At 43.0% G+C, this 288,358-nt stretch overlaps 2 protein-coding genes across 5 annotated transcripts; one reads left to right on the top strand and one right to left on the bottom strand.

Moving 5' to 3' along the window:
* Nucleotides 1-64,769: 64,769 nt before the first annotated feature.
* WDFY2 (WD repeat and FYVE domain containing 2) lies at nt 64,770-242,482 on the top strand. Of its 2 annotated transcripts, XR_014326909.1 has the most exons (13): nt 64,770-65,124; nt 139,123-139,190; nt 153,590-153,663; nt 188,612-188,666; nt 193,090-193,240; nt 199,936-200,048; nt 213,922-214,048; nt 226,526-226,631; nt 230,529-230,630; nt 231,483-231,613; nt 234,428-234,536; nt 235,580-240,444; nt 241,899-242,482. XR_014326909.1 is itself a non-coding variant. In XM_082859507.1 (12 exons), exons 1-12 carry the CDS (start codon nt 64,988-64,990, stop codon nt 235,607-235,609), a joined length of 1,203 nt encoding a protein of 400 aa, XP_082715633.1. In that variant the 5' UTR covers nt 64,770-64,987; the 3' UTR covers nt 235,610-242,482. The 2 variants fall into 2 exon arrangements, 1 of the variants encoding a protein (XP_082715633.1); XM_082859507.1 differs by having other exon boundaries at nt 235,580-242,482.
* Nucleotides 242,483-243,013: 531 nt separating this feature from the next.
* Nucleotides 243,014-280,484, bottom strand: DHRS12 (dehydrogenase/reductase 12). Of its 3 annotated transcripts, XM_082859509.1 has the most exons (12): nt 280,407-280,484; nt 276,215-276,348; nt 274,481-274,563; nt 266,785-266,877; nt 265,402-265,483; nt 250,617-250,678; nt 249,241-249,345; nt 247,756-247,846; nt 245,120-245,257; nt 244,083-244,243; nt 243,897-243,976; nt 243,014-243,179 (listed from the first exon to the last, which is right to left on the bottom strand). In XM_082859509.1, the coding sequence occupies exons 1-10, from the start codon at nt 280,460-280,462 to the stop codon at nt 244,134-244,136; spliced, it is 954 nt and encodes a 317-aa protein (XP_082715635.1). In that variant the 5' UTR covers nt 280,463-280,484; the 3' UTR covers nt 243,014-243,179; nt 243,897-243,976; nt 244,083-244,133. The 3 variants fall into 3 exon arrangements, with proteins under 3 accessions (XP_082715635.1, XP_082715634.1, XP_082715636.1); XM_082859508.1 differs by having other exon boundaries at nt 243,897-244,243; XM_082859510.1 differs by lacking the exons at nt 243,014-243,179; nt 244,083-244,243 and having other exon boundaries at nt 243,400-243,976.
* Between the last annotated feature and the right edge of the window lie 7,874 nt (nt 280,485-288,358).

The raw sequence follows: 288,358 nt of genomic DNA, 5'->3' as shown, positions 1-288,358 counted from the left end.
GCATTCATGATGCCAGAGTGTGAGATTTAAGGTAGGTGATTATAAAAAATATGCACATTTTAAAAAGCTAAAGGGGCTTTTATTTTGAAATAGATTATACATTGATTGCTTAGATGCAAAGGACTGAATAATCAAAACTTCCAGAGAAATGACAGCTGGTGCCTAGTGCAAGCCTTAGAGATCTAACCCTATAGGAAAAAAGTGCCTACGATACAGCACACAGAGGGCTGTGGAAACAGATGTAAGTTTGGGGGGATTGAAAAATATGCTCCAAATTTTTTGGCGTTGGCAACTGTTAAATCGACATTGATATTATATTGACTATTGTATATTTGAATTGTTAAATTAGGAATGAAAAGTAGGAAATTGTGTGCAGTAAACTGATCATGGACTATAATATCAGTTTCTTATTCTTTTTTTCTTTAACATCTTTATTGGAGTATAATTGCTTTACAATGTTGTGTTAGTTTCTACAGTGTAACAAAGTGAATCAGCTATAGGTATACATATATCCCCATATACGCTCCCTCTTGAGTCTCCCTCCCACCCTCCCTATCTAGGTGATCACAAGGCACTGAGCTGATCTCCCTGTGCTATGCGGCTTCTTCCCACTAGCTATCTATTTTACATTTGGTAGTGTATATATGTCCATGCCACTCTCTCACTTCGTCCCAGCTTAGCCTTCCACCTCCCCTTGTCCTCAAGTCCATTCTCTACATCTATGTCTTTATTCCTGTCCTGCCCCTAGGTTCATCAGAACTTTTTTTTTTTTAGACTCCATATATATGTGTTAGCATATGGTATTTGTTTTTCTCTTTCTGACTTACTTCACTCTGTATGACAGACCCTAGGTCCATCCACCTTGCTACAAATAACTCAGTTTTGTTTCTTTTTATGGCTGAGTAATATTCCCTTGTATATATATGCCACATCTTCTTTATCCATTCATCTGTTGATGGACATGTAGATTGCTTCCATGTCCTGGCTATTGTAAATATTGCTGCAATGAACATTGTGGTACATGACTCTTTTTGAATTATGGTTTTCTCAGGGTATATGCCCAGTAGTGGGATTGGTGGGTCATATGGTAGTTCTATTTTTAGTTCTTTAAGGAACCTCCATACTGTTCTCCATAGTGGCTGCATCAATATGCATTCCCACTAACGGTGCAGGAGGGTTCTCTTTTCTCTACACCCTCTCCAGCAGTTACTATTTGTAGATTTTTGATGATGGCCATTCTGATTGGTGTGAAGTGATACCTCATTGTAGTTTTCATTTGCATTTCTCTAATGATTAATGATGTTGAGCATCCTTTCATGTATTTGTTGGCCATTTGTATGTCTTCCTTGGTGAAATGTCTATTTAGGTCTTCTGCCCATTTTTTAACTGGATTGTTTGTCTGATATTGAGCTGCATGAGCTGCTTGTATATTTTGCATATTAATCCTTTGTCAGTTGCTTCGTTTGCAAATATCTTCTCCCATTCTGAGGGTTGTCTTTTTGTTTTGTTTATGGTTTCCTTTGCTGTGCAAAAGTTTTTAAGTTTCATTAGGTCCCATTTGTTTATTTTTGGTTTTATTTCCCTTTCTCTAGGAGGTGGATCAAAAAGGATCTTGCTGTGATTTATGTCAGAGTGTTCTATGTTTTCCTCTAAGAGTTTTATAGTGTCTGGCCTTACATTTAGGTCTTTAATCCATTTTGAGTTTATTTTTGTGTATGGTGTTAGGGAGTGTTCTAATTTCATTCTTTTACATGTAGCTGTCCAGTTTTCCCAGCTCCATTTATTGAAAAGGATGTCTTTTCTCCACTGTATATTCTTGCCTCCTTTATCAAAAATAAGCTGATCATATGTGCATGGGTTTATCTCTGGGCTTTCTATCCTGTTCCACTGACCTACATTTCTGTTTTTGTGCCAATACCATACTGTCTTGATTACTGTAGCTTTGTAGTATAGTCTGAAGTCAGGGAGCCTGATTCCTCCAGCTCCGGTTTTCTTTCTCAAGATTGCTTTGGCTATTGGGTTTCTTTTGTGCTTCCACACAAATTGTGAAATTTTTTGTTCTAGTTCTGTGAAAAATGCCATTGGTAGTTTGATAGGGATTGCACTGAATCTGTAGATTGTTTTGGGTAGTATAGTCATTTTCACAATATTGATTCTTCCAATCCAAGAAGATGGTATATCTCTCCATCTGTATCATCTTTAATTTTCATCAGTGTCATACAGTTTTCTGCATACAGGTCTTTTGTCTCCTTAGGTAGTTTTATTCCTAGGTATTTTATTCTTTCTGTTGAAATGATAAATGGGAGTGTTTCCTTAATTTCTCTTTCAGATTTTTCATCATTAGTGTATAGGAATGCAAGAGATTTCTGTGCATTAATTTTGTATCCTGCGACTTTACCAACTTCATTGATTAGCCCTAATACTTTTCTGGTAGCATCTTTTGGATTCTCTATGTACAGTATGATGTCATCTGTAAACAGTGACAGTTTTACTACTTCTTTCCAATTTGGATTCCTTTTATTTCTTTTTCTTCTCTGATTGCTGTGGCTAAAACTTCCAAAAATATGGTGAATAATAGTGGTGAGAGTGGGCAACCTTGTCTTGTTTCCAATCTTAGTGGAAATGGTTTCAGTTTTTCACCACTGAGAAAGATGTTGGCTGTGGGTTTGTCATATATGGCCTTTATTATGTTGAGGTAAGTTCCCTCTATGCCTACTTTCTGGAGGGTTTTTATCATAAATGGGTGTTGGATTTTGTTGAAAGCTTATTCTGCATGTATTGAGATGATCATATGGTTTTTATTCTTCAGTTTGTTAATACAGTGTTATCATACTGATTGATTTGCATATATTGAAGAATCCTTGCATTCCGAGGATAAACCCCACTTGATCATGGTGTATGATCCTTTTAATGTGCTGTTGGATTCTATTTGCTAGTATTTTGTTGAGGATTTTTGCAATTATGTTTATCAGTGATACTGGCCTGTAGTTCTATTTTTTTTGTGACATCTTTGTCTGGTTTTGGTATCAGGGTGATGGTGGCCTCGTCGAATGAGTTTGGGAATGTTCCTCCCTCTGCTATACTTTGGAAGAGTTTGAGAAGGATAGGTGTTAGCTCGTCTCTAAATGTTTGATAGAATTCACCTGTGAAGCTATCTGGTCCTGGGCTTTGGTTTGTTGGAAGATTTTTAATCTCAGTTTCAATTTCACTGCTTGTGACTGATCGTTTTATATTTTCTATTTCTTCCTGGTTCAGTCTCAGAATGTTGTGCTTTTCGAAGAATTTGTCCATTTCTTCCAGGTTGTCCATTTTGTTGGCATAGAGTTGGTTGTACTAATATCTCATGACCCTTTGTGTTTCTGCAGTGTCAGTTGTGACTTCTCTTTTTTCATTTCTAATTCTATTGATTTGGGTCTTTTCCCTTTTTTTCTTGGTGAGTCTGGCTAATGCTTCATCAATTTTGTTTATCTTCTCAAAGAACCAGCTCTTAGTTTTATTGATCTTTGCTATTGTTTCCTTCATTTCTTTTTCATTTATTTCTGATCTGATTTTTTATGATTTCTTTCCTTCTGCTAACTTTGGGGGGTTTTTTTTGTTGTTCTTCTTCTTTCTCTAATTGCTTTAGGTGTAAGGTTAGGTTGTTTATTTGAGATTCTTCTTGTTTCTTGAGGTAGGATTGTATTGCTATAAAATTCCCTCTTAGAACTGCTTTTGCTGCATCCCATAGGTTTTGGGCCATCGTGTTTTCATTGTCATTTTTTTCTAGGTATTTTTTGATTTCCTCTTTGATTTCTTCAGTGACCTCTTGGTTAGTTAGTAGTGTATGGTTTAGCCTCCATGTGTTTGTATTTTTTACTTTTTTTCTCTAATTAATATCTAGTCTCATAGCACTGTGGCTGGAAAAGATACTAGATACGATTTCAGTTTTCTTAAATTTACCAAGGCTTGATTTGTGACCCAAGATATGATCTATCCTGGAGGATGTTCCATGAGCACTTGAAAGTGTATCCTGTTGTTTTCGGATGGAATGTCCTATAAATATCAATTAAGTCCACCTTGTTTAATGCGTCATTTAAAGCTTGTGTTTCCTTATTTTTTTCATTTTGGATGATCTGTCCATTGGTGAAAGCGGGGTGTTAAAGTCCCCTACTATGATTGTGTTAATGTCGATTTCCCCTTTTATGGCTGTTAGCATTTGCCTTATGTATTGAAGTGCTCCTATTTTGGGTGCATATATATTTATAATTGTTATATCTTCTTCTTGGATTGATCTCTTGATCACTATGTAGTGTCCTTCTTTGTCTCTTGTAACAGTCTTTATTTTACAGTCTGTTTTTTCTGATATGAGACTTGCTACTCCAGCTTTCTTTTCATTTCCATTTGCATGGAATATCTTTTTCCATCCCCTCACTTTCAGTCTGCATGTGTCCCTAGGACTGAAGTGTTTCTCTTGTAGACAGCATATATATGAGTCTTGTTTTTGTATCCATTCAGCCAGTCTATGTCTTTTGGTTGAAGCATTTAATCCATTTTCATTTAAGGTAATTATCCATATGTATGTTCCTATTACCATTCCCTTAATAGTTTGGGTTTGTTTTTGTAGGTCCTTTTCTTCTCTTGTGTTTCCCACTTAGAGAAGTTCCTTTAGCATTTGTTGTAGAGCTGGTTTGGTAGTGCTGAATTCTCTTAGCTTTTGCTTGTCTGTAAAGCTTTTAATTTCTCTGTCAAATCTGAATGAGATCGTTGCTGGGTAGAGTAATCTTGGTTGTAGGTTTTTCCCTTTCATGACTTTAAATATGTCCTGTCACTCCCCTCTGGCTTGCAGAGTTTCTGTTGAAAGATCAGCTGTTAACCTTATGGGGATTCCTTTGTATGTTATTTGTTCCTTTTCCCTTGCTGCTTTTAATATTTTTTCTTTGTATTTAATTTTTGATAGTTTGATTAGTATGTGTCTTGCCATGTTTCTCCTTGGATTTATCCTGTATGGGACTCTCTGTGCTTCCTGGACTTGATTGACTATTTCCTTTCCCATATTAGGGAAGTTTTCAACAATAATCTCTTCAGATATTTTCTCAGTCCCTTTCTTTTTCTCTTCTTCTTCTGGGACCCCTATAATTCGAATGTTGGTGCGTTTAATGTTGTCCCAGAGGTCTCTGAGACTGTCCGCAATTCTTTTCATTCTTTTTTCTTTATTCTGCTCTGTGGTAGTTATTTCCACTATTTTATCTTCCAGGTCACTTATCTGTTCTTCTACCTCAGTTATTCTGCTATTGATTCCTTCTAGAGAATTTTTAATTTCATTTATTGAGTTGTTCATCATTGTTTGTTTGCTCTTTAATTCTTCTAGGTCCTCCTTGTTAAATGTTTCTTGTATTTTCTCCATTCTATTTCCAAGATTTTGGATCATCTTTACTATCATTACTCTGAATTCTTTTTCAGGTAGACTGCCTATTTCCTCTTCATTTGTTTGGTCTGGTGGGTTTTTACCTTGCTCCTTCATCTGCTGCGTACTTCTGTCTCCTCATTTTGCTTAACTTACTGCATTTCCAGTCTCCTTTTCGCAGGCTGCAGGTTCACAGTTCTTGTTGTTTCTGGTGTCTGCCCCAAGTGGGTGAGGTTGGTTCAGTGCTGTGTAGGCTTCCTGGTGGAGGTGACTGGTGCCTGTGTTCTGGTGGATGAGGCTGGATCTTGTCTTTCTGGTGGGCAAAACCACATCCAGTGGTGTGTTTTGGGGTGTCTGTGAACTTATTATGATTTTAGGCAGCCTCTCTGGTAATGGTGGGGTTGTGTTTCTGTCTTGCTAGTTGTTTGGCATGGGGTGTCCAGCACTGGAGCTTGTTGGTCGTTGAGTGGAGCTAGGTCTTAGCGTTGAGACGGAGATCTCTGGGACACCTCTTGCCGATTGGAGGTCTCTGGTGGACCAATGCTCTGAACTCAGCTCTCCCACTTCAGAGGCTCAGGCCTGACACCCAGCCGGAGCACCAAGACCTTCTCAGGCACATGGCTCAGAAGAAAATGGAGGGAAAAAAAAGAAAGAAAGAAAGAAAAATAAATAAATTAAATAAAATAAAGCTATTAAATTAAAAAATTTTTTAATATTATTAAAATAAAAAATGTAATTAAAAAAAGGAGAGGGCTTCCCTGGTGACGCAGTGGTTGAGAATCTGCCTGCTAATGCAGGGGACACGGGCTTGAGCCCTGGTCTGGGAGGATCCCACATGCCGCGGAGCAACTGGGCCCATGAGCCACAACTACTAAGCCTGCGCGTCTGGTGCCTGTGATCCACAACAAGAAAGGCCGCAATAGTGAGAGGCCCGCGCACCGCAATGAAGAGTGACCCCCGCTTGCCACAACTAGAGATAGCCCTCGCACAGAAATGAAGACCCAACACAGCAAAAATAAATGAATAAATTAATAAACTCCTACCCCCAACATCTTCTTAAATAAAAAAAGAGAGAGCAACAAAACCAATAATCAAATCCACCAATGATAAGAAGCGCTAAAAATTATACTAAGATAAACATAAAAATCAGAAACTAATGCGTCGCATACAGCAAACCCAAAGTCTACAGTTGCTCCCAAAGTCCACTGCCTCAATTTTGGGATGATTCGTTGTCTATTCAGGTATTCCACAGATGCAGGGTACATCAGGTTGATTGTGGAGTTTTAATCCGCTGCTCCTGAGGCTGCTGGAAGAGATTTCCCTTTCTCTTCTTTGTTCGCATATCTCCCAGGGTTGAGCTTTGGATTTGGTCCCACGTATGCATGTAGGTCGCCTGAGGGCATTTGTTCCTTCCCAGACAGAAGGTGGTTAAAGGAACAGCTGATTAGGGAGCTCTGGCTCACTCAAGTCAGGGGGAGGGAGGGGTACGGAATGTGGGGTGAGCCTGCAGCGGCAGAGGTCGGTGTGACGTTGCAACAGCTTGAAGTGTGCTGTGTGTTCTCCTGGGGAAGCTGCCCCTGTATCATGGGACCCTGGCAGTGCCAGGCTGCACAGGCTCCCAGGAGGTGTGGATAGTGACCTGGCCTTGCACACAGGACTCTTCGTGACTGCAGCAGCAGCCTAAGTGGTTCATGCCTGTCTCTGGTATCTGCGCTAATAGCCACAGCTCATGCCCATCCCTGAAGCTCATTTAGGCAGTGCTCTGAATCCCCTCTCCTCATGCACCTCAAAACAATGGTCTCTTGCCTCTTAGGCAGGTCCAGACTTTTTCTGGACTCCCTCCCAGCTAGCTGTGGCGCACCAGCCCCCTTCAGGCTGTGTTCACGCAGCCAACCCCAGTCCTCTCCCTGGGATCTGAACTCCGAAGCCTGAGCCTCAGCTCCCAGCCCCCACCTGCCCTGGCAGGTGAGCAGACAAGCCTCTTGGGCTGGTGAGTGCTGGTCGGCACCAATCCTCCGTGTGGGAATCTCTCCGCTTTGCCCTCTGCACCCCTGTTGCTGCACTCTCCTCCATGGCTCTGAAGCTTCCCCCCTGCCCACCCGCCATCCCTGCCGTGAAGGGGCTTCCTAGTGTGTGGAAACTTTTCCTCCTTCACAGCTCCCTCCCAGAGATGCAGGTCCCATCCCTATTCTTGGTCTCTGTTTTTTCTTTTTTCTTTTGCCCTACCCAAGAAACAGGGAGTTTCTTGCTTTTTGGGAAGTCTGAGGTCTCCTGCCAGCGTTCAGTAGGTGTTCTGTAGGAGTTGTTCCACATGTAGATGTATTTTTGATGTATTTGTGGGGAAGAAGGTGATCTCCATATCTTACTCCTCCGCCATCTTGAAGCTCTTCCTCCAGTTTTTTATTCTTAAAAGTGGTATTTCTTGTACTTCAGTTCTCCTTAATTTGATATGTAAAGCTGAAGATCTTGCACTTTTTTATTAACTTCATTAATTTGGTTTTAGATTCCAAATGACACAAAAGCAAGTAACTATTTCTCTTTTCTTAAAATAACCATGAGGAATACATTGATCCATAGTGTAGAGAATAACCATTCAAATGAATCTGCAAATTTACAGTCTTGTTTGATTAAGATGAAACAGTTGTGAGAATCCCCCAAAAGCCCTATGGAAATCAGACCATTTCCATTGACTCATATGCACAACTGACTAAAACTTTGTTGGAAGTCATACCTGCCTGTATTTGCCTTCCTACAGAGATGTCACTTATATTCCTTGTATTGGAGTGAACTCAACCCCCATCTAGCCCTTGGGAGCCTGAACCACTGTAATAAGACCAATTTGCTATGCATTAAAATATACATCCATAGTATTTTTTAAAATATTTATTTATTTAGGCTGCACTGGGTCTTAGTTGCGGCATGTAGGATCTTTGTTGTGGCATGTTTAGTTGTGGCATGTGGACTTCTTAGTTGTGCCATGCGGACTTCCTAGTTGCACCAGGCATGTGGGATATAGTTCCCCGACCAGGGATTGAACCCAGGCCCCGTGCATTGGGAGTGCGGAGTCTTACCCACTGGACCACCAGAGAAGTCCCCATCTATGGTATTTTTAAATTGCATTTCTTGCAGTATGTAGCAAGAGCCAATAAATGTTCTGTCACTTTGACCTAGCAATCCTACTCATGGGAACGTATCCAAAGAAGCTAATTCCACAGAAGGTGAAGTCTAGATGCACAAAGACATATATTGCAAGGCTATATATAACAGCCAAAATCTAGGAGCAACCTAAGTTTCTACAACAGGAAAATGATTTAGAAAAGTATAGTGCATCAACAACATGTCCTATTATGTGATCACTAAAAGCCAGAATCATGAAGACTTCAGAAATGTCAAAAATATTTTTGACAAACCTGAAATTAAAAGGCAGTATTTTTTCAAATGGTACTGTGATTATAAAGGTGTAAAAGCAGATGAGCATGTGAAAGACTAGATGATAAAATGGAAAAATGAAAACAACTGTATTGGGATGATAAAATGGAAAAATGAAAACAACTGTATTAGGAGTTTGTTTTACTTATAAAAATGTTTCAAGTTTTGTTTTACATCAACTTTTCAACTGAAGATTATGCCAGGCAGAATCAATTCATACCATGTAGATATGTCGACAAAGATGACAAATAAAAGCTGGATTTTTACAGAGTTGACCCATTTGTGTTTTCTGTGAGCTCCTTACTATAACTGTCTCTGTAGTATCATCATTTATACCATTGTTTTCAACCTTGCAGAGCTGTTTCAATATACATATGCTGGGCCCCATCTCAAATCTACCAAATCTGAAACTCTGCAAGTGGGGCCTGGGCATATGTATTTTATTTTATTATTTTTAAAAATTGAAATATAGTTTCCATGCAATATTATGTTAGTTTCAAATGTACTACATAGCAAGTTGACATTTGTATGTATTATGAAATGAGCACCATGATGAGTCTAGGAACCATCTGTCCTCATACAAGTCATTACAATATTATTGACCATATTCCTTATGCTGTGTATCACATGCCCTTGGCTTCTTCATTTTATAACTGGAAGTTGTACCCCTTATTCCCCTTCACTTATTTTGCCCACCTCCCACCCCTCTCCCCTCTGGCGAACACCCATTTGTTCTCTGCATCTGTGAGTCTGTTTTCATTTTGTTTTGTTTGTTGGTTTGCTTTGTTTTTTAGATTGTATTTTAAATCCACCCCCAGGTAATTCTAAGTTGCAGCTAGGGTCGGAACCACTGATATCACCATGCAAGAGAACCAGTGGCTTCAAAGCCAGACTTTTGGAAATTAAAAAAAAATTTTTTAACTTCATTTTAAATAAAAAACAAAAATTACAATCAATTTTCAGGTGACTATTTTCAATTTTCATTCCCTGGGATGTAGGAAAATGTGGCAAATGTGTTCATACAGCTACAACCCAAGGCACACTTTCCTGCGGTCCTCAGAACACACCAAACCAAAGAAGGAAGGTCCTAGAGCCACCGCAGACCTACCCTCAAGGCAGGGCCCCTGTGGCCATGGTGATCTTGTAAAACGGCAGGCAAGAGGTTCTTGGGAATTTCTCAGAAAGCACACATTTCTTTCTTCATTAAATTTATATGGTGCTCAAACCACTCAGAATTTTTATTTTGATTTCTAGAAATTTTCAGACACTCCACTGCTCTCTGCAGGTGCATGAAGTTCCGCTGCCTCCAGCATCCCCTACGGCAGGGTAGGTGGCAGCAGAGCCTTCCAGAGGCAGAGGAGGAACAGAGCCCACCATAAATGGTCCTCTCAGTTCTGCCCTGAGGATGAGGCCTCTCCGCCTGTTTCTTTCTCCAAAATGGGCACCTTACAATTCATTCTCTTTTTTGGCTAGTGGTTCTCTCCTTTTCTCTCTGATTTATAGGTTTTATAAATGTGCCATTTTTTTGGTCTCAGAATATTAGAGTTGGGAGGAACTTGCCCCAATTCTTATATTTTTAAATTGAGAAAACCAAGGTCTAAAGAGGATAATAATTTTCCCAAGATCACATAACTTTGATGAGGCAAAACTGCTTCCTTGGGCTTTCCTGGTGGCGCAGTGGTTAAGAATCTGCCTGCCAAGGCAGGGGACACAGGTTCGAGCCCTGGTCCGGGAAGATCCCACATGCCACAGAGCAACTAAGCCCGTGTGCCACAACTACTGAACCTGTGGTCTAGAGCTCGTGAGCCACAACTACTGAGCCTGCGTGCTACAACTACTGAAGCCCACGCGCCTAGAGCAGGTGCTCCACAATGAGAAGCCACTGCAATGAGAAGCCTGCGCACCGCAACAAAGACTACCCCCCACTCGCCGCAACTAGAGAAAGCTCGTGTACAGCAACAAAGACCCAATGCAGCCAAAAATAAATTAATTAATTAAATAAATTTATTAAAAGAAAAAAAAACTGCTTCCTTGTCTTAAAGTCCACTCTTCTCATTATTATTAGGAAACTTGTACCATCAATCCACAGACTACAGGGCATGTGCTTTAAATTGTTCTAATAGTGGGGAAGGTTGGCAGTGATTCATCCACACCCTCTTGCCCAACCGCCATGTGACAGGTGACACATATCTGAGACATCTGCTGTGACGTATTGAAAGCGTTCAGACGGGGTCATGCTGGGAAGGAAGCTCAGGAGGGTCATGCTGGGAGGGAAGCTCAGGAGAGACTGAACCTTTGACACCGGCCTTGTTAACTACACACCTCCTAAGAGCAGGTGGTCTTTGAGTAGAAAAGGAGAATCAAGATTCATTTGTAACCTTATGTACCCTAGATTGCGTGTCAACCACTCAACCACTCACCACAAAACGCCAAGCATGAGTTAAATAACACGGTACAGGGGCTCTTTGTTATCAATCATCTATATTCAGGCAGTTGCCAAAATATGAATGAGATATAGTCTATATTACTTGAAAGGATTTAGTATTTGGAATTCTTTAGCCACTTTTGTTAGACAAAAGATTATAGAATGTTACTGCACAACAACCAACTTAGCCCCGTATTGCTGGATATGGCACTGACAGGACATACTGAATTGTGTCCTCCCCAAATTCATATGTTGAGGCCAAGGGGCCCCTAGGCCCCATGTGACTGTGTTGGAGATAGGGCTTTGAGGAGGTGATTAAGGGTTAAATGAGGTCACCATCTCTGATCCCACAGAACTAGATTATAAGAAGAGGAACAGACACCAGAGCTCTCTCTCTCTGCCATGGGAGGACATAGCAGGAAGGCAGACACCTGTAAGCCGGGGTGTTTCTCACTAGAACCTGACTCTGCTTGGACTTGCAGCCTCCAGAACTATGAGAAAATAAATGTGTGCTGTATAAGCAACCCAGTCTATAGTATTTTGTTATGGCAGCCTGAGCAGACTACAACACTAACCTCCAAGAACCACGTGGACTCTCTGGGCTTGGTGTTCCCGGCTCCACAGCATGGGCCCAGGAACGCATGGTGCTCCCCGCCCTGGCTGCCAAATGTCCAGCTTTGGGGGGAAGTCCAGAATCGGTAACAGTAATGTAAGTTCTGCCAGCTTTGCCAGCCGTTCATAAGCAAGGTACTCAGAAATTAGGTGCTTTCATATATATACAAGAAAGAGCAACAACACACCAATGTATGCAACCGCTCATTCAACAAATATTCACTGAATACCAACTATGTGTTGGGCACACAGGCACAAGGGGCATGGTGGTAAACAGAACAGACAAAACTTCCTGTCCTCAGACAGCTGGTCTTCTACTGGAGGAAGACAGATGACAAATGAAATAAGTAAAATATATGATATGCTAGACAGTGATAAGGAGAAAAATAAGGCAGCAAGGGGCTAAGGAATACATGGTGATTTTCAATAGAGACATCAGGGGACGTCTCACTAAGAAGATGCCAGAGGAGGAAAGAAAGACTTGACAGAAGTAAAGGAGGGAGCCATGTGTATGTCAGCAAACCAACATCCCAGAATGACAGAAAGTACTGAGGCGTGTTGGAAAACACCAAGAACGGTGGTGTGGCAAGGAAGAGATGAACTGGGGTGAGAAAGATGCAGTACAGATCACGCAGAGCTTGTCGACCATTCCATAGACTTCACCCTCTACTCTGAGCAGAGCAGCAGTACGACCTGCTTTACACTTGACCAGAATCTCTCATGCTGCTGTACTGGCAGAGCTGCTGTGGAGTAAAAGCTTGGAACACATGCTCTATTGGCTTCCTAGGGCTGTTGTAACCAGTTACCACAAACTGGTGGCTTAAAACAAACGTAATGTATTCTCTCATGTTTCTGGAGGCTAAGGGTCTGAAATCAAGGTGTCAGCAGCGTTGGTTTCTTCTGGAACCTCTCATGGAGAATCTGTCCCATGCCCCTCTCCCCGCTTCTGGTGGTGGCAGCAATCCTTGGCGTTCCTTAGCTTGTAGCCACATCACCCAGGTCTCTGCCTCCATCTTCATGTGGTCTTTTTCCCCATGTGTGTTTTGGTGTCTCTGTATCTGAATCTCCCTCTCTTTTCTCTTATAAAGACTCTGGTCATCAGATGTAGGGCCCAGCCTAATCCAGTATGACCTCATCTTAACTAATTCAATCTGCAAAGACCCTGTTTCCAAATGAGATCACACTGACAGGTTCTGGATGGACACGAATTGGGGGAGATACTACACAACTCACTCTACATACCTGACATTAAATACTGCATTTAGGCTTATAATCTGCAAAAAAACAGCCTTTTTTAAAAAAAAATCAATGCTACATTCAGGTCCTGCAGTTTATAGGAAGGAAAACACCATGTGAAATAAGGGTAGATCCCTCAGTAAGATGGAACTGGCTGAAAACAAAGTATAAATAAAAATGCCAAAGTCTAAGGGACTAATCCTTTGGGTTTTCTTGGGTTTTTTTCCCCCCCTAAGTAATAGTGAACTTATATGAACACATACATATGAAAAGAAAACCAAAAAAGCCTTTCCACAAAATTACTTTCAGTAATGACGTGTTTAGCCCTGGCTCTGGGAGTGAATGGTCTTGACTCTGGCCAGGGGCTCAACAGGTCTGCACTTAGGTCTCCAGGATAAAGACGGGGTAAGGGTTGCCAATCCTTCCCTGGTGACTTTTAAAAAGGGGATATGTTTGTGCTCCAGGAAACAAAAATGTGGGATAAATTCAACCTCTGCAAATAATAATAATCGAACAAATTCTTAAAGTACCACATCTCTTCCCCAGGCTCATCCACTTGCCACCCCTTTCCACCGGGCCTTTGGAGCCTGGTTCACCAAAGTCCAGGAAGAAATCCCAGGAGAGAAGCTCAACAAGGGCAGCATGGTGCCCTGCCTCCTTTTCCTGCCCGGTTTGCCAGCAGCGCTCTTCAGAAGGCCTGGTCTTAGCACATTTCTATACGGCTGTGTCCACTTCAGAATAAAGTCATGGAGCACTTCTGGAGAAAATACTGAGCACAGGAAGCTGCTTCGTAGCCATAAGCTAGTGATGTCTGGTGATCACAGGAATTCTCTCTCTTTCGTGCGTGTATTTCTGTCTCTTACACACACGCACACACTTTAATGCACTGTGTCTTCCGCACGCCATCTTCTGGTCTAGCTGCTCTTTTCCGCGCCCTCTCTCCACACATGCACATTTCACACACACACACACGCACACACGCGCGCGCGCGCACACACACACACACCGGCACCTGGCCGTACGGAGCGCCTGCGCCAGCAGCCTTTCCACCCACGTGGAATGGTGTCCACCTGATAACCCCAGCACAGTCCCACGCCTTCCCATTCAGTGTGCCACATGGAGCTGTAGCTGGGTCACACATGAAATCAGATTGCCTGCAACACGGCTCCACGCACGATTCAAGGCCTCTTAGGGGAGAGTCAGCCCCCAAAGCCTCCAGCCGCGGGGAAAACGGACGCCTCTGCCTCTTCTCTCCACAGACAACCCCTGCCCCGGCGGCCCATATTTTTGGTATTTCAACACTAAGGCTACACTTAAGTACAGAATAAGTGTGAAAGCCCAACTATAAAGAGAGGTAACCACTTTCACTAAAAAACATTATTTTTGTGCACCACTGCATTAAGATTCAGCCTCTTTTGATAAAACATCAGTAAACTCCCACCTTTCTTCTAATTCTCCTGGGCCCCACCGGCGTTTTCACGTTTTCCTCAGTGCTCTCACCGGAGATGCGCGCAGCCTCCAAAAACGCCGAGGAACTGAAGGGAAATGAGAGGCGCTGGGAGAAAGGCCCTCTGCACAACCCGGAGAGGCCTGTCCCGGCCGCAGGATGGAGGCGAGGGCTGCAGAAGACACCGCGCTCCCCAGACCTCAGCTGACGGAGAAACAGGCGTCGAGAGGGGCCACGAGGACAGTGGCGCTCACTTCCTGCCCCCGGGCCAGAGGAAAATCGCCTCTGGCACCACAGGAGTTTAAAACGCGGCTAAGCGCTCCTGCGGCAGGAAAAGGACGGTTTGTACGCAAGACGCAGGCGCGAGCGCGTCACGTAGGCTGCTGTGCTTCAGGCTGATTGGTCGATTGTTGGAGGGCGGGTGGCATGGAGGCTCCGGAAGGGAAAGTGGCACCGGGGACCTCTCCGGGGATAGGACTTTGAGGGATATGAATATTTTTTTCTTTTGTATTCATCAGAATAGGGGCCCGTTATCCGGGGCTTACTTAGAATTTAGGATTAGGTCACACAGAAACTGTCTTAGTTTGCAATGAGTCCATTTCAAGAAGCAATTTATTAAGTGGTGAGGTCAGAACTGCTAAATCAAAAAGACTTAAAACAATTAATACCTGAAATATGTGTGGGTGTTAACTGGGTTCTGGTTTGCACAAATATGCTGCAAAAGACGTTTTGAAAAACATGAGGTATATTTTAACATAAACTGAAAATTAGACTGTTGGGGAATTATAATGTTTGGAATTTGTTTTAGAATTTTAAACTTTTACTAAATCAAGGATACGGGGTTAAATGGAAGGCAAGGAACTATTATGGATTAAACAAACAAAAAATACTTAAGACCATATAAACTGAATGCAATAGATGGACCTTGCTTGGATCAGGATTTCTGTCTGTTAGAAAGCGTCATCACAATCAGGGGAATTTGAACATTGACTTTTTATTATACAACATTTAAAAAATCATTTTATTAGGGGTAATCAGGGTTCTTAGCTATGTATTTTTAAGTCCTTATATATTAGGTAGATACATGGAAGAATTCATCGTTAAAAATGTTATCTGGGGGCTTCCCTGGTGGCGTAGTGGTTGAGAGTCCGCCTGCCGATGCAGGGGACACGGGTTCGTGCCCTGGTCCAGGAAGATCCCACATGCCGCGGAGCGGCTGGGCCCGTGAGCCATGGCCGCTGAGCCTGCACGTCCGGAGCCTGTGCTCTGCAACGAGAGAGGCCACAACAGTGAAAGGCCCGCGTAACGCAAAAAAATAAATAAATAAAAATGTTATCTGGGATTTGCTTTAAACTATTCCAGGAAAAATGTTGGTGGGGGAATAAATGAAACAAGATTGACAGTATTGATAATTGTTAAAACTGAGAAATAGGTACATGGGTAGGCTTATTATACTATTCTCAATTTTTTTTTTTTTTTTTTTTTGCGATACGCGGGCCTCTCACTGTTGTGGCCTCTCTCGTTGCAGAGCACAGGCTCCGGGTGCGCAGGCTCAGCAGCCATGGCTCACAGGCCCAGCCGCTCCACGGCATGTGGGATCTTCCCGGACCGGGGCACGAACCCGTGTCTCTTGCATCGGCAGGCGGACTCTCAACCACTGCGCCACCAGGGAAGCCCCCTCAAATATTTTTATATGTTTGAAATTTTCATAATGAAAGTTTGAAATGTATAATTTTCAATAGTGTAATTTAGATAGGAAACAAATGCTGTAGAGAGAACACTGTTTCAATACCTGAAGCTGTTCATGCAAATAATCAATTAACAATCTATAATAAGAAAAAAAGATTCAGCCTCTTTTGCCCTTCTTTTGTTTTCCCGCTTTTTCCTTTAAATGGTAGCATATTAAATACACGGCTGTACCTCTTGCTTTTTAATATATCTTTATTGATGCATATTTTATGTGTCATATAATTCACCCATTTCAAGTGCAAAATTCTTTTTTTCTTGATAAATTACCAAGTTGTGCAACCATAACCATAAGTCAGTTTTCAATTGTTTCCATCACTACAATAATTGAACAACTTCAATTGTTTCCATCACCCTCAGGCGCATTTACAATTACCCCTCTCCACTCACACCTCCCTCAGGCCCAGGCAACCCCTTTTGCCTCCTGATTAGAAACTATGATAAAACAGTTCTTGGTATTGTCATCAGAGTCTAAACAGACTTGGCCAGTTTCTTTCCCATCAGAGGAACCAGGCATTTCACAGTGGCTGTCTTCATGGACTAAATCCAGGGTAGTTGTAATAGTAAAATTGAAGGCTGGGGGAAGAGAGGAGGCTGTGGCTAGGCACATTGAACTGTGCTTGAACCTATAGGCCCTTTTTCCCCAAAACCACACCACAGTGACTGCCCCCTAAACCAGTTCTGCCAAGAACAACTTTTTTAAAAAAAAAAATAAAAACCAGATTCACAGGAAAAATGACTATATGCCTGAATCTTAATTTACTTTAATTTTTTTTAAAGTAATTTAAAAAGAAATCCTGGATGATTATGACCAAATAGGTTTTTCAGAGCTAAAAAGCAAAAGTTGAGATAAAATGACTGAATCACTATCTTCAGGTACAAAGGAAAATGCCTGTCACTGACCATTTGGAATGTTTTTTAAAGAAAGGAAAGAGTCAAAGCAAACACAGGAATCAAAACCCACAGAATTCTGGGCTTCCCTGGTGGCGCAGTGGTTGAGAGTCCGCCTGCTGATGCAGGGGACGTGGGTTCGTGACCCGGTCGGGGAGGATCCCACATGCCGCGGAGCGGGTAGGCCCGTGAGCCATGGCCGCTGAGCCTGCGCGTCCAGAGCCTGTTCTCCGCAACGAGAGAGGCCACAACAGTGAGAGGCCCGCGTACTGCAAAAAAAAAAAAAACCACAGAATTCAAATTAAGACTCCATCAGGGCTGTTTTGAAGAGCAATGATTGATCACAAAATGAAAAGAAAGGTGAGCAAGTCAAGTTGTAATGCAAGTTGATTTACATAACAAACAGCTCTTGCTGCTTCCACAGCTTCCAGTGAAGTCCTCTATGCTCCATGAGAGGAGGAATACAATAGGTCCTCAACTCAATTAATGTTTGCCTTAAGAATGAGTAAATGGACACTTCCCCCATAGCGAAGTTGTTAGGGACTCCGCCCTCCTGACACAGGGGACCCAGCTTCCATCCCTGGTCAGGGAACTAGACCCTACATGCATGCTTCAACTATGAGTTTGCATGCCACAACTAAGGAGCCCGCCTGCTGCAACTAAGACCTGGCGCAATCTAATTAATTAATTTTTAAAAATAGTTTAAAAAAAAAGAATGAGTAAATGAATGAAGGCCTATTATGTTCTAAGCACTATGCAAGGAATTGGGGATCGGAAATGACAAAGGTCCCGATGTCAAGAAAACCAAGTACAGTGGAGAAGCAGACATGTAAACAAATACTTTTTATGTAGTGTGGTAACCACTAGAAGTAATTTCAAGGTATATTATAGAGTTAGCTCAGAATGGGCAGTAACATGGTTGGGGTACGAGGTTACATATACTCATATTCTCTGGGAAAACAATGACAAGGAGAGTGTTCTAGGCAGAAGAAATAGCATTTGCAAAGGGAATGAGTAGTTCAGTCTAAAGCGTTAAGTGCATCAAGATAGGTTTCCCCCTGGAGCCATGGGACACAGAGCAAAGGTGAAGGAAGTCCTGGGTGAGGTCAGATGTGGGAAGCAAGAAACAGTTTGATAGTCAAGTTCAAGGAGGTCTGTGGAAAGCAAGAACTGGGCAAAAAGTAAAGGTCTTCAACAGAGGACAGACTAGATGGGTGTGAGCAACAGTGTGCAGAATAATGGAGCACATTTTTTGTCCTAGTTTATGTGCAGGAGCTCAGAGCTGAGCATGTAGGAAAGTGGCAGGAGTCGAAGCCACAGCTTTGATGGAATAAGGTGGCAGATGGAATCGTATGTGAATTTTGTGGTGGGGCAGTAGATGTACCAGATAGAAGTAAAAGAATGCTCTTCAAATATGCTATTCAATATTCTGTGAAGAAGGGATAGTATATGGGTAAATGTGGACTTGGATGAATTTCTTTTTAAGTTACTTTACTCTTTCTTTTAAAATTAATTTATTTATATATTTTTGGCTGTGTTGGGTCTTCATTGCTGTGCGTGGGCTTTCTCTACTTGCAGCAAGCGGGGGGCTACTCCTTGTTGCGGTGCGTGGGCTTCTCGTTGTGGTCCGCAGGCTTCTCATTGCGGTGGCTTCTCTTGTTGCAGAGCATGGGCTCTAGGCACATGGTCTTCAGTAGTTGTGGCTCACAGGCTCTGGAGCGCAGGCTCAGTAGTTGTGGCGCACAGGCTTAGTTGCTCCGCGGCATGTGGGATCTACCCGGACCAGGGCTTGAACCCGTGTCCCCTGCATTGGCAGGCAGATTCTTAACTACTGCGCCACCAGGGAAGTCTGGACTTGGATGAATTTAAACAGCATCCCCTAAACAGGTAGAGAAACAAATAAAATGAAATAGTAGATACCAGGATTGTTAAGGTGGGCTGGGTCAGGATAAATTAGCATCTTGTCTGATGTATTGATACATACAGAGGTCTTTGTGGATAACGGCCCCCCACCCCCCGGAGAAGTCAACGATGACTATAAGGGCAAACAGAGTAAGAAAGTACTCCCTCTTGGGACACCCTGGAAAATCTTTTATTGACTCAGTAGGGAGACAGCCTCTTCTACCCCTAAATTTATGTCACATTGCTTTGCACAGAAATCCTTTGGCTAATGGGATATGGTCCATACACTCCTCTACAGTGTTCTTAAAAAAGTTTTTTCTCAGTATTGGCCAAGCTCTAATGATATAGACAGTAGTTGAGACCCACTCAGACCAGAGCACCATGAGATATGTGAATCATAGCTTCCCACTATCAAAAGGCATGCGATACACTGGTCATTAACCCATAACCTAAGAGAATATCTTTCTTGCAAGTGGAGAATCCAGTATGACTTTGATTAGGGTATAGAGATAAAGAGCTGGGTGTGGGAGCAGGAACCTTAGCAGTGGGGGATAGAAAAAAGGAAATAAAGTCTCTGACTCAGACAATAGTGAACTTGGGGAGAAAAGGCAGTTTCAGGTATCAGATTCAAAGCAGTGCACAGAGAACAAGAACCAGGTTACAATAAAAGCAGAGACCAGGGCTTCCCTGGTGGCGCAGTGGTTGAGAGTCCGCCTGCCGATGCAGGGGGCATGGGTTCGTGCCCCCGTCCAGGAGGATCCCACATGCCGCGGAGCGGCTGGGCACGTGAGCCATGGCCGCTGAGCCTGCGCGTCCGGAGCCTGTGCTCCACGGCGGGAGAGGCCACAGCAGTAAGAGGCCCCCGTACCGCAAAAAAAAAAGTGGAGATCAGGAAGAGTCCCCAGACTGTGGTAGGCAGAGGAAGGAGGCTGGTATAGAGACCTGTGGTCAGGTCTCCGCACAGCTTGAGAGCTGTTGAAGATGCTGTTGATTGAAGGTTTTCACCACATATGTGAGGTTTGGCAAGCAAACTTAAAAAAAAAAAAAGTCATCCTAAGAGATCTCACTAAAAAGATCTGGAGAATGATATCAGAAACCTTTTAATTTGTTTTGGGGAAAAAAAGCATTGATACAAAGCAAATTATCTATTTCTATACAAAATTGTTCTAATTCCAGAGAAATAATTTCACTGTCAACAAAATTTGCTGTGCTCTTTATAAAGTTCCAAGTTAACAAACACCTCAAACCCCTCTGGTATTGTTTTATATATATACACGCTACACACATACCTGGCCAAGGTGGGCAATAAATTTGAATCAAGGTCTACGTTTCCAAAGTAGCAGAGCCAAGTAGACAGTCCCCCGGCAGCATTCTTTTTTTAAAAGGTTTCTTATTTATTTTTAAAGGATTTTGGGGAGTTTTTTGTGGGGGGCAGGGAAGGGAATCTGAGCACGCTCCATCTATCTACATGACACCATAATAACTTGTAGACAAGATAATCATGTGGGTCCTTTGACTGTGAGATAACAAATCATGAATAGTTCTGTTTTTATGTGGACAGTCTTGTGATAAAGGAAAAACATTGAGGACTAGGGTGAAGGCAACTCTCATTCAAGAGAATGGAAGCAAGAAAATTCTGAATGTGACTTCACAATGCGGGTAAAGGTGGAGGTTTGGGAACATGCGGTAAGGGTATTTATTTGCCTAATTTCAGCATTGCTAGAGCACATGCTAACAATGGTATTCCACTTCTGAAATTCCACTGGTTCTGGAATTCCAGCAAAGGTCCCTCCAGGTCATCGTGTTCTCCCCGACCTCATAGTGCTGCTTGGGAAGGCACTGCCTTTTCTTTGCATCACAAATTGTTTAGCAAACTATTCATGAAAGAAAAAATAAATTATTAAATTCTATGAAAATTGTCTTGAGCTCTGACTCAATGTATCCAAATAATTTTTTTTTCTGTATATAACATCCTTAAAAATGAAAACTCAGCTGAAGCTTCAACTAGTTGATCCTTTGGCATTTTGAGAAGTCATGATTCAAGCAGAAGAGGCAGCCCCTTGCTTTACCGCATTCACCCTGAGCCTGTAACTGAGACAAGATGTCCTGCCCTCTGGAAGAGGGGTACCACCACACTTTGTCACATCTGCCATTTTAGAATATTCCCGAACAGCTGCAGCTGGGCCTGCCAAGGGGATGCTTCCATGACACAAAAAGCCTTTCATTACAGTTTTCAATGCTATTTGAGATTGTTTGGAGTCTTCTGTTGTTACTGTTATTCTTGAAGGTTGCTTCTGGTTTGGAGCCCTATTTAAAACCTGGAGATCTCTTTTCCTTAGATCAAAGTTATCTTGTGCCCACAGACAGTGGTATATATGTACCGTAAACAGAGCTTTGGCACAAATGATCTTCCAGATGGGAGAAGAACACCTGAGCTATTCAATACAAACCCACATTTTTACTGTGACAAGCATGTCTTATATTTTCATGTTATAGCCTTCTGACTTCAAGTCTTCATCCTACTTTAAATGTGCAGATTTTCTTTAATCCTATTTCATAATGAAAAAATAAACTATTAGGGAGATAAAAAGTTTAGCGTTTTTAAGTGTATGCTTGGGGGATATTGATTTATTCATTTATCACCCTTGGTAATCCAAATGAGAAAGGATATCAGGCTAACTTAGAAATTCGCAGGGTCTTCCCTCTCAGGCTTCTGTGCAATTAATTAGAACAACAGGGAAGGCTTTCATGAAAGTTATATCTTCAGGCTCACCCTCATGTTCTTTTATCTGAACATAACATGTTGGTTTCTAATTTCTTTTCTTTTTTCCACTCCCCACCAAATCATGTAGGTTAACAGCCAATCAAAAAGCAAAGAGATTTTCTAATAATAAGATTATGATGTATTTAATATGATAAACGACTTTCCTAATTTCAAAGTATAGCTTTCATGCAGAAAAAAAAATGTCATTATGTAAGTTGCCCTCTTCAAACTGCAGTTAATATGATAATTAATTTCTTTGATTTTTGTCTATCAGAACATATTATTGAGCTCCTGATGGGGTCATAGCAGTATGATCCATGTTATGCTTCTTTTGAGCCCGATTTAAATCAGGGATCTATCTACAAGGGTCTTGTTGACCAGTGGGGGGAGTCAAGTGGACGTATGTGAAAGCATCTTTACCAAGCTAGTGTTGGTTTTTATGGTGAGGGCTGGGGTGTGCTCTTCTTCAGTGTATTCCCCAGATTCTGGGAGTGATGGTGACCCCCAGCCTTCAGTGAAGTACTCCTCCCAGAATTGCCCTCAGCCAAAGACTGCCATCCCCCCAAGGTCATGCTCCCTCCCTGAACACAGCATTTATCCAATGACTGGTTGATTAGAGAGCAAGTATTAGAGGCTCCAGGCCCTGGCCTTGAGGCAGGATAACTCAGAAGGACCATCCCAGCTCCAGACAACCTGGGGAACCACTTACCTTTGCATTTTAAGTGCATTTTAAGTCACTCCTCTCTCTGCCCTCCTCTGTGCTAGTCCCCAGGGCACTGCCCAATATATTCCCAATATATTTCTTACATGCAGATCTGTCTCAGAGCCTGTTTTTTGGGGGGACCCAGCCACAGCAGCATCAAATGTTGATATAATGAAATCAGATTGCCCAGGTTTTGGTCCTGCTCCTGCCACCACAGAGAGTCCCCTCTCTCGACTTCCTTTAAAAGGGTTGCTTTTAAAGGAAATCTCGACTAGATTTCCAAAGTAACATCTCTCTAAAAGTCTAAGATAACTATCATAGTAAGCACTCAATCTTGATTGTTCTTCTAAAAATTATAACTAATATCAACTGAAAAGAACATGGAATCAAAAATCAATGACCAGGAATCAGTTTTAATTACTAATTTGTTTGACAACACAAAATAGATTTTCCCTTAAGTATCTATTCCACAACAGAAGATACTCTTATAAATCATCCTTATTCTGAGTTTAATTCAGCAGCTTTCATTCCATTCTTCTCTCTGCCCAGGTTTCCAGGAGCACAGGTAAATCCACTCAGTCATCTCCTCTCCATCTGGAACCAGATCAATGATTGCAAGGAGGGTTTGTAGAATCCATCTGGAGTCAGATATTTCAGAATCAAGCAACAATGTGTTAGTATTCTTAAGTGGAAAAGTTTTGAAAGGAAAAGGGACTCCTTAAAAACAACTTAATATAATAGGAAAAGAATTATAACCAACTTATTAAATGAAATATATCCAACTAGTTAAAATATATGACTCCACTACTTAAAGTCCCAAGTCCTTTGTTTTTCATTTTATCCTCTTAGATTACTTATTTGACGTAGGTATCATTAAAGCCATTGCAGTACTTGCAGTAACTCTATCCTTCTTGGTTGGTGCCTTAAGAGAACGTAAACACCCACCCAGAGAGGCAGGGTGTCAGTTCCTGCCACTAGCACCAAGGTGTTCTTGACCTTAGGGTAAAGTTTTTTTACAAATTCACTTTGTTTCTTTATTCCCCCCCACCTTCCTTTCCTGTTTTATCCATCCTGCTTTTTGGTCCCTTCCTCTGGCATACACTTTGTCCTGCATCTTTTCCTATAAGGGTGTACTCTGTGCCCGCGTTTGACTGCTGTTACTGGGGTTGCTTCCATTCTCTTCCTGCCTGTTGCCTCCACAGCTTGCCTGAGTGCTGCAGAACTCACTTCCAAGTGCCCATCTCAGCATGAGGCAGCCTTCTCCTGGCGGTGTGGGGAGAGGTGAGGGTAGTGAGCTATTATGAGATGAGGTGCGGGGAGGCGTGGTGAGGTGTGGTCAGGTATGGTGAGACGTGGGGAGACATGGGGAGGTGTGGTCAGGTATGATGAGATGTGGGGAGACATGGGGAGGTGTGGTTCTATTTTTTCTAAAGTGACTCCATGCACAGTGGGAGAAACTATAACCTGCCCTGGAACACCTATCATTGGCCAAAAAGGCCTAGCTTTCTGGCAATACTGTCTGGTTACCCAGTTGACCCTGGAAAACAATCACATTCTCTGTGCATGTAATTTATCTCATCCACATAGGAAAGTGGCCTGGATTACGTACCACCTGACGTCATCAACTGTGGCAACCTACCATCCTAGAAGCACTTTGCTTTTAACCTACTACCACGTGGGAGGTGTGTGCAGACTTTTATCAAAAGCGTTGGAGAGGGCTTCCCTGGTGGTGCAGTGGTTGAGAGTCCGCCTGCCGATGCAGGGGACACGGGTTCATGCCCCGGTCCGGGAAGATCCCACATGTTGTGGAGCGGCTGGGCCCGTGAGCCATGGCCACTGAGCCTGCGCGTCCGGAGCCTGTGCTCTGCAATGGGAGAGGCCGCAGCAGTGAGAGGCCTGCATACTGAAAAAAAAAAAAAAAAAAAGACTATAACTCCACTGCCTGTATCAATCTGGTTGGAATTCCAGTCTGATCTTACGTGCCTCTGTAACTAGGCAATCAGTATTATCCATTGCAAATCAGCGCAACTATAAGTTTGTGACCTACAACCACAGACAAATCCTCTGCACTGCTGTGCAGTCATCCTATGTGTCTTTAAACAGCCACCTCAAACCTAAATTTCTAAACAGTGTTTCTAAATCTTTACCACTCTCCTCATGACCCCTCCCCAGAAATCATCATCAGATGGGAACTCCCTCAACCTCTTGCCCTTCTTCTCCCCAACTACAGATTTAGCTTCATTTACACCTGTCCTTCCCTCCTTCCATCTCATTTGAGAGAGTATTTAACCACTTACTCAAAGCTGCTCAGGATACCAACTTTTCTTATCTCCTTTAATGTTTTAGTCTTTTCATGTATCCGTTTTATGCTGTATCCTCAATCTCTCCCTCCCTACTGCTTTCTTCCCTTAGCCTATGAACAAGCCCAAGCTTTTTATCTTTAAGGAGAAAAAAAGGCCTTCTGTCTTCTACACAAACTCTCTTTCCATTCGCAGACAACCTTCGGCAAAGATCAGTCTATGGAACCATCACTGCCTCTTTACTACCCTCTGGTTCACCACTTTACCCACTTCAATCTGGCTTCCAACCCCACTTGAATTGGGAAGCTACCCCCGCAGATGGCAGATGTGACATCTGTATCACCCAATCCAATATAAAATTCTTAGTCTTTGATATACACGCTGTCTCTGTGTCATTGACCATTGACCACATTTCTTTCTGAAGTCCCCTCTTCTTTGGTAACTGGGACATCACTTTCTCCTGGTCTCCTGCTTACCTCTGATGATTTCTTCTCGGTCTACAACTCCTAACACTTTAAATGCTTACATTCTCTAGGGCTCCACCCTCACCCTTCCTCTTCAATTCATTCACACTCTCCCTTGGTGATCCTGACCAACTCATACTTCCAATTCCACCTACAATCTGATAGTTCCCTAAATTTTCTGCCTAGATATCCCAGGCATCCCAGAGCTCTTCTGGGTCCTAGGACAGTAACTCCCTAATGGACATTTCTACTTGTGGGTCACACGGACACATCAAATTCAACATGTCCCAATTCAAAGTCCTCGTCTTCCCCCCGCCCACTCCCCAGCACCTGCTCCTCCTGGGCTCTTATTTTGTCTGATGATACCATGATCCACCCAAGCACACAAGCCAGATATCTGAGTCTGATCCTCAGCTCCTTCACTCAAATCCTCTCTTTCTGTCTTCTATTCTCAGTTAGTAAAATCCTATCAAGACTTTTTAAAATCTCTTGAATTTGTCTCTTTCTCTCCAGTTCCTCAATTACTGCTCCATCATCTCCAACCTGGACTGCTCTCCTGACTCCAGCTTTGTCCCTTTCCAATCTGTCCTTCATAAGGCAGCCAGCAGTTGTCTTTCCTTGTTAGGATAACTTTCTAAATAATGTAATGCTCAGCTTAGAGTCCTTAAGTGGGAGGAATATGGCCATTGGGTAGTAAAGTTACCTAAATTTATTTTACTTTATCTATTTTTAACTGATAACTTTTATATTAAATGTATAATTATTTATTTATTTATTTATTTATTTATTTATTTATTTTTGCGGTACGCGGGCCTCTCACTGTTGTGGCCTCTCCCGTTGCGGAGCACAGACTCCGGACGCACAGGCTCAGCAGCCATGGCTCACGGGCCCAGCCGCTCCGCGGCATGTGGGATCCTCCCGGACCGGGGCATGAACCCGCGTCCCCTGCATCGGCAGGCGGACTCTCAGCCACTGTGCCACCAGGGAAGCCCTAAATTTATAAGTTTTAAATAGCAGGACAAGTTTGGTAGAGGACTATGAGGGACTTCCATTCTAGAACCTCTTTCTCAGAATCAGGAAAGTTAATATGGCATTCAAGAGGTTTTTGGGGTTTTTTTTAATATGTATTTTTATTTATTTATTTATCTATCTTTATTTTTGGCTGCGTCAGGTCTTTGTTGCAGCATGCAGGGCAGGCGGGATGGTTTTAGCTGCGGCGCGTGGGCCCCTTTCTAGTTGTGGAGAGCGGGTTTTCTTCTCTAGTTGTGGCATGTGGGCTCTGTAGTGCGTGGGCTCTGTAGCTTGCGGCACTCAGGCTCAGTAATTGTGGCGCATGGACTTAGTTGCCCTGTGGCATATGGGATCTTAGTTCCCCGACCAGGGATTGAACCCACGTCCCCTGCATTGGAAGGTGGATTCTTTACCACTGGACCACCAAGGAAGTCCCAAGAGTTTTATATTTAATACTTCTCAGTTGCCAGTTTGGTGAAATACACACTATATATCCATGAAATTTAATGTGCAAATCAAATAATTAAAAATGTATTTATTTCATTTATACAAAATTTTAAATTTTAAATTCTCACTATATTAAAAAAATCAGTTTGTCAGTAATTTTCTTAAGATGGGATCCAACTCCCTCTCAGTTCTCTGGGATCTGATGTGAGGACAGCTGGTTTATAATTGGGAAATACTGAGTGAATGCGGACAGCTGCAGACTTTGTATTTATTTGTTTATGATTCCTTTTACCTAAATGGGAATTCCTTCTCATTTTTCCTACCAATCCTTGGGTCTGGGAGAGGAGGAAAATGGCAGCAGAAGGACCCAAATCTGTGCTTACACTAAATAGATATTTTTTTCTTTCTTGTTTTTTTAAATTAGGATATAATTGACATACATTATAATCGTTTCAGGTGTAGAATCTAATGATTCAATATTTATATATATTGCAAAACAATCACCACAATAAGTTTAGTTATCCATCACCACACGTAGTTACAAATTCTTTTCCTTTTTTGTGGGCCGCGCCCCTTGACATGTGGGATCTTAGTTCCCTGACCAGGAATCGAACCCACACCCTCTGCATTGGAAGCACCAGGGAAGGCCCAAATTCTTTTTCTTGTGATGAGAACTTTTAAGATCTACTCTCTTAGCAACTTTTGAATATACAGTAGAGCATTATTAACTATAGTCACCATGCCTTATATTTTAATCACTATAATTCTAAATGCATTTTGATATCTGATATTACCGTTATCTCCTCTTTACTTTTTTTTTTAAAGATCATATTATCTTTCATTTTAACCCTACTCTCGCTTTTCAAAATGTCCACTATTCATACATGTTTATGCCAAATAATTAAGTCTTCGGTCAATAAATAGCAAAGGGATGGAAGGAGAATGGACATTTAGAATTTCTTTTTATTTCGTTTTCCAAAAGGAAGACTGAAAAGGCATTTAAAAATTCTTGAAATGCTAACTGTAGAGGTTAAGACTCACTCTGGAAGCCATGATCTCCCAGCTTTGAATTCCAGCTCCACCACCCACAAGCTGGGTAAGCTTGGACAAGTTTCTTAACTTCTCTGCGTCCTCAACAGTAACATTGGGATAATATTATTATACCTATTTAAAGTCTTTTTGTGAAGATTGCATGAGTGAATACATAAAGCTTTTGGACAGTACTTGGCAGCTGGAAATGCTTAGTAAATGTTAACTCATAGTAATGCCTGTCTAGAACATATGCACCATGAGAACAGGAACTTCTATTTTGGCCACAATCCTATTGCCAGCAATAAAGACCTTGCAGTTCAGTTCATTTAAGTTCAACAAATATTCATGAATGCTTATGACATGCCAGACAGACACCAGAGATGCAGTGATGAGTAAGAATTTGGCCTCGCCCTAGAGAGGCGAAGACACATAGGAAGGTAGAATTTTCTCTCCATTCTTTCTTTGCTATGCTGTTCCCTCTTCCTGGAACACTCTTCCGCCACTTCTTCACCTGCTTAATTCCTACCATTATTCATATCCTTAAAACTCTCAGCTCAGACGTTACATCCCCACGGAAAACTTTCCTGGCATTCCAGGATGGGCGAGGAAACTTCCCCAGCCCCTGTGCAAACTTCTGTTGTGTTCTTAGCAGATGGTGATTTGTCTGTCTCCTCTGCTGACTAGTCTAAGTAAACAGAGGTCGGGAAGGTGGATTGCAGCTCTGTGGCCTCAGCACCCAGCCCAGGATCTGCTATGTAACATGTGTGCAATGTGTGGTAAGAAACTAATGATGGGGTTTCCCTGGTGGCGCAGTGGTTGAGAGTCCGCCTGCCGATGCAGGGGACACGGGTTCGTGCCCCGGTCCGGGAAGATCCCACATGCCGCGGAGCGGCTGGGTCCGTGAGCCATGGCTGCTGAGCCTGCGCGTCTGGAGCTTGTGCTCCGCGACAGGAGAGGCCACAACAGTGAGAGGCCCGCGTACCCCAAAAAAAGAAAAAAAAAAAAAAGGAACTAATGATGATGAGGAAACCCGGTAATCTTTCCACGATGAGAGGACTCTTTCTGAACAGTCGTGCCATAGCTTTAAGAAGCAAAGACGTGTATTGCAGTACAAATTATGACTTCAAAATGGCATAATAGCAAAACAGAAACAGACTCACAGACATAGAAAACAAACTTGTGGTTACCAAAGGGAAGGAGAGGGAGAGAGGGACAAATTTGGAGTATGGGATTAACAGATAAAAACTACTGTGTATAAAACAGATAAGCAACAAGGATATATTGTATAGCACAGGGAATTATGGACATTATCTTGTAATAATTTATAATGGGGTATAATCTGCAAAAATACAGAATCACTATGCCATACACCTGAAACCAATATAACATTGTAGATGAACTCTACTTCAATAAAATGTTAATAAAAATGAAAATGACGTAATAAACCAAACTTTATAAAATCTCCTTTTGATCCTTCCTAGGTACTACATTGTTCTGAAAGTTACATGAAAAGAAATAACTAAGTTAAATGGTGAGAAATGAAAATAGAAGATCACTGTTATCTCAGTGGTGACCATGTAGCCAGTAACACTAATTGGAAAAGCCAGACAGGTGACCGCAAGCCTGGGGTCATTTTTACACAGCAGCATCTATTTTACTCCTTTAAAAAACAGTGGGAGAGGGACTTCCCTGGAGGTCCAGTGGTTAAGACTCTGCGCTTCCACTGGAGGGGGCATGGGTGCCAACCCTGGTTGAGGAACTAAGATCCCACATGCTGTGTGGCCCTACCAAAAAATAAATAAGTAAATAAATAAAATAATGAAAACAACAACAGCAAACTGTGGGAGAGGTGAATTCCCCTACGTCAGAAGTATTTTATAGAGTACCTTATAAAATTATCATTTAAGGTAAGCAAGTCGTCTGGGCTCATAACGAAGGATTAACTGCTGTGATAATCCTGGTGGTGGTGAGGTTTCCGGAGACTCAAGTGTCGCTGATTTCTTCACACCATGTCCCCATATCGACCTTCCCTTCCTCTGGTATTCAGAGAAGGAGGGATGGCTAAAAATGGTTCCCACAGAGGGAAAAGTCTCTAAATCCCTTTTCTGTGCTTCTTCACCTCTTGGTGATCTTCCATGTTTTGCTCCAAGGGAGGCGCTGCCCCCTCCCCGCCATCACACATTCAGCCTCATCTCCAAAGAGCCAGGATCCCTTTGCTTTCTCTCCACCCAGTTGGATCTGGAATCAGTGAGGACAGTATCATCAGTGTAAATAAGGCCCAGAGAATTTATCGTGTGATCCTGAGTAGGGATGTGAGTATTTTAATAGATGAAGTCTTGATCCAAGAAAATGAATTCCTGGTTTTCAAAGTTTCAGGCATCAACAAGCAAGCGGTGGGAGGGGTTTTGGGGTCTCGCCCATGGCAGCTGTCTACTCCACCTACTTAGATGTCTGATGTGTCTTCAGTCTTGGTTTCTATTTTTAAAAAAAGTCTCTTCCTTCTTCCATAAAAATTTGCCTAGGGTTCTGGCCCATAAAAACATTACAATCGCATGTAACGGTTTGAGAAAAACCACAATTATGAAAACCTCAGGGTAATCTTACATCCAAATACTTCATATTATCTGAAATTATCAAAAGTTAATACGGTTACCACCTCCCCCTCCCCAAATCAGAGCAGCGGGAAAAGGGTTTTGAATCAAACATCCTTTCCTCAGTTAAAATCATTCTGGAAAAAAAACAGCATTTGATCAAGTTTAGATAAGACTTTTTTGGTTGTTGTTGAAGATTGCTGCAATGGTTTCATATTAGGTTTTCTTGCCCCTTTCCAATTTGTTTACAATCACCCCTCCCTCCCCAGGGGTTTTGGAATGAATCATCAACTTTTCTTTTTCAAGTACACTATTAAATTAGGCTACAGCCTGGAATCAAACATTTGTTCTTACAAGCATTTCTTTCATGTCATCAGCTGTAATGGAAACCAGAAATTCAGTAGGCAGGCCTTATCTCCAGCAAAGCAGAAGCAGGGACATCCAGGCCCACACTTCTGCTGTCAGGCATCATTTGGACAAATCTAAAAATCATATTTAAGGGTTGGAGAATTGATACTAAAATTAGAAAAGGCCAACTTAAATTTATGTGAAAATTCATAATTTCTTTTAATTCAGAAGTGATACGTGTCATTCATATTGAGTAAGAAGTTAAAAATAGCTTCTTCCTCTGAATTTCAATCTTACATAAGATGCTTTTAAAGGACATCCACACTTTAAAATAAACAGTGTTTTTCAAATTCCAGCTTCAAGAGCTTAAAGATACCTTCAGTCCATTTTTAATTTCAGGAAACAGCAATTGTTGAATATAAAAATACTTAATTATAAGAATGGCTATCTTTTAGTGATATATTATTATGAAAACCAGACCTTCACCAAAAGATATAAATGAGATGACATATAAGATGACCATTTATCCATTCAGCCAATAGTGCTATCACTAAGTTAAGGATTAATGATGTAGCAATAAACAAAACATACAAAAATCCCTGTCCTGTGGAATTTATATCAAAGGGAAGGCAAGTGAGATAGATTATAAACAAAATACATCAATAAATATATAGAGAAACACTATAAAGAAAACAGAGCAGGGAAGGTGATTAGAGAGTGGTGGGGAAGGGGAAGAAGTTACAGTTTTAAGTAGGAGGGTCGGGAAAGGTGGTGTTTTTGTAATGTCGTAAAGGAAATGTGACTTTGAAGAAGAGGACTCCATGCAGAAGGAACTACCAGTGCAAAGGCCCCGAGGCAGGAGTACCTGGCATAGTTAAGGGACAGCAAAGAGTCCCATGTGGCCTGTGCAGAGTGAGTAGGCCAGAGGGTGTGAAGGGGTTAAGTCATAAGTTAACCCCTTGAGTAGGGTTAACCCTACTCGACCCTACTTAAGTTAAGTAGGGTTGGGGTGAGCAGATTATATAAGGCCTTGGAGGGCATTGTGCAGATGTTGCTTTTTACTTTGAATGAGGTGGGGAGCCTTTGGAAGATTTTGAACAGAAAGTGACATGGTCTGACTTAAGTCCTTAAAAGATTACTTTGGCTACTGTGTTGCAAATCGATTTAAGAAAGGGAAGGCTAGGGGCTTCCCTGGTGGCGCAGTGGTTGAGAGTCAGCCTGCCGATGCAGGGGACACGGGTTCGTGCCCTGGTCGGGGAGGATCCCACATGCCGCAGAGCGGCTGGGCCCGTGAGCCATGGCCGCTAAGCCTGCGCGTCCGGAGCCTGTGCTTCGCAGAGGGAGAGGCCACAGCAGTGAGAGGCCCACGTACTGGAAAAAAAAAAAAAAATGACAAGAAAGGGAAGGCTAAACAGAGGAAGACTAGCTGGGTACATACTGGACACTCCAGAAATACTTGTTTACTACACACTGCATTGTTACATTAAGTTCCCTCTTTTTTACTTATTTCACCTTTTAAAACTTTACTTCAATAACCTATAAGGGAAAAGAATCTGAAAAAAAATAGATACATATGTATGTATAACTGAAACACTTTGCCATATACCTGAAACTAACACAACATCATAAATCAGTTATACTTCGATTAAAATAAATAAATAAAAGAAAGGCAAAAAAATTTTACCTCATTTATTTCCTTATTCTCCTTGTTATTTAGGGCTGTAATTCAAACTTGAAAGCAATACAATTGCATTTCTTTGAAACACTGAATTCATCTCAGACTTTTCACCATCGAGTCAAGCTCGTCCCTCATTTAACTTCCTCTTTCCCCTTCCTTAATTTGGGCAAAGAGTTAAAAATAGTTTGTTCTCTGTGAGCAGAAACAACTACAGATCAACAGAAGTAGATAGGAGTAGCTTAATACTAATGGCTAACATTTTTGGAGTGTTCTACATGTACTAGGCACAGTGCTAAATGTTCAACATGAATTAGTTCATTTAATCTTTACAATGACTTGCTGAAGTAGGTACTGTTATCATTCCCATTTTCACAGGAAGAGAGAAGTTAAATAACCACTTGAGGTTATACGGCTGGCAAAGGGCCAGGCCTGGATTGAAACTAAGGCCATGGGACTCAGAACCTGTGCAGGTGATGGCCACAGTATATTACTATTACCTCCCAGCCGCCCACAGAAATGCCCACGCTAAGAGATGGAGAGACAGGGAAGACCTCGGGAAACTTTGACTGGAGAATGATGCTGTGAAGTAACAATGGTCCACTTGGTCTTCTTGTGGTCTATATGGTTAATGAACAGATGGTATTTCTGTTTACAAATCAGTCTTCTGTGAGTTTGGTTTGCTTGAATCAGCACCTCCCCCTCCCCTTCTGCCTCCCAGCCCCCACTGCTGCCCTCTCCATCTCCCTCCACTGCCTCAAGCTTTATCAATCCAGAGGCTGGACTACATCATGCAGGCTAGACTAAAGGTGCTGCCTGCCCCTAATAGACAGCTCTCCCTCTTTACACACCATGGTTCCAAATGACTATTCAGAGTTGTTTACAACCTAATACAAAATTATTCGAGGCTAAGTTATTTTTGTGCCATGATTTTGATTTATTTAGGCTTCTTCCATTTAAGTGAAGAGGTTTTTAGTACATTTTGGAAATCTGATTTGTCATTTTGTGCTCTGGATCTCTGTTGCCTCTTGGGAATGCATGGTTCCTATCTTATTTGCCATCCGAGGTAGGGAAAGCTGAGGTGGTGGACATTTACATTTAATGCAGTTAATGTGGCGTGGATTCTAGATTTATCCTTTGCTGTAACTAGATGTATCCTTTGCTGTAAGAAAACGGATTTGTAGTTTAAGTAAACTGGTAACTGACAATATTGGAAAAACACCAAAGAGTTTTCTCAGCTACTTCTCTCTCTTTTTTGTGAACAGACTCTTCATCAAGTCTTTACGTTCCATCTCATTCCCTAGGACTGCTCAGCACATTGTTTTTCTTGTGTAAACATTTGATATATTTTGCATATATTTTATATGTGTGTACATGTATATGTGTATGTATTATATAGGTATGTATTGCTTTTATTTAAAAAATCCTGCTTTTTTATAGAATATAGTAGTTGCTTGCAGGGAGAAGAATGTGGTAGCTAGGAAACAGGGGTGAAAAGGAGGTTTTATTCCACTCTGTATATTATTTTCTACCTTTTGAAATCTATACAGTATTAGTGAATTATCTATTCTAGTTTATTAATTGATTTACTTTTACAGTAAAACTATTTCAGATTAAAAGAAATTAATTCTCTCCTTATGTAGTTGAAAACATCATATCCGTTATGATGAACTTAGTTTTTCTAATTAGAATAATAAACTGCTCTTGATAAATATTGTTTTAGGAAAATATTTCCCCAAAATGGTTGTTAGACAAATACTGTATGATCTCACTTATATGTGGAATCTAAAAAAAAAAAAAAAAGAACTAATAGATACAGAGGACAGATTGGTTGCTGCCAGAAGTGGGTACTGGGGTGTGGGCAAAATGGGTGAAGGTGGTCAAAAGGTACAAACTTCCATTATAAAATAAATAAGTCCTGGAGAGGTAATAGATAGCATGGTGACTGCTGGTTAATAGCATGGTGACTGTATTGCATATTTGAAAGTTCCTAAGAGAATAGATCTTCAAAATTCTTGTCACAAGGAAAGAATTTCATAACTATGTGTGGTGATGGATGTTAACTAGAATTACAGTGGTGATCAGTACAATATATACATATAGCAAATCATTATGCTGTACACCTGAAACTAATATAATGTTATATGTCAACTATACCTCAATTAAGGAGAAAAAGAATGAAGACCACATGGTCAGACAGCAGATAGCCAGGTAGAAATCTCAGTTATGTTACATTCCAGCTGAGTGTCCTTGGACACACTGGGTAAGCTCTCTGGGCGTCATTTTTTTCCCATCTGCAAACAGAAGATATGATGGTCTCTACTTCACAGGGTAGTTGTGAAGGTTAAACAAGTCTTGTGTGTAAACCCATAGCACAGTGCCTGGTACACAGTCAAGTCTCAATAAATGTTACCTTCAAGACAAAAAAATACAAAATTGTTTTAACCAAAACTTATAGCAAAAAAAGAAAAATTGTTAAAGGAGACTACATCTAGTAGAAATTATAACAATATATTCTTAAAACATAATTTAAAGAGGTTTTACAGCAAAATCATATCTCCTCATCTTATATCAGTAGCAGCAAAATATAGATGCAGTAGCAGATACTGGAAAGCATTTATTACTCTAACGTGCCATACTCAGTGGTGGCAAAACTCTAGAAACATTCCCTTTAAAAAAAATTTATTAAAGTATACATGATTTACAATGTTGTGTTAATTTCTGCTGTACAGCAAAGTGGTTCAGTTATACATATATATACATTCTTTTTTCATATTCTTTTCCATTATGGTTTATCACAAGATATTGAATATAGTTCCCTGTGCTCTACAGTAGGACCTTGTTGTTTATCCATCCTATATATAATAGTTTGCATCTACTAATCCCAAACTCCCAATCCATCCCTCCCCCATCCTCCTCTTGCTTGGCAACCATAAGTCTGTTCTCTATGTCTGTGAGTCTGTTTCTGCAGAAACATTCCTTTTAAAATGAAGAAAAATATGAAGATGATGTGATCATCATGTTTAAAAAAAATATCTGAGAAGACAAAATAATAAGTACAAATACTGTCAAGGAAAAAGCAAAGTTATCATTTGAACATGGTATTATTACTTGAAAAAAAGAGAAATCTATTGACTCTACTAGAAATAATGTTAGGTGGAAAGTTACAAGATGCTTAAAATCAATAGACTAGGAACAACTAGATATCCACGTGCAAAGCAATAAAACTGGACCGCTACCTCACACAATACTCCAAAATTAACTGAAAATGGATCATAGTTCTAAAAATATGACCTAAAACTACAGAACTCTTAGAAGAAAATGTAGTAGTAAATTTTTGTGACCTTGAGTTAGGCAATGGTTTCTAAGATATGCCAAAATAAAAAATAGATAGATGAGAATTCATCAAAATTAAAAACTTCGAAGGACACCATCGAGAAAGTGAAAAGAAAACACACAGAATGGAACAAAATATTTGCAAATTATATATCTGATTCATCTGATATTTGGACTATATTATTTAATAAACTCTTAAAACTCAACAGTAAAAAAAAAATAACCCAATTAAAAATGGGCAAAAGACTTGAATAGATTTTTCTCCAAAAAAGATATGTAGTCCCCCTTTGCCCATGATTTCACTTTCTATGGTTGTAGTAAACTGTGGTCAAAAATATTAAATGGAAAATTCTAGAAATAAACAATTCATAAGTTTTAAATTACATGCCATTCAGAATAGTGTGAGATCTTGCTCTGTCCTGCTTCATCCCACCTGGGATCATCCTTGCGTCCAGTGTATCCTGCCCATTAGTCACTTAGACTTAGTAGCCTTCTCAGTTATCAGATTGACTGTAGTTTATCGAAGTGCTTGTGTTCAAGCGACTCTTATTTTACTTAATAATGGCCCCAAAGTGCAAGAGTAGTGATGCTGACAATTAGGAAATGCCAAAGAGAAGCTGTAAAGTGCTTCCTTTAAGTGAAAAGGTGAAAGTTCTTGGCTTAATAAGCAAAGAAAAAGAATTGTATGCTGAGGTTGCTAAGATCTAGGGTAAGAACAAATCTCCTGTCCTTAAAATTGTGAAGAAGGAAAAAGAAATCTGTGCTAGCTTTGCTGTTGCACCTCAAACTGCAAAAGCTGTGGTCACAGTGCATGATAAATGCTTAGTTAATACAAAAAAAGGCATTAAATTTGAGAGAGAGACCACATTCACAAAACTTTCATTACAGTATATTGTTATAATTGTTCTATTTTGTTATTATTGTTGTTAATCTCTTACAGTGCCTGATTTGTAAATGAAACTTTATCATAACTACGTATGTACAGGAAAAACACAGTATATATAGGGTTTGGTACTATCCAAGGTTTCAGGCATCCATTGGGGGTCTTGCAACAAATAGCCCAAGGAGAAGGGAGACAAATGTCTACAAATGGTCAAAAAGCACACAAAAAGAAGCTTGTTGCGTTTCAACCCCAAGTGGATATTCTGAGATTCAATCTTGGCCATCCAGGGTTAGTGCAGACCCCACAAGGTAAAGGGCACGACTCCCACAGGACTGTCCTTACTTCAGATGTCAGATCCACTTTGGAGGTCCCAGGCCACCCATACTTCTGACCAACTGGCTATAAATTCAGGGCTTTCAATAACCCCCTTAAGTCCAATAATTCACTGGAATGCCTCACAGAACTCAGGAAAGCTATACTTAAAATTTTATTAGGAAGATTACAGATTAGAAACAGCTAATGAAGAGACAGCTGGGCGGAAGAGAAAATAGGAGCGATTGCTAATGGATTTGGGCTTCTTTTGAGGGCAATAAAGATGTTCTAAAGTAGATGGTGTTGATAGTTGCACCACCTTGTGAACATACTAAAAAACCACACAAATGTACACTTTAAAAGAATGAATTTTATAGTATGTGAATAATATGTCTATAAAACTGTCAATAGGCTTGGTAAGAGTTAGGAAGTATAATGAAAAAGTATCCCATTGAACAATAAGAGCATTAAGAATTAACTTGATGGGCTTCCCTGGTGGCACAGTGGTTAAGAATCCGCCTCCCAATGCAAGGGACACGGGTTCGAGCCCTGGTCCGGGAAGATCCCACATGCCGCGGAGCAACTAAGTCCGTGCGCCACAACTACTGAGCCTGCGCTCTAGAGTCCGTGAGCCACAACTACTGAGCTCACACGTCTAGAGCCCGTGATCTGCAACAGGAGAAGCCACCGCAATGAGAAGCCTGCACACCGCAACAAAGAGTAGTCCTCGCTCACCACAACTAGAGAAAGCCTACGCACAGCAACGAAGACCCAACACAGCCAAAAATAAATAAATAAAATAAATAAATTTATTTTAAAAAAGAAAAGAATGAACTTGACATGAAATATCTTAGGCCTATGTAAGGAATCTACAAATCCTGATCTAGGGTCATAATCAAAGACCTAAATAAATGTTTAGGGTATGTTTCCGGATATTTTGAAATATTGTGAAAAGTAAATTCTTCCTAAATTAACATATAAATTTAATAGTATTCCAAAGGATTTCTTTTGAGGAGGATGTGTCAAAAGTAGTATAAAAATATATGAAAGAGGGACTTCCCTGGTGGTCCAGTGGCTAGGATGGCTAGGACTCCACGCTCCCAATGCAGGGCGCCCGGGTTCAATCCCTGGTCGGGGAACTAGATCGCACATGCCGCAACTAAGGGTCTGCATGCTGCAACTAAAAAAGATCCCGTGTGCCACAACTAAGACCCAGGGCAGCCAAATAAATAAATAAATATTTTTAAATATATGAAAGAATATATAATATAGTATAGTATAAAAATACATATGGAAGAAATAAGTCAATGTAAGTTCATCCATTGTAACAAAAGTACCACTCTTGTGGGGATGCTGATAATGTGCGGGGCCAGGGGATTTATGGGATCTCTCTGTACCTTCCTCTTAGTTTTGCTGTGAATCGAAAACTTCTCTATTAAGTATAGATCGTCCCCAACATAGGATGGTTCGACTTATAATTTTTCGACTTTATGAAATTGCGAAAGCAATAAGCATTCAGTAGAAACCATGCTTAGAATTTTGAACTTTACTCTTTTCCCAGGCTAGCGATCCTTTTTCATGATGCTGGGCAGCGAGCTGCAGCTCCCAGTCAGCCTCGTGATCACAATACACTTACAACCATTTTATACCCAGACAACCATGCTGTTTTTTACTTTCAGGACAATAGTCAATAAATTAATGCTATATTCCACACTTTATTATAAAATAGGCTTTGTATTAGATGATTTTGCCCAACTGTAGGCTAATGCAAGTGTTTTGAGCACGTGTAAGTTAGGCTAGGCTAAGCCACGATGTTCAGTGGGTAGGTGCGTTAAACGCACTTTTGACTTAACAGTATTTTCAGTTTATGTTGGGTTTTTTGGGATGTAACCCCATCGTAAGTCGAGGAAGATCTGTATATATGGAAGAATACATATATAAGAATAATGGACATTTTGAAAAAGAGAAGAAGAGGTAACATTAAAGATAATATAGTCTAAAACACATACAGAGGAGGTAAGGGTCATATCAGATACCAAAACACATTATAAAACAATACTGATTAAACGTATAGTATAGGCATAGGACTCACAGACAGAACAACCAATCAGAATGAAAAGTCCAGAAGCAGATTTAAAGTTATTTACAAATTTAGCGTGTATCAATGACAGCATTTCAGTTGAAAAGAGAAAGGATGGATTATTTTATAAGTTTGGGATAACTGCCTAAACAATAGGAAAAAAAATAGTTAGACTCCTGCCTCACAGATATAATCAAAAGTTTAGTAGGCTAAAGATGTAAATGTAACAAAAGTTTCTAGGGCTTCGCTGGTGACGCAGTGGTTGAGAGTCTGCCTGCCGATGCAGGGGACACAGGTTTGTGCCCTGGTCCGGGAAGATCCCACATGCTGCGGAGCAGCTGGGCCCGTGAGCCATGGCCGCTGAGCCTGCGCGTCCGGAGCCTGTGCTCCGCAACGGGAGAGGCCACAACGGTGAGAAGCCTGCATACCGCACCAAAAAAAAAAAAAAAAAAAAGTTTCTAATGAATCCATTAATTACTAGGAGAAAATACAGTTTCTCTTAGTTTATTTATATAATCTTGGGTACAGAATGTCCTACATTCTGTAGGACATTTAAAAAAAATCTTTATGCCCAGAAAATTAAATTTAAAGTTAAGACAAACCGGATGGAAACTTGTTAGAGTATATGTAGTTCTAAATGTAGAATACACACAGATGTACGATAAATATATAGACAGGGCTGTTAAAACTCAATAATATAAATATTCGAAGTCAATATCTTATGTTCAGAGGACATGAACAGACATTTCACAGAGGAAGCAATGTACATGGTCAATAAACATTGTTTTTAAAATTCAGTCTCACTAGAAATCAAACAAAAGCAACTAAAAACAAGATCCTATTTTTCATCATTAGATCAGCAAAGATTAAAAAGAATTATATACTCAGGGTGACAAGAGTGTGGGAAAGAGCATTCTCAGCCACTATTGGTGGGAATATAAATTGAAACAATTTAGCAATAAGCATTTTTTTTTTTGGCTACAGCCCAGCAATAAGCATTTTTAAAAATCTTAAATATGTAACTACTCTTTGATGCAGAAATCCTACTTCTAAGAATTTGTCCTAGGGAAATACAAAAAAAGAATTTGTCCTAGGGAAGTAACCAGTTATTTGTACAAAGATTTATTTGCAAGGATGTCCACTTACACATTGTTTATAAAAGTAATAAAAAAGGAAATAATATAAATGTTTCATAGCAGGATATTGATTAAAGAAGTTATGATATGCTCATACTATAAAATAGTGCATCTGTTCAGTATTTTAATGGTGTATTTATTGACATGGACAATATTTATTACATATTGGTAAGTTAAATTATAACATGGTATGAGTATATTTTATAAAAATTGTAAACGCTACTATATACACTATTTTGGCAAAAGTCTGAAAGAAAATAAACCACCAATGTTGATTCTGGTTTGTTCTGGTGACAAGATTATGGACACTTTTTCATTTATCCCATTTCCATCTTCTCTGTAATAAAATGATGATTATCAAAGAATGACAAAATTCAAAAATCTAAAAGGAAATAAATGGAGAAATAACTATTAAAAAATAAGAGTCCTGAAGACAGAGTCTCTTTGTGACTATATCTCTGAATATAAGTTAGGCTACATGGGTTCCATGAAAAAAAAAAATCCTCTGGACTTCACTAAACACTGACCTGAAAGGGAGAGAAGCGCCTGAACGTTCTTTGCGAAATCCCACCTGCACGATGCTATTTTAAAAATCGTACTAATGGTCATAAAGGATCTTGAAAGGTGAAGGCTAAATAAATTACAATGACGGAAACAAATCAGCAAAAATAATCTATGATCTGGGAATTGTTATGTGTGTGATAAATCATCTCAGCAACAAAGGCCTGCTTTTTTTTAGATGCAGCCACATAACCCCTGCTGGGGGATTCTTAAGGAGAGCTGCCGAGCTGGCTGTTTCATTTCGTGATTTACTCTTCATTTCTTCCAAGAATATTCAGACTGAAATTGGACTGCCTGTTGTTATGCATCCTTAAAAAACAAAAATAAATTCTAGCAGAATGGGAGCAAAACTTGGTTCTCTTATCTAACGCATTCAGAGGTCAGTTATAATAAGCCAAGAGACTACTCTGTGTGACAGACAAAAAGATATGGGACCAAACAGACATAAGGGAGAGTTTTTTTCCTCCCACAAATGTGTGTGTGACATGTGCAAAGTGCATAAAGCAAGCCCTGGGATGGTCCAATAGCGCACTCGCTACTCTGGGCATTTTCCACTTCATTTACCTTTTATATGCTGTGCCTTAACCTACACAAAATGTAGAGAAATTTGCATGATTTGGTTATTTATTATTTGAATATGCGGTTAATGAGGTCTCCTGGTGTCTTAGGTTGGGCACCAGGAAATAGACTCTGAGACAGAGATTTGTGGGTGGGAAATCTATTGGGAACAACACCTATAAGGGAGCCAGGGGAACAGGACAGGGGCAGAAGGTTGGGCTCAGGTGACCTCATGGGAAGTTCAGGAGGTGGGATGGCTCATCCGAGTTGTCTCATATTGAGGCAAGAAGGCTGGATCTTTGTACTCTCTTCCACTTGTACCTATCACTCACCCCTTTGGAAAGGGGCCTAAACTTAAGAAAGGCTGCTTCCTTCAGGCAAGTCCTTGAGAGGACTCAGCTGAAAGCTATCAGGAGCCAACACTTCCGGGACCTGGGGGTCTCCAACCTGAAGGGGGATCTAGGCTGGGTGCTATGCACTGAATGTTTGTGTCCCCCCTTTTCCAAATTCGTATGTCAAAACCATAATTCCCAGCGTGATGATACTTGGAGGTGGGACATCTGGGAGGTAGTTAGGGTTAGATTAGGTCATGAGGGTGAAGCCCCCATCATGGGATTAATGCCTTTAGAAGAAGAGGAGGAGACACATGAGATCTCTCTCTGCGTGAACGAACCAAGGAAAGGCCATGTGAGAACGTAACCAGGAAGAGAGCTCTCACCTGTACCTGGCCATGCTGACACCCTGATCTCAGACTTCCAGCCTCCAGAAACCTGAGAGATAAATGTTTGTTGTTTAAGCCACAGTGGTAATTAGTTTTGGCAGCCCGAAAATTTTAAGATACTGGGCATTGCAGCGAACACTATAGACAGTAATACCCTGACTTATATTAACAGTAGAACATTTCTCAACTCTGTCCTGCTCAGGTAAAACATGAGAGGCAAATTAATAGTTGAAGGTAGAGTTCTTAAGAAAGCAGTTATGCATTTTAATCAAAAAGTATTAACTTGACTTCTAGAATGGTAAAGTAGGAATAATTGTTACTCTCCACCTCTTGCCCTGTTATCAATCCAGGTCATGTAGTAAGTTGTTCTGTTAATAAAGAAGTGAACTTAGTATCCAAGAGAAAAATTTGAATTATATTTGTTTCCCTCTGTTTCTGTCACTGTCACTTTTCTATCTTATTTGGAAGACTAAAAAGGCCACTTAGGGACTTCCCTGGTGGCGCAGTGATAAGATGACACACTCCAAATGCAGGGGGCCTGGGTTAGATCCTTGATCAGGGAACTAGATCCCACATTCATGCCGAAACTAAGAGTTTGAATGCCACAACTAAGGAGCCCGAGTGCCACAACTAAGGAGTTGGCAAGCTGCAACTAAGGAGCCCACCTGCCACAACTAAGACCTGGTACAACCAAATAAATAAATAAATAAATAAATTAATTAATTAAAAATAATTTTTAAAAGGCCACTTAGGGTAGGCTGCTTACATTTCATAATAAACAGTGACAATTTTTTTGTTTGTTTTTCTTTTTTCTTTTATTGGCCAGACTGCTCAGCTTTGGAGATCTTAGTTCCCTGACCAGGAATTGAACCTGTGCCCCAGCACTGAAAGTGCCAAGTCCTAACCACTGGACCTCCAGGGAATTCCCAATAGTGAAAAAGCTTTAATTTGAGTTTTATCTTGAAAAGTGAAATAAAAATTGTGAAAGTATATTTACTTTATATTTACCAAAATATAGGCTATAATGATAACTACAGGCTTACTCTTAGAACTAAGAACAAGTCCAATGACTGACTGGATTTTTGGACATAATTTTTTCCAACAAAATCTTATAATGGCACAAGTGGCATTTTTCCTTTGTATTTTATTTGTGCAGCATGAAAATGAAGATGGATATTTAACAAAATGCTTGAGGGTTTTATTAATTTTCCCACAGTCTCTCAATCCTTCAGTTAAAACTCACGGGGAGTTGAACTCATCTTTGGAAACATCTCTGCTGTCTTCATTCTTTTGGATGTTTCTCTCTAGTTGTGGACATTTCCACTTGGACATCCAAGAGACATATCAGTCTTCACGAGTCCAAAACAGACCCTTGGTTCTCAATTTTCCCTGCCCCTTCCCCACCTCTACTCCATTTTCTCTCCTCCAGCTGCCCAAGACAAATATTAGGAATTATCCTTGATTTCTTTTTTTTCCTCCTCTCACATGTGACATCCAATCCATCAGCAAGTCCACCTAGCTCTGCACCCCCAACCTGACTCCTTCTCACCACCTCCACTGCTTCCTTCCAGAGCCAGCCACCATCTACACCTGCCCAACCAACTTCACCACCTTCCTAATGGTCTCCCAGCTTCTACTCTTTGTCCCTACAACTTCTCTCCACAAAGCAGCCAGAGTGATTTTTAAATGTATTTTTTTTATTAGGTACAACATTTACATGGTTCGAAGTTCAACACACTATAAAAAGATAGGCTCAGAGAACTCTATGACCTACTCCTGCATCCCTCACCCCAACTCTCTAATGATATTTATTTCCATTGGTATCTTTTTTTTTTTTATCCTTCTAGGATTTTTTTTTTTTTTTTTTTTTTTTTTTTCAGTACGCGGGCCTCTCACTGTTGTGGCCTCTCCCGTTGCGGAGCACAGGCTCCGGACGCGCAGGCTCAGCGGCCATGGCTCACGGGCCTAGCTGCTCCGTGGCATGTGGGATCTTCCCGGACTGGGGCACGAACCCGAGTCCCCTGCATCGGCAGGCAGATTCTCAACCACTGCGCCACCAGGGAAGCCCTATCCTTCTAGGATTTTTAAGGCAAATGCAAGCATATGCAAATATATCTCTCACCTTATTACATAAAAGGTAGCCTACTATAGAGACTATTCTACAGTGTTCTATATCTTGCTTTTTTTCACTTACCAATACATCCTAAAGCTCTTTTCATACTAGCACATAGAGATCTTCCTTATTTGTTTTTCCCGCTGCTTATCATACCATCGTTTATTTAACCAGGTACCTTTTGCTGAACAAATAATGCAACAATGAAAGACTTCATACAGGTGTCATTTCATACATGTGGAGCTGCATCTATGGGATAAAATCACAGAAATACAGTTGCAAAATCATGTATTTTAGTGTATTTGCCAGTTTCAAAATGAAAATTTTAGAGATAAATCTGATTGTCACTTGCCCTGCTTAAAGGCCTCCCCCAATTCCCCATCCCAATCAGAATAAAAACAAAAAGCACTGAGACCCACAAGGCCATCCCTAATCTTAATCCTAAACAAGGCCTTTGCCTACCTCTTCAATGTCAATGTCTTTTCCCCTCTTTCACTGTGGACTAAGCTCATTGGCCTTCTTTCATCAATCTCATAAAATTATCTTTCATGAGACGCGCAATTTCACTTTGTAGTTGATTTCCGTTGTGTTTGGACTGTATGGTCAAACATGTGTAAAAATCCAGTCATCAACTCGAGACTTGACAAAGAATTTGACCCTAGAAGGGGAGAATAGATGTTAATGTTTAATGGGGATGGGTATTTATAAGCAGTCATTTGATAATTAAACGTTTCTAAGTTACGATGACTTTTACTCTCCTTCATAACTTCAAACTTCAGGGATTCAGAGAATGAATGCTGAGATAATGAGGACTTTCTATCATTCTGTAGCTGTGTGACCACGGATCCCAGACACATAAAGGTGGAAGTCTAACCTTACACAGAAAGCCAACACGGTCGGAAAAGAACAGTGGGCTGGAAACGGCAAGCGCTGTGTTCTGCCACTAAGTAAGCTGTGGGAGCTTAGGCAGGCCATTTCATCTTTCTCTGCCTCATTTTATATGTATGAAAAGGAAGAAAATGGAATTCATCATGAGTCTAAACCTTTTCACTCCCCAGGGATTCCTTTTATTACCCCCACTCATTTTTATAATATGTTGAGAAATTTTATCTACCGAAAGTTATTTGTTATAATTTATGTTACCATGTTCATTGTTCACTGTTAGCATGTTCACTGTTAATTTATCAACACTATATATAATTTTGAATTCTGCTTAGCATTAAATAATCAGCTGCTGTTGGTTGACCCAAAGCAAAGAAATTCATATTTTCATTTGCCTGTGTAGCTCTATCTTGTTTAATTCCTAAGGCTGGGAATCTCAGGACCTACATGACTGTAAGTTTCTTTACCAGTCTGGGAGTCAATGTCATGTATATAATCATCTAGTCCAGAGGATTTTTATTTTTATTTTTAAAATTTTTATTATTTATTTATTTATATTTTCGCGGCACTGGGCGGCTTGTGGGATCTTAGTTCCCCGACCAGGGACTGAACCCGCCCCTTGGCAGTGAAAGCATGGAGTCCTAACCACTGTACTGCCAGGGAATTCCCTAGTCCAGAGGATTTTTTTTTTTTTTTTTTTTTTTTGCGGTACGCAGGCCTCTCACTGTTGTGGCCTCTCCCGCTGCGGAGCACAGGCTCCGGACGCGCAGGCTCAGCAGCTATGGCTCACGGGCCCAGCCGCTCCGCGGCATGTGTGATCTTCCCGGACCGGGGCACAAACCCGTGTCCCCTGCATTGGCAGGCGGACTCTCAACCACTGCGCCACCAGGGAAGCCCCTCCTGAGGATTTTTAGATGGTGCCTCACAGAGCCCTGGGGCTCAGAGCTGAAGTGACAGTAGGGAAGTAGGAGGTGAAGCAAGGAGTCTTAGGGCCCCCAAACCTATTTTATCTAGAGTACCTCCACTTTTTTTTCTGTCCTGTATATTGTGTTCTGCCTAGGATTTTGTTTGAAGAAAGGGTTTAAGCTATTAAAAATAATTTGAAAAATACATCAATCAAACTCGATTGTATAGATGAGGATAATGAGGCTCAGAAAAGTTCAATGAAATTTGCCCAAGGTTACAGAGCTAATTAATGGCCAAATGTTCATTCAGTCAATCAACACATACTTATTGAACACTGTGGAAATTAAAATTATAAAACTTTGATTCAGTCTTGGTCTAAAAACAATCTATGGGTCACCATGATGTTTGATCAGAAGCATTAGGATAAAAGAATCTTTTCTTTTTTTTAATTCAATTTTTTTTTTTGGCCACACCCCATGGCTGGCAGGTTCTTAATTCCTCGACCGGGGATCGACAGTGAAAGCGTGGAGTCCTAACCACTGGACCAGCAGGGAATTCCCTAAAGAATCTTATTTTCACGAACTGGTGGAGAATTGACATTAATGTGCATGCTACTCCTGTTTGGAAAGAAAAGGAAGAGAGTGCAGAAGAATATCTGCATGCTGGTGACCGCGGGAGAGCGATGAACAGAGAGTCCTGTTAGAAGACAGGCCAGGTGGGGTAAAGGTCTTATTTCAGTTTAAATTCTTAGGGGTTCTGTCTCTGACTGTCACACTATTGCTATTTTTTAGTGTCACAGAGGAGGAGCCAAGATCATCTATAAGGTTTTTTATTTCATTTCCCAAATTAAGCATGTTACCTCTGAGCTTGGAAAAACCTGTGGCTATGCGAAATGTGTTAATTTAATCTATAAGATATATTTGTAATAAAAGTCAATTTATTGAATTTGCTCAACTTAAGCTGATAATAAATTCTCTGGCCTTATGATAGTTTACCTACAACGGGGTGTTAGGTATGTTCGTTTTTTAGTCCAAAAACTACAGACTCTCTGGTTCTAGCTTTCTCCCTGCAAACTATTTGAAATAAAGCGTGTCTTTGGCAGATTCAAAGACAAATGTACCACAAAGCCTCATTCTTTCTCAGCACCAATCAAGTCAGCCATTCTTCTAGGCATTGAGGATACAGCAATGAACATGTGGAAAGAGTTTCCTGCTTCCATGGACCAGAATTGGTTCTCTTGGTTTCTGGTCCAATGCTGTTTCTGCTACACTGTGCAGACTGAAGACTCATTCTGCTCTTTTGCAAATACTTGTCATTACAGAGTGTGCTTATGTCTCCCCCATGTTATTTATTCATTTATTCCACAAATATTTATTGAGTAGCTTCTATTACCAGATTATGCTAAGTGCTAAGCATCCTGATATGAATTAGCTCTCAAGGTGCTCACAGACCTATGGAACAGAGACTTGTAAGCAAATTTCAAACCAGCATAATAAGTACGATGGAGGGAGAAGAACGAGCTACAGACATACTACACAGCTGCAACTGATTAACTCCCTCTGGCATGATATCCAAACTTGGATTTGAAAGGTTAACAGAGGTTTCCCAGGCAAACCCAATGATGGCGGGAGTAGGAATGGCATATACAAAGGTACAGAAGAAACAAGAGAGAACATGCACATTCTCAGAACTATCTGCTGTTTGGTATTGATGGAGTTTGAAGCACAAAGTGGATGGGAGACAGGAAATTGATGGAATCTCTATGTAATGGCCTCTGTTTTCTCTGTGAGTGAAGAAAGACAGCATTTTTGGAGACTAAGGGAGGCAGAGGCTGGTAGGAAGTTTGAAGAGAGGTTTAAAAGAGCTGCTGAATTGTTTATAAAATAGAAAGGATTAGGGAAAAAACAGAAGGTCCATTCATGGGAGACTGGCCTAATAGATTATAGTTCACTTGTACAATGGAATACTATGCAGCCAGGAAAAAGGATAGATACTGAAATGAAAAGATCTACACGATATCTTATTTAGTGAAAAGAAGCAAGATGCAGAACTGTGTGTACTACTTTAACTTTTGTGTAAAAGGCAGTAGGAAATTAAAAATATTTCCTTACATGCATAAAATATCTCTGGAAGAATGCATGAGAAAGAGGTAGCTTTGGTTGCTTATGGTAAGGGAAGCTTGATAGCTGGGTTACATTGTAGGGGGGAACACTTTACACTGTGTAGTTTTTATTTATTTATTTATTTGGTTGCACGGGGTCTTAGTTGTGGTAGGCAGGCTCCTTAGTTGCAGCACATGGGCTCCTTAGTTGTGGCATGTGACCTGTTAGTTGCATCATGCATGTGGGATCTAGTTCCCTGACCAGTGATCAAACCCGGGCCCCTGCATTGGGAGCGTGGAGTATTATCCACTGTGCCACCAGGGAAGTCCCCTACACTGTATAGTTTTGAATTTTGGATCACAGTAATGTGTTATCTACTCAAAAATAATTTAAAAGTGAAATCTCTAAAATTTTTTTAATAAAATGAAAAGGAATAGTTTCTTAGGACAATGGAAGATAAAACTAAATTTTGGCGTCAAGGCTATGTTCCTCTGGAACCTGGTACTTACGCCTAACTTGAGGAAATGCAAAGGGGAATCTTTATTTTCATTAGCGGAGCCTATTTGAGAAAGGTGATTTGGTTGAATCATGGGGATCAGAGCTGTAGAGAGTCTATAGAAAAACCTAACCGAGGCTTCTGGCTTGGCTTCTTGCAGCCCAGGGTCTCCAACCATGGCTTCTGCAGCTTATTTACAACATCTCTTTGGTTACATCCAAGCAGCCCCTTAAATTCCTTTACTGCCCTTCTTGGTGCAAAACCATGTTGGTACAAAGTGAATTAAAACAGAACTTTGCTCTTCAGGAGCTAGGAAGTTAAAGGACCTTGATTATTTCATAATGCGTGAACAAATAACGAACAGGACTAATTTTTGCGTGTGGATTGTTGAATCTGGTTCATTCTCTCACAAGCAAACCCTTTTATCTCTAAGCAAGTACATAAAGAAATGTTCTGGGTGTCCGACAGCGAGCCTGTGAAGTACTGTCTACGGGCCACAAAACATCAGGGAATGAGGATGCAGGGATGACCAATCTGTCATCCCTGGGGTCTGGGACCACACGGGGCAATGACAGAGACATGAAGAGAACATTGGAATAAAATGTGGTCCTTGCTATCAGGGAGGCATGGACGAAATTGCGTGGGAGCCCAGAGGTAGGAGCAAGTAACTCTGCTTGCAAAGAGTTAGGAAGGGCTTCATGGAGGAGAAAGCATGTAACCCAAGTCTCAAACAAGGAGTTGAAGTTGAGGGAGGTTGAGAAAGACATTCCAAGCAGGGAGAATACAGTGGGCAAAGGCAGTGACTATCAGAATAACATGGTTCGTTCATGGGACACCAAGCAGCTTGCTCTGACTCCACGGCAGCCGCTTTTCAGGGAGTGGCAAGCATCCGGGCTAGAAAGGAAGGTCCGGACAGGGTTATAAAATGTCTTGTGTGCCGGGCGAACAAGTTTAGACTTTGTCGTGTCAGTAAAACGCCATGCTCTCAGTCAACAGGCTCATTCGGTACTTTGCCATTACTCTCTAACCTGTTTTAAGCAGGTCGTCCTTCTGTTGGCTTTCATACTCTTGTTAGACACAGAACAGGGATGTGGAAGGCAGGTTGGTAAACAGTGTTATCTTCCCCATTCTTCCTTTTTCTTCTTCTCTCACATCTAGTTAGTCATCAAAGTCTATTCTGTCACAAATGCTTTCTTTGTTTTTGCTTTAGATCAACCATTTAGCAAGCATTTGCCTGAGGCAAGTACTGGGCTAAAGACTTTATACACACCATCTTATTCAACCTTCAAACAGCCCTGTGAGGTCACGTTTTAGTCAGTGTTCTTGGTAGCAGGCAACAGATGTCTTAAGTAGAAAAGCAATTTACTGGAAAGTTATCAGGCAACTCACAGAATTTATAGGAAGGTAGAAGACTAGGTTCAGGGAAGAGCCAAGGGAAGAAGCAGAGCACAAAGTTGGGATCCAACCTCAGCTACAATTCCCAGGACATGCCCCGCCATGCCTCTGGATGCTAATCTCACCACAGAGACTTCGAAGATTCTCAAGCTGACCACAGTGCCTTTGCATCACCACCCCCCAGCACAGAGAGGAGGGAGAGCATCAACTGGCTCTACTCAAAGCATGAGGAACAGCTTCTCTTTTGTGGCTTCCCAATCCCATTGGGATTCATTCAAATTAGGAAGGATGTCTAGATAATGCACTTGAAAAACGACAAACACCCATGAGTGCATTTTGTAGATGAGGGAATAGCCTTATAGCAGGTAGGTTAGGTAGTCAAGCAACTCAGCTAGTCAGTGGGGGAGCCAGGCTTGGAGCCCGACTCAGCTTGTTTGCAAAGCCCACGTGTGATGCAGTCCTTTGCACTGCCTTCTCTAAATGATCCCAGCTCCATTTCACAGCCCACACACCAGTCCACGCTCCCGTCACCTCGTCTGCATTATCGCCTCCTACCTGATCTCCCTGCTTTGTGCTCCCCCGTCTCAGTTCATTCTCTACACAGTTGCTAAGATAATATTTTTTGAGTACCATCCACATTACATCAACCACTTGTTTAAAAATCCGTGACTCACCCCTTCGAGAGCCTTTCCTGATTGATATCCACGCCGATCACTCAGTAATCAGTGAAATAACGTCGTTACAGTGCTATCACAGATGCATAATTTATACTACACTAGGTTATATTATGCACAGTCTCTAGCTATTCCATTGATGTGTGACTCTGCTAAGGTCGGAGAACCTGTCTTCTGCTGCTTTTGCGACTCTAATGACAGTTACTAGCATCTAACACCTTGACTGTCTTCTAACTGAATCCTGGGGCCCTCCAGGAGAGTTGTGGTACTATCATCAATGTTATTATTTGCAGAGCACTTCTCATGGGCGAATTCATTATTAGCTTCCCTGACATTTCCCAATTGCTTCCTGTGTTTCTCTGCCATATATACCGTGCCCTACCTAGATTAAGTGTGTTACAAAATTGCTAATAATGCTAACAATTTTATTTCAGCTTTTGGAAATGTTTCTTTACTCCACCCCCAGATACTGTAAGTTGAGGAAAGGTAAAAAGTGGTATATTTTTTTCTTTGAGCTGGGAGGTGAGAGGAAATATTATTTAGAGCATGCCCCTCCTTTCCAATTAGGAATAATAAAGGTTATATAAACATGGTGCACCACATGCGATTAGGGTGCCTGGCCAGGTGAACAGCTTGAGGTTCCTATAAGAAAGCCTCTTGCCTGGTTCCTGAATTGCTTTCAGATGGCAGAGGGCATCATTACAACTAATAATGCTCTGGACTCTCAAAACCCTCTAGACCCCTCTAAATCCAGATCAAGGAGGCCAAGGACCAGAGCGCTGTAGGTGTTCTACCTCCCACCTCTCTGTGCTCCAGTCTCTAGCAACGTTTTTTGAAGACTTGTCTCTTTCTTGAGTTTATGACATCAGAAGAGGTCATACCTGCACACACAGCACACAACTTGAGGATCGCTCCCACCGCTAGAATGAACAAAACTCAGAATTTATTTAAACAATACTCATATATGCTGTGGTCTCTTCATAGATGTCAAGAGGAAGGATAAAAAGGTTAGGGTTTCTGTCTTCAAGGGGTTAACCTTCTGTATGGGGAGACAAATCTATTAAACGTACAATTGATGAATAATGGGATGAGGCAATAAAGTAAGTCTATACTGGGTATAAGAATGGCACATGGAAGGGAGTAATCCACTCTGTTTGGTGGCGGGGCGGGGGTGTGGCTACCCAGAGGCCTTACAGAGGATGAAATGCTTGAGCTAAGACTGAGGAAAGAGTAAGAATTTGCCAGACAGATGAAGTGGGGAAGAACATTCTAGGAAGAGAGCAGAGAGGTGTACCATGGGACGAAAGGCTTAGGTTATTGTCAGGTACCTTGGATTCTGAAGATGCTTATTGAGCACCCATTCTTTCCTTCTCTGCAAATTTCCTAGGCAGGGGGTTGAGCGTAACTGACCTCGCTCCCGGCTCCAAGGATGGGTCTTGAGTGGCCTTAGCCAGCTGGCATAATCCATTCCCCTGTCATAGCTGGTTCCCAGAGAGGCAGGTCCTCCAGGCCTAAGAAAATCAGCCATGGCATTCCTCAGGTATATTAGTTCAGGGCTGGCTATGTCCAATCAGAAAGAAGCCCAGGACTTCGGCTTGATAGTTGGGGAAGAGGAAGCATGTAAACCCGAGAGCCGCGAGTTTCCACTTTGTTACTTCAAGGGGAGCCCACCAGAGGAGAAAGACGTCACATGGAGCTAAGGGAATTGCAGAGAAATGGAGCCAAATGACCCGAACAAACTCCGACCAGAGATTAAGTGCAGCCTTGTGTTCCCTTCATTCTCTGAAAGATCAAGTCGGATTTTTTGTTACTTGCAGCTAAAATCATTCTACCTGACGCAGTGTCACTGGATTTGAGGTTGGAGGGGGTAGAGGGTGGGGAATGAATGGACTGGAGAGGTAGGCATGGGCCAGACGATGGGTATAGTTTCAACTCTAGAGACAGGGAAAGCTGTCAAAGGTTTCAGGCCGTGTTAGGGAGTAACAGGATCTGATGTGAGTTTCAGAACGATTACTCTAGCAGCGATGAGAAGCGTGGCTTCAAGGGAACACATCTGGGGCTGTGAGAACAGGAAACCATGACACATTGCCACTTCCTTCATCATGCCATTCAAGGGTGCATGTTCTAGCTCCTTTTTGCATGAATCTCAAAAGGGAATCAGATTTTTAAAAATGCTTAATCTGTGAACATATGAAATAGGACATACATTCTTCAGGATTTTATACCTGGGAAGCAAGGATGTATGTTTCAGATGCCCATAAAATTCTTCAGGGATTGAATGTAGGAGATCAAAGTTAGGGTTTTACTGTTTGGGCTATCAGTAATATGTTGGCCTCCTTCTGTTTCTCGGTAGAACTTCCAATTTGTTCTATATTCCCTCTTAACTCTTCTTATCTATTTGTCAGTGCAGTCTTTTTTCTCATTGTTTTGAGTTTTTTGTTTTTGCTTTTTTCTCCCTAGAGACAGGATGGCAGTTGAAGAAAGAAAAACGTGGAGTCAATTGGCACAAAAGCCCTTTTCCCATGGTACCTCTTCTCTTGAGGGGAATTAACCTGATGCTCACCAATTTTACTCAAGAGGAGGCATCTTTGATAACAAATATTTGTCCCAATCTCTTTGGACTCCATTTATTAATTGCCAAGTAAATTCTATTGATAGGAGCCATGTGGGTATGTGACTCTGCTCCACTTCACTGGAAACTGTTCTGTAAAGATATTAAGATTTAGTTAATCTTTCTGCTTGCTTGTCGTCGCTGAGCTTCCTCTTCGTGCCTTGCACTGTGCTTGATACTGGGGACAATAGGAGAGGAAAGCTGAGTCTCTGCTTAAAAAGGCTTGTAGTATAAATTCTGATGATGGGAGGTGTTTTCCTAAAACCAAGTCAATGAGGCCTAAGCAATAACAGTGGTTCCTATCTAAGATGGCTGTGTTATGTTGATCCTTAAACTCATGAGAGGTTTCAAAAACCCTGATTAGATATATACAAAGATTTTCAGATGCCGTTCTGCCAGGACTCCAGTGACATTAGAATTTTGGTCATTGACCACTGATCTTCAGTCAAGGTCTTTGAGGATAAAGATGATCTCATTCTTTGTTAACAGAATCATTTCTCTCCCTCATGTGTATAATTTTAGATGGAAAATGGAGCCAAAAGCAGGTACTTGTAGAAAAATGTGTTATCCCCCAAAGTTGCCACAATACACAAAATGTCCATTCTGTAAAGAACTGTAGTTATATGTGAGAGTTAGGGATTGTTTCCTCCAAATGAATAAACCATCTTGCCCAAATGGCAATAAATTTCACCTCTTCCCCATTTCACTATTTCCTATGGGCGATATTCATTCTCCAAAGTTCCCATTTAATTCCTTCTTACACTTTTTTTTTCTCTTTTTTGGCCGTGCCACGTGGCTTGAGGATCTGCGGATCTTAGCTCTCCAACTAGGGACCGAACCTGGGCCCTCGGCAGTGAAGGTGCCGGGTCCTAACCACTGGACCACAAGGGAATTCCCCCTTCATACATTCTTTTAAACATTATTTGATGTAGGAGATTTACAGCAAAACTGACCGCATACTTGTCCACCAGAACCTGAGCGTAGTCCTGACCTTTATTTTCAAACCAAAATCTTTTCACATCAACTCCTCTCCTCTGCTTGCCCATTGGACTCTAGAGCCAGTGACCCTCTAATGATAAAGCCAAGATATGAACCAAATCGAGCTCTGTCCTTGACTTCGCAAGGGAGTTAATCACATCTAGAGCCTGGCTCAGAGCAGGCACTGAGCAAATATTTGCTGGATAAAAGAATAAATGAAGATAATGTCTAAGGAGTTGTGAGTTAGTTTGAGTTTTCTTGAGCTAAACTGAGGACTCTGGCAGATTTAAGACCCTTGAATGACAAGCTGAGGAGGTTATATTCTCATTTCTGCTTTCAGTCAGCAAGTTTTTGAGACCCACCCCGCTCTAGGAATAATAGTCTCACTTCCTCTTGACCAAAGGCACTTGGGGTTCCTCTGCTCTTGGGTTCCTAAGAAGGGAGTTCACTGGTCACAGTCCCTGCCCCTTGCTTCAGCCCAGGTCAGGGCTAGTGTAAGGGTGGGTCTGCAGTGGCATCAAAGTTATTAGTAAAGAGAAAGCCAAGAAGGAACAGAAGCATACACTCTCTTCCTCCTTCTCTTTTCTTTCACTATTTCACCCTGTCACCATTTCCCTAGAGTGGGTTCCCACTCCCACTTCATTCTACCCTGTCCTCCGAGTTCCTCTGCAGAACATTCCAGAAGAGCTGGTTTTCCTTTGAAATATAGATGACCCTAATTCCTGTTTATTGCTGGCAGGAATGCAAAATGGTGCAGCCACTTTGGAAGACAGTTTGGCAGCGTCTCACAAAAATAAACATACTCTTACCATGCAATCCAGCAGTGTGGCTCCTTGGTATTTATCCAAAGGAGTTGAAAACTTAAGTCTGCACAAAAACCTGAACACGGATGTTTACAGCGGCTTTACTGATAATTGCCAAAACGTGGAAGCAACCAAGTTTGAATAGGTGAATGGTGCCTTCAGACAATGGGATATTATTCAGACAATTCAATATTATTCAGTGCTAAAAAGAAATGAGCCATCAAGACATGAAGGAACTTTAAAAAACATGTTACTAAGTGAAAGAAGCCAGTCTGAGAAGCCTGCATACTGTATGATTCCACCTTTATGACATTCTGGAAAAGGCAAAACTATGGAGGCAATAAAAAGATGAGTGGTTCCTGGGGGTGGGCGGCAGGGAGGGTGACTAGGCAGAGCACAGATGACTTTTAGGACAGTGAAACTATTCTGTATGATACTATATGATGGATACATTTCATTATATTTTTTACTTTTATTATTATTTTGTTGGCCGCACTGCACGGCTTGTGGGATCTTAGTTCCCCAACCAGGGATCTAACCCATACCCTCGGAAATGAAAGCACGGAGTCTTAACCGCTGGACCGCCGGGGAATCCCCTATACATGCCATTACATGTTTGTCCAAACCCATAGGATGTACGACACCAAGAGGGAACCCTAAGTTAAATGATGGACTTGGGGCGATAATGATGTGTCATTGTAGGTTCACCAGTTGTAACAAAGGTACCACTCTGGCAGGGGAGGCTGTGCGTATATGGGAACAGGGGAGATATGGGAAATCCCTGTACTTTCTGCTCAATCTTGCTGTGAACTTAAAATTGCTCTAAAAAAATAAAGTCTATTCAAAACATACATAGATGGGTAGTTAGATGATACAGCTGTAGATGTAGATATAGATATAGATACAGATATAGATATAGATACAGATATAGATATAGTTATAGATATAGAAATGAAATTTACTTCAGACCTTTGAGTACATGAAAACCTATTTTTAGCCCAAGGTTTCCTGGGCTAAAGAGGAGTGGGGAGGATTGAAGAAGAAGATTAAGGAAAAAGCCTTGCAAAAGCCTGTGCTTGCTTCCAGCACAGGTAAGTAGGCGAAAAATCACAGGCTGTTTTCTGTTACTCAATGGGCTCCCCCACCAAAAAAAAAAAAAAAAAAGACATTGGTCTGATCAGAAACATTAGATGCTACCAATGGAAGAGCATGCAGGCTGGCTAGTCTCTCATTCTGGGAAAGGAAAGGCAACGGGAGATGGGCCCTGTGCTTGGAGACCCAGCCCTCTGTATCTCGGATCACTTTTCCTGTACCCTTCCATTGGATTCCCAGGTCTGTGGTTCCCGGATTACCCTAGACACCAAGGGCCACCTGCATCAGAATCACCTGAAACGCTTTATAAAGAGTCAGATTCTCAGGTCAAGCTCCCAGAAAACCAAGTTCAGCCATTCAGGGATAGGATCCAGGAATTTTCCAGAAGTTCCCAAGGCACTCAAGTGCAGCCGGGTTTCAGAAGCAAAAAACCCTTGTTGCCGAGGGAGTCCTAGTGCCTGCTGCTGGGAAGGGAATGGGGAAGGAAGGGAGGAGGGAAACAAATGGAGGGATGTTTATCTGATGTTCCTGGATGTAATTTAAAAGATATTCTTCCGGAGAAGCATCATTCGTCATGGAAGTCCTAGGCCAAGGGACTGCTAGTTCTGCACTGGAGGGATTTTGTGAGCCTGCCTGGGACCCACAAATGCATATTTGAGTCAGCAAGAAAATTCAGAGTTCAAAACAATGAATGCTAGACTTCCAGTAAGTGTGGACTTCCAATAAAGATGGAATCTCTATTCTCAGATTTTTGCCCTTTGAAAAGTTGGGACTTCTGCTGCAAGATGTTGTGGCCCTGACTTGTGACCCAGTTCTGATCATTAGATTTCTCCTTTGTTTTGAGACTAAGTCATCATCTCCACCCCTTTTCTTCTGTCCCCATGTTTTCCCTGTGGTCCCCTTCCAAGTCCTTCTCAGCTTTCCCCTCTTCCTTTAGAGGAGCTACTTGCCAGATGCTGGCCTCTTCCTTCAGATGAATGACCTTATTCTTGTTTCACAACAACTCTGGGAATTTGGTGTTGTAATGTTACAGATGAAGAAAGGGGGGCTCCAACAGATTCAGTGACTTGCTAAAGGACACACTGGTAAGAGGCTCTACTCCCACCTTGCGCCCTAGTTTTGACACCTAGGACCCTGTCCAGGCCTCCTACTCAGAACACCAGTCCTTGAGACCCGGGCCCTATCTTGCTTTCCTAAGTTGTCACCTCAGATTTGAATGCCCTGCTCTTGAACCCAAGCCTGGAGGTGGGTGCAGAGCTGCCTCTCCGATGTCCTCGCTGCTCACTGACTGCCTCTGGCTCTCACACCAGTATCCCAGACCCCTCTCGCTAAGTGTGGGTTTCATCTGATGAGGCCGGATCCCCAGATCCCTGCTGCATTAGGGAAAACCCAGTTCTTCTCCTGTGGTTCTCCTTTACTCTCACACAACTTCCGCATGCACACTTCTGACACCAGATGTGTGGGGTTATTCTCCCATCAAGCAATTCTCTGACACCAGCTGGGTGTCCTATACTTTAATTCAATTCTGACACTGTCTACCCGGAGAGAGCACCAGTTCCCACAGGTTAAGGGCTCAGTCCCATGAGACTGCCCCCCACTTCGGATGCCAACTGAAAGTAGTAGGTCTCCAGGTCACCCCCACTTCTGTCCAATTGGGCTACAAATCAGAGGTTCCCACCACCCCCTCCTCTAATTCAACTGATTTGCTAGAATGGCTCACAGAACTCAGGGGAACACTTATGTTTACCAGTTTATTAAAGCATCTGATAAAGGATACAGATGAAGAGCCAGATGAAGAGATACATAGGATGAGATCTGGGAGGGCCCAAGTGCAGAAGCTTCTGTCCCTGTGGAGTTGGGGTCCATCACCCTCCTGGCGTGAGTGTTCTCGCCAGCCTGGAAGCGCACTGAACTCCCTACCCTTGGGATTTTGTGGAGGCTTTCTCACACAGGCATGAGCAATGACGAACGCCACTTCCAGCCCCTCTCCCCTCATGGCGGGTGGGTGGAGGGGGCAGTGCATCTGCAAGCTTCTAATCACAGCTTGGTCTTCCTGGTGACCAGCCCTCATTAGAACAAGAGATGTTCCTAGTGCTCTTATCACTTAGGAAATTACAAGGGTCTTCAGAGTTCTGTGTCAGACACCAGGGCAGAGGCCAGGGTATATGTTTCTTACTATTTACACCTGCCCAGCTTTCTACTGCCAGACTAGACTGCTGAGGATGAGCCAGAAAAATACATGCTGCTTACTATTAGGAAAAGCTTTGGACTCAGCTCTGACCCTTTTCCCTGGACTCACCTTGCTTCCTATAATTGGCCTTCCAAGAGTGAGGAATCAATGCTAAAGAAGTTGCCTTGTCCAATTATTAAGCACAATTCTTCTCGTTTAATGCTTCCCTAAAAGCTCCATGTCCTGCTGGAGTGGCAGCCCCCTTTCTGTTTCCTAGATCAGTGGTATCCAAACTGTGGCCTGTGGAGCTCTGCTCCGTGAAAACTTGTCAAGTGGTACACGGACACACATCATTATAAGGGTATTCATTTCCAGATCCTCAACTTTTTTTTTTTGCGGTACGCGGGCGTCTCACTGCTGCGGCCTCTCCCGTAGCGGAGCACAGTCTCCAGACGCTCAGGCCCAGCGGCCATGGCTCACCGGCCCAGCCGCTCCGCCGCACGCGGGATCCTCCCGGATCGGGGCACGAACCCGCGTCCCCTGCAGCGGCAGGCGTACTCTCAACCACTGCGCCACCAGGGAAGCCCCCCAGATCCTCAACTTTTATAGGTACTTTTTCCCTAAAACCAATTTGCCTGAGGATCTGCCTGCATTTATGTCAGATGTTCTCCCGTCTCATAGACTTTCCCCATTCCATGTCTTACTGTGGTGCTTTGCATGGGGTAAAAACAACAACAAAAAGGTACTACAAAAATATTGATTTGGGGACTTCCGCGGTGGCGCAGTGGTTAAGAATCCGCCTGCCAATGCAGGGGGCACAGGTTCGATCCCTGGTCTGGCAAGATCCCACATGCTGCTGAGCAACTAAGCTCGTGCTCCACAACTACTGAGCCTGTGCTCTAAAGCCTGCGCGCCACAACTACTGACGTCCGCGTGCCTAGAACCCGTGCTCTGCAACAGGAGAAACCACTGCAATGAGAAGACCGTGCACTGCAAAGAAGAGCAGCCCCCGCTTGCTACAGCTAGAGAAAGCCCGTGCGCAGCAAGGAAGACACAATGCCTCCAAAACTAAGTTTAAAAAATAAAAATTAAAAAAATATTGATTTGGTGGAAATTTTGGTATCGAGATATAATTGATGTCTTAGTTTCAGGTGTACTACATCATGATTCAATACTTGAATATATTGTGAAATGATCACCACAAGTCTAGTTATCATCCATCACCACACATAGCTACAATTTTTTTCCCCTTGGGATGAGAATACTGCATCATTACATCCCCAGGACTCATTTATTTTACAACTGAAAGTTTGTACCTTTTTGACTACCTTCACCCATTTCACTCACTCTCCATCCCCTTAGGGGATTTCCCGTAACCTAGGGGTTTCTAGGGCACGAACCCGTGTCCCCTACATCGGCAGGCGGACTCTCAACCACTGTGCCACCAGGGAAGCCCCTCATTGTGGTTTTGATTTGCATTTCCTTGAAGACTAATGACGTTGAGCATCTTTTTATGTGCTTATTGGTCATGTATATATATTCTTTGCGGGAATGTCTATTCAGATTCTTTGCCAATTTAAAAATTGGTTTATTTGTCTTTTTACTATTGAATTGTAAGAGTTACTTATATATTCTAGATATAAGTCCCTTGTCAGATATATGATTTGCAAAAATTTTCTCTTGACAATGTGATTTTTGACATGTAACTCAGAAAGAATTCAAAGAGTTGAGTAGCACTGATATAACAAGACTCGTTCCACTCACATATATTGGGTTGGCCAAAAAGTTCCTTTGGTTTTTAAGTAAAAATAAAAGACTCATTCTTCATTTTCACCAAGAACTTTATTGAACAACATATTCACCCTTTTGTTCCACTACCTTCTGCCATTTTTCAGGCAACTTCACAATCCCATCTTCCCAAAACTTTTTATCTGTTTGAGCAAAGAACTGTTCCAGGTGCTTTTACAGTCTTCCAGGGAATTGAAATTTTTTTCATTAAGAGAATTTTGTAAAGACCGAAATAAATGGAAATCCGAAGGTGCAATGTCTGGTGAATATGGTGGAAGAATCACAACTTCTCAGCCAAGCTCTAACAGTTTTTGCCTTGTCATCAAAGAAACGTGCGGTCTTGTGGTATCTTGATGGAAGATTATGCGTTTTCTGTTGACTTATTCGGGATGCTTTTTGTTGAGTGCTTCTTTCAGGTGGTCTAATTGGGAGCAGTACTTGTTGGAATTAATTATTTGGTTTTCCGGAAGGAGCTCATAATAGAGGACTCCCTTCCAATCCCATGATATACACAACATCACCTTCTTTGGATGAAGACTGGCCTTTGGTGGGGTTGGTGGTGGTTCATTTCACTTGCTCCACGATCTCTTCTGTTCCACATTATTGTACAGTATCTACTTTGCATCACCTGTCACAATTTGTTCTAAAAACAGAACGTTTTCATTACGTCTAAGTAGAGATTTGCTGGCGGAAATACGGTCAAGGAGGTTTTTTTCGCTTAACTTATGTGGAACCCAAACATCAAAGTGATGAACTTAACCAAGCTGGTGCAAATGATTTTCAACACTTGATTTGGGTATTTTGAGTATGTCGTCTATCTCCTGCATGGTATATTGTTGATTGTTCTCAATTAATGTCTCTGTTTGATTGCCATCAACTTCAACTGGTCTACCTGACTGTGGAGCATCGTCCAGCGAGAAATCTCCAGCATGAAACTTGGCAAACCACTTTTGACATGTTTGATCAGTCACAGCACCTTCTCCATACACTGCACAAATCTTTTTTACCTTTCTTGAAATAATAAAGCATAAATGGCTGAAAACGTTGCTTTTTTTCTTCCATCTTCAATATTAAAATGGCTACACAAAAATTCACCAATTTTGATGTCTTTTTTTAAATGCACGCTGATATGACAGCTGTCACCTACAATCTAACAAAATTGTTTTGACTGAAGTTAAAGACAACAAACCATCTTATGGAAAAAACAAACGAATATTTTGGCCAACCCAATATTTATATAAATGAGATTTCTTAGCCCTTATATTTACAAGATAAAATATAGGAACAGAATTCATCCTGAATCCTCTTAATTCTATCAGTAAATCATTATTTATCCTTGGATACAGGGGAATGTAAAAACGTAGCCTTGTTCATCTTGAATAATAATTTTCATTAAACATTTCTAGTTAAAATTTACTTTTTATGTTTAATAATTTTTATATACATTTCTAATAGACTTATGTTGTTTTGACCTACTGTGTACTAACAATTGTAAGGATCAGTTAATGTAGAAGAAACTTTTAAAAATCAGAGATTTATGGCCTTAGTATATTAAGTAAATCGTAGAATTTAAATATATATACATATTTTTTTGTTTGTTTCAGATAGTATTACAGGGAAATCAATAAAAGATCAGCAAGCGTGAACTATTTACAACAAATGTTAATATTTACAAGATGCTAGAACTCAGACTTTTTGGAATATTTAAATTTATATACTGAAATTCTTCAAAATTCTTTAAGGTGGAATATGAACAAAGGAGTTTGAGAATCATTTTTCTAGCAGTAGTCTACTTCTTTCCGTCTTTAATCTCCATTAGAATGCCCTTTCCAGAGGGTGGGGAATTGGGGCTAAGCGGTCTTAGATTTCCTGAGAGTTAGCAAGAGTTCCCAACCTGGGTCTCTGATACTTGTGTGCCTTGCGAAATTGCACGTAAAATTGCACGTAAAATATAAGTGTACATATACATACACTCGCCCACTCCAGTTGATCTGTAATATTCAACTGATTTTTCATAAGGTCTGTGACCTAAAACGTTTAAGAACTACTGTAACTACTACCTTCCTCTTACCTGCCTATTAGTACACCTCATTTATCTCATGCCAGGCCTTTCTCTTGGGTACCAATTAATCACTTGTTGCCTTTACCATACCGCTATTATCGTCTGCCTGCTGGATATCATCTGCAGTTTTGTGTCTTCTCCCAAGGAGCACCCGATCCCAGGAATTAGGGCAAGTTCCAGATACCAGTCTTTCCATTATGCTCTAGTGGAACAGAGTTAAACAAATCCTGAATGGCCTTTCTATTCATTTATTTAATGAATACTTAACAACATGCCTCCTGATATGCCAGGTACTATTCTAAAGGCTAGGAATACAACGATGAACAGGCAGACAGGTCTCTCCTCTTCCAGTGTTTCTCTTCTGGAAGAGGAAGACTAAGAACTAAATAAGAAACACACAAGATTATTTTGGGCAGAAGTAAGTACTGCGAAGAAAACAAACCCGGGTGATATGACAACGAGTGTTATGAAGAAGTAGGGTTCGGTTGGAAGGTCAGGACTCTTTAAGGAGCTAACATCGGAGCTGAAGCCTGAGTGGTGAGAAGAAAGTAGCCGAGAGGTGAACACAGTTGGTGCAAAGGCCGCCAGGAGGAAGGAGGTTGGTGTTTCTGGGGAATTTCCAAGCCAGAGCTTGGAAAGTACTGAGCAGAAGAGGTGAGGTTGGAGAGGCGTTTCATCCCGAGTGCAACAGTAAGCCAACGATGTGTTTTAAGCAGAGGAGGAACTGATCTGGTTTATATTTTAAAACAAAATCCTTCTGGCTACTTTGATAAAATTGGATTGTATGGGTTCAAGAGAAGAAATAGAGAAAGCAGTTAGGCTACCATGGTAGTAGAGGCCAGAGATTATGGTGACTTGGACTGGGGTGGAGATGATATAAATGGGAAAATTCAAGATATACTTTGGAGGTGGAGCTGATAGGACTTCTAAATGGTCTGGATAGAATTGTGAAGGAAAAGAGAAGAGTCAAGGATGACTCCTAGGAAGTTAGTTTTGAACAAGTGGGTGAATGCTGCAGTAGATTTAAAGATACTATTTGGGAATGTTTGGAACACCTATTAAACAGTTAAGTGACAGAGTGGAGTAGCTTTAGATACATGAGCCTGGAGTTAGAAATGTGGTCAGGGTAGAGATTATTATGGGAGTCAGGAGCTTACGGATGGTATTTAAAACCACTGTGGCAGGCTGAATAATGTCCCCCTGAATATGTCCATGTCCTAATTCCTGGAATCTTAAAGAACATACTGTGTATGAAGGCACTTAAAATCTCTCACTTGTAAGCCTCACAACAACCCAAGGTAGGTGTTATTATCCTCCACTTGGCAGTTGGGGAACTGGAGGCTCAGAGAAGTGGAAAGCCGTGTTTTGCACTGTGCTTTGAGACAGGTCCAGCTTACCTACCGCCTCGGCTGCCCAAAAACCTGCCTTATAAAATGCATTTCTACGCGGCCTGTCCCATTCTTTGTCTAGCTCTGGCATATTATTTTTCTCACCTTCAGAGCCCTTGCCAGCCCAATTACACCACAGAGACCATGACCACTCCTCAGCTAGCTTGTTAAGTGTGGAAGGGCTTAGTGGGATTATCACATAACCAACTACTCCGCATGCCAGGCCCTTTGCCAGGCACCTAACATGCATTCACAAACCACAGATTACTCTATCCATCGTCTCTGGAGCAATCTAGAAAGGAAGGATTACTGGGGAATGGGAAGAAGTCAGGAGTAGGGGCGACTAAGTTCAAGTCTGGGGGTGCTATAGCCCTAACTTGAAGCTAAAGTAATCCTGGTCTAGTAACTTAACCATCTAAGAAAACGAGGAGGTTAACACTACAGATCATCTCTAACCTCTATCAAGGATGCTTGCATGACAGCTTTTCTTCTTTTCCCACTCCTGGAGCTCCACTATTATGCGCAGTGGCAGGGCCGTAGCGACTGTCTGCTCCGCGATGGCTGCCCTTCAGTTCCCTGCCTTAGAGGCCAGACCCAGCCGTGACTCGGCCAATCGCCCGGGAGGCCGCGGAGCCCCTCAGGCCAGGAGCGGTGAGAAGTGGGCGATAGGTCATTTCAGGACAAGGAAGCGAAGGCTCTGAAAAACTACAACTCCCAGAAGCCCGTGGGGGTGCCAATCGGAGGCCTGTGGCTGGTGCGTCTTGGGAGCTGTAAACCACGCTTCATTGCAAGGCCACGCCGGACAGGTAACTCGGGCGCATGCCCAGTCACGTCCCCACTAGCTCAGCTTTTTTCCTTCCTGCGGGATACTTCTCTTTCCGGCCTCGCCCAGGCGCGCTTTTCCCCGCCCCCCCTCCGCCCCCTTTTCAGGGATTTCGGAGTGGGCGGGGCCACTGGCAAGCGCGTTCCCAGGAATGTGTACGCGCGCGTTCACGGGAGATTAAAGAGGGAGGGGACTAAATACTGGGTGTGGAAGGTGGCGAGGAGGCCGCGGATCACGGAAGGCGCATGCGTTTTAGAGGCGGTGCCGCGCGGCTTCGCGAATGGCGTAGGGGCGGGGTGGAAATGGGCTCGTGGCCTGACGCATGCGCATTGGGCCGCCAGCGCCCCGCCTCCTTTTTCAGTTTCCCCTCCTCCTCCACCACCCTTCCGGAAGTGCAGCCGCCCTGGCGCCCACCAGCGGCCACCCCCTGCGGCAGGCTCCGCCCCCGCCGGCCCCGCCCCCACGGCTCTCCGCCCCCTCCTCTGGTGGTGGTGCCGGGTTGCAGCGCGGGTCGTGGAGGTTTCGGTGCCCGAAGCCGGGAGCGCGGAGTCGTTCCCGGGAGCGCCGGCCAGGCTATGATCGCGGGTCCCCGGCGGCCCGCTCCGGCCAACCAGAGTCCCTGTCTCAGCTTGTGCCCGTGCCCGAGCGGTCTCCTCAGCTCGACCCGGCGGCGCAGTTGGCGGCGGCGCCCGCAGTGCGCCCCCTCCTCCGATGGCGGCAGAGATCCAGCCCAAGCCGCTGACCCGCAAGCCGATCCTGCTGCAGCGGGTCGAGGGGTCTCAGGAGGTGGTGAATATGGCCGTGATCGTGCCCAAGGAGGAGGGCGTCATCAGTGTCTCGGAGGACAGGTACGAACCGCTGCCCCTCGGCCGCGAGGAGGGGCGGGACGCGCCGGCGGTCCCAGAGCCCGCTTCAGGGGCTGTGCCTCCACGTCGGCGCGAGTGTAGAGCGCTCTCCCAAGTTGTTATTATAATGCGCATCCTGGTGCTGCCGGTGTCCAGCTGCGCGTGGCCGCCGCTGCGTGGCTCCGGAAAGCGGAGCCCGGACAGCGGCGTTCTGTCTGGCCTTGCCCGGGTGGCGCCTGCCGGGGCCAGGGTGGCCCTTGGACTAACGGTGCACCGGCCACTGGACCTTGGTCCAGCTCCTAGGACAGGAAGGGGAGAGGGTGGAGCTGCCCGGCCCTGCAGGTGTGTGCGTGGGGAGGATGCTCCAAGCCGCTTGTGTGACATAACTAAGAGGTTTTGAGAACTCTGGTATAGTTCTTAAGGCTCCAGACCCAGGAAAGCAAATGCCACTCCCTTCTCCCAGACATTCCCACCGAATCCAGATCTCCCAGACATCTTACACTGAATTCAATGAATATTGCAAGTTGTGAAGAGTATTAGGGCTTCTGCCCAGGAGAGGTGACTTCTCTGCTTTGCCCTCCTTGTCTCTTCAAGCTCAAGGGGAAGCTCCTAGAACTTTCAAGGGACCACTGCTGCAAATAGCTCTTGAGTTCCTTCCCTTTGCTTGCTTCCTTTCTTTTTGCCTAATTTTGCTTAATTTGCCGAAGTAGAACTAGTTGTTCTGCCTTTAGTATTCTCCCTTGTTTTTCAGACAGTGCGTTTTTTGCTTTAACTTAATGACCTTTAATGCAGAAATTATGCAGATGAAGCTAGTTTCCAGAGGAATGAAGCTTGAATATAGTAGTTATGGTTTTGATCTGGAATTGTTGCTTTTATAATATCAACTAGTATTCTAAAAAATGTCACATTATAGAGGTATATGTCAAGGAGCTTTTAACCTTAAAATAGGAGTTACGTTTTCTTAATGTAAGTTCAAATTATGCTGAGGTAGAAAATATTTTTTTCTTGGTGACTTGTGAAATTTCCAGGCAAAGGTAAAGCAACAAAGTGTTCATACTGTCTTTATAGTCATTTCAGTGCTTTGCATACAATGTGGCTTCAAAAAATATGCCTGATAGGTCTATTCATATCATAGGTTCTTCAGTATAACTAGGATGACTATATTAATGACATATTTTTGTCTACATCATACTCCATACAAATGGCCAAATGGTGCCTGATTCACTTCCTGTGCAGATTCAAGGGAAAACATTGTAAACATACACCAATGGCAAGCAGTCTGCCAAGAACAGAAGAAATTCATGGCTGCTGTGGAATACATGGATGTAGAAACCATTTGAAATTCACGAAGAAGGCTTATGAGTGTTTAACTTTTCCATGGAGGCAAAATTCTACGAAAGAGATTGCTTCTGGACTTAGAAATTCTTTGTCACAGAATCGTGTTTTAAAAATAATATATTGATAGACATCACTTTCTCTGTAACTACTGGAGATGAAACTGCTCAACCGAACTGCGGTAGGAAATTCATAAGTAAGTTTGTTGAATCAAGTAAGAGAGGCAGAAAGGTAGCTAAACCTAAGCTCCTTTAATAATTAGTTTTGAAACTTTTTGCTTTGGTTGATGCTTTGGGAGTAGAGGTTAGTTTTCATAGGTTTTTGTTTTTTTTTTTTTCCTAAGTGTTCAAAGGGATCTTAGAGGTTATTTGCTGTAATGGCTTCATTTTACAGATGAGAAAATTAGGCCAGAGAATTTACCTGCCCAAATTCATGTAACTAGTGGCGGAGCTGGGCCTGGCTCCTGTCTTCTGATTTCCATTTCACTGTGTTTATCCTGAAGGAAACAGCTTTAGTCGGGGTGCATTTCAGAGTATTTGGAGAAGCTGACGTCGCGTATATGACAGAGAGTGAAGATAAGTTTCATTTGATTATGGGACAACATAAATGCAATAATGTTTAGCTATTTATTAAGCTTAATTTTCACTTTCCCAGTTTACAGTGTAAGTAATAGAAGATATTTTATTGTGCTGTTGCTGTTAAATAAGTAAGGCTAGGATTTATTCTTTACATATCTTTTTATTATTACTCAAGTTGACCAGTCTATGTTTCTGTAGGTCATATAGTCACATGTGACAAGAACTTTGTTATTTAGAGCTCAGTTTCGATTATGGTTTCCATTAAAAGAGAACTGATCTGTATTCTTGCTTTTCAAAATCCAGTGTCACTGTCAGTTGACATAATTATCATTATCAAGATATGAAGAGAGAATATTGATTTTCATCAAAACCTACCAAGCCATTTCCATCAACCACTTCAGTTAGAAACTAGTAGTTTTCATTCCTGAACTGTAAGGTTAAGCGACAAAATATTGTCCCATTCCTGAATGGCAGCGTCCCGTAAGTTCTTTTGAAACCTTGGTTTTCCTTTTTGACCTCTGATTCCCAACAGCCTTTGAAAACGCTTAACATTTTCCATCTATAACAGTGTTATAGGTACTTGTTATCCATTTATCTTCTTCTCCATGAATTCCCTAAGATGCTATGTGCGTCTTACTCATTGTAATATCTGTAAGGCCTAGTATGGTGGCTGGCACACAGTAGGCCCTCAAGAAACATTTGTTGTGTTGGTGACTGGTCTTTTTCTTGTTCCTGAAAGCACAGCATCTTAACTGTTGTAGACATTTCATTGATATTTGTTTGAATGAACTTTATGACAACCTGTGAAAGTTCTGTTGGACAAATGTACGGAAAAGGATTGGACTGGATGGCCTTAAAAGTGCCTTAAAAATTTGAAAGTCAGTGCATTGCTTCATTTATTCCATCAGCAAACATTTGAGTCCCTACTGTGTTCTAAGCACATGTGTACACTTCATTGGTGAAAATGACAAGGTCCTTTCAAGATACTCACAATTTTTTGGGGGGGGGGGAAGATTTTAGAAGAAAATAAAACCACAAACTCTAAGATTTAATATTGAAAAGAGAATTTTTAGATGGGGAAGAGTAGCTGGATTCCACAGCCATTGCTGTTCCCTAAATTTTACTTACCTTTGGAGGATTCTTCCACTTGGACTACCATTTTCACCCTATGGCTGCCGTCAGTCGTGGGCTGGTGATATTCTAATCTTCAGGCCCAAGAGTGGTAAAAACCCTTACCCTCAGTTCATCTGAGCACAGTTAAGACAGCCTGGACCTTTCCTGGATACCAAGGGAGAAAATATAAGGAAATAGAAGAAATATAAAAACGGGAGTTCCCTGGTGGTCTAGTGGTTAGTGGTTAGGACTCAGCACTTTCACTGCCATGGCCTGGGTTCAGTCCCTGGTTGGGGAACTCCTGTAAGCCTCACCTCACAGCCAAAAACAAGAAAAGGAAGAAGAAATATAAAAACAGTCTGACTTACAAGTATAGATTTGTGGTGCTATCATAAAATGGAATTTGTTCTCAGAACTCACTGTCCTTATCTGAGTCTGTCTTTGCTTTGGTTGTAGCTGGATTCTGTCTCCAAAGGATATGCCCAACTTTGGTACATTGGGTTCCTCATTTCCCAGCTTCTGTCTGGACTGTCTCTTCTGAGTGACTGCCATTTTTTTTTTTTTTTTTTTTTTTTGGTGGTACACGGGCCTCTCACTGTTGTGGCCTCTCCCGTTGCGGAGCACAGGCTCCGGAGGCGCAGGCTCAGCGGCCATGGCTCACGGGCCCAGCTGCTCCGCGGCATGTGGGATCTTCCCAGACCAGGGTACAAACCCGTGTCCCCTGCATCGGCAGGCGGACTCTCAACCACTGCGCCACCAGGGAAGCCCGTGACTGCCATTTTAACATTCCTTGCTTAGAAGTTTCCTCACAGACATCTTGGGTCTATTTTGGTCAATACCGATCTCTAGCCTGCAGCTTACCAGGGTAGCTGGTAAGCCACCTGCAGCTCCCTTGTCCAGTGGCAGCCTCTTCAAGTGTTGAAAGCCAGAAGAGACTGCTCCAGGTGGGAGCCAGCCCTGTCCAGATGTTTTAACTTTGTAAATTCTTTATATGCATATCTTAACACAAGTCAGCAATCTTAGAATTCATACAGAGAGTTTCTCTAGGTAATTACTGACAGTTATAGAAAATTGTTCCTTCACCAGGAGTAAAAGGGGGTCAGATTTTTATCTCATATAAGGAGATGTGTTGAAGGCGGGTACAAACACCATCCACTGGGGTCATCGAAGCATCTCCTCTGCTTGCAGTGGTTAGAGAAGAGACCAAGGAGCTCTCCTCCAGGTGGGTCTTGCGGGATGAGTAGAAGTTCATGTGAGAAAGCTAGGGTGTTGGAAGGGGCATTCTAGCTAGAGGGGGAAGAGAAAACTCCTGGGGCACTGAGAAGCACTAGAACGAACTGGTTAAGAATGCACTCAGGAGCCATGCAGCTTGAATTCAGAACTCAGCTCTGAGTGTCACACTTGGAGGAATCTGGAAAATTGGTGTCTCCACAGGAGTAATTGTGATAGCGAACATTCCCAAACCCTCTGAGTGCAAGAATTTGGAATTCTCTTGGGAGATAAAAAGAGCTGAGGGTGTGGTGGCAGGGTGTTGTGGAGGAGACCATGGGGAGGGTCTGCAGGGGAGAGGGTAATGGGGAGGGACTGCGGAGTTTGCTTTTTCATTTTTGGCCATGACTCGCAGCTTACTGTTTCTTAGCTCTCTGACCAGGGATCGAACCCGTGCCCCCTGCAGTGGAAGCACGGAGTCTTAACCACTGGACCGCCAGGAAAGTCCTGGGGAGGGACTGTGGAGAACTGCCACCTTATATTCTGACTTCATTCGGGACCAATGTAGGCAACATTGTTATCTGTGTTTTCTGTAGGCCCTAAGGGCACATAGGGCCATGCAGTGGGTAATAGGAGGTCCCATTTTTGTCTCAATATATGGTCTGACCTCCAGTGCCTAGCACAGAGGAGGCAGCCCATATATATGTTCATTGAATGGATTAAGCAATGACTGATCTATCAGCTGTTTGGAATGGAATGGGCCTGAGGAGGTTGTGAGTTTCTTAGAGCAAAGGTTTAAGTTGAACCTGAGAGAAGCTTAGCTCCTTACTTTGGGCCAGGGTAGTGTTTACAACAAGGGATAGGGGTGGGAAGTGGTTGGAATGAGAGAGTGGTTTGGGTTTTTAAAAATCTTTAAGGCCTTTTTTCCCCAACTCTGATTTTTGTTTTTGAATATTTATTTATTCATTTTGGCTGCACCGGGTCTTAGTTGTGGCACGTGGGATCTTCGTTGCGGCAGGTTTTAGTTGTGGCATGTGGGATCTTTTTCAGTTGCGGCAAGTGGGCTTCTTAGTTGTGGCATGCAGGTGGGATCTAGTTCCCCAACCAGGGATTGAACCTGGGTCCCCTCCTGCATTGGGAGCATGGAGTCTTACCCACTGGACCACCAGGGAGGTCCCTTTTCCCAACTCTGAACCACTCTAAGAGTCACTACTTGATTATTTCTTCTTCTTCTTTTTTTTTTAATTGGAGTAATAATTTTTATTGGAGTACGGTTGATTTACAATGTTCTGTTAGTTTCTGCTGTACAGCAAAGTGAATCAGTTATACATATAGCCACTCTTTTTTAGATTCTTTTCCCATATAGGTCATTACAGAGTATTGAGTAGAGTTCTCTGTGCTATACAGTAAGTTCTCATTAGTTATCTCTTTTAATATATATAGTAATGTGTATATATCAATCCCAGTCTCCCAATTTATCCCTCCCCTTCCCCTTGGTAACCATGTTTGTTTTCTACGTCTGTGATTCTGTTTCTGTTTTGTAAGTAGGTTCATTTGTGACTATTTCTTGAAAAGCTATGTTAAAATATCATTTATAAATCCTCATACTATTGGCTCATACCATTGATTCTTTTCACTGTGAAATTGCACTATCTCGGTTCTCTGGTTGAAACCATTAGTTTTCACTAAATACTGAGACCTTGGATCAGTTCAGTTGAGCTCATGGAGTTTTATGTACCATGCATTTTATAACACTTGGATCAAAACATTTTTTAAATGCAAATCAAAGTTTTTCCCAATGTGCAAGCATAATTCTGAAAGTTGAGGACTTCCTAGAGTGATGGCATGAGGTCTCTGAAGTTGACAAAGTTAGAAGCCATCTGAACTATTTTTTGAGTGTGTCAAGTCTCTATTTAATGGCATAAAATTAATAAACTTTCAACTATGCACTAGAGATTCATCACTTGGAAGTAGTAATTGCTGGTTTCAAGGTTCCAAAATGGGAATTTGCCCCATATGATTTTGAAAATTAGACCTTTACCCTGAATTCAGAGCATGAGGCAGGCTTCATGTCAGCAAATCTGTCTGGAAACAGGCTGCCTCTGGGTCTCTAAAGGTCAGAATACAAATTGACTTTTTAAGAAAAAAATCACTATGGGAAAGCTGTTTAAGGAGGTTCGCTAGAGGGGCTTAGCTTCTAGTGACCCCAAAGCTCCTGAGGGTTCTGAATTTCCTACTTGATTTACATCGTTAAACCAGACTCTATCCAGGAGCTCAAAGATCTTAATCAGGATACATTCATCTGGATATTGCAAGATAATGGAAAATGTTTGACGCTCCTAAAGTGAGTGACTCTCAGATTTTGAAATCCTGAGCAGCTATCTTGTATCTCAAGTGTTGCTAAACTTACTTTGAAAAAGAAAAATAGGTAAAAAATCATAGGACTGTAGTAGCCATAAGAGACTTCAGAGAGTTGATCTTTTTCCAGGCAAACAAAATCAAAACTTTAAAAATGGAAATACTATTTTTTCCGTGCACAGCATCTTTTGCTGGCTCTGTTTTCAGTTTGAATTTGCCTTTGAGAGGGAGAGATTTTATGTTTGTTGCCGAGAGCCGTCTGGATGTCCTTACAAAGTAACAGCTTTGGGGAAATTAAAACAGCACCGTTTAGAAGTCAATAAGTAAATGGTGCTTTAAGACAAAATAAGTAGTGATCTCTTGATATCTGTAACACTAAAAACTAAGTTATATTCAGTGTATACGTACCATCAAGCCAAGCTGTTTTTCTCAATTACAGTATCAGAATGGAAGGAATTCAAAAGCAGGCAGCACTCGTTTATTTTTATGTGAGTAGGTCTCCCAAGGAGAGTGCCACAATTAACCTAGAAATTCCCTAATGCAGAAAAAATAACTTCCCTGGTGCAACTTCAGTAAGCAGTCTCATTAACTTTGTTTTTTATTTAAAGGGCCGGGGTCCTCCCCATCCAAATGCTTCATTTAGTCATTAGTCTGAAAAATTGAGTCAGAGATGTAAGTAACAAGACCAAAAGAGAAAAAAAGTCATCCTGCTTGTCTCTTGGCAGGCAGTGCTGCTTTGTGCTCTCATGTGCCTTTCATTTAAGGAATCTTGGAAAAGAACTGGACTGGGAGTCTGTTCTCCGCTCAACCCTGCATTGACCTTGGGCATTGGGCATTTCATTGCTGTAAACCTCAGTTTCTCCATCTGGCAGAGGAGAGCCTAGGATTTCCTAGCTGTGACTCTGACACTGTGATGTACCCACATAAGGACTAGATAAGTGTAAAGTCTCTGCAGACCCATCATCCTACACCTGGAGCTGAAGAAAGTGTGCAGAGGGGGCAAAAAAGTGGCATGCGCTCTGTGAGGTGATGTAAAACGATGCCTTTGGATAGCGGCGGTTCTTTATTCCTGGATGAAATATTAAAGAGCCGTTTGTTTTGTATGGATGCCTAACACCTAGTTGAACTGGGTTCACTACATTCTTATTTCCAGATAAATCCTTTAGTTTCAAACACTAAGCAGTTTAGCTCTGGGTGGTTTTCTGGGCCTTAAGTTAGGGCCTGGATTGCCTAGAGTAACGCTTTTGAAACTTTTTTGACCATAAATCATAGTAAGAACTATATTTAGCATTTGCTACCCAAGACTCATGTACACTGACACATAACACACATATGTAACTGAAACGGAAGTTTTATTAAATGGTGTCCTTTTAAGGTGACACGCATACTGATATTTTCTGTTTTGTCGTAGCCTTCATAAAATCCTAGCTGTGACTCAGGCAATGATTTCATGACCTGTAATGGGTTGAAAACCACAGTTTTGAAATACAGTGCCTTAGAAAAGCTGTTGAAGTTTTGTATCCTCTTTTTCTCTCTATGTAGTTTTGGTTTTCTAGGAGATGGAAATACAGTTCAACTCAGGGACCTGTACCCACCAGCCTACCCCACCCCTGGCCTGTCTTGCTTTTCTGAATTTCCATGGATTAGAGAATTGGCCTAGTCTCATTGGAGGCCTTGGTGTCAGAAGATAACTATTCTAAGCCCTTTCAGCCCAGAGCCGGAGAGAGTTCAGAAGAAACCAGGAGTACAGCAAAAAACAGCTGTTTACATGGCTGCATTTTGACTTCCTGTGATGTGTTCATTTATTACTGAGTTAGGACTCAGAAATGATACATCTCATCTAAGTTATGAATGTCAGGTGCTAACCTCTCTATATGACTGTGCTTTCTTTTTAGCTGGGTGGATTTACCTATAATGTGGAGCTATTTGGGGATTTTATGTATTTTTTATGTTATTAAATTTTTAATCTCAGTTTCTAAGGCTCAATTTATATTTTAAGTAATCATAATCCCTCTGGAGTGTGTTTACATTTTACATAAAGGTAATATAACCATAATAAAGAAGAATTGCTCATAAATCTCTTAGCACAATGACTGTTTGTATTTTATGTATTACCTTCTAGCAGTTTTTTTAATGCAACTTTCAGAAATACGACTGTAATCATACACTTTAATGTTCTTGCTCCCACTTAAAATTGTGCCACCAGCTACCTAGTCTTTAATTATCATTTTAAGTGGCTGTATATTTTTCTTTTCCTTCAGTATTCACCCATATTTATTTAAAGCTTGTACTATATGAATTTGGCCCTGGAACTCCCATCGTGAATAAGATATCCTGCTCTCAAGGTACTGGTAATCTATTGGGTACAGCATCATCATTTATCTATCACCTACTGTTGGCTATTTATTTTCACTTTTGTAAATGTTATGATGAACAACATGGTTGTGCATATAGGTTTTTGTTTTTCCAGATTTTGGATTATTTCTTTAGGAAACATTGTAAGAAGATTGCCGTGTTGCTTTCCAAAAGTCTTGTGCCACTTTATAATATTTACAGCGACATATGAAGTATTAGTTTTGCCACATCTGAACAGCCATGGATATTATCATTTACAATTTTTTCTGGGGGAGTGGGATAAATTGGGATATGGGGATTGACATATACCACACTACTATATATAAAATAGATAACTAATAAGAACCTACTGTATAGCACAGAGAACGCTACTTAATACTCTGTAATGACCTATATGGGAAAAGAATCTAAAAAAGAGTGGCTAGTGCTTCCCTGGCGGCGCAGTGGTTGAGAGTCCTCTTGCTGATGCAGGGGACGCGGGTTCGTGCCCCGGTCTGGGAAGATCCCACGTGCCGCGGAGCGGCTGGGCCCGTGAGCCATGGCCGCTGAGCCTGCGCGTCCGGAGCCTGTGCTCCGCAATGGGAGAGGCCACAACAGTGAGAGGCCCGCGTACCGCAAAAAAAAAAAAAAAAAAAAAGAGTGGCTATATGTATATGTATAACTGATTCACTTTGCTGTACAGCAGAAACTAACACAACAGTGTAAATCAACTATACTCCAATAAAAATTAATAAAAAATAATTTTTTTTCTTGATAAATTGTAGTACTTCATTGATGTTAATTTGTATGTTTTGGCTGACTTGTGAATATTTTTCTGTTTGCTTGTTTACTTGTTTTCTCCTTTTATGAATTGTCTGTTCCTGTCCTTTGTTTCTCCATTGAAGTCTCCTGGTTCTTCTGAACAATATTTTGTAAATATATATTCTATAAATATAGTAAGGGTATTAACCGTGTGTCTCTTATGTATCCAGATATGTCTTATACTCCATTGTTTGCCTTTTTACTTTTTATATAGAAAATGTTTACTATTTAGTTTAACCATCTATCCTTTTTTATAATTTAAATTTCTTCCATCATTCCTAATTTTTGAACGTAATTCTTTACCCATAGATTCATTGAATATTCATTTTTCTTTCATCCTAGTTATATAATTTGGTAAAAAAATAACTTTTTGATTTATTTTGAAATGTATTTCATTGGATGGTGTAAATTGAGGAATGTAGTGATTTTTCTAAAAGTTGCTGTTATTCAGCATCATTTATTTATTTATTTATTTTTTGCGGTAGGCAGGCCTCTCACTGTTGCGGCCTCTCCCGTTGCGGAGCACAGGCTCTGGTCGCGCAGGCTCAGCGGCCATGGCTCACGGGCCTAGCCGCTCCGCGGCATGTGGGATCTTCCCGGACCGGGGCACGAACCCGTGTCCCTTGCATCGGCAGGCGGACTCTCAACCACTGCGCCACCAGGGAAGCCCCAGCATCATTTACTGAATGGTCCTTATGCTTTCTTTTATATTTATTTGTGAAACTACCTTATATTCTCATAAACAAGGCCTACTATGGGCTGTGTTGTATTTTGAGGATCTCTGCTTTTAATACCTGCCCTATACTTAAAAAAATTTTTTTTTTCTTTTCTTTAAAATTGAAATACAGTTGATGTACAATATTATGTTAGTTTCAGGTGTACTACGTAGTGAATTGACATTTGCATATATTATGAAATTATCACCATGCTAAGTCTAGCAACCATCTGTCCCCATACAAAGTTATTACAGTATTATTGACCATATTTCTTATGTTGTGTGTTACGTCCCCATGTTTTATTTATTTTATAACTGGAGGTTTGTGTCAATCTCCTTTACCTATTCTACCTCCCCACCCCCTTACACTTTTAGTTATTGTAGCTAATGTGTTGTTCTTGATTGTTTGCCATTATGTATCTATGATAATAGCTGGACTCTCTCTAGCGGGGTCAGCGAATTAATGGGAAAGGAATCATTTGGCTCTAAATGATTGGCTCTTTCCCAAACTTCAGGATTTCAGAGTCTCAGTTTCTTTATCTATAAATTGGGAATAATGATTCCTCCCAGGATTGTTTGGAGGTTTACATGAGATGATATTCCTGTAGCACGTGGCATTGTACTTGGAGCATAGATGGTGCTCAGTACAAGTTAGTTTTATTGTTTGTTTATGGTACCACCATGCCTGTTGCTGTGGTTCCATTAAGGCTTGACTATTTTAAGAATCACCTTGGATACACAAAAGTGGGGCTATTGAATTTTTGTTGGCTTGTTTCATATAGTTCTGAGTCCCTTTATCTCCTCTAGATGTGCCAAGGTGGGGTTACTCTGTCATCTTTTTACTGCCGCTTCCCAAACTTGTTCTGTGAAAGCCAGGGGTCAGGGGAGGTATGTGACTGGTGGGTTCTGTGTTCTCTTTTGCAGCCTTTTCTCTCGCTCCATTTGCCATCTTGTCCTGAAATGATGAGTTCATTGTCCCTGCTGGTCTCCTGGAGGGCCAGGGCTGTGTATCCTGCGTCTTCCATGGGGAATACCTTGAGGTAGGGATGAAATTTTAATTACCCCAGTTTAGCTGCCCTCCACTGGAAGGCTGGGCATTATAAACCAGCAGCTAGTGGGCTGATGTCCACCCGCAAACAGATTTTGTCTGTACACAATGTTTTTAGAAGTTTGAATTAGTAGCCAAGTTTTTAAAATCTGGATTTCACATAAAAGTCTGGCTTGTTGGCTTCTCTTGACAAATGGGAAGATGTAGCTGGGCCAGGCCGCAAGTTCCCCTGCTGTTGGTCCCTTGATCTGCCCACTTCATCTACGGTCATCTGAGTGAGGCCATGAGAGGCCACGCCCATGCTGCCCCTGCTGCCTGCTGGTGGGAAAACAGGGCACAGTAAGTAGCCAGAGAGCTTTCCTGTTTTCCTCTGAATCTGAAAGGTATTTTCCCTTTTATGGAGTCAGTGGTTAGAGTTTTCTTGGTATTTGGAAGAAGAAGAAGGAGAAGAAGTTGAAAGATAACCAGAATGCCTGTATTTTTAAAAAATTAGGTAGAGGTGGAGGGAGGAAATTAATACACCTTTCATAAGAGATCCTGATGTTGTACACACAGTAAATAAATGTATAAATAAAGGTGGGTGCTGGTAAATTAGGCGTGGCATCTAGCCTGCCCCTCTCTGGACGCCTTGTAACAGTGATTGAGGCCAGGGATCCAAGTCCCAGAAGCCTGGGTTTGACTCTTGGCTCTGCCGTCTCCGAGCTGTGTGATCTTAATCATTTCTTCAAAACCTTCCCAGCTGTAAAATGGGAGTTCAGACAGTACCAGCCTCATAGTGTTATTATGAGGGTTAAACGAATAAAGTGTTGGGTCCCAGCCAGTCCTCCAGGAATATTAGTGTTTTTGCTGCCCTTCCTCCAAACTAGTTTTCTAATTATTTAATAACTCTCTTTTCTCTCTAACTCTTCTTTGTCTTTGAATCAGTTTCTCTTTCCCTTTCTCCCTTAGTTTTCTCCCTAGTGCTTCTGGAAAGAGTGCTCAAGCATCATTACGCTAGTTCTGTGACATTTGGAAAGTCACTAACCCTCTTTGATCCTCATCTGAAATTGATTTTTCATAGTTTGAAATGACATAATATATGTGAAAATACTTAATATATCAAACATCCTATAAAAATGTTAAGGATTGTTATCATTTAGCTGGTCATAAATATAAAACATGACTATATACTTTGAATTTAGAGAGTTTTGTCTTCTTTATCCTCATTTTAAAAGCAGATGAATATAATATTTAAATACATTTAAATTCTAATTTTAGAAAAACTTAAAATTAACATTATTACCTTTTATTGTGTAGAGCTGGATTAATATTTTTCTGGAGTCAGTTATCTGCCATAGAAAAAAAAGCTTCCCATGTTGTTAGAGTCTCAGTAATCTGCTTTAGTATTGATATTGGCACTTATGGGACTTGGAAAATCCTAGCTGTCTGATGTTTTATAGGAAGATTTTGTTTGGGGAGAAAGGGTGTTGGGACTAGCTAGGTTATTTCATTACATTCTGATTTTTGAAATATTTTTGAATTCATATTTGAGTGGCTTAATAAGTTCTCTTTACATTTCAAAGTGTAGATCTTTAAACAATTTGAAAGAATGAATAATTTTTCTCCAGAAGGTCAAATTAAATTAGAGAGGTTAGTTATGCTTAATCTGATGTGTGGGTTATCTGTAGGTACGTATATGTCTGTGGGCTCTCATAGTTCTCAGGTGTGGTTCTCCTACCCCCTCCGTTTTATATTTTGTTTGTTTTCTTTTAAAAAAATATTCTACCTTACTCTTTTTTTTAATTTAAGACAATTTTTTTTAAGCGGTTTTAGATTTACAACAAAACTGAGAGGGAGGCACGTAGATTTCCCACACATATCCCTGCTCTTACACATGCGTAGTCTCCCCACTATCAGCATCACTCACCAGAACTGTGCATCTTTAATCAAGGATGAGCCCACACTGACCCATCATTGTCACCCAAGGTCTACATTTTACTTAGGACTCACTCTTGGTGGTGTACAATCTACGAGTTTGGACATATGTATGATGACATATCCATGTATAATATCATACAGAGTATTTTCACTGCCCTTAAAAATCCTCTGCCTATTCATCTCACCCTACCCCATCCCAGCCACTGATCTTTTTTATTTTCTCCATAGTTTTGCTTTTTTCCAGAGTGTCTGTCATGTAGTTGGTATCATACGGTATGTAGGCTTTTCAGATTGGCTTCTTTCACTTAGTAACATACATTTAAGGTTCCTTCATGTCTCTTCATGGCTTGATGGCTCATTTCTTTCTTTTTTTTAAAAAATAAATTTATTTATTTTATTTATTTATTTTTGGCTGCGTTGGGTCTTCGTTGCTACCTGCGAGCTTTCTCTAGTTGCGGCAAGTCGGGGGGCTACTCTTCTTTGTGGTGCGTGGAATTCTCATGGTGGTGGCTTCTCTTGTTGCGGAGCACGGGCTCTAGGCGTGCGGGCTTCAGTAGTTGTGGCTTGTGGGCTCTAGAGCGCAGGCTCAGTAGTTGTGGCACACAGGCTTGGTTGCTCCGCGGCATGTGGGATCTTCCCAGACCAGGGCTCGAACCCATGTCTCCTGCCTTGGCAGGCGGATTCTTAACCACTGCACTACCAGGGAAGTCCATGGCTCATTTCTTTTTAGCACTAAATAATATTCCATCTGTCTGAATGTACCAATTTGTTTACCCATTCACCTACTGAATTGTTTGTTTCCAAGTTTTGGCAATTATCAATAAAGCTGCTGTAAACATCCATGTTTAGGTTTTTGTGTGGACATAAGTTTTCAGCTCCTTTGGGTAAATACCAAGGAGCACCACTGCTGGATTTTATGGCAGGAGTTTTGTAAGAAAGTGCCAAACTGTTTTCCAAAGTGGCTGCACTGTTTTGCATTCCCACCAGCAATGTACGAGAGTTCCTGTTGCTCTGCATCCTCACCAGCATTTGGTGTTATTAGAGTTCTGGATTTGGGTATTTTTAATAGGTACGTAGTGGTATTTTATTGTTAATTTCATTTTCATTTCTTTGATGTCAAAGAGTAGAGTATTCTGGTAGGGTATCTTTTCATAAGCTTATTTGCCATCTGTAGATTTTCTTTTTGGTGAGGTGTCTGTTAAGGTGTTTGGCCCATTTTTATTTTAGTTAAAGTCCTTTATCAGATGCGCCTTTTGCAAGTATTTTCTCCCAGTCTGTGGCTTCTCGTCTTTTTTTTTTTTTTTTAATTTTTTATTGGGATATAGTTGATTTACAATTTTGTGCTAATGTCAGGTGTATAGCCTAGTGAATCTGTTATACATATATCCACTCTTTTAGATTCTTTTCCCATATAGGCCATTACAGAGTATTGAGTAGAGTTCCCTTATTAGTTATCTATTTTATATATAGCAGTGTGTATATGTCAGTCCCAATCTTCGTGGCTTCTCTTCTAATCCTCTCAATATTGTCTTTTTACAGAACAGAAGTTTTTAATTTTAAAGAAGTTCAGCTTATCAATTTTTCTTTTCATGGATTGTGTCTTTCGTGTTGTATCTAAAAAGGCATCATCACACCCAAAGTCATCTAGATTTTCTCTTATGTTACCTTCTAGGAATTTATAGTGTAAGTGCCTGACATTAAGCTTTTAATTGCCGAGGCATCCATTTCAAATGACATCCATCTTTTTTTTTTTTTTTTTTTTGTGGTACGCGGGCCTCTCACTGTTGTGGCCTCTCCCGTTGCGGAGCACAGGCTCCGGACGCGCAGGCTCAGCGGCCATGGCTCACGGGCCCAGCCGCTCCACGGCATGTGGGATCTTCCTGGACCGGGGCATGAACCCGTGTCCCCTGCATCGGCAGGCAGACTCAACCACTGCGCCACCAGGGAGGCCCAATGACATCTATCTTGAATAAAACATTGCCAGCTGTATGACACAGCTACTAGCAAAACAACAGGATAATGAATTAGATGCCCCCCACCTGTGAAGGTCCCTTTTTCAGAAAGCCCTGGGTAGCTAGATAACTGACCACCTGAGTGACCCTGTTCCTCCCTTCCTGCATCCCATTTCCCACTCTTATGCTTGAAATTAGCCAATACAGAGTGAATTCATGAAACCCTAGACACCCCACCCTTGGACTCTAATAAAGGCAGGGCCCCAGGTCTGCTCTTGTATGTGCTCTCCCCCCTCATCCCTCCCAACCTGTGACCTTGCTGTGTGGCTCTTAGGTGTGCTGTATACCCTCCAAGGCCTGTGAGTAATAAATCTTGTCTCTCAAAGTTCCCTGATGGTGTTTTGCTGAAGTGCATCCTGAGATCAAAATAAGAACCACAAGAGCTAGCCATTCCATAAATAGCGGCCCCAGTGGGGGAGATGTCTGCTGAGCTCACTACAAATGATATGTACCTGAGCAAGGGCTACAGGCATTCCTAACACAGGCCCCTCCTGAGCTAGGTCCAAGCATAGGCTTGGGAGTGATATAACAGAGTTTTATTGTTTTGCATTTTACATTTAGGTTATAGTCCATTATGAGATAATTTTTGTGAAGGGGGTAAGGTCTGTGTCTAGATTCATTCTTTTGCATGTGGATGTCCATTTGTTACAGCACCATTTGTTGAAGGGACAGTCTTTCCTCCCTTGTATTGCCTTTGCTCCTTTGTCAAAGATCAGTTGACTATATTTATAGTGGTCTGTTTCTGAGCTTTCTGTTCTGTTCCATTGATCTATTTATCTATTCTTTCACCCATACCACACTGTCTTGATTACTGTAGTTTCACAGAAAGTCTTAAAGTCAGGTAGCATCTGTCCTTCAGCTTTTATTCTTCTTTTTCTATGTTGAGTTGGCTATTCTGGGTCTTTCGCTCCTACTTATAAACTTTACAGGCAGTTTTTCAACATTCATAAAATAACTTGCTGGGATTTTGATTTGAATATCATTGAATCTATACATCAAGTTGGGAAGAGCTGACATCTTGACAGTATTGAGTCCCCCTATCCATGAACATGTAATATCTCTCCATTTATTTAGTAGTTCTTTGAGCTTGCCCACCGGAATTTTGTAGTTTTCCTCATAGAGATCTTGTACATATTTTACTAGGTTTATATCTTAAGTATTTCATTTTTGGGGTTGCTAATATAAATGATATTGTATTTTTCATTTCACATTTCACTTGCTCATTGCTGGTATGTAGGAAGCCAGTTAACTTTTTTATATTAACCTTGTGTTTTGCAACTTTGCTATACTACCTATTCTTGAAAAATTTATAATTATTAGAATTATAAATTATAATTTATATTATAAATTATAATTCATTATAAATGAATTTTTAAGAGTTGCATCCATCTGAAGGTACAGATCAGTATCAATATTGAACCCAGAAGAAATATACACACTCTAAGTTGTTGATTTGTTGATAACTGAACAAAAGGTTAATTTCTTGAGATTACTCTGATCTGAGTAGCTTCCAGTGGTCCATTGGAACCAGGATGGCCCTCTTGTAAGTGTCTTTGACTTAACTGACATTTTATATTTTACACTAGGCCCTTTTGATATCTTACCACTAAATAATTACTGGTAAATTCCATTCTTGAGTCTGAAGGACTGAACTTGATCTTGAAAACTTGAAGCAATGGACATTTTTTACATTGCACAAATATCAAGTTTGTATTTTTAGGGATGCTATTGTAGTCGGTATTTTTAGTGTCCAGCATTACTTATTTCTACTTTTCTAAAATGTTTGCTTAAAAAATTGATCTGTTGCTTTTGTTGCCTAGTAGTCCCATGCCTACATATGTGGAAAATTGAGTTTAAAGCTGGTGGCAAATACTGGATGGATTTGCAGGGAGAATGGATCAAAATGGCAAAATATTTAGTTATTTGAAATGGGTTTTAGCTGTGAGAGTGCCACACTTTGAGCAATAAATAATCATAGTCAAAAGACACAGGTTTTAAGGTTAAAAATAGTTACTTATTTGGTAGTTTATTTCCCTTAGGGACTGGTTCATGGAGACTATAACTGAAGTTCTGAATATTTGAATAAAAAATAGCAGGTAAAAATAGACACTAGCAGTATATTTAAAAAATAATTAAACTTGTTTTTAAGGTGATAATACATGCATATGTAAAATTCTGAAGGCTATACTGAGAAAAGTTGTAAGATTTTATGAAAGGAAAACTGATAGGATTTGCACATGCTCTGATAAGTGCCCTTATATGGATCTCTGGGCATTTCTGCTTTAGCGACTGTAAACTTTTCATTTGCAGAGCTGCTCTGGGATTAGCAATGCTTGTACAGGGCCTCCTCCAGATCTCCTGATAGCTGCATTCCCTTAGTTCACTCTTCATGTAGTTCACTCCTCACATGCATTGACATTTTTCTGCTTACCTTATGTTCTGGGGTCCTCATCACTGTTTCTCAAGGCCTCCAGCTCAGGACTGAGAACATAGTAGGCAAAATTGGAGCAACAGAGGTTTGTGTTGTGTGTTAGTTCGAAGTGAGCCCTCCCTCTGTTTATAGGGGTCACTCTGAAACTAGTTGCCTTCTAATACTATATCATGGTGGAGTTTCTTAGGTTTCTTTGGTACTGTGAACAGAAATCAGCCTGGCAGGAGGCTCAGGTATCTTGCAGAATCCAAGCAAGGATGGGGATGCCTTTGGGCCTTAGGAAGTGAACTAGAGACTGGAGCATATGGAGAACCAGGAAGTGCTCTTTCCATGCTGCTCATGGGTTTGTCTGTATCTGCTTCATTCTTTTCTCTTGCTCACACTGGCTTCGGTGTTTCTTACTTAGTCCACATGGCAGAACATGGCTGCCAACTGCTCCTGAATTTTACATGTTCTAGTCTAGATAGGCAGGGAGAGATTGATGTCAGGCACCCAGTCCCAGTTCCAGAATTCCTTGGGAAGGGACTTATTGGTCCAGCCAGGTCAGCTGTCCATTCTAGGATTGTGGCCAGAAGTGGGGTCATGTTGCAGGAATATGATAATCACTGCTGCAGCCTGTGGGTGAGGAGTGGAGGACAAGTCTCAGAAAAGAGATGTAAGGTCAACAATCCAGCATGTGCCCACGCTGGGACGGGGTGGGCATGAGATGAGCCCATGCCCTAGCAGCCTGGCGTGTTGTTGGTTGTTGTTCTGGTAGCAGCAGAATAATGAACACTGACTCTTGCTTTTCTCATGATTTTCATTGCCTTCTCTTTCTTGAAATCTGCTCATGTGTATAGTGTTGACATGTTCAGGTAGCCATTTTCTCCTCATTGCTTCGTTTGCTGATTTGACATGTTGACTGCTGTTTTCCTCTAGTGAATATAAAGTGAGGAATGGGTAGATATTTCACAATGAATGTTTGCTGAGCAAAAAGCCATTGTTCTTTGACAAATTTCAGCACTGGTGAATGGACCCCATGTGGTGACCATATTTCTAAACTCCACGTCAAAACGCATGGCAACATAAAAGATTTTCTTCCTGATGGATGAATGTAGATAGCTAGATGAACATATATGTAGATAGATATAGTTATATAATATATTTCATTATACATCTAGCAAACTGAAATCCAAAAAAATGACTTGAAACTAGACTGCTAAGCACATATGGACACAGTATGTATCCTATTTCAGGGAGGAAGCTGAAAAGCCTCAAGTATATTAAAGTAATGAATAATAGTTAACATTTACTGAGTACATACCATGTGCCAGGCACTGTGTTTTAGGTGCCTTTTCTTATTTAATCCTCCAGATGATTTTAGGAAGCTAGTATTTTAGTCTGATTTGAAAGATGAAGGATCAGATGCAGCCGGGAAGAGGCAGAGTTGGGCATGTGCCTGCACCTGGTTCATTGGACCCCACAGCCCTTCATTCATCTTCACGGTGCTACACCAGCTCTCAGAGGCTCTGCTGAGGAAGGTGTAGAAGGACCAGTACGGAGCCTCCGTGGAAATCACAACAGGCTGAACTTGGTTTTTCAGAGGAAAAGCTAGCAAATCAGCTAACCAATCAACAAATGACAATACAAATTAAGTAAAAACAGGGTAGACATCCTTTTTACACCCTTGCAATGCCTTCTTTACCTGCTCTAAGTATTGGTATTACAAAATTGTAGATATGACTTTGAGTGGTATCAGGAAGGGCTATGCGTTTATTGATGGACAGCAGGGTCTGTGAATGAGGAGGGCCTTGTTGGCTGGGTGCAGGTGTTTATAGCCTGATTTTTCTCACATAACAAGACATCTGGAGATAGGTGGTCCTTATCTCTTTCTGTTCTGCCATCTCCAGCTTGTGGCTTTCATCCCTATGTTTGCCCCATGATTGAAGATGGCTCTTTGGCTTTTAGCTTCACATCTGGTCATAAATCTATCACAAGACCACCTAGCTACAAGGGAGGATGGAGTATTTGTTTATTCGTTGATTTATTCATTTTTAACACTTTAACAAATTTGGATATTGGGGAGATAAATAGTATGATCTCAAACAAGACCTTTGTCTAGGGGAACTGCACTGTACTCTTTGGACCAGTGGGCTTTAAGCTTAGGAATAGATTGGTCCCCATATGGGTTCCATTTGAATTTTGTACCCTGTAAAACTGATGACAGCTTTTCCTCCTATTCCCACCTGTGCCTCTTCTCACATTGCAGTACTGCCTTTGCTGCTTGGAACAGATTCCCAGATTGGACAAATGCTGTAATCTAAATTCTAATATCAGGATTAGAAACCTGTGGTTTGTTAAATTCATGGATATAGATCTGGGACTTTTATGATAAATGGATATAATTGACCATGGACCACCCTAACGTTCATCAATTAATCTGGCAAATAGAAATATCAGAAAGTTTCCCAATTCTTGCCAGCCTTTTAGAACCACATGAAATCATTCATTTGCTCTTCTCATTTATAACCAGGTATTGAACTGCTGGAAGAATTTGTAAATGCCCAAGTATGGATGCTTTCTAATATATAGTTATAGTGTGTTTTCCACTAACATATTTAAAAAATTTTTATTTTATATTGGAGTATAGTTGATTTACAATGTTAGTTTTAGTTGTACAGCATAGTGATTCAGTTATACATATACATATATCTATTCTTCCCAAATTACAGAGTATTGAATAGATTTCCCTGTGCTATACGGTAGGTCCTTGTTGATTATCTATTTTATATATAGTAGTGTGTATATTTTATAATACATATTTGCCCCCCCCCAAAGGTAACCATAATCTACTAATGTTTTAATTCTAGAATATCTGGAGCAGAAGTCCTCTTCTGGGATTTTAAGTTATAGGTGTGGTGAGGTAGTGATGCTTTCAGCCCTCAGCATTGCCTGTTAGGGCCCGGAGCCCCTGGAGCCCCTGGACTGAGTGCTTCTGGCTGGGAGGACCCCTGTCTCATTACTCAGGGTGCTGTCAAAGGTTGGGAAGCACTTCTGTAGGGACACTCATGACTTTTTTTGTGTTGTTTTTTTAAAATTTTTAAATATTTCAGCTGTGCCGCGCGGCTTACAGGATCTTAGTTTGACCAGGGATCGAACCCGCGCCCCCTGGAGTGGAAACATGGAGTCTTAACCACTGGACCCCCAGGGAAGCCCCTCATGGCTTTGACGTTGTACTTACAATAACCAACTCATCAAACCTGGCCGTATTTTCTCAGTGACAATTTGAGCAAGATATTGAAGGATGTTTTCTTTACATTATAATGTAAGTTATTTGCCCCAAATTTAAATCATAGAACTGTTCTTGGACTACTGTCAAGCAGTATGTCCTGTGGTAGAAAAAGCATGAGAGAGGGAATTATGAGACCTAAGTGAAAATCACGCTTCTCTCACTGTCTTCATTTTTCTTTTAGTTTCAGCTTCCTAATGGATAAAACAGGGAGAATAAATACGACCTTCTTCATAAGATTGTGATAAGAATTAAATGAAATAACGGATATGAAATTTCTTTGTAACACTCTGTTAGGGGTCATAGACTCACATGGCCATAGGCACAAAGCGTGTAATATAAATGAGTGGAAAAGTCTGCTTCGAGGATAATTACTAGTTGGAACTGGGTTGGGCCTCAGTGTGAGCCGTACAAGAGGGAGTAGTGAGGATTGTGGCAAACTGGAGGGCGTTTGCCTAGTGAAAGAGTACAGCTGCTTCTCAGCTCCAGCAGATGTTTGCCATGGGGGAATGCAGGCCCAGAGTCTCCAGATCACTGGATTTTTTCAAGAAGTACTGAAAAAATTCTTCAATTTTTAAAGTTAGTGCAAAAATGTTTTTAAAAACTCTGCCAACCAAGCAAAATATTAACATGGGCCAGAGTCTTCCCTTTGTGCTGTAAATATTAATTTCTTTTGAAAATAATGCATGCCAATTTATAATATTTATTGACAATGTTCTCAGTTAGAAAAAGCATTTTTTAAAAAAAATGTTTTGGCTATTCTGCACAGCTTGTGGGATCTTTAGTTCCCTGATCAGGAATTGAACCCTGGCCCCAGGCAGTGAATGTGCTGGACTGCCAGGGAATTCCCAGAAAAAGTATTTATATTAGGATTGCCTTCTTCATTTTGTCCCCTCACAAATTTCTGCTTCATATTCTTCACTGAAAGGCCCTTCCCTGAGTATGTTGAGAGGAACATATAACTGTGATCCTGCCTCTATCAAATAGAAACTCATGAAGAGAGACTTTTTTCACAGTTAAGAATCAGATTAAGCGACTTCCCTGGTGGTCCAGTGGTTGAGAATCAGCCTTCTAACGCAGGGGATGCAGGTTAGATCCCTGGTCGGGGAACTAAGATCCCACATGCTGTGGGGCAACTAAGCCCGTGCGCCACAACTACTGAGCCCATGTGCCTCAACCAGAAAGCCTGCATGCCGCAACTACAGAGCCCGTGCGCTGCAATGAAGAGCCTTCATGCCGCAACGAAAGATCCTGCATGCCACAACAAAAGATCCCGTGTGCCGCAACAAAGATCCGATGTGCTGCAACTAAGACCCGACTCAGCCAAAAAAATTTTTTTAAAAATTAAAATTAAAAAAAATCTAACCTTTTAAAAAAAAAGAGAATCAGACTAAGTCATAACCTTTAGTTAATAAACAGAAATGCACCCAAAAGCCTAAGGAAGGGGGAGTTTATTATGAGTCTCCTGGAGAACTCCTGGAACCCAAGGGGAGAGGGAAAGTGGCTGAGCCTTGTGAATGCCACGGCTTGGGAATAGGAGAGACTTGAGGACTGGGTAGAGCTATATTGTCCAATATGGTGGCCACCAGCCACATGTGGCTTTTTAAGTGTAAATTTAAATTAAAATTAAATACAATGAAAAATCCTTTAGTGGCACTAGCTACATTTCTAGTGCTCAGAAACCACATGTGGCTGGTGGCTACCATATTAGTGTGGATTATAGAACATTTCCATCATTGCAGAAACTTCTGTTGGGCAGTGTGGATAGAGGATCAAGGGTGTGAAGTGGGAGGTCTAGTTAAAGGTTAAACTAAATGGTGGTGGTGCCTGGACCGAAGCATTGGCAGTGGGGCACATTGAGAAGCATCAGTTACTGAGGAAAGTTACCTTTGTGGAGGCAGCATTGGGTAGGGTTTAAGAGCAAGGATTGGTGTAGGATTTGAGCCCTTGCTCTACCATTTCTTAGCTGTGTGGTCTTAGACAAGTTACTTAAGGCTCAGTTTCCTAGGTTGAAAGATGGGGGTTATTAAGCCTCGGAAATGGATGCCATATTCCAGGGACAAGTAGAATGAAAAGGGAGGAGGTGAGCAGTGTGATCAAAGAAAGTGCTGGGGAAGCTTGCAGTGAGGAACGTTAGTTGGGGAAGATCTCAGAAAGAGATGGATGCTAACCACCTTTCTGAAGATGAGTGGATTTTAGAGTTGGTCCGTGTCCACATAAGGATAGCAATTTGGATTGAGAGCATGGGCGTTAGAGTGAGACCTGGGTTCAACGTCACCACTAACTAACTCTGTGGTATTGAATAATTAGCACACAAGCTTGTAATTACCGGGACCTTTGTTTCCTTATGTGCGAAATGGGCATAGTAATAGAATTTATTTCAAAAGGTTGTGGGGATTAAGGGATGTAATTCATATAAAGATTGAGTAAAAAGCCTGATAGATTATAAACATTCAATAGATGTTATTAAGAATCCATCCTTGAAAGGTAAAAGTTCAACATCAAATAATAGAGAATCATGGTGGATGTGGATTGTACAAAATTGAAGAATTTCCACCAAATATGTATCATTAAAACTAAAGGGCACCATGTTGGAAATTTAGAATGTGAAGAAAATAATTTTGGTGTAAATGAAAAAATTTTGCTTTTGTGAATACAGTCATTCCTCGTGGAACTCATTATTCAGAGCCTTATAGACAAATATGTTTAATAAAGTTAAGAATAGGGGCTTCCCTGGTGGCGCAGTGGTTGAGAGTCCGCCTGCCGATGCAGGGGACGCGGGTTCGTGCCCCGGTCCGGGAGGATCCCACATGCCGCGGAGCGGCTGGGCCCGTGAGCCGTGGCCGCTGGGCCTGCGCGTCCGGAGCCTGTGCTCCACAACGGGAGGGGCCACAACAGTGAGAGGCCCGCGTACCGCAAAAAAAAAAAAAAAAAAAAAAAAGAATAATTGAATTTCTGGATGATAAATCCACACTGGACGATTGAGGAGGATGCTAGGGGTGTTTGGTGCATCTGAGAGAGCCTGTCAAGATGCCCGAGACCTTTTAAATGTTCTCATTGGGGACTAATGGTCACATGCCTTACGGGATGCAGAGGAGGGGTTTCCAAGCATTTTATCATGATGCGTTGCTTCCAAGATGACTTTTTTTTCCCTTGTTACTTTATGAGTTTGTTCTTGTCTTTTATTCTAGCATAAATTGAAGCAATTCTCTTCTCACCGTAAATCAAAAAGCACAAGGCAGAGACAGCAAAAGGCAGCGTTGGGCGGTAAAGAAAAGCCAGATAGAGCAGACTGAATTAAACCCCAGCTCCTCCACTTACTAGCTGTGTGACTTCTCTCAGAGAGATTAAAGTCATTTTTAAAAGGTGTCATGGTGGGGCTTCCCTGGTGGCGCAGTGGTTGAGAGTCCACCTGCCGATGTAGGGGACATGGGTTCGTGCCCCGGTCCGGGAAGATCCCACATGCCGCGGAGCGGCTGGGCCCGTGAGCCATGGCCTCTGAGCCTGCGCGTCCGGAGCCTGTGCTCCGCAACGGGAGAGGCCACAACAGTGAGAGGCCCGTGTATTGAAAAAAAAAAAAAATGTGTCACGGTGCTTGTATGTAATATAAGTATTAAAGTACAGAAGGAGTTGTATGTAAAGCTTCTGGTGCATGATAGGATTTTTAGATGTTAGAAAATGCCTTAATTCAGTTGATTTCCAATTCAGAAATTTAGGAGATTTGGTTTTTGGTGGGGATTTTCTGTCCATAGTTTTAAGTATAGTGTCAGGCACATTATAAGCACTCAGTAACTAACTCTGCATTAAATTAATAATTCAAGAATTTATGTTAAAAAAAACCCAAAATAAACAAAACAACAACAACAAAAAAGAATTTATGTAACTCTTTGTATAGGTGGAGAAGAAATTGCCTAGGGGTAAAGTTGTTACTTTTATTGCTTATTTATCTTCAGTTATACACCCAGGTCAGGTATTATTATTTGGTTGTTTGGGAAATAAGCACTTTGTAAATGGTAGCTATTATCACAATCCAGAAACTGGATTCTAAAGCAACAGTGTAGGAAATGCACCTATCACAAGGGAACTGTCATTTGACCTTTTGTTAACAAAATATATCTTGTTTATGTCAGCGGAGTATGAACAAGGTCATAACATGCCTATAAATGCAGTATTGTAATAAGAGGGAACTGGAACCTCTTTTGTAATTAGAATCATTTTGGTTAAAAAATTGCAAATGTAATAAATACAATTCACAGTATGCCACTGCATTTTCAGTTTTTTGATAAAATTATACATTTTATCTCATAAAATTGAGATATTTGCCAGCGCTGTCACTCTTAATTTATGATTCACAGTACCTACCTGAATGACAAAGTAATAATTTTTCACCATTTAATTCTAGTGATTGTTAGTTTCTTTCCCATTGGATGGACAAGATAATTTATCTTGCTCTAATATTCTGTGGCAGAAAGCAGTATCCCTGCAGTGCCAGTGATCACTTAATTCGGTGACTTCAGCTACGTGAAATGTAACCAAAAACTGGAAAATAAGCAAAAGTGACCTTTAGCAGCCAAAATGTGATATAGAAACCCTACTCACTAAAATTTGTGTATTTTCCTCCTAGACACACCCATTAGACACTTAAATACGCTGATATTATACTGAAATGTACTTACTGAAATACAATATTTCATTGACTTGAAGATCCACATTCTTTTTAACCTTTAAATTTTTCTGACGTCAGGATTTTAGTGGCTTCAAACAATTACTGTTTGCCCAAGGTCAGTGAGTTGGCCGGGGTGTCTGGTAGACCTGCCTGGACTTGTTTACTTGGTAGAAAGGCAGCAGCAAGAGAAAAGGGTAGCCCCAGTGTGCAAGCAGTTTTCCAGCTTCTGTCTGAGTCACTTTTGCTAATGTCTCATTAGCCAAAGCAAGTTACAAGGCCAAGCCCAGAGTCAAGGAGTGGAGAAGTAGACTCTGCCTCTTGATGAGAGGGGCAGTCACATTGCAAAGTATGTCCACAGATACTGGGATAGGAGGGATTTCTGAGTGTATTTTTGCCAACCATCTACCATGATATTACAATGAAATCATAGTTTAATCAATGTTTTATCTTTCTCGGTCATAAATAAAATAATGTATCTATGATTGGTATCTTAGAGTTGATGAAATAGGGTATATATATTCAGTTTTTAATTAAAACAATACATATTCAGTGTCAGAATTTAAAGTAATATGTAAGTATATGAGTTGAAGTGCTTCCTCACTCTCTTTCCCCCACATTGCAGATCCTAGAGGCATCTTCCAAGGACAGTTCTGCGTGTATCTTGTGTGGTGGCCTGAACAGTGGCCCCCCAAAGATGTCTCCATCCCTATCCTAGCCTCCAGATCCAGAGAATATGTTACTTTATATGGTAAAAGGGACTTTGCGGATGTGATTAAGGATCTTGGGATGGGGAGATATCCTAGATTATTTAAAAGAGGGAGGCAGGAGGATTAGAGTCAGAGGAGGAGGCAACGTGAAGATGAAGGCAGAGATTAGACTGATGTGACCATAAGTCAAGGAATGCCAGCAGCCTCTAGAAGCTGGAAGAGACAAGGTTCTTCCCTAGGACCTGCAGAAGGAACCAGCTATGCTGACACCTTGATTTTAGCCCCTTAATTTAGACTCATTTGGACTTCTGACTTCCAGAACTGAAAGAGAATACATTTGTGTTGATTTAAGCCACTAAGTTTGTTGTAGTAGTTTGTTACAGCAGCAAATGGAAATGTGTATTTATTTAATTTTTTACTTTTAAAGGAATGCTTGGTTATTGGCTAGGAATTCAAATAAAATCAAAGGGTACAAAGTAGGGACTTCCCTGGTGGCACAGTGGTTAAGAATTCGCCTGCCAGTGTGGGGGACATGGGTTCGAGCCCTGGTCCGGGAAGATCCCACATGGCGTGAAACAGCTGAGCCTGTGCTCTACCACAATGAGAAGCCCACCCGTAGCAACAAAGACCCAATGCAGACAAAAATAAGTAAATAAAATGAATAAATTTTAAAAAAAAAAGGGTACAAAGTAAAATCCCCTATTTTTTCTCATCAGTTCTTCCTACTGTTAATAGTTTGTTATGCATTTATAAGACTTCAGGATTAGTCACATTCATTCTCTCCTTTTTATACAAATAAGATCATATCAGACATGCACATTTCATTGTGCAACTTGCTCATTTAAATATGGTCTTGGACATATTTTCATAAGGTGATCTGCCTCATTCAGTACCATAATTTATTTTACCATTCCCCTATTATAGAACACTTATGTTTTCCTTTCTTTCCTTCTGTTACAAACAGTGCTGAAATGAAGGGTCTTCTGCAAATCTCATTGGCTGTCACCTAAAAATATAATTGCAAGCAATTGAATTACTACCTGAATGAATGTCGCTGAGTGTGTGTGTGTGTGTGTGTGTGTGTGTGTGTGTGTGTGTGTGTGTGTGTGTGTGTGTGTCTGTTTATGCAAGTGTGTGCTGGAATAAGGGTGGGGAAACGTATCTTCCCATTCAACTTTTTACATATATGTTATTTTAATGTTTTTTTTAAGTTATGAAAAACACCTAAAACATAAATGTATAGTTAAGTGCGCTATTGGAAAGGAAACACCCATGTCAAGAAATTGAAGTGTTGGCCCCTCAGAAGGACCTTGTATGCCCTTTCCTGATTACAGCCCCCAGAAGTAAACAGTATTCTGGCTTAATTATTTACCACTGTTAAGTAGAACTCTAACAAACTTGGTCATCTGGCCCTCAGAATATCAGGATCGTGATATGAAAAAAGGATATATATATATGAATCACTTTGCTGTACACTTGAAACTAACACAACATTGTAAATTAACTATACGTCAATTTAAAAAAAAATATTAGGATTATGAAAAGAGCTAATTAAGGTCTTCATAATAATATGATCAAGAATTGACAGTTGACCTTGGAAAAATTATAGAAAGTGGATATAAGAACCAAAAGCAAAGTGAGAGTTTGGGACATGTAGTGTTAGAACAAGCAGTTCTGGGACAGCTGTATTTAAGGCATCAAAAAAAAAAAGGTTAATTTATGTTTAAGAACAGATGAAAATATTTTAGAAAGGATACCATAAACGTGATTAAAAGAAAAAAAAATAGAATTTGAAAAGCTAACTGCCTGTTACCTTGAAAATTCACTCCGAGAGGTTGCCTCAGTGTGCTGAGATGTCAAATCTATGCATCCATTGTATGGTGCATTTGGCGACCTGATCTTCATTTTTAAAAACTGAATTGATTCTAAGGGAAGTTCCTAGGAGACTTGATTTAGAGCAAGCCCTGAAGGTCTAGTTCTCGTCCATTATGTGGTATATTTGGCCACCTGATCTTCATTTTTAAAAACTGAATTGATTCTAAAGGAAGTTCCTAGGAGACTTGATTTAGAGCAAGCCCTGAAGGCCTGGTTCTTCCTCTATTCTGTTTTGTAAACTCCCCAAAGGAATCCTTTCTGATCAGTGCTGATTAGTCAAAGGTGGAATGGAATCTTAGGCACATGTTAATTCTTGTCTTTTTTTTCTGACCTATACCCAAGCCCAGAGGGTAGTACTAAAAATTGCAAAGACAAGTTTATACCGTCAGAAAGCCTTAACTAGGTTCTTTGGTTGTGGTGGTGAATGCATGGAGATAGAGATGCGCAGACAGAAAGGTAACATCCCTCATCTCTCATCTCAACAGCCGATAGCTGTGAATGTCCTGAGTTGCATTCAGAGTTGTATCATCTTGGCTGTGTTGCTCTCAAACTTATTTGGCTTTCTTTGGCCAAATAGCCAACTAGCTAATACCTTCCACTGATTTTTTTATGGATATAAAGTTTCAGGGATTTCAGAAGTAAGAGGAAAGTTAAAACAGAAAACTTAAGGGAAGAGTAGTTAGAGTTTGTCATTTGGTTGTCACTGCGTATGTTGCAGATGCAAAGGGGAGTGGGGAAGTGGCTTTGTAACACAGAGCAATGCTTTCACACTGTCCTCTGCTTAGAAACAGATACAGGAAATCATGTATCTTTCTGAATAAAAAGAGAAAAGTTGGCATGGGCTTGGGTAAAGATCTCTAAAATGAATCCTTAAAATGCTCTGCTGAACACTCATTTGTTTAGGAAATAATTTCTTTTCCCCCTCAAATAAATGTGTATAAGTATTATATATTTATTGCATGAAATTACTAGAGAAAAGTTCTTTTAACTGGACTTTCGATGAATACTTGCTTAAGTACGTAAGTTTCATTCCCTACTCTGATTTGTGTGACTCCTTGGTATCATATAACTCTGCTTTTGTGGATATGAACAGTTAGGCAACCAGATCCTCTTTGCATCCAATAATATTATTTATCTTGTTTGGTAAGGATTGCTGTGAATGTAAAATTTACAGTTGTCCCTCAGTGTTCGAAGGGGATTGGTTCCAGGACCCTAGAGGATACAAAAATCTACGGATGCTCAAGTCCCTTATATGACATGGTCTAGTATTTGCATATAACCCACACAAATCCTCCTGTGTACTTTAAATCTTCCCAATTACTTATAATAACTAATACAATGTAAGTGCTATGTGAATAGTTGCTGGTGCTTGGCAAATTCAAGTTTTGCTTTTTGGAACTTTCTGGAATTTTTTTCCAGTCCAAGGTTGGTTGAAATCCATGGGTGTGGAACCCACAGATATGGAAGGCCAACTGTACTTGTAAGATTCCCGGTAAAATATATAATGTCAAATCTGCCGTTAACGGATGACAATCATGGAAAACATCCGTTGTAGGTTTGTTCTTAGGATTCTTTGGTTATCTGTATTTTGTGTGTATTTGATTGTTTTTATTCTATAGATATTGATGCTCTTTTAGCTCTACCCTTTGCTAGTATCATCTTTAGAAATGATAGCTGAAATGTGGTTCTGCTTTTTGGCCTTCATCCAGAATTGGGGGTTGCGGGGGAAGCAACAAAGAAGAATCTGATTAACTTATCCTTTGTTCTAATGATGAGAGCCCGTCAATTTCTTTTCCCCCCTAGATTCATGATTTTATTTATTTATTTAAAAAAATATCAGAGAGTGATAATTTTTCTTTAAAATTTTTTTAAATTTTATTTGGTTTTGGCTGCGTTGGGTCTTGGTTACTGCGCAGGGACTTTCTCTAGTTGAGGCGAGCGGGGGCTACTCTTCGTTGCGGTGCACAGGCTTCTCATTGTGGTGGCTTCTCTTGTTGCGGAGCACGGGGTCTAGGCACGCAGGCTTCAGTAGTTGCAGCACTTAGGCTCAGTAGTTGCGGCTCGCGGGCTCTAGCGCGCAGGCTCAGTAGTTGTGGCGCATGGGCTTAGTTGCTCCTCAGCATGTGGAATCTTCCTGGACCAGGGCTCGAACCCGTGTTCCCTGCATTGGCAGGCAGATTCTTAACCAGGGAAGTCCCCATGATTTTATTTTTGAGTGGTATGGGAAAGTAGGAGAAGTCACCAAAAACCAAAGTTATTGTAATTAACTTAAAATTACCCATGCTCTGATAATTTCATGTTGGTGATTAAGAATGCTTGTCTTCAAAAATAGTTATGCAGTTAAGTATCAACATGGTAGAAATTTTGCTTTGTTTGCTGTGTTATCCTCAGTGCTTAGGATAGTGCCTGGTACATAGTGGGTCCTCAGAAAATACTGCTGAATAGAGAGTAGAAGTATATATTGGCTGTAAAACCTATTGCTGATGCTTCATATTGTCAATCTGTGTGTATTTGAAAAATGCATATATTCACCTCACATTTTATTATTTGAATGGTGGTCATTAATAGTTTGCTGTTAATGACTTTTTAAAAAAGAATATCCTTTATTTTCAATGAATCTATTTCATCATTTGAGATTTTTGGGGAACTCTGCTTCCTCAGTACACAACATTCTCCTTGAATGAATAATAGTGTCTTACATCTGTAAAGCATGTTATACTTGACAGTTTTTTCAGGCTTTATCACTTGATCCTCACTGCAGTACTGTGAAGTAAGGGGTTCCCAACACTTGATTGTCTGCCTGGTTGTCTACTTCACTCTTTCTTGCTGGCTGAACCCCAGTTTTGTTTAGGTGTCCATCCCTACCCAACATGACATCAGAACTAAATTCTGATTAGTCTAAGCCTGTTATGGTAAGTTCCTTCCCTTTGCCATGGATTGGTTTAGGAATAGGCATGTGACCCATTTCTGGCCAATGATATGAGAGGGGAGGTCGGCTGGGAGTAAGGGAGGGAGGTACATCTAGGAAAATTCCCCTCCCTTTTCCCGGACACACAAGGAAGAAACAAGCTGTGTTTTTCTGCTGCCTGCTGTCAGGACTGGATGTGACCACCTGGAGCTGCTATAGCAGTTTCAAGGAGAGGTAGCCCGAAAATAAGTCGGCATGTTGAATATGGTGGAAGAAAAAGACGGAAAGAACCAGCTACCAAATGAACCAGCCCTGGAGTTGCCCTGCTGATTGACTTGTTACCAGAGAATAAATTTTTCTTATTCCAATTCAGAACATCCTAACTGATATTGGTATCCTTATTGCCCTTTTATAGGCAAGGAAACTGAGACTCACAGGTCTTTAACTAGAATAATCATCATTAGAGGCTGACTTCACCAGGAGAATTGAAACACGTATTCTGGTTCCTCATCTAGTGTTCTTGCTGTTCCACTGTGTAGCTTCTCTATAAACAGCCCTGCCTCCCTGCTTGGGAGGGAACTGATTACCAAATTTAGGTACTTGTGTTTGAAATGCATTTTAGATAGTTCCTAATTATTTTGTGGCTGATTACCTGTGACAAATACTGCTTTGAAATTCTCACTGATACTGTTATCTACCTTCTTACCTTGAGATTTTGGGGAACTCTGCTCATAAATTGGAACTTTATTTACAAATTAACTCATACATTGGAACTTTATTTACAAATTTTACAATTAAAGTAAAAAAAGTAAAAGTAAAAAAAAATTTTTTTTAAATTACCTTGGGAATATACATTTCAAAAAGTTTGTCACACTCTGCCTAAGTTTGTAGATATATATTTTAAAAATTGTGTTAAATTCTGAGAAGTGGTATGGCTCATTTGTAAAGGAATTAAAATAATAACTGACTAACCTACTGGACTGAATGGGAGTAGGGGCTATATGTCTGGCTTTGGAAGCTGTACTGACATTTGTTAATATGGAAAGGTATGGTTGATCATATACTTGATGTTCTTTGCACTGCCATTTACAGAATGTCCTTTGACTTTCTTGTCTGCATTCCACCCCGCTCCTCTCTCATTTTCCTTCCCCCTTACAGGTTGAGGGTAGAGAGACTGATCAGTGGCCTGCGGTCCATGCCTTCTTATTGCAGAGCCAAAACAGGACAGTGTTCAATCAGAGGAAAGGAGTTCATTCATAGTTGAAGAATTCAGTTAAAAAATATTTAATGTCTTTTGAAAGACACTTTGATGGAAGAGGGTTGGGTATTTTTTTTTTTTTTTTTTTGCGGTACGCGGGTCTCTCACTGCTGTGGCCTCTCCCGTTGCGGAGCACAGGCTCCGGACGCGCAGGCTCAGCGGCCATGGCTCACGGGCCCAGCCGCGTCGCCGCCTGTGGGATCCTCCCGGACTGGGGCACGAATCCGTGTCCCCTGCATCGGCAGGCGGACTCTCAACCACTGCGCCACCAGGGAAGCCCGGGTATTTTTTTTAAGAGAAAATTATTCTTGGTGGAAGCAGTGACTGAGTCCCCCACCTCCTGGAGATTACAGTGTGTGTCTCCTTCCTCCCCTTCTTCCTCAGGCTGAAGCAGTGGCCATGTTGGCGAGGACCTCTGTCGGGGGCAGAACCTGCTTTTCTCTCGGCCCGTTTGCTCCTTCCTCGGGTTGGAGGGCCGTCCAGCTGAAGTGAGAGGACTCAAAATAGCTCTTTAGCAGAGTGGCTAAATAGTTCCCTCAGCTTGTTCTTTTCCTTCCTAATCTAGTGAAATACTTTGAAGAATCTGATCTTGGACAGTGGTGGGGCTTTCACTGGGCACCTTCTAGAGTATTTTCTTAATTCTTAATTTTATTTAAAACTACAAGTGAGCCCAAATTCTTAGGAGTGATTAATGACAAAAATTAAAATTCAGTTTTGTATAATTAGTAAGAATATCCTCAGTGTGTGATTTTTTTCCCCCCCACCATTGGAAAATTTTTTTTAAATTTCACAATAAAATGATCTTGTGTGGTGTCCTGATAAGGGTAATTTAGCACCAGAATTAACATAGGTGACACCATATGTTGCTGACTTCTCCTTAAGGGTCCTCTTGGATTTCTATTCAAAGAGCTTAATGATTCCTCTTTTAAAATTAAATAAATCTGTGAATGGAGAACTTTCCCCTCAAACCAGCATAGCTGTTCTTCAGGAGACCATCTCGAGCCACAAAAATGGAGAGTATTTTAAGATCTATATGAAGATATTTGGGTTCACCATGACATGCAGTTTAGATATTACATTCTGCTGCAATTAACAGAAAACCTGACTCATTAATAATGTCTCACACAAGTAAGGGGGTTATTTTCCTCTTGTATTAAGAAGTCCAGAAGTGGGCATTCCAGGATTGGTCAAAGCCATCAAAGACCCAAACTGCTTCTGCCTTTGCATTTGGCCATCTTTAGTGATCTTGTCACTTCGAAGTCTCAAGATGGCTGCCCTCCAGCCAGCGTTGCATCTGCCTTCCAGGCAAGAAGGAGGAGGAGGGCAGATGGCAAAAAGACATGTACCAGCTGTGCCTGTTCTCTTTCAAAGAGCTTCCTGGAAGCTCAGTTCAGTGACTTTAGCTTGCATCTCATTAATCAAAACTGTGTTATGCTGCCACCCCCAGCTGTACACGAGGCTGGGAAATGCAGTTGTTTGGGTGGGGCATGTTGACACCCTGAATACAGTTGGAATTCTGATGGAAAATATTTTGAGAAGAATTATGTGCCTCTTGTCTCTCAACTAATGGGACTCTGGAGGAATAAAATTAATGAGCATTAATTGAAAGCCTGCTGCAACCTGGGTCCTGTGCTGGATGCTTCTGGTGCGTTATCTTTTTTAAGTTTCATCACTCAGAGAGTTAGGTCGTATATACATTTATTTATTTATTTTAAAATATTTTATTTAATTAATTTATTTTTTGGGCCACACCACTCAGCATGCAGGATCTTAGTTCCCCGACCACGATCGAACCTGTGCCCCCTGCGGTGGAAGCGCAGTGTCCTAACCACTGGACCACCAGGGAATTCCCATATATACATTTATATAAAAGACTAAAGTAAGTTCAAGGTGGATTTAAAGAGCTACAAAAGCAGTATTAATTTGTTTGTGGAAATATTCTTGTAGTTAACCTGTTAAGCTTGGAATTAATTTAAAGGACTATATCTTGAAACCCAGATATTATAATGGGAACTTTTGACAAATTTAGTTATGTTAACTTAAAAGAAATCAATGTGTTGAACCCCAGCATTCATAAATGGAGGCTTGGAGAAAATATTTGCAATATAGATTAAAATGTCTTAATATTCATAATAAAAAGCTTCTACAAGTAAATAATAAAAAAACTTACCTTATTAAAAAATGAAAAATATGGAAAAGCAGCCATTTCTCTGAAGCAAACAGTCAAGAAAAGTTGGAAAAAAGCAATGCAAATTAAAAGAAATACTGAAACACCGTGTTTTTGATTCCTAGCTTGACAGATATTTTATAAAATTGATAATATCCAGTTTTGTAAGATTCTAGGGAGAAAAGGTACTTTATATATATATATATATATATATATATATATATATATATATATATATACACACACTATTGGCAGCACTGTTAGATTGATACCATCATTTTGGAGAGCAGTTTGGCAGTACCCGTCAAAATGTGAAATGTTTGTACCCTTTGACTCAGCAGGCCCCTTCTTGGGATAAATTTTACAGAAAAAAGTGGCCTGATTTTACAAAGATGTTTATTGTAGCATTGCAATTAAATACAAACGTGGAATGAGCCAAAATGTCCATCAGTAGGGACGTGGTTAAATAAATTATGTGATGTCCATACAATGCAGTTGTTAACTGGAAAGCTGTCTATGGACTGTTAAGTAGACAAGTAATAAAGTAACATGTATACTATTTTTGTGATACCTCTCCCTCTTAAAAAAGGAATCTATGTATGCATATAAAACAATTGGAGTGAGAGGTCTGACGATTTTTCAGTTTTTATATGTAGGTATTATTTGAATTTTTTGCAGGGACCAATTACTTTTGTGTGTGTGTATGTTTTGCAAGGATGAATTACCTTTTTTAAAAACTAGTAATGACTTTAAAGCAGAATTAAAAAAATAAAGGAATGTGTACATTTTAAATTCTATAAAAATGCTAATAGTGATTTTTATGACTTGTTTTCTGGGAGTTGTCGGGGAGCAGAGGGGCGCAAATGATGTGGTGGGGAGAAAACAGCCTGGATTAATGAACAACATGAATGACAGAATACTGGAGAAGAAATATTATGTATCTTTCAACTATCTTCTGTGAGTCAGAATAGGCTAGATTCTATTGCGATGACAAACAACCTCTAAATATCGGACGGAGGCTTACACCGCAAAGATTTATTTCTCAGTCATGGTTCATGGCTATTGAGAGTTGTCTGTGGGCTCTGCTAACAGCTGGGTGGGCTAACAGAGGTCCACCAACTTGGGCATCGCCACTCAACACGACAGTGCAGGGGCTTGGTAGATCCTACACTGGCTTTTATAGACCTCTTCCCAGAAGTGACACACATCACTTCCACTTATACCTCATCAGTCAAAGGAAGTCTTGCGGTTACGCCTAAATTTAAAGAGGTTGGGTAGTGTCATCCTACCACTTGCTTGGAAGGAGGAGGTTCAGAAGATTTGGGAACACCCAGGTGACTCTCATAGCGCTTCAGGGTGGAACTGTGAGATGAACTTCTAGACCAGCGTCTGGCACGTAGTTATAAGTGTTTTCATTTTCATAGATACACAGTAATTTCTGCTAATCTAGATGAATTTCTTAAGAAATATGTAAGAGGGACTTCCCTGGTGGTCCAGTGGTGAAGAATCCACCTTCCGATGCAGGGGACGTGGGTTCGATCCCTGGTGGGGGAACTAAGATCCCACATGCCACGGGGCAGCTAAGACCTCGCGCTCTAGAGCCCCATGCGCCACAACTAGAGAGCCCACGCACCTCAACGATCCCAAATGCCGCAACCAAGACCCGATGCAGCCAAATAAATAAAAAGAAATATGTAAAAGTGACTTGTATATTTATTGAATGAACGGGCATTTGTTGAGTTCACATTATTTTACTAAACTTGTGAAAGATAAAAAGATTTGTTTGTGAATCGGTACTTCTTAAAAAAATTGAGGTATAGTTGATTTACAACATTATATTAGTTTCAGGTATACAACATAGTGATTGAAAATTTTATAGATTATATTCCATTTAAAGTTATAAAATATTGGCTATAGTCCCTCTGCTGTACAATATATCCTTGTAGCTTATTTTATAGATAGTAGTTTGTACCTCTTAATCCGCTGCCTCTATCTTGCCTGCAGCCCCCCTCCCCATAACCACTAGTTTGTTCTCTATATCTGTGAGTCTGTTTCTATTTTGTTATATTTGTTTATTTTATTTTTCACATTCCACATATGAGTGATGACATACAGTATTTGTCTTTGACTTAATTCACTAAGCATAATACCCTCCAGGTACACCCATGTTGCTGCAAATGGCAAAACTTCATTCTTTTTAATGGCTGAGTAGTATTCCATTGTATAAATATACCACATCTTTATCCGTTCATGGACACTTAGGTTGCTTCCAGATCTTGGCTATTGTAAATAATGCTGCTGTGAACATTGGGGTGCATGTATCTTTTCGAATTAGTGGTTTCATTTTCTTCAGCTGTATACCCAGGAGTGGGATTCCTGGATCATACAGTAGTTCTATTTTTTTCCATAGTGGCTGCACCAATTTACATTCCTACTAACAGTGTGTGGATAGGCACTTTTAAAGTAAGATTTTGTGACAACTTTTCGTAAATATCTTGAAAATCCTCTTCCTCCCTTTGTACATTCTAACTCTATGAAGAAAGTGTTCATTACAGGTATAAAGGAAATTTCTGTGAGGCTTTTGGTGTATTTTTTAAAAACTCTAACTTAGTGAGGTTTTAATCTGTATAATAATAAATTCCTATTTATCATAGCTATCAGGAATGCATTTTTTAGCAGTAACTCTTTAGCTATGCTTGTTGGCTGAGTGGGAAGGCACATTCCATGAACAGAAAGGACGTCTTTTTCGACAACCCCCTACATGCTTGAAGTCCAAGGGCAGAGTTCTTAACTATTGTGATGTCCATCGTTTAGTAGGAAGTTGTTCTCTTCTGGGCTTGATGGAGTTCCTCTTCTCCTTCTAATCTTTCTTCCTTTCCCTATAATCCTCTGTCGTTTTTTTTTTTATGGTTTAAAATCTCATTTGTTGTTGTTTTTTTCCTTTACAATTTTTATTTTGTTTATTTATTTTTGGCTGCGTTGTGTATTCTTTGCTGCACACGGGCTTTCTCTAGTTGCGGCGAGCCGGGGCTACTCTTCGTTGCAGTGTGTGGGCTTCTCATTGCGGTGGCTTCTCTTGTTGCAGAGCACGGGCTCTAGGTGCGCGGGCTTCAGCAGTTGGGGCTTGCAATCTCTAGAGCTCAGGCTCATTAGTTGTGGTGCATGGGCTTAGTTGCTCTGTGGCATGTGGGATCTTCCCGGACCAGGGATCGAACCCGTGTCCCCTGCATTGGCAGACGGATTCTTAACCACTGCGCCACCAGGGAAGCCCTCCTCTTGTCTTTTTATCTTTATTTGGTCATAAGTTCCATCCTGTTTTCTCATAAATAAGCAGACTTTTCAGGTCCTTAAATTCCTCAGGATGGAACAAGACAGACAAATCTTTCTCCTAGGGTATGGGAGAAGGTAGAAAATCTCTCCTGCCACTTTAATCAAATGGTGGGTTGAATCTCAAGAAATTTCAAAAAATGTGTCCATAGCCTAATATATTTGAGATGTAGGCCAACTTCCTAGGCCTTCAATTTTCCATGCTGGGACTTTCCTGGTGGTCCAATGGTTAAGAATCCGCCTTCCAACGCAGGGGACGCAGGTTTGATCCCTCGTCGGGGAACTAAGATCCCACATGCCGCGGGGCAGCTAAGCCTGTGCGCCACAACTACTGATCCCGCGCGCCACAGCGGAGGATCCCGCATGCTGCAACTAAGACCCGACACAGTGAAAAATAAAATAAATACTAAAAAAAATTTTTTTCCATGTTAACTTGTTTGATTTCTTGGTTTTATTTTTCTTACTTCTCTAGTTGTTAAATAGAAAAAGCTCTTCATTCTTTGTAGTACTTAAAGAAGCTTGATTATAAAGGATGAAACTGCGCCTGTGTTTCTATTTAATGATCATTTGTCCTGCCATCATTCAGCAGTCTTGCACTGACCCTAGGACTCAAACTCCTGTGAAGAGAGAAGTCCCACCTTAGCTGATTTAGAACTACATCAGAGTTTGGGGTGCCGCTTAAGTACAAGTGACAAGCACCGTATGAACTCAAAAGAATTTTGTCTTATTCTCAGGCCCCCTGGGATTAGGGCTACATTTTGACAGCATTTCTTTCAGAGTAGCAGTAAAGAGAGGATATGAAAGATAATTAACATTCCTTTTGAGCACTTAGACTGTGTGCCAGCACTGTATTATTACACTGACCCCATTAGGAGTTTGCTCTAGGCTAACAGATGGCCTGTTTCTAAGACTAGTCAGTACCAGTGATATTGGTAATAAACTAAGACTCAACAGTATGGTGCTTTACTAGTCTGTCTCTGCTACTAGCTTCCGAGCTTCTTGAGGGCAGGGGCTGTATCTTGTTCTACTGTGTATCCCAGTGGTGTCCCACAGTATGTATCAGTAAAGTTAGTTCAGTGAATGCCTGTGTAAGTGGACGGGTGAATGAAGGAACTGGTGGACTCAGTCAGTGATACCACCTGGTTCCTAATCTGGAGAACTTCGTGATTTACAAATAACTAATGGATCTTGATATGATCAGTGGATGTGCGAAGGGTTTCCTATGGTAGAGTATAATGCAGCCTGACGGCGTTGTATGAAAGGAACCTACCTGTCTGTTCCCGTCACTCATGACATATGCCCAACCCTCACTGTTAGTATATAGCGTCAGCCTGTGACTCATTACCCCATGTGCTGACAGAATGTTGCTGGAATTTCCTTGAACACAGAACATCCCAGTTCTAGAAGATGGGAGGCTTGCCAGAGCAAAACAATACAGGCTTGGAGGGCCTCCTCCCTGCCTGTCGCCATTGTGATCCTGGAAGAGGGCCTGGTGAAGAGGAATGAGCAGTGCCACATTCCTGTCATCAAGCAGCTGTCATAAGACTGATGGAGCTTCTCCACCTTTGGTTAGGCTAGAGAAGTGAACAAAATATGTGATGCCTGTTCTCTCTCAAACACTGTGCTGGGATGGTGAGCTGCAAAAGCTCAAAGTAGGGAAAAGCAAATGGTACCTCACTTTCTTTCGTTGACTTTCCATTCTCTCTCTCAGCTATGTCTGTTCTCTCCTTCCTCACAAGACCCGCTTCTTCCACCTCCAAAAACAGGCAAAGAAGGAAGAACTCTAGCAAGTGTTTAGTAGAGGTTCTCCCCCTGGCCCTTCCAAAATTAAATAAGGAACTGAGTTCCCTCAAATAGGATTGGGGACTGTTTTCCTTACTCTGCTTCATATTGTGGGCAGTCAAAATAAGGGTGAGAAGAAACAGTGGTTACTTAAGGTACACACAGGCAGAGAGAATGATTCCTAGTTTCTAGTGATCTGGGCTGATCCTCTTTACTAGCCCCTTCCCAGTATGGAAGTGGGGGAGTGGCCTAAATACGGGTCAATCCATTACAATTAGTCTGATGCAACAGTTTAAGGAGCTTACAGATAAATGCCCACTTTTAAATATGTAGCGTGTTCTGATTATATTTCTTCTCCCTCCACATTTCTCCCTAAGGTGGCGTCTGGGTGCGGTAGGGGTGGGGGGTGGATGGGATGTGTAGACCCACCTGGTGACCTCTGGATCCTTTCTGGCTCTGCCACGGAGTAGCTGCCCTGGTCCATCACCTGGAACGGGGATGGCCGAGGGGCGGCGTTCCTGCGTGGAGTCCGCCGCTGAACACTTCCGATGGTCGAGCTCCTGTTTTCCTTGTCATGCTTTGTCATGCCTGGTGGTGCCCTTGGCGGGCTGCGCTTCGCTTTGGCTCTTGCAGGTATGCTTCCCCTCTGGGTCTCTGCCATATCCTTCATCCAGCTCACGGCCGAGTGGTCTGGTGCCCTGCAGTCTTTGTAGTGGCATCACCTCGCGCCTTACCGGGCACTCTTTGGCCCTCAACCCATCGCACCTCACCTGTATCTGCTCACTTTCATCCCACATCCATCCAGGCAGGATTTTCTGGGTCTTCTGGAAACAAAAGTCAGGCCGTGAGGTGAAAGATAAGCACTAGCCATTGTTCTGTGTGACCTTTTTTTTTTTTTTTCCGGTACGCGGGCCTCTCACCGTTGTGGTCTCTCCCGTTGCGGAGCACAGGCTCCGGACGCGCAGGCCCAGCGGCCATGGCTCACGGGCCCAGCCGCTCCGCGGCATGTGGGATCTTCCCAGACCGGGGCACGAACCCGCGTCCCCTGCATTGGCAGGCGGACTCTCAACCACTGCACCACCAGGGAAGCCCGTTATGTGTGACTTTGCTGTAGCAGAGTTTACCTTACTTTGACCTGAGGTTGGTGGCGTGGCCTGCGAGGCAGTCCTTCCCCAGAGTCCAAAATGAGAAGCATGGAGAAGCCCCTGCCCTCACGCTGTGGGCACACCTGCCCGTGGAGAGGTTGGGACAAGCTTACCCACTTCTCCTGATTCCGGCTTCCCTCTTTCCCACTTTCCTCTGGGCCAGGCCTCCCTCCTTTCATCATCCTGTTAGATAGAACTTTTTTTGTTTTTGGCCCGCGTCATGCGGCTTGTGGGTTCGAACCTGGGCAGTGAAAGCGAGGAGTCCTAATCACTGGACCACCAGGGAGTTCCCCCAGAACTTCCTTTCCATATGAAACTCGATGTTGGCTTCAGTATGTCCTGTTGGCTTCAATGTTTATGAACTTTGGGATTCCTGCTGCAAAATCCTGTGTTCCCCCTCTCCCCTCACCCAACGACGTTTCTGCTCTAACGGAAGCCTCATTGAACCAGACAGGTGCCTTTGATAGATCGGGTGGTGGTCATGTTCGGTACAAGTACTTTAATAGCACAAAGATGCTCTCTTCATTAAATCTGTAAGAATTAAAGGGACCTTACTTAAGACCATTTTGAATTGAAGAGTCTGCGGGCTTCATATCTTAAACAGAGTTGCAAGTAATAAAGGGGCAGCTGCCTCAGCTCTCTGAGTGAAAGTTTTAAAGTACACGGTGGCCGTCCTATTGGGTTCCCTCAGGCACACATGGCAGTTGCCAGCAGAAGAGATACAGAGAAGATTAGATCAGCTCTGGAGTGGCCACATGGTACTAGTGGCTCAAAAACGTGGGTGGAGGGGTTTAAAGAAAAAAACCAAAAACTTCAATATTAATGTGATGATGCTGAAACTGCCCCAGTTAGTAATGCAGTGGGACGTTCTGGTTTCAGGTCAACGACAAAAAAATACTTCCTTCAATCCTTTTTTCTTAATTTTATCTTTTTGCTCAGTTTAACTACATGTGCAGAGCTAGGAGTGTGTGGTGGTTGAAGAGAGAACGAGCAAGGGAACGACGGGTTGGTCAGCTTCATATAAAACAGTGCACTTCAGGTTTATAAAATTACACTGAAATTGGAGGTCATGATAATTTCCGGTGTCATGAGGAGAAGGGGTTAACCCAGAACACATTTGTGTTGGGCTTTCTCCTCACTGCAGGAGGCCATATGCTGATAGTGAGAGCTTTTGCAGTATTTGCATCCCTAAAGATGATATTTGAATTTTAAAAGAATGTTTAAGTGGAGCGCTCAACATTTCTCTCTGTGTTCTGAGTCCCTGCTTCTTTAGGTAGCTTCTTTGTTTTAATTATTGCTCCTTATTTCAGTCTTGTGAATCTGTCCAAATATGTATAAGCCCACGCCCATTGTCTTGCAGCCACTGTCTCCCGTGGCGGCCCTCTGGTGGGTAAATGACTGTTCTTTACTTGGCCAACAGCACACATTTACAGTGTCCTGTAGCCCACTGGCTCTTTCTCTTGTTGGTCTCAGGGACAGCTGTGGAACAGTTTCCAAGTTTCCAATTCTGAACCTGGGGGAGGACAGTAAAATGAAAATTAACCAGTAGGGATTTTAGGATAACATTCATTCATTTGTTCATTTATTAAACATTACGAACAATATGCCTGGTACTGTGCTGGGTTGGGAGCATAAAAACACAGGATACACCATTCTGTTCTCCCAGTTACAATAGAGAAGTTAAAGTAGAGAAGGGTGATTATTTAATCCAAACTGCAACACTTTTTTTTCCTTTTGGCCACGAGCAAGGCTTGTGGGATCCTAGTTCCCCAACGAGGGATTGAACCCGTGCCGTAGGCAGTGAAAGCACAGAGGCCTAACCGCTGGACTCCCAGGGAATTCCTAAACTGCAACACTTTAAAAGCAAAGGTACACTTAAAAATGGTTAAGATGGTAAATTTTATGTTGTGTGTTTTTTCCTACAATTGAAAAAAAAAAAAGGGTTGTTACTACTTAGGCCAGGACCACAGTCATATACAAGGGCCATCCAGGGCAAACCAGGTGAATGGACAGTGTAAGTCAGAGCTATGCTAGAAGGATGTTAGGGGGCCTGGAGGAGGGGCAGGGAGAATGACAGGGAAGTGAAAGCACACCTGCCTTACTTTCCTCATCTGTGAAATGGGGATGGTTATAGCACCTAATCCATAGGGGTCCTTATGAGGATTCAGTGAGTTAATTCAAGCTCCTAGAATGCTGCCTAAGAGTTCAGCATATTTTTTTAATCTCTTCACCCATTTTTCAGTAGTCACCTGTGACTCTCCTTGGTTGTAGATGTTGATGTTTTTTGTGTTTTTTTACACAGTAGCCTCTCAACAGCTGTTTGTAGTTTAATCTTTCGACCTCATCGTAGTCTCATCAGTGACCCACTCATCTCTCCAGCATGCCACAGGTCAGAATGCACATCCTGTGGACATTAGGAAGCTGCCTTATTTTCTAGCTTTTTCTCATTCCCTCTAGAAATGCTGGATATTCCGTGGTTCCTGTCCTCCCAGTCTTATGGTCATTTCTGTCTTTCCACAACAGGCAGTTTTATATGCAGCTCTCTTTTAAGGGATGTATCCTTTTTTAATTTATAGAAGTAATTTCTTCCCTTCCCACCCCTTGCTTTTAAAATAAAGGGGCAGAATAAAGAGACATAATTAAATGACTGTGCTCCTACTGTCACCTCATACTCCTTTCAGGAGCGGTCTTTGAAGTAATTGAACCCTGTTTTGAGATAATATAATAAAAGATGAAGGATTCAAGGAAAGATCAGGTTGGGAGAAACCAATACAAGTGCAATTGATTCATTTAATCAGAGGCTGCTCCAGGCACCTGCTTTTCTTGGGGTAGATGTGGACAGATTACTGCTGGGTTCTGATAGAATGAATTTGCTAAAAGCAAGAGTTCAGATTTCATCCGAGATCCTCTAACCCTGTATGTCTCAGGCCTTGCCTGATTACTTGTAGTTGTTCCCAAGAACTGTGGTCTGAGCCATCACTGTTGCACTTTTGTGACTCTTGATTTGCTTTTCCGGTTCCATTCATCACTGGGAGTGGCTGGATCTTGTGTGCTGGACGTTCATGTGATCACATTAGGCCCCTTTCACTCTGCCTGTTTTACTTTAATTCAGCCTGTGTTCAACAAATATTAGTTGAGTTCCTAATTGTGTCAGGCACTGTTCTAGGCAGGGGATAATGTTAGTAAGCAAAACAAAGATCCCTGCTACCGTGGAGCTTATGTTCTTATGGGGAGAAATAAACAATGATCATAAGAGGTAAGTATTGGGCTGGCCAAAGAGTTCTTTCAGGTTTTCCTGTAAGATGTTACGGGAAAACCCAAACGAACCTTTTGGCCAACCCAATAAAGAGCGTGTTAGAAAATGATAAGCACTGTGGGAAAAAAACGCATAGCAGAATAAAAGGACTGGGAATGCAGGTGTGGGGGGCAGGAAAGAAGGTGATGTTTCCACTTTTTAAAAAGGAATGGCCAGGATGGTACTCACTGAGGAGGCAGTATTTGAATTAAGATTGGTAAGGTGAGGGGGTTAGCCATGGGGCCTTCTGGGTGCAAGTCTTCCTGGCAGAGGGAACCATTGGTGCAAAGGTCCTGGGGCAGGAGCATCCCTGGTATTGATCAGGGAGGTCAGTGTGGCTGGGAGGAGAGTGCTAGAAGGCAAGGTCGGGGACCGTCACAGGGTAAAAGGTTGCATTGTAGACCACTGTGAAGATGTTGAGTTTCACTCTGGTAAAATGGGAGCCACTGAAGAGTTTTGAGCGGTGGAGGGATGAGATTTGACTTGTTTTAGTAGTATCCACTGACTGTTGTATAAGAGTTGCCTAGGTGCAGGGTGGGAGTGAGTGAGCCCAGAAGCTGGGGGCCCTATCAGAGTAGTAGAGGTGATAATGACCGACCAGGATGAAGGTGGCAGAGGTAATGAAAGGTGGTTGGGTTCTGAATATACAGTCATCCCTCGGTATCTGAGTGGGATTGGTTCCAGGAAACCACCGCAGATACCAGAATCTGCAGATGCTCAAGTCCCTTATGTAGAATGGCATATGTAGTACAATGAATACTGTATATACTTTCATAATCCAAACTTTACTTAGCGGTTTCTGGTCAAGCATATTCTGAATGAATAGCAGTTTAACCACACACATTCCTAGTATTAGTGGATGGTTTCCTCTTCTGAGAGTGCATGTGTGTAGAACTTGTTTGTGTAAATGTTTGGGGTACAAAACTCCTGAGTTTAATCATCTTAAAGCTGGAACGAACATAGCCATCTTTTAGCTTCAGTTATATAATAAAAGAAAAAGTATCTGTTTATCTTAAAAGTAGTAAGCCTTTTTTAAAAACCCAAAAAGATATTTATGATATACAAAGCAAAATTGTTTCACGGCAGCCACCACTCATGTTTGGTACCTATTCTTCAATAAGAGTCAATAAGGATATTCCTCAATTTGGAGGGTTTCTGAATTTCAGTCCAAACATGGCAGTTGTTTATAGAATAAGTATCTCTGGACTTGAGAACTAAGCAAACATAGTACTGAGGCCAACTAAAATCATGTGGCATTCAGCCAAGATAGGCAGCTCAGAGTAGGGCCAGCCCTGGCTGAGGGCGGAATGCTGACAGGGCAGGGTTGAGGTGCAGCCAGAACTTCGAAAAGGAAACTGATATCAATGGAGGGAGTTTTCACCTGATGTAGCATTTAATACTTAGCCCTCCAGTGAGTTCCTTCCGTTGGACTGTCTTAACATTTCCTAGTTGGGTGGCTCAGAGCCCCCTGGCTGCCATGCCAGGGCTGCTGCCACACCAGCGGCCTCCCAGGGAAGACCTGAGGGGAGAGAGATACTGAAGGGGAAAGAATATTCTAGAATTTCACTTGAAAACCTTGACCTCTTAACTAAGTGAGGGAATGAGGCCCGAGTTTGTCTTTAGAACACAAATTCTTCAACAGTAAAAGGCCCAGATCTTTTCTCATTCTTCACAGGTGCCTGCTCAGTGGAGGGAAGACAGGGTTTAGAGTGAGACTGGTCAGGTTCAAATTCCAGCTTCCTGTTATCTGTGAGCCGCAAACAAGTTTACCTCCCCAAGCCTCAGCTTCCTTCTCTGTACAACAGGGTTTTTTTCACATCTACTTACTAGGGGTGTTGTAAGGATCGGACCAGGCAACATGCACAAAGTTACAGGAAAGAAGCATCTTCCGTGCAAGGCTCATTAAATAGCTCCTTCCTCTTTCTCCACCAATGGCTCAAACCATTAATTTTGATGGACGATGAAATCATAGATGTCGCTAGTTTGTTGAATTTTGTATATGAAGTATATCACATTTCATAATTTATGTGATCAGTGTGGCAGGGCCTAAAACAAAGTGAAAACAACCTAACAAAAAATTTTATTTTGGTGAACTTTTGGTTTACAATTTGGTGTTTCCACATTCTTCTCTTCAGTGCCTCGTGTCACATTACTGAAGACAACAGTATCAAAGAGGCAAAGATTAATTTCCATTCTTTGTGGATGGAGAAGAGGAAGGGCACGTAGCTGCTTTACTCTGCATGTCATGATTTAACCGAATGGAATTTTCTTACTTGAGGCTTTTCCTATGTAAAAAGGACCTTAGGAACTGATTGAGCAGCATTTTAAAAGTAGGCTCAGAACCAAAGATTAAGCAGCATGATAAATTCTTGCAGGGTTTAGCCCCTCTTCAGAAGACATCCTCATGTGCTCAGTAGAACGTTTCTGTTCATAACTGTGATCCCTTTTGAAGGTTTTCAACTATGTCTTGACAGCTTCCTTGTGTGTCAAACGCGGAGTTCGACTAGAATATTTCTCATGTGTCCTTCAGTTTTGAAATTGAAATTCTGAGATCCAAATTTTTAATTTTAAGCTATGCAGAAGCAGTCTTGGAAGATGCCTGTGAAGTTAGCCGATTGATACTCTACACTGGGAAGTCACTGACGCGCACCAAATGGATCGTGTAGGCTTCTCCTAGCCTGCTTTGGTCTAGACATTCGTTTTGTCTACAGGAGATTTAGGAGCACAGATGGTTACTACTGGTCTTAATTAAATATCTAAGAGAATTGGAGCCCCTTGGAGATGGTGCAATATAACCATGAATTTGTCTTAATATTGTCCTTATGAAACATGGTACATGAAAAGAGAATGCTATTGGGGTAAATTGTATTTAAATTTCCCAATTTAACGTGATTTTGGGAAAGGCTCTTGAATGTTGGAAGTTTCAAAGTCCTCACTGCGAAATGCTCTGTTTATCTATTTTTATTTCCCTGTATTTATCTGTAGGGACTGTAGTCAGTATTCATGAAATAAAACCATGTGAAAGGGAGCTGTTACATTCTGTACAAGTGTTACACTCTACATAGAGGATAATCATTAACAGCATCACAAGCATTTTATACAAAGCTACTGCAGTGTGGTGGAGAATTAGAACATTCTTACACACAACACATCAATTTGAAAGAATTCTAATTGGAAAACAAGGAGAAAATACCTATGTCATATGGCCAAAGAGTTGAGCCCCTTTCTTCAGTAGCTCTTCTCTTTTCCTTTTTTACTATGTATATATTTTTTCTTGTTTCAGTTTATACACATATTACATTCTTAAAAAAATATGGAAAGTACAAAAGTCTGTAAAGCAGGAGGTAAGGAACCACCCATGATCCCACCATCTTGGAGCAACCACTATTAACAGATTTCTTTTAACTCTTATATTCTTCTGATTTGGGTATAGTTAAGATCATGTAATATATACAATCTTATAAACCTTGTATTCGCCTACCAGGATGTCCACAGCACACCAGAGGTGATGGGGTGGAAATATGGAGCCTTGGCCATTAAAGATATATTAGAGCTACTGAATCAACCAGGAAATGCCTGCCTTCCAGTCTTTTTGTTTAAATCAGATCCTTTTTGTTTAAATCACTTTGGTTGGATGTTCTGTTATTTGCAGCTCAAATCATCCTAAATGGAGGAAACTATCTTGAATTTACTCATCCTTTCCATGTATAATTTCTTTTATAACATGTGGATGTAGAATACATTTCTACAAATGGAATTTCTGGGTCAAAGATGATATACTTTATTAGTTTTTGACCTCTGAGGGTTTCCTTTTATTTTTCTGCCAGCTCATCATGAGACTTTAAAAGATATTTTTTTATTTTAATTTTTTGATGTTTTAAATTGGCAAAGTTTCCTCTTTTCTTCTTCTTTTTTAAAGTGTTTGGCTCACCACAGTGCCTTAGTGTTCTTTATATATACTCTTTTTGCACAACTATTATATGCCTGGCATTTTCTGCACATGTGGCCTCGTTTAATAACCCAGGAAGGTGAGTGATATTTTGCTCTTTCACCCAGTTTGTGACTCTCTCTTTTATAGCCGTAGGTAACCCGTTAGCGTTCACTGAATGTTTGATCTTACCCTTGGCATCTTGTGTTACGTTTTCAAATTATTATGCTTCCTTATTGTTGACCTTTTTCCGAGTTTTGTCTTGCTTTATTTATCAAGTTTTCTGTTCTTTTAAAGAAGAAAAAATGGAGAGAGATAAATTAAGAATTTGGAATTAACAGATACACAGTACTATACATAAAATAAACAGCAAGGATCCACAGTATAGCACAGTAGGAAACTATATTCAATATCCTGTAATAACCTATAATGGAAATGAATTTGAAAAAGAATATATTGGTATAACTGAATCACTTTGCTGTGCCCCTGGAACATGGTAAATCAAGTGTACTTCCATTAAAAAAAAGAAGAATGAAAACAGTTCTCTTTGTAACTGGGAGTTAATGTGTCCAATTTTTGTTCTAATGGTGGGTACCTTTAAAATTTGTACTTATCACTGGAACGGTGTCTGTGGATTCCCCTAAACCATATGCTTCAGCACATTCTTTCCTTCCTTCCTTCCTCTCACCCATGAATTTTGTTGAAAAACGTTTGTCCATATGATTTTTCTTTTATATTTTGCTTCTTCAAGCATCCTCCTTGCTGAATATTTCTATCACAATGTCAACACCATTAGTGTACATAATTTAGACCACTGTAGTTTCATTAGCTTTATTGCTCACTGGTATTTGCTCACTGGTATTTCTTCTTTCTCTCTTTTTTTTTTTGGCTGTGCCACGTGGTATGTGGGATCTTAGTTCCTCTACCAGGGAAATGAACCTCTGCCCCCTGCAGTGGAAGCGCTGAGTCTTAACCACTGAACCGCCAGGGAACTCCCTGCTATTTCTTTTATACTTCTGTATGCCTACACTAAAGATGTCTATACTCCCTAAGATTTTTTTTTTTCCCTGAAAAGTATGTGGAAAGTATACTTTTGAGTCTTTTTATGTCTATTAATAGATTTCTTCTGCTTTATAATAATGATAAGTATCGATACAATATTGATAATTTAGTTAAGTTTAGAATTCTTAGCCCACAGTCATTTTTCTTCCGACTTCTGGAAATCGTACTCCTTTGTCTTTTCGCAGTTAGTATGGCACCTGACAAACCTGATGTCCATCTCATTCACATTCCTTTTTTATTTTTAAAAAATCTTGCCGGGGGGTTTCCCTGACGGTGCAGTGGTTGAGAGCCCGCCTGTCGATGCAGGGGACACGGGTTCGTGCCCCGGTCCGGGAGGATCCCACCTGTCGCGGAGCGGCTGGGCCCGTGAGCCATGGCCGCTGAGCCTGCGCGTCCGGAGCCTGTGCTCCGCAACGGGAGAGGCCGAAACAGTTGAGAGGCCCGCGTACAGCAAAAAAAAGAAAAATCTTGCCGGAGATTCAGATTTTATTGGATTATTTTTTTCTCCCTGACATTCAGAAATTTGGGGAATGCATGGATCTTTTATGATTAATTCTGCCAAGTTCTGAGTGAATAATTTGTCTGAAAAACTCATTTTAAGTTGCTTTTCCCCCCTTATTAATTATTATTTCTCCTTTACTTGTTATTTCTCCCGTTTCATTTTCTCTTTCTGAAATTCCATAATATACATATTTGATCGGTTGTTCAGGTGCTGTCTTTTCCCTGATAATTTCCAGTTTCATCATTTTCCTGTGAGTTCTGGGAGCTTTCACTAAGCGGATCTTCACAGGCACCAGTCTGGTTCTCTTCAGTAGCCAGTCTGCATTTCACTGCCTCTGTTCTTCAGGCCACCAGTTTCACTTTTACCTTCAAATACTATTTCCTGTTGTTTTCATCTGCCTTTCATTATCGTTACATTTGTATCAGAGATTCAGTCCTTTTGAATCTCCCTGAGAATGTAAAATTTCAAATTTGTAAAGTTGTCTTGTTTCTTGCAGCTGCCCTAACTGTTCAGATTATCCCACTGGTCTTAAACATCTGAGTCTCTCTGGTTTGCTAGCTTCTCTGCCCCTCTGACAAGTGAGGTCTAGTTTGTTCAATATTGGTAGCTGAAATCTGCTTTGTCAGAGACTGTGTAGGTCATTGTTCAGTTCTTTTCATTACAGGCGAAAATAGGGGAAAAGTTAGGTGATGGTAGCTTCTCATCAGCAGCTTAGAGTTCTGATAGCTTGTGTGGGGTAGGGGCGGGGCTGTGGGCAGTGGAGACAGCTGCAGGGCAGAGTTTCCCTTTGTTGCAGAACAGTCTTCCTTTTGTGCGGCTTTGGCAGCTCTGAGCCTGCTGGAGTAGTTTCCCTTCCCCCTGCATAGCTGCCTGGCCTGGCACCCAGGCAGAAGCTCCAGCACGGCTCTTTGTCCAGCGCCGGTCTTGCTGCCTCCAGCTTGTGCTCTACTCCGGGAGCCGTCTGCAGGCTCTGAAGAGGGGACCTGGTGGCCTTGGCCCCTCTGTGTGTATGGAGTGCTGAAGAGTTTAAGCTTGAGTTTTACAGCCATTGTGTCCCAATCCTGGCTTGGCTACTTAGTGGCTGTTTAACTTGGGGCATCTTGTTTAACCCTCTGAGCACCAGTTTACTCCTGTGTATAATAATACTGAAGTTTGTTAACAGCCTAAGGCACTCTGTAGGGTCTCTGGTTCTGACTGATGTTCCGGGGCCTGGCTGTTGATCAGGCTTCTCCACTCACTGTGCTCTTTCCTAACCCACCTCCTGCTGACTCTCCTCAAGGGTTCAGCTTTGTGGGTGGGGCTCTTGTTAAGTGGCCAGTTGGTGGTGAAGAATGTTCCCAGTTGAGTTAGTTGGGTGTTCCTACCAAGAAATGTTGGGGAAAGGGAGTGACATGCATCCAGGTCCTCTGGCTGTCATTCTTTAAGCCACTGAAATTTATTTTAATAAATGGTGTGAGGTAAGGGTCCACTTTTGGGGAACTAAATAATTAGGGCAGCACCTTTGATTGTATAATTCATCTTTCCCCCATTATTTATAATATCTTTCTAATATGCTGGGATTAGTAGCATAGTTGAATCTGTTTCTGGGCTTTTTGTTCCATTGCATTGGTCGGTCTGTTAAACCTGGTACGGTGTCATGATATTTGAGTCTTCCTTCAGTGGCAGGAATAGTTGTTAAGAGCATGGGGTTTGGAGACAGGCTGCCTGGGTTTGAATTTTGGCTCCTTTAATTCCAAAAAAGTTAAGTAAATTTCTTAAACCTCTCTGTACCTCAGTTTCATCATCTTGAAAATGGATGTAGTGATAGTGCCATCAATCTGTAGGACCCATATAAAGACCCATATTATTAAATCAAATAATTCTCACAAAGTAACAACTGAAACTTGGCTCAATGTAAGCACTCATTAAATGTTAGTTATTATTATTACATCTTAAAATCTCTTGCCATATGTAACACAGACTTACTAATTTTTTTTTTTTTTTTTTTTTTTTTTGCGGTACGTGGGCCTCTCACTGTTGTGGCCTCTCCTGTTGTGGAGCACAGGCTCCGGACGGGCAGGCTCAGCGGCCATGGCTCACGGGCCCAGCCGCTCTGCGGCATGTGGGATCTTCCCGGACCGGGGCAGGAACCCGTGTCCCCTGCATCGGCAGGCGGACGCTCAACCACTGCGCCACCAGGGAAGCCCCCAGACTTTTTAATTTTTAAGGCCACCTTCTCAAACTGGAGATTGAAAAACTGGAAAGATTCTTCTGTTTCATGATCTTTTTTCCCCCTTATTTCCAAGCAGAGACATGGCTTTAATTATATAAATAACAACACCAAGAACTAATAGTGTAGTCTTGTGAAGTCCTGGAGGTGTGTTTTTTGAGGAAGAGTGGATGAAAGCCCAACTCTGTGGGCATGTGAGGGCTGGGACCCCATTTTTACCCTTTTTGTGTTTCTAGTACTAGTCCTGGTTTGTGATAAGCACTCAACACATGCTTTTCAAAATGAAGGAAAAGTAATACTTCAGCCTCTTAATAAACAAAGATATTTAAAATATGGATCCAGCTGAGGCTCAGTTAAACTTTTGTAAATTTACAATCCCTTTTAGCACCTTAAGAGTGGCAAAGGCTAATTTTCTCATATGTTCAGTAGCAAGAAATAACTTTAGTAGAGCAAGGAGGACTTTTTTGCTAAAACGTTAGTGTATTGATCAAAGCAATCAGATGTGTTATGTTTGGATTAAGTGGGTTTCATCCACACTGACAAAGCAGAGTTGGAGGAGAAGGTAGGGAAATACATATAGTTGCCCCAGCAGGAAGCCCTAATCCTTTTAAATGGCATAAGAACAGTGGAGAGGTAAATCATGAAGTGATCATCATTTTCTATGCCAGACTGTAAGAACAGCAGCTCTGTGTAGCTGAGAGAATTTCGCAGAGCAGCATGTTTTTTTGTCTGGTGTACCTCTAAGCGTATTAGATGTGATCAGATCCAGACCTGAGTAATGCCCTGTGCAAGGTGCTCTAAATGCCTGCCAGCCATTCTCTTGGGTTCCTGTCTTCTGTTGTTGTCTAAGTAGTGAAAACTTCACCAGGCTTCCTTCATTTCTCCTGTTGTCCTCGTGGTCTGTTTTATTCCTCTTTCTGAGTGGTCAGGCAACTTCAGGAATAGTGTGGTGGGTAAGTAAGACCTAGGCTTTGGAGTCAGACTGCCTGGGGTAACTCCTGGCTTTTCCCCTCCGTGGCCTGGGGACCACAGTTCCTCACTTCCGAAATGGGAACAAAAACAGGACCCCCTCAGAACATTTGTGAGGATAAAGTGAAGGAAGTAAGTCACATTGTGTCTTACAGAACAGATGCTCAGGATGGTGGTGTCTTAGTCAGTTGGGGAGAGATCATGTGTCTGCTGTTTCTTCCCAGAAGGATGCTACTGACCCCCTTCACGAGGGCCCCACCTGCATGACCTAATTACCTCCCATCTCCTAACACCGTCACATGGGGCTTAGGCTTTCAACATATAAATTTGGGGGGAACCCATTTAGTTCTGAGCAGTTATTATTCCTTCTACTACTGTTAGCCAACGGTCTCAGCGGATAGAGGGAGAGACAGAAGCTTTACTGTAACCACACCACGGCTCTCCATTTCTTTCCTGGTGTCCCCATATCTGGGCAGCGCCACAGCGTAACTCTCTTCTCAGACTCTGGAAGCTCCCATTTACACTTTCGTCTGGCTTGACTCAGTGGAGAGGATGCCCACCAGAAGTTTCTTCTTTTTTACAACGTGTTGGATGCCCACCTTTGTTTTCCTTGGTATCAGAAAGCCTGACAATTGTCTGTTGGGTAGTTGGTGATATTTCTTGGAAGAGTTTGGCTTCTTCTGGGCTTTGCTCATTTTTAGGTCCATGGGTCAGTTAGCTTCGGCTGCCTTCTATAGCTCACATTCATGCACGCACATTTACAGTCACACACTCTGATTTATAAATGTGCTTTAGACTGAAAAATTCCTTATTTTATGATTCTCCTTTGTTATCTAAGATAATCTGGCCATCATTAACTGGTTATTATCAAAACAAACTGGTTATTATCAAAACAGACCTGTGGGACATAAGCAGTAAAACTTGGGGAGTGACGTTCCCAGCAGAGAGGGCAGAAGGGTAACTGACCTTGGCCCATTTAGGCAGGATGGAAAACAGCCAGCCCGGTGGATTTGTGTTCTGTCCTTTTAATCACAGAAAGAAAAATCATTGCAGCAATTACCCAGGGTCAGTTAATTGAAGGGACTCACAAGACTTCACGAAGTATACTTACCTAAGACTTTGATGGATGCAATATAACAGGAGAAAGAAAACACAGGTAAACATCAAGGAGGTCTGGAATATTCCAGGTCCTTTCTTTGCACAGAATAGTTTTGTTTTTGGATCATGAGCCTTCAAGATCATATGAGAAAACCTGGCCAAGAAAAATAGATCAGTGGAACAGGTAGAGAGTCCGGAAAGAGACCCAAACACATACATGGTCAATTGATTTTTGACAAAGGAGCAAAGGCAGTTCGGTGGAGAAAGGACTCTTTTTCAACAAATGGTGCTGGAACAATTGGATATCCACGTATTAAAAAAATGAACTTTGATCCATGCCTCATACACATACAAAAATGAACACAAAATGGATTATAGACTTAAATGTAAAACCTAAAGCCATAACTCTTCTAGAAGAAACATAGGACAAAATCTTTGTGACCAGAATCTGCATTTTACAAAACCCCCAGGTTATTTTTATGCACATTAAAATTTGAAAAGGACTGCCTTATAAGGTGAGATTTAAAGATGAGTACTGGTTATGCAGGTGAAGAGGGGGGATGGGGGAGAAACAGGTGCTTCAGCAGAGGGTCAGCGCCTTCAGGGGCATAAAGATCTGATAAGTGAGGGCAGTGGTTTCATTGAATAAGTTCACATGAGAGTTCTCACCAATGTGCAGTGAAATTTTTTATAAAGGACAATATAATGAGCCTTTTGCATCTAAAATTAAATTTATTCAAATTTTAGAATTCTAAGATCATGTTCTTTTTGTAAAATGAATGTGTTAGCAAAATGTAGATTTTGTTTTTGTTGGCAAAATACAAACCTGGTAAACTGATGTTTAACTCACCACCCTTTCAGGTTTAGTTTTTGTTTTTGTTCACCTGACCTATGATATCCAACCAAAAGTTACTGACTATTACTGAGTTAGAGAACTAAGAATAGTTTGGTAGGGTATTGGACAGATGGGATGGTAGGGCCAGAGAAGCAGACAGGCGTCAGATCCTGGAGGACCTGGTAGACCATAGAGTTGGACTTGAACCCCGCATCTTTGAAGGCTGTGACATAATTGGATTTGCATTTTAGAAAGATGACTTGAGTGACTGGGTGAAGGGATCAGAGAAGGGTGAAATAGGAGGCGGGAGACCAGCTTGGAGGCTCTTGCAGGTATCAGTGAGAGTGTGACCAAGGCAATATTATAGACAATAGAAAGACAACGGGTGTTAGTTATATTTTAGGAGGCAGGATTGACAGGGTTTAGGAATGTATTGGATGGAAGAACAATGTAGACAGCAGAGAGAGGAGACTTTAGTTATTGTACATTAAGGAGAATTGGCAGGAATTAGCAACCTACTGGATGGAAGAAGTAACTTTACATAATTTAAATTATTCTCTGACTTTAAATTTTGGCGAATTTAGTATAACCAAATAAGTGCAAGTCTGCCCAGTTCTCAAAACTCTTAAGTGGATTGATTTAAATGACTAGAGTAGAGTGATTGAGCATCTGTGCAGTGTAGTCCCTCAAAGACAAAGAGAAACTCATTAAAATGAGATCAGAGACTTAATCCATCTTCACACTTAAGTACCCATTCAAGAAGAGCTACGCTGTGTGTCAGAAAATGCTGATTTCATTCATTTTATTACATATATAACTCCTTGGGAGAATGCTGGCTAGTAAAAACATTGGGTTCTTCTAAGCTTTTTGGACTTTTATTTTTGCAGGGATTAACTCACTACTGCTGCATATTATGTAGAACAATAATTTACATAGCATGTTTGCTTTACAGAATGGCTTTTGGTGGAGGGGCTATGTGTTATGTCAGCCTTAGCTCAAGATTCTTATGAATTTCAGAATCTTTTTGCAAGTAATGAATTCTTAAAAAGAATTTTAGAAAATAATTTTGTTTCAGCTATTACTTTTACCTTACTTCTCCCACAAAAGCATAAATGAGGGTTGACTGGCAAACAGAAGGTTCTGTTTTTTCGGCTTGCTCTTTTCATTTAATGAGTTTACACGTATGCTTTTCTGTTGGCATGGCTTAAATCAAACAGGTTTTCCAAGGGAGGCCAAGATACAGTGAATTATTTCCGGTAATAGACTTTTCTTCAACCAACTTATGAAGAAATTTTGTTGTTGTAGGTTCATCTGCACTTTTTTACACCATCTACATCAAGGAAATTCTATAGAAGCTTATGGGGAAGGTTCAATATGGAAGGAAAGTTAATGTGATTTTGATTTATGGGATTTATTAACATTCATGAGTATACAGTGTGTACCTCAAAAAGCCACAGGAAGGGAGGTTGATTGTAGGAAGAGAGGATATCTGTATACTCTGGTTGCTCAAGATAACATGAGATTTTTTTAACCATTCATGCTAAATCATCACTTTACTCAAGCAGACTTGTAGAGGACGGTAGCTACTGTTATATGTTTATTTGACCTGACAGAGTAAAGATGTAGTATCAGTGTCTTTTTGATTTTCCTGTTTTACACCTCCTTTGTACTACTACAAAGCATGTCAGATGCATTTAAAATTAGTGAGAAATATGGTTAGCCTTAGTTACTTTATAAAATAGGCTGGATTGTAAGGGCTTTTGTGATTCCATCTAGAAACTGAGTACTTGTCTTTGTCATAAAGGAGAGCAGATGGATGTTTGAAATAATGTAGATTATTTAATATGGAATCTGAGTTCATTTATGCCACTAGTAGCGAGGAGAATTTAATCATCTAATGAAATAAATACACTTAAGCACTGCAGAAAATAGACATTTTATCCACTCTGCTAACTTCAGAACAGCCCATATGCTATTATTGTCTCCTTTATCATTGACATATGCTACTGTAATTTATATATTGAGAATATTTAACATGAGAACTCTAAAAAAAATTTCCAGCAGGATTATTCTGTTACTTGTGCCGCTTTCCTTTGGGCGAATATGTTAAATATTTTGCCTCAACCGTTCACACCTTTTAAAGCATAACTTTTCAAGGTTGTTCATTCATTTTAGAGATCTGGAAGTTGTTGCCTATTCTCTGGAAATAAAGAATGTTTCATTTGTATGTGATTTAGTAATAACTACAAATGATACTAAACCAATGCAGATTGCCAAGTGGATGACAAAAGTGTTTAGTATTACTTGAATTAATATGCACTACTGTTTCTCTATTCATAATCTCTCTGTACTTCCAAAGGAGGCTATGCCTTTCTGTTACATACGGTTATATACAGTTGTTGTAATGAGTCAAGGCCTCAAGATTGGTAAAAACAATTTATTATGGACAGTTTCAAACATATACAAAACATGAACATAGCAATATACGATCAATATTCAATCATCAGTCTTTCACCAATCTTGTTTTATATATCTCCCCACTCCACACTTTGTTGGGTAGGGATGCTGGGATTCACTTTAAACGAATTTTGGATTACTGTATCATTTCATTTCACCTGTTAATACTTTAAATGATAAGTTGTTCTACGTTCCACAATGCCATTATCATCAGAGCTAAATTAACAATAATTTCTTAGCATCATTTAACATGTTCAAATTTCCCTAATTTGAATGTATATTTTTTATGGTTGGTTTAGTCAGAGCAGTATCCAAACAAGGTTCACACACTGTATTTAAGACAATAGAGATTGATTTATTTATTTTTGGCTGTGTTGGGTCTTTGTTGCTGCGCGCAGGCTTTCTCTAGTTGTGGCAAGCGGTGGCTTCTCTTGTTTCAGAGCATGGGCTCTAGGTGCACGGGCTTCAATAATTGTGGCTCGCGGGCTCTAGAGCACAGGCTCAGTAGTTGTGACGCACAGACTTAGTTGCTCCGTGGCACATGGGATCTTCCTGGACCAGGGATCGAACCCACGTCCCCTGCATTGGCAGGCGGATTCTTTTTTTTTTTTTTTTTTTTTTTTTTTTTGCGGTACGCGGGCCTCTCATTGTTGTGGCCTCTCCCGTTGCAGAGCACCGGCTCCGGACGTGCAGGCTCAGCGGCCATGGCTCCCGCGCCCAGCTGCTCTGCAGCATGTGGAATCCTCCCGGACCGGGGCACGAACCCGTGTCCCCTGTATCTGCAGGCGGACTCTCAACCACTGCGCCACCAGGGAAGCCCCTACAATAGAGTTTTGATGTGACTTTTCCCACCATCTTTCTCTGTAACTGCCATCAAATTCCTCTAGGTTCCTAAAACCTTCACATAACCACTGGGAATTATTATATTTTTGCTTTTTTCGTCTTAGAGTGTTTTGTAAAAGATAATGAGAATTAGAGGAAGGCAGACAAAATGGATGGACTTTATATTTTCTGCCTTAGTCTATTTAATTTCATTAGTGAAAGTTACTTCCCAAAGCCGTGTTTGGCCTGTATCCATCTTATTCATGGAGCATTTCCAGTCACCGTTGAATTATAAGAGGTGGTATTGAAAAATGTATGTGGTATGTTTCTTATGAGAATGTGGGCAGCAAAGAAAAATGGTTATGATATAATGTTGCATGACTGGATTCCTATTTCCCTACCAAGGCCCACATACATTCTTAGAAAAAAATTTTTTTTGTCATTTTTTTTTGTGAGTGCGTGTCTAAAGTTCTAGGATATCAGAAAAATAGGAGAGTAGCTGAGTTACAGTCACTATCATGGTCTGATCAGTTCGTCTAGGAAAGGAAGTAACTTTTGATCTGATCTGGGCTAATTTCCTGTCATTGCTTGTCTTCATCTTAGAATCAGCATCTTTCAAAATTTCTTTAAGAGTCTGAGCCGTTATCTCTCAACTATTGCCTCTTTCCCCACTCTCTCTATTACTTCTTATTTATTTATTTTTATTGGAGTATAGTTGCTTTACAATGTGTTAGTTTCTACTGTACAGCAAAGGGAATCAGCTATACGTATACATATATCCCCTCTTTTTTGGATTTCCTTCCCATTTAGGTCACCACAGAGCATTGAGTAGTCTCTATTAGTTCTTACAATTATGCATATCTTATACCTTTTCATTCTAATCTTTTTTGCTCTGTCCTTCATGTTTTTAAACTTTTATTGTTTTCCATATCTTTGTGAGGACCGTATTGTAGATTGTTTTTTATTTATCTTCTAATTTATAAATTCTCTCTTTGTGTCTGATCTGTTTGATTTGTCCATTGAAATTTTAATTTCAGTAATATGTGTTTCGTTTTCAGAAGTTCTATTTGGTTCTTTTTCCAATCTGCTTACTTTTGTTTCATTTTTAAACCTTCTCTTTTATTCCTGGAACACATTAAATGTAGTTATTTTATATTCTGTTTCTGATGATTTTAGTACCTGAAGTCTTTGTTAGTCCCTTTTTGTTCTTTTGTTTTTGCTGGTTCTCACTCTGTGATACCTAGTTTCCTTGTGAATTTTGTCATTTAAAAAAATTGTGATCCATTCATTTTCCTTAGAAATTCACCTGGAGAAATTTTTTAAGGTCTCCTTGAAGTGGAGCTCCTCTGTAGGACTGTGTTTACTTTTGCTTCTACTGGTTGCCCAAGGACATTATAAATCTAGGACCACTTAAAATTAAATTCTCCACTTGAGGCTGCTCAGATGACACAAGTAGGTTATATTTGTACTGAATCTTTCATGAGGGTCAGCTTATGGAGAATAGCTTGATTTTTAGTTTTTATTTTTCCTTTCATCCAGACAAGTTTCCTTGCTGTCCTGTTTTTGCATATGGGGGTTTATTTCTTATAAACTCTTACACTAAGGGTGTAGCCTTTGGAATCCCAGCTTAAATAGGGTCTCTTGTTCGATTCTCCGTGTTAGTCGGGCCCTAGGCCTTTTCTCCTATATCCTGTGCCCAATGTGGGATATAGGAGTAAAATGGATGCTTAAGATCTCCAGGATCCAAAAGAAATTTTTAAGGTTAAAAGCTATTAAAAACTCCCTTATTAGAGTTTTGGGGATCTGCAGATCCTTCACTTTCAAAGAAGTTGGCAGTGTTTTAAAATAACAACAATAAAAAGAAAATCAAATTCTACTGAATTTTACCTAGCGTTCTGATTGTCCTAATCCCAGAAGATCTCACACTGCTGGAAATCAATGAGATTTTCCAGTTTCTGTCTCTCGGAAAAGTGATTTGACTTTGTGAGGCCTCTGCTTGTTTTTAAACCATGGGCTTGTGCATCCGTCGCAATCTGCCATCGTCATCCACATGGCCCTCCAGGCTGGAAATGTTGTAGTCACCTATGGCTCTTTCTCCTTCCCTTGATTCCCTCTTAAAAACATATCAAGGGTTTGGTTCTTCCTCCTTATTCTCCTGCCACCAGTGTATTCTAACATGTTGATCCCTATAGCAGGCTCTCACTGGTTTTGTAGCCTTTAATTTTTCTCCTGTCTAATGCAGGTTGCTCAGTACTGCCAAAGTAGTCTTTGAAAAACACCCCCTTTCATTATGTAACCTTACCCACTTATATCTGGTTCAGAAACTCTCCTTTGTTCCTCTTTTCATAGTATATCAAGTCTAATTCCTCCAAACCCTAATTTTGAATTGGATTTGAGTGCCGGATGGATACCCTGCTGCCCTACCCTGCTGGAGTGGGCAAGTGAATTCCTTTTACACATTCTCAGCCAGGACGCCCTCTGTAGACCTGTTCTAAGGCCAGTCTGTCCGCAGCTGTCTTCTAATTGCTGTGACTCCGGCAACTCTGTGAAGACTACAGTTTTAGAGAGATAGTCTTTCTGCTGTGTTTCTTCGTTTTAAAGATTAAAACATTGTTTTCTTTTTTTTAATTGTGGTAAAATAGACATAAAATTTAGCATTATGACCATTTTTTAAAATAACTTTTAGTGGGGACTTCCCTACTGGTCCAGTGGGTAAGACTCCACGCTCCCAATACTGGGGGCCCGGGGTTCAATCCCTGGTCGGAGAACTAGATCCCACACGCATGCCGCAACTAAGAGTTCACATGCTGCAACAAAGAAGCCCGCGAGCCGGGCTAAGACCCGGTGCAGCCAAAATAAGTAAATAAATAAATATTTAAAAAAAACAACTTTTATTGGAGTAGAGTTGATTTACAGTGTTGTGTTAGTTTCAGGTGTCCAGCAAAGTGAATCAGCTATACATATACATATATCCACTCTTTTTTAGATTCTTTTCCCACATAGGTCATTACAGAGTACTGAGTAGAGTTCCCTGTGCTATATAGTAGGTTCTTATTAGTTATCTATTTTATATATAGTAGTGTGTATATCTCAATCCCAGTCTCCCAGTTTATCCCCCCCCCATGTATTATAACCATTTAAGTGTACAATTCAATGACATTAAGTATATTCCCAATGCTGTACAACCATCACCACTACCCCTTTCCTAAATGGAAATTCCATGCGTGTTAAACAGTAACTCCTCATTCTCTCCTCCCCCGGCTCTGCTGTGTTTTTAAGGTATAAAATTCGTGGGCCTTTTGCTACCTGTGGCTACCTTGGAAGAGAGTAGTTAATCTATCTAAGCATTCAGAACAGTGGCAGCCAGGGGCATTCTCTGAGTCACTGCTCTTTCCGTTTACTATTTCATTAAGTCCCTGTTGAGCATTTGTCACATGCCTGCCATTGTACCCGGCTGTAGGAATAGAGTGGTGAGTGGGATGACAGAGACCCTGCCCTCCCACTGCCTACAGAGCCAAGAACAGTATTTAAATCTGTAATATATTGTTCCTCTAGTGATTCCATCCATGGTCCTCCTAATGGGTGATACTGATGAACACTCTTGTACTATTGACTTGCTCAGACTGACAGCTCAAGGCTCGTCCTCACGTTTCTCTGGCCTGTGAGGGACTCTGGCTGGGGAGCAGTTGGTGTTGCTGATGCTAATATCCAGGAGCTGTCCACCCTCCGAGCTCTGGTGCTTCCCTATGGGCTGTTCTTCACCATTGCACTGGGAATGTGTTCAGTTTTTTCTCTTCTCTTTTATTTCTCGTTCTCTTTTGTCTTTAGTGTTTTTTTTTTTTTTTTTTTTTTTGCGGTACGCGGGCCTCTCACTGTTGTGGCCTCTCCCGTTGCGGAGCACAGGCTCTGGACGCACAGGCTCAGCGGCCATGGCTCAGGGGCCCAGCCGCTCCGCGGCACGTGGGATCTTCCCGGACCCGGGCACAAACCCGTGTCCCCTGCATCGGCAGGCGGACTCTCAACCACTGCGCCACCAGGGAAGCCCCCTTTAGTGTATTTTTATGACCTTTTTCAAGCATCTCTCTTATACTAAGTACTGTATGTATTCAAAATAAAAGTACTGTAGGTATTAAGAAAATCAAAGCTAAAAATTTTGAAGTCTTCAGGGAATTCATTGTCCAGTGGGGGAGATGGACTTGCACACTAGCCTCGATGGCTAATGTGACAGTCCTAACAGGAAACAGTGTGATCCCGAAGCTTGATTTTGCCCAGGAGTCCTGAAGGCTTGTTGGGGAGTTAAACGCTAATGTGGGACAGCAGACAGCCAGGTAAGAGTTGTTAGAGGGAAGGAGTCTGCAAATGCTAAAATCCACAGCTGTGCCAGGGCAGGAAGGCTGTGCTTAAATGTTAGCCACTAGGAGTTAAATTACCAAGACAACAAAATATGCAAAACAAGTCTAGACTGCAAGGAGACTATTTGCAGACACAGAATAGTGATTATCAGTAATAAAAGTGCTCAGAATTAAGGGCTTGTGGGGTGCTGATTTTTTTTTTTTTTTTGGCCGCGCCATGCTGCTTGCGGGATCTTAGTTCCCTGACCAGGGATTGAACCTACACCCTCAGCAGTGAAAACACAGAGTCCTAACCACTGGACCGCCAGGGAATTCCCCCTACTACTGATTGATAAAGATCACAATTCCATATATTTTGTGTGTGTTTATAATCTCTCACCTGGCATCTGTGTCTGTTTAACCTCATTTGGAGACTTCACTTCATAGATTTTAAAAAGCAGTGAAGATATTGCCACTTGATGGTCATTTTTCTTTCACAACCTTTGGTTGGAGAGAAATGACCCAACCGGTTAAAATTCCCTGGGGGGATGGCTGTAATAAGGACACCTTGATGAAGCACAGGGCTGTAAATGACCAGAATGACTGTTTTCGTTTTTAAAGCAGGAACAGCGTCCAAAGCTCAAGGTGTTGAAATATAAAACAGCCAAACCTCTTCTCCAGCCACTGATTGCTAGGTTGCTACAGCCATGGGAATCCAGGTATCTGCGGTTCAACAAAGTTGTTCAGGTCTGACGTAGTGAGGCGGTTAATACTTGGAACTGAGCCTCTCGCAGGCAGTAAGGTCTGGAAGCTGGAGAGCGCCCAGCTTGAGCCCCTGTCTCTGAAACCCCCCGGCCGCCTTCGTTCACTCCACACAGCAGCCTCTGTCCGTCCCTGGAAAAACCCTCAGTACAGAGATGCACAGTGTTCTGTAGAAGATTGGGTTTAGTTTATTTACAACATGTGATCTGAATGCATATAATGAGAATCTCATAGTTTGTTCTTACTACAAATAATCATAGAAAAAAATCTTTCAGTTCTGTTTTCCAAGAATTTCCACAACGTTCTCTGCATTAGAGGCATTTTTTTCCCTTTGAAACAAGTCACTGTAAAAACTACAAAAAGACATTGACTGACATCCCATTGCTCAAAGTTCTTCTCTTAGTTTGCAGATTGCTAGGGACTGCCTTCTGTTAGTATTGAGGTTGTAATGTGCGATCTATTAGAAAAACATTCCCTGAAAATTCAGGGTCTTCAAAACACAGTAGGATTCACCCCCCCCTCCCCCCAGTTACTTCAGTGGTAGCAAAAATAACAATTGTCCCCTGGGAAATGAAGCTCATCGCTATGGTAACTAATGAAGGTTGCATCATTCTAGGGCACATTTTAAAAAGCCTGGATTTCGACATGGGTAGACGCCCCGTCTTATTTTACTCAGTAGCTTAGCAACCTGTGGTCTCCTGTTTGTCAGCACCCCCAATCTTCCCTCTTCCCTCAGAAAAGTGACCTATATAGATGGTTTTTTATTGTGGGCACGTTCTCACTGTGAATTTGGTTCAGTCTTATGTATGTTTATAATGACCTTATTTTCTGGACTAAAAATTAGTACACGTGCTGGGTCTGAGAAGTAAAGGCTTTTTCTCCTACTTCCCTGGCAGCCCACACTGAGGTCTTCACAGATCTTTTATGTTCTGTACCCCTTAACTTTTAGTGTTATTCAGGGCTTTGTCTGTGGCCGTCTTTTCTTCGGCACCGATGAGTTACCTTCTGCTCGTGCGCTGGTGACTCCCAGATCTTCATTTTCGGCTCAAGTCTCGCACCGCACCGAGGCCTCCCGCGAGCAGGCAGGCCGTTACTTCACTCGCTCAGTCCCCAGGCTCAGCAAGTTCAAGATGAAGTCAACGTTGCTTTGCCACAAGAATCACTCACTGACAAATGGCACCATCGTTCACGCAGCACCCCACCTCCGGTCACCCCAAGTCCAGATGCTCTGAAATGTGGCCTCTTCTCTCCTCTAGGGCCTCGTCCTTTTTTGCCTGCTTTACTGCCCACATCCTCCAAAGTGGTTACTTCAGGGTAACCAGGCTTCTTCCAGGCCTCCCCCAAACAAACAAAAGTATTAGGAGTTTGTGGCCAGCTGCTTATCCTGCAGCGGCTCCCCGGCATCCTCAAAGTAAAATCCACTCTTCAGGGGGCAGACAGGGCCCTCAGCGGCCTCCTGACTGCTCCTTTGTCTGGGCTGGTTTCTCATCACTCTTGCCTTGCTCCCTCCCCTGCTTGCTCTCACCTCCTTCTGCTGCACCACCCTCTCCTCCTTTCCTCTGGCAAATGCCTCCTCATCCCGCATTTCAGACACCATCCTCTCTGGGAAGCTTTCTCTGCTGTCACCTGACCGGGCTCCATCGTCAGAGTTAGGTGCTCCTAGGTGCTCCTGGAGCAGCACGGGCTTCTCCCTACTGTAGATCTTACCTTGCAGAGGTGGCATTTGTTTGTTTTTGTGCATTTCACATACTAGTACCTAGTAGGTATTTAATAAATGTTTGTCGAATGAGTTAATGATCAACAAGTCGATTGAATGTGTAAGTGCACTTTTGGGGCGGTGGGGCAGAATTCCTAACTTTTAGTAGTCTTAGAAAATCCAAGTTGTTCCAGTCCCGGTAGTTCATTTTCCCCACTAGTATAAGCGGACTTAAAGATTGCTAGAATGTAGAACAAAGGATACATTTGGATAGGATGTGGGAGGGTGGACCTGGCGTGGTGCTTGGCCGTATATCTATGTATAAATGTCTTCACACACAAACACACATGCACAGACACACAGTTCAGTAACCGTGTCTCAACTCTACTGGCAGCGTGTGGGTATCAGCACAGGTCAAAGCAAGGAAGTCAAACAAACGGAGACCTGGAGGAATGTCATAAAGGGAGCATGTGACTCCCCTGCTTGATTGAACCCCTCTGTGTGAACCTGTTGGCTGCTGGGCTGAGGGCTGCCTGTGAGGAGGACACCCCCATCCTGGCTAAGGTTGTAGCTCAAGACTGGCGCTGGATTCGGTTCTTTGGAGGGACTTGGGGTGGGATGGGAGGCAGCCTGGGAATACCATTCCCTTACTTATTTCTTTAGAGTGTTAGTGGATGCTGGAGCTGTAAAATGAAGAATTTCTAGCTGCTTCCCATCATCTCGCCCGACACAGTGTACAGATTCGTCGGGGTCAGCCCAGCTTGGTTGCTGCCATCCTGCCCAAGGCCCCTGTGCAGGTGTACCCAGAGGCTTCCTGACAAGGACAGGTGGGACGTGGGTGACTGGAGGGACGAATGTTTAACCGACCCTTTTGATATGTCGGAAATGACGAGCACCAGTTTGGGACCTCGTGTGGGGCTTGGCCGTGGGGCAGATGCCAAGTACGATAAAGTGTGGTTTCTTCTGACTGTTTTTAGAGCTCAGGCACGGAGTCAGCCAGCTCTGATGCTAGGAGAGTTTTGATAAATGCTACAATTTATCTAACATCTATTTTAACCCTAAAAACCAACAACAACAACACTTTTTTAGGTTTAAGGAATACTATTTAACGCCAATATTTTAAAATAAGTTTTACTTCCTGACATGTGGTCAGCTGTGTCCAACGTAGAGTAAGACTATGCTATTTTCAGAGTGGCCCAGCTGCTGGACTGGTTGAGGCCCGCTGGGTGTACCTTGTCTTACTTTGAGATGAGCAGTGATTACTTCTCCCCAGTGTCTGTTTCTGCCTAGTGCTAAGAACCTGAGGGAGAGGAAGAGGCAGGGGGAGAAGAAGGGCGTGGCAAGGTGGGCTGTGCGGTGCTATGTTGGGTTCGTGTACCCCAGGGCTTTGTGTCGGGGGTGAATGCAGTTTCCCTGCCTTTCAGCAGGGTCATGCACTTTTCTTCCCCGGTACACTGACCTCTACTGGCTTAACTCTGACTCTTAATCACAGCTGTTTTTTCTTAAATTTTTTTTCAAGGAAAAAAGTTTTCACATACTATTAAAAGCTTTTTATGTTGCTCTTTAAATATAATTTGCGGAAAAATGAACACTTATAGGCTTTGTATAGTGGAATTTACATTTATTTAAGAAATTCCTAGCCACCCAAATTGTGCCTTTGACCTCTGGGTTGCAGTATCTTTTTTCTATTTTAAGCTGCTATTACACCTCTGAATATAAGAGAACAGATGTTTTTGTAGCAGTTTATTTTTAAGTTGTAAAACTTGTCAATTGCCAGGTAGTATATTTAGTGCAGAGAGCACAGGATTTAAAATAACTGCATCCACTCACTAGTTCTGGGCAAATTGCTTAAGCTCTCTGGGCTTTACACTTTTACCTCGAAAGGATAGTTTCTATTTCATAGGGCTTTGTAAGGATTAAATGTGTATGTTTGTTACTATTATTAAAATTAAAACTCATAGCATCCTGCCACCTATCTGACCTGTACAGCTATTTTAGAAAATCTTTAAACAAACCTGTGCTGACTGTATTGATGTGTACCTTTCTTAACTGGGATTTTTAGGAACACTGTTACTTTAAAAAAATGTGTGTTTGTATATGCTTTTATATATTTTAAAAATAATTTATGCATCAGAAAGACCATTGGTTCAGCTAACATTACGGTAGGGTAACAACCTTGGTGCACGTAGGGTAGGTGCTCCCTTTATCTGGAACCCTCATTGTAAGAAGCTGCTCCATGTGTAATCCTTACTCAGATGATCCGTAGCCATTTTAAACTCAGAATGTTGAAGTGAAACTCGCCGGTGTTTTCCTACCTTCCTCCCCACCCTTGTTAGGGAGCAGCTCTGCGCGGTGTAGTGGATGAGAGAGCACAGCCTCTGAAGGTGGGTACCTGGCTCACCCTCGGGCTCTGTGCAGCCTGGGCCTCTCTGGGCTGCAGAACCTTCACCTGTAACATGACAGTAATAATCATACCCACCCTGTGGGATTGTTGGGAGGCCACGACGGGCATTCTGTTGGCCAAACGGTCCCCTGGAAAGCCTGGTAGACTTCTTTTTCTTTGTTTATAGGAGTATCTCTAACACATAAACTCTGCTAAGCATCTGGTCTAGCTTGAAGTCTGTTTTCTTCTACTTACTGGCCTTTGTGCTCTGCTCATCCTTCTCTGGTCAGTCTAACTGCTGCTCAGGAAGAAGAGGAGAATGAATCTGGTGTAGACAACCAGCAGGCTTTGCCACCTGGGACTAACACCTTGTAGGGGTGCAGAATTTGCCATCCCCAAATATCTCTCTTTGGTATATTAATTTTTTTTTTTTTTTTTTTTTTTGCGATACGCGGGCCTCTCACTGCTGTGGCCTCTCCCGTTGCGGAGCACAGGCTCCGGACGCGCAGGCTCAGCGGCCATGGCTCACGGGCCCAGCCTCTCCGCGGCATGTGGGATCTTCCCGGACCGGGGCATGAACCCGCGTCCCCTGCATCGGCAGGCGGACTCTCAACCACTGCGCCACCAGGGAAGCCCGGTATATTAATTTTAAGCTAGTTATTTTCTAAGAAACAGTAGACATGGGAAAAACTCTGAAAATCAAGTAGGAGTTACCGTTTTGCAAGAAACATTTGCCTTTGTAAGGGAAATCTCCACTGTGTAAGGGTATCTCCCTGGATGCAGCAAGAAGAGGATGACCAAATCTCTGGAAACTCTTATCGATGCCGAAAGCAGTGACTTAAATCTGCATCACAGTCCTCCCCTTGTTCACTGTGCTTTTCCTGGTAGCTTCCCACAGCTGACTCTCCCTGTCCTCAACATCCTCTTTTGTCTTTAGCTGAGGATGGTATTGAAGGTGAGGGCTTCAGCCATTTTGGAGGTTTACTCAGTTTTCCCGGGTCTCTCCCATGTATACATGTTATTAAACTTTTGTTTGATTTTTTTCCTGTTAATCTGTCTCATGTCAATGTACTTCTTAGACCTGCCGGAAGAACCTGGAAGGGTAGAGGAAAATTTCTTCCTACTTTCATTCACCCAACAAATATTTATCATACATTTACCATGGCCATGTACTCCTAGGCTCTGGGTAGACAGTGATGAGCAAGTAAGAATATTCTTTATTCTCATGCTTCTTTGCTTTCTTCTTTTTTTTGGTCGAGCCACGTGGCTTGCGGGATCTTAGTTCCCTAACCAGGGGTTGAACCAGGCCCTCGGCAGTGAAAGCACTGAGTCCTAACCACTGGACCGCCAGGGAAGTCCCCCTCATGCTTATTTTCTAGCGGGCGAATCAACTTGTAACCGAGCAGGACCCTCTGGGGCCTTCCCTGGACAGACCCCTCCTCTGTATCCTGTGCTTTAACTCCTCTCTGGAGTACCTAGACAATAGTATCTGATGCACACTTCCTGAGTTGTTTTACAGATGCTAAAAACAACAACAAATGGAAGATGTTAACTACTTAATGACCATGAGCACATAGCCGCCAGGCCTACTGGAGCCTAAGGATTGATGTTAACCCCTGTGATACCGCCCTGTTACCTCACCATCAGCCAATCAGAGAACTGTGCATGAGCTAATCACAAACTCTGCCCCCCACCTCCTTTAAAAATGCTGTCCTGCAACCCATGGGGGAGTTTGGGGGAGTTCGGGCTTTTTGAGCACTACCTGTGCCAGATTACCTGTCTGGCGCCTTACAATAGTTGCTGTACTTCCCTTCACCACAACCCAGTGTCAGTAGATTGGCTTTACTGCCTGTGGATGAGCAAGTTTGGTTCGGTAACAAGATAATAAACACATTTACAAGTAGGTAAATCAGATAGCAGACTGTGGCCGGTGCCATGAAGGAGATGCATGAAATAACAGACGGTGCTATTCCTTCAGAGTCAGCACTTCCTGAACATGCCGCCCTTTGCCACCTTTCCTACATGGCCTTAAATACATATAAAATAGCTCACAGCTCTTATCAGGTACTGTTTTAATGATGTTTCCTTGTCTGTCCACATGGAGCTCCTGCACAGAGTCTGGCACATAGTAGATGTTCAGTACGTGTTAAAGAAATGCATGGAGGAATGGATAAATAATTTATGACACCTTTGTAGATCGAGTGTAAAATCCCTTATAACAAGGAGTAAGATGTTCAGTATGTTGGCAAAGCAGGAAAAGGTTTGGGATCTTGAACTCTCCCAAGCTATGGTTGATTGATAGGTTTTGTTTTTGTTTTTGTTTTTGTTTTTTTTGCAGTATGCGGGCCTCTCACTGCTGTGGCCTCTCCCGTTGCGGAGCACAGGCTCCGGACGCCCAGGCGCAGCGGCCATGGCTCACGGGCCCAGCCGCTCCGTGGCATGTGGGATCTTCCCAGACCGGAGCATGAACCCGTGTCCCCTGCATCGGCAGGTGGACTCTCAACCATTGCGCCACCAGGGAAGCCCGATTGATAGGTTTTTAAACAATAGTGATGATAACCACAATACTAATTGTTGGCATTTATCCACCGCTTGCTATGTGCCAAGCACTATTGTCAAGAACCTTACATTTAATCTTCAGAGCAACTCATGCCATAGCCTCTAATTATAATTGTCTTTTGTTCACTCATTAGGAATTCTAGGCTAACTTAAAGATACCTCTCACTCAAATGTTCAAAGTGAACTCATGATACTCCCCCAAATCTGGTCCTTTTCCAGTGTTCCTCATCTCAGTGAATGACAGTGCCATCCATGCAGTTGGACAAACCCAAAACCTAAGGAAAGGCATTCCTTTCTTTCGTCTTCTCTATCAGTTAACATGTATTCAGATCCTGGTAATAAAATCCACTAAACAGTGGCTTAAGGTAAGAAAAAATCAGATCATCTCACAAGCAAGGCTAAAGTTAGTCTAAAGGGTTGGTGGGTCAATGGTGTTTGATGTCATTTTTTTTTTTTTTTTTTTCTGCACCACACGGCTTGGGATCTTAGTTCCCCAACCAGGGATTGAACCTGGGACATGGCAGTGAAAGTGCCGAATCCTAACCACTAGACCACCTGGGAACTCCCCTTAGCATGCCAACTTTTATCCTCAAGCTTGTTTGTCTCATGATCAAAGATGATTGCCTCAATTCCAGGCAAAGTCTTTATTGATTCTGTTCATTTTTCTTCATTCTTTTTCTTCTTTTTCCTCAGACTAGGTAATTTCAGTTGTCCTGTCTTGAAGTTTGCTGATTCTTTTGTCTTCTCACACCTATTGTTGACCATTTCTAGTGAATTTTTCATTTCAGCTATTGTACTTTTCAGCCCCAGAATTTCTATTTATTTTATTATATAATTTCTATCTCTTTACTCATATACCCTAATTGTTCATACATCCTTCTCCTGATTTCCTTTAGTTCTTTGTCTGTGGTTACCTTTAGCTCTTTGAGCATATTTAGATAGTTAATTAAAGTCTTTGTCTAGTAAAGCCAGTTAGTGTTTGGACTACTTCATTGGTAGTTGTCACTTTTTTCCCTGTGAATGGGCCATTTCCTCTTTCTTTGCATACTTTGCAATTTTTGGTTGAGAACTGGATATTTTATTTAATTTTATTAAAAAAATTTTTGATGTCTAGAAATATTTTATTTTTTAAATTTATTTTTTAATTGAAGTATAGTTGATTTACAATGCTGTGTTAATTTCTGCTGTACAGCAAAGTGACTCAGTTATACACATATGTACATTTTTTTAATATTCTTTTCCATTATGGTTTATCCCAGGATATTGAATATAGTTCCCTGTGCTATACAGTAGGACCTTGTTGTTTATCTATTCTATGTGTAATAGTTTGTATCTACTAACCCCAAACTCCCAGTCCATCCCTCCCTCACTCCCCCTGCCCCTTGGCAACCACAAGTCTGAGAACTGGATATTTTAAATATTATAATGTGGCAAATGAAAATCACACTCTCCCTCCTCTCTAGAGATTGCTCTTGTTACTTGTTGAATGCTGCAGTTGTCTGTTTAGTGACTTTTCCCAACCCTTTCTGCAAAGACTATATTTCATGTTGTATGTGATCATTGAAGTTTCTGTTCTTTTATCTCTGAGGTCAACCTGTGATTTCTTTTTTTTCAACTTTATTCATCTATTTATTTTTATTTTCGGCTGTGTTGGGTCTTCGTTGCTGCACGTGGGCTTTCTCTAGTTGCAGCGAGTGGGAGCCACTCCTCTCTGTGGTGCACGGGCCTCTCATTGCGGAGACCCCTCCCATTGTGGAGCATGGGCTCCAGGCACGTGGACTTCAGCAGTTGTGGCACGCGGGCCCAGCAGCTGTGGCTCGTGGGCTCCAGAGTGCAGGCTCAGCCGTCATGGCGCACGGGTCCAGTTGCTCCGTGGTATGTGGGATCCTCCCAGACCAGGGATCGAACCCGTGTCCCCTGCATTGGCAGGTGGACTTCCAACCACTGTGCCACCAGGGAAGTCCCAACCAGTGATTTCTTTTAATGCCTGAATTTCATAAAGGAGAGAAAGGTCTTCCTTCCTTTTAAATTCTTTTGGCAGACATCGCCCGGGAAGCCCTTCAGACCTAGGTGATTGAAACAACGGCCAGTATCTTCTCTAGTCTCTCAGTGAACTGCCAGGCAAATCACAATATGCATCCCCAAATTTTGGAGGACAGGGTTCCCACCCTGGTACCTGCAAGTCACTCCATGACCATGGGCCACTGTCCCCACAGCTGCCTGCTCCAGGGATGGGGCATGCATGATGGTAGCTGCAAGTAAGATGTGAAATTCATTGACATATACCAGCTTCTTCATCAAGCATTTCCATGGATGCTGCAAGTGTCTAACTAGACTTTAGAATTCTGAAACAGTGATTCTGACAGCTCAGTAGTTGATTTGGTACAGGGACTGATTCTTGCAGCTTCCTATTCTGACATTTTCCATGATGTGACTCCTGTATTTATTCTTGTTGAGGTAATAATCTCCATATTAAAATGTTGTTTTGACATATATTATAAAAAGAATTTAAGTGAAGGCTGGTATGATATGTGTATAAATAATGTATGTATTGAATTCTTTCTTAAGAATTATTTTCCGTTATACCATCTCACAAATTGGCTGGTTGACCAAAAAGATGGACTTTTACATGTATATGTAGTGGTGTCACTATATATCACTACATCGTATCTTATGGCCATGCAGAGAAAGTGGCATTTCTTTATTGTGTCTGTAGTTAGTCTTTTTTTCCTATTCTCATGGGGAGACCCACTGATTAACTGGGGAAGAAATCCAATACAATTTAAAACTTAGTCTATTATGATGACTTAAATAGTCTATTTAGGTAGTGTCCATCTCTCTCTGAGATTAAAATTCTCAGTGTCTGCTTTTTACCCTAGGATGGTTTAAGGGTGTGGGGTGAGGGGTGTGGTGTATATGATCTTCTAGCAGCAGTGGGGCACTGTTCGTTTCCCTTGGTTTGATGTTTGCTACTTCCTCTGGTCTCTGGGGCAATATCCCTTTACCTCCTAGGTGTGTTTGCCTTGCGTGCATGTGCTGGTGTAATTCGTGGTAGGGCCTTTCTGGTTGATAAGAACCTCCCAGTATCCTCTGGTTCATTCTCACTTTGGCCCCTCCTCTCTGAGCTCTCCTGGATGTCTGCTGTGTCTCTATCTGGCCTTCTGGCCTGGAACTTCATCCACAGCCTTTGCTGCAGGATTACCCTCTTCCATGGTGGGTTGCATGGCCAGCCCTCTAGCTCAGTAATCTGAGTCTCAGAGTTTACCACTGCTTGACTGTGTTTGCAAAAACCTTCTCTCAAGACGATGCCGTGGCTTGTGAGACTGTGAATTTACTATGTCATCCTTCCGTGTGTGTCAGATGTTGTATATTGCTTCATTTTATCTCCCCCTACTCCCTTCCGTAGTAAATCCTAATTACTCCCCAGAGAGATGAATGCTTCCAGCCGACTGGGGCAAAGGCCCTATACTCCCAGAGCAAAACAACTACAAAAATAATTTTCAAACACTATCCCATGCGTGTATATAAATATATATGAGTATAAAATTTAATTATCCTCAAATATTTAATAATAAAAGTCATATGTAACTTTAAATGTATACAGCCTTAAATTTAAGGAATATAGGAATATGCCTTTAGAGAGGCATAAATGGTGTGCACGCACATATATGTAATGTGTATATATATAATTAAAATATATATGCATGTATTATATAGAGATAGGTTATAAACAAACATATATGTTATACATATTTGTATGTAATATCTTATTAATTATAACAATGTAGTTATGTCATATATACACACAGAGTTGACCCTTGAACAGCACAGGGCTTAGGGGCACTGACCCTCCATGCAGTCTAAAATCTGCATATAACTTTATAGTTGGCCTTCTGTATCTGTGGTTCCACATCTGCAGATTCAACCATTCATGGATTGTGTAGTACTGTAGTACATATTTGGTGAAAAAAAATATGCTTATAAGTAGAATTATATAGCTCAGACCCATGTTGTTCAGGGTCCACTGTATATATAATTAAGAGGTTTGGTTTCTATCTGTCAACACTCCCATGACCAAAAATAGTGTGATTTAACACACACATTTTCTTTTGTTGCAGGACTGTTCGTGTGTGGTTAAAGAGAGACAGTGGACAATATTGGCCAAGCATATACCATGTGATGCCTTGTAAGTATCTGGATCTCTGTCTCTAAAAATCAGACATGGACCCCAACTCCCCTTCCTTCCCAGATTGCCTTCTCTGTATTTTCTTGAGTAGAGATGCTTGAGGTTGGGATTATCATTATAATGGAAAGTACCTTGTTAAATCATTCTAGCTCTCAGTATGTAAAATAAGAAAATTGTTCTGAAATTGACTATATATTCACAGTTTCTGAATAAGATTAATGGAAGGACTACAGCACCTAGACTCCTTAATTACACAGTCTCCCTCTCTTTTCCAATTTTTTTGTAAAGTACTTCCTTAGATAACTCAAAATTTTGTCCAGTGATTACATTTGTGAAGTAAATTTGTTCTTGCATTATTGTTATACTATTTATTCAAATTCAAAACATTCAGTGTTGAACATTCAGTTCTGAAAAGGATTTGCTTAGGATTGAAACGTTCTGATTAGAAGTCAGTCTTATTTCCCCAGAATCTTATGTGAGAAATATGTCCTTGCACTTATAAATAGTGAATCTTTCAAATATACCTTTAAAAGAAGATGACTGATTCTTAGATTCTTGCACTGGCAGAAGTTCCCCTGCAGGGAGAGAGCTGGCTCCCTTAGATACGAAATTTCTTTTTTGTCTAGTGTTTTGTTGTTAAGATGACTGAAGTTTAATTGTCCTATTCCTTATTTATTTTCATGTAAAATAATTATTTAAACTTATTTTCAGTTATATTATGAAATGTTTCTCTTACTCCCCTTCCTTCAAATCTTAATTGAAATTGACATGCTAGAAAAATGCCCCGGGTTTGTGGTTTGGGTTCATGTACCTTCTGGCTTCCTGCAGTGTGCACCTCTTCCCTCGATACGGGTATTCCAGTTTGAGTAGTACATGCCACCACATACAACCAAAAGAAATTCATGCTACGCTGTAGATGTGATTAAGTTTATGCCTCTGGCAAAAAAATACTGTAATAACTTAAACAACAATTTTGCCTGTTTATGAAGAAATACATTATTAAGAATGTAATGGATTTCTCTGATTTTCAAATTTGTCTTTGAGGTTTGCATTTCTTTAGAAGTGTAGTGAATAGATGATAGCCCGTTGTTGAACCAAGCATCCCACTCTACATTAGTGAAAAGGCAGCCTGTAATTCCAAGTGCTTATATTTTCCCCTCACCGGTCATGCTTCCAGCAGACACCGTTGCGCAGCCAAGACCCTGGGGGAACTTCCTTTTAAGCCTTGACAGTGATGAGGGTTTAGGTAAATGGAAAGGGAAAGGGAAAGGAATTCTCTGATTGATTTTCTTTTTTTCCTCTCATTTTTAAGTGGTATAACCAGTCTTACCTACGGTCTTTTTCATCACACTTGACATAATATCTAACAGGACGAGATGGTGAAGTTCTATAGTCCAGCAAGTTGAAGTTGACCCCAGAGGCTTGTCGTTCCCACATGACTGCGAAGACAGAGGAGAGGTGGACGTGGGTAGAGTGACAAGGGCTTGGGGATGGTGCACAAGGAGTCGTCTTCTTTTTTTTTTCTTTAATTAATTAATTTATTGCTGCGTTGGGTCTTCGTTGCTACACGTGGGCTTTCTCTAGTTGCAGTGAACAGAGGCTCTTCTTCGTTGTGGTGTGCGGACTTCTCACTGCGGTGGCTTGTCTTGTTGCGGAGCACGGGCTCTAGGCACGCGGGCTTCAGTAGTTGTGGCTCCTGGGCTCTAGAGCACAGGCTCAGTAGTTGTGGCGCGCGGGCTTAGCTGCTCCGCGGCATGTAGGATCTTCCTGGACCAGGGCTTGAACCCGTGTCCCCTGCATTGGCAGGCAGATTCTTAACCACTGCACCACCAGGGAAGTCCCAAGGAATCTTCTTGAGATGGACGTCGATACTTGATAGGAACCTCTTGAAGATGTTGGATCGTAAGCAGTTGCTTACCCACCGCCTCCCCCGTACACACATCCATACACATTTGGTGTCATTCTCTAATGTTCTCTTTATTTGAATATCACTGAGGATACAGAGACGCCTCAAGTTGTATTTTCATCCTTTATTAAGCTGTATCCTTGAATGACTAAAGGCTGCTGTAGCTCTTGTACCTGGCATAGGTGCTCAGTAAAGAAGTACCTATTGCAGGGCTTCCCTGGTGGCACAGTGGTTGAGAGTCTGCCTGCCGATGCAGGGGACACGGGTTCGTGCCCCGGTCCGGGAAGATCCCACGTGCCGCGGAGCGGCTGGGCCCGTGAGCCATGGCCGCTGAGCCTACGCGTCCGGAGCCTGTGCTCCGTGGCGGGAGAGGCCACAGCGGTGAGAGGCCCGCGTACTGCAAAAAAAAAAAAAAAAGAAATACCTATTGCAGACTTGAATCTGATAATAAAGATGAGTTTCCCTGAGAATATTATCATACATTTTCCTAAATGACTGAGCATGATCTTTGAGAAGAAGGACCGTCTAATTATTTGCATAGTTTGCCTATGGCCTCCTACTAAAGGGAGTAAAGAAGGGATTACTTTGCTATTAACATTTGGTCTGTAGACCAGCAGCATCAGGATCACCTGAGAACTTACTAGAAATGCAAATACTGAGTTTCACCCCAGATCTACTGAATCATAATCTGCATTTTAATAATATCCCTAGGTGATTTGAATGCCCTTTTAAGTTTGAGAAGATTGCCTTTTGGCGTTGTCTGCAACATGCTGATCTATTTACATATGTTTATATCAACACACGCGAAGCCTCATGCATATATAGTGTTTATTTGTAAATACATAGATATAAGTACACGCTCTAGTTGATCAAATATTTACTGTACACCGACTGTATACAGGCCATCAAGCTAGGTGCCAGGAGATGCAGATGAACAACGCGTGAATGGTCAAGATGATTTCTGTAATCTTTCATTGTTGGATGGTTCCATCTACCGTGGAGAGGGGTAAAAGAACAAAAGGCTGCATTCTTCACAGTTGATCAGAAATTGGCTTTTGTTTTCCTAGGGGTCATATGCATTCAGATAACACAGGAACTGATCTCTGAGCTAGACTATAAGTTTTGTTTAACTTGAGATAAGCAGAATCTTATTGCGCAAGGAAATAGGCTACATTTTCGTGTCAGTTAGAATTTATTCCTTTTATTCATTTATTGAATCGCCAAAGGGCTTTTCTTTTTTTTTTTTTCTTTTTTTTGGCAGTCCTTTCTATTGAAAGGTGTTTTGTTAAGAGGTTACTCAGTATTATCCCTAAATAACGGTTATGTGGTATTAATTACAAAGTAAGTGGAAAAGTACAGTATATCTGGAGGCTATAATATGGACACCGCAAGGCAGATATGACCATGTTGTGTGTTTTTAGTGGTACATAATAGGTAGTATTCCAAATCCAGAAAAAAACATACAGAGACTATCTTGTACATGCAATATATGGTTTATCTGTTTATTTTGTCCATTAAAATACCTTAAAAAAAGAGCCGAATTCATAGAAACAGAGTAAAAAAGTGGTTGCCAGGGGCAAGGAGGTGGGAGAGATTGGTAAGAGGGTGTAAAGTTCAGTTACGGGATGAATGGAATCTGGGGATCTAGTGTATAACATGGTGTCTATAGTTGATAACACTGTATTGTATGATTGAAATTTGCTGAGAGAGTACAACTTAAAAGTTCTCGCCAAAAAAAAAAAAAAAAGTATGTGAGGTGACAGACGTGTTAACTTGATGGCAGGAATCCTTTCACAATACATACCAATTCATCACATTGTACACTTCAAATATCTTACAATTTTATTTGAAAATTATACCTTAATAAAGTTAGAAAAAAAATAAAGTCACAGAACCTGAAACAAACAAACACTGGGAAAAAAAAACCCTTTTAATATAGGATTTGTCAGGACTTCCCTGGTGGCTCAGTCGTTAAGAATCCACCTGTCGATGCAGGGAACACGAGTTTGAGCCCTGGTCCGGGAAGATCCCACATGCCGCGGAGCCACTAAGCCCGTGTGCCACAACTACTGAGCCTGCGCTCTAGAGCCCATGAGCCACAACTACTGAAGTCTGCGCGCCTAGAGCCCGTGCTCCACAACAGAAGCCACCGCAGTGAGAGACAGCGCACCACGGTGAAGAGTAGCCCCCACTGCCGCAACTAGAGAAAGCCCGCGGGCAGCAACGAAGACCCAACGCAGCCAAAAATAAATAAATTTATTTAAAAAAATATATATATAGTATTTGTCATGTTCTGGGTAGGATAGTAATGTTTTATAGCATTGAGAAGAATTTGAAGTTGATTGGAGGGACGGGAGCAGAAGGCATTAGACGAGAAAGAATGAACAGTGAAGGCCAAGTTTGAGGGCAGGAGTCAGCCTGAAAGGCAGAAACTGCGTGAACTTCAGAGAGTGGTAGGTGAGAGAAAGATGAAGAGGAGACTCATCACGATGAAAAACCCAGCCACTGCTTTGGGGGTGTCCTCATACCCTGTCTTTTCTGAGAAACTCCTGCTTCCCCTCCAGGAGGGATCCAGGAGAAACCAGATGTGTCTGGTGAAGGCTGTTTGCCCCTGAGTCAGATTTTCCCAGGAATTTAGAGTTTGGAATAGGATATGCTAGTCTCAACCTAGGCTGGTCCCTTGAGCTGGGAACACAGACATGAAACAGCTGTGAGGCATTTGCGTGCATGAAGAAACAGTGGAAGCTGATGCCCTGAAAAGGAAGTGTGAACCAGGAAGTGTGAATCAGGGAGGAAGGATCACTTCGCTCCAGAGCGAGTGAAGCCTGAGCAAGTGTTGCCTTAAGGTTTTCTTCCTCATCCTCCGAACTCCCAAGCCTGGCTCTGCTTCTGCCTTTGAGTTCAAGAGATACCCTCTGTCTTACTGCCACGTGCCCATTTGCGCTTGAGTCCATGCCAGTGGGTATCTGCTACTTGTCACTGCAAATATCTGACTCAGCCTTGCCCTGACTGTACACCTCCCACTTCCTGTCTTTTTACTTTCTCCTGGATCTGTGATCTTTAAAGAGGAAGAACCGAGCCGTGCATGTCCCTATTGGTGCCTCTGCGGTGTTGAGCTGAAAATAGTGTGGGAAACGTGAGGACAAGTAAAGATGAAAAGCAGAAAGAAATATCCTGTTTTCTTTCGTTTCTTTGGACAGTGCATTCAACTAATTTTAAGTGTTTCTTCCATCCAAACGCCGTGCAATGTACAAAGGGTAGAGTGTTTAATACAACAGGTGATTCCCATCTTCATGGTGTGTACAGTCTAGTGGGGGAGGCAGACCTCAGATGAGTACCGTGCATGGTGCGTGGTGTGGTATAACCAAAGAAGTAGGTGTAATGGGCACATGGTCACAAAGGGTCCCCAAGGGAGGTCTGTTTTAAACCCTGCTGTCTACAGAGAATTTGGGGTTTCCTATAAGCTGATTTTTATGGATAAGTGAGAAATAAGAGCATATCCTTATCAAATATTCTTTCAAAAATAATATCTTCTTGACGTATCTCACATAGTAGCTGGAAAGTAGCCTATGACACGATCAAGTTACAGCCTGCCCAGCTGGGACCTGCCTGACCTTGGATACCAGAGGGACCTTCCTGAGGGTACAGAGTTAAGGTTTCAGTTATAGCCATAAATGTGATGATTTGTTCCAGGCTTCTAATAGATACCATTTCAGCCGCCACATTTGCATCACACGGCGGAGGAAAAAAACCAACACATGAAAAGCACAAGCATTCCTGTTTTCATGGTTGAGTTATTTTAGATTTACTTTACCAACTAGGTTTGCTATTCATGGCGTCAGACAAAGGAGTGGAGGAGAGAGAGTGCAAGCAGGAGCCAGGGTGGCAGGTGTTTGAGATTTTTCTTACTCTGCGGTATTGGGTATCAGGTCTGGGCTTTTATTGCCAACTTTTCCCCTATGGAGAATAGTTAAAGCAACTTGGCTGCCAAAGGTGTAGTGAAGAGGAGACTAAGAGGGCCAGCATCTCAGGCCTGAGTGAGGGTTAGGCAATTGGAAAACCTCTGTGGATTCTGTCATTGCCAGGACAGGCAGGTGGAATTTACTTTGGCTCCTAAGCGTTTATGGATTTGTCCTCAAAACAAAACAGAAGGCGGTTTTTCAAAGGTAATTACAAATGAAGGGTACACCTAATAACTAAAATGACCGATTTTGTCGTATATCCAGCTCTCTGCCTTGGCCTGGCATGATGGCATTTGTCCAGTCTGAGGCTGTGGTTGGGCCCCTTCAGTTTTCCCACCACTGTGGCCACTTTATCATTTGCTCAGCTAACTTTTAAAGCATAGGATCTCTACTCAGTGAAGTAGGTCAGACGGAGAAAGACAAATACCATGTGATTTCCCTCAAGTGGAATATAAAGCACTAACAAAATAAATGAACAAACTAAATAAAAGTAAACACATAGACACAGTGAGAAGAGAGTAGTGGTAACCTGGGGGAAGGGAGGCAAAATGGATAAAAGGGATCAGCTGTATGGTGACAGATAGAAACTAAATTTTTGGTGGTGAACACGCTGTAAGGTATGCAGAAACAGAAATATAATGTTGTACACATGAAACTTACGTAATGTTATAAGCCAGTGTTAACCTCAATAAAAAATACATCTAAAATTTTTAAAAAGTTTAAAATTTAAACAAATAAATAATAGCTAAAAAATAAACAAGTACAGGAACTCTAGTCCTCACTGGAAACCTTAATTTTGAACTGTCTGCTTTCCAGTTTTTATCGACAGCCTGGTTGAGAGAAAGGCTGTTTATTATTTACGGTGGGCAGCATGAAGGACATGCAGTTGATTATTCATCTGTATCCTGAGATTTCGTGCTTTGTGCCAGCCTTCTGCAGAAATGCCTTCGTTCACTATGCCCTCAGCACGTATTGCTGTGTGTATACAAGAAATGCTTTATCTGCTTTTGAAGTAGTTGTCCACCATCGTGCTCAGCGCCCCTTTGAAGAAGCACTAAGGGAGACGACTTTTCAGGTAGGAGAGCCAGAAACCCTGCCTTTCTCTAAGGCAGAACCTCCCATCCTGTGTGCCTCAGCGTACTGGGATGATCCAAATGGATTACAGGCCCCGAGAACTGATTTCCTTTAGCTGGGCAGGGGTGATCCGGTCATCTGGGCCCTAGCAGTCTCTTCCATTTCCTCCAGGGACTGTTCACATCCAAGTTTCTGTGTGTCATGAGGCGAAAAAGGTTAGGAGGAACAGCGCTAAGGACCTGGTACGAAGTCCTTATGGATAATGTGAAACATGGGATCTGTTATATTCCCAACGGATTTTTATTTTGATTTTCTTTCTGTTCTTTTATATATATTTTCCTCGGTCGAGACTTTTTGCTTATTTCTATCGTTTGTTTTTATTGTATCGGCTTTTAAAGCCATTTCCAATTCTTTGTGAAATGAGGTAGGGAATGCATTGAATAAGTTATCTTAGTTAAGACAGAGTGATGCAGTTTGAACAGTCTTACTGTTTACATTAAATACACCGAAAAACATGCGTCGTTTAAGATTATTCAGAATCGCTTGTAGGGTAACACCTGTGCCTAGGTGGGAAACTGGAATTTTTTTTTTTACATCTTTATTGGAGTATAATTGCTTTACAATGGTGTGTTAGTTTCTGCATTATAACAAAGTGAATCAGTTATACATATACATATGTTCCCATATCTCTTCCCTCTTGCATCTCCCTCCCTCCCACCCTCACTATCCCACCCCTCTAGGTGGTCACAAAGCACCGAGCTGATCTCCCTGTGCTATGCGGCTGCTTCCCACTAGCTATCTATTTTACGTTTGGTAGTGTATATATGTCCATACCACTCTCTCGCTTTGTCACAGCTTACCCTTCCCCCTCCCCATATCCTCAAGTCCATTCTCTAGTAGGTCTGTGTCTTTATTCCTGTCTTACCCCTAGGTTCTTCATGACATTTTTTTTCTTAAATTCCATATATATGTGTTAGCATACGGTATTTGTCTTTCTCACTTACTTCACTCTGTATGACAGACTCTAGGTCTATCCGCCTGATTACAAATAGCTCAATTTCGTTTCTTTTTATGGCTGAGTAATATTCCATTGTATATATGTGCCACATCTCCTTTATCCATTCATCCAATGATGGACACTTAGGTTGTTTCTATCTCCTGGCTATTGTAAATAGAGCTGCAATGAACATTTCGGTACATGACTTTTTTTGAATTATGGTTTTCTCAGGGTATATGCCCAGTAGTGGGATTGCTGGGTCATACAGTAGTTCTATTTATAGTTTTTTAAGGAACCTCCATACTGTTCTCCATAGTGGCTGTACCAGTTCACATTCCCACCAGCAGTGCAAGAGTGTTCCCTTTTCTCCACACCCTCTCCAACATTTATTGTTTCTAGATTTTTTGATGATGGCCATTCTGACTGGTGTGAGATGATATCTCATTGTAAGGGAAACTGGAATTTGATTTTCATTTCTGCTGCCAATTTGCTGACTCACTTCGGGCAAGTCCTTTCATTTTCTCTGCTCTGAACCCAACAGATAAACTGTCCATTTTCTTTGTTCTCAGATTTTGGTTATATGTCAAATAAGTATTTGTAAAGTACTTTCAGGTTCTTTCAGTTAAGCAATGTATAGTATCATTGCTGATCTTTTTTTTTTTGGCCACACCATGCTGCCTGCGGGATCTTAGTTCCCGGACCAGGGATTGAACCTGGGCCACAGCAGTGAAAGTGACGAACCCTAACCACTGAACCACCAGGGAATTCCCCTATCATTGCTGACCTTAACCCAGAGGGATTAGGAAAGATTGGTTAATTTGTGAGGTTGTGGCTGGATTGGTTTTCTTTTCCCATTTCTTAGAACTGTAGTCTTAGAGCAACTTGAAATTGAGAATTTAGAAAATTAAAATGATTAACATGTTCATGTTGATATGTTTATGTTTGGGATGGAAATGAGTTATTTTGTATGTAAATCGCAAATGTTAATTTTCCCATTGGTGAGGTCCAAGGATTTTGGACAATGTGTGCTGTAGTGTGCTGTCCTACCCCTTCTGCTGGGTTGATTGGAGTTTGGGGGGAAATTCACGTGGGAAGATTAGTGATTGAAAGGTATTTAAAATAATGAATTTGGTATTTCTGTCTTTATAAGATAGTGATTGTTTGGGTGACTTTTAGACAATATCTTTAACTCAATTGAGGGAGTTTTTTGGCAGTGGGGGTTATGTGTATAATCGGGAAACTCATCCTGTTGTTTAATTTATGTCTTATTTCAGATAACTTCTCGGTTCCCAGCTGTGACGTATACTGCTCCCTTGTTGGTTTCTTTCTGGTATAGGTTGTATTATAGAACCATGTGTAGAAAATAACTTGTTGTTTTTACTGTTGACATTTCCAAAATTAATAGTATAATCTGGTCTTTTAATTCTCTGTTTACCAAGAAGAAAAGGTGCCCATGGAACTTTGATATGTAACAAAAGTGAAGGAAAACATAAATTATCCAAACTGAAGATAACAGATATTAATTAATCTGAATAATTATAGCATTTATTTAGCATACTCTTATTTGATTTTCATCTGACAGAGTAATTTAAAGCTTACTCTAGTTAGATCACTTTACTGTAACTTAAAACCTCTCTGGGAGAAAAAGGGACCACTGCCAATTCACTGTAATTTTGCTGGTGTTACTTAGACTAAATTAAAAGAAAACAAAGGGTTAATTTCAGTTGAGTGCATAAAATACTCGATTTAAACAAAAAACCCTTTTTAATGCTAGTCAGTTGAAGTCCTAAATATAAGTGTTCTTAATAAAGTAAAAAATGGGCTGAATATTGTAAACCTAATAAATATTGTCTTGTGACACACGGTTGAATGGAATAGTGTCCATGAATTAAGTCTTTGCTTTGTGGTGATGGGGTGATCTTTGTAAGCCTCTCTATTCAAGGCCCTCTTATCAGAGGATCCTGACATTTAACTCCACCAGGATGCCTTTGACACCTGAAGTTTTATTCACAGAAGTACTGTGGCTTATTTAAAGTTCCCACCAGCACATCCCATGAAGATTAGTGTCTCCTGCCAAATAATGCCTTTGGCATTGTAAAGCTGTCAGAGTGATTGAAATCCACAGTTCAACCTTCAACAGAACATGTGTTTATTTGAGTAAAGTTCAACTGATCAGCAAAGGACAGGAAATAAATTAGTCATAAAATGAAAGAATTATAGGTATAAATAATAGAAATTGGGAAACTTTCCCCCAAATAGAAGTATTTTGAGAATGCCTCCTCTCAATTTACATTTTTTAAGAAAGCAAGAGCAATATTTTTTCTTAGATTGCCCGTGGGATAAAAGTGTTAGAAATATGGGCTTCCCTGGTGGCGCAGTGGTTGAGAGTCCGCCTGCCGATGCAGGGGACACGGGTTCGTGCCCCCGTCTGGGAAGATCCCACATGCCGCGGAGCGGCTGGGCCCGCGAGCCATGGCCGCTGAGCCTGTGCATCCAGAGCCTGTGCTCGCAACGGGAGAGGCCACAACAGTGAGAGGCCCGCGTACCACAACAACAAAAAAAAAAAAAAAAAAAAAGTGTTAGAAATACAAGTAGCCAGTTTCTCTCTAATCCACTTAATTATTGCTCTGTTGAAGTTGATGTTGGTTTCAGGAGCTCATTTTTGCCTACGGCTCATATCCTGAGCTTTTCTCCCTTCAAATTATATAGTCATTAATATAATCATCCAGACTGGTGTTTCTCTTTATTTTCACCCTCCCTAAATTTTAAGCTGAAAACCTGCCTTAAACTAGAAATATTTCATTTTTAAGAAACAGTATTATGAAAGTGTTTAATTTTATTATTTTTTACGGTATGCGAGCCTCTCACTGTTGTGGCCTCTCCCGTTGCGGAGCACAGGCTCCGGACGCGCAGGCCCAGCGGCCATGGCTCACGGGCCCAGCTGCTCCGCGGCATGTGGGATCTTCCCGGACCGGGGCACGAACCCGTGTCCCCTGCATCGGCAGGAGGACTCTCAACCACTGCGCCACCAGGGAAGCTCAAAAGTGTTTAATTTTAAAGATAATATTTTGACAGGCCATCAAGGTCTAAAGTCCTGACACTAGTATAAGAGAATATTACTTCCCATTACCCACAGACCCCTACAAATTTCTTTCCTATCGTATTTGTACTTTTCATGATCTTGCTTCCTAAAATTTTGCCAGGTACACGTCTTTTGATTGTCATCAGTCTGAGACAGAACGGAGATGGCAAATCTCGATCAGATAGCTTGGAAAATGAGAATTCTTCTCTCATTTCTAGATGAAATGTATTTCATCTAGAGTTTTGGGATGCAGTTTTGATAGAGGAGTCCGTAGAGGGGAGCTGCATTGTAATTTTGTAGTCCTGGTTGGCCACTGTGCTCGGCTTGTGGAGAATGCAGTTTTAAGGTGGGAGGATAGAACAGCGTCTCAGCCAAGTTCATCTCTGACCTGAACTTTTAGCCATCAGAGACACCCAATTATTTCTTCTTCAACTAACTAATTATTAGCATTATAGCATTTAAAGCTGAATTCTTCTTTGGGAAACATCACATCTTTGCAACCTGGCTATAAATATTGTGTTTAAATCATATTTTGTTTGTTTCCTACCTTATTCTTCCTTCCAAAGGATTCCCATTACCATTTGGTCATAATTACCATTACTTTACTGTGTCTTCTTATGCTTTGCCAGACAGTTTTGCCCTTTGATACTTTCTTGCATGGATGCATAGGCGCTTATTTTGTATGGGCCATAGCACTGGTCTTTCAGAGGTTGCTTTCTTCATTAATTTCCAGTGAGTTGAAGTTAGAAGGATCTCTGTGTCAATTTTTCTACTCCCCCAACATCCCAAAGGAAAGACATTTACTATAACAACAAATGTGGGCATTAGTATTTCTTTCAATTCATTTCTTTCCTCCTTGGCCTTGCGGGGTCTTTGGGTGACCAATGCAAGGCCTCTTCCTATGGGAGTGTCACAGTTGGGAAATGGTTTGAGGACCATCATAAGACTCACCTACCAAAAGTCTTTACACACACACACGCACGCACGCACGCACACACGCAGGGTTGCTTGGTGTTTTACCATAATGCCTCTTTGAAGGCATGTTTGTACCTTTGGGGGCACCTGGGAGGTAATGCTGTCTGTCTCTGGCAATCCCCTGTCTATAACCATCTGGGTTCAAGCATACGGGTTCTGCAACAACAGAATTTCTGTTAAAACTTCTTTTGTTTATGGTCCTTTATAGGAAAAGTCTTTCCTTTTGAATTCTGGTGGCGTTTCTTACTATCAGTATAAAGTGATGTGGACTAAGGAGGTGACATTGGGGACAAGTTTTATATTATAAGTCCTATATATAGTTGGTGTCACAATCTATAAATTCCTGATGGCAGCTATAGTACCTTATATATCATTGCATCACATGTCTTGAACATAGTAAGCATTCTAAATTTTTGTTGAAGAATTACAAGAAATTTAGTAAATGGGGGAAAAATAAGGAATAAAGAAATAGCAATGATGATTTAAGGGTAGCCTGTGCAGTATTGTAAAAAAGTCTTTTAAATCACATTCAAAGATCAGTGGGTTTTCTAATTATTATATAACCAGATAGGAATTTTGGAGTAAATCATATAGCAAATACTTTTATGTGGCCAGGCAGGCAGCTAAGTGATAAGATTTTTCTCGACTATGTGTAGCCATTTGGGCTGCAGTCAAGTTTTGCTTCATACACTCACGCTTATATCTTAATAAATTGTTAGATATTTAAAATTTTTAACAGGCATAGCAAAATAACAACTGAAGACAATGTTATAGGAATAATCTCAAACACAAGAACTGTGTTTAGTTTTTCCAGGTATATTTTTATGTGTGTATGTACTTTATGTAGTACCGTAATCAGTGTATTTTTTTCTTTTGCTTTTTTCTGCTAACATGATAGTTTTCCATGAAATCATTAAATTTTAATCCTACACACGTTATGGGATTATGAGACCTGGTGTCTTAGCATCTGTGTAGAGATTTTGCCAACATAGTTTATAGGCCAAAGGCAAGTAAGACTGGCTTTCTTAGGGCAGTGCATTAAATATCGTTGGATTGCTTTTTTTCCAGCAGTGTTCTTTTGGGAATCTAGTTTAAATTTGTGGCTAAACCAGAAGAAGATATTCTGCTGTACTGGTGGAAGTTTGCAGTGGGGGGGGGGGGGGCGATAATTTTTTACGTATTTCTATTTTCTAAATATATTGTGTTTGAAAATTAGAAAAAAGTACTTTATGCAGTTTAGAAGATTTTGTAGTTGTGGTTGTTCAGCGGCCTTGTATAGAGAATCAAAAAAATGTTACCAAGTGATGTGTTTATCAAGTGGCTCTGTTAGTAGAACTTGAAGTTCTTTTATAGTTTAAAGATAACCTAAGTTGGGTATTTGAATATAGGACTGTGTGTTTGAATTATGTCTTTGAACCTCCTCCAGCTTTTTTTTCCTGTGTGACCTTGGGTAAGACATCTAATCATAACTGAAAAGTAAGAATAAAAACATTTGATGCCGATTATGATTTTGATGATGGGTAGTTCATGACCTACAGCGCTACCGTGAAGATGCAGGGAGAAATTTAAAAGTTATGTTGAGGCCTTTAGAACACTATTTCAGTATAGAATAAGTCGTCAAAAGGCCCCCATTCTGATGAACAAGCATAGACAGAGAAAGCTGGTAACTGGAAGCTGACTTGGCCCCTCGTGGCTTCCAAGCACGTTTCGTTTACTCAGGCTTGGTGGTACTCAGGAAGTCAGTCCTGCAGAACTGGGAGACCCTGTCCAGGACTGGGTGAACTGACTCACCTGATTTCTTTCCTCTGGAGCCTGGCCCTGTGTCGAGTTAGTTCTCTTTTAGATTGAGGCAAAGCCTCCGTCTTTTTCCAATTGGCAGCCTCCAGCATATGCCTTGAGTACTGAGAGTAAAAGACTTCTGTTAGTTCACGTGCCCCAAATCAGTTCTGAATTAAAAAATAGATTTCTGTACTTGGTGGGGCGGGGGGCGAGGGGGTAATAAGAGCTTTCTTTCGTTTCCTTAGTTCAGAAAAAATTGGTTATTTCCATTAAAGATAGGGTTTGCTTGGAAGAGATAGATTGGTGACAGAAGGCTTATGCAGCACAAAATATTGTTAATCTAGTCAAAGCAAATTTAGACTTGATACAGAACAGCCAAGACCACACCCCTTGGAACTTGTCCAGTTTGAGAATATCTTATTTGTTATATTCATTAAAAGGATAACTGAGAAACTAGGGGTTAGTTGTAAAATTACTGTTTTTATTTTTTGGTGAGTGGGAGTTAAATGAACTGTTTGTCAGGAAATTGTGGGAAAAAAATAGTCATACACTTTGAGCTAGTCACTCCTGAATCCATGAGAATCATCGTTTTGTTAATTTCATCAACATGTTCATTTCTTTCAGCTCCATGTTCATGCATGTCTTTTAACCCGGAAACAAGAAGACTGTCCATAGGTCTAGACAATGGTACAATCTCAGTAAGTACACATAAATAAGATTTTCAGTTGAAATACTTCCCTTCCTGTGGAGTATGTATATGTGTATTGTGATGAGAATTATTTATTAGTTTTTTTTTCAAATTAACAAATTAATTTTCTTGCTAAGTTAAGTGGAAATTGCAGTGCAGCGAATTCTGGTGAGGTGCAGGGAGAGCTATCATCAGTCTCAGCTTAAATGCTGACGAGATTCAGCTTGGCTTACACGTTCACAGCAGCTAGAATAGTAGGGGCATTACCAGGCCACAGAGTGAACTACATGATCTGCGGGTTGGCGAGAGCAAGCTGTGATACTAGTGACTTTGATCAGATGGTTAATCGTGGTGTCACACGATTCCCCACGCGAGTGACAGAACACAAGGGAAATGGCTCTCTTGGACCTGCGTGTCTGATCTCGTCTTGATACTTGACGTTGTCCTCCTTCCTCTTTCTGCTCTTTGCTGTCTTCTTAACGCCCTCTAGTAGGTGAATAGAATTCTGTCAATTTGTACAAATTTGTTAAGAAAGCAGAGAATCTAGATTTAGTCTGTCGGGTAGATCCAGATAAATAGTAGACCCTTCGGTTATAGATCTTGAAGGAACTGAAGTGATCAGAGACTGGAATTTCAGGTTTTACTACTTAATCATGTTTTTGCATATTAATTTTCAACTGGTATATTAACTAGTAAGACAGCTGATCTGGTAAATTCTCCATTTTGGTATATTGTCCAGTATTGCCTTTAGAGACCCTGCTTTGGGACCTAGGAATTAGAGGACCCTCCTCCGGCCACGCCTCCCCACAGGATGAGGGATCTGAGGGGCCAGGGGCATGTGCCCAGCCTAAGCCCTCACTCCGCCCACCCCCATGCTCTGGGTACCTGGCTCTGGAATTTCCTGCTCCCAGACAGCTTAGGGCCTGCTTCTAGGGCCTGCATGGGCCTTTTTTCCCTGGGTCCATCCAGAGGAGGATAAAACTAATAAATGTACCCTTAGCCTGAAGGGTGCCCCAGCGGCAATGGTTTGAGGTGAGTAGGTGTCCGCACGTGTGGGCAAGGTCCCTCAAGGTGTCGATAGAGCTGAGAATGGGAAAGGGGGTGTGGGCTGGCCCTCCCGTGTCACCACACTATGGTGTGGAACTTCAAGAGGTCTAAAATTTCTAACTTTGTACCTGTGCCTCCAGGTGGTTGAAGGTATATTTGTCAAGATTGGAGGAAGAGACCATATTTAATAGTTTAACTTGATTTATAACTTTTACGTATTTAGGCACATGGAATGTGGGTCTCCACTTCTAGTCTTTACCCAACCCCCCTGAGGGGTCTGAAGAGGTGGGCCTGACATTTGCTATTTGATCTTTAGTCAAAACACTTGTTTGGTGATCTTTATGGAAATTTTTAACAATATTGTTACATATAAATCAGTCCATTGGCAAATATTTATGGAAGTCCTATAAGATCTAATGCATTGTAGATCTGTAAAACCTGCGCCTTAGGAGGACGGAAGAGAAGATCGCGATACAGACCTTTGTCTTCTTTAAGGAGAGCCATTTTTAATAAGTGGGGTGTACGTACGATAAACTTGTTTTTAAAAGATAAGGGGAGATAACTGGATTGTTCAATGAGTTGAAGTTTCACCACAAAGGAAAATCTGAAAAAATAAGCTGAGATCCATTTATTGCCCAGCAGTTCATGCACTAGTATGTGTAACACTCACTGTCCGCGAAAAGCCTTATGTGTGCATAGCATATAGGTGATTCTTTGTATTTTTGAAATCAGTATAAGGGGTTAGTGGGTACCGATACATTTGGCTTTGAAGGCAAGTTGAGAGCGAACTAAGTTATGGAGAGTTCTGGCTTTTATTGTAAATAAGAAGAGAGGCTGTGTTAGCCATTATTCCTTTAGTAAATGAAACTGCCAGAGAATCAGGACTTAAATCAGGAACCGGATTCTCCAGGTGTGTCAGCTCGGTGTTGAGATACCAAATCTTACCTTACCCGATCTTCTAAAAAAGATTAAGGACCTGGCTTGTATGAAATAATTTCCTTAAAAGTATTTCTTCTACGTTGCTGAAGAAGATGAGTTGTATAACCTACCTATTCTCATCTGAAGAATTGTAAAGAGCTCTGTGTTAGGGAACGATACAGTGAAAGAACAGGGTGTTTAAGGTTCAGAATTCTCATTGATCACTACAAAAATAACCGGTTCTTTACTGAAAATGCTTATACAGAATCTCAGCTGTTTAATAGTTTACTTTCTGGACGTGAGAAATCCTTTCCAGAGACTGTAAGTTTTCTGTTCCTTGAATATAGCAAATACATTTTGGAAGAAATACTATTGGTTAACTTATTTTGAAACACAGAAAGGAGGAAATTGGAAAGTAAATCCTTATTTCACTTTATTTTACTGAATAAAAGAGATTTAAGAGGCAGTTAACCTTGTGTAACTGAGTACTGTATTAAAGATGAAGTAGAGGTAACAAATGCAGACCACTCTTTCAGAAGTTTGGCCACAGAAGGAAGTGGAGAGAGAGAGGGTGAGTGCTAGAACAAGATATGACAGTAGATGAGCAGAGGGTCCAGAACCATTTCAAGAATTTAGCTTTGGGAAAGAATGGGGAGACTTTCAATTTTTAAGGTAGGGAAAGAAAGAGACAGTATTGAGATGTAAGGGAGGAATGACCTTATATTTTTCTCATGAAGTAGCAAGTTAGATCACCTACTGAGAGAAGCAAAAATGAAGGTGGTATATTTTCATGTCTATAGCCTTTGTCATTTCTGATCGTGTAGCCCAGAACCCACTTCTGCCATCTTGGTCTACAGTCCCGATTATCTCTCAAGGTCTTGTTCACATGTTATCTTTTCATTCTCTCTCTCTCTCTCTCTTTTCCTTCCTTCCTTCCTTCCTTTCGACAGGTGGGTCCTGAGACCTCCCAAGTAAAATTAAAATTAATCACACACAGTACTCAATAGGTTAGTTATATCACATTGCTTATTTAACCTGTTTTGTAAAAAGTTTTCAAGTCTGTCTCCTCCATTAAATTGTTGAGTATTAAGGAACTGGCCAGTCTTTTATTCATCTCCTCTTTCAGTGGATCTTAGTGTGGTACCTTGTGCATATTAGGGACTCAGTGAATAATTTGTTAAATAAGTTGTTGACTAAAGTATAAATACTATTATTATTAATATAGCTGGTTGTAATTAGTACCTGCTTAAATTCTGAAACAGTTTATTGGTACAGTTCTTTTGCTATTCAAAATGTTTTTCACAATGGAATTAACTTCCATGGGGGGAAGAAGGTATGCCAATAATTTAATTCATCCTGAGTCTAAGTTTTCAGAAATGCCTTCTGTTTCAATGTTGACAGAAGTCAGATTGTGCTAACTGCTATTCATACTGAAGCAGGACTTCAGATTTTTCTGTCATAATGACTCATATATTCTAGCCAACCAACAAATATATAAATATCAACTGTGTGAAGAAGATTATGCTCAATTCTAACATGTGGCTCCTGGTCTCAAAGAACTTATTCAGTTGGGGAAAAATGAAAAATGAAGTTATGAAATACCTAACACATAGTAAAAAAAATAACAGCAAAAGTAGCAGCACCCCAGTGAGTGTGATGTTGGCAAGGCAATGAGGTCAGATAAGAGTAGGAGGGAATGGTCTGGGGCAGCTCCATGGAGACTGGATGTGAGCTAGGATTTGATTAGCTAAAGATAGGAAGGAAAGGTATTTCAGGCAAAATGAATGGCATGGGGAAAAAAAAATGATACTCATCTTTATAAATATATTTTTTCTTCTTCATCACAACTCTTAGGGTGCCAAAATTTTTATTAAAATCTTGCCAAGATAAATGCATAGTCACTGAAGATTTTTCGAACAAGACCCCAAAATGATAAAATCTCTGTTCTTTGTAGATTAATCTCATACATGTGTTATGGGAAGTTTGATTGGGATGAGAGGAAACAATTGCTGTGTATAATGGTTAGCACTCAGGATAGAGGTTATTGTATAAAAATAAATGATATTGACCGTGTATGGCTTTGTTGTTACTGTTTTGGTAGTTCTTGTGGTTATTATATTCTTAGAGTTCATATAGTTTATTCAAGGGAATGAAAGAGGAAAGAGAATAAACCTTTATTGAGCATCTACTATGTACCAGGCACTCTGCTTTACATACATCCCCTCATTCCAGCTTCACAGTAATTCTATGATGTAGGTGGTATTACTCACATTTTTCGGATAAGGAGACTAAGACCTAGAGAGTTCACGAGCTTCTCCAGCTCACTCAGCCAGGAAGCAGCTCTCAGCAAAGCTAGGGACTCTGTGTGCCTTGAAGCCTGGGCTTTCTTCTCAGCCCATGCTGCTGGCCAGGAGCCACTCCTGCCTCTGTTAAAGGCTTTCCATCCTTCCTGTTGCCTCATTTGTTTATGGGTCTGTCTCCTTCACTAGACTGTCAACTACATGAAGGCAGAGACCGTGTATGCTTCAGTGTTGTGTCCTGGACCACTATAGATGTTTTGTAAAAGTTCTGTTAAAGGAAGGAGAGAAGGCATTTCAGTTCCCATCATCAAGATGCTACAACCAAAGTTGGGCACTTAACCAGCAGGATAAAATTACTCTCAACAGTTGAGTGTTATTGTGTGCATTTACAGAGTGCGTCGTGTGTTTAAATGACCGGTTTGGGCGTGTAGAAGAATTTGATGTCCATACGCTGTTTCCTGAAATTAATAACATAGATACACGAAGAAAGCAACTAAAAAACCTAAGTAGAAACGTTATGTTTTCCTGAACGTTTGTGGGACTGATGGAAACCCTTGGAGTTCCTTTCCTTGTAGGTGTGTCACTCTGGTCCCTGCCCACATCTTCACATTGGCTTCCTCTGTGTGTCTCTTTGTCTTCACATGGCCTTCTTATAAATCACTGGTTGAAGGACTCACCCTAATCCAGTATGATCTCATTTTAACTAATTACATCTGCAGAGACCTTAGTTCCAAATAAAGTCATATTCTGAGGTTCCATGTGGACATGAATTTTGGGAGGACACTATTCAACTCAGTACAACTGGTAATAATATTGTATCTACAGAATTTCCCTAACAGTGTCCTACCAATTGATTAGGAGACCATTTTGTGAATGTGTAAAATGATGCCTTTGGGAAGAGGTACCTAAAGATATTAAAAGAGGGGGAGATAGGAAAAGATTAAAATTGAAAGGGAGACCTTAATTCTTCTATCTAATGCCACCTTCCCCTAGATTAAGTGACATATATTAGGTAGGTCACGTGTCAAGATAGTGGTGGCAGAACTAGGACTTCCTTGATCACTGGACAGATTTTCTTATCACACCAGGCTGATTTCTTCACACAACTAGGACAACCGAGTTGCAAGGAATTGCCCTAGGATGGTCACTAATGAATTGGAAGCTTGTGTTATTCCATGCATCTGGCCATTGCTAAAAAAAATATTTTTTAAAGAATTTGAGCCTTTAATGTAACAAGGTGTTTTGGATGAGTTGTTTATTGCTATGGGTTATAATGAGCCTATAGGGACTGAACCCCAGTGGTGAGGTCACGTTCTGCAGTGAAGAGAAGTAACTTATGAATAAAGCACTTCAGCTGTACCCAAGCTGACTGTACAGTCGGACCACTCCTGCTGGAGGGAAAGTCCTGTTAAAACCTTCACCTTGATTGGCTCGGAGACAACAGTGCTATAGCCGACTGGCTCCTGTTTGTCAACCATCATGGCACATTTCAGGTTTTGTACTTAGAGAAGAATTGATGTTGCTTCTGGAATTGCCCTGCCTCCCAGGATTTCTAATGTGGTACCATACGTGAAAAGTAGCCTAATCATGAAGTCAACGGAGGCTGGATTTGAAGACAGTTTCAAGAGGCCCTGTGTTCAGAGAAATGTGGACCTGGAATCTGTAGGGCTTCCTTTTAAACTCTTCCATAATCTCAGTACTTACACTAGCTTATGATTGTCTCATTCTCCCATGGTTTCTACCACAAAAGACCATCATTTCTGAGTCATTTCATCAATCTATGGCCCTGGGCTTTCTAGTGTGGGGAGTTCCTTTTATAGACTGTTAGGTGGCCGTTCTCTTCTGAGCTTGTGCTAATAAGTTATAGTAAACTTAAATATGTATAAATATTTATATGTCAATATTAAATATCTACATATATATATATATATATATATATATATATATATATATATATCTTTTTTTCTGCTTAGCAGAACAAGAATCCCTGAGTGCAACATGCCAGTTGCTTACTGTTTATTCATACAGTATAATTCATTGAAGGTGGTTTTGTCAAAGAAAACACTGCGATCATGGGAGTTGTTGTCCCTTCAGTATTTGTGTGGGTCACCAACCTTCTTAGAACCTCTCAAGGACAAGCCTGTCTCTTCCAATTGTGTCATTGTATAGGTAGCCCTGTCGTCTTTTGTTCAGTACCTGAATGTTATCTAAAAACCTGGTCAAGTAGTACTGAATGCATATGCCAAGGGCTTTCTTTGGCCGCCAGTTATTTTGTGGCACCTCCATTACAATTATGAATTTTTGAAGAACCTCTTGATCGCCCTTTTAGACCGATTCTGTAGCATGAATACTGGTAGGAACACCCAGATTGCCCTATATTTTAAACTGGGTGCTAAGGAGTTCCTGTAGAGTGTGTGGTAGATTGAAGTCATTTATACAATATCTACAGGAGGTATCTGCCACAAAGGATGGCCTCATTAGGGTCATTGTATTACTATTTTATTTATTTAAAAAAAATTTTTAGCCATGCCACGCAGCTTGCGGGATCTTAGTTCCCCAACCAGGGATTGAACCTGGGCCACAGCAGTGAAAGCTCTGAGTCCTAATCACTGGACCACCAGGGAACTCCCTGTATTACTATTTTAGAAGGTGGTCATCTTCTTTTTATTGGAGTATAGTTGATTTACAATGTTGTGTTAGTTTCAGGTGTACAGCAAAGTGAATCAGTTATACATATACATATATCCACTCTTTTCTTTTTTAGATTCTTTTGGTGGTCATCTTCTTATCTTGGCCACATCAAGCAGTGTATCTATGGTTCAGAAAGGCAATGGCTAGGAATCAATGAGCGTATTATGTTCCAAGTTACTTTCCCTTTGTCTTATTCCTTAATAATCTCTCCCTCCCCCTGGATCCTTCCCATTGGCTTTTAAACACACTCAAATTTCTTTTTATTAAAAACAAAAGTTGCTTATTAAAAACAACTCTCTTCCCTGTTCACCCAGTAGTCTCTCTCTCTTCTCTCATTATCAAACATCTCCAAAGACTTGTCTTTTTTTTTTCTTTCTTTTTTTTGCGGTACGCGGGCCTCTCGCTGTTGTGGCCTCTCCCATTGCGGAGCACAGGCTCCGGACACGCAGGCTCAGCGGCCATGGCTCACAGGCCCAGCCGCTCCGCGGCATGTGGGATCTTCCCGGACCGGGGCACGAACCCGTGTCCCCTGCATCGGCAGGCGGGCTCTCAACCACTGCGCCACCAGGGAAGCCCTCCAAAGACTTGTTTGTAGTTGCTGTCTACATTTCCTCCTTCCCCTCTTTACTGAAACCACTGCCATCTGGCCTCCAGTCCCATCAATCTGTCCAAACAGCTCTGGCTGTGATTATAAAAGCTCTCCACATGCATCTGTACAACTGACATGTTTAGGTCCTCATCATGTTTGACCTCCCAGCAGCACTTAGCTCTGCTGTTTCTTCCTGAAATACTCTCTTCATGTCTATCCACGACACAGTACTCTGCTGGCTTTCCTCCTGTTCCCTGGCTGTTTTGCCTCTGTTTCCATCACAGGATGTCCTCGGACCAGCTTTGGTTCAGTGTTGGAGTTTCTCAACATTTGCCCTCCTAGGCCCCTGCTTCTCCTCTCTTTGGGCAGCCTCGCCAGTGTCATGGCTGCATTTGCTGCCCATGTGATCATAACTCTCAACTTTTAAGCTTTGTCCAGACCTTTTCTCTGTAATTCCAATTTCCTTCTTAATATTTTCTGTTGAATGTCTCAGAAGAACCTCAAATTCATCAGGTCTAAAATCAGACTCCTTTTCCTCCCCTGGTCTTTTCCTCACCTGGTCTTTCTCAGTGTCCCCTGTTTACGTGACTATAACCACTGACCATCCTGTGGCACGAGCCAGGGCTCTTTGGAGTTACTTTCCTCCTTTACCCTCCACTCTGTCCAGTCCATTATTTATGGATTTTTGCCCCCTAAATACCTCTCAGCTCCCCTCTCTCTTCATCATCATCATCGTCATCGTCACCATCACCACCACCACCATCGTCATTATCCTGCTCCGTCGTCTCCTTGGACCCCGCCCCCTTCACTGGTCATCCCACATCTGCGCTGCCTCTTCCACTCTGTTTTCCATATTGGAGCTATAGAAGGATCTTTTCAGAATACACATTTTATCTCGACATATCCTCTGCCAGACCTCTCTCAGGCTTCCCTTTGCTCTTAGCACACAGGCCAGAATTCTTCCCATGGCCTATGTGACCCTACTGGGTCTGGCCCTGTCCTCCACAGCCGCGCTTTCCGCAGTGCCCTTCCTCCCTGAGTTCCAGTCTTAGCTGCCACTCTCGGTTCCTTATGCCCACCTTGTTCCCTCCGTTCCCAGGGCCTCTGCCTGGAGTGTGCTTCCTTTCTCTTCGCCTACTTAACTCTCATCCTCCGGATCTCAGTTTACTTTTCCTTTCCTTGGGGACGTCTTCCCTGCTCTTCCGGCAGTTCGTGTCCCCAGATTATAAGTGTTCATAGCATTGAGCGCCCCTCCTCTGTAGCAGTTGTCATAGTTTGTATTTTATGTCTTTCATGTGATTATTTGATTATTGCATGTATCCAGCATAAGCTCTTCAAGGCGGCAGCTATGTCCGCTTGACTCTCTTACATTCCTATCATCCAATGCAGTGCCCATGAATTAGAAGTGCTCTGCATATGTTTATAGAATGAATTAATGAGTGAGTGAATGAATAGATATAGTCTATTAGGTTGACAATACATAGAGGTTAAGACAATATGTAAGAGGTTAAGTCTGAAATCAGACTGCTAAAGTCAGATCGCAGTTGTGTACCCACAAGTTGTGTCACCCTGGGCTAGTTGCTTTACTCTCTGTGCCCCAGTTTCCTTACTGTAAAATAGGGATAACAATTGTATCCATTTTACAGGGTTGTGATGAGGATTGTATGACATACACATAAAGCTCTTAGGACAGTGCTGGTATGCGTCAAGTGCCCCATCAACATTAGCTTCTTAGCAACATTATTGTCACCAGGAGCAGCAGCATCTTCCATTGGCAGGAACTAGGAAGCTTTGGTTAAAATCTCTGTCACGTGGCTTTCGCAGGCCAATTACCAGGGGAGGAAATGTCTTAGTGATGGAACGCTCCTTAGGATGCTTCAACTTATTTCTGGTTCCGTCTTCCGTCTTTGCTGCATCGTTACAGTAGTTCACCACTGATTTGTAAAACATGGGCTATCGAATACTATTTTTTTCTGCAAAAAAAGTTTATTATCCAAGTTATTATCATTCATCACCCTCAGGAAAAGGTTGCGCTTTGAGAGGACCCTAAAGATTGGAGAGGATGTAGCAAATTTTTCATCACAAGAGTCACCCTTCCTCCAGTGGACTGACTAACCCCAGTGGGTTACCGGCCATCGAGAGCTCTACCACTTTCTGTTCATTTGGGAATCTGAATTTTATAGGCCAGAATGTCCAGAGAGCTATCTATGGTCCTGCAAGTATTCTTTCAACACTAGGAATCAGTCTTGTATCACAAATCTTTTATTAACCATTTCCATCTAGACGTGTGAGAATAATATTCTCTGTGTGCACACATATTTTGCTAGTTTTTATTTTGAGTTAATCTCTTATACAGACTATAGAGCCCGACCACGGTTCTCATGTCACTGTCCTGTAGATGGCAAGGTTCAGAGCCCAGAGGGGCTGAGGTGGCATTTCCATGTCAATTACCTCTAAGGCATTTCTCCCAGAGTACCTTGACTGCAGCATTTGTAGTGAGGTGGATGGACCTAGAGACTGTCCTACAGAGTGAAGTCAGAAAGAGAGAAACAAATACTGTATGCTAACACATATGCATGGAATCTAAAAAAAAAATGGTTCTGAAGGACCTAGGGACAGGACAGGAATAAAGACGCAGATGTAGAGAATGGACTTGAGGACATGGGGAGGGGGAAGGGTAAGCTGGGACGAAGTGAGAGAGTGGCACTGACATATATACACTACCAAATGTAAATCAGATAGCTAGTGGGAAGCAACCGCATAGCACAGGGAGATCAGCTTGGTGCTTTGTGACCACCTAGAAGGGTGGGATAGGGAGTGTGGGAGGGAGACACAAGAGGGAGGAGATATGGGGATGTATGTATACGTATAGCTGATTCACTTTGTTATACAGCAGAAACTAACACACCATTGTAAAGCAGTTATACTCCAATAAAGATGTTAAAAAAATTTTTTTTAAAGAAATTAAAAGAACCATCTGACATTTATTCCTTTGCAATAAAGCTTGAGAACTCACTAGAGCCAACATGTGTGAAGGAAGCAGTTATTCTTTTATAGCCCCTACGGTTGCTGGATTGCCACCACCTGGTGTTACTACACCTACTCTTTAATCTGAGAGCCTTGGAAGCAGGCTACCCCCTTGCTGGCTAGAAGCTTATGGTAGCAGAGAGGGGAGTAGCATTAGGAATGCCCTGGTCCCTGGGGTGCAGTGCTGGTGTTCACTGCTGGGCTTGTGTTTCTTAGTTTCACTGTGGTTGGATGCTGCTGACTCAGGGCGGTGGTAACCCAGAGGGGTTTTTGTTTCCAAAGTGGATGCCCCTCCCCATTTATTTACCGCTCCTCCAGCACCACATCTTGAATGTAGTAGGCGCCACAATCAACTCATCTCCAGTTTCGCCTTCTTAGAGAGGGAGGATGACTCTGCTCTCAGTTACCAGCAAATGTTACATTTTTATAAATACTCATTTGGTGTAGGAAGAAAACATCAGCATTAGACCATAAGCTCACTGAAGCAATTTACACAGTTGCAAAAAGACTGCTAACTGTATTCCCACATAGAACAAACAGCATAGCTTTTCCATTGGCTGCAATCACTCAGGGCCAACTGGTTTGCTCTATTGGGGAGCGGTCAAAACAATAGGGCAGGTTCTTCCTCCCGAAGCTTATCTGTCGTGGATGGGAGAGAAAGGACCTAGAAGGGTGCCTGCTGTTTGGTGAGTGGTGGCTGGTTAATTAGTGGGGTGCTGTGAACCCTGAGCTCTCTGCAGACCTTCCCACCGGCTCTTCCTTCTCTCGCAGAGCCTTAGATGCTGATGCTCTCTAGGGTTCTACCTTGTGCTGCATACTCTCTGTTGGTGATCTTCTCCTGTAATTATCCTACACCGACAGCTTTCAAGGCTCTGGCCCATTCTGTCCTCCGGAGCCTGAACTCAGACTCCAGCTGCTTCCTTGGCATTCCTCCCACCTGGGAGTCTCCAGGACACCTCTGATTTAGCATATTCTAACTAGAAATAATTCTCTTTTCCCCAATATATGCTCTCTCTCCTTATTCCTTCAGTAAATGGCATCACCAAGTAGACCCAACCAGAAACAGGAGTTAGAGTAGATCCAGATTTTCCCCCAGACCTCACAGCAATACTGCCCTGGGCTGAGTATCTCAGAGCTGCTTCCGGACTCTCCCCTTTTGTCTCCTTCCACGAGGACTTTGCAGGTTTCTGTCTGCCGCAGCATTTGCTTGGACTGTTGCAATAAACTCCAGACTGGTCCTCCTGTCTCTTGTCTCAGCCCCCGGCTACTCTGCCATCAGATGTCCAGAATTCTAGTGTAATTAGGCCACTCCTCTGGGTATAAACTCTCCATAACTTCCAGAAGGATAAAGTCCAAATTCCTTGATTCCTGCCCACTTTGTCAGCCCTCTATATCACAACTCTCCTACCCAAATATCAGGTTTATTGCTTGCCCTTGTACGTGGGGTCCCCTTGCTAAAAAAGAGGTGTTATCCCTTACTGACCTCCTGCCCTGAGAAACTCCTCTCCCACCTTTAAGAATTAGCCTAAAGCCCCAAACACATTCTTCTGAGAAGGTCGCCCTACCTCCAGGGTATGGGGTTCAAAGCCTCTTCTTCTTCTTCTTTTTCTTTTAAACTTATAACACACACGTACACATCCTCAATTTGGTTTTGTTTGTTTTGTTTTGGTCACGCTGTGCAGCATGCAGAATCTTAGTTCCCCAACCAGGGATAGAACCCACGGCCCCTGCAGTGGAAGCCGGAAGTCTTACCACTGGACTGTCAGGGAAGTCGCCAAAGGCTCTTCTTCTTCTTTTTTTTTTTTTTGAAGTTTTTTTTTAAATTAATTAATTTATTTTTGGTGGTGTTGCGTCTTCATTGCCGTGTGTGGGCTTTCTCTAGTTGCGGTGAGCGGGGGCTACTCTTCGTTGTGGTGCACGCCCTTCTCATTGTGGGCTCTAGGCACCCGGGCTTCAGTAGTTGTAGCACGTGGGCTCAGTAGTTGTGGTTCGTGGGCTCTAGAGCGCAGGCTCAGTAATTATGGCGCACGGGCTTAGTTGCTCCACGGCATGTGGGATCTTCCCGGACCAGGGCTCGAACCCGTGTCCCCTGCATTGGCAGGCGGATTCTTAACCACTGCGCCAAAGGCTCTTCTTAAGAGTTCTCTATCATTTAGCTCAAATTTCTACTTCAGAATTTACGTGATGATTATTAGTTCACATGTAGGTTTCATCTATATGATTGTGTATTAAATAACACATATATAGTTCCTAAAAGTACCCGGTATATAGGACAGATTTAGTCAGTGCTGATTCCCTTGTTTTCTTGACCTCTGTTAGCCCAAGCAGCTTGAAGGCAGGAGCCACGTTCTGTGCGTGGCCGTTTCCAGTACCCAGTCCAGAGCTTGCATGAATTGGAAGCTCAGCAGTAGTTTCCAGGTGAATAAAAACCGGACCGGTTTCCTCCATGTTTTCATCCAGAAGCTCTTTCTCCTTTCACTTGCATTCTTGTTTTCTAGTCATCCTTACAGAAGCCCTCATTTCCCACCAGCTCTCTGATATGGAGGAAGCCGGTGTTTTAATTCTTTTCCCTCCCTTAATCAGGTAGAGCTTGCTTAGAGTTCATGGGAAAAATCATTGTTAACACACTGCCTTCATATAGCAGGGGTAGACCTCCTGGTGGCTGAGGCGTGAACTTGGCTCCCAGAGAGAACTGCATCTGAATTCCAGCCCTACCATCTTTTAGCTGAATAATGATGGATGAGTTGGTTAACTTCACAGAAACCTCAATTTATGCACTGTAGATTGGGCATGATAATACGTTCCTCGTGGGGTCGTTATGAGGATTACATGAGGTAATTTATACAAAGGCCTCAAAAACTGGTAATCATTATTTTTATAACAGAAATTCTGTTCATTTCAAGAAAAGATGAACTTGAATTTACTTCTTGGTAAGGTTAATAATTATATCTGAAATTAAAGAGTATTATTTTTCATTCAATTATTTGCCACCTCAGTTTAAAGATAATATTTAAAAACTCATAATTTTTAAACCAGTTTGTTTCTTGTGAGCACCATTTTGGGCTAGTAAAACTGATTTTATATGTAATTTTTTCCAGTCTTACTGAGAAATAATTGACATACGTCACTCCGCAAGTTTAAGGCATACAACGTGATGGTTTGATTTACATATACTGTGAAACAGTTACCGCAGTAGGTTCAGCTAACCTCCATCATCTCATATAGTTACAACAAAAAGAAAAGAAAGAAGAAAAGAAAAAAGAAAATATTTTTCTCCTTGGTAGTGAGACTCAACTCTCTTAACTCTCCTATATATTGTACAGCACTGTTAACTATACGTAATGTTTGCTTTCTACTTTTGCTCACTACTTGCTATCTGCATATTTATTGGTTTGAATAATGTTCAGGGCTGAAAATTTGCAAATTTCAATCCAGAAAAAGGTACTTTAACATTTTAGTACAGAGACCATGGTTAGGGACAGTTAACAATAAAAAGCAACACATCACTCTGTTTTCCTATTGACTTAGGAAGTAAAACGTTGATTAGTCCTAAGATGTGAGTTAAAAGAGTATACTGTCCATTTTTTGGCATTGATTACAAAAAGTAATAGCTTAGCGATTAGGCTCTCTTCCTCTTCTCTTTTATAATTTGACCCCCTGGTAATTGTACATACTTTGATTCAAACCTACCCTAGCATTGAACCCTAAATAGAGAAATCTAGTTCCTACTTCCATATCTACTATTGATGAGCAAATCGTTTAATCCTTTTCTGGTGTTTTCTCTAAATGAAAACATAAACTGTATGTCATACTTATATACTGTAGCCATCACTGAAATGTTATACCGTATAATATGTTTGTATAGCATTATAATATAGTATTATTTGAAATGTTACACTGCATAATATGTTTGTATAGCCTTATAATATAGTATTATTTTCACATATTTCAAAAGTATATTAATAGAGAGCTACTATATAAATTAATATATTACTTAAAATGAGATTTTTTAAAAAATTAATTAATTTATTTATTTATTTTTGGCTGCATTGGGTCTTTGTTGTTGCGCACGGGCTTTTCTCTAGTTGCGGTGAGTGGGGGCTACTCTTGGTTGTAGTGCACAGGGTTCTCATTGCAGTGGCTGCTCTTTGCAGAGCACGGGCTCTAGGCGCACAGGCTTCTGTAGTTGTGGCACATGGGCTCATCAGTTGTGGCTCGTGGGCTCTAGAGCACAGGCTCAGCAGCTGTGACACACGGGCTCAGTAGCTCCACGGCTTGTGGGATCTTCCCGGACCAGGGCTTGAACCCATGTCTCCTGCACTGGCAGGCGGATTCCCAGTTACTGTGCCATCAGGGAAGTCCCAAAATGAGATTTTAATGCTTTCATTCAGTTCTTTTAACACATGTATTTTGAGAGGTACTATGTGCCAGGGAGTTTTCTAGGTGCTTGAGATACACATCAATGAACTCTCCCCTCTCCCCTCAAAAAAATCCCTCTCTTTGTGTATGTTGCGTTTAGTAAACATGAAATATGATAATTCATGTATGTTAGAAAGTAATAGATGCTATCGGGAAAACAGAGAAGAGTGAAGGGGATTGGAATATGAGGGTGGGGCAGGGAGATGGATTGTGTTTTTTTTAAAGGTGGACACGTTAGGCCTCATTGAGAAGGTATCTTTTGGACAGAGGACTTGAAGCTTGGGGTAACGAATCACACTGATATCTGGGAAAACAGTGTTTATTTTATTTTTTATATGCTTTTTTGCCTTCTGTATACTTTCTTTTCTTTTTTTTTTTTTTTGCGGTACGCGGGCCTCTCACTGTTGTGGCCTCTCCCGTTGCAGAGCACAGGCTCCGGACACGCAGGCTCAGCGGCCATGGCTCACGGGCCCAGCCGCTCCGCGGCATGTGGGATCTTCCCAGACCGGGGCACGAACCCGTGTCCCCTCTCAACCACTGCGCCACCAGGGAAGCCCCTGTCTTCTGTATACTTTTTTATTTATTTATTTTTGGCTGCATCGGGTCTTAGTTGTGGCATGCAAGATCTTTTGTTGTGGCGTGGACTCTTCATTGCAGTGCACGGGCTTCTCTCTAGTTGTGGTGCGTGGGCTCCAGAACACGTGGCCTTTGTAGTTGTGGCATGCGGGCTCTCTAGTTGTGGCGCTCGGGCTCAGTAGTTGCGGCGCGCGGACTTAGTTGCCCTGTGGCATGTGGGATCTTAGTTCCCCTACCAGGGATTAAACCGGCGTCCCCTGCATTGCAAGATGGATTCTTAACCACTGGACCATCAGGGAGGTCCCCGGGAAAACAGTGTTAAAAGAGAGGCACAGCCAGTGCAAAGAACCTGAGGCAGGAGTGTTTATAATATTAGTACAATTAAAATCTTGACATATTTCTCTTTTATAAAAACAAGAAGTGATTATTCCTTTATTTTAAAATATTTATTAACTTTCATACGTGGTATAATGGGAAAAATGTTGGACCTGTGGGAGATACTGTTTTAAGACAACAAAAATTCCATTACTTTCAACTTAAAATCTATAGGGAAGGATAAAATAATCTGATCAGCGATAGCTCTAATTTAATGCAGATTCTGATCAATATCATAAAAGAGTTTATAGTGTCTCTTGAACTTCAGCAAAGGAAAGATCTATTCTGCCTGGGTGATCGTACAAATGCAGACTATTCAACCTTGCCCAGAAAGTTAGGTTTGAAAAGTGTTGGAGATTGGGGAAAGGGAACAGTTTCTTGGGAAAGGAGAGACTCCAGCAGAGGCTAGGTAGTAAGAGATGTTTAGTCCACTGTCAAGGACAAATGTCATTTAGTTGGAAATGCACTGGCAGGGGCATGGGTTCAAGAAGGATGGTAAGAATCTGATGACTAAATGTGTAGGAGAAATTGAGTGGAGAGAAAGGGTAATTGGTGAAGATTACTCCCAGGCCAAACTCGTTTTGGTCCAGTTTACATCATTGCTCCTGTCTACAGCCAGCCTGGGTCCTGACTGGTCAGTGCCCATGACATACTGCTTGGTCCTGCTTCAAGGTGTCAGACTTGGGAAACAGGGAAAATGAAGGAGGTATTAGTGGTACTTGGTGCTTATCTTTCTTTCATATCTGCTGTATATTGTATTGTCATCCAGATTCTCTGAAGAGTGGAGTGATTTCAGAATTTGCCCTGTAATATTTTCCTTTGCTCATAGAAATTCAGTGAGACATTCACCTGGTTTCAGTCCCCCCTCTTTGAGGTTTGTGTGAGTTAAAAGATCAGTAGATAAAAAATTCAAGAGATAGACCCAAGTTTCAAACGTGGGTTGTGCAATCAAGTACACCTGTGACCTTGAATAAGCCCCTTAGTATCTCTGGACTTCAGTTTAATCTAAAGAATGAGTCATTGTGCTAGGACCCCTTACAAACTCTAAAATTTCAAGAAATCCAAAACTTAACAACCAAAGATCCAAACTTCTTTCACCAGCTGCTTTCATAAGTAGGAACAGTAGTTTCCAGCCTTGGCTATTGCACTAAACTTCATGACATCACCTATAAGCAGTTTTCAATTTCAGCAGGCAACTTTTATGTTCAGAACAATTTTGTCAAAAGTTTTGAGCCTTTTTTTGTTTAAAAAGTAAGTCTGAACAACTAGCCTTTATGTAAACTGATCTCCCATGTAATTTGCTGTTAATATTACGGCAGAATTTTTATTGTGTGTGGATGTTTTTACGGTATTCAGTCTCTTTCACTATCTGTGCAATGCAATGGGGACGCAGAATACTTCAGCGACTTTGTGGGATACATCAGTGTTCTGGCTTCATATTCTGGCCTTGAGCAGGATATTCCTTATTCACTGAATGACTTCCAAGAGCATTTGTCTTTAAGATTCTGAGATTTGCCAGAGGCAGCCGTGGATGTGCCCACATCTAAACTTGTGTATCTTTTGCCTTTTACCCTCTGTCTCCCTTCGATCCTCTTGGGAGAGATATTATTGAAAAACCAACTGCATGTGGTTACCTGCATTCGGTGCTGGAGGACTAGGGGTAGGAAAGCACAAAAACACGTTGCTGTTGATGTTAAGGAAGGTGAGGACAGGTAAACAATTAAGCACCCAGGCAAGCCTAGAGAGAGAGTAGGTAGACCTGTGTTTATGTGAGGAAAAACCTTGAAATTGTGTTTTGTGTCTCAACCTGTATCTGAAGGAGAATTTATCAAAAGAACTTGTAAACCTGAATTTGTTTCTTTGTAGGTGATATTTTGAATCTAGAGAGGCCAACAGCTGCTGTTGCTACACAAACCCCAATTATCTTTTCTCTTGCTTCAGATGCTTCCAAGTAATGTAACATGTTAGTCTTCTTAGAAATATGACTAAGGGTTTCTTACAAAGTTTAGACCTAAGGCTGGGGGTTTGCAGCTAAAGCATTCCTTCTCCCCACTTCTTAAAATGCATGCAGTTAGAAAAGATTAGGGCCATTAGGCATTTCATGGAAGGGGGAAAAGGCTCCTACCCTCCCAGTTCCTGGGTGGAGACAATGTTCCATTGTTTGGTAGCCAGCGAAGCCTCTTTTCATAATTTAAAAACAAACAAGAATAACTCAACTCTCCAGGCAAATTGGCAGAATCTGAGTGAAGGTTAATCAAAACCAAAAGTCAGGTCAGTCACTTACCCAGTTGTTCTCAAACTGTGATCTGTGAGGTCAAAGCTGTTTTCATAATACTACTAAGATACTATTTGCCTTTCTTTTTTTCCATTTTCTCCAGAAACAGAGACGAAGAGCCAACTATCTTCTATTAATGAGATTTGCAAAAATGGAAAACAATGCCACTCTTTCCACTTAATTTTTTGTTCTGCACAATATAGATATTTTCATAAAGTATGTTATTTATATTACCATGTAATAAATTTAGTATTGTTATTTTAGTGAATTAATAGTCTACAGTTTTCTCTGTTTTAATTTCAAATATGATGAATATCAATAGATCCAACCCAGGGGTTCTCAATAATTTTTAAGAGTAAAGGAAACTAGAGACCCGAAAGTTTGAGAACTGCTGATTAAACAAAAAGACAACTAAGAGGTACAAATTGCAGGCCACTGATTGGTAAAGTGTGGAGACAGCCATAAGTAAGAACATGAGCATCTTCGAGGTTCTTTCTTAGCATCATCCTTCTGGGATTTGAATTTTTTGGTTCTTGTGCAGAAAGGAGAAATAAAGCACATATCAAAAGCAAATCCAAAGAGAGAGCAAGACATATTGGTAGAAAAAGGCCAAATGAGAACCCCATGGATGAGATGCAGACTCCTTCGCTCCTCCTTCCGCGGAGTAGTGACCTCCTACAGTGGATGCTTAGCCCAGAGGCTGGCTAGGGGCTTCATATGGGCTGGCTAGGGTCCTGGTGAGAAAAGATAATTAGGCTGGTCAGATTCCTGACTTGAATTTGAACCTGGAGGTACTAAGAGAGCAAGCCAGTGGGTGAAGGTAAAGCTGAAAGGTCACGTAGAGAGGGGCCAGAGGGGCAGTGATGGCCACATGCAAGCTCCAATTATGAGGGAACAGAAGCTGAGTTGTTGGATGGGACTGGTTGGTTGAGAAAAGGTAGCAGAAAAAAACAGAGATAACAGGAGAGAGACCCTGAGCCTGCAAGAGAGAGACAGAAGTGGCAGCGTGGTTTCAGTGGCCACCGCTTCCCATCTCTTTACAGTAAATCCTCTCTTCTTTACTGGCTTGAGTTCCCAGCAACCAAAAGAGCCTGAGTGAAACATACAGAGTAACACAAGTGTGCAGATTATAAGGACTAGCACAGTTTGTATGATTAAGACTTGAATTTGATTCTGAACCACCTGGTAGCCAAGGCAACAAGGAGACACTGTTAATCATGAAACTGGATAATAAAAAAGAAGGCAGTTATAAGGGTAGTTAAGAATTTTCTAATACTGAATTTATAGTCAATCACCTTCTTATGTATGGCGGTTCCTTAAAAGATTAAAAATAGAATTACCATATGATCCAGCAGTCCCGCTTATGAATATATATACCCAAAATAATTCAGAGCAGGATCTGGAAGAGAGATTTATACACCCATGTTCATGGCAGCATTATTCACAATAGCCAAGAGGTGAAAGCAACCCTGATGTCTCTCTCTCTCTCTCTCTCTTTTTTTTTAATTGGGGTATAGTTGCTTTACAGTGTTGTGTAATGTCTCTTGACAGATGAATAGATTTTTTTTTAATGTGGTAAATACATAGAATATTATTCAGTCTTAAAAAGGAAGGAAATTCTGACACATGCTCCAACATTGATGAAATAAGCTTTCTGAAAGGGCATTTTGCTTTATGAAATCAGCCAGTTACAAAAAGACAAATATTGGGGCTTCCCTGGTGGCGCAGTGGTTGGGAGTCCGCCTGCCGATGCAGGGGACACGGGTTCATGCCCTGGTCTGGGAGGATCCCGCATGCCGCGGAGCGGCTGGGCCCGTGAGCCATGGCCGCTGAGCCTGTGCATCCGGAGCCTGTGCTCCGCAACGGGAGAGGCCACAACAGTGAGAGGCCCGCGTACCACAAAAAAAAAAGGACAAATATTGTATGATGGTCCTCATGTGGAGTATCTAAAGTAGTCAAAATCATAAAAAAAAAAAAAAAAAATAGAAAGATGGTTACCAAGGGCTGGGGGAGGGCTGGAAATTAGTGTTTAATGGGTATAGAGTTTCAGTTTCATAAAAAGTTCCTAGAGATACATTGTGCAACAGTGTGAATATACTTTACACCACTGTACACTTAAAAATGGTTAAGATGGTAAATTCAATATTACGTATTTTTACCACAATAAAAAATGTCAGTCACCCTCATGTAAATTAATAATTGAGGTACTAAGTAATATATTTGACAATGTCCTGAACATTTTTAAAGCAGAAGCAGAAATGGATTTTACATGGAAATGTAAAATGAGAATTTTACCAATATGGAGCTTCCCAACAAGATTCTGGCTTTAGATCAATTTCTACTTTATGAAGGCAGATGCAGGAAGAAGACACCTCTGTTCCCAACCAGAAATGTAGTACCTATGCGTTCAAGAAACTTTTTATATATTTCCTCTCCTCAGTAATGGCTTTGCCTAGGCACACATAGAGGAGTACCTCAGAGCTGTGTACTTTGTGACACTTTTGCTGGGTAGTTAAGCTGATGACATTCCTCCCTTCATTTTTCATCACGTTTGGACTGAGTTAAGAGTTCCTGTTTATTTTTCGTATGACCTTGCTGGTTGGTTTGACTTTTTTTTTCCCCCTGTGGAAGAGGAAAACCTATACAGAGACTCTGATTCAGTTTTCCTTATAATAATTAGATTTATCAAGCATTAAATCAATTTATATGTTCTGATATGCAACAAACACAACAAAGACTCCGTAGCAAATTATCTGATTTTAGACATTTTTACGCCCTCAAGTAGTGCTATATTTTAAGAAATAAGAGCTCATTGGCAAACTTTCAACTAAACAAGAAACTTTATATTTATATATATATTTTTAATGTGGAAGATACCATGGTTCTATTATTAGAATTCTTCAGGATCTATTTCACTGAAGCTTGATAAGTGAGCAGGTGGGCCGTGCTTAGAGCTGTGTAGCATTCCCTTACTGTAAACTCAGACAGTCAGGATAACCATGGGAACAGCAGAGGAGGCAAGCTCCTTGCTTGCTAATTTAATTAATATTGATAGTTCAAAAGTTCTTATATTTTGCAGTGGTTGAACATCACTTTGTAAGAAAAGAAAGAGAGAGAGGGAAGGAGGAAGAAAGAAAGAAAACTGGTCAGGAAATATACTTGGTCTAGGGTGAGGGCTGCTGCCTTGACATTCACACAAAATTAAGGTGTCTTTGAAGCGGTGCGGATGCTTTAATTTCTTCCAGCACCTGGGCCATACTGTGCTCCTGTCATGCCTGCCTGGTCCCTGGATGGAACCAGAAGCTGCAGCATGGCACTGTGGGTCCTAGTCTGCTGTTCCATTACTTCCTGCATTTCCCAGAAGAATCCAGGACATCCCTGGAACTTGTGATGTGTAGGAGTCTAAGGATGACCAGAAAAAAACCCCAACATACCTTTCATTTGAGTGAAAACATGAAGTACTGCCTGTTGACCTCTTAGACTGACAAAAAGCTGAGGAACAACTTGACTCAGGTGAAGGTGACCTCTGTTACTTAACAAGAGCCCTGGTATCTACTTGACAGATGAGTTTTTATAAACTCATAGGAAATAATCATCGTTCTTGTGAAACATGCCTTGAGAGGGTCAAGAACGGCATTGTGTGTGCACAAGCACAGGCCTTGTTGACATTCTTTAATGACAGGGCATATTGGCAACTTTTCCTTTCAGTACGATGTTGCCCAAATAAAGGAATACTACCATCTGATTGACTCATTCTTTAGGACCTGGTTTTCATAGGAATTCAAAGAGACGAGGAGTAGTAGAAAAGTGTTGAAAAATGTATGAAGAAGTTTAATAGCATTACTCCGTTTTTATTCTCTGCTGCACCCCCAGTCCAAAGCTCTATCAATAACAGCCCTTAACATTGGAACATAACCAGTCTTGCCAGTTTTTTTCTCTTTTCTTATCTTTCCTTAATTTGATCTGAAACATGCCTTCTTCCTTTCCTTCTAAATCCTGGGAATGGAATGGTGCTTCATTCTGCCTCGGCAGTCACAGTTGTGTTAAATGTCCCATGTAACCTTGTACCCTCTCCTGTATTGATCATGTCACTGTAGCTGCCACAAATCGAGATTTTTAGTGGGTCAGTAGTGTCTCCCAGGAACTGTGATATCACTATTTTTCAATTTTAGTCCCAAAACAGCAATCATAAATCTTTTTTTTTTTTTACTCAGTTTACCGAGGAATGAAAAAACAATCCCACTCACAGAAATTAACAAAAATCTAAATATGATCTCAAAAAGAAATATGTGAAACTTTGCTGAAGAAAATTATAAAGTGAAGAAGACTTTTAAATGTCAGTTCTTCCTGAATTTAGAGATTTAGTGCAATTCCAATCAAAATTCTTAATGTGATCTTTCTTTTTGTCACAAAAAAGGTTATTATAATGATCATCTAGCTGCATTTTTTTAAGAAGAGAAATTAGGACACACATAGCTTCTGTGTTAACACATATATTTTTTTTAACACATATTTTGTACCTGCAGTAACTAAGTCATTTTTATTTTGACGCAAGAATAGAATAGCAGATCGATAGCGCAGAGTTAGATAACTACCGAAGAGACCCATTATATGTAAGAACATAAAATATGGTAAAAAAGACATTAGAAATTAGTTGTGGATGGGAAAAGTTTTTAAATAAATAGTGCTGAAGCAGTTGGTTTTCTCTTAAGAAAAAGATCAATTTTCGATTTTAATCTTCACTTCATGTCCTATACCAAAATAAATTCCAGGAGCTTAAAGCACCTTTAAATGTACAAAGTAAAGCTTTAAAAAAGAAAAACAAAAAGCTAGAAGTAAACAGACTGGGCATTTATAAACAGTCTCTATCAGGAAGAACATGTAAGCTTAAAACAGTGGAAATCACAAAGGAAAGTATCATATTTGATTACATAAAATTCAAAATTTCTCACTCTGAAAAAGCTGCTTGAATACAATTTAAATGAAAACAACAAATAGTTGCTTAAAATATGATAGAGAAAGGATACTATGCTCAATCTGTGATAAGCATATACAAATAGATAAAAACACGAAAATCCTGTAGATAGCAGAAAAAGTCACAAAAGAGGAAATATTAAGGGCTAGTAAACATTTTAAAGTGTTAAAGTTTTTAAATTCTATTTTTAGCTAAGGAATAGCAATTTTAGAATTACAAATTGGCTAGAATTGAATAAAATAGGCTCTCATACACTGATAGAGGGGACATAAATTGACACAAACTATTTAGAAAAAGTATTGGTGATATGCAATGAGAGCTTTAGAACTATTTGTACCTTTATATCAATAATTCCATTTCTAGAAAACCATCCAAAGAAAACCATCATAAAAACAGACAAAGATTATTTATAAAGATAATCTCAATTTTTTATAGTAATAAGAACTGGTGTTTTAGAAACGTTATGGTCAGGGACTAATTAGTTAAAATCTTATATAGCCTTCCAGTGGAATATTATGTAGCCATTAAACTTATGTTTTCAAAGAATATTTAATAACATGGGAAATGCTTCAGTAGTACTACTATTCCAGTTGTGTTCTTATGTATACGAGAGCAAAGATTGAAGAGCAAAATAATCAAAATATTAACAGTATTTATCACTATTTGGTAGAGATATAGACAATTTAAATTCCCTTCTTGATACTGTTCCATAGTTTTTGTTTATAGTAAGCATATTACTTTTATAATCAGAAATTAAATATTAAAAATAAAGCACAATTCTCTAGTGCAGTTATTTCTGAATTTGAAATTCAAATAGATAAAAAATAAGGAAAAATATACACTATTTGAAAATTATCATCAAGTTTCATTGGACAGATATACAAGTAGGTCTAGACCTTTGGATAAAATACATTTTTTTCTCATCTACAGAACACTTATAAAATTGTTAATCTTGACCACAAAGAAAAATCTTAACTAAATTAACTAACTTAACTTTTACTTAACTAAAAAGTAAAAATATTATATGTTTACTGAATATAAGCTAATAAAACTAGAAATTAACAAAAAATAGGCATAAATGTAACTGCTTATAATTAAGAGTTTTTTTCTGAGTAACTCCTAATTTAAAGAGGAAATGAATAGATAAGTGATATATTTCTGAAATTCCTAAAACAATATAGAAATTGTTTTAAAAGCAAGCAACTTTGTATCAAAACCTATGGAATACAGTCAAATCTATATTTAGACAATTTTACCTTAAAATATTACTACTTTAAAATAAAGATGTATACATGTGAACCAGGCATTCAGTTTAATTTATGAACAAGTGATAAAAATAAACTGAAAGAAGGTTGGAAGAGAGAATTATAAAAATAAATACTGAAATTAGAGACAGGGAAGACAAAAAGACAGCAAATAAAACCAAAAGCTGTGTTTTAGGAATTACTGATAAAATAGATAAATTCCTAGCATGTGTCATTAAGGAAAACTATAAAAATAAAAAGCAGATGCTATTAAGCATAAGAAAACAGATACAACCACATTATATTTGTAACCACCTAATTCTGCTATAACACAACATATGTTTTTTAAAATCACTGCACTGTGCAGAATCACACAGTTAAAACCATAGGACATATGGGGAAAATAGGGACGCAATACTCAAAAACTTTGTCCAAACAACAAAAACCAACCAACTTTGCTGGTGATACGTAAAAAATAAAGATAGGACACTCGTTAAAATGCTAGCACAGTTTTTACACGTGTATTAAATGGTTGGGGAATCCATAAACATTACGATATATACAGAACTTTACCTGGAAAAAAACCTGAAATTTGCTTGTGGAAGTGGACCTCAGAAAGGTTGCAGCTCCTGGGACTCCCCTGGCGGTCCAGTGGTTAAGACTCCGCGCTTCCATTGCAGGGGGCGTGGGTTCCATCCCTGGTTGGGGAACTAAGATCCCCCATGCCGTGCGGTGTGGCCAGGGATCGAACCCGGGCCCCCTGCATTGGGAGCATGGAGTCTTAGCCACTGGACCACCAGGGAAGTCCTGAAAATGTATGATTTTATAACAAAAATAAATTAATAAATTTGACTCAAGGAGAGGTAGAAAGCTTCCATAGACCAATAACTGAAATTAGAAAAATTGTTTAAAAGTTGCTATTTTAAAAAGGACCAGGCATTCATGATTTTATAGCTGAATTCTGTCTAATTCTTCAATCAGAATTGTTCATTATATTCCAGAAGATTTTTTTTTTAAGGTAAGATGCTTAATTCATTTTCCAAAGGTAGCATTTATTTATTTAACGTAACTCGCAAAGAGTACTTACTGTGTGCCAGGCACTGTTTTAAATGCTTCATAAGGATTAACTAATCCTCACTGCAGTCTTATGAAGCTATTACAGAGAAGAAAACCAAATCACGGAAATCTTGAGTAACTTGTCCAAGGTCATGTAACTACTACATGTTTTAGCTGGGATTTAAATTTATTTATTTTTTATTTTTATTTTTGGCTGTGTTGGGTCTTTTTTGCAGTGCGCAGGCTTTATCTGGTTGCAGCAAGCGGGGGCTACTCTTCATTGCGGTGCGCGGGCTTCTCATTGCAGTGGCTTCTCTTGTTGTGGAGCACGGGCTCTAGGAGCACGGGCTCTAGGCGCGCGGGCTTCAGTAGTTGTGGCACGTGGGCTCAGTAGTTGTGGCACGCGGGCTCAGTAGTTATGGCTCACGGGCTCTAGAGCGCAGGCTCAGTAGCTGTGGCGCGTGGGCTTAGTTGCTTCACAGCATGTGGGATCTTCCCAGACAGGGCTGAAACCCGTGTCCCCTACATTGGCAGTCGGATTCTTAACCACTGAGCCACCAGGGAAGCCCTTAGCTGGGATTTAAACCAGGCAGTTTGGCTCCAGTGCCCGAGCTCTGAACTCTTACCTACTACTATGCTTTGTTATCTTTAAACCAAAACTCAAAGAAGATATCCTCAGTGGCTTTCTGAGTTGTATGAAGTACAGCTCTGGCAAGGCCTAAACTCTGACTTCCCCTAGTGGCTGCTAACAAGGATAGGCAGAAGGAGGGGGGAAATAAGTTCTGTGGAGTTGTGATCAAATTTCAAAACAAGGGAGGAGAGAGCTGGCAGATAAATTCCCTCTTCATCCCCCTCTCCAATGGATTCTTCCAAATTCTGGTGTTTATTCTGTCCAGAGACCTATTATATGCTGGAGAACTAGCTGGGTTCTTCATGAAACACGGCTGAGCTTAGTGACACCATTCATCTTTTTTTGCTTCACTTTGCTTCCCCCTCACTCAGACCACTGACATCACATCTCCAAACAAAGAAATAGCACTTAAGTTTCGCCTCTAACTCTACTTTTTAGGAAACCAGGCTGCCGTAGAATTTGAAGACAAAATTCATAAAACAAGAAATGAATATGGCAAATAAACATATAAAAAGTGCTCTGACTCATAAGCAGTTAGGGTAATATGTACTAAACCATAGTGAGTTATAACTGTTTTGTACATTAATTTGACAAAAATTTGAAAAGATGAGTAATATCTAATGCTGATGAGATATGGGGAAATATGCTGTCGTATGAGGGCAGGATGGTGGGGAAATGAAATACTGCATACATCTAGAAAGTGGTCTGGAAGAGCTTATTAAAATATTAAGTGTACACAATATTTGAGGCCAGCAATCTTTTCAACATATACATTAGTTCATATGTTTATGCATTCAAAGACATTTCTTGCCGTATTTTTGCAATAGTAAAAAATAGGAGACAAGCAGAATAAAGTCAATTTAATGGGGGATACTTGAATAAAATATGGCATATCCGTATTTTGGAGTGTGTTTTGTCCTGGAAAGATAGTTCTGATATATTATAAATGAAAAGAGCAAGTTGTAGAATAATATCTATAGTGTGATCCTATTTTGTTCAACAAAACAAACCAAAAAAACTATATATGTTTGCATAAGGGTTTTCTTTAGAAAAAAAAAAGATGTGGAAGGATACCACAGATCTTTAACAAACACTGATTCCTTCAAAGGATTGAGACAGAGGGTGGAGATAATTACTAACCTCTTCCTTATATATACTGTATTGTTTGATCTATTACTGTGAGCATTAAAAACAGGTGTGATGAGAACCCAGCAGCTTTCCCTAAAATCAGGTTCCAGGCAAGGCTAATGATTCCTTTTCAACATTGATTCCTTCTCATGATTCCTTTTCAACATTGTACTAGAAGTTCTAGCTAATGCATAAGACAAAAAAAAAAAGGAAATAAAAGGTATACTGATTGGGAAGGAAGAAATAAGACTATCTTGTTTGCAGAGATCATGATCATTTATGTAGAAAATCTAAAAGAATTGATTAAAAAAAACTCATGGAACTTATAAGCAGTTATATTGAGGTTTCAGGATTCAAGGTTAATATACAAAAATCAGTCATTTCTTGTATATCGGCAATGAACAAGTAAAAATTGAAATTAAAAACACAACACCATTTACATTAGCACCTCAAAAGATGAATTAGTTTATTGTAAATCTAACAAAATATGTACAAGATCTATATGAGGAAAACTTTGAAACTCTGGTGAACGAAATCAAAGAACTAAACAAATAGATATTCCATGTTCATAGATAGGAACACTCAATACTGTCAGGATTTCAGTTCTTCCCAATTTGATCTATAGATTCATTGCAGTCCCACCATACAACCCACCAATCCTTGGTATTTACCCAAAGGAGTTGAAAAATTATGTTCACACAAAAACGCTCACACAGATGTTTATAGCAGCTTTATCTACAATTGTCAAAACTTGGAAGCAACCAAGATGTCCTTTAGTAGATGAATGGATTAGTAAACTGTGGTACATCCTGTCAATGGAATATTATTCAGTGCTAAAAAGAAATGAGCAATCAAGCCATGCAAAGGCATGGAGGAAACTTAAATGCATATTAGTAAATAAACGAAGACCATCTGAAAAGGCTGCCTAGTGTATGATTCCAATTCTGTGGCAATCTGGAAAAGGCAAAACTTTGGAGATGGTGAATAGATCAGTAGTGCCAGGGCTTAAGCGGGAGAGAAAGATGAATAGGCAGAGCACAGAGGATCTTTAGGGCAGTGAAAATACTCTGTATTATACTCTAATTGTGGATATATGTCATTTTACATTTGTCAAAATCCACAGAATTTATAACACCAAGAGTGAAGCCTAGTGTAAACTGTGGGTTTCGGGTGATAATGATGTGTCAGTGTAGGTCATCAATTATAACAAATGTACCACTCTGCCGTGGGATGTTGATAAAGAGGGAGACTGCATGTGTGAGGACAGAGGCTTTATGAAAAATCTCTGTACTTTCCTCTCAATCTTGCTGTGAATCTAAAAATGCTCTTAAAAAATAAAAATTAGGATGATAGATATGTAGACAGCTGAATATAAAGAAGGGAGGGTCGAGAGATGGATAAAATAATTTAAAATGTGTATATCTTTGATTGGTCAATCCCAACAAGATAATCTAAGCTTCAGCCAAACTTTTACATTATATTGTTTGTAAGTTTAGTAGATAAAATCTTTTATAAAGTCAATTTGGTAATATCTATCAAATTTAAATGGTCATATCCTCTGGTTCAGCAATTCTACTTCTAGAACTTTATTTTATTGAAATATTGCTAGAAATATAAAGAGATACAGTACATTTTATGTGATTATTTTTATATACAACTCATTTTTAATTAAGATAATTGACATATAACATTATATTAGTTTCAAGTATACAACATAATGATTCAATATTTGTATATATGGCAAAATGATCACCTGTTTAACATTCATCACCACACACAGTTACACATTTTTTTTCTTGTGATGAGAACTTTTAAGATCTACTCTCTTAGCAACTTTCAAATAATACAATGCAGTATTTTTAATTATAGTCGCCCTATTGTACATATCTCAGGATTTATTTTGTAACTGGAAGTTTGTACCTTTTGATCACCTTCACCCCTTTTGATCATCCCACCCTGCCCTGCCCCTGGCAACCACCAGTCTGCCCTCTGTATCCATGAGTTCAGTTTTCTTTGGGGTGTTTTGTTTTGCTTTGTTAACAATTCCACATGTAAGCAAGATCATATGGTATTTATCTTTCTCTGTCTGCCGTATTTCACTTAGCATAATGCCCTCAAGGTCCATCCATGTTGTCACCGATGGCAAGAAGTTTTTTTTATGGCTGAATAATATTCCATTGTAGTTATATATCACATTTTCTCTATCCATTTATCCATCCATGGACACTTAGGTTGCTTCCATGTCTTGGCTATTTGTAAATAATGCTGCAATGAACATGGGAGTATATATATGTTTTCAGGTCAGTATTTTTGTTTTCTTTGGTTAAATACCCTGAGGAATAGCTGGATCATATGGTAGTTCTATTTTTAACTTTTTGAGGACCCTCCATACTGTTTTCCATCGTGACTGCACCCGTTTACACTCCTACCAACAATACAGAAGGGTTCCCTTTTCTCCACATGCTTGCCAACACTCGTTGTCTTTTATCTTTTTGATAATGGCCATTCTAACAGGTGTGAGGTGATATCTCATTATGGTTTTGAATTACATTTCCCACATGATTAGTGATGTTGAGCACTTTTTCATCTACCTGTTGGCCATCTGTATGTCTTCTTTGGAAAAATTTCTGTTCAGATCCTCTGCCCAGTTTTAAATCATATTATTTGTGGGTTTTTTATTGATTTGTTTGAGTTCTTTATATATGTTGGATATAACCTATTATCAGATATATGATTTGCAAATATCTTCTCTCATTCAGTAGGTCACGTTTTTGTTTTGTTGATGGTTTCCTTTGCTGTGCAGATTTTCAGTTTGATGTAGTTCCACTTGTTTAATTTTGTTCGTGTTGCCTTTGCTTTTGGTATCATATCCAAAGAATCATCACCAAGACCAATGTCAAGGAACTTACCACCTATGTTTTCTTCTAGGCGTCTCATGGTCAGGTCTCATGTTCAAGTCTTCAATCCATTTTAAGTTAATTTTTGTATATGGTATAAGATAGTGGTCCAGTTTCATTGTTTTGCATGTGACTGTACAGTTTTCCCAACAGTTTATTGAAGAGACTCTCCTTTCCCCATTGTATATTCTTGGTTTCTTTGTCATAAATTGATTGACCATGTGATATTTTTTTCTAACATCTTTATTGCAGTATAATTGCTTTACATTGTTGTCTTAGTTTCTGCTGTATAACAAAGTGAATCAGCTATATGCATACGTATATCCCCATATCCCCTCCCTCTTGCATCTCCCTCCCACCCTCCCTATCCCACCCCTCTAGGTGGTCGCAAAGCACCGAGCTGATCTCCCTGTGCTATGTAGCTGCTTCCCACTAGCTATCTGTTTTACATTTGGTAGTGTATATATGTCAGTGCCACTCTCTCACTTCCTCCCAGTTTACCCTTCCCCCTCCCCATGTCCTCAAGTCCATTCTCTACATCTGTGTCTTTATTCTTGTCCCCTAGGTTCATCAGAACCTTTTTTTTTTTTTTAGATTCCATATATATGTGTTAGCATACAGTATTTGTTTTTCTCTTTCTGACTTACTTCACTCTGTATGACAGACTCTAGGTCCATCCACCTCACCACAAATAATTCAATTCCGTTTCTCTTTATGGCTGAATAATATTCCATTGTATATATGTACCACATCTTCTTTATCCATTCATCTGTCAGTGGACACTTAGGTTGCTTCCATGTCCTGGCTATTGTAAATAGTGCTGCAATGAGCATTGTGGTACATGACTCTTTTTGAATTATGGTTTTCTCAGGGTATATGCCCAGTAGCGGGATTGCTAAGTCATATGGTAGTTCTATTTTTAGTTTTTAAAGGAACCTCCATACTGTTCTCCATAGTGGCTGTATCAATTTACATTCCCACCGACAGTGCAAGAGGGTTCCCTTTTCTCCACACTCTCTCCAGCATTTATTGTTTGTAGATTTTTTGATGATGGCCGTTCTTACCAGTGTAAGGTGATACCTCATTGTAGTTTTGATTTGCATTTCTCTGATGATTAGTGATGTTGAGCATCTTTTCATGTGTTCGTTGGCAATCTGTGTATCTTCTTTGGAGAAGTGTCTATTTAGGTCTTCTGCCCATTTTTGGATTGGGTTGTTTGTTTGATATTGAGCTGCATGAGCTGCTTGTATATTTCGGAGATTAATTCTTTGTCAGTTGCTTTGTTTGCAAATATTTTCTCCCATTCTGAGGGTTGTCTTCTCATCTTTTTTATGGTTTCCTTTGCTGTGCAAAAGCTTTTAAGTTCCATTAGGTCCCATTTGTTTATTTTTATTTCCATTTCTCTAAGAGGTGGGTCAAAAAGGATCTTGCTGTGATTTATGTAATAGAGTGTTCTGCCTATGTTTTCCTCTAAGAGTTTTATAGTGTCTGGCCTTACATTTAGGTCTTTAATCCATTTTGAGTTTATTTTTGTATATGATGTTACATGTTACATTCTTTTACAAGTAGCTCTCCAGTTTTCCCAGCACCACTTATTGAAGAGGCTGTCTTTTCTCCATTGTATACTCTTGCCTCCTTTATCAAAGATAAGGTGACCATATGTGTGTGGGTTTATCTCTGAGCTTTCTATTCTGTTCTGTTGATCTATATTTCTGTTTTTGTGCCAGTACCATACTGTCTTGATTACTGTAGCTTTGTAGTATAGTCTGAAGTCAGGGAGCCTGATTCCTCCAGCTCCATTTTTCTTTCTCAAGATTGCTTTGGCTATTTGGGGTCTTTTGTGTTTCCATACAAATTGTACAAGTTTTTGTTCTAGTTGTGTGAAAAATGCCATTGGCAGTTTGATAGGGATTGCATTGGATCTGTAGATTGCTTTGGGTCTTACAGTCATTTTCACAGTGTTGATTCTTCCAATCCAAGAACATGGTATATCTCTCCATCTGTTTGTATCATCTTTAATTTCTTTCATCAGTGTTGTATAGTTTTCTGCATACAGGTTTTTGTCTCCTTAGGTGGGTTTATACCTAGGTATTTTATTCTTTTTGTTGCAGTGGTAAATGGGAGTGTTTTTTTAATTTCTCTTTCAGACTTTTCATCATTAGTGTGTAGGAATGCAAGAGATTTCTGTGCATTAATTTTGTATCCTGCTACTCTACCAAATTCATTGATTAGCTCTAGTAGCTTTCTGGTAGCATCTTTAGGATTCTGTATGAATAGTATCATGTCATCTGCAAACAGTGACAACTTTACTTCTTCTTTTCCAATTTGGATTTCTTTTATTTCTTTTTCTTTTCTGATTGCTGTGGCTAAAACTTCCAAAACTGTGTTGAATAATAGCGGTGAGAGTAGGCAACTTTGTCTTGTTCCTGATCTTAGAGGAAATGGTTTCAGTTTTTCACCATTGAGAACGATGTTGGCTGTGGGTTCATGTGATATATTTTTAATAAGGAAAACTGGAAGCAGTGTAAACATTTGTTAATAGAAGGACATTAAAAACATCCTATGCCGGGCTTTCCTGGTGGCGCAGTGGTTGAGAGTCCGCCTGCTGATGCAGGGGACGTGGGTTTGTGCCCCGGTCCCGGAACATCCCACATGCCACGGAGCGCCTAGGCCCATGAGCCATGGCCACTGAGCCTGTGCATCCGGAGCCTGTGCTCTGCAACGGGAGAGGCCACAACAGTGAGAGGCCCGTGTATCAGAAAAAAACAAAAAACATCCTATGCAGTCATTAAAAAGATTGAAGTTGATGAGCATGTACTCATATGGAGTGATGTGCATGATTTGTTACCAGAAAAAAGTATTGTTAAATGATATTAATATTTTGTTTTATTATTCCAATTATACTTTCCATAATAATTATCTCTGAGAAATGGTATCATAAGAGACTGTTTAGTATTTATCAGTCTTACAATTCCTAGAATAGCATATTGTTTCTTTGATCAAAAAAGTAATAATGAAAAAGAATGCTGGCAATTTCCCATGCTTTCTCCATGATTATGTATCTATTTTCATAGGAAAAACAAATGAACAAAAAATTAAGTTTACCTATGCAGTGAACTGGTAATTGTATTGTGTATGTGTATGTTAATCCTAAGCACAGATCTACAAGTTGTTTATTTTATACCCTGCCTGTTTCCAAAAGGAATGAATGTACCTTTTCCCCAAGCTAAAGAACCAGTTCAGTATATTCAAAATAGCATATGCACTAGATGAACTCAGTAAACACTTGCTCAAATAACAGTCGTCTTTAAGAAATTTGTTTTGTGTTTTTGTTAGGAAATTTGGGGCCCTCTAAAGTATGGGGCCCAGGGTTGAGCTACTCTTGCCGGGGATTAAGGGTGGTAGTGAACTGTTGCTCAGACACGTGCGTGGCTTCTTACCCACACTGTAAGCTCCTTATGGGAAAACAACTTGACTCCTTTAAAAATTAGTCTTCTCTCTTCAGTTGTGAGTCTAGCTCTTCAGAAACGAGAAATGAATATAGTGCTGCTCCTTGTAGGAATAATGATACGAAGTTTTAAAAGTGACAAGTTGAATAATGTTATTACTGAGACAATCATGGTGAAGAAAATCCATTTGTAGATAAGCTTCTTAAGGAGGGCTGGGGTGGAAAAGCAGACACCCAGAGGAGCTTTGTTACCGTGTTCATTCTCTCGCGTCACCTTGTGCTTTATTTAACTTTGTGGCATCTATCACAAAAACAGTATAATTATTTACTTCTGAAAAATCACACAAACTATATGAACTCAGTAAATACCCAGATTGCAAGTCACGAATCTGTGTGTCTGTCCTCCCACCACCTTTCTTGAAGTCATCAAGGAGAAATTCTGGAAGCCTCCAAATGTTTTGAAAAGACTCGTTCTGTTTTTAAGTTCAGATAAAGCCATCAATTTATTACACTTCACAGCTCTCCTTATATTTGACAGCCTACTGTTTAAGACTATGTGGGCATTTTGCATTTGAAAGAAGGTAAGGGACTCAAAACCTGGCTGGGGCTCATAAACACTTGGTTGGCTTCTACATATAGGTCATTGTATGTGCTTAGGTGAAGCATGCAAACATACTCACACACAAAATCACCTCCTGTGTGTCCTCACAAAGAGTACACACAATGTGTTATATAGAAACTGATAGTTGTGAGTACATTTGATATCCAAACTAACCTCGTCAGATTGGGAGATACCTTTTACATGTCCATTTTTTCACTATTTGTTGACTACCTACTGTACCAGAGCACTGTGCCGGGTGCCGTAGGGATAGAGGGATGAGTAAGATGCAGCCTTGAGAAGCTTGTTGTACTGGGAAATAAGCTACTGTTATTAGAAACAGAATCTTTAAAATAACTCATTTATTTCCCTAGTAGAGGGTTGCCATCCGTTTGCTCACTGGCCAGAGCCTTGCAAAATTTCAGTTGTGGCACCACAGAGAGAAAAGTAATTTGAATTGGATTTACCTTCAAAATTGACCAGGATCAAGACTTTGAACTTGATCCAGTTTTCTTCTCATGTATACTTGAAAAAAAAAAAAATCAACTTCAGAGTTATAAGGTAAAAACTATGATAATTGCATTGGATTGTAATTATGATTGTTACTTTTAAAGAGGTACAGAAAATGCTGAGTTGATTGGCAAAATATTCACGTTAGATATAATTCTGTGATGATGTTTGCTTCATACAATCCGGTTTTACCAAAACATATTTATCCACTTAAAGAATTTCTTCTTGCTTAATATTTTGCTTCTCTTTTGCAGGAGTTTCTTCTATCAGAAGATTATAACAAGATGACTCCTGTGAAAAACTATCAAGGTAGGAACGAGAGCAGTGTTTTCATTGTCTTAGACTGTGAAATGTTTCTCAGTGGCTTCCACTGCCACAAGAGAGGACTTAACTTTACAGCAGTCAGCGGGCACAAAACAGCAACTCTTTGTGGCGAATATTATCCCCATTTTTGAATTAAGAAGCAGAGGCCCAGAGAGATTGGGCGTGTGGTCTTGTAGCTGGTAAAGTGTGAAGCCAGACCGGGTCTGTGTGACTCCAGAGCGTACAGCCTTTGTCCTTTGTCTGCCCGCTCCGCCCCGCTGCCTGGAAACCCTGCGGCAGACTTGGAGAGCGGGGCCCAGGGTTGGCTTTCCGTGGAGCTCATTTCATTTTTGGGTAAATATTTTAAAAGGCTGAAAGTGTTCATATTGTCTAAGGGAAGGAATTCAGGTTTTATTGTGTCTTCAACATTGGCAGTGTACTGTAAGCCCTTTATATAGTATAGATCAGGAGCAATTTTCACTGACGATTTTTTTCATCCAGGACAGTGTCAGGGGTCAGAACATTAGAGGTAGACGTCATTTCACTTAGACGTCATTTCTTCCAAATCTCGTGACCTCATTCATGATCATCCAGCCTCTCCTCTGATACCCTCCAAAGACATAGCAGCCCCTCCTGATTTTGGAAAATTCTAAGCATTGAGCTCTTTATTTCTAGATTTTGAGCCAAAATTCATTCCCCTATGGATTTATTCTTTAATTTTTTTTCACATATCACTTATCCAGTGTTGATTGAGTACCTATTGTGTTCCAATAACTGAGAATTATAATAGTGAACAAGACATGCATAGTATCTATGCATCCCCCGTGAAAATAGATGCAAACACATCTACACAAAATTTCAGCAGATCAAATTCAGCAATATATAAAAAGGTAAGTACGTCACAACCAAGTGAGGTTTATTCCCAAAAGAAATGAAAGCAGGGACAGATATTTTTATACCCTTATGTATAGCAGCATTATTCACAATAGCCAAAAAGTGGAAACAACCTAAATGTTCATGTATGAATGAATGGGTAAACAAAATGTAGTGTATCAATACAGTGAATTCTTATTTGGCCATAAAAAGGGAATGAAGTACTGATACCTGCTACAATGTGGATGAATCTTGAAAACATGCTAAGTGAAAGAAACTAGACACAAAAAACCATACATTGTTTGATTACAGTTATATGAAATGTCAAGAACAGGAGAATCCGTAGAGACAGAAAGTAAATTAGTGGTTACCCAGGGATGGGGAAGGGGGAGTTGAGGGTATGGGTTTCTTTTTGAGGTGATGGAACTGTTCTGGATGTAGTACATTTTCTATGATGATTGCACAACATGGTGAATATACTAAAGATCAGTGAATTATACACTCTTAACATCGTTTAAATGGTGAATTTTATATTATGTGAACTTTATCTCAATTAACATTTTTTAAAAGGTCAGTGATACCAAAACCAGACAAAGACATTACAAGAAAGGAAGACTACAACCCAATATCTCTCATGAGCTTAGATGTGAAAATCTTCAAAAAAATACTAGCAAATCCAACAATGTATGAAAAGAATTGTACACGATGACCAAGTGGGGTTTATTCCAGATATGCAAAGCTGGTTCAACTTTTGAAAATCAGTGTAACCCATCACATCAAAAGACTAAAGAAGAAAAATCATATGATCATATTAATTGACGCAGAAGAAACATTTGATAAAATCTGACACCCATTCATGATAAAAACTCTCAGCAAATTACAAATAGAGGGGAACTTGCTCACCTTGAGAGAGAAACATCTATAAAAAACTATAGCTGGGCTTCCCTGGTGGCGCAGTGGTTGAGAGTCCGCCTGCCGATGCAGGGGACGCGGGTTCGTGCCCCCATCCAGGAGGATCCCACATGCCGTGGAGCGGCTGGGCCCATGAGCCATGGCCGCAGGGCCTGTGCTCCGCAACGGGAGAGGCGACAGCAGTGAGAGGCCCGCGTACCACAAAACAAAAAAAACAAAAAAACAAAAAACTATAGCTAACATCATACAGTTGACCCTTGAATAATGCAGTGGTAAAGGGTACCAACCCTCCCCACAGTGGATAATCCATGTATAATTTATATCGGGCCTCTGTATCCGCAGTTCCTCCGTATCGCGGTTCCTCTGTGTCACGGTTCCTCCACATCCGCGGATTCAACCAACCTTGGATCATGTAGTACTGTAGTATTTACTGTTGAAAAACATCTGCGTATAAGTGGACCCACGCGGTTCAAATGTGCATTGTTCAAGAGTCAACTGTACTTAATTGTGAGAAACTGGATGCTTCCTCCGTAAGATCAAGGTCCTGGCTCCTATTTAAGAAGTACAGCCAGGCTTCAAGCCCAGGTTCCTGAAGCTTAACAATACGTGTGTACCTTCAAAGGGTTTCTTTTCGAATAAGAGAATTCTGTCACCTTAGAAAGATTATGTGCTTTGAGTTTTAGGGTTTGTTTTTTGTTTGTCTTTTCAGTAGTTATAGGCAGCCTGACAGAGAAAGAGAACCAACTTTGGCAGAGAGACTAGGGTTTTAATTCTAGCCTCATCACTCATTGATTGTATAGCTTTGAGCAAGTCGTGTAACATTTTTGAGCCTCCGTCTCCTCCTCTGGCAGCTCAGAGGGCTGTAAACCCCCTTATCTTCTGGGCTACTGTCAACCCCTTGGACTTACAAAGTAACAGAAAGATCAAAGGCCCCTTCATGAGAAAAGGGAGCGAAGCGCTGGGGACCACTTTCTGCCTGCAATAGACGTGGGTACAGTTGAAAGTGAACCATTAGAGAGTTCGCTTTTATTCCACCATTGGTGGAACTTAAATTGGACCTTTGATGACACAGACATGACAAGATCTTCAGAAGCTTCTCCAGGAAGCCCCATCTTTTAGTTTAAGACAACATTTTGATCTTGATGGTGGCCGATTCTCTGAAAGGCAGATACTGGGTAGAGATGTTAACAGTATTATTATTTCTATACCCCTTCTCAATCCCTTTAGATTCTCCAAGCGCCAAATATCGGATTTTAAAACATCAGGCATCTGGTGAAATGTCTGTCCCGGAGGTATTCACTGTGGTTCGGACTGTATTGTTTGTTAGCCAGTCTAGAAGCACCATCTTGGCAAGGCTGGGCTGTGTCTGTAAAAGGAGGAAAACACCCAGCTTTGCAGAGTCATTACAGTGACTAAGTGAGACAATATCTTTAAGTACCTGGCACTTGTTAGACACTCAGAAATTGGCAGTGATGCTGTTATTGCTGATAGAGCTGCATTGATCCATCCACGTCCAGTCCTATTTTCATGATCCAAATGGGAAGCTGATGGCTTCTCTGTCACCTCGTCACACACAAGATGAGTCTCCTCTCACCCACCAGGCTGCCAGTTCCTGGGCACAGAGCCCAGTGGGTCCAAGTTCTGGGATATCAATCTTTGTTTATTCCAGTCAGCTCTGTTCAGTGGCCGTGGACCCCCTATACCTCTCCCCCTGGAATTGTGTAAGAGGAAGAAAGCGAATATTTTACTGATTTTATTTGGTAATTGAGAAGCCATGAGATTGGCCAAACTACTCAACTCGATCGTGCCTCGGTTTGCCCACGTGTAAAATAGGAAGCTGGAGTAGATGACATGAATAGTTCTTCTAACTCTGAAATTGTGTGATGCAGTACTTCCGTGATGGTGTTGTCCTTGTATATAAGCAGCCCTGGGAAGTTTGCTCTCATTATGTATGCTTTGACGTAAGGGATATCTCATTCTTTTCTATATGGCACTTGGGAATAATTCTGCCCTCCTCTCCAAACTCCAAGCGTTTAATTTCTCACAGAAAATTCATCTAGAACTTTGTTGTGGGTTTAAAAGCGAACCTTCATCAAAAGGAGAACAGTAATGCTCTTTGCTTTTTTTCAAGCTTAAATAAACAGACACCTGTGAGTTTATTAGCAGAACGTTGTTCCTAATGTGTTTTGTAGTCACACTGATCTGCCTTTCTCTAGTCCAGCAGTTCTAACATGTCTGAGAGAGGTGGTCCAGGCCCTTTGGGTGTTAGGAAAATTTTCTTTCTTTTTATAAAAATTAATTAATTAATTATTTTTTGGCCACGCCACGTGGCATGTGGGATCTTAATTCCCCAACCAGGGATCAAACCCACATCCCCTGCATTGGAAGCATGGAATCTTAACCACCGGACCGCCAGGGAAGTGGTTGGGGAAAATTTTCTTATGGAAACGTGGATGTGGTCTTCTCCAGGGGCATGCCTGTCCCCCTGATGAGAACCACTGTTCTAGCCCTTGTTTGTAACGATTATCTACTGTTCAGCTTACTCTGGGGTGGGGAGGAGGGAATGATGCATCTCTGTGGACCATGCTTTACCAGCCTTTTGTAGGATGCTTTATGGGTTGTTTTCTTGTCTCTTGGCTTTTAGCGCATCAGAGCAGAGTGACGATGATCCTGTTTGTCCTGGAGCTGGAGTGGGTGCTGAGCACGGGACAGGACAAGCAATTTGCCTGGCACTGCTCTGAGAGTGGGCAACGCCTGGGAGGTTATCGCACCAGTGCTGTGGCCTCAGGCCTGCAGTATCCTTTGCTGGACAAAATCCCTTGGTGGGAACTTAGCTGTTGACTTCTTTCTTTCATGAACATTTTGGGTATGTGCAACTTGAAAGTTTCTTGTTTTATTTGCTAGTTGCCCTACTGATTAAGATGCTTATAAACTGGGTTTCCCTGGTGGCGCAGTGGTTGGGAGTTCGCCTGCCGATGCAGGGGACACGGGTTCGTGCCCTGGTCCGGTAGGATCCCACATGCCGCGGAACAGCTAGGCCCGTGAGCCATGGCTGCTGAGCCTGAGCGTCCGGAGCCTGTGCTCTGCAACAGGAGAGGCCACGGCAGTGAGAGGCCCGCATACCGCAAGAAAAAAAAAAAAAGTGCTTATAAACTTTCCTAACACATAAATCATCAAGGGTCCTCATGTAGGTGGAGTAAAGTAATTTCACCTGAAATAAGTTACTGCTGAGCAGGTTGTGGGTCTGCTGTGATACTAAGTCTGACATCTAGACAGTTACACAGCCCAGATTGGTGAGCCTCAGCTGTCAGAAAGAATTATGGAACATGGAGATAAAACCGTCACTGAAATACAGTCTTTTATTTTTGAACAGAAATAATTTACACATAAGTATTAAGGTTGGAAACATTCCCGTTTTGGTGCCTGGCAGAAGAACCACAGGATTCCTGTTCATTTTAAGAATATTTATTGAGAGGCCACCATGCCGGGACCAGAGTAGGCTGACTGGTATCTACACAGTAATGCTACGCAGTCTTTGTTCCAGGTACCAGACTTTTCCAGGATATGTAGAACGATATTAACTCTTATCTCTCAAGTCTCCAGGGTCCATGTGCTCAATGTGAACACCTGCCAATGCTGGGTAATCCTCACATCCAGCCCCCTGGGCTCCAGTGAACACAGGCCTGACAAGTGAGAAGCCTGTACTGGTGATGCTACCACTCTGAGGAGTAAAGGACCCTGAGTTTCTTCTTTAAAAAGCATAGAATCTCTCCACCTTCTGACAGATGAGGAAATAGTTATAAACAGATCACTTGTCTGCAAAAACAGGATGAAATAGTAAGACTTGTTTTCAGATTTTCATGTAGTATTTATATGCCTGTTCAGTGATTTGCAACCACCTGACAAAGTATTGCACCTTGCTGTTTCCTTGCAGACATGTGGCAGTAGGGGTGTGTGTGTGTGTGTGTGTGTGTGTGTGTGTGTGTGTGTGTGTGTGTGTGTGTGTGTGTGTGTTTAGGCTAATGTCACTCTTATTTTCCAACTGGAAGGGCAAGATGAAGAAACTGAGAATGGCCATATGGAAGGCTGTAAAAGTGGCATGTTACCAAGAAGACCAGAAGCAAGGGCGACAAGGAATGGAAATCAAGATCGCTTATCGGGCTTCTCTGGTGGCACAGTGGTTGAGAGTCCGCCTGCCGATGCAGGGGACACGGGTTCGGGAAGAGGCCCGCGTACCGCAAAAAAAAAAAAAAAAAAAAAAAAAAAAAGATCAACTTATCTTTGAGAGGGTGCTTAAAGAAAGAAACTCCAAAGTTTACTTTCTAAAAGCCAGTTCAGACCAGCATAATGCTTGAATTGAAATACATGAACTCTCCTGCCAATGGATTAATGATTTCTTGTAGTGTTAGTATTGGATCTCCCTTGGAGATCATCCATCCAATTTCTCATGTACAGGTGAGCCAGCTGAAGCCCAGAGAGGGTCACATGCCTTATCTGCAGCCACCCAGCTGGTATGTAGGAAAATCACCGCCAGAACCCAGGTCTTCTGCCTTGGACTGCTGGTTTTTCCCATTATACTGCATTATCCCTCTGAGAACAGAACTAATGGCATCCATATAATTTGTTCTTAACATGCTGGCTTCTATATCACTAGCCACGCCTAGTGAGGTATCTTCTGTATCACCTAACCAAACCAAGGAGTATAGAAAAAAATACAGATCTTGCCCTTAAGAAGTTTACTTTTTAAACAATCTGAAAATGAAAACAAAAAACAAAAAACCCCACAAGTACACGGAATTGAACTTGTCCTGGCTCTTATAGTCTTTGACTCCTCTCTTCCGGCATCTCCAAAAGTCATCTTCATTTTTCGACTCTTCTTTGCCATGTGGTTTACCAAGCAGAAAAAAAACATGTGATTGGCTATCAGAAACTTGTGTGTACAGTGAAAGCCTCAGGCTTCCTTCGCCAGTGCAAATGACCCTCCAGTCCAACCTTGCTATTAAGGTGGAAGGCAGCTGCAATACTGCAGACAGAGAGGCCCTTCCAGAAGACTCCCTCACCTCTACCAGCTCTGCCTCCTTAGCTCCAATTCTGGAACCACAGTGCCAGCCCTTGCACCTGGGAGCATCTGTCTGCCTGGTATTTTCCCAGTGCCGCATGCTGATGCATAACAGCACTGCTTTTGCAGCCGAGACCCACGCAACTTTCCCAAGGCTGCAGGGTTTTTTCTGGGAGCTGCCTGATGCATAGATGGTTAACGGGCAACCCATACAGTGTTGGGGTTCATGTTAAAATTCAGTTTTTAAACATGCCTTTTTCATGGGAACCCTCCTCCATCACCTCACCCCTACTCTTCGTTCTGCCACCTTTTGTACTTACCGGTTTTTGGTTTTTTGGTCTTTTTGGTTTTTCAGTTTTTTAGTGATAAGGAAAGGAAGAAGATCTGTTAAAATAACATAAAATGTTCAGAATAATATTATGACCCCTATTTCTCTTCATAGTGGGCACTGGTTGTGTACATAAGAGTTTTCTACAGACGGATTGATTCTCTCCCATCTACACCTCAAATAGTCAAGCCAACAAGTGATAGAATAAGTCAGATTGACATCACCCTTTTTCCTCTTCTTTCAGGCCTCTTAGCAGAGAAGTAAATAAGCAATGAAAGTAACCAAAATTCAAGTGGAGAGATAAAGGATGACAGAGACTGACTAGTTCACAAATTGAATTATCAATTTTGGAATCACCTCAAAATCTTTGTTGCTTTAAGTGAACTAATATTCACTTAACTATTTAAGTGAATATTAAGTGAACTATCATGTTAACAACAACAACAATAAGAAGAAAGTGAAGGTGAGGAAAAAGAAGAAAATATCTTACCTTTGCAGTCCCTGAGAGTTTACATAGTACTTCTACATAATGTTACTTTGTTCACTATCAAAACATAAAGACCTAATTCTCAAGTTTCACGTGTAGAAAAGCCTCAGAGAGGCTCAAAAAGATTAAGAATAAGAAACCTTCTCAAGGTCGCATGACTGTTAACTGGCAGAACCAGGATTAGAACTAAGGTATTAAAATCTTTGAGCTAGCCCTCTGCACAACTAGATATAGCAGAACGGAGGTATTTCCCAAAGGTCCCATGGCAGGCTGATGTAGGAAATAGAACTGTTTTCCTTCCCCACTTCAGTTGCTGGTCTTTATTTTTGTGAATACTTTACCTAGCCACACCTTTCAGTCTGTCATTTGACCGAGTTTTGGTCACATTTTTCATGCTTCCACAAAACTAATTCAGGTACTCTTCATTTTAAGAATTTATTCCTGTTGGAGATATTTCCAAGATGTCACCCTATATAGTCAAATGCCTTTCCACCAAGCGTTCTCTTCTATCTATTCCTATTTGTGGAAAGAGTACTGAAAAGCTATTAAGATTATCCTGATTTCCATATTTCCTCATATCATACTAAATGCCAATCACTCTGGCTTTGAGCATTATTATAAACTCTTAGGGTTTTGTTTTTTAATAATATATTCAGTATATTTCAGTAAATTGCACCCCCCCTTTTTTTGATGCTCATATTGTCCCATCTTTGGCCAGTAAGAGCCACATCATGTTGGCTCCTATGTCTTTTTGATACAGCCCCACTAGCCTTTGATAGCATCTTTGCTTTTTGACACGACATGTCTGAAGCTCATCTGGTACCTTCCTGTCCCAGTCCTGGAATTGGCCATTTCTCTTAGTGAGGAATAGTATTCAGAGATAGCTAGCAAATATATGTATGTGTATTTAAAAAAAGAAAATAAATGATTAGTTCACATAATATTTCTAATTCAAATTTAACATTATAGCATACTTCTTTTTTTTTTTTTTGCGGTACGCGGGCCTCTCACTGCTGTGGCCTCTCCCGTTGCGGAGCACAGGCTCCAGACGCGCAGGCTCAGCGGCCATGGCTCACGGGCCTAGCCGCTCCGCGGCATGTGGGATCTTCCCGGACCGGGGCACGAACCCGTGTCCCCTGCATCGGCCCGCGGACTCTCAACCGCTGCGCCACCAGGGACGCCCCTTTACGTCATTTCTGTACTTGATTCTTTTGGGCTAAAAACCTTTGTTCCTAAACATCAGCATAATTCTTTATTTGCTTTATCCCATGGTATATTTAAGTTGTTTTAAATAGTAATAGCAATATTATAATAGCAAGACTACTGAATAAGATTTTATATATTTTTTTGCAGCTTTCTTTGTCCTGAGAATATATTCTACCAAGAATGTATAGTCAAAATGCTGTGTTTTAAAGTCACTTGAAATAATTCTTTTAACTCTGTGGTTATATCAGCAAGTTGACAGTAGGTTTATTCACTTTACTTTGTTGTCGATTTAGGGGATTTAAAAAAATGTGTAAGTATTTTTCACATGTACATAATTACAAGATTGCATAATGGAAACAATGTAATGAGAGAGAAGTCTCACTACCACCCCTTTCCCGTCAGCTTGTTTCTCACTTTTCCACTGGCAGCCATTTTTGATCAATCTTGATTTATCAAAGTGCTTCCTTTTGTAAATATAAGCGCACACACACACACACACACACACACACACACACACACTTATATTTATGTTTCCCTCTTTCTTACACGAAGGTAGTGTAGCATATAAACTTCCATAAACCTTGGCTTTCCCCCACACACACTTAATAATATATGCTGGAGGGACTTCCCTGGTGGTCCAGGGGTTAGGACTCCGCGCTTCCAGTGCGGGGGTGCAGGTTCGATCCCTCATCGGGGATCTAAGATCACACATGCCGTGGGGTGCAGCCAAAATTTTTTTTAAATAATAATAAATATAAAGTTAACAGAAGGCTATTAAGGCTGTAATATCTAAGTCTCTATTTAAAATATATATATATATATATATATATATATATAAAATAATATATCCTGGAAATTACTCCATGTCAAATTTCCCAGCTGTGTAGTATTCTTTTGCATGGATGTATCATAGTTAAGAAGTCCTCTTTTGATGGACTTTTGGGTTGTTTTCAAACTTTAGCTCTTACTGTAATACGGAGTGAATAGCTTCAGGCATGTGTCAATTCATATTTTGGCCATCGTGCCTCTGGGGTAGATCTCTACAAGTAGGATCGCTAGGCATTACCAACCAGGGAAGCTCACTAGAGGCTCAGGACCTTGGGTAGTTACTGGAGACTGACTGGTCACACAGGCACCCTCTTCCTGCATGTACCAAAATTCCAGACTCCCATAAGGAGGACTTCCCTGGTGTCCAGTGCTTAAGACTCCGTGCTTCCACTGCAGGGGGCACGGTTTCGATCCCTGATCAGGGAACTAAGATCCCACATGCCGCGTGGAGTGACCAAAAGAAAAAAAAAAAAAAACCAGACTCGTAGAAGGAAAGCAGGTGTTTAGCATAAACCATATTGTTTGTACAGTTAAGGCACAGTCAGCCACTTTTGTTTGTTAATGGTGGGAACCCTCCTGAAATCCAAGTTCCCAGGTGCCATGCCAATCTTGTAACAGCAGCCTTTCAAAGGAGAGCCTCCTAGGTTAATTTTTTGTTTTTTTGCAAAGCACCATTGTCATTTCTTGAACCATCCATTCATGTATCTTGCCTGTTTTTTATTAGGTTTTTAATCTTCTTCTGGATTGCTCTTTTTATATTAGGTATTCGGGCCTTTTGTGACATCAGTTGCAAATATTTTTTCCAATTTGTCTTGTGCTTTGCTTATTGCATTTGTTTGTTGTTTGTGTATTTGAGTCATAGCTTTTTCCACTCCAAGGTTATAAAGGAACTCTCCCATCTAGAACTTCTATTTTTCATTTTTTACATTGGAGTTCTTCCTGGTATAAAGTGAAGTACAAATCCTGTTTTGTTTTTCCAAATGACTGGTTCAGTTTGTGCCAACTTTTCTTTTCGCCCTTCTTCTCCTTATTCATTTGAAAAGCCACCTTTATCAGATATGTACTAAATTTCTGCATGCTTTGGGGCCTATTTCTAGACTTTCTTTTCTGTTCCATTGGTCTGTTTGTCTAAGCACCACACTTTCGATTAAAGAGACTTTATAACATGTTTTAATATCTGGTAGGGCTAACCTCCCCCATCACAGTACCATATTACTCTTATTTTCAGAATATTCCTGGCTCTTCTTGCTTATTTATTTTTCTATGTGAACTTTAGAATGAACATACCTAACTGTAGGAAAAAAACCCACGTGTTGATACTTTTATAGGGATTATATTAAATTCATAAATTCATGTTGTGAAAATTGACATGTTTATCATGTTGAGTCTTACCGTCCAGTAAGTAATGTCTTTCATTTTGTTATGTCCACTTTTTGTGTCTTTCAGCATTATAATCAAGTTCTCCTCCCGTGAGATTTGCGCATTTCTTTGACATTTATGTTTTTTCTGGTGTGTGTGTGGAGAGAGGGGGGTAAACCATCCGCTCACTTTTGAGAAACGATCCTTAATGCTTACATGATAGATTTGATGTTGAAACCCGGCATGTGTTTATTGGTGACCACTCAGGCCAAGTAACCATCCTCAAACTGGAGCAAGAAAACTGCACCCTGGTCACAACATTCAGAGGACATACAGGTGGGATTGAAAGCAGACCCTCCATGTGCTGCTCTCACAGTGACCTATCGCCCGCTGCATGTTCTGATGTTCACAAGATGTGGTGTGCAAGTGACGAGGTACAATCTGGGCTTGTGCAAAGATACACGTGATGCGTGTGACTGATTTCAGAATGGTTCAGTAAGATACAATGTCAGAAATTTTCTCCATCAGTCAAACAAAAGAGCAAACAGTCTATTTCAAAAATGGTGGTGATGTGGTTCTTTGTCATGCTACGCTGGAGAAAGCCCTTGTTTGCATATGTTAATGAGACATTGTTTGAGGCTGTGTGGCAACTGCACAAACAGTTGGACAGAAGGACAGCTGCCTCGGTCTGTCCTTGCCATCCTTGGAGTGAGAAAATGGTATGCAAGACAGACTCCTACTTCCAAGACAAATGGAATGAAAAATAGATTTGTCGTGGGTAGCTAGCCTACATAAAAAGGTACAAGTTCCTCTTTAATTTTCCTTCCTCTGCGGCTCTTTTCAAGGCCCCCTTTATGTTACTGGTCTGCTCAAGGTCATTTAAGCAAGGTGACAGACTGTATCCACACTTAACCTTTGAAAGACTTGAGTAAGTGATGATGACTAATTTTTTACTAGTATTTTTAACATGTGATGTTGACCCTGGAGAATGAATAACTGCCTGTTTTCCTGGTTCTTAACAGGCTTTTGTGTCTTCTGCAGTTTACCAGCCCATGATTCAGTACAGAACAAGGTTAATATTTGAGTTTAGACGTCATATAAGAACAAAAGTAGGTGAATGAGGATGTAAAATGGGATAGTATCTAGCTCATAAGGGAGTTCCTAAAGGGAAAAAGAGCAGTGCAATAAAGAGAAAATTGAATCCAGGGGAAAGATTCATAAAAGATCATCTTAATTATCTACACCTGAGGCAGGAAGAGCACATAGAAACCTCCCCTGTGGATAGAACCCAGGTCTTTCCTGATTGGATTTCTCTTTTTAGCCACCTACACTCTGACCAAGCCTGGCCTGGTGGGGACCTGAAACTATCTCAGGTCAGGACTGTTTCACTGCTGAGTTCAGTCTCCTAATCCTTGGCTTCCCTAAGCCCTTAACTGCACCTGCACTTGTTCTTGCCCTTGCTGAGGAGTCCTTCCCTTGATCCCTCACTGCCCAGCATCTCTGCCCCATCTTCCCTTCCTCTCCATCGCTTCAGCCACACGTTTCCCTGCATTCTGAGTTCAGGCCCCCTTGTTCCTCCTTGTTGGTAAATTTCACCTGTGGTTCAGAGTATCCACGTCTCTCCTGCGCACTCAGCCGCGGAGTCTGCACTCGGGTTTGGGGTCACAGCACGAGCCTCAGCTCATCGTCCCCAGTGCAGAGTCGTCATTCCAGTCCAGGCTCAGGAGTTGCCTCACAGCCCCTCATGTAACCCGGCTCTAAGTCCTTCGTACACAGTATGCTCCTTCTCTCAGTCCCTCAGCAGCTTTTTCAGACCTTCCCCGCTCTCCCTAGGCCTCCTTCAAAGAAAAACAGAGGTTATCAAATACAAGCTTTTTAAAAATGTTTATTTCTTGGCCACCCCCATCTTCCCTCCCCAACAAGCAAGCTTTTCCTTCGCTTTCTCCTCATCACTCGCCCTCCCGCCTCGTGCTGTCCTTGGCCCCAGACTCATCCTCCTGGGGGTCTCCACATGGAAAGTTAATTTTTTGGTCTCCCTTTGGACCAACTCTTCTCAAGTTTCTAACATGCTGAGTTCCTTGCCTCTGTTAAAAACAAACAAAACCCCTCTGATCCCATCTTATTTTCTTCACAGCAGTGCCGCTTTTTTCCTTTGTTTTTCAATTGCAGTAAAATGTACACAACCTAAAATTGATGCTTTTGTCCATTTTTGTGTTCAATTCAGTGGCATTAAGTACATTCACATTGTTGTGCACTGATCACCACCATCCATCTCCAGAACATTCTTCATCTTGCAGAACAGAAACTCTGTGCCCATGTAACCCCCTCCCCCCAGCCCCTGGCAACCACCATTCTGCTTTCTGTCTCTGTGCACTGCATATGAGGGGAATTGTGCAGTATTTGCTGTTCTGTGACCGGGTTATTTCACCTAGAGTAATACCTTCACGTTGTCGCAGTTAGCAACGCGTCTTAAAAAAGTTATCATTTTCCCAGCCGTTTCGTATTCTTCCCTCCCGTTGGCTTTCCCGCCACCTGCAATTTGGCTCGTCTTTATCACTCCTCTCACACTGCTCTCCCCGAGGTGGCCTGTGGCCTGCTGGTAGCTAAATCCAGTGGACATGTTTTTGTTGTTGTTGTTGTTGTTTGCGGTACGCGGGCGTCTCACTGTTGTGGCCTCACCCATTGCAGAGCACAGGCTCCGGACGCGCAGGCTCAGCGGCCATGGCTCACGGGCCCAGCCGCTCCGCGGCACGAACCCGTGTCCCCTGCATCGGCAGGCGGACTCTCAAGCACTGCGCCACCAGGGAAGCCCGGACATGTTTTAAACTCTGTCCTGTTTAACCTCGCGGTAGCGTTTTACATTGTGGCCATTCCTTCCTGCTGTGACTGCCCTCGATTGGCTTCTATAACACATTTCCTCCCACACTGAAGTCTCTGACTGCTCTTTCTCCTCTCCTTTGGGGTCGTCTTGGTGGGTTCTGCCTGGGACCCTTGTCTCTTCACCTCCTGGGCTCTCCCTGGTTGACCTCGGCCACTACTGCCAGTCACAGAAAGAAAAGGCATAGGGCTTCCCCGTGAGCCACAACTACTGAGCCTGCGCGTCTGGAGCCTGTGCTCCGCAACAAGAGAGGCCGCGACAGTGAGAGGCCCGCGCACCGCAATGAAGAGGGGCCCCCGCTTGCCACACTAGAGAAAGCCCTCGCACAAAAACGAAGACCCAACACAGCCATAAATAAATAAATAAATTTAAAATCATGGGCTTCTAAGAAGACCTCTGCTTAAAAAAAAAAAAGAAAAGGCATAGTCATTGTTCTCGAATTCCTCACAGCCCAGTGAGAGACAGAAGCTAAACAGTAATTATAGTGCCTGAGGGCCGGGGTGTGTGGAGGAGCGTCTGGGGCACGGGAGCAGCGCCAAGCATGTCCAAGAACACAGAACGGGCGCGTTGCGGGGATGGGCATGGGAGTTGGTCAGGGAAGGTCTCCCCCCGGGGGGTGGGGGGGAAGATATGACTTCGACCTAAGATTGTGGCAGAGGAGTAAGTGTTGAGTTCGTGAAAGAGAAGTAGGGAGAGCAGGGCAGGCAGAACAAACCAGCGTAATCCAAGGCCTGGGGATTTGCAAAAAGCGTGGCTCTCTTGGGAGCGCCTAGTTACTCTTTTTGGCTGGAACACTGAGTGTGGGGGTGGTGGGTGTCAGCCAGAAAGGAAGTGAGAGTCAGTTCGGATCACTGAGAGCATTAGCCTGACATCAGGGGAAAACGGTGAAAGAGTTTTAAGCAAAGAAGTTCACCTGATCGGATTTAAAAGATTGCTCTGGTAGTAGAGTAGAGAGTGTGATGGGAGAGCTAGTAGGAAACTGTCCCTCGCAGCGTGGCTATGGTGATGGGAGAGCGGGGAGTGGATAGACGTGCGGTAACATTTTAGAGGCCGTGACAGGCTGGAGAGTTCCCAGGTTTGGTTGAGGCAGAGGTGGCTTTCAGCGTGACCTTCTGGCTCCTTAGAAGTCAGACGTTGCCCAGAGCACAGACAGGAATTCCCCGAGTTCTGTACTGCTGCCCCTGGGTCAGGAAAGGGGTAAGGAGCTGCTTCTTACTGCTGTGAGGTGAAAAGCTGGCCCAAGGATTTCATGTCTTCTGGACTCGTTCCAGTATAAAATACTACCCGATGTTGTATCTTATCTTTCTGAAAGAATGTAAACTATTTTCACATGATTTCATCATGAAATATCTTTGAGGAAGACAGGACGTAGCCCAGGAAGGTTGTTATCTAACACGAAGGCAAATAAATGTAGCAGGTCACCTATCTAATTTGTTATTATTCCTAGACAGTAGTATCTACCCATCTCCAGTCTGGCTACAGCACAGGTCCTTCATTTAAAGCTAGAACAAGGGCATCTGAGAGATTCCACGATGACGCAAACATTGTTGAGCTCTTCCTATGCAGTAAGTCCATCTGGGCCCTGGGAGGTCCCAAACTCAGCCAGACACAATTCTGGAGAAAGGGGCTGTGAATGGAGAGTTAGTTTTAACCTCCTGACTCCCTTACCCCCCAAACAAAGACCTTAAGATGAACCTAGATCCCTTAAAGAGTGATCTTGGGGATCTAATTACTCCAGATCCAAACTCAACAGCTGACAAGTCTTCAGCCATTCACCCATCACTCTCTGTTACAGTACAGAAGGTCATATAAAAATGTGAGTTAGTGATGGAATCTTCCTAATAGCCATACCCAGAGGCCGAAACATGGCACTAACTAATCCATGGGGATTTAGAAAACTAATTTTATGTTCTTATGCTCCCTCTGCTGGTTTTATTTCTGGAGCTAAATGCCAAATATCATAGTTCTTTGATATTTCTGCAGAAATTAGAATATATTTCTGCCAAAATGTCACACGCTGATTTGAACAAAGGGGGAAAATATCAGATTTTGGCCACTGGAAACTACTAGTATCAATAAAATCTTTTTTTTTTCTTCTAAGAATTTTTTTGGTTAGTATGAACATATTGGAAATAGGAGGGCTTGAATGTGAACCGCCCAAAGCATACTACTTAACAGAAAATTAAATCCAGACTTGTTCATTGACTGTTAGGAGAAATATTAAAAGTAACAGTGTAGCTATAATAAAAATAACTAAAACAAGGACAGGCACAGTTTAGTGCAAATATGTAAGTTCAGATCATTAAGCTGAAAGCTTAATTTTTGTTTACAGTACAGGCTTTCACATCTAATAGATGTGGATTTTCATCTAGAGTCCGTCAGGTCATTGGCTCTCCATGTGATGAGTGGTGCCCCTCATCAGTGAATGAAATCAGCCTAGTCCTTGCCCTGGTTCAAATCCCGCTCATGGAATTAAAGCAATAATTGGAAATACTATGCGTGTAACAAGTGCTGTGAAGCCCCGAGGCCACGCATGGGCTTCTTTGGGAACAGTTAACAAGAGGGCTTCTTGTCCACAGAGTTAAAGGGGGGCTTCTAAGAAAGTGATGTTTAAACAACACCTTAAGAAGACTGAGGAGTTACCCAGGTGGTGGGAACATTCCAGACCCCGGATGTAGGAAGCAGGTTTGAAGCCTGCAGTGGGTAAGTGTGAATGGAGTCCAGTGGCCTGTGTGGAGAGCTAGGGGTGAGGGATACAAGTTGATGTCCCAGGCAACGTGAAGAACTTCGGACGGACATTGTTCTCAGGCAGTGGGAAGCCAGCGGTGGAGTTGAGGCAGGGTGGTAACGTGCTTTCCGTTGTAACGAATCGTGGTAGCAGCGGGTGGTGGATTGAGTGGGGACGAGGATGGATGTGAGGAGGCCTTTTAGAAGGAAGCTACTGCCGGAGTCCCTGGGAAAGGGGACTCTTGTCTGGACCGGGAGAACAGCAGCGGGTGTGGAGAGTAGAGAAGGGGTTCAGGGTCTGTTTAGGAGATGAGTCAGCAGCGCTTGATGATTGGTTGAAGCAGGAGTGGCTTCCACGTTTCTGTCTGGAACATTTGGGTGGACGGTGATGCCATTTACTGAAAATGGGAACGGCAGAAGTAACAGCAGGTTTGCGAGAGAATGTCGTGGTGCTTTAAACTGAACATGACCAAGAGGCCCCCTTGAGGAGGCGGCAAGGAGTCAGCTGGATGTCCCGCTGTGGGTCTCAGGAGGAGGGTGTAGCCTAGAGACGGAGCACATTTACCTTTCCAGAAACCCATCACTTCAACCTGGAGCAAAATGCAGTAACTGAAAGGTTACAAACTCTATTCAAGAGGCTCCGTGGTCTGAGGACTTCCTTGGCTGCCTCTCCTCTGCCGCATTTTGTCTGCACACCCTCACCCTGCACGCGTGGTGGGATGTGCATGGTGAGTTACCAGGTCGCACTGGTAGAGACAGAGCCAGCAGTTTCCAGCCCTGACTCTGTGACCCGCCACCTAGTCTTTAGCTTTTGCAAGATATGTTGTAAAAGTCTCCAAAAATTAGCTCACTGAGCATTTGGTAACATGTATGAAATTTCTAAAAATGTTTATACTCTGATCTGGTTCCACAGTTGGGAAACTCTTCTAACTAAATCAGAAATGGGAATAAAGTTTTATGTATAAGAATGTTCATCCTAGCAAAACGTATAATAGTCGAAAGTTAAACAACCTAACAGTAAGTGAAATAAGGTACATCCATGCTTTGGGATATTGTGCAGCTATTAAAAATTCCACTTATGAGAGTATAAAATAGTATAGATAAAACCTTGACTTTTAAGAATGAATTCATTTATGTTAAAAGTTATTCTGTCGGTTATATTGTGGAGGGCCAAGGCAGGGAGAAACATATAATGAAACCATGAGGGAGAGCTCTGGAGCGGAAAGCTGGAGTGAAGGACAACAAAATGGAATAAATGATTTTTGTCAATTAAAATATCATAAACCCTGGAAACCCACAACCATCGCAGCCCTGGCTCTCATTCTCCATCCTGGTTACGGGTCATGCAGGGCGAGGAGGTTGGCCCGGGTGTAGACGGAGAGGGCGGAGCATTGTGTCTGCACTACTCCGCGAGCTGGGCTCGCTGAGGTGGCTGACTCGCTGCCGCCAGAGGCGTCGGGTGGGAAGGGCTCTGCTGCTCATCAGGAAGCTGACAGAGGCAGCAGTCGCCGCAGAAAGAAGAGACTCCCCGCCGCATTCCTCTGGGCCCCTCTGTGTCTGCCAAAGCCTCTGTTGTGACGGCTTATTGCTCTCCTTTATCGTCCTCCTGTGCTGCTTTGCCATTCAATTAACGGGCCAGGTGAGTAAACATACACTGAGCACCTCTGGTGCACCCAGCTCTGTGCACTGTGCTTGAATACAAAGATGTGGAGCCTAAAGTCTACAGTGGGGACAGATTTATAATCCAGCAAAGTCGGGTCCAGTGAGTGATGGTGACATTTAGAGACGTGGGCAGAGGTGGGAGCCTCACCTAGACTGGGGGTGTTGGAGGGAAGGCTTCCTGCAGGAGAGGGCACCTGAGCTGCACCTTGAAGAGGGAGAAGAGGTTACCTGGGGGATAAAAGGTAGGTCTGGCGCTCCAGGCAGAGGGAGCAACCACGTCTTGTGAGAGAACGGCTCCACCAAACACAATGTGCGTGTCCTTCTCGTTCCCAGAACTAACATTGTATATTTGTGTTGGTGTAGGGTCTGAGTCTTCTTTGTTTTGAATATATCCACAGAGCTTAGCACAGTGTCTGCCGTATAGAAGATGCTCAGTACCTGCTTATTGAACTGATTTGAAATGAATGCTGTGATTTACAATTCATAAGCCAGCCTCCAATAGAGACCCGTTGTAAGGTCATTTACAGGGAACTGGGATGGGGCCACAGGGTGATTATTTTGCCTCCCCAGCCCCATCCTGTGTCCTGTCTTGCAGCTTTTCCTTCCATCTTTCCCACTCTTCCTGAAGCCTGTGGTGTAACAGTCTGAGCCCTGGGAGAGTCTGATGAATATGCCCTGGCTTGCTTTAACCTGGTTGTCTGTTCACTCTTCCTGACTCTGTGTTACCAAGAACTCCCCTTCCCAGCTCGGACTCCTTGCATCCTGATGTGATGTGCAAAAACTAGAGGTGGACCTTGTTTCTAAAACTTTAGTTGATCTTATGATGGTTGAGATAGCATGGGAACACGCTGGTCACTGCCTTAGGCTAACTCAACAAAAAACAGTGTCACAGAGATGGTCCAGATGAGGTCTCCTGCACTATAATCATAGCTCACGTTTATTGAGTGTTTCCCATGCACTAGGCACTGTTCCATGTGCTTATATATATTCACTCATTGAATCTTATAAATTTGTTTATTTTAAATTTTTTTTATGTTTGGCTGCACACGGTATTTGTTTTTCTCTTTTTGGCTGCATTTGGTCTTCGTTGCTGCACTCGGGCTTTCTTTAGTTGTGGCAAGCGGGGGCCACTCTTCGTTGCAGTGCATGGGCTTCTCATTGCGGTGGCTTCTCTTGTTGCGGAGCACGGGCTCTAGGCGTGTGGGCTTCAGTAGTGTGGCTTGCAGGCTCTAGAGCGCAGGCTCAGTAGTTGTGGTGCACGGGCTTAGTTGCTCCGCGGCATGTGGGATCTTCCCGGACCAGGGCTCGAACCCGTGTCTCCTGCATTGGCAGGCGGATTCTTAACCACTGCGCCACCAGGGAAGCCCCACTCATTTAATCTTAACAAAACTATTATCATCCCTCTTTTATGGATGAGAGTTCTGAGGCTCAAAGTCTTAAATAACTTGCTCAGGGTCATATACCTAATAAGGGTAGAGCTGTCACTTGAGCCTAGAATCTGGTTCCAGAGCCTTTGCACTTCTGATACCGTATATCAACTTCCCATTTCTTCGTCAAAACCATCCTTATCCCATAGTCACCAACAAAGGCCAGAGGGCCTGCTTCTCGTGGTGCAATGCTGGTAGATGTTGGTGTGTATTAGTTAGGAGGAGCTGAATGGTGTCTATCACTTGGCACATAGAAAACCCTATTTAAGTATTTCCATGTTTGTTTGGACAGGATGAACAGCCCATCCAGTTCATTCCCTAAAGTTAAATAAGCCTTTCTAACCATTCTTCTTACCAGTGCTCACCATTATTTAAATCTAACACGATGTTTTAAAGAACCTGAGCCACCCATTTTACATGTTGTCTAAGTCCATTCTGGCCGCCATAACAGAAGACCATAGACTGGGTGGCTTATAAACAACAGAACTACATTTCCCACAGGTCTGGAGTCTGGGAAGTCCAAGATCAAAGCACTGGCAGATTCAGTGTCTAGTGAGAACCCACTTCCTGGTTTCTAGATGGCTGTCTTCTTGCTGTAACCTCACACAGCAGAGTGGGTGAGGGAGCTCTCTGGGGTCTCTTTCATAAGGGCACTAATCCCATTCATGAGGTCTCTGCCCCTGTGACCTAATCACCTCCAAATATTGAATATGAATATGATTGGGGGGGGACACAAACACATGTTAAATAGGGGAGATCATATATTTGTCATCTTTCTCTTTTCCGTCCCCCTAATCCTTAACTAGTCAAGCAAGACCATCTCCAAAGCTTCTCCTTGAGATGAGCATTCCCTGACTTAACAGGTATGAGTAGTGGAATAGGTGAAGACCAGCACAGAGACAACACTGGTCAGCCAGGAAAAGAGATGTCATGTGCCTGTTTCATGTCCTAAGAACAGGCAAAGGACAGTCATTCATGTACTTCCTCCTTCGTTCAATCATTTGCTTATTGAATGCCTACTGTAAGGCAGGCAGAGTTCTAGATCCTGGGGCTCCTGTGGGAAAAAGCCAAAGCCCTGGCCCTCCTAGAACTTATATTCTGTTGGGACAGTAGGCAATGCTCTGAAGAGAAATACCATAGGGAGGAAAGTGGTAAGAGTGGTCAAGGGAGGTCTCTGAGGAGGTGGCATTTGTGAGGGAACAAGCCAGTGATAATCTAGGGGAAGAAAGTCACAGGCAGAGGCAACAAAATGCAGAGACCCAGAAGTAAGAATGAACCTGGCCTGTTCTAGGAACTTTGGGAAGCCCAGCTGACTGGAGCAGAGCTAGTAAGGTGGGGGAGGAGAGAGAGGGAAGCCCCTATAGTGGCAGAAGCCAGATCACCGAGGGCCTGGAGAGAACTGTGGGTTTTACTCTGAATGGGATGGGAAACCACAGGAGTGATTTAAGCAAGGGTGTCATCATCTGCTTTGTGTTCTTCAGTGATCACTTTGGTGGAGAATAGACAACAGGGACAGGAGTGGAAGCAGGAAACGTTGTATGAGGCTAGTAGTATAATTTCAGAATTTAAAGAAGGTGCTGAGAGTCCCATCCATCCTTCACCCCTATTCCCCACATGTTAACATCTTTGAAAATTACAGTACACATATCAAAAATCAGGAAAATTTGAAACAACACTGTTCTTTAATCTGCAGACGTTAGTCACATTTCTCCGGTTATCACACTAATATCCTTTTTCTGGTTCAGAATCCAAACCACGACTACACCCCACGTTTGGTGATAATGTCTCCTTAGTTCCCTTAACCTGGAACAGTTCTTCAGTCTTTCTGTGCTTTCATGACCTGGACATTGTTTATTTTTAAAGATTTTTTTTTTTTGATGTGGACCATTTTTGAAGTCTTTATTGAATATGTTACAATATTGCTTCTGTTTTATGTTTTGGTTTTTTGGCCCCGGGGGCATGTGGGATCTTAGCTCCCTGACCAGGGATCGAACCCTTGCCCCCTGCATTGGAAGGAGAAGTCTCAACCACTGGACCACCTGGGAAGTCCCAACCTTGACATTTTTGAGTACTAGCCTGACTGTCCTTCCCCCCTAGAAAGTCTCTCCATTTGAGTTTTTCTGATGCTTCCTTATGGTTAAATTTTTATAAGAATAAAACAAAAGTGACGATATGCCTTCTCAGTGCATCATATCAGAAGGCACATGATACTGATTTGTCCTCTTACTGGTGACGCTAACTTTGATCGCTTGGTTAAGATGGTGTCTGCCAGGTTTCTCCATTGTAATCACCCTTCGTAATACATCAGTATGTTGTGAGGAAATACCTTGAAACGTTGAAACTATGTAAATATTCCGTTTCTTATCATATATCTGACAAACTAACTAGAGTACTGTATTTGTATACAAATCCTTTTACATTTGGCCTTAGTACCATTTTTCATAGTTAATTTTGTCAATTCTTCCCCTAACCGCCTTCAGTGAGGTTGTACCACTTATTTGTAATATGGCTAGGTTCACTTGTTTCTGTTCATATTCCATTTTGGGTTCTCCTTCCCCCTCCCCCTCAGCAACACACACACACACACACACACACACACACACACACACACACACACACACTCCTAGTTTTTATTTTTTACTTGTTTTCGAGTATGTGAAATAGTAACATGATTCCAAAACTCAAAACCAAACCAAAACAAACACAATAAAAAGTGTCTCTCCTTCATCGCTTCTCCATTCCTGTTCCCCAGCCTCTCCCACACACCTGCTGTAGTTAACAAATCTCAGTAATTTCTCATCTACCCTTTTTCTTAGATGAGAGGTAGCATAATGTAGATATTCTTTTGCACTTTGCCTTTTTCCCTTTACAGTATATCCTGGAAATCATGTCATAGCCATCCAGCAGGTCTTCTCCATTCTTTTTCATAGCTGCATAGTACTCTGTGAATGTACCATAGTTTTATTTGCCCACTCTCTTATATGAGCATTTAAGTTGTTCCCAATGTTTTGCTATTTCAAACCATGCTGAGATGAATAGAGTGTGTATTTTGGTGTATTTGATGGGAGCAGGGACAGAATCTTCAAGATAAATTCCTGGAAGTGAGAGGGCTGGATTGAGAGCTCAGTGCATACGTAGTTTTGTTGGATATGGCCTTCCCCATGTTACTGGTTTGCATTCTCATCGACAGTGTATGAGAGTGCTTTTTTCCCCCAGAGCCTTTACAACAAAATGTGTGTCATACTTTTTAATTTTCTAGGCAAGAATTTTAATTGTGGCTCATACAAGGATAGTAGCAATGGAGATGGTGAGAAGTGCTTAGATTCTAGATACATTTTGAGGGAAAAACCAATTCAGAGTTTATAGTGGGTTGCTTTGGAGGCTAATGAAACAGTTTTCCAACCAGGGTTCTCTCTAATTCTGTTTAAGTATTAGGCATCAATATTAACAGTGTAAACTAATAGCTTCTTTTCACTTGTCTGACATTTTTGAAGCTTTGGGTGACTCTCACCTTCCTCTTGGACCAGCCTTATTATAACATTCTAGTAATTCTGTGGCATTGTAGTAGGTAATGGTACTGCTCTAACAAATAACGTTCAACATTTCAGTGGCTTAATGCAAAGGGGTTTTCCTCATGCATGTAACAATCCAGTGCAAATGTTCCTGTTCTTTTCCATGTGGTGATTCAGGGTCCCAGGCTCCTTCTAGAATTTCTCTGTGTCCTGGCGTCTTGGAGTCCTCCAGGAGGAAGTATAAAGAGAAAGTGGAAAAGGAACGTCTTAACTGCCTCGGCCTGGGAGGGATGTGTATGACTTCCGCGTACTTTCTGGGTTCCCTTGCTGAGAACTGGTCACATGCCCCCTAGTTGCAAGAGGGGCCAGTTAATGTGGCCCCTGTAGGAAGCAACTTTCCAGGGAGCGCTGTATATACAAGAAGAGGGAACATGAATTTCAGTAAACAATTAGCTGACTCTACCACAGATATTTAACAAAGTGAGTCATTCTAGTACTGTGCGGGAATAAACATTTTGCACGATGGAATGCATATCCTGAAGCATTACATTCTCAGATACTGAAGGAAGGTTAAGGGTCGGGGGATGGGTACATGACGTTTAATAACAGGGAGAGAAGATGAGTTATACAGAAAGAGAAAATATTTAGCTTTGAAAGGCTAAGTAAGCATAACAGAGGAGTTCCAAATAACGAGATTTGTGGATGAAAAAGCGATTTTTGTGTCTTCATTCATCTGCTCTTTCGTTCATTCAACAGGTACCACCAGAGCCTGTTTGCTGCTGGCCCTGTGCTTGTTTTGGGGTGGGAGTGGGGGAGGGAAGAGGAGATGGGAGCTGCAGGGGGTGGTCAGCACAGGTGCACTGGGGGAAGTGGTGTGTATTCTTACAGGGACAGGAATATATACAAGCAGAATGTTGTGCAGGTATAGGGAGAAGCTATTAAGCATAATCCAGGATAGTGGGGTTTTTTTTTTCCTTTTGACCTTGAAAAAACATCTTCTGAGACATTATATGAGAGAAACTCTCCTAAAAGCTTTTAAAGTGCAGTACTTCATTAGAACAAATTGATGATCTAAAGAAGAAAAATGTTGGATTCCAACAAATAAGAAACAACTTGTATGTTCTTTTCAGAATATAATATTTTTCAATAAAAATGAGTAAAAATTTCCCATATTCTTAAGTATTCATAAGCTTTGTGTTCATCTTATACATAAAAAGTTACTATTGTTCTCAGTACACAAGAAGTTTGATTTATGATGGGACTGCCAGGGAAGAAAATCTGTCATAGTATTTTATAGCCAAACCACTGGAGTGATGCTAATAACCATCTGTACTGCACACCACAGTTTACAGAGTGGTCCCAGGTAATTGGCCCCGTCATGCTCACTGTAACCCTGTGAGGTAGGTAGTGGTTAGGCTGATATTATCCTCAGTGTTACCATCGTATTACCTTCATCCCCAGTTTACAGTTGAAGAAACTGACACTTGAGGATGTAAGTAATTTTCCCAGAATCTATAAATTTAAATTCCCAGAGAGAGAAAATAAATTTTAAATTCTGATATTCTTGTCTATCAACACCTGTATTCAAGAATAAAATAAATCTAACTGAGCTTTTTTAAAGCCCCGTTTACTGCTCACCTGCTGTCGGGATGTGGGGTAGACGGGGCTTAAAAACTATGGTCAATATTTCCAAACAGTGCGGTATTTTCTGTTCTTAGAACTATGTTTATTTTTTGAAGGTCAATTAATTGCCTTTTTCATTCCCCTTTGGTCTTTACAGTAATTGATTTTATGGTACATTAAATTTTGGGGAAAATGCATAAAGGGTGGGACTTTTATTCTTGGAGCCCATTTTTTTCTCTTTGGGGACTTACTTGTTCTTTCAACAGAAGTTTGTTGTGTGCCAGGAATTGCGCTAGCTCCGAACTCCTCTGCTCTCACAAGTTACTGGTGAATAATGTTGTCACTTTGTGACGAATGGCCATCTGTGTCTGTTCTCTCAGGTGGGGTGACTGCTCTCTGTTGGGACCCCGTCCAGCGGGTGTTGTTCTCGGGGAGCTCTGACCACTCTGTCATCATGTGGGACATCGGTGGGAGAAAAGGAACAGCCATCGAGCTCCAAGGACATAGGTAAGGCTGCTGGTGCTTTTATTTTTTTATTTATCATTTATTTTTAAAATTTATATATTTATTTATTCATTTATTTATTTATTTATGCGGTACGCGGGCCTCTCACTGCTGTGGCCTCTCCCGTTGCGGAGCACAGGCTCCGGACGCGCAGGCTCAGCGGCCATGGCTCACGGGCCCAGCCGCTCCGTGGCATGTGGGATCTTCCTGGACCGGGGCACGAACCCGTGTCCCCTGCATCGGCAGGCGGACTCTCAACCACTGCGCCACCAGGGAAGCCCCAAATTTATTTATTTTTTTATTTTTGGCTGCACTGTGGGGCGTGTGGGATCTTAGTTCCCCCACCAGGGATCGAACCCGCGCCTTTGGCAGTGAAAGCACCGAGTCCTAACCACTGGACCACCAGGGAATTCCCTGTTGGTGCTTTTATGAAGAACTCTGGGAAAAGACTCCCGGCTGAAAGCTGGAACAAAGGCATGCGGGCCAGTCTTTGTGGCAGGAGCTTAGCCTGGGGATAATGTGACAGGAACGCAAATAATGGCCACTTTGATTTATATCTGTACATAAGTATGTTTATTTATTTATACCCCATTTTAACCCACAGAGGATTTGAGAGTGCTTACAAAAACCACAAAATAAAATAGTGGTAGCAAAGAAATAAAAGGTAAAAAAGAGAACCAGGGAAGACTATAAGAGTAAAAATTTGAGAGTGAGAGAAAAAAGAGCTTCGGAATATAAGCTATGAAGGCCTACAGAATTCCTATAATTGAGTTCAAATGTGGTTTCAAGATTCCTGGCAGCTTAAGGAAAAGGTATCCTCACCCAGTACATGTTGTACTTCCCCAGATATTTACTGAGTACTCACCTTGATTAGTATCAAGCTCTTCTTCCTTAAGGAGTGGATTTCAGGAGACTGAGAGGAAGAGCAGAGAAAGCTTTGTGCTTCCTTGGAGCAGTTCTGAAACTTTGTTGTCCGCCAAGAATCACTGAGAAATCTGTTAAGTAGATTCCTGGGCCCTGTCCTCTGAGATTCTCTCCACTGGTCTCGAGCTGCGGGCATCTGTGTCGTAACAAGCCTCCCAAGTAGCTCTGCCAGTGACCCTTGGACCACACTCTGATTTGTCCCACGTGTGCTGCCCGAGGTCCCTGGAGGCAAAGCCTGATCGTGTTGCCAAAAAGAATTTTCAATCTGCTTTAGAACTCTGAAGCTAATCTGAATTGTCTTTAACTTTTAAAGTTTTCAACCTGATCTTAACTATGACTCTAATATATCAACTCCCATGAACTGACTGGTTTTAAGTGGCATTAGCTCCGCCTGTAGATCTGCCTGGAAACACGAGTTTCAAAAACTTCTCCTAAGAAGTTAAATTTACAGTTTGGAATTATTAGATATGAGCTAATTCAATTTTACAGGGCCCATGCACAAATACTTATATTTTGTGTTAAGAGTTTAATTTTAGAGACGTAGCTACTAAGTCCTTCATTCCCACATGAGAGAACAGATCAGTTGTCCGGGGCTATACTTGGCCTGTGGGACCACTCAGACCTCAGTATCAGCTCATGAAAGGAATTACTCCCTTATATTTCTCTCCATGACAAGGGGACACATATCGAGATCACGTAGAAGGAGTTGACATCATCCATGTAAGTGAAGAAAAAGAAAAACAAAATACAGCCCTGTTTCCTAATACTTGGTTACCAGCTACTCTACCAAGTAATTTCTGCTACTCGGGCTCCCTCCGAGAAATCAGATACAGGCTTGGAATGAAGATCAGCAGTATTTCTTGGACTCATTCAGATTAGCTCATAACTAGTTTTATTTCTACACACTGGTTCACAAAGACTGCAAGCAGGGCGAGTGTCAGTACTCACCGCCAGCATCGCTGGGTGCTGCGTGTCCTTAGGCAGAACGTTGTTCTGGGAGACTTGCATCTACAGTTGGATAAGAAAGGAAAAGCTACAAAGTGGAGACGGAGTCTCTCAGTTCCAGAAAAATGAAGCCTAAACTAATAGGTCTTCCAGTTTCTGAGACATACAGGCTTGGCCTTTTAGAAGATGAAACGAACCATACTTGGAGTCCATCCTGATAGGATCGCTCCCTGGAGCCTGGTGCGGTGGACAGGCTGGTGAGATCAGGAGCTACCGGTCAGAACTGCCTTGAACAGGAAGAACAGCAGAAGGCCTTGCCTGGTGCTTTATTTATTGATAATTCAAGCTTAGTAATAAGGTGGAGTCTATGAGGGGCTCCTTGACACCAGGTCTTAGTCTGAGAGGGGTTGCCCTTGGTGTCACAGAACTAGGAGAAGTAAACTTCCTCAGCATCGTTGGTGTCACGCTGTGAGAGTGGGTTTGAGTGCCCGAGGTGGGGACAGGGAAGCATTGGAGCTGCTGACAGATGGAGGAAGATGGGGTTCACAAAGAAGGTGCAGGAAAGAAGGTCAAGGGCATCAGGCAGGATAAGGCCCACGTTCACAGCAGCCATTCCTCTGCCCTGAAAATTGGCCACTGGATTGGTGTTTGGTGATTCCTGTATTTGTTTTTCGTTTTTTGTTTTTTTCAAATTATCTGCAATCTTTTCTTGTTTCTTTTTTTTTTTAATTTTTATTGGAGTATAGTTGCTTTACAATGTGTTAGTTTCTACTGTACAGCAAAATGAATCAGCTATACATATACATATATCCCTTCTTTTTTGGATTTCCTTCCCATTTAAGTTACCGCAGAGCATTGAGTAGAGTCCTGTGTGCTATACAGTAGGTTCTCATTAGTTATCTGTTTTATACATAGTATGAGTAGTGTATGTATGTCAATCCCAATCTCCCAATTCACCCCATCCTTGATTCTTGTATTTGAGTAGCGCCTAATACTTTGTCAAAGAGCTTTCAAAACACACAGACACCTCAGTTTAATCTTACAATAACCCTATGAAAGAGAGAGGTCAGATATCATTTTTTCGGTGAGAATATTGGGCTTCCATCCTCAAAGACTCCAGCTGGTAGCTTAGGTCTCCCAGACCTCAGTTCAGTCCAGCAGAGAAAGCTTCTCAGAACCTTCTTTGTATCCAGCGCTGTGCTAGGCTCTGGGGAAACAAAAATGAACATTGAATAACATGGTCCCCACCATGCCCCATGGTGTTTTCTTTCTTTTCTACTTCAGAGGCCAAAGACTTTCTGCTTGGGGCCTCAGGCTGCCCCTTGCTCTCCTACAATTCCTCATTTTCCCACCTTCCCCCAGGATGACTGTTGGTGGCCAGAGTTCCAAATCAGGGGCCCAATCGTTGAGTTTAGGCACCGGGAAGAGCAGACTGGACCAGAGATTCCCCACCCCTCAGGGTGGGGAGACTGCCTTCCCCTCTTCTGGAAACGTCCAGCCATAGTGTGGAGGGACAGCTCCCTGTGGCTTCTGTCCCAGGTTCTGAGCTTTCACACCATCCTTCATTGGCAGAAATACAACATTAATGTAGCTAGTTTGATTTGATGTGTAAAAATCCCATCAAAGCAGAGAGAGCTTTAGCACAAGTAAGTGATTGATGACAGCAAAAATGTTTCCAAGTCCAAGGAAAAAAAGCTGAGAAAGTATACTTCTATAGTACAATATTATCTGCATTTGAAGCATTTTGGTATTTTTATTCCCTGCAGCAAGTAGAACATGATTACGTGCCAGCTCTGGGGAAAGAAAGGCAAAGAAAAGGTTCCAATTTCAGGGGCCAGTTATGTTTTTCAAGAATCAGTTACCAGTTAGATGGATATTATTGAAGCATAAACCTGGACATTTATTGTCCCGTGCCCACCTTGTCAAATCTAATCATGGGACTTGGACCTTTTAGATTCTTTTTTATTCTGATAGGTATAGGATAATACCTATCATTTCATGACCACCTTTTCTTTCATGGCCATATTTTTTCTTTCTAATAGTGTTTTCTTAGGACTCTAAGACTTTCTGGCAATTTAATTTAATGGTAACTTGATTTAAAGCACAGGTAAAGGTCTGCGTGGTCCCTTGTGCTGGATCCCTCCACCAGGACTGGGATCCGCGGGCTGCATGAGGCTCCGTCACAGCCGTGACCCTGGGCCCACGTGGCCTGTGTCTTTGCCTCCTCTTTCCACAGCCCCAGCTCTGGGTTTCTCTCTTCCTCTTCTTACCATGGGTAAGACTTTTGTTATAAGCATCTTCGAATTCTTTTGGTAAAGAAATAAGCTATTCATAAATAAATAAACATTGGGAGAATTTATGCTTTTCTCTTATATCAAAGTTATGAAAGGAAGTAAAATTCTTGCACTCAGGTTCTTCTGGGTTTGGGGGAGAGGGACCAAGGATAAATATGTATGAAAGCTTTCTCTCCTTCCGAATCTGAGATTAGGAGCGTTTCTCATTGTCACACTAGAGAATCATTAGGGGTGATGGGAAGAGATGTCTTTTCTATTTTTAAGTATTTAACTAACTAAAGACATAATAGGTCAAAGTATTAGCAGCTAAAGTTCTTTACAGAGGGTAGCATCTTGTCAAAGAGAGAGGGGTTGTATAGTGTGGTGACTAGTAATAGCCTTTGAGTCAGGCCAGGCTGTATACGAGGCAGCCCTTCTGCTGAGGGCTCTGTAGGCTTGGGCAAAGACACCTCATCTCTGATCTTCAGTTTCCTCATCTCTAAAATAAGGAGAATATTGGAAAGAAAAGCCCTCAAAGGTTGTCAAAAATCAAAAATAATACAATGCATGTAAAATAATCAGCACAAGAATAGGGGGTAATTAGTGGCAATTGTTAACATTATTCTTGTTAATAAAAATGATAATAATTCAAAAATCGAGCTTTCAGATAAGATTACTGTTTCTCCCTGATTGTAGCATTTCCAATGGAAATATTGCCACATACACCTGCTCCCTCTATACCTAATATATTCAGCAGATGTTCATTGAGCTCCGTCTACAGACCAGACTTTGTATTGGGCTCTTAGGACCCAAAGGTGACTAAGAAAACAGTCCCTGCCTCTATGGGGCTGTGCTAGACGTATGAAAAGGTGGTAAAGGTGGGTCCGTTTGCCATTTTACTGGAAAGTAGGTGGCCTCAGTGGGGGAGATTCCCTGTTGATCTGGATCTTAGGAGACTTCGAAGAGATTCTCATCGTTCTGCTGAGGATTACCCAAACAGAACTGCATGAACTAAATACAGTGTTCTCAGGAAACTGCAAGTGGACAGAGGGCCAGTGGCTAATCTGAACTTCCACTCTAGCCAGTGAACAGCAAATTGTTGCTGATGCACAAACCAGTGTTCCCAGAAAGGAGACCCCAAGTTCAGGTTCAGCCTTGGCTGTTGTCCAAGAATCCCTGGGGAGACGATCCTTCTAGGGTCCCTTTGGTGTGGGATAACCCTAACTGTCAGTTATCCTGGAGACCTCTCATGTGTGGATCGGTCATGGACCTTCTCTGGTCCTAGGAGGTCTGGAAGACTTAGGAATGTGGGAGTTACGAATATAAGAGAGAGAGATCTCTAGAAGCAGATGCTTAACTGGTTAGATTTCACCAAGTGGGCTGGGAATTTTCATACTTTGGAAAGTTTCATTTCTTTGCTGTACATTTAAGTCCCCCCTACTTTGGGGATGGAACAGGGCCTAAGTTGACGTTTGGGTAGATGTTAGCCTGTGTCTGAAAATCTGTTTCTATAAAGAGGATAAAGGCTTCTCTACCCTTTTTCCTTAAGAAGCATCAGACACAGGACCAGCCTTCATGGGCATGTGACCTTTGCAATCACACGAGGCCTCACGCTTAGAAGGGTCCCATGCTTGGTTTAGTGCTCTACTGTCACCATCTTGTAATTCTTTATTTTTTTGACAAGGGCCCCTTTGTTTTCATTTTGCGTTGCGTCCTCCGTGTTACGTAGCTTAGCCCGATCAGAAATGCTGCCTCTAGGGCTGGTGAGAAAGGCAGTGCGGCCATCCCACTAAGAATACTCTTTGTAGATGGTGGAGCCTGTTGGTTGTGCACAGTGGGGTCTTCATACACTCATAAGAGATTTGTAGTGCAGTTCATGGAATGCTCATCTATGAAATAATAACCAGTTTTGAGATGCTTTCTAGTATAAATGCTACAGTGATGCCGGATCAAACATGAATGCAAGAAGAAGGTATCTTTTACTTTTTATAACCGTTGATCTGTGAACCTGGGGATGTTCCCTCATCTCGTTTTTAACTGCAAGGTGGTTGTATTTTGAATCCTTAAATCAGGAAGCCCCTGAGCAGCTTTATTACAAAGCTTGGGATACAGCAGTCATCACTGTGTTCTCCTGTGTTGGAATATTAACAGGACTGGAGTCCCATAAATTATGTATCTGTTGCTGAATGTTGCTGCCAGCTATGAGTGGCAAAGCACTTCCTTCTGTAGCTTATTTCGTTTTGCAAGATCCTTGACGTGTATCAAGGTGTCTTAACAAATGAAATGCAGTTCAAATCACAGGGCGGTTATGAATCTGTTCAAATAGATAGATTTTCCTTCTTGCCCCGGAATGTCACAATGGTGTCAGTCCATATTCTAAAATGTATGAAGTAACAACCAGGAGAGATAGAAAACAATTGACTTTGTTTTTTAATGAATACAGGTCAAAGATTTTATATTAGTCATTAAGTAATAAAGGAGCTGGTAAGATGTTACAACCAGTTCAGAGGAAAATCCAGAGTAGAAACATGCAGAGGCAATGGAGAATGCTGCAATGAATTTGTATTTTCACAGTTGATTTCTTCCATGTGAGGAAAAGGATGTGGAAATTAGTTGCATCTTCACTGGATAAAATTCATTTGCAGTAGTATCAGTTTTCTATAACTTACAGAGTTATAAAATAGCATAAAGATACTGAAGGTACAGACCCCCGTAGAGTCAGAAAACCCAGAAGGGGGTGCTAGACCATACCTGATACTCCACTGAAAAGATACCCAGTAATTTCTTTTTGCCCATTTCAAAGTTTTTTGACCTACCCCTCCTCTCCTGTAATCAGAATAATCTCAAAGATTATTCTTGATCACACACAAAAAGGCTGGTCTCATAAAGTTCGGCCTAATTATGTACATTGGTGCAGTAAGAGTATAAATTAACCCGTAGGCCACCTTGGTTTGCTTTGCAAATATGGAGCCGTACAGTGTTAAACAACTGTTAAGCCCACAAAATTTACAAAAGTTTTTATAAGGAATCTTGGATTGAGCTTTTCAGAACCTCTGTTATCTGCTATCCCAAGGCTAGGAAACTGAGCCCAAGAAAATCTCCACCATTTTTCACCTATAGTACTTATAACCTTGGTTGAATTCCTCGAGGTTTTCAACATTTGCTAGCTTCCTGGCCTGGTAGCTTTCTTACCACCTGTAAGGCCAGGACCCTGCAAACCAGGTACCAGGCCAGTTTTCCTTTTGGGAGGGGGATGGTTATAGGCATTGGCTCCCTTAATTCTTAAAGGGGCTAGTCATATCTGATTCAATGAACACTACCCTCTAATACGATACTCTAGGTGAGGCCTTGTCTGCCCAATGATATACTATGGATAGATTCTAATTAAACCTGTGAAATAACTATATTGCCATGAAAATCAAGGGGACTCAGTAACAGATTTTGAATTCTGGGAGATCTCTGGGAATTGGATATCATTCTTAAATGTTTGGATTTAGTTTATCAAAGCAGAATTTACTAAATTGTAAGTTAGAGATAGCATAAAAAGTAAGATAAAAGGCAGCCTCATATATCCAAACAATAGAACATTAAAGCAATGTCAACAGTATTCCAGACAAGTAACCACAGTAAAACTTCCCTCTTCAGTGCATTCAGTCCTGTGTCATTAATTCTTGTTCTGCTGGGTTTTGGTTCAGCAGTCTGCATTTGTGAAGCCATCTGCATGCAGACTAAAAAGAGTCCAGAAATCCAAGGAAATCCTGACTCAATCCACTAGCACAGTTTACAGATTATCTAAGCAATGTCAGTTCAGTACCCTTTGCCTAAGAGTCTATTCGTTTAAATACCAGTATTTAAAAATACCTGCTATATAGAGTCCTTTCCCAGGAAACTCTGAGATTGACCTTTCTGGCCTGTAGCTTATCGTGGAGGCTTCAGGCAAGAGTCAGAATAATACAAAGTTACCTGTAGATATTAGAGACTTAATGGTTAATTTTTTACTGTTATAAATAATAGCAGAATTGAGAAGAGTAAAATTCTCTATTGAGATACCCTACATAACTATTTCCTAAGAGATTTGATCAGTATTTTGCCTGCAGGTAAAAACAGACAATGAGAGCACTGATAAGTCTCCGGGGTCTTCCCATGCAATATACAGTTTCAGAAATATATTAATAATATTTCACCCATACTGACTTAACCCAGGGAAAACTAAGCATCTCCTCTGATCCGACGGCTCTTCCTGTAACACAGTAAACAAATGCGGTTAGTAACACAGCAATTATGTATAGCATCTCTATCTTTATAAGGCAAAGGGAACAAATCTTTATGACTTTTCTAGGACCCCTCTAGAAAATCTTAAAGATAGTTTTAGATAATCTAAAGATCGTTCTTAGCATTTAAAAATATGCTAAAAAAATTTTTTTCCCCAAAATACAGGGTTCAGTGTGGGAAAGCAAAACCATTTTCAGAGGATACTTGATATCTCTAGATACTTGATTAAGATAGGAGCACAGGTGCCTAAGAAACAATACTTGGTTATCTATATAATCGAAGTAACAAGAAAACATTGGAAAATAAATGTAGAAAGGAACACAGTCTTAAAGAAGTTAGGTCTTTTCACAAATGAGGGCGCTTGTTCCTTTTTCTTTTCTTAAATAATCAAGAACTTTTCAAGTCAACATAAAGCTCTGAAAATAATTTTCGTGAGACACAGAATCTCTGCTAGCTAGGCAGATTCCATAGGAGGTAAAGAATATCCTTTTGCAGTGTAGTCCAAGGCATTACTCAGTAAACTAAGGAAGCAAGCCATCAAAACCGAGGGAACTATGCCAAAATTTTAATGTATTTTATAGCTTTTTTTTAAAGACTCCAAAGCAAGTAAAATTCATTTTCCATGTTTTGTCTTTTATTTTTCTCTTTTATATTCTGAAACAAATTTATATTTTACTTTAGAATTGCCTTTTTCATTCATTTATGCTCTTTCGAAAGTATATGATGGAGTTTTCCAGAGGCTACCTGAGTGACATTATAACAAATGCAGAAAGAGATGAGTATTTGGTTCTTGCCTATTAAGCCAGACATTGGAAAGACTTGCACAAATATTAAGCAATGCCATTTTGTCTTCAAAATATTTTGTTTTGGGAAATATAGTTATTTTCCCCAAAATATATGTTATTTACGTTAAAATGCAATGGATTCATCATTGCTATTTTCAGATGAATCAATAGTTTAAAAATTTCTCAGATTTGATTTGACTTCGCTGCCGAGGGCCTGGGTTCAGTCCGTGGTCGGGGAACTAAGATCCCACGGGCCATGTGGTGCAGAAAAAAAAAAAACAAAAAAAACCCAATACTCTTTTTTTTTTTTCTTCCCCCAAAACAAAAACACAGACACAATCGTATTTCCTTTTCATTACTGCACCTGGCATAGTCTCAACCACCCATTTTAATTATAATAATTAACCAAAGTAACTAACTCATATTTCATAGAGAAGATTGGGAGGAGGGAGGATGTGGATAATAGAGAACTTTCCATCACATGCAGGCATTTTAGCACAGCTAGACTCGCACAGCTCATGAATCACGTGACATCAATTTCTACTGTGACATATATCACTTTTGCATCCCCTGAAAGTGGCAAAAAGGAACACGTTCATTTGACATGACACACCTCAGTTACAGCTTCTCTACAGCACACAAAAATAGGCAAACATATATAATCATATATGCTTATTATGCTTTGTAATCGAAGTTTCAGTTACTTAGAAATTATCTAGGTAGGTATCCAATGACTATCAATTAGCTCAACTTACTATTAGTCCATTGTAAGTTACCTAAAGATCTTAGGAATGATCTTTAAGTTGATATGCTATAAAACATAATTGCTGTATATATAAAAAGTTTATCAGAATAATTAATTGAACACAAACTTAGCTTTCAAAATCTTAAACATTATATAGGCATAATATTAGCTTATTTGACTAGTTATCCTATATAAATTTAGGAGAAATCAACCCAAGTAAAACAAAATGTACCTTTGCATTATATTTAACACTGATTAATCCAGAAAAAGACATACCTGTGTTTTAAAACTCATCATGCAAGTCTTATTTGCCAAAGAGTTACCCTAATTTTGTGAACTTGGATTCTTAAAATATCACTGAGTTAGGGTGTATTTTCTGTGGAATAATTTTTAAGTCTAGTAAATTTAAAGTTTTAGAGGTTCAGCTTCCTTATTTTCTGTGAAGTTTAGGAATATTTAATTTATATAAGCGCTTGCTTATCTTTATAAGCAAGTGCTTATAATATAAAAGATGCCATAATCTAATTTATTGGTACCCTCTGGAAACAGGAAAGCATTCCACACACAAGACGTAAAGGCCCTTCTGAACTGCAGACACGGACGCACAGAGCTTAATGGCTTCAGTCCTACAACTGCAGCCGCAAGTGAAAAGTAAACACAAAAGCACACAAAAAATCACCAGTTGAGATTTCACAGAGTTATTCTCCTTCCCAGTGGCCACAGAATTCTTAATGAATTTGAGCTCAAAATAGAAAAATATTCAAACAAAAACAACCAAGAAACCAGATTCCTTGTTCTCTTTTTGCCACAGGAACATAGGTCTCTATCATCTTTTGTTGGTGATCAAATTGTCAGACCCTGAAACTGAATTCCCCACCAAGCGGGAACAACTTGTCAGCCATGTATGAACTAGAAAGAAAAATAAAACACAAAATCAGTAAAGAGGGCATGAAAACTAGAGAGACAGAGAATCAGTGGAACGCAAGTCTGTTGCTGTGTTGGATTCACCCTGGGAGCCGTCTCGGGCAGCACAGGTTACCTGGCTCCATCAGGTACGCCCAGCAGGCATTTCGTTGGATGACCTTACAAATGTAACATGAACAGATGGCACAGATTTTACTTAATTGATCATTTAAGGAACAAGTACAACAGCTTTTTTCCTTAAGTGTTGGTAACTGACAAAGACTACCTCTCCTCGGGGCCTTAGCATCTTACACGAGCATTTTTAAAATTTGAGCTATAGTTGATTTACAATGTTGTGTTGGTTTCAGGTGGACAGCAAAGGGATCCAGTTATACATATGCCTATTCTTTTTCAGATTCTTTTCCATTATAGGTTATTACCAGATGTTGAATATAGTTCCCTGTGCTATACAGTACGTCCTTGTTGTTTCTTTTATATATAGTGGTGTGTATCTGTTAATCCCATACCCCTAATTTATCTCTCCCCACTTTCCCCTTTGGACATAAATCATAGCAATATTTTCTTGGATCAGTCTCCCAAAGCAAAAGAAATAAAAGCAAAAGTAAACAAGTAGACCTAATTAAACATATAAGCTTTTGCACAGCAAAGGGCACCATAAACAGAACGGAAGGACAACCTATGGAATGGGAGAAAATATTTGCAAATGATGCAGTCGACAAGGGCTTAATTTCCAAAATATACAAACACCTCATACATCTCAATATCAAAAAAACAAACAATCAAAAAATGGCAGAAAGGGACTTTCCTGGTGGCACACTGGTTAAGAATTTGCCTGCCAGTACAGGGGACACGGGTTCAAGCCCTGGTCCGGGGAGATCCCACATGCCGCGGAGCTACTAAGCCCGTGCGCCACAACTACTGAGCCCGCATGCCACAACTACTGAAGCCCGTGTGCCTAGAGCCCGTGCTCCACAACAAGAGAAGCCACTGCAATGAGAAGCCCACGCACCGTAATGAAGAGTAGCCCCTGCTCGCTGCAAGTAGAGAAAGTCCGCACGCAGCAACGAAGACCGAACACAGCCAAAAATAAATAAATTTAAAAAAAATATGGCAGAAGACCTAAATAGACATGCCTCCAGAGAAGACATACAGATGGCCAACAGGCACATCGAAAGATGTTCAGGGGGTTCCCTGGTGGCACAGTGGTTGAGAGTCTGCCTGCCGATGCAGGGGACATGGGTTCGTGCCCCGGTCAGGGAAGATCCCACATGTTGCGGAGCAGCTGGGCCCGTGAGCCATGGCCGCTGAGCCTGCGCGTCCGGAGCCTGTGCTCCGCAACAGGAGAGGCCACAACAGTGAGAGGCCCGCGTACCACAAAAAAAAAAAAAGTTCAACCTAGCTAATTATTAAACGAGCATTTTGACTTATTTTAAGTGTTGAAAATCTTGAGTACTCTCCCAATATTAGCATGTTGACAATTCCATCTGGTTTCCAAGATCTCCTCTTGGGTGGGGCTCAGCAGTGAGTGTGCATGTGACCAACTGCTGGGCTTCCTTCCCTCAGGGCTCTCTCTGCTCTTGGGAACTGTCACTAACTCTTGCTTCTTTCACAGTGACAGAGTCCAGGCCCTGTCCTATGCACAGCACACGCGGCAGCTCATCTCCTGTGGTGGGGACGGTGGGATTGTCGTCTGGAACATGGACGTGGAGAGGCAGGAGGTAGGTGCCACAGCAGCCTCGGGCCACCCCCCTCCTCCGCCACCGGGCTGGGCTCTGCAGCTCCTACCCTGCCGAAAAAAGCTTCAGCCTCCCCTCCTACTCACTTCTTCTTTCTTTTATGAGTAAACCATGAAAGAAAACATGTTGTGTCAGAAAATTTAAAAATTCTGGTATGAAAGGAGCTTCCTTTTTCTTTTTTAACCCCTCATAAATTGGCACGTAACACTTAACGTAATGGAGATTTCGTAAGAATTTCAACTGAGACTAAGCTGGTTAGACTTTAAATCTGTTGAACCATTACAACAGCAGTTCAGGCGAGAAGGAGGAAGCAGCTATTTTCAGGTGAGCAGCCGTTTGCTATAAAGTGCCTACGAAGACAGAAAGCGTAGTACTTCATGTTATTGGGGGCAGTGGTGGCTAGTGTGTGAGAAATGGTATTTGATGAAGGATCCTTAGTTTGGTATTAATAGAAATATTAGAAATATTTTTTGTGTGTTTGCGAGTCATATTCTAAGCAGTTCTCCAGTTATAAATATATACGTTGTCATTTTTTAGGCATATATTTAAGTTTTATCATAACATTCTTTTTTCAGTGAATTTTCTTTTTCATCTTTGAGCATTTTAACAACGATTTGCTTACTGAATATCCCCTTTGCCAGGTACTTTGAAGTTAACCATTTTCTTATTTCCCTAGAATTATGCTGGGTAAACTTTCCCTTTGACAGTGTGTATTCTTCTAATTTATTTCCTTGCAGGATGCGAGAATTAGAAAAGCAACACTTGAAAAATTAGACAAAAGCGATTTCCCAACTTTTTTCCATACCCTCACCCCAATCTCATTTCAAGGGAGTAGTTGCTATTACCCATAATGCAGTGCCTTTCAAATACCAGTAATTAAATGCTTAAGGAGATTGAAGCTTGATTTGCTCAAACCATAAATCCACAGGAGTTCTATTAGTAACTAATTAAAATGATCCTTGCCGTCAGGAAGTAGGGAATTGTGGACTGTTGCTTTTGAAAGTACCACTTGGCCCCGTGGGCGTAAAGGCAGGGATGTCGGCACAGTGTGTGCTCGCCGTGCTAGCCAGGCCCCCATGTGACTCGCTATTTTGCATGGTGGCCTGTTTTGGGTGACGGACAGTCACACCTGGACTGTCCTGGCTTCTTCCCAGGCCTGACTGGCCAGACTTGGGGAGGGGAACCGCTGGGCTCTTTTCCCTCTGTGCACACAGCCTCCCTCCCTGATAGACAGAGGCCCAAAGGAGGATAACGATGCGGTGTTCCAGAGACGGAACCAGGAGGTTGGTGGGCAGTCCTCCGAGCCATCTTGCTTCAGTTATGCCTTTTGACATGAAAATATCTGGGCGCTCAGTACTTGTTGACTATCTTAAATCTTCTGGAGCGATTTAAAGCTCTAACTGAGCAGTGCTGGTTCCATCCACTTTTTGCACGTGTCCCATTTTGTAAACATACATCCCCTGAGGTATATCTGTGGAGCTAAGTGCCATGTGGCGCTCAGCTCAGGAGGCCTGAGGTGTAAGGAAACTGTCCCTGCCCTGAAGGGCAGGTGGCCTTTCTGGAAGAAAAGACATGGGGGAGAAAACGTCAGAGAACTATTCAGTGGTACAAATCGTTCAATCACAGTTGGTGTGGGTTAGAGCTTCCGGGCGGAGGATTGTCATCGGCTGACGTTCTCAGCGAAGGGTCTGTGGCAGGAGGGAGCGCTAAGAGCTTGACGGGCCTGAGTGCACTCTGACCAGAACAAGAAGCAGCAAGAGCAAAGAGCGGGCAAAGTGGTCGTGCGCAGAGGCAGAGGCAGAGGCAGAGAGGAGGGGACGGCAGCCGGGGGGTGGGCCGGCGGGGGGAGACCTCAGGTGGCTGAACACAGATCAGGCAGACATCCCATAGGTTGAACGTGTGTTTGTACAGTTAATGAAACGCAATTTCTCACAATTTTATTATTTTTTTAAGTATATATAATACAGGTTCTTTGTAGAAAAGTTAGACTGAGTACTTGTTAACAAAGAGAATGTCAATTATTCATGATACCACCACCCAGAAATACTGCCCTTCACATGTTGGCAAACATCCCTCCTTACATTTTTCTCTGCAGATACATGTCAGATTGTTTTTTGGACCAAAAAATGGAATCGTACTACACATGCTGATTGTTTTTCCCCCTTTTCAGAGCCCTACTGTCAGTTCCCTCCTCAAAGACACCCACTTATGTATTTCATATGTGTCCTAAACCAGCACGCTTCCTTGTAAAAGGTGTAGTGGGGTGTGTGTGCGTGCGTGCGTGCGTGTGTGTGTGTGTGTGTGTGTGTGTAAGTTGTTTGTAAATCTTCCTGATTTTCCTGCATCATAAGTGTACTAAAAATCACAACATAGATAAGTCTTTTAGGGGTAAAATGTTGTCTTCAGCTAAAAAACTTTGGATTATTTTATTAAATCTGTCTTTAAACGAATTAGGGCATGAAAATTACCAAGTAAGTGAAAGGCTTACTTCTTTTCTTCAGTTTTAATAAAATAAATAGACTAAGAATTAGAGCTCTTAAAATGTCCCCTTTTTACTTTTTTTTTTTTTTTCTGAGAAAATATGTAGCTTTAGGTTCATTTCTGCTTAAAGGTAGGGGAATAGGCTAAGTCCCTGAGTCTGTTCTATAACAGGTCTTCCTCAGAAAAGGATTACATCAACAAAGTCCTTCCTGAGCCTTTACTGTGCTGCTGTCCGTTGTGAAGCCCGGAGAGGGGAGGCCGTTGTTTACCATATTTCTCAAACTTGTTTGATCTCAGGCCTCTTTTACAGTAAGTGTCCTGTCAGTCAAATTGGCGTGCCCTGGAATTCACTTTTGGGAAACCCTGGGGTTGGGTGTATTTTCCCCAATTCCTTGGGTTAGGTGATATATGGAAAGAGACCAGCCTCTCTGCCAGAGGATGAATTTACAGAGTAGAGCATGGAACTCTAGAAGCAAATGTAGCGCCCCCCTATGGAGAATCTATAAAGATTTGATAAAGAATAGCTTTCAGCTAACACATCCTTTAAACCTGTTTGACATAGTTTAGAGTACTCGCCATGGGGTTGGGGAATAGTGAACAAAGCCAGGATATTACATGACCCACGAGGCAAGGAGCAGAGCCTTACACCCTGCCAGGCCCTGCCAGTAGCTTCCCTGAGAACCCGCCGCTGTGGTCAGGTTCTGTCCCTCCAGCACGGGTAGCTGCATGCATGTGTAATAGGCAGATGTATGTAATTGTACACAATCAGAGCAAATATAATTGCATATGATCGGGAAGGATGAGATAACGTCCTAAATCCTCAACATAGCTGTCAGTGGTGTGGCCCCTGCATCCCCTCCAGCCTCAGCCCTTCATAGCCTTCCCACCCCCCCTCCCTCTCCCCCTTACCCCCCCTTTTCCCTCCCCTGCTCCCCCCTTACACACACCCATGCGCTCCAGCCATCCTGCCCCTCTCTCAGCCCACTGTGCCTGGTCTCCTGCCATGCATCCCCAGGTCTCAGCTTGTTATCATTTGTCAGAGACAAAGTCCTGAACCCCAGCCTAGGTCATCCCACTCTCACAGCACTCTGTGCTTCTCCTTCTCAGGCCTCTGATCCTTACACTGATTCAGATAATAACTACTATTAATAAGATTTTCATATTAAGTCTTCCCTGATAAATTACAAGCTCCATGATGGTAGAGATTCTTTCTCTTCACCACTACATCCCCAGGACCTGACGCATCATAGGCATTTAGGAAATATTTTCAAAATGATCGAGAAATCACACCTCTGTTTCTTAGAAACACATCTTGATTATGTAAGGTTCGGCAGTGACACTGGTTCCACTGTCTGGGCTGCTTCTCACCGTGACCTGTTGTGTGCTTTATTTGACAAGACCCCTGAATGGTTGGACAGTGATTCCTGCCAAAAGTGCAATCAGCCTTTCTTTTGGAACTTCAAGCAGATGTGGGACAGCAAGAAAATTGGCCTGAGACAGGTGGGTGATACGGATGCTTCCTCAAAATGTAATCGTGTAGAAATAACTTTACCTTGTGATCTTGGAGGAAGTAGCGCCCCTGGGCGAGAGCCGCAGTGGGAGTAAATTATTGCCCTGGAGTCACTTTGTGACCGCACGCTAGTTTATTCCCTTTCTCTCCTGTAGCTCATTCCTGCTGCATTCGGTTTCCGTAGTCACTTGGTGCCAGTAGTTAAGGGATATGATTTTAGAATTTTAGTGGCATCTAGTGAAATGTACCTTAGAATTAGAGGGGCCGTGCTTAGCTTATATTGGTACCAAACCATGAAATTATGTAAGTGATGTTTATTTCTTCTTAATTTCACTTTCCTTCCTTCCATCTTAGTTTTAGTTATTTATATCTACGTATAATACAGCATTTTCAATCTGATTCCACGGTTGGGTTTGGTCTGCCCCAAGGAAGTCAAATGCCAGTCGCCTAGCTTGAGCACGGCCAAAGCGCAGACAGTGGATTGAGTCAGGTTTTGTCCCAGTTCTTCACCCAGCAGCGAAGCCTCTGGAGGCGGCACTTCTGGACACCCAGCTTTAAGATAACCCGACCGCTGGGTGGGTCCTAGTTCATACGGTGATAATTGGAAAGCACCGAGACTGGGGAAGGGGGCGGGGTCTGAGGCCGTGGCCCGATCACGTGTGCTTCCCAAACAGTCCTCATCCTGAATAAACAGCCCCAAAAGAGGAGCACCTGGCGCGTTCCTTCAGTTTCCTGGAACATTCTGGTTTAGCATCCTCACCTGGACGCTATGGGTCACACCTGAGCCGACCCGGCCAGGCTGAGGTGCGCAGCCGCAGGGAGCATGTTTTCTCTCCCTCCAGCACCACTGCCGGAAGTGCGGGAAGGCCGTCTGCGGCAAGTGCAGCTCCAAGCGCTCCTCCATCCCTCTGATGGGCTTCGAGTTTGAAGTGAGGGTGTGTGACAGCTGCCACGAGGCCATCACCGACGAGGAGTAAGTCCCAGCAATCCGCAGAATTGTCGAGGTTAAGGAGGGAGCCGGGTCTAAGAGCTTCGCCCAGCGCCGCAGCCATGACTCTAGTCCTGCTGGTTTCTAATGCAGACCGTGGCTGGTGGGCAGAGCCCTCCTTTCCACCAAGAGATCATGTTCTCTTGTGGGCAGGAGGAGAGAGTGCACGCTGAGAAATCATCTCTGTGCTCTCGTCAGTCCCAGGGGTGTGTGCCGTGAAATGTTCTTGTAGCAAACTCTCTGTCTGCTCATTTCCTTGAGAATTGCCCAGCAGTGCAGGAGCCCTGGGTTTACTTTCTAGCCCAAGCCGGTATCATTATAGGACCAAATCAGCCCACAGGCTCCAGAGCTTTTGTTTTCCAGGAAGAGTTAAGCCGCTTCTCCTAAGAGGCCAGTGCCGCCAGTTGCCCAGCTGCTGAGTCTTGCTGGTTGGTCTCGCCCAATAACCCAGGACCTGAGGTTACTGTGCCGCTGTGCTTTGTTGGGGGGTGGCAGGGAGGGTGGGACAGATCCATGCTGTCTTTTCATTTTTTTAATCTATGTTCCTTTTTTTTGTTTGGTTGGTTTTTTTGGCCACACCGCACGACATGCGGAATCTTAGTTCCTCCAGCAGGGATTGAACCCGTGCCCCCTGTCATGGAAGCTCGGAGTCCTAACCACTTAGACTGCCAGGGAATTCCTCCCATGTCGTCTTTTTCATGTCAGCTGTTGTAAAACAGATGTAAACAGAATGGTCTTCACCAAGTTTCCCTTTTAGTGAATTACGACAGGATCTCATAGGGAACTTATTGCCCAATTCTCCCACCTCCACCCACCCCCACACCTGTTTAGAGTAAAATCATTTTACATACTAGATGGGTGTCTTAAAAGCTGCATGTAGGGCTTCCCTGGTGGCGCAGTGGTTGGGAGTCCGCCTGCCGATGCAGGGGACGCGGGTTCGTCCCCGGTCTGGGAAGATCCTTACGAGCCGCGGAGCGGCTGGGCCCGTGAGCCATGGCCGCTGAGCCTGCGCGTCCGGAGCCTGTGCTCCGCAACGGGAGAGGCCACAACGGTGAGAGGCCCGCGTACCGCAAAAAAAAAAAAAAAAAAAAAATGCATCAGAGGAGGTCAGCATTTAAAGGAAATTCTTGGCAAATTAATAAAACAAAGCGTTCTCTTACAGATAACCCTAATGTTAATGTATGTGTTTTTTTCATTCTTATTTAGTCATAGCAAATGTTAAGTAAGATGCCCTTGCATAAGTAAGCATTTATGTTCATTGGTTATGTTCTGCTCATCGTATGTGGTGAAATTAATGAGTTCTCATTAAATTAGAGAGCTGCAAGAGAGGATATTCTAGTTTAATTCTTCATTAAAGACACAGACCCAGAGAGTCTAAGTGACTACAAATTAAACCTAATTCTTTAATTCTAAATATTTTAAAGTGATCAGTTTTAGGATACTGAAGATCTGTTCTCCAGATTGAGCAATTAACAGCCATCTTCAGGGAGCCCATTGCCGAGGAGCGGCGACGTGAAACATGATTAGAAAACTGCAGTCTCCTTCCACGTCCCTGTCCCCTTTCCCACATCACTGTTTCTTCTGCTTTCTTCTCCGTGGGAGCATGTGCATTGCCTCTAGAGTACCTAGGCAGTTGACCAGCCTTCTTACTAAAAAAATACACAGATTAAAAAACTAAAAAGCAAATAACAGTGTTCGTTTATATATTGTTTTACTTGTCAAAGCATCAGAATGCCACAGAAAAACCAGATCTGCAGTTATACCAGGGAAAAGAGGAGAAAGAATGAAGAGCCCTTAGATGAGAATGACAGTCTTGGGCGTTTTAACAAGTGTTCTTTTTTTTTTAATGCAATAGACAAAGGTAGACTATTTTACCAGCAAGTCCTTCTGAGATCAAACTTAGCAAAAGCACTGTGGGTCGTTTTAAAGATTTGTTTACAGCACAGGTAGAGAGCCTCACAGACTCAATCAGAGCAACAAAATCTCCAAAAGGACGTTTAGAAACTTCAACATCTTTTGACCATTTTGGAGAGTATAAGAATCCTTTTACCCTTTTTTAAAAAAAATCATAACATGTCACCAGGGAATAAAAGTAGCTCTGAGGAGCATTCCTCTTTTCTTTTTTTTTTTTTTTTGCGGTACGCGGGCCTCTCACTGTTGGGGCCTCTCCCGTTGCGGAGCACAGGCTCCGGACGCGCAGGCTCAGCGGCCATGGCTCACGGGCCCAGCCACTCCGTGGCATGTCGGATCTTCCCGGACCGGGGCACGAACCCGCTTCCCCTGCATCGGCAGGCGGACTCCCAACCACTGCGCCACCAGGGAAGCCCCATTTTTTTAAAATTTATTAATTAATTTATTTTTGGCTGCATTGAGTCTTCGTTGCTGCATGTGGGCTTTCTCTAGTTGTGGTGAGCAGGCTTCTTATTGCTGTGGCTTATCTTGTTGTAGAGCACAGGCTTTAGGTGCACAGGCTTCAGTAGTTGTGGTGCACGGGCTCAGTAGTTGTGGCTCGCGGGCTCTAGAGCACGGGCTCTAGAGCACAGGCTCAGTAGTTGTGGCGCACGGGCTTAGTTGCTCTGCAGCATGTGGGATCTTCCCGGATCAGGGCTTGAACCCGTGTCCCCTGCATTGCCAGGCGGATTCTTAACCACTGCACCACCAGGGAAGTCCCAAGATTGTTTCTAATAGTGAAGTCACTTTAGCCATTTGACTAAAAATTAGAGCTTAATGTCACTCTAGATCTTCTTCCTTTATATACTACTGCCTTTCACTCTTGGAAACTTTCTTTGCTCCCTCCAGACGTGCACCCACGGCGACCTTCCATGACAGTAAACATAACATCGTGCATGTGCATTTTGATGCCACCAGAGGATGGTTACTGACTTCGGGAACTGACAAGGTTATTAAGGTAGGATGCTCTCTTATCTTAGAAGCTTTCCATCTTTGGCTCTGTGTAAATATACAGGAGCCCCAAGACCACATGAGGTCTGCTCCAAAGCTTACCCTTGGCAATGAGCATTTTTGAGAACCTGCTACCTGCCGTGAACAGTCACTGGCTGTACACACCAAAATAAGACATGGCTCTCGCCTGAAAGGGACAGCTAGTCTACTGGGGACATACTTTTAAAAAGACAGTTAATAATAGGTCACATGTTCAGCAGCCCAAAGAGTAATATGGACAAGAATTACTGGACGAGTTCAGGAGCTGGAGATAGTGCTGCTGGAGATGGCTTCAGGAGGGGGTCTGAGCTGAGCATTGAATGAGCCAACAAGTAATAAACAAGATCTTTTCCCCGTGAGATCAGTTGCCCAGGAGCAGTCCTCCAGGGCCTGAGGACTGCGCTAGACCACAAGGATTTTGTGACACAGCAGAGGCACAGGGCTGAAGGGGCCACACCTGTGTCATTCTCTGAGGCACCCAGAGGCTCAGGTTGGCCTCGTTCACTGAGCCCTACTTCCTGGGCCCGTTCTGGTCCCTTCTTGGAGGCAGCAGCAGGATGGGGTGGTTGAAATAATCCCCTTTGGAAGCCACCAGACCTCTGTGACTTTGAGCACGTTTAAAGTAAATTCTGGGAGGCTTGGTTCCTTTATTTTTGAAAATGAGACATTTCGTAGAACTGTTTGGAAGATGAGATGAGATATAGAAAGGACACAGCACATCTTGGTACCCATTTGTTGCCTCATATGTTACTTCCCTTCCCCCTTGAATGAATCTAATCTGCCTTTATTCTCCATCAGCCGGATTAAAATTTCCAGCTGCCATTGTGCTGTTTTTGAGGGTTATGTTGAACTTTTTGATGGACAAATACTATTTTATAGATTTATAAATGATGTTCGTATAGTACTTAGCTCCTTGTTAAGTTAAAAAATACACTTGAATTCAGTTACCAGGACTGTGGGTGCTCAACACAGTTGAATGGTAGTTCATCAGAGATCTTCTTCTTTTTACAGTTGTGGGATATGACCCCGGTTGTGTCTTGATGCCCCTTCCAGGCACCAGAAAGATAGTATTTACTCAAGAAACGGTTGTTCTAACCTAAATCATGACTGGAGCTGTAAAGCAGATGCGTGAGTGGTGGGAGAGAAGCTGAAGAGCTGAGCTGAGCTTGCGTGTGACCCGCACACACGGCGGTGAGCGGTCGGGGAGCTCTTGCGAGGGAACTCTTGCAACTTGTTCATACGATATAAAAGAGGATATTTTTTTAACAAGTGGTTTATACAGTCTGGCTGTGCTACCTTGTTTTGAGTATACTGCAAACTCAGTGTGGGGTGTTTTAAGTTTTGTATTTTTCACCACTTCGTTTTAGTTGTTGCTTTGTGTGTCGGAGAAATGAGGTGTGTATAACTGTTCAGGGTATTTTCGGTAGTTATAGTTTCCGTGTTTCCTTCACTTGGACACATATCTCGTGGTCGGCATCTTTTTCTTCTCTATGTATCCACCCTCAGCTTCATCGGCTGTTCCCCAGAGTGTACGTATTCACAGTTTATTTGCAGTGTTTCTGCTTTCGTAGAAACCCCCTCCCATTGAGAGACCTGGAAAACCATTCATGTGGATTTCCCAGCTGACTCTTGAATCGCCTGAGAGTGATCTGTTTGTGATATCTAGGTTGTACATGTTCTCATGGAGTGGAAATGACCTTGTGTTTCTGCCTCAGTTTTTCTCTGTCTTTCCTGCATTAAAAACAAATGTTGTGAGAAAGCCACTCCCAGCCACAAAGTAGATTATCATAACTCAGGCCTTCAACTCTCAGTGCCTGGATCATTTCTAATTCAGCTGGAGCTTTCTGAGCCTTTTAGGTTTTAGTTTTATTGACACAGCTCCCTGTCGCTCTTCATATTAAACACAAAACAACAAAACCCTGTGTCCTTCAAGAATAGTGTCTTTAAAATGCGTTGTTCTATGTGATGTCACCTCTGAACTTGAACATGTTCATTGCTGCGAGGTTGTATCCTGCTTTATTCCTCACCGTCTGTATTTTCTTCTTTCAAAACGAGATATTTAAAGATTTTTATCTTCATGTATTTTATGAGAACACTTTGCACACTTTCATACTAAAATTGTGTGATCTGAGACATAAAAGGTACTGAATCCTACAGTTCATGCTGTGTTCCAGTTGGGAATGTAAAAAAAAAAAAGAGGGGCAGGGGGAGTCTTTAGGAGATGAATCTAAACTCTAATTTTAAGGGAATCCACTCAAACTTGATAAATTGAGATATTCTTGTGTGTAGTGACTCAACTTGGGATATTGAAGTTCTTTTTTAAAATCTTATTTTTGGGGGCTTCCCTGGTGGCGCAGTGGTTGAGAGTCCGCCTGCCGATGCAGGGGACGCGGGTTCGTGCCCCGGTCTGGGAGGATCCCACATGCCGCGGAGCGGCTGGGCCCGTGAGCCATGGCCGCTGAGCCTGCGCGTCCGGAGCCTGTGCTCCGCAGCAGGAGAGGCCATGGCAGTGAGAGGCCCGCGTATCGCAAAGAAAACAAAAAATCTTATTTTCATTTGTAAAAATAGAATTGAAATTAGCAGCAGGCGTGAGCTATGTGCTCGCCCCGTTCTAAGCACTTTACACAAGTGCCACCTCATTCAGCCCTCACCTGTCAGGAGCATTGGGGGATCCCCGGGTCCTTGGGGTTCATCAGGTTAATTAAGCAGAGCCTCGCAGTTAAACAGGCCAATTACTTGCCCTTCCCTAGCTGAGCCCTACCTCCACAGGATCTTGTTCTCTTTTGATCTGACAATTTGGGGTGGTAGTAGTTGAAGTCCTCCCTATTTTTTTTCCTCTTTTCCTGAAAGTAATTTTTCCCCCTCGTGATCATTAATTTTCTTTCTAACTGGGAGAAGGCCTCCCAGCCATACTTGGATTATCCCTCCCCCAACACTGACCAAGTGTGCTTCCGGGGGACGGGCTTCCTCGAGATGATTCTGCTGCTGCAGCTTTGGGAAGCAGGACAGTGGGTGTGCCCCATGCAGCCATGGTACGTGACAGCCATGACCTGGGACATCAGGGCAGATGGGCCCATGTGAGCATACTCTAAGGTTGTGTACACGTACATACACACACACACACACACACACACACAGCAATTACCACTTATCACTTAACTGCCACTTCCACACAATCCTTGCTTGCCATCAGCCAAAGCCATTATAACTAACTTGAGTCTCTTCTGCATGACTGCTCTGTGAGAGAGCTTTAAAAAGGGAATTTAAAATACTCAAATATTGGGCTTCCCTGGTGGCGCAGTGGTTGAGAGTCCGCCTGCCGATGCAGGGGACATGGGTTTGTGCCCTGGTCCGGGAAGATCCCACATGCCGCAGAGCAGCTGGGCCTGTGAGCCATGGCCGCTGAGCCTGCGCGTCTGGAGCCTGTGCTCCGCAACGAGAGAGGCCACAACAGTGAGAGGGCCGCGTACCGCAAAAAAACAAAAAAACTCATATCTATTTTGTAGTTTACTACTAGAACCTGGAGCCACTTAACTAAGTTGTACGTAATAAGGGACTGTGTGTTGGAAATGAGTTGTAGGAAAGAATCGCTATGTTTTCCCTTCCTGAACTTTGGAGCCCGGCCTGTGTATAGAGAGGCAAGCACAGCGATAGGGAGACAGTGGATCAGGCACGCGGCCACCTGACGTGGATCTGAGTTGGGTCTCGATGAGCTCAGACCCCGCTGGTAAAGCTGATTGTCTCCTTTGGACCACATGTGACACCGTGTTCCCTCTGGTCTGTGACCCTGCACTTCAGTCCAGCTATCTCCCTCCCAGCCTGTCTGTATCCCAGCCCACAGGGCCACTCAGAGGTTGAAACCACTGGACACCTCGTTGGTGATGAGAGTCACGATCAGTAACCACAGATATGTCAAGGTATCCGTTGCCCTGCCTTTTCCTTTCTCATTTGTGTAGGTGCTTGAACTTGGTGAGAAGCGCTTAGCACGCCAACTGTGTGTGTCTATAATACTGTGAATTCTTGAGTATTACATTATCTCCACCATTTTTGTAACTCGTAGATATGTGTTGGTGTCGGGGTGCCTTCCAAGCATTTTTATGGAATAGAGGCTTCATTCATTAGGAGTGGGAGCTGGTGCCAGCGCTTGGCTTTTCTCCTGTCTGGGTTAACTCTCATAGTTCTTGTTTTACCCCACTGGAATTGCACTTTATATATATTTTTTGCTCTGTTACTTCAACATACAGAAGCTCTGGCAAGTAAAGCCTAACAGGATTATGCTGGGAAAGTGGCAAACCCGCACATACCGTGCACGTGGCTGTCCTTCATTTGGTAGGATAGAACCAATCACATGCTCTCAGTTTCTCCAAAGAAATGATGTTACTGGAACCTTTAACTGCCTGGGTTGTCTCCACAATAGCACAAGTGGTTTTAGATTAAGTACTTGGAGTCATGTGTCTTTTTATCTGAGGTCAATCAACCATGATGTATTTCTTACTGGATTGTTTGAATTATTCAAAGAATCATAAAATCACAAAACTGGAAGGGATCTTCAGACATCTAGAATGTTCCACGCACAAAACACTGTAGTCACACCAGGCAGTTAGAGATCGCAGAGGTATCAACAAGGGAAACCTGAAAGAATTTTCGAGGAACAGTTGTTTTAGAACATTAACTGGTAATGGCGTGAGGGGGAGCAATGACTTCCAGCCTCGAGGCAGGGAGCTCTCGGAACCGGGTCTGTTCCTCTCATTGTAGGCACAGCCTTTGGCCCCAGGCTGTGGTTCCAAGCGGATGGGTATGTGCAGTGAGGTGCTTCCTGCAGGTCTCCATCAGCATAAACTCCTTCCTATACTCTTCCCCACAGACCACCCCAGCTACAAAGTTTAAGTGGAAATCCAGGGGCACTGAAAGCCCACCTCACCCTCCGTGTGTGGGTTGGCACTGAGCCAGTCTCTTCATTGACCTTCTTATGGAACATTGCCTTTCTTTTCCTGTTTTAAGGTTCATTTTTTCAAAAGCAGAATTTATTTTTTTCTTAACATTAATCAGTTTTTAACGCCTGAATTTTGCCTTTTAAGCAAGGAACTAGATCTAAACTATGTTATCAAAGTTACTGGACATAAATATGCATTAAATGACATTCCTTTGGTTTGGCCTTTTCATAGTAGTTTAATTGTATATATGACCTTGTCCACTAAGATTTATATTTTAAAGTGAAGGAAAGCATTTTGCCAAAAACATTCTTTTTTTCCTCTCCTTTAAAACAAAGTTATGTTTTTCTGGATGTGCAAGTGCCTATCTAGCGACATGATTGGGAAACAGAGATTAAGTCCATCTTGAGCACTGAGGGATCTAGATGACCCTTGAGACTCCAATTCTCGTCCAGTCCAACCCTTTGTTGAGTGTCCACCACACTCCAGGCTTTGAACCAGGCCCAGGGTCACGAGGTCCATCCTGTCGCCTAGATGGATCATTTCAGTGCCAGGTGGTAAATCCAGTGACAGAGGGCTGTGGGGTCCTGTTCCAGGAGCTGCGCAGGTGCTCCTACCCGCACGGGTGGAGCCAGGGGACCTTGCAGAGGAAAGGGCTTCTGAGCTGAGAGTTAAAGGATGAGTTGTTGTGAGCCCAGGCTGTGGGAGCAGCGTAAAGAAAGGCCCAGGACCTGCATCAGCCTGGTGCTCGGGGCCCACAGGCGGTTTGGAGCTGCCAGAGAACATCAAGTGCACAACTGCAGTCCTGGAGCCTGAGCTCTTGTCACCGTGAGACGCAGATGCTCGTGGCCACAGAGAGAGGCAGCACACGGTTCACCACGCACCTCTACCCAGAGAGTCAAGTTTCCCTGCAGCTGAGGCTGGTATCAAAGTTTCTTTTTCTCTGTAAGTACCTGGAGTTATTATCCTAAAATGACCCCTGGTAACTAATTTTTGAACTTTGTTGGGGGCACAGCCCCTCACTGGAGGCTGTGAGGTGGGGCTGGAGACCACTGCTTGCACAGACTTGGCCTGGATAAGCTTACGGCATACTGATTCCGCTATTACCTGGGGGCCCAGGTTAGGAGCTCCCCTTTGAAAAAGGACAGGCCTTGACCTGTGGAGGAGGTTGTTCTGGACAGCAGTGGCACTGCACCCACACGGCCTTCCCGTGAGCAAGCAGGCCACTGCTGCCCTCATTTCCCTCTGGCTTTGAATCGTTCTTGCAAGTAATGGTCATTTCAGTACAATGTGGTAAATGTGATAAATCCTCATCGCAGTGGCACTCGCCAAGCGGAAGGGAATGTTTTTCTCAGTTCGGCGACAGTAAAAGAGCTCAGGCAGCCACCGCCCTGGAGACCCGACTCTACCGAGCAGGGGCATCCCGGCGTCCCACCGCGGGCCTCGGTACTTCCTAGTACTGATACTTGTATTCCATCCACTTGCCTTTATCCTTCAGTGCCCAAGTATCATGTGTCCGTAACTTAATTCAGGGACATCCATATTTTTAGTTTGTAATTTTGCCTTTAAACATTATCCTTTCCACCAAGAAGCCTGTTTAGGCCAAACACAAGAAAGCAGGGTGTAAAATTAGATCTGTCCAACACTGGAATGGGATTCCTCTTTTGTGTTTCTTTTGCCAGGGAATTTTGGAACAGACAGTATGTAGCCCCTTGTCTATTTATAGTGGAATAGATGTGGAGATTAAAAGCCTTGAGTAGAAGTTGAATTCAATGATTGTTCCTAAGATCCCTTCCAATCCGTGATCCTATGATTCCATGACTGTTATTACTAAACTGACCTAACCATTACCAGTGACCCGCCTGCACGTGGCTGACTTCACTCAGGTCAACGGGAGCATATCCCACTGCCTTTGTCTGTGTCACATCAAGTAAACTGCTTCCAGTATTTTCCCGTCTAGAGCCCAGGAGGTTTGAAAAAGATGGTGAAGGTGCAAGTCAATCATAGTACCATCTCATTAAAAACAAATACCTCAAAATGTTCACCTTCGTGAGTGTACAGAAGTGTATCTGACTTTCTTGGGAGAGAAGGGGAATTGCAGGTCGGCTTAAAGGTTAGTTTTACAATGTGACTTTGATATTTAGGATCCTTTCTCCTTTTTATCCCCCTTGGTTCTCTGGGAAGCATGAGAGGGTAAACTGTAACACAAAAAGGAGAAATGGTTTGAAAAAAGTATTTCACTTATACACACTTTTTCTTTCATTTAAATGGATGGCTGCCTTATGTTAGTAGCATATGAAGTATGGACCAAAATACTTGTGTCGCTGGTAACCACTGTATACTTACATATTTGTGTTTTACGCCATCTGCTTTTTTTCAAATGTACTGTCATTTTGCAGAAGAAAATCTTTATATGAAAAGTCCAAAAACTGTTACTAACTGGACAACCGGGAAGGTGCTAGCCCCACATTCGTGCCTGCCTGCCACTGTCTCCACAACAGGGGACACGGACGCTTCCACCCTGCACGCCCACCAGTCTACAGCCACGTTGGAACCTGGCTGCAGCGGCGTGTTGCTTTATGGATGTCTTTTTCTTTCTTTTTGAAATGAGATTCTCCAAGGGGTCAGGCTGAAAATGTAATACGCCCAAAGCTGGAAGAGATTTATCAAATGTGGTTCTAGCCAAACCCTGCTGGCATTGCCACACCCTCTGCCACTAGATTCCCCCAACCAGACCAAGCAGTCTTGACATTGACTTCCTGAATGTGATTAGGTGGGAATAAGCAGGGATTTCCCACGATGTTAAATGTATCCAGTTCTCCATTCAAATGCTGCTGAATGTCGTGAACGTTTCTGAACTCTGCTCACTTTCCCACTGTGCTTCCCGCTAACCAAAATGAATGTGTAGCCATGACCAATGTCAAAGACTCAATGCAAGCTACCGCCACGGTTTAAAATAAATCTCTGGAAACCTTCCTGCACCTGTGGTCCTGTCATTGTTGTCGAGCTGTGCCATGTGACACACACGCACTCCAGCAGCCCTGCGTTGGCGTTCACCATGGCTGGCTGAGCAGACCTGTTTATTTTCTTTATCTTTCACACAAGGCTGCTTTACCTGTGGCTGATAAACTTTCCAAATGAAGGAGAGAGGACTCAGGAAAAATACAGCCAGGAAAAGCCTTCGTAAAAATTCATGAGGCCCATTTTACAGATAAGTGGGAAGAAGTCGATGACTTGCACGCTGTCAAAGGGCCGGTGGGAGGTGCGGCTGGGTTGCCCCTCCTCCATCCAGCCTGCCCGTGCCCGCCCGGCCCCGCCCACACCCAGCACCGCCCACACCCAGCACCGCGGCAGCCCCCCCCCCCCCCCCCCCCCCCCCCCCCCCCCGTGTCCTCCTTCAGGAAAGGAGAGATTCATGCCCGGGGGCCGCTGCTCACTGATCTTCCAGGCGGACTCACCAGAAAGCCCCTTCCTAGGGGCTCCTCGGCTGACAGCCTGGACCTGAGCACCTCAGGCACGTCTGAAGGCCCCGCACCGTGGGACTGGGTGAGCGGTGCCCAGCTGGGTTCTCCTCCGCTGTGGGTGATGCAGTACGTTTATTTCGCCGTGACCATCCAGAACGTGTATGGAGCTATCCTAAATCTGTTCACCGATTTTTGTTACAACTTTCCCCAGCGTCACTAAGACATAAAATGCAAATAGTTAAGAAGTTTTACCAAACAGTAGCACCGGAATGCCAGGTGCGTAATTCAAGCCACTTTTTTTTTTTTTAACATCTTTATTGGAGTATAATTGCTTTAAAGTGAATCAGTTATACATATACATATATCCCCATATCCCCTCCCTCTTGCGTCTCCCTCCCCACCCTCCCTATCCCACCCCTCTAGGTGGTCACCAAGCACGGAGCTGATCTCCCAGCGCAGTGCAGCTGCTTCCCACTAGCTAGCTACTTTACTTTGGTACTGTATGTATGTCCATGCCACTTCTAATCGTAGCAAATGTAAATAAACCAGGCCATGGAATCTTAGGAAAAAACCACATCCCAAAGGAGAAATTTACACGGGAAAAGAAGATACTGCGGAAGAGGCAGATTCGCTAGTTCCCAGCCCCAGTCGTATTTACTTTAAAATAAAAGCTCCCATTCTGTGTGGCTCCTCATTGCTACAGGGGGTAACCCTTAGGGGGATTTTTTTTTTCCCGTGAGTTTTAGCACACTTGTCAGTTAAAGCTGATGTTAATAGCTAACAAACATATATCAAGTCTTTACGATGCACCAAGCGCTCTTCTAAGTGCATTACTAGTAGTTCACGAAATCGTTAAAACCACCCCTTGAGGTCGGTAGCACTAAAATCTCCACTGACAGGGAAAATGAGGCCCCCGGAGGGTAAGTAACCCACCTGTGGTCCCACAGTGAGGAGATGGTGGGTCACGGCTTCAATACTAGGCTTTGTATAAAGAACAGGGCTGATTTCTATGACTGCAGAAGGAGAGGAAGCAGCTCAGACCACAGCAGTGGAATATGGGCCAATCTACGGGGACATCTAGACGTGGGGTCCGTGTACTGGTCTACCCCTGGGCCACACCTTCCCATATTTTCTGAGGCGGTTCCAGCCCCGCGTTGGGTCTGGCCTGGCCTATTTAAATCTCTGAGCTAGCTCTTCCAGGATTTCAATTAGTTTTTCCTCTTCAGCCGGTGAGGACGATGTTCTAGCAAAAGGCAAATGTGTGGGCACTGGTTTCCGGTCTAAAAGCGAGAGGGAAGAACAAAGGTGTGAGCAGCGAGGCGGCGTGGACGAGCCTCTGCCCGCCACTCGGGCCCCGGGTCAGTCATGTCACGGACATCTGCCGGAGCGGGGCCCACACCGGACAGAGTTAGATGCCACCCCTGCCTTCAAGGGTCCCCACAGATGATGAGGTGCTACAGAAGGGAGACCGAGTTGGGGAGGACAGGTGTCGGGCTGGGTTTTGAGGGACTCCAGCGGGCTGGGGGAGGGTCCTCAGGCATGGGTGCCGGCGGGGGTGGGGTTTGGGCTTGGGGAGTGTGGAGTGTTTGAGAACCGGAGAAGGTACGGCCACGCCCCCAGCCACCACAGGGTCACCAAAGCTCCATCATGGCTCAGGCGGCCACATCCGTGGTGGGGAAAGAGGCAGAAGGCCCTGGCCTCCAGCATCCGCCCTCAGCATGCCTCCTCTCAGACTGCCAGTCGGGATGCTGCCCAGGTTGAGAGCAAACCCGCAACAGATAACTGCCCCCGGAAGCAGAAAGAAGAGACTCATTCCCTTTGCACTGCTGCTTGCAGCTCCCATCCCCGGATCTTCAGAGAGGGAGCGTTCATCTCCGCGGTGCCCACAGGGCCCGGCCTCTCCCAAGACTCAGGACAAGGATGACAACCCGAGGATTTCATCCTCAAGGGACCCACTGAGTTCAGAAAGGTGGATGGAAAAAGCGGGTGGTGCGAAGTCAGAGGGGAGGCCCTTCACAAAGCGCCCCGACAGGCGAAGGAGCCGCCCTGCCAAGGAAGGCCGGGCACAATCACGGGGAAGGGGAACAGTCCCTCCCAGACCCGAGCTGCACGGAGAGGAGGGTCAGCGGCGCCTTCACACCCAGGGAGGAAGTCACCTTGGAAGAAGAGGCCGCTGGACTGCACGGCGGCAGTCGGGGCGAGGGCCAGCCACAGCACGGTGTCCGCGCCCTGGGCCTCAGAGCGCAGCCTGGCCCCCAGCCTGGCGTGGAACCCGGGCATCGACAACCGCACACCTGCAGGGGCGGGGGGGGGGGCACGGACAGGGAGGTGAGGACAGCATCCTCAAGCCAGGACGCTGCCCGCGCTTGGCTTCTTCCAATGACAAAATAACAACGATAAAATGGAATGGGACCACGGACTGCCCTCTTTCCACTTCAACACAGCATTCCTCCAGGCTGTCCAGATTTCACACAGCCTTGTCACAAAGCCCCTGAGGTGTCACCCTGTGGCCTGGGAGGGAAGTGCTGCTCACCAGAGCCCCGAGTGTGTTGGGTCCCGTGTCCCCTGGGCCCCGGGCGCCCAGACCAGCCTGTCCCCTGGGAGCAAAATCTCCAGCACCTCCCCACTTTCTATCCTAAGAAAGGAGGGTCACGCTGAAGCTGAGAGGGGATCAGACTCCCGCTTCCTGGGTGAACCATCTCTCGCCAAGGATTCTGACCTCTCTGAGGATCCTGGCTAATGGCTCCTCGGGCTGCACTAGTGTTTCCTGCTTTTTAGGGAGGAGTGTAGTAAGAAGGCGAGGGACTTCTTCATTCCTCTGCCAAAGCTCCTCTAACTCGTCCTCCCCCTGCCCCCCACACCCGGCTACACAGAGGTTCCCCTCCTGGTGTCACCTCCCCAGGGCCCCCGTCCTCACCACGGGAGGCCCAGCCCCGCCGCCCACAGACCTCGGGGAACACACTGTCCCAACAGTGAGCACGCTGGGAAACAAAACTGTTCTCTCGTGAAGCCAAGGAAAGAAAAGGAGGCAGAGAAAACAACATCTGAAAGCTGTAATGAGATCAGAGGATTTCAGAGAAAGAAAGGATCATCTAATCTAAGGCCCTCAGTTCTAATATTAAAAGTAATTTTTTTTTCTTTTCATAGAAACAGTACTTGCTAATTGTGGAAAAATTAGGAAATACTGATGAGCAAAGAGAAGGAATTTGAATCCTCTGTCACAGCACTCGGGGAGGACAAGTGTCCCCGGCCTCAGGCCCTGCCCAGCCCTCCCTCGGGCTTCTGTGTCCCCAGACAGGCCATCTGCACCCGAGAGGCCCAGTCGTTGCCCTGTGACCTGTGGACAATAGAGGGCAAACTGCACCTTGACCCCGATGGTGGATCCAGGGGGTGGGCTTGGAGCACAGATTTTGCAAGCACACAGGTTGACACGAGGACTGTCAGGGTGACGTCCTTGGGAGGATGACAGGCTGGCTGCCCTCCACGGCCTGACGGAGCTACCTGGTCAGGCAGGGCTGGGCATGTCTCCCATCCAGAAGCGACAAGAAGAAGCCACCCCCTCGCAACACCCCTGGCCTGAGTCCCTCCTGGTATGCCTGGCTGAGGACACCCCCTCTGCATGTAAAACAGGAGGCTGCCAGACGTCCTCAGATCCGTGCCCCAGAGGGCGGGTCCGCGCCAGCTCCATGGGATGCTGCGTGGCACCAACATACGCCTTCTTCCACGGGGATATGGGCGTAGCAAAAATAAGACCCTAAGGCAGTACAGTTTGGGGGACTGATACCTTCACTTAATGGTATAGTGCAGTTTTCCTTTCCCATAGACATTTCTCCCCAGCAGTTTTCAGGGCTGAACACATTTCTTGTACAGGTGCTCCATAATTTATTAACTCACTCTCCTAGCACGAGTGCTGTGATGAGGAACCTCATTTTCCACATCTCTCATTATTTCTTAGGATGAATTCCAAGGATGTATATACAAATGTTAAGGCTTCTGCTCAACCGGCTTTCAGAAAGGACGACAGCACGTGTACGAGAGAGCCTGCTTCCCACGACACTGTGGCCGGGCCCAGCCGGCCCATCCTGGCCCCCCCGTGCCTCAGTTTCCCCATCTGGAAATGGGCATGATGCTAGTGCCCACCGCAGTGGGGCTGTGAGGACACACGCGTCAGTATCCAGACACGGCTGTGAGCAGCTCTGGGCTCTCAGGTGTCCTGGGGGTGCTCCTGTGCGCTGTTTTCAGGGGCGGAGGAAAGAGCTACAGAGCCCACGTGATTTACCCGAGGCCACGGAGTTGGGAGGGCCAGATCCCGAGGAGAGCTCTGCTCTCCCTCCCTGCTGCTCCAACGCGCTTCCAGAAAATTCCACTTGTCTCCTTCGTGATTGTTACTGACCTGTGTGCATCACTACTTCTAGGAACCCGGGCGGCGGCGGCGAGGTGGCCTGGCCTATCCCCACGTTCCCAGCGTCTCCCGTTGACTTCCCTCGGTCCCTCTCGCCCCCCTCGGTTCGGTTCGTTCCTCTCCGACACTCAGTGTGCACTGGCTCCGCCCGTCCCGAGGGAGGGGCCCCCAGCCGCACCCCACCCCAGGGCCGCCCCCTCTCTCCGCCAGGCGCGGGGCAGATTAACAGCAGCTCCGCCTGTGAGGACCAGCCTGCCCCTCTCAGTGGAAACGAAGCCGTTCCTAGTCCTCCTGATACTGGTTTTAGGCCAGTCCAGGGCAGAGTCAGTCCTGCGGCCGCCCAAGATACCTTTAGATGAAACGCAGGCGCCGTGGAAATGAAAGACCTACCTGGGGTGTCGACCCAGCCGGGATGCATGCACGAGAAGTGGATAGTCGGGTGCGCTCGGGCCCACTGCTCCGTCAGGACCACCTGCTGCCTCTGCACGGGGTGGGTGGGGGGCGAGGATGAACAAACGGGAGGGGGGCAAGGGGGCCCCTACCCTGCCTCGCCCGCCCCCCATGTCAGATTTCACCTTGCTCTAGAATCGGCTCTCTACCCCACAAGCTCTGGCTACAACCCAGCGCTGCGTCCCGACCCCTCCGTTTGAGACGCAGACCAGTACCGGAAATGAGGGAACGCCAACGCCGCACGCTGCCTGGGGGCTTCCCCCTCCCCTCCCCCTCCGGAAATGACACCCAGAGAGTCCTCTTTCCTAGTTGCTTGTGTTGCGGTGTTCGTTGCTGGGGCCCGCTCACTGTGTACCCTGGCCACCGGCACAGGCCGGCACTGAGCGGGTGTCCGTGGACATGTGAAGGAACTCCTGCCTTGGAGTGTAGGACGCGTACTGGGGATGCTTAGAGAACACAGCTGTTGCAAATTCCCTGAAATATCAAGTACCCCCCACTTAAGCCTCAGCTGCAGGGAGACTACTGCCCAATCCCAGGGCACTTTGATTACGTTTTGCAAAGAGCTCCATCTGGGCCTCATTTACGGAGTGAGTGGTTTGTTCCCATGTTCCCTGGAAAAACTGTCAAGAAGTATGGTTCCTTCAATTGTCAGGATTGAGTCATGAGAAGTAATCCACCAGGAGCTGGCCTGGGGCTCGCTGAGGGAAAGCGGGGCAGAGCCAGGGCGCAGGGGGGGCGGTTTCAGACAGAGGCAGACCACACCAACAGGAGGGACAGCTGGTGGGCACTGGCAGCTTCACAAACGACGAGGGAGCCCACCCAAGTAATGAACTGAGGGGCCAGAACTATAAATGTGGAAGGTATATAGCCGGCTTCTAAAAACAGCTGTGATGAGCTGATGAACGACGGCGTGACTACACTTTTTGTTAAGATCCGGCATGAGATCTGGACCCCTGCCCTTTCCTTTCAGAATTGGATGCACATGCCCTTCAAAGGGAGCCCGGAAACCCAGCGTTGTTCCAGGGGCATCTGTCCAGCCAGTGAGCAGGGGCTGCCCAGGGAGAGAGGAGTGACTTCCTGGGTCCATATTCCCTCTGAGCCGCGCCGGGCAAGGAACCCCTGCTGGGCTCCTGCTGTGGCGGCCACCGGCTCTCACCATGCTCTTTGTGGGTCTAAGAAACCAGGGAAGAGAGGTGGCGGCCTTTGTGGCTCTTCCTAGGGGCTATCTGAAGCCCCCCAGCCCCACCCTGGTCCAGGCAGAGCTGGGCTGGGCCAGGCTCCTGATGGAGAAGAGGGTTCTCTCTGCACTGGGGAACATTCAGGTGCTGCTGGGAATTACTATGGTCCAAATTAACGTGAATCCCAGAATTAGCCTTCCTTGGAAAAGCACCCAGGTGGCAGCCTTGAGAAACTCCCCTCACGTACTTTGTTTTGTGCATAGACCATGGTACCATCGAATGCTGTCCTTTCTGACTGTAGGTCATCGGTATTCAGTTTCTGAACCAACATTCCTCCAGAGGAGACTGTCACCTGCAATAAATATAATAGAGATATGTACAGAAAAGTTCATAATACCCTCCCATCCCTCTTCTCTGTCAAGCAGCGTATTGGTTTCTTGTTGCTACTGCAACAAATGACCACAAACTTAGCGGCTTATAAAGTCGCAGATGAATTCCCCACTGGAAGCTCTGGAATTCAGAAGTCTGAAACGGGTCTTATGGGGCTAAAATCAAGGTGTCAGCAGAGCTGCATTCCTTCTGGCAGTTTCAGGGGGGATCCGTTCCTTCCCTTCTCCAGCTTCTAGAGGCCACTCGCATGTCTTGCTTTGGGGCTGCACCATGCCGACCGCCTCTGCTTCCACTGTCAAGTCTCCCCTGACTCTGGCCCTCTTCTTAGGACCCCTGTGACTACACTGGCCCACCTGGGTAATCCACGATACCCTCCCCATCTCAATACCCTTAACTTAATCACACCTGCAGAGTCCCCTTTGGCCACGTCAAGGTGACATTCACAGGTGCCAGGAACTAGGACCTGGACCTCTCGGATCAGGGGAGGTCATTATTCTGGCCCTCACAGCACAGAGAATGCAGCCTTCCTCCCGACTTCTCTGATTTCCGTCACTGTAACCCATTAGCCTGTCCCCTCCCCATTGAGAGGCAGGTTCTCCAGGAAGTGCACCCACCCACCCACTGCTGACTGCCTTCCCCGGCTGCCCCTGCTCTTCAGAAGCTCCCCTTTCTGAAGGCTTTGCCAACTCCCAGATGACACTGGGGAAGAGCCTACAGTGAGGGCTGGGGCTTCGCACAGCTCTGCCTCCCTTTTGGCAGGGGACTTGTTGGTTGTGTATGGGCAGCAGCCACCCAGCCGCGGCAAGAGGCAGGAGCAGGGAGGGTGGAGGGCCCCTGAGAGCGGGGCGGGGGGGCAGGATGGACAGCCGGCTCCCAGGAAGTCTCTACTGCCAGAGCGAGCATTCTGGAATCCCAGGCCACGCCTACAAGCCCCTCAAGTACGTGTGTCCTGAGGACAAAGCCGCAGGCTGACCCTCACCTTGACCTGGATCCCTCCCCACTTCACTGGCCCCTCCCTAGACCCACCTGGACGCCGTCTGGGTTGGCACACCGCTGCTGGATCTCAGATTATCCAACAGAAGGCCCATGGACCCAGGGGACAGAATTTGGCTCCCCCTATGGACGTGGACAGCATGGCCCCCTCGGGACAGTTGGGGCAACAAACGTAGGACCACTGATTTCCCATCAGGAGCAAAGTCATTTACTTACAAAACATCCCCAAAGTCAACTCACCACTCTGGGGTCGTGTTCTTTCTCCAAGACGGGGATCAGGGCGGTCGTGAGAACATACACACCTGGGGAGGCACAGAGCATTCATGAGGGGTCATGGGGCCATCTGGTGCCGCGGGACCCCTCCTCTCAGGTGGCCGCGGGGTGGTGGTGAGGTAGCACCGTTTACCTGCTTCCTCCGGGTGAGCGGCAAGGGGCTGCCTGAGCTGCGGTCCCCTCCTCTCAGAGGGTTTCTAGTTGGATCGCTGGAACCAGCCCTGAGTTGCTACTACCCACTATCCTGTCCCTTCTCCAGCCTCATGGTTTCCTTTCCCCAGGATTGGAACAAAGATGCCTTAGAACCTCAGGGACTGAGACAATAAAATGTCCTCACCAGAGGAAGGAAAAAAGCAAACTGCACAACAGTCTGTGATCCCACTTGGCAGAGAAAAAAAATGTATATAGACACATATGTTCATTATGTCTAGAGTGTGCACGGAAAAACATGAACAGGAAATGTGAAATGTAGCAACACTGCTTAGGCCCCAAGGGTGGGATTAAGTAAAGCGTTTGCTTCCTTTGCTGGGCATTTCTGTACGGTTTGAATTTGAATATTTCTACAATGAGCATATAACCTTATGGTTATTTCTGCAATCATAAAAACTGTATGTCTAACATTTGTAACGAAATGAGAAAAATATTGTTGAAGTGTATCTGACATGGAGATATTCACAGTACATGGACTGAGACGTTTACAAAACGGCAGGAGGAACAGAATTCCGTTTTTGTGAGGAAAGATGTGTCAAAATGAAGAAAAAGTATCTGCAAGGATGATACTGTGGTGCACTAAAATGTTCAAAATGCTTATCTCTGAGTGGGCAATTATTATTTCTGCGTTCTTATGCTTATCTGTTTGTTTTTTTTTTCCAAACAATGAACATATATTACCTTGTGTTAACGGGTTGGGGGTCGGGGAATTGAAATGAAAGCCCTGGACTCTTTTTGGGCCACTCGTCAGAGTTTCTGCCTGCCGAGCTCTGCCCACCACCTTGAGCCCGGCCCTGCACCCAGGCTCACTGGAGCAGCCTGGTGTCACGGAAAGGGCGCTGGGGGGAGCCGGGAGCCTGGATTTGAGTCCTGGCTGGCACCTACCAGCGGTGTGACCACGGGCAGGTCGACAAAGCATTTCAGCCTTGGTTTCTTTACGTGTGAAAGGGAGGCCATAGCTGGACAGCCCACCTCCTAGGATCACATGGTTTTGTGGTGACACGAAAATGTGCACGTAGACTGGAAAGCTCTCTGTGCACAATGGTTGTTGCCATTTTATTTCATTATTATTACTGTTCCTATTATTATTATCAGCAATGCTGAGTTGTGCCCTTCATGCCACACGGCATCCTTGGTGTCTGCACCCCAACCTGTCGCTGGAGGTGCCAGCCTCGTTAGTGTGCAGGATTTTTAAAGTCTGGCAAACGCTGGGTCTCTGACAGCTGTTGGCAGCCTCCGTGCAGTGGCCTTGAACACTTTCTTTGCATTCACTGCTGGTGACTTTCTCTGTGATTTAATTTGCGAGAAGTAGAAAGGACTTCTGCCAAAAGCTATCAGCCCCATCAGCCTGCCGTGACGGATTGTCATAAACGACTCCTTGGCGTGAAGGAAATGAAAGCTGTAAGCAGGTTCCACACCACAGGCCTGCACCCCTCCTGCAGAGGCTCCGCTGCTTCCCTCCCAGAGGCCCGGGATGGGCCGAGGGCCGCACTCGCTCACCCCACTGGCCAGGCGCTCCTCCTAGACGGATGAGAGCTGGGGTAGCCCCTCTGCGCCTCTCCCCCGACCCAGGAGACCAGTGATGTGTTTTGTTTTCTGCTTCATCCTCTGCGAGAATATACCCTACCGGTATCAATTTAGATGCTGACAGAGTCACCGGCAGGAAGACTAGCTGGGCCATTCATCCCTACCAAATACACTCACCTGTGGGGCACAGCCAGGTGGTAGGTGATTTTTTTTAAACTCCTGGAGAAACTGCAGTTTTTAGCAGCAGACCTTCAGGGCCCTTTCTATCATTAAAAAAAAAAAAAAATCTCCCGCATTCCAAATCCACAAAACGGGCCTCTCCCATCCTGCTCTCTGGGTCCCCCCGCCCCCAGCAGATCTGAGCCATCATGTGCTTCTGTATGCTTTTTGCCTCCTAGGTCCCCAGCTTTATCATTTCAAAGCACATATATCACTCTTCACACACAGCAAGCATTTCTCCTCCCTGAGAAGGAGATGAAGCCTCTCTCTTTCCAGCCACAAGTGATTTATCGTCCTCCAGCCCCCTAGCCAGCTTTCTGAGGCCTTTCCTGTGTACCCTCAGCATCTTTCCAGGCCAGCAAAGAGAGACACAGGAAGAATCTGCTGCGTGCCCAGCACAGCCTCCCTGTCCCTGCTCCGCTCTGCCCGTAACATTCCTTGCCTTGCACAGTCCTTCGAGGCTCCCAGCTATTGCTAGATTGACGTTCCCCGATTTAGGGATCTCTGAATAAAGCCAATAAGATCTTTTAAAAGAATCTGCTAAATTAGTAACAGAAAGATATATAAGTAGTATGTATGTGTATATTTATATATATATATTATTATTATTTTAATTAAAAGAATTGGAATTAAGAGGATCCCAGAGAGGTTCTGTGACTTTTCCAAGTTCCCAGCAAGTCCACGCAGAATGGAAAACATGGCAAATCTCCCTTTTCTTGAGTCCATCAACCACAGAGTCCCAACCGACTCCAGTGCCAAGGGAGCAGGAATGAATCCCGTTGTCTGCAAGTCACTGCTCCTTTAGGATGAACATGGCACCAGGAGCTCCTTGCCCAGCTCACAGATCCTACCACGGGCCTGCTGTTAACACGGGCGCCAATGCCACTCTCCTGCCCCAAAGCCCTTCAACACTCCAGGCGCCCAACCAAATTCAGCAGAAAACTCCTCGACCTGGCGTGGTAGACTTCTTCTGGAGATGTGCCCCATCCCCTCCCCTTAGGGCTGGGCCCTGCATCCTGTAACAACACGTAACCGAGTCATGACCCGGGGCCAGGCACTGTGTTTGAGCCACGCAACCTCGACCCCATGGGCAGAGGAGACTGAGTTAGGGGCGACACCTGAGCCAAGCCGTACCAGTCGAGCCCTCCCCGCAAGAGCATGGGCGCGGGACCCTTGACTCAGCGGCCGCCATATTTGGCCCATGTGCACGGAAAAGCATCCTGCAGAGACAGGAGGGCTGGGATGGAGTCTGTGGACAAGGGTCCCAGAGAAACAGGAAAAGTTCACCCCGCTTCCTCACGCTGTCCTGTCCTGTCCCTGACGCTCCCAAAGCCCAGCTGTGCCTCTGCCGCTAAGTTCTGTGAAGGCTGCCCTTGCCTCCCCCCTAGTAAATCAGTTTTGTTTAGTCGGCTTGAGTGGGTTCCTGTTGCTTGTAACCAGACAATCCCTAAGACACTGGGCTTGGCCTTAGCTAGAAACTCCACCAGCTCACCTGTGCTCACCAGCTAATAGGAACATCCTCGGGAAGGTGCACGCAGCGCGCTGCTGGAAACAGCTACGGTGCCTCCGGGTCATTCCTATCTCAGTACGAACCAGTTTAGTAACTTCCATTCCCCCGAGACTGACTAGCCAAGATCAGGGACATCTGGGGGATTCAGAGCTTTGGTGAGGAGAGGAAAAAAAAAAGAGAACCTATTTTAGTCTGGGCTCCTGGGGGAGGGCAGGTCTGGGTGTAGGGAAGACACCTTCAGCCACAGGATAATGTGCCCAAGCTGAGTTCTGCTCCCAGTAATAAGGAAGATAACTCATTATCATTATGACTCATTAGTATTTTTAATTTACACAATGCCTTCCTTCCAAGGAACTCATTATGTCGATGGAGGTTCATTACGAGAAAGAGATTTGGGAGTGGAATTTATGTTGGACGTAGTCTTCTAAAACACGGCAACAAGGACCTTTATGACATGGGTACATGACTTGAAGCCAATCTCTCTCTATAAGCTCATTAGGAAGGGATGTTACACTGTGTCGAGCCGGGTAACGCTGAAGGAGAGGTGCGGAGTACTCTTAAAGCACGCCTGAAACCACATTTCCATCCGAATAATAAACTCATGGTGCTCCTGAAATCATACCACATCATGGGTATGATATATTTCAGTAGCATTAAAAGTATTGTTTGATGAGAAAAATCTACTGCAATGTTTACATTTAGCATAGGAGAACTGATTGGAGTTTCTATTAAGAAACCTTCACAGCCAGCTTGAAATAAGGCCACTTTGGTTACTAAGCGGGTGTATTCGGGTATATGCTCCTACCAATTGTACTATCTGCCGGAGAAAATGACTGTCCCTCTACCCCTGGCAGGTTACTGGTGTAGATGTTAAAGGAGCAGACAGTTGCGTGATGAATACTATTGGGTACCTCTCACATTGGTACAATAACACAAACATCCCATAGCGAGCCTAGGGGCCTCACACACTGACTTTACAAATTATATAAAGACCATTTCAAAGATCATATTACCTGGGGAAGCTGGGAGCACAGAGTCCCAGAGAAAATGAGGCATTAAGAGGCATTAGAGTCATCAGTTTCTCGTGGGGTATTTACTCTTGGTTTGGGGTCAGACAGCGGTGAGGATGAGTCAGATCTTTCCCTTTGCCCCCAACCTCAACTTCCCCCGCTTCCAGTTCCACTTGCTAAATGCCAGACCCACTGACAAATACTAGGGATACTGTGAGAACTCCCTGACTGCAGGGTGTTCACCAGGCATTAACAGGTTATTATGTAATGAACCTACACCCACAGTGAGGTCAGTGCTGTGCAGAAGAGACTGCTCTGAGCACATGGGGTAGGGTGGCGGTGGCATCAGGGCCAAGTTAGCAGTGAGGTGACACCTGAGCTAAGATTTAGAGGCGAAAGAGGCAGGACTAAGCTGCAGGGTGCTAGGAGAGGGTAGGGATGGGAGGAGGGTGTCCAGGCGTGGAGCACAGTCTGTGCAAAGAGCCTGGGGGTGGGAGGGCTCACTCAAGGGTGGCTGAAGCTGTGAGCAGCTGGACAGCATTGTTTAAATGTGGGAATGAACACCTGTGAGCTCTACCTGTGAGGTGGGAAGGGTCCACCTGAGAGGAGAGGGGGGAGCTCTGGCACCTGTCTTGGGCTCCAGGTAACCCACAAAAGTGAATATGCTATCACTTCCTTGTCCTCCCCAGGCCATCCGAGGTCTGTACCTAGGGTGCTACTGCTCAACCAGTGTTTCTGGTGGAAGATGACTGCATCACTCCCTGCTGTCACATCCGAGAGGGAGGCTGTTGGTACTACACCTGGGGCACAAGGAAAGAGCCTGCTTTACAGCAGGGAGAGAATGGGCTTATTAAAAGCATGAAGGTGCTTAATCGGGATTTTGTTTTTAAAATTCCCCAAATGGGTGTGTGGTAGAACTGCTGTGAGTAGCTCTCCTTTAAAAACACCCGTGGAATCCCAGCCAGATCAACCGATAAGGTCCTGGGCCCCCGGGCCAGGATGGGGTCGGGCACCTCAGTGGCTTCCTGAATTGGGGCCAGTGCTCCTCGGCTGGGAGAACAGGAGGCGTGGTCCCCACGGGGCCCCGAAAGAGCTCGCCCCCGCCGGCCCGGGCACTGCAGTGGCTCAGACCCCACCCCGGAGTGGCGGGCAGGCAGGTGGGGAGGCCCATCGTGGCCCAAGGGCTCAGCTCTGGAAGGTGTTTCTGCCTCATCCAAAGCAGCCTCAATGGCTGGCAGAAAACCAAAGCCAAGGGGCAGAAGATCTCTGACTTTTGGGTTTATCCATTCTGTCCTTAGGAGGGCGGCACAGCCACCGCCCCCCACCGCAGTGCAGTTTTAGACCAAGAGCCTCACCCAGGGCTCCAAAGCCGTTCTGGGGGCCGAGGGGTCCTACCTTGTAGCTTCAGGAGCTCCAGACCCCACCAGTCTCCCCTGATGCCTGAAGTCTAGCCTCCTCACCCCCAATCTATCAGTCCTCTGGGTGAAAATGTCTCAAGAATGAGAGGAGTGATGAGCTAGGGCTTGCCCTAGAAGATAGTAAAATGTATGTGAATAATGAGAATAGTGCAGTCGTGACAATAATCACTAGATCGGTGGAACGGACTGGAGCTTGGAAAGAGAAGCAACTTAGTGAGAATTTGGTACACGAGAGAGAGAAAGGAAAGATTATGCAATATGTAAGCAGAGCTGTGACACTGTTTATTAAAAAGCGTGAGAGGAAAGAGAGAAAGAAAGAGGAGAAAAGGGTCCTTACCGACCTAATACCCAAATAACTTCCAGTGGACGAAAACGCTAAATAAGAGAAAATGTTGTAAGAAAATAAGGGAAAAAAACAAGTATTTAGAGTAACCCGGATTTTTTTAAACCATAAAAACGAATAAATCAGTCTTAATAATAGATATACAGGCTGACTACACAGAAAATTTAAACTTCTGTGTGACCAACCAAAGCACCAAAAACAGAATTAAAAAGTAATTTGCTAAACTGGGGCAGAGGAGGTGTCAGGGAGGAACGCACTTGTGATAAATGTGCCAAAGATGGCTTATAAACCAACAGTTTAAAAGACGATGATCACAATTGAAAAATGGGCAAAGGACATGAACAGGCAACTCTGCAAAGAAATACAAATGGCCAATAAATACGCACCATCGCCAAGTTCAATATCACTAGTAACCAAAGCAACGCAAAGAAAAGTAAGAGGCCAGGTTTCATCTATCACTTTTGCAAAGGTGGGTGGGACCCAGAGCTTGTTGGGATAGGGAGAGATAAGCACTAAGAATGCTGGTGGGAATACAAATTGCTCCAATTTTTCTGGCGGGCAATTTGGTTAATGTATCATGTATTTGGCAATTTGGTCAAAGGTCTCAAAAATGGTCACAAACTAGGCGTCTGTAATTTCACTCCTAGGAATCCATCCTAAGGCAATAAGCAAAGATCCACACAAAAATGTATGAACAGAGGTACTCATGGTGGAATCATTTTCAATAGTGAGAAGTTGGAAACAAGCTAAATATCCCACAATAGGGGCTAAACATACTAAACTACGGCACATTCATACAACAGAATATATTCTAAAGAGAAGGAACATTTTACAGGATGTTTAATGACACGAGAAAACATTTATAACATAATGCTACCTGGAAAAACACAAGACTCAGAATGGTATACACACTGTGGCCCCTCCTCGGAGTAGGGGACACACATAGAAAAAGGCTGGAAAAAACAGACCCATGTTAATGGTGGTTTTATCTTAATGATGGAATTACGGGAGAGTCTTGGCTTCTCTTGGATACTTTTATTTCCCTATTTTCCAAAAGAAGACACATTTGTCTTATGATTAGAAAAAAGCGATCCTGAATAAACACCACCTCCCTACCCTGCCCCCCACACAAAGTCCTAAGACGGTACCTGCTAAGATGAGCACAGATCCTTGGTTACTGAGCTGTGAGCTGGGACCCAGAAAGGAGTGTAGCCCAAGGGAATGAGAGAGGGGAGACGAAATGTTTGGAGGGAAGGAACAGAGGAGGCGTGAGGAAGGGAACTGGGAATGGTGCAGAATGCGGGATGCTGCTGAAGCCATACTGGTTTTGCTGGGGACCTGATAATACTCCAGCATCCATTCGTTCCGTCGTTTGAAGAGATCAGAGGGGCTTGGGCATCTTGGGGCCAGATTTCAAAACAGGAGAAGGACACCTAAGGGAGCCCTCTGATGTAGCTGGACAGCAGCCCTCTCTCCCTCTCCCTCCTCCTGCATCTTCCTCTCTCCCTGCATCTCAGGGGCTTCTCAGGGGAGAGGTGGTGCAGAGAAAATTCTAGGACAACGATGGGGTCACTGAGGAACGATGGGAAGGCCAATGAGACACTGAGGCTGGCTCATCACCTTTTCTTTTGTGACTACTGCCTGCTTCCCAATTTTACCCAGAACCAGGTGGGCTCACAGAAATCAGGAACTCTGGCTCCGGTCAAGGGTTCCTCATGGGGTCACCTTCCCTCACCCCAAGACTCTCCTGGACAGTAAGACTGCCATCTCTCCGTCCACGGCCTTTGCGCATTCCACTATCCTCGGAATAGTGGAAGGACTTTCTCCGGCCTCTGCACAGCACAGCATGGAAGGTGCCTCTGCGTTTACTCCTCACCAACTGATGCCTTTTAGCACCTACTATTATCAGGCGTGAGCAGGGTGACCTGTGCTCTAGGCTGGAGGGAAGACAGTGCCCCTTCTGGGAGCACACTGATTCAAGGAGGGCACCTCAAGTCAATCATAGCAAAAAGTCTGCTTCTTACCAAGAAACAGACTCACTGTGCGGAGAGCTATGATACTTTCCTATCTTTTTGCTTTTTCTTATATATTTTTACACCCAGTAAAATTCGGGGGGGGGGGGCGGGGGTGTGTGCAGCTCTATGAGCTCTTGCAAATGCATACAGTTGGGTAACTCTATGCATTAGATTGTGCTGTGATTCACAACCATTCCGTCACCCCAAATATTCCCTCACAGTCACCTACTACCTTTGTGGTCACACCCTCCTCCCACCCCTAACCACCAGCAACCACCGATCTGTTCTCAGTCCCCACAGCTTTGCCTTTTCCAGAACATCATATAAACAGAATCATACAATGTATCCTTTTGAGTCTGGCTTGACTTTCGCCAATGCATTTAAGATTCAGCCACATTGCTGCAAACATCAATGTTTTGTTCCTTTTTATTGCTGAATAGCATCCCATTGTATGGAAGCACCACAGTTTATTCACCAGTTGAAGGACATCTGGGTTGTTTCCAGTTTGGGGTGATTATGAATAAAAATAAAGCAACTATAAACATTTGTGTACACATTTTTGCGTGAACACGTTATTTCTCTTGGGTAAATAACTTACAACTCCTTCTTTAACCCTCACCTCCAGCCTATAAAGGTATCATGATCTCCATTTTACAGAATGGGAATGTGAGGCTTGAGGAGGTTTAAGCACTTTGCACACAGTCACGTAGCTGGAGGAACTGGATTACCCACCCAGTAGGTCAGCTCAAAACGGACTGAGCTCCTCGCAAGGGCCAGGCAGTGCGTGCACTCAGTGATTCATGCTCTGTGCCAGAAACCACCTATCAAAGGGTGACTTCTACGGTGCTAAGATAGGGTCACAGAGGGTGCTCTGGGAGCCCAGAGGAGGAGAAGCGCTGGCCAAGCTCCAGGCTGGTGTGCTCCCAGCGAGTCACGGAGGAGAAGTGAAAGTGAACCAGGAAGGGGACGTTCCAGGCACCGGAGCCACAGGAACAAAAGCATGGAGGTATCCTGCTGGTGACAGGTTCCAAAACTAATGGGCGGACTGGCAGAGGATCCACGTTGGGAAACCATGGAAGTATGTCTGGACAGGTGGGGGAGGTACCATAACAAAGGACTTCAGTTCCAGGTGAAGGGATTTGGATGTTATTAGCTGACATTTCTACAGTGCTTACTAGCCCCAGGTACTGTGTCTTTCTGGGAATCCTGAAGGCTTGGGAGCTGGAAGGTTTTAGGAGCCAAATGGCACATAGGTGAAGCTCCGAGTAAGGCTTATTGACACATGAGAATGCCTGGCACCAAACACCTTTAGTGCCTGAGGGCCCATTTCACCTTGGAAGTACTGTTCTCTGCTTTCCTGGGGTTTGGACCCCAGCTCCCTTCATGGACGGAAAGAGAACTTAACCATGTGGTTACTGACGTCGTTTATGTGTCTGACTCCCCCACTGGACCGGGAGTCCATATAATTTCTGAATCCTCATCGCTGACCACAGGGTCCAGCTTACAGTGTGTGCTCTTCAAATGTTTATTGAACAAACAGGATATTTTGCTCATTAAATATTTGGGGTTAATAGTTACCACATCAAACTCAGATGACCCATTTCCAAAGACTTAGAATGTAATAAAATAGACCCTTGTCGTAGATTACTGTTTGACAATGTTCACCCTCTCTTCCCCAGTTACCTGGGAGGAGTATGTTTCCCTGACTCTTGATTTTGGGCTCTGTGAAATGACTTGCATTGGTCAGCTGGACGTTAGCAGATCTGAAGCAAGCAGGGGCTTGCAATGTGCTTGCACACTTGGGCTTCTGCTATTGCCACTGGAACATACTCTGCCAGCCTAATGGTCCAAGGAGGATGCAAGAATTTGGAACATAATGCAGACCCAACTTGCTGCTTAGAGATACCCTACTGAGCTCAGCTGACGTTAGCCCACCCAGCAGACCTGCCTAAGAGTCAACAAGAAATACATGCTTATTTATTGTATGCCTAAGAGATTTGGGGGTTGTTTGTTATGTAGCAAGAGCTGACAGATACAAGCCTATAACAAAAATGGACCAAATATAATTTTGTTGTCCTTTATTTAGGAAGGTGAGTCACTCAGACTCTGATTTCAAACTACTTCTGGTCCTGTTTCCTTGTTTATGAAATCTATAAAGTTGTTATGAGAACTGAACGAGACAGTCCAAGAAAAACACTTAGTGGAGCCCCTGGCACATGGGAAGTGTTCAGTGTGTGCCATTATTATTACTATTATTATCCTCACTATTATTAAGCTGTTTCTGGCCCCTGGGTCCCTGCTTTAAACAGCAGTTACCATTGGGTGTGGAGCTATGCCGGTGAGCCGGAAGCTCCTAATTACAGAATGTGAAGGTGCAGAACGTGTGCCTTGATGTAGGCGCGTCCTTCCAAGATGGCCTCAACTGAACTCTCCCACCCTCTGCCAAAGATCTAAGGCACCACTGCCTGTTTATTACAGTCAATTAACTGATGACACAGCTGTCTCGGAGGAGGTGGATGGCATCCTTGTCTCGTGTGCCGGGGGTGAGAGGGGCTGAGAGGCGGGTGAGAGCTGTGATGGGCTGGTGCTCGGGCTGTGGCCAGCTGCCAGCACAGCACTCCGCGAAGCACTGCCCCCACCCACCCCCCCCACATCCGTCTTCACTCCTCACGGGCTCTGAATGCCACTGAACGCCAACAGGCAAAACGGATATGGTTTGAGAAGACCCGAAACACAGGGGCAAGTACAGCGACCAAACAGCATCTGTCTCATGAGATCACTTCACCTCCACGCTTCGTCTCCCCACAAGTCTACCCTGGGGCGGCTCATTTTCGTCCCTAGGAGAGTAAACTATGAAAATCTCTCCATGCCCCACCCATCCCCGCAAAAGGAGAGGGAGAATGATTTCCAACCTTTATCTGATTCACAGATTGTGATGTCTTCACAAAGAGCCACATGCAGCCATGGGCTCTGACAGTATTTCACTAATCCACCACCTCCCGAACTCTTAGGATCTGGTGATAAATTCTGCAAATCCTACTGTGTCCTGTCCTCAGAGTATCAGGAATCTACTGATGTTTGGCTGGGGATTGGAAGTATTTCTAGAGGCCAAACGGACTCTTAGAACATAGCAAACAACCTAACCTGTGTTACATAATCAGGCCATGAAAACATGTTTCACATTAGAAAGGCAGCCAGCAGTTTCCTAGGACTCAGACAGAGGTATGGGCTGTTTGCTTGGCTCTGCACCTGCTTCAGCATGACAGTATTTGAACCTCTCTGTATCTCCTCATCTGTACAGCAGAAGCATGTCAAGCTGCCCTCTCTGTCACCGACTCGCTCCTGTGTATGTTGGACTACGTCTTCCCCTCTGGAGAGGAGGAATAAATATTAAGCATGAGAATTACTATGCTTCTCAGAGAGGTTGGCAAGATCAATAAAATGTTTCTAACACAGGTAGGAAATGAAAATGAAGAGATATCAAGGTCCTTAGAAGCAGACCGGATCCAAAACAAAAGTACAACATAATCAGCTGTATAATCAAACAGCCAAAAGCAAAACCAAACAATAATAAATAATAAAATAAAATTTTTAAAAAAGGGAATTCCCTGGTCGTCCAGTGGTTAGGACTCTGCGCTTTCACCGCGGTGGCCTGGGTTCAGTCCCTGGTGGGGGTACTTAGCTCCAGCAAGTCTTGCAGTGTGGCCAAAAAAAAAAAAAAAAAAAAAAAGGCAGTTCCCTGAGAGTCTATCAGATGTGCCCCACATTCTCAATCAAGGCAGATTCCCAGGAGGCCCTCTAAGCAGTGTCCCCAGCCCTGGGCCATGCTTCTCCTGGCACGGCTGGTCACTCCCCTCCCAGCCTCCCTTTAGCACTTATCTCACGATAACGCAGGGATGGGTCTGAGGGAGGAGATGCTGGGGGCTGGTAGAACTCATCTTGGTTATGAACATGGGCTCTGGAGGCAGACAGACTTGGGTTCAAATTCTGGCTCCTCCACTTGACCTTGGGCAAGTTATGCAAGCTCTCTCAGTCTAGTGTTTTCATCTGTAATGTACAGGCAGGAATACTTCCATCATAGGGTGATCACGTGGGTTCAGTGCCATATATACGTACGCCACCCACGAGTGCCCAGCATGCAGCGCACACCCAGTAGAATTTAGCTGGGTGGTGGATGGGCAGGTGGGGAAGCAGCAGAGCAGGCTTCATCCTGTGCAACCCCACAGGGCCCTGCACTTTTTGAATACAGGGGCCCCCTATTTTTGTTTGGCACTGGGCCCCGCAAATCACAAAGCTGGTCCTGGAGAGCAGCCACCTGGGAGGCCAGCTGCTAGGACCCTAGGAGTCCTCGCCATCCAGGAGAGTTAGAAGGCAAACCCCAGCATGACCCCACATGTGCGTACTTTTGGTACTTTGGGCAAGGATACCACATTTGGAACAAAGCGAACGTTGGGAATATTTTGTACTAAACCTGCAGCGTTTCATAGCAAGCTCCCAGGGATTTGTTTAAGAAGAAATAAATGCAACCTCAGTGCCAGGGAGAAAGGTTCTTCCCCACTCCAGATGCTCTCTTTCTCCCGGAGGGAGAACAATGAACATCCTCCCTCAGCCCCTTCCTCTCTCCATTGCGAGGACGGGGACCACTTAAAAACTGGAGTAAACTTAGGGGCAGTAATCTGGGCTTGCTGAGCTCTGCTCCCCACGTCTTCCTCTTCCTGGGAGGGGTTGGTGGTGTCTGTCTGAGGCCAGCCAGATGCAACAAAGCAAGTGAGGCTGGCTAACTCTGGGGTTTAGCATTAAGGAAGCCACTTGGCTCTCACGTGAGCCATGCCCTTCAACCAGCCTTATCTGTAACAAGAGTGATTTGGGGCTTTCATCCACTGTCTTAATCCTCAAATTGTTCAGTTCTTGGCTGGGAAGAGGATTACTATTTAATGGACACCTTCAACGACAAACACAGGAACCCCCGCCATTCATCTTGTGACTTAGGATGAATTAAAATGCCTTATTAAGGGGCTTCCCTGGTGGCGCAGTGGTTGAGGGTCCGCCTGCCAATGCAGGGGACACGGGTTCGTGCCCCGGTCCGGGAGGATCCCACATGCCGCGGAGCGGCTGGGCCTGTGAGCCATGGCCGCTGAGCCTGCGTGTCCGGAGCCTGTGCTCCGCAGCGGGAGAGGCCACAACAGTGAGAGGCCCGCGTACCGCAAAAAATAAGTAAATTAAATAAATAAATAAATAAATAAAAACTAAAATGCCTTATTAAAAGCTTCACTTCCTATGAGGAAATGGTATAGTCACTGGGGAGAATCTTAGATTCACTGCATCTCCGAGTTGAAAGGCACCGAAATAGTCTACGGTTGGTCCCTGACTTACGATGGTTTGAATTACGATTTTTTGACTCATGACGGTGTGAAAGCGATACACATTAGGTAGAAATCGCACTTCAAATTTTGGATTTGGAACCTTTCCCGGGGTGGTGATATGGGGTATGATGCTCCCTCGGGATGCAGGGCAGCGAGCCGCAGCTTCCAGTCAGCCAGGTGATCACAATAGTGAACAACCCTCACACTCACAGCCATTCTAGAGCCAGACAACCATTCTGTTTTTCACTTTCAGTATAGTATTCAATAAATTACATGACATATTCAATACTTCATTATAAATTAGGCTTTGTGTTAGATGATTTTGTCCAACTGTAGGCTAATGTAAGTGTTCTGAGCATTTACTATATGATCAACTTATGATGGGTTGACTGGGACCTAACCCCAATATAAGCTGAGGAAGATCTGTACTCCAGACCCCTTGGTTTGAGATGGAGAAAATCCAAAGAGGTTAAAATCCTGGTACCTTGGTTTTCAAACTTGAGTGTGCCTCAGAATCATCTGGAGGGCTTGTTAAAACACAGATTTCTCAGCCCCACCCTAGTTTTGGATTTAGTAGAGCTGGGGGTGAAGCCCAAGAATGTGCGTTTCTACCCAGCTGCCCGGTGATGTTGATGCTGCTGGCCCAGGAACCCTACTTGGAGAATCACTGGCCTGGCACAAAATGAGTCAGCCTGTTATTACAGAGCAGGAACCGGAACCCAGGGGTCCTGCATTCCAGGTGAGTGCCCTTCTTGGCCCATCTTCTGGTCTCATGGTTGCACCTTCCTCAGCCCTGGCTGGAAGCTCCCTTGGCTACAGTTTTCATGTTTGCACTTTCTACCTAAGATGACCTTGCCCTTCTCACCAAAGTCATGTCTATAATGAGCCTTGAGCTTCCTAGAAAAAAAAACTTTAACAATGCTAAGTATTCCTGGCACTAACACGTATTATGTAAAACATGAAAAGAGTGTTTTATGAAGAAATAATAATGCAGTGAAGGATAAATTTAAAGTAAATGCAATCACGCCAAGGACCAAGAACCCAAAAAGTAGATCAATGTTTTTCTGATCCTTCTACAGTATCATTTATGTTTACATTTATTTTGCTAAAAGCAAAAAGAAAACTGCTTACACTTACCCAGAGTGTTGGTAGCAAAGTTTTTTTCAAGTCCATCTTCCGTGAGCTCTCTCTTATTGACCATGCAACCTGCATTATTGATCTAGAAAGTACAGTTCCCATTTCAAAATAAAGGAAAATAGGGCCAAAGGACCTGTTCCCAAACCCCACAGTTCCACCACCACCACTGGTCCCAAATTCATGTGACAACAGTTCTGCTCAACTGTCCCTTCACTCCAAACCCCGTCCTGGAAAATGCCATTTGCGCAGCAGCCTCAGCCTCGGGACTGTGCAGAGACCTCCGGCGACCAGGGCCTGGCCCGGCAACCTAATTCATGATAAAGTGCCCCAGGAATTCATCTAGACCAGCGCTGTCCAATAGAAATATATAATTTTAAGTTTTCTAGAAAGTGACCATATTAAAAAGGTAAAAAGAAACAGGTAAAATTGATTTTAATATTTTATTTAACTCAATATATCCAAAAGAGTATCATTTCAAAATGTAATCAATATAAAAATGTTAGTTTACTCTTTTTTTTTTTTTTTTTTTTTTTTTGCGGTACGTGGGCCTCTCACTGTTGTGGCCTCTCTCGCTGCGGAGCACAGGCTCCGGACGCGCAGGCTCAGCGGCCATGGCTCACGGGCCCAGCCGCTCCGCGGCATGTGGGATCCTCCCGGACCGGGGCACGAACCCGCGTCCCCTGCCTCGGCAGGCGGACCCTCAACCACTGCGCCACCAGGGAAGCTCTGTTTACTCTATTTTTCACACTAAGTCTTCAACATCGGCAGATTTGTACACTGGTGGCACATCTCAATTTGGACTAGCTACATTTCAAATGCTCCGTAGCCATATTGGACAGCGCAAGAGTAGACCTGAGCCTGAGTGAACATTTCGGAGCACATTAGAAACTATTTGGGTAGAAACGCAGCTCAGCTCAGAGTATATGCGAGGAGGAGAAGGACACCAGCCCACCTGAGTCCTCTAGCTCTCTCTGGAGAGCAACTGACTGTGTTACTAAAAGATGTGCTTGTCTGCAGCAAGCGTTCTTTTGGACTAAGCTTTTTATTTAATTTCCCCCTGAGCCTCTTATTTTAATGTAGCAATCCCCAAATCTACAGAGTTCAGGAATACCAGTATACAAATCATCATTTTATGAAAAAAATGGAACCTCCCCATCCCCCCACAGACCCAGTGGATGGTCCCTTCCTTTCCCCACAAATCCAACCAATAGGGTTAGATTGACTCCAATGAGTGAACCTGATAACTGAACAGGCCTCCCCATAAAAGATTCTCATTAAGGTGTCACCATAAAGATCCACAAACATACACACCACTCTACAACCACACAGGCAAGAAAGGCACATGCATGACATTTATCCCCTACTTATGTTTACAAAGCTCACCAGGACATTGAGGGTATGTTCCTGCTTGAAATTCTCAACAAATTTCCAGACTGTCTTGGGATCAGATAAGTCCACAATGTGCAGAAAGATGTTCTAAACCAGAAAACAAAAAAAAATTGTAAAGCCTTAAAAAAAAAAAAAAAGATAACATGTATTCTTTTCATTAAAAATGGTTTTTTAAAAAAATGGTTTTAAAAATCAAATCGTTTGGAATGATACAAAATGGAAAGTCTCACTCTTCAGAAGTACACCATTGTTCACAGTTTCTTGCAAATCATCCAGAAATATTTTAAGTACATACAATATTTATAAATGTATTTTTCAGGCATTATATATTATACAATTTAAGTATTATGTGTGTGTGTGTGCCCCTTTTCCATATAGATAGAATCAGACTATACATTGTTCTATATCCTTCTTTTTCACTTAACAATATGTTTTAGAGATTTTTTTCTTATATATAAATCTACCTTATTTCTTTTTTTTTTTTAACCAGGTTGTTTTCTTATTGTTGAGTTTCTTTTTTTAAACATCTTTATTGGAGTATAATTGCTTCACAATGGTGTGTTGGTTTCTGCTTTATAACAAAGTTATACATATACATATATCCCCACATCTCTTCCCTCTTGCATCTCCCTCCCACCCTCCCTATCCCACCCCTCTGGGTGGTCACAAAGCACGGAGCTCATCTCCCTGTGCTATGCGGCTGCTTCCCACTAGCTATCTATTTTACATTTGGTAGTGTATATATGTCCATGCCACTCTCTCACTTTGTCCCAGCTTTCCCTTCCCCCTCCCCCTTTCCTCAAGTTCATTCTCTAGTAGGTCTGTGTCTTTATTCCCACTTTGCCCCTAGGTTCTTCATGACCATTTTTTTTGTTTGTTTTTTAGATTCCATATATATATGTTAGCATACGGTATTTGTCTTTCTCTTTCTGACTTATTTCACTCTGTATGACAGACTCTAGGTCCATCCACCTCACTACAAATAACTCAATTTCGTTTCTTTTTATGGCTGAGTAATATTCCATTGTATATATGTGCCACATCTTCTTTATCCATTCATCTGTCAATGGACACTTAGATTGCTTCCATGTCCTGGCTGTTGTAAATAGAGCTGCAATAAACATGCATTGATCATTTACGTGCATGGCTGTGTGCACCACCGTAAAGGAAAAGGGGGCATTCAGCATGACTCCTCCATCACGGAGTTCTGAGTCTACTGGGGGAGGAGGCCGCGTCCAGAGGTAACCATGTCACAAGGCAGCAACGGACACGCAACGTAAGCAAGGACTGAGTCACAGAAGAAGTTGTCATCTTATAGTTAGGATGTGCCTCCGATAATCTCTTAGGAGCAAAATATTGACAAAAACTCCCAAATGATTGGTAGGAAACGACGACACATCCATGCAAACGTATGTTTTGTGGCCATTACAATGGCCTCCCCCCCAGTAGACTCAGAACTCCTTGATGAAGAAGCCACGCTGAATGCCCCCTTTTCCTTTACGGTGGTGCACACAGCCGTGCACGTAAATGATCAATGCATGTTGTCCATTTACCCCTTTTTCTCTGTACTCAGCACATAATTGAAACTTGTGTTCTCAGCATCCAGTGAACGTGAGGCTATTCCCCCTGAGCTCCAGCAGACGTCAGGGACTTATCACCAACCCAAGGCAGATTCCTGCTGCTGGGAGCTGAACCTACAGGCAAAACTCTGAGCAACAGCTGTAACTCCCTTGATAAAGCAGAGTTCAGGACCCTGTCTCAGTTGCCCCATTAACTGAGCCATTGAACGCAAGTCAGAATTTCTTTCTACTGATTGATCGTAAAACATATTTCCTCACCCTGAGACAAAGGCTCAGAGAATGAGAAGACAGAAGCAATCCCACATTTTCACGCCTCAGAAGGTCTGTAATCAGCTTGAAGACCATATTTGGCTTAAGTCTGGAACAACTGAATCTTCCTCTGTCTTCGAGGGAGAGGAAAAGCATTGTCCGTACAGGACTATGCTCTTCTACAAAGTCTCTGAAGGCCCTCACCCAGACAGAGCGGACATGAGGCTGCTGACTCGCACCTGGGTCAGCCGTGAGCGTCTACCAGTGACGGCAAAGCAGGTCCACACACCTAATCCTTTTGTTCTGAGTACTTCCCGGCAACCACCCTGGAACTCCCTCCCACCAGCAGGGCTGCAACGCTCACACAAAGCCAGGCTCAAAGAAACAACAAGATTCAAATGAGCAACAGAATTGAAGTGAGCCAAAAGCAATTTTACTCTGATCGTCCCTCAAGCTCCTTGAGCTTCCCGGAAGCACCCAAGGCATCGCAGAATTAAAAAGAGGCAGCAGCAGGGAAGAGGGACTCGCCGTTATAGGCAAATCAACCTTGGAGCCTGGTGAAATGAAGCGTCCTGAAAAGGTGAAGGGAATCATCTGGCTCCCTCTGCAAGAAACCAGGAAGCCCAAAGGCACCCAGAAGGAGAGGCCAACAGTCTGCTGTGACCAGGGGAAGGAACCAGGCAGGTGCCAGTGTGCAAAACCCTGATCTGCTGATCTACACATGACGAGGCTGGACCTAGGAGACATTGGGGGCCCTATACTCACTTTAAAAAAAAATATTTATGTATTTATTTATTTGGTCACACCGGTCTTAGTTGTGGCACGCAGGTTCCTTAGTTATGGCATGTGAACTCTTAGTTGTGGCACGCATGTGGGATCTAGCTCCCTGACCAGGGATCGAACCTGGGCCCCCTGCATTGGGAGTGCAGAGTCCCAACCACTGTGCCACCAGGGAAGTCCTGTACTCACTCTTTAAACCTAAAGAGGATACAAGTCTGGTTATTGAAACTGAGCAAAACTCAACTGGGATCCTTCCTATAGGTGAACCACCACCATCTAGCTGCTGGGTGGCCCAGGAGTCATGAGTTGACATCACGGGAAGCCTCTACCCAGGGCAGAGGGTGAGTTTGAAGGGTAAAGGGGAGACAGTACATGAATGTGCCCTTGGAAGTAGAAATCACTATGTAGGAACGAGGTGACACTTACTATTAATGTCTAGTACTCAGGAAGCTAAACCAGTAATTCTTAAGAAGGTGGAATTCCACGTTGGCCTGGGAGAACTGGAGAGTAGAAACCCCCGTTTTTTATCTTGGTGTTTTGCTGTTGATGGGATCAATCTGCACAAGACAGAAGGCACATTGACAGCACCTTCCAGCCATATCAGGAAGTGCAAAGGTTGCACTGTACCTCTGTGATCTTTCTCCGGAAACCCATCACTCCGTTCTAATCAATGAGAAACACAACCGGCCAATCCCAGTTGAGGGAGAGTATACAAAACCCCCGGCTAGCACCCCGGCTAGCACCCCTCAAAACTGTCCGGGTCACCAAAAACTAGGAAGGTCTGAGACACTGCCACAGCCACGAGGAGACACGACAACTAAATGTAACGTGGGATCCTGGGTGGGATCTGGGAACAGACAAAGGGCGGCAGGTAAAAACTAAGGAAATCTGAATGGACTTTAGTCAGTAATAATGTATCAATATTGGTTCATTTGCTTAACAAATGAATCATACTCATGTAAGATGGACGTTAGCAAAGGGAAAACTGGGTGTGGGGTAAATGGAAAGTCTGCATTATTTTCACAACTTTTCTATGCATCTAAAACTATTCTGAAATTTTAAAGTTTATTTTTTTAAAAATGTTGCCCATGGGGAATTCCCTGGCAGTCCAGTGGTTAGGGCTCTGTGCTTTCACTGCTGGGGCCTGGGTTTGATCCCTGGCTGGGGAACTAAGATCCCACACGCCACTCGGTGTGGCCAAAAAAAAAAAAGAGTTGCCCGAGGAGATAACTGCCAGACAAAAGCGTGGTGCCCTTCTATCCAGGCAGCGAGATGGTGATGAACTGCACGTGGCGAGGAGCTGAAGGAGGGTCCACTCTGACTCTCTCCCTGGGCCCATCAGGAACATTGTGCCAGACACAGTGGCTGCTGCACTGGGAGTTGGCTCTGTGACAAGCGCTCCTTCCCCCAAGCTTGGGGCCACACACACCCTCTCCAGAAACAGCCCCGTGGCAGGATACTGAACTCTCCGTACTCCACACACCTGATCTTACCAAGCCAGTGCGTCCAAGCAGCTGGTTCCCACGTGACCTTGTCCTTCCCTGGTGCCCAGCCTGCCCACACGCGCCTGGCTCAGCTGGCCTGCCACACACCCCACCCAGGCTCTCCTGCCCAAAGGACCACCGCTCTTTGATGTCCACCCAACTATGCACCCAGGACCAGTCCCGCCAGTGCCCTCCCTCCCTGCTTTACCGGCCCAAGCACTGATGAAAGAGAACTAGGGAACTTGAAAAGCACAGAATGTAAGGTTGGGAGTGGTAATAATATTAGCATAAACAATGTTGATAACAGCAATAATAGTAATAGCTTCTATGGATCGAGAGCTGTACATACTATGATGCCCTGAACTTCCCATGTCATAGCACTACCATGTTATGTCAGCCAGGGTCTAACAGAAACCACTTTCAACAGAGGGAATTGAACGCAGGGATTGGTTTCCCAGAGGAGAAGGGAGATGAGAACTCAGCTGGGACTGGTGAAGAAACCCGGAGACCAGCAGCAGCAGGAAGCGCCCACCAGCCCTAGGCTGCAGGAGCAACGGGAGGAGCTGATGTGACCTGAGCCTGAGAGCAGCGCTCGCCCCCAGAAGCAGGAACCTCAGCAGAGATTCAGCTGTTGCCACGGAGGCCAGATATCCTGTTTCCCCATTCCTCCCGCCCCCTTCCTCCCAATCTTCCTCTAATACCCGCTGGTCAAATGCAGGCACGAGGTGGCTGACGTGGGAGCTGGGGGAACACATACTTCGGAAGCCACGCCGTCCACACCTCCCCGCCCCACCGTGATCAGGCGGGCCCAGGGAGGGGCACATCCTTTGTTGAAAATGCTTGTTGATCGCTTAATCCTTACAAGACTGAGAGGGGCTGTACTGCCTCTACCATGTCAATCTCCAGCTCCCAGCATGCTGCCTGACACGTTCACACTCAAAGAGATGTTCAAAAATGAACAAAGTAGTATCACCCTACTTTTCAGATGAGGAAACTGAGGTTCAGGGAAGCTAAGCACACTGCCCCAGCCCACAAGGCTTCGTGAGCGCAGAACCGGCACTCGGATGGGAGCCCCGCCCCTTCCCATACACCCCTGATGAAGCTGGAAGGAGCAGCCGATCCCGGGGAAGAGCCCGGAGGATGCACGAGTCAGGGAAACCACACCCGCGGGGATGAGCAGACGGGCACCACCGGCCCCGGACCCCCCGAGCGCTCAGTGCTGGCGGCCACTGACAAACACAAAAGAGGAGAGGATTTCCCGTGGGTTTGTGAACGTGAATGGGGGGAGGCCGCAGGTGAAGGGCTCCCTCTCCCCCCGCCCCAGGAAACATGCTTGCTCCCCCTTTCAGCACTACCTCCCAAAGATGGTGCAGCTGGACATAAGGAGGTCTCAACAGCGTAAACAACATCATGTCCTCTTTTTCTATATAGATCTACTTTATAGAAAAACATAGCCCAAACCAAAGCGGGCTGGGATCCAGACGGAGTCTCCCCTGCCCATAGCCTGAGATTAGTATTCCTGTTGCATCCTGCAGCAGCACCACTGAAAGTTATCAGCAGGCAGACAGCCAGCTTTCCATCTCAAGAACTGCAGCCCCCAGATCGCAGCTGCCCTTGCAGACGTCAGAGGAAGATTTAGAGACCCTCGAGCTCTCAGCCAGCCCTAAGCCTCCGGGAGGAATCTGATGGCAAGAGGCTGCGGAGTCTGCGGAAAGTCTCTTGCCTTGAAAACGTTACTTCAAGACGTGGAATAACCTTCATAAGCAGAGGCAAAATAGTCCATTCTAGATTGGGGCATCTGTTTTCCCTTTAGCCACGGCCCAAGCCTGAGGGCGTGGGGCACTGTCCGCCCCTCGGCTATGGGCAGTTGCTGGAGAAGCAGGTGCACAGGACAGAGGAGGAAACTCCAGGTGGGGCTGGAAGCAACATGCTCTGGAGCGAAGGTGAGGGGCCCGTGGTCACCGCCAGCCAGCCCCCTCCTCTCCACTTGACACTGGGAGTTCAGGGCCTCCATTGGGGCCGGCTTCCTGGGGTGCCACCTGCACAGGTGCACAGACCCCACAAGAGGGCCCCGCTTGTTTTTTATTTCTTAATTTTTTTTGATTACTCATTCCTTTCGTTATTACTGTGATGATTTTTAAGTCTCCTAGCAATAACACTTCGGACTTTGGAACTGTTAACTTTGTTCTTATTAGAGATTCTACTGTGTTACTAAACCAGAGTGCCTTCAAGGGGGAACTTTTGTGTGTGTGTGTGTGGTACGCGGGCCTCTCACTGCTGTGGCCTCTCCCGTTGCGGAGCACAGGCTCCGGACGCGCAGGCTCAGCGGCCATGGCTCACGGGCCCAGCTGCTCCGCGGCATGTGGGATCTTCCCAGACCGGGTAACGAACCCGCGTCCCCTGCATCTGCAGGCGGACTCTCAACCACTGCGCCACCAGGGAAGCCCCGGAACTTCTTTTTAAATTACTTTTTATTGGAGTACAGGCCCCGCCTGTGTTAATGCTATGCCTTCGTCGTCCTCCAATTCTTAGGCTTTTAACACCAGGGTCCCACACCTTCGTTTTGCGCTGGGCCCTACAGATTATATAGCCAGTCCTGGTTCCGACTCTCTCAGAAGAGGAAGCCCACAAACCGTGAGCCAGCTGTGAAAGCTCTCGAGAGGAAGTGGCTCTCATCAAGGCCAGAATGTCATTTGTTGTCCCTCTTTCTGCGAAGACCACTGGGTCAGTTTACAGCTTGGCTCACCCTGAGTCACCTCTGATGTGTCTCACTGACGTGGCCTCCCTCTGTGGGGAGGACCCCAGCAGTGCCACGTCCGTATCATGTCTCCCCAGCAGGCGCGGATGCCTTCATGGGGCGTGGGATCAAACCTCACTGCCCCCCTTATCCTCAGTCCAGCCCAGACTTTGCAAAGCGGCAGCTCAGAGGAGCGAGGGGGGAGTGGGAGAAATTGGGAGATTGGGATTGACATAGATACACTACTGATACTATACATAAAACAGACAACTCATGAGAACCTACTGTATAAAACAGGGAACTCTACTCAATGCTCTGTGGTGACCAGAATGGGAAGGAAATCTAAAAAAGAGGGGATATATGGGGACTTCCCTGGTGGTCCAGCGCTTAAGACTCCGTGCTCCCAATGCAGGGGGCCCGGGTTTGATCCCTGGTAAGGGAACTAGCTCCCGTATGCCGCAACTAAGAGTCCATATGCTGCAACTAAAGATCCCGCATGGGGCAACGAAGATCCCGTGTGCCACAATGGAGACCCAGCGCAGCCAAATAAATAAATAAATATATTTCTTAAGAGTGGATATATGTATATGTATAACTGATTCACTTTGCTGTACAGCAAAAATAAATAGAATAGAATAGAATAAAATAAAATAAAATAGGACCTCTGTCCTGAAACACATTGAAAAAAAAAAGAAAAGAAAAAAAAGTGCAGCTCCAGCTCTGCTGGCTGAGGCTGCCCCCCAAGCGGAACCACAAGCAGGCCACTGCCAACTCGGGCCGCGTGGCCAGGAGTCCAGCCCCCTGCACTGCGGACCCCCGCAGGCAGGAACCCGCAGCAGGAGGGCCACAGAGCAGCTCACCTGGTTCCCGCTCTCCCTGATGATCTCACCTCTGGCACCTTCCGCTCGGTTTTCATCTCGACAAACCAGGTGAACTGTGCCACCTGGTGGAATTCAACAAAACCGTCTGTGAGGGACAGCGACAGTGACAGCTATGGAGACCAGCTTTTCCAAATGCAAGACTAAGACATACGGGCTCACAGAAAGAGTACCTGAAATGGAGACTATTCTGGAAAATCTAGACAGATGGTCCCCACAGTCAGAGCAGCAGATGTAAGAGAGAGGGTGATCTTGGAACCCGTCCTCCTGCCTACCTGAGCTGACTGACGGTGCACCTGGGACAACGTCCTGACTTAAGGGTCTGAATAGATCAAGGATAAGAAGGGTCGGTTTCTGTCATACCGGCATCCCTAACATCTCACAGAGTAACTGACACACAGGTCTCAACCTAGCTGCACTTTGGACCCACTCGGGAAGTTTTTAAAGCTCTAGATGACGGGCCCGGGCCTGCGGATGTTTTAAAAGCTCCCCGGGGAGTCTAGTGTTCAGCCTCATATGCAGCAGGAACTCGATAAATATTTACTGAATGGCTGAGTCCATAAATGGCTCTCAGACTATTCCAGCAAAAGCCACGCCGTCGTCAATCAAGGCCTATTTAAAGGGGACTTACGCTGTCTGCGGCAGTTAAGAAGTAAGCATTATGGAACCTGCCTTCTTCACCTACAATAGCTGCTTTTTAAAATGGGGTCTGTTTAATAGGAAGCTACACGCTAATCACACCACCAGCCCGTCTGCTTTATCCTCGTCCCCACAGCTCTTCAGAGTACCTCCCAGTTGCTAAGATGCAGTTAATCTTCCCCCTGACTTGGCAGATAATTAAATACAACTCCAAATGGTATAATATTCCCCTGAAAAATGCCTAACAATTTTAGAGGAAAAAAAAAAAATCTCGAGCATCTTGAAAAGTGATAAATTCCCAACTTATTTCCCCAACTTCTGCCGGAACATCCATTTTTCCTGGAGAAGGGGCTCTGGAGAGACACGGCAGGCTTTTCTAGCCACCACAGTGCCACTAAGTGACCCAGGGCAGTTGAGCTTATGCAGGAAATTCCGGCATTTACCAGGAGGAAGACTTCAGCTGCCTGAATAATTTACGGGCACCCAGAGAGGCGCTTCCCCAAATCAAGCTTAGGGAGGAGAAAGGGGAGGCTGTCTCCAGCTGCTCGAAACCTGAAGGCTGGACACCAGGAAGGAAGAAGGAAGTTCACTGCACGCCCCTCTCCCGTTATTCTGGGGGCTCTGGTTCTTAACTAGGGTCCACAGGCAAATTGCGAGGGACTCCCAGTATCCTTCCCACCCCCGACCCCGTTGTTGTTGAGAAGACAGGAACTGGAGACCAAGTATCCAGGTGTTTTTTTGTTTTAAGGTTCCACTGGTGATTCAGACGCCTAGGGTTGGCCGGAGCCCCTCACTGTTCTTAATCAGAAAACAATGACACGTGGACAGGACCCCAGCTCTCCTGTGAATTAACCGTGTTGAGAAAAGCCTCCTCCAGTCCCTCGTTCTGTCCGCCTCTAGCTTGAAGCTTACCGCACAGCAGCTGTGCCGATCAGCACAGGGTCACTGTTCAGGGCTCCCGGCTGTGCTGGCCGTGGCCTTCCTGACCTCCTGTGACACAGGGCGCTCCCCCCGGCGTGGAGCGGCCACAGGCTGGCCTCGGGGCCCAGTGCGCGCACGAGTTAGCAGGCTGCTCACCTCGCCTGGCGATCTCGAAGGCAGTTGCTTTTCCGATGCCGCTGTTCCCCCCGGTGACCATGAAGGCTCTTCCAGGGACTTGGACGTCCAGGTCATCAGGGATGAAGTCCTTGGATGCAGACTCATAGCCACTCCTGGAAGCAGCAGAGCCACAGAAGGAATGGCCGTAAGTAGCTGGGAGCACAATCTCCTGTGGGGAGGAAGCCTAATTCTGAGCTGGGCATCGTGCTCTCTCCGGCACATCACGCAGCCCCTTTCTTCCTGGTCTCCCCCTGCTATCCTCCCTGGTCTCATGAACACCACCATCTCCTCCAGGCCTACATTTCCTATACCGTTAGCTTCCTGAACTGAAAATGCTTGGCGATTCCAACAATTTGGTGGCCAAACTACCTTTCTCTGACTGCCTCTGGTACCAGGAGGTGCCCTCCACCCAAAAAAACCCTTTGATAGATAGATCTTTTTGGGGGGGGGCCTTTTTCCCACAGTGGGGGGAGCAGAGAGGAGCTTAGGAGACCAGGAACATCGTGCCTACTGCACCGCAGGACAGGTGTCTCTACCCAGGTATAGAAGGACCATGGCAAAGAGGGTAGATTTGCACGTAGGGAATGAAGGAGGGGGCAGGTGCGGTTGTATGAGGGCTGCACGCCTTCAGAGGAAGTAAGCCTCCTTCAGGGCCACAGGGTGTGTGCTGCACAACTCTAGGGGGCGCCCTTCCGATCACAGTGATGAGAGATTCGTATCTGCATCAGGACAACTCTCTGCCGGATGACAGCAAAGCACATAGACAGGGAGGTGCTTCTTCTAATTTGCACAAAGGCATCATATTGGACAGAAACAACCCTGAGTTCCTTAACTGTTTCTCTCTGCTTTTTGAGCTTCCTCTTCTAGCTTTACTGTCCTAGTATTTCCCAGCTACAAAACTGGCTGAGGCAGTAGAGGCAGAGTGTAGGGGGATTGGCAGGGGGAGACCCACAGGGCGGAGCTCTCCCCACACACCAGCAGGCTGGGGTCTCAGCTTGTGTCTCTCACCCAAAGAGCTGATTCCCTGCAATGCAGAAAGCAACTCTTTCCCCCAAAGGTTCTGGAAGAAGCCCAGTGCCCTCCCCGCGCCCTGTTTACACACAGACTGCCAACAGCTGGTCTCCTGCCCCATGCCCTGGCACAGCACAACTGCCAATTACATGCCTGGACGCTGGTGAAGAGGGCCAAAGAATGTTTATGAGCTTGGGTCTGGTTTTGCCACAGGGGCGGTCATGGCCCCTGGTCTCACAGTCAAGAGACCAAGGAGAATGTTCCTGTTCTCACCATCTGTGACTCGCCCAAACATCCAGGGCGGCTCAGAGAATGCCCTTCCCATTGCTTCCGCTGTTAGTGGGCCACTTAGCGGGGCAAGCAAGACTTCTGACTGTTCCAAGGCCTTCTGAAAGGCTGACTTGAAACTAAAAATAATATCAATCATAAGGGCTTTGGATCAAGCAACTTGGGTTTAAATCACAGCTCTGCCTCTTAACAGTTGTGCCGTCTCACGTGCTGGCTTAACCTTCCTGAGCTCCTGTCTCCTCATCTGCACAAAGGGGATAATAAAAGCTACTTCTTGGGCAGCCTGGGTGAGATGATGTATGTGAGGCATTTATCACACACTTGGAATAAATTAGGAACTCAATAAATCATAGCTGCTATCATTATTACTAGTATTAATACCTTTCACATTCAAAACTAAGCTCATTGCCCCCCCACCCCACCTCCTAGCCCTTCAAATCATTAGGGACTTTGAGAGTAATTTAAACTATAACCAAAGATGAAGCTGGAAGATTTGTTTTTTTCCCACAGGTCGGGGTCCCAGGATCACTGTGAAAAGATTTTCTTGCAGAGGAAAGAGGTTTCTCAGAAAGAATCAAGGGCAGGAAGTCAGTGAATAGGGGCCCAGGCAGGACAAGGCACTGGTGGGGAGTAAAGAAGAGCTTTCCAAACCACCACAGGGCCAGAGAACATGCCCCAAGTAAATGCCCCACAGGGACCCGGCCCCAAGAGCCCCCTCCTCCTGGGGCAGGAAGCTGAGAGGCTTTTCTCTGGGACACACAGCTAGAGTAGACCTTAACCTCTGGGCTACCACATCGATCCTACTAGAGCCTTAGGTTTGCTGAGGACGGCTCCTGTGGATTAAACCTCTTAAACTCCAGACTGTGAGCCAGTTGCCAAGTGGGCGGTGCCAGGCTGGGCTAAAGGACACGTCATAATTCCCTTTGTCCTTTGCCTTCAACAAGGGATTCCATCCTGATCCAGTCTGTTGTTGATAAGACAACTTAGTTTGTTTTGTGTCCTCCCACCCTCTTTTTTCATCTTTATAAACTCTTGATATCAGTCCTTATTTTTCAGACATAGAGAGACATAAATGACTTACCCAAGGTCATGAGATGGTAGGTAATGAAGCCCAACACCCCAGCCTAGGGCACCTTCTACCTCACGCTCAGAGTGGTCCCCAGACAAGCAGCATCAGCATCACCTGGCAATCTGTCCACGGAGTCAAACACTCCAGGGTGAGGCCGCGCAATCAGTGAGTGGTTTCACATGCCATCCAGGTGATTTTGATTCGAGCTGAGCAACCACTGTACTTAGTGTTTCCTGAACTCCCTGAATACAGGAATCAAGCTCCCCGGCAGGCTTCCCCCAACTTATCCAATATGGAATTTGCTAAGGTCCCACCCACACGTGCTAGGAGCTTAGGAGTCAGTTGTTGTAGCTGAACTACCCCCTGGTAATTCTTAGGTTCGGGCAAGTTTAGGAAACTGTAACTAGATCCTGCTGCCTAGGGGCCCAACATGAGGAAGCTTTATAAAAATCCTGGTGTGCCATGAAAAAACACTGTAAACCCAAACTACAGACTCTCAAGTTGGAATCAAAGTAAGGTGTTGTCTTTCCCTCCAATTCACTAAATACATAATAGAGGGAAACCCGCCTACGTTTGCACCCCTCCAACTTCATGGAAGAGTCTGGGGAGAGACTTTTAGAAGCCTGCTTTCCTGGGGCAGGAAGCTGACTCAAACTTTTCATGTTGCATTCCGTGTTAACATGGAAAGACCCAGCAAATGGTGGCCACTGCCTGTACACCCCTTTGAAAGAGGCGGCCACGGTATTCACCTAAATTCAGTGGGTAAGGGTTGACGGCTACACTTCCCACATTCTCTGCAGCACTGGCCCCTGAGGAGGGTCTGCACTTTTTCCAAAAGGATGTGGGGTGCAGAGAAGGGAGCAGCAGTAGCTGTCTCCCCTTGGAATGATGCCTGGAGTCCTGGTATGATGGAAATTTGCCCAGGCTGCCTTAGGAACTGATAAAAACCCTAGTGCAGGGAGGAGAGGAAGTCTCCTAGAGATGACTGGGATGCACAGGAGAAACACCTGTAGGATTTGTAAATAAAATGTCTGTCGAGGCCCCAGTGCACATCAGCTGAATCAGAATCTCTAAGGGGAGGGCCTGGAAAATTGTATCCTAAATTCTCCACTGGTGATTTGTGATTTCAGACAGGGGTGAGAACCACTGCGTAAGCCTAACTAATTCTAAGATAAAAACCACCTCTCCATCTGCCAGAAGTGGCCACCCCTTAAAACCACAGCGAGGGCGATCACGGGGACGGTGAAACCATCCAGCACCGTTCAGCAAGCTCACACTGGGTGCAGAGCTGACCTGAAACCCGCGCCCGGAATGTTCCAGCTGGAGGGAGAGGTCACAGTCCACAAGCCGCAGTTGATTAGTGAGGAAAAAAACACACCCAGGAAAGTACTAAACAGAATCTCGACTAGCAGCTCAGAACTAACCCCGTCTGACGCCGAAAACAACCCCACGGATCCTGTATCGGAGCCCGCCCAGCAGTGTGCCAAGGGAACACCCTGGAGGCTCTCAGGCGCCTGGGCCGCCTGACGTCAGTGGGTGGGGCCTGCGCTGCAAGGCCCCGCCCCCGGACGCCAGCCAGGTGCGGGGGTCGCGCCGGCCGCCGGCAAATCTGCCCGCTGGCTGCCAGCTAAACGGGCGCCTCCGTCGTTTGGTGGGTCCAAGAGATCTCGGGGAAGTCGCGGGCGCGTCCCCGCTAACCTCGCTCGCGCACGCCGAGGCGGGCCACGTGACAGCCGGACGGCCTGCCCCCCAAACGGCAGCCCCGGCCCGCGGCCCCCGGCGCGGTACCCTCTGCATCCTTACTTGGTGTATTCGCGCAAGCCTTTGGCGAACCACACGGCGCTGCGGTAGAGGAGCATGGTTGGGCGCCGCACGCAGAGTCTCGCGGGCCTGCTCTCCCGGTGCCCCCGCCCCGCCCCGCACCCCGGGCCAGCCAGCGGTTACATCATCCCAGTTACATAAAAACCGCGGCCTTTGGGGCTTTTCTCCACTGGGAATGCGATGGCGTCTCCGTACGACGTGGAACGCCCCTCCTGCCCCGGATCTGGAGAGTGCCCCCTCCAGCCCCAGACTCAGAGGGCTGGGGAGGGGGGGAGGGGGGAGGGAGGGAGGGCAGACCGTGCTGCGGGCCGCGCTGAAGGTCTGCATAGTCACCTCTGGGTCGAAGCCGGGCGTCAGCACGTTTTGGGGGTATGACTAGGATGCAAAGATGGCACCAAAGCGCACCTCCTAGAATCTGATGACCCAGAAAATTGTGTGGAATAAAAGAGATGAGGCTTACTGATACTAAAAAGATGTCTTCATCTGATGGGTTTATCATAGGGGTTACTGAAAAACTAGCATTTTCTAAGTTCCCACCTACCTTATTTCACGAAATGCCCCCAGTATCTCGGCGGAGGGACATGGCCTCTTCAGCAGGTGCAATAAGTCAGGTCAGTAACATGCACACAGTGACACGGTTGTGGAGAGGCAGGGCTGGGTCTCTCTCCCTCCAGAGAGGTAAGTCTGTCTCCAAAGTACAGACCTGTGCCACTAGTTCTGCAGCGTCTCGCAGTGCCAGGGGCCCTTTATCTCCTCCAAATCTTCATCAGCGTCCCCGATCCCCCAAGGCCAAATAAACATACTGTGTTAGTTAAAAAAAAAAAAGCATAGTGGCTGTGTCAACCTACATCCTAGACAAGTCATCCAGCCCCTTCTGGGCCCCATATGTAGGAATTGGGCACCCCTGTCCACATCTGACCTCCATCTCTAAGTCCCAGTTAGGAAACCTCTCTCCGTTAAATTCTGTACTGGTTTACCCAACTCACCCAGAGACTGAGACACCCTTACATAAGATGCGCAGAGACCAGCTGGTTTAATGGCCTCATTACCTAGGATAGACGATATAGGATCACTGCCCCCTCCCAAGTGGGCGTGTATTTAATGCAGAATACCTTTTGAAACAAATTTCCCAAGAACAGCTTGCTCCTCTGAACAGGACTGTGAGGTTCCATGGCATTGCTCTTATTTTTGACAGAGTGATGAAAGGAAGTTTAAACAAGTGGCATTCTGTAAAGCCACCCAGCCTGGTGTGACTTTCAATGCCAGTCAGGTTAGACCAGGAGAACATTTGGGACCCCCAGAGTTACACAACTGTGCTTTGTACACTCTGTGTCAGTGATGGAAAAGGTATCAGTCTGCTCTGAATCTCTCTCACCACCTCAGGAAATGTGCTTTTGGCTCACAGAGGGGGTAAGAAATTCTTTTGAACCACACAGTGTATTGAGGACATCAGCAGCGCCTTGCAGTAAAAGGGTGGGTGGAAACCCAGCTCTCTCAACCTGCCGTGTAAAGGCCGGGATGCTGCAGACCTACTCCGTTCTTAGTTTTCTTGTTGGTAGAACGGGAATGAATATGCTCACTTCATGGGGTTGTTGTGATGATTAAAGCCATCTGTAAAGAGCTGAGCAAACTGCCTGGTTTCATTCGAGGTGATCAAAAAACGTTCACTTCCCTCAAGTTTTCTTCTCATTTTTTCCCTCCTATGCTACACCCATGCCGTGTACATTCCATCCACGTTCCATGAGTGCATGAAGCATGTAATGTTTATCCTCAAATCAACAAGTATCCACTAGGGACTGCATTGTACACACTTCATAGGAGGTTTTAAGAAAAGACAACCTCATCTCAAACGGGAACTCCAGTCTCCCCTGGATGACAAGCAACACACACACCAAAAAGAAACAAAGGACAGGACGGGATTAATGGGAAAAGGGTCCAGTTTAAGTGGGAGTTAGCTGAGCTGGATTTTAGTTCTGTTTTGTCACTGATTCTCAGTGTTACCCTGGGTAATAGTGATAAAATTTATTGAGGGTTTAATATGTCTAAATATTGTGGATTATCTCACTTAACCCTTACAATGACCTAGTAAGGTTGTTCTCACTATTATCTCCATTTTACAGATGAACAAACTGAGACTTAGAGGGTAAGCCACTTGGCTGAGGTCACAGTAAATACACACTGGAGCCAGGACTCGAGCCAGGCAGTGGGATTCCAGAGCCAACAGCCTCTCACTGGACCGTACTGTATGGGGGCAAGTCACCTAGCCTCTCTGGGCCTCAATTTTCTCATCTAAATGAAAAGGAAATTAGATAGATGACATCTGGGGCCCCTTCCAGCTCTGACTTTCTACGACTAATAAGAGAATTACACAAAGATGTTAAATAAGTTAGGCCCAAGGTGCTTTTAAAGGAGCGACATCCAGTGGGTGTAGCTGCTTCATTTCATGTGGGTAGAGAGCCTCGAAGATATTTCTTCTGTGTCCCTGGTCCCAATTTGCCACTCAAAAGCCACACAAAGAAATCATCCTCTAAAGCTTGCTTCTGACTGATTTAGAGCCCTGAAGCTAATTTTGACCAAACTGGAAGGAGAAGTAGGAGGTGAGGATTGAGAAATCCATGGCTTTCTGCACAACAGATACACATGATGGGAAGTCTGCGTGCACACACACACACACACACACACACACCAGTGTTTGCATCTCTTCCACTGAAATTCAGTACCAGTTCCTCCAGCCCAGTTGTCATGGCAACACCAGCTGCCAATGAGATCATGGAAGACAAGGTTATAATGGCAGTGGTGCCTTAATATTTTACCTGGCAAAACCACTTAGGTAATAAGCTGAATAACCATAAATCATAAATCCATGGGAAGCGCAGGCACCGCTCATTGTACGTGTTTAGTGTGCAGCTGGGGGTGGGGAGGAGACATGAAAGCAAAGGGAACAAAAAGGCAGGCGGGTGAGGTGGCGGGTCGGGAGGAAGGTCTCTGATGCTGATCCCTGTTTTCCCTCAGTGTCCTGACCCTGTCTGTACACGGATTAAGGAACCCGTCTCTTCCATATTCACGAGAAGGGATGGGCGCTCCCAGCCTTAATCGCAAAAGGCTTATAAGAAACCCGAGGCTGCCTCTTGGGGTTCACACTAAGGGAGGAGAGAAGCAGCCCAGGGATGACACGGCAGACAATGACCCACCCACACGGGCACCCAGCGGGAGGCAGAACCCCACTCAGCACTGCCTCTCTGGTTGCCTCCCCAAGTCACTTGACGTCACCAGTTTTACAGACTCGCTCTCCCCTGGGGCAACCGTCTGCTGCCCATCTGAACCAACTCCCTGAAGGGCAGATCCGTGGATTTAAGGGTGTCCTTCCTTTCACAGGAAGTTAATCATGGGGCGGAGGCCTCTGGTAAGAGATCTGTCAGTGGGGAGAGAGACTCTGCTTACACCAAACACCCTTTGGTGCCTTTGAATTCTGTACTATGTTCATGAATTACCATTGAAATTAAAAAACACACAAAGGCGTACCTTCTTTCCCTAGCCCTGTCCACTTTCCAAGAACCAGGCACGTGGACGAGATGGGCCAAGGGCGGGGCAGTCGTGATGCCTGGGTCGATCAGTCACCCTGTTAACAGAACTGATGAAGGAAATGGTTTCCCGCAGATGGGGCTTGTGTGGGTCTGAAAGTCTCACGCAGTCTGTTTCTAGGGCTGTCCTTTCAGGGCAGACAGGTCCTCAGTGCAAAAGCAGTCGGAGAAGCCAGAGGATGCTCTGATGCTCTGAGGGGCTGCTGTGACCCACCCTGACCCATGCTCCCTGTACCACCTGGTTCCCACTGCTGGCTCGGGAGAAGGGCCACCAAGGGACACAGGGAGAGGGCAGCAGACACACAGTGGCAGGAACTGGGGTCAAGAGTCAGAAGACCCGCGTTCAGCTCTGATGCCTCTTCACAGGAGACGCTGCACCTCTCCGAGCCTCAGTTTCCCCTCTACACGGCACTATAAACTACCCAGTCCTTGAGGCATAGGAGTGAGGGTGAAACACAGGACCTTTTCTCTTATTTAACAAATACTTATACTCTACTTGCCATGTGCCAAGCACTATTCTAAGCTCGTTTCAAATGAGTAGACTGAGGCACAGAGAATTTCAAGGTGTGTCCACGATCACACTAGAATCTAGAAAGTACCAGAGTCAGGATTCCAACCCGACAGTCGGGGTCCGGACCCCACACATTTAACCCCTTTTCTATAAGGATGGGACACTTCTCCTGGGGGCTTCTCTTCAGTTTCTTCCTTCAGTCATTTGTGTGGGGCCGGAAACTTCCTCTACCATCTACCATCTCCTTCCTCTTTTTGGTTGGTTGATTGGTTCCTGTGTTGACTGGGCGGCTGCAAGTTCACCGTTCCCTCCACCAGCATCTCTCCCCCACGCCTACCTCTCCCCCTGCCCCCGCACTAAGTCAGAGGCACTCAGAGACAGAAGGCGGGGCACTAAGACCTCAGTCAACTAAGAGTGAGACTGGGTTTTTGTTAGCCTGTGAGCATGTGTGCCCTTACATATGCGTGGAATGTCTAAATGGCCCTGCCCTTGCCAGCTGTTTAATCCTGGGTGATTCCATCATTCTGGGGAGGCTTGGAAGGATTGAGGAATACGTGATTTTATTTACGTATTTTTAAATTGTGGTGTAATATACACAACATAAAATGTACCATCTTAACCTTTTTTTAAGTGCACAGTTCAGTGGCATTAAGTACATTCACACGGTTATGCAGCCATCACCACCATCCATCTCCAGAGTCTTTCATCTTACAAAACCTAAACTCTGTTCCCATTAAACATTAACTCCCTCTTCCCCCCTCCCCCCAGCCCCAGGCAACCACCATTCTGCTTTCTGTCTCTATGAATCTGACTGCTTGAGGGACCTCCCATAAATGAAAGCAGATAGTATTTGTCTTTTCGTGACTGATTTATTTCACTTAGCATAATGTCTGCAAGGTTCATTCACGTCGTGGTGTGTGTCAGAACTTCCTTCCTTTTCAAGGCAGAATATTAGTCCGTAGTATGCATACACCACGTTTTGTTTATCCATTCATCTCTTGATGGACACTTGGGGTATTTCCACCTTTTGCCTATTGTGGATAATGCTGCCGTGAACATCGGTGTACAAATATCTTCTAAAGACCCTGCTTTCAACTCTTTGGGGTATATAACCAGAGGCGGAATTGCTGGGTCATATGGCAGTTCTATTTTTAATTTTTTAAGGAACCTCCATGCTGTTTTCCGTAGCAGCTGCAACATTTTCCATCCCCACCAACAGTGCACAAGGGTTCCAATTTCTCCACATCCTCTCCAGCACTTGTTATTTTCTGGGTTTTGCTGTTGCTTTATAGTAGCCATCCTAGTGGGTGTGAGATGGTATTGCTCTATGGTTAATTATTACTTTTGTTATGTATCTTAAAACATGTTTTATAATTTCTGTGATATTCAGGTGCTGCCTCTGTCTTGTGTTCATTGCCTAATACAGCTTCTTAATCATACACACACGCGCACACACAGATGCTCTATTGGAAGGATAGTTTGCTCCTTACGTATGTGGTTTTGTGGATGTGAATAACACAGAACCAGTTCAACTTCTTTTCTCTCGCGAGCTTTAATCCACTGCTGGGGACTGTTGAGTTGCTTTAATCCACTGCTGGGGACTGTTGAGTTGCGTTGCTCTCAGGTGGGTCACGTGCCCTTGATCTAATTGGATCCTCAATCATTTCACAGGGAGTTTGGGTTCAGTCAGGCTCATTTGTTTGGCACACGAGGGGGGAACTGACAACTACTTTGTCAAACCGAGCTCTCAGTTGTTCATTTGGCAAAATAAAATGTCAAACTACTAGTTTTTCCATTTTGATTCACAGAAATGATCGGCCCTGACAGTTACAGAGAAAGTGCCTATTTAAATGAGTCTTGTGTGTATTGGTCATTTTTGAGGCAGGTCTCTGCGTTGACGATGGAAAGAAGTTCTTGGTTTATAAATGGAAAAAAGCAGGTTGCAGAGTAGTATGAATAATGTGATGTAAATTATATAAAAATCACATATTTATGCTTAAATATATACAGATATGTTCTGAAAAGAGACTAAAAGATGAATGCTGGTGACCTCTTGGGGGACTAGAGCTAAGAGTTATGGTAGGGTTTGAAATCTTTTACTTTTTATTTTTTTAAATTTTTTCAGACAAATTTTTAATTAGTAAACTAAATGATCACATCACTTTTTAACCTAATATGCATATTAGCCTTATATTACTTTTTTAAATTAATTTTTATTGGAATATAGTTGCTTTACAATGTTGTGTTAGATTCTACTGTACAGCAAAGCGAATCAGCTATATGTATACATACATTCCCTCTTTTTTGGATTTCCTTCCCATTTAGGTCATCTTTTAAGTTTTTATAGCCTTTGACACTACTTGAATTTTTAGCCATAAGCGTGTATCACCTTTATAAAGAAAACAAAGTTTTAAAACAGTCATTTTAGGAAAATAAAAGGGCTTATAAAAGGGACTATACTACTGATCTAGCTCCTGCCTCCAGCTGTGGAAAAATAGCCCTGTCCTGGGTCAGGTTCCCCAGAGGCAGAGCCTGAAGTGGAGCTTCACTTAATGTGATGTATTGAGGGAGTGGTCTCAGGAGAAGCCAGAATGCAAGACAGGGAGGAAGGACAGGAAAAAGGAAGAAGCTGGGAAAGGATGTGGCTTCTGTAAAGTCTGGCCTGACCCCCTGGGGAGCTCTGGCACGTAAATGACACCAGAGTTTGACCTGCCCTGAAGCTGGGATGCCCTCTTGTCCCGATCAGTCCTTAGAAACCGATAACCGCGTGTGTGTGTGTGTGTGTGTGTGTGTGCGCGCACGCACGCGCGAGCATTTGTGTGTCTATACGTGTGCATGTGCAAGGGAGTGGTAACTCATGCACAAGCTGGCTCTACCCAACCAAGGAAGGGCTCCGGAAAGGCTGCAGGTGTGAGCCATTAGCTTCAACAGCTGCTGCAGCTGGGGCGGCCCCACTGGGCTGGCACAAGGGACCAGGGGAAGCTGGGCCACAGCGCCTTGCCCCCGAGGACTGGCAACTGAACTGAAACTGCCTTCTTTATAAACACAATTATAAACTCTAGACTGACTTGCAAAATGCCTTTTTTGTGTGTGTGGCTATGGAAAAGTACAGGCTACAGGACATTTAAAAGGCTGAAATATTAAAGTAAAGAGATAAAGAGTGAAAAAAAAATGCGTCTTGGAAGAATCCAATCAGACTGCAAGATTTTTGCAATTGTGGGGAAAATCATTCACGGGAGCTCAGTGCTGTCGACCAGGGACAGAGCTATTCAGGAAGGAGACAATGAGTGTTCTCACCTGGATAGTGCTGGGGTAGGGGGGCAAACTTCATGGACAATGCATATCTTATCATTGATTATATCTCCTTTGATGATTGGGTGCTTGAGAAAGTTCAAAGCCAGACTTGAATCCAGGACTAAGTATCCAGGGAATACTTGGAATACTAATACTAAGAATCCAGGGAATATGGCCAATACAGGCAGGGACTGATCTCGGAGGGCGTATTGCAAGGCATAAAAGTTCATGGGCTGCCTTGACATCTTTGAGCTTCGGAGAGGCCCAAAGGCCTAGCTGAGAGTCCCCTGCTTTCACCAGATCTGCCCCCCACCCAGCGGGGAAAGCTACTCACCCGGCTAGTTCCCAGATCAGTCAGAGTGGCCACACCCCACCCTCTCGGCAACCTCACAGGCTTCACCTCCCTGTCAGCCCGCGAAATTATTCAGACAAACCAATCCCATCCTCCTGCGGAACTAGAGGTTACGCCACCCTCTTGTAACTACAAAGCAGGACCCCTTACAGCCCTGGTTGTTCACTCCGTTTCTGCATGCAGTCTCCATGTGGCA

This window comes from Leucopleurus acutus (genome assembly GCF_964270905.1).
Source record: "Leucopleurus acutus genome assembly, chromosome: 18".
Classification (NCBI taxonomy): domain Eukaryota; kingdom Metazoa; phylum Chordata; class Mammalia; order Artiodactyla; family Delphinidae; genus Leucopleurus; species Leucopleurus acutus.
This window is presented reverse-complemented; position numbering and strand designations above follow the sequence as displayed.

Excerpts from the sequence above, each read along its gene's own strand:
- WDFY2 (XM_082859507.1), top strand. The coding sequence starts at position 64,988 with ATGGCGGCAGAGATCCAGCCCAAGCCGCTGACCCGCAAGCCGATCCTG. Across the intron at positions 65,125-139,122 it reads ATCAGTGTCTCGGAGGACAG|GACTGTTCGTGTGTGGTTAA; the intron begins GTACGAACCGCT and ends CTTTTGTTGCAG. Across the intron at positions 230,631-231,482 it reads AGAAAATTGGCCTGAGACAG|CACCACTGCCGGAAGTGCGG; the intron begins GTGGGTGATACG and ends CTCTCCCTCCAG.
- DHRS12 (XM_082859510.1), bottom strand. The coding sequence starts at position 280,462 with ATGCTCCTCTACCGCAGCGCCGTGTGGTTCGCCAAAGGCTTGCGCGAA. Across the intron at positions 274,564-276,214 it reads CTTCGAGATCGCCAGGCGAG|GTGGCACAGTTCACCTGGTT; the intron begins GTGAGCAGCCTG and ends GAATTCCACCAG. Across the intron at positions 249,346-250,616 it reads AAGAACACGACCCCAGAGTG|GTGACAGTCTCCTCTGGAGG; the intron begins GTGAGTTGACTT and ends TATTTATTGCAG.